We start from the raw sequence: 267,500 nt of genomic DNA on the forward strand, positions 1-267,500 counted from the left end.
AAATCGACCATGTGTCGGGATACAGAGGTAAGACCCTAAAGAAACATCGAACTAAACCCGATAAAACCAAAAGTGAATTCGAAAAAACCCAATCGGAATCGTTCAACGATGGCCAGCGTCGGGGCTGAACCAGGACGAGTCACAACAGTCGATAAGTCGCCATTTTGAAAACTGCGAGGGGTTTGAGGGAAGGTTTACGGACTTGCACAACACCTTAACATTGTGTTAAAGGCCTTCCTGTAAGGAAGGCACAGTAAACACAACGTGAAGTCCTTTTGACATGTAAACAAACATTATCTGACGAAGTCAACTATTTAGGGATCCTTTCTTTTGACTTTATAAACCTCAAGTTCTCATGAGTTCGCCAGAGATGAAATATTTCCCAAAAAAATCCTCTCGAAATTTTTCCGTAAGGGCGAAAGGACTCTATAGAACTTTTATGTTTTCTTCCGTCTATCGCACTGAGGTCACATCTTTGTTTACGAAATCAATCATGCGTCACGCAACCAAAGTTCGACCGAGGCAGCTGCTCCATTATATGACAAGTAGTAAAGATAATTGGAACTGGAAAAATACTATTCAACACGTTCTTCTAAATGTCTTAAAGCACTTAGGTAGTTTTAGGCCAGGCTGTTCATTCTAGGGCAACGTCCTTCCCAGCATCCCTCTCTTTCTTTCTTTCCTTTCCCCGGCTACTGCCAAAGGGGGGGGGGGAGGGAGGGGGGGGGAGGGAAACAATGACAGTATGTCTCGAGGGGACGATTAACTATGATGGAGCTGATGTAAACCGGAGGCCGTGGCTTTTCTGCCTTTCTTCAATTGCGATTAGTTTGCAGGGCTGCCTTGGCTAAAAAAATGATTCACCAAAACTTTTAAGACTCATAGACCGTGTTACACCTCTTAAGCTACCACATGCTCCTGCGTATTTCAAAAAACAAGACAAGAAGCAGGAAGTCCCCATCTTGTGCTTCTTAATTCGTGAGGAAAATTCAACCTTGTGAATCAATTACAATGCAAGCTCCAGTTAACGTTGCCATGGGTTTACGCGTAAATTCTGATAAGGTGGCCACCTGAAACGCTTTGAAAAATACAGTATCTATCAGAATTTATAATATAGTTCGGATATAACGCGCGCTGTCGGCCTAGAGCTGAGCTAGAGCTGTCACGTTATCTGCCAAAGTGTAATATGTTCGACCTTTTCCGGGACTTCTATCTTGCTTTTTTCGTTAATTTAAAAGAAATTTCGGAACAAGCGAGCCGGCAAGTAGCGACAGAAGACCAAAAAAGGTTTGTAAACATGCCAAGCGCCGTAATTTACGTTATTTTAAATTGAGCAGAGACGAAAATCCTCAAAAAGAAAACGAAATGGACGGTCAGAGTTTTGAGGGTTTTCAAACACAGTTAACACTCGTATAACTAGCATATATAGTTTCGCGTTCAAAAAAAAAAAACAGAATAGAAAAGGAATGATGATAAATATAGCCAAACTGGCATAACTGTTAAAATTCGTGCTAATCATGACGGTGTCAGAGCGACTGTAATCATGCGGAGATCCATCGCAGCTAGCTCCTTATGGCGATATCCGGTCATCGCAGTAAGGAAAGCCTCGGAAATTACATCGGCCGCCCCTCGATTGAAAAACCAAGAACTTACCTTGATATCCTTTCCAATGCGTCGAGTGGAAGGCCACATCGGTCACAGAAGGCGGGTTTTACGGCGCTGTCATACCTGGCAATCTTCATGCTCCTGTGAATTCGGATGTCGTTTATTCATAAAACACATGCCATAAGCAGTTTGTTTTGTAATTGTCATGTGAAAAAAATTGCATGTATTTATGAACTAGTGGGGAGGAACACTCGACTACATCTTGTGTTTCTCCCTCCCTCAAACCTGAGTTTTGTGAGCGGGCATTGAGTGCTAACGCGATTTTTGGCGGCAAAAATTTGTTTCGCAATATTTTATAAAAAAACTTAAGTATGGCCCGACGACAAACGCCATTTTGAATTATTTTAATTACTCCATGTACTCTGGCAAAAATTTCGGCCATTGTACCACCCCCCAGATATTTGAACAAAAGACAATAGCACAACTATGGGGACAGAAGCAAATCTAGTTGGGCAGGCAGGGGATAACGCTTTTAATCTAAGTTTTAGCGTATAAATTAATTGTCAAACAGATCAGAATCGAGTAAGTGAATTTTCCTTCCGTACTGAAAAACCCCATAGTATCATTGACGTCATACCATGCGGTAAAAAGTACTTGGAGAAAAGGAAACTTTAATTTAGACCCGCAGTAGGCATTTTTTGTGCCAGATATTGCTTAAAATATCAAAACTTTCTTCCTAAGAAGGTTTTCGTAAGAATTATATACGGTTTATCGTCTGAAGATGAGAGTGATTTTCGCAGTAATGTCTCGCAGTCAGGAGCCCAAGTAATAGGTTCCTGTCGCAGTAGGTTTTAATCTCTTAAAAAAAAAGCACCAAAAGACGTGTAGTTTTTTTCACTCAGAAGTTATTTTTTTTTCTCTTTTTTCTCTTGTTATTTTCATATATTCCATATAAACTCCATCCGCCAGGAGAATGCAAGAAGCCAATCAGTCTGTGCTCGACTCAGTTACCGAAAATCTCATCATAATGACTCAATTATTCATATTTTAACATTCAACGAGGGGTCTGCAAATGTTTCAGTCTGTGTTTTAAGTCTTTATCAATAAAAGCAGAAGAAACCAAATTAGGCCGTTAATGTTCCACTAATATTGTTTCTTTGTTGACGATGCAGATACCTGAACAACAACAACTTAAAGTATTTGTTCTCTGATCAACTACCTAAACGTCAGCATTGGCCCATATTTGAAAACCTGTAAGTTAAGTTAAGTGGGTAAGTTTCTAAAGAAACTGTGGTGCTGCGTCGGTGGGAGAGTATAACAGGGTAATTTGAAGTTATCAAATGAGTTAATAAACACAGTTGATAATACCAAACCACTCTGTCAATTAAGCGCTTTTGGATTTTCATTCTACTTTAGATGAGTAAGCTGAAGATCCTTACTGCATTTAGCAACACAACCTTTTACAAGACGGGGGCTGAAAATTAAAACCACTGAATATTAAACTGTAGAGAAAATTTATACTGGCACTATAAGAAACATCCCTTATTAGATAATCTTATATTTTTTTATTTGGCGAGGCATGCTCAAGGTCAAGCAAGTGTAAACTGTTTTTTTTTAAAGGATGAAAATTTAAGAAAAAGAATAAGTTCTTACCAACATTTTCCAGATAAATCGAGTATTATCCTTTTGAATTGCTTTTTTGAATGTTTACTTCGCGAGCCATGTTTTTCTTCCTAATGTTGGTTAAGTCATCGGGCAACAATGTTGCACCCAAAACTAATAATTTCAAATCAATTTAATTCGTTCTTATTTTCAGAAATCCGATTCTCGTCAATATAATTGTAATTTAGGTAAAATTCAAATTAAGATTGTAAACTCAAATTTCGCGCTTATTAGAGAGCAAAATAATGAGTTTCCAGTGGTTTCTTTTCGCCTCTTCACGTCAATAAAACAATAATACATTGACTCATTTTTTCACTGTTGTTCTTAAAAGTCACTCAGTTGAGCCCGAGGTCTTAGAAGCTCGAGTTGTGGCCGCTCATTGAAGTCAAAGGTCAAACATTCAATGGCCAAAAAATTAACCGTAAACCCTCAAAAGATTTGTACTTTCTACTTTCATGAACGCAAATTTATATGAGAGGTGAAACTCTCAGGGGTCTCTTCGTAAGAACTAAAACTTAGTCACGATATGCCACACAGAACCTTTTATTTATACTCCTGGTTACAGGAAATCATTTACTTACCTCCTTCTGAAAACATTTCTCTGTAGTAAGACGTTACAGGTGTATTTAGGCCCCGTCTGCTACGTTTGCTCTGTACTGGTTAGAGGGACGTTCAAGAACACATGCACCTCTTGCAGTTCGGACTTGAAACAGCCAATTAAACCACAAAGACGAGCCGTTAACAGCCACATATATTCGAGCATTTTGTTATTGTTATCGCGTCCTCTGTAGGTTCAAAACTGATTTCAAAAAGTTTTAGAGGTCATCCACACTGTCAGAAGACACATTGCATTTTAAAAAAAGTCATAACAATTATGATTCGGAAATATATGTTTCGACAGTTTTTTTTCTCAGATCAATCATCTTAAAGTATAACAGTGAAAAAGTGAAAAAGTAAAACCATTCAAAAATGAAAAAATTAAACTTAAGATGACAGACAAACTGTTGAAGCATGTCCTTCAAAATCCGAAATGTTGTGTCGTCTTAAGATTCCAACGTATCTGTTGCTCTCCTTATGTCGATATCTTTTTACACAGAACCCTGGACTTCAACAAACTGAAGACTCTTCCTTCTGATATATTCCAGCGTTTCAAGATAATAGATCTGTAAGTGATGGGTCTTGAAGCTTTAGAAAGTTGACTTCCGCTGAGTTGGATTGATTTCCCATTTTCCCAAAAAGGTTTTATAGCGTTTGTTTGAAAATGAAATTGAATTCCCACTAACAAACTGAACTTGAAAAATTAAAAGTGCTGGTATAAATCTTCTAGAACAAATGTTTAAAAACGGGGGCTTGAAACACATCCCCCCCCCCCCATCTCTCCACCCCCTTCCCCCCGAAACACTAATTCTCGTCGGTTGAAAATTAATCGATAGCTGAACGCCCTCAAAACACTGGGATCATCAATTTCATGATTACCGATATTAGTCATTCAGTCATACTTAGAATTGTCCTTGTTGAAAGTATACTGTAGGTAGATTTCTATGCTTACCCTCAGCGACAGAACCAATTACATGGCATGACAGACTGAAGCTAAGAAAAGAATTGCGCATTTTACAGGTGGCTGGGAAACAACAACATCAAAGAGTTACCTGAAAACTTGTTTGCGGGGCAAGATAAACTAAAATATCTGTGAGTGATACTAGATTGCTTATTAACTAATCGGCGGAAAAATTTCCGCTCATACATCTATGAATAAAATCTGAACTAAAGAAATGACCAACATTTCAGTATGGAAAGCTCGCTTCAGTTAGTCCACTTACACCACCCGATTATCTTGGTGGCATATTCACCTGTCGGCTTTAATGTCAATTGCAATCTCCGATCAGGAGTTAGTCATTAACTGGAAGGACCAACAAAGGAGTGAGACACAATGTATCTATCACTTAATCGTCATTGCTGACCTTTGTTTTGTTTGAGTCGTCTTGGTTCACAGAACCGATTTAAAGGCGAAGAAAATAACTTTAAAAGGAAGAACTGATTTCACCCGACTTGACCATGCTAAAAATTTCCAAACAACCCGAGCGTGGCCATGGTTTATATTCTAAGATCGTCCGTATGGTAGTAGTCCTGAAATGGTGGTGGAAATGGTTTATGAGTTAACACCGACTTCTCGACAAGATGAGTGCGATTTTTGATCAGAGTCAAAGGAAATAAAATAGGCTTTTCCATTTAAACTACATAATCATGAAGAAAATATGAAATACAATAAGTGACAAACTGAACCTCTTCCTTAGCCTTCAATAAAGACAACATTGTCCAGTTTACCACATACTGATTTTACTTCTTTGGCTCCACTTTCTGAAAATGCCTTCTGCCGTGATCAATTCGTAGCCAATTTCTGATTTATTACACTGATAATTACATAGGTACACGAAATTATTACACGGTTCTAATCAGCTACAAAAGCTTGCATTTCTCATGTAACTCGTTTGTAAATTTGTAACACAAGGTTAAAATTACAAATGGGCTTTGATTGGCTTAAAAACAAGAGAAATCAACAAAAACAAATGAAAGAAAAGTTTCTTTCGCAGAAGTCAGAAATAAGATCTGAGAAAATAACGGCCAACGTGTTTAAAAACAACGTCTTGGGTTTGCACGTAAAACAACCCAGTCGCAGTTAAGAGAGCTTCTTCGTGGCTGAATATGTGGAAAACGTGGTTTGGAGCCGCAAAAAATATTGATAATGGAACCGTGGAAAAAAGAGCCAGTGAATGAAACAAATCACTTGAAAGTTTCTAAAACCAAAAATGGATAAGAATACGAGTTAGATAGCCTAAGAGGGATGATAGCCACACTCAACAGGCAGTTAGATGTACAAGAATACGAGTGGTACATAACATGAGCTGGAGAGTTCCACTCTTCCCAGTAATTCTTCAACAGAGAAAAGAACTGACAGCTTCGCCAATGCGGTATGGGCAGACGTCCGTATAAAGCGCCAAGTTTTACCGAAGAAGGAGAAGAGGTGCTATAGAAGGCAGAAACTTTTGGTTCTAAAACTCCACACGTTCTCATTTCTTCTATGTGGTAGCTATTAATGCTGTCTTTTGGTTCCCGTGGCCGTAAAGAGCATCATGGAATGAAAATAGATGATTCAACGATGAAAAAATGACGTAGGCGTGGAGTTCGTTCCGATTACAGAAGGTCTTAGAAAGACGAGGCAGGGCGGGCTGTAGAGTAAGAACATGTATTGGCAGCCACGGTTGTTTACTGCATCAGTTGGTAGAGAAAGGTTGCCGGTAGCTCTCTTTAAGTGGTTTGTCAAGCAAAGATCATTTTAGGTAGAAAGCATCGGACCATTGCATATTTAAGAATATGCAATGGTCCGATGCTTGCCTCAGAACGGTGTCAGAATTTCACTTGTTTTGATCTTCTTTTTTCTTTCTTTCTTCGATATTGTATCACTTATTAATTTTTCACACTAAAAACTGCAGTGATCCAAGGGGCTTTTGTTGGTCTAAAATATGTGTTCGTATTTAATTAAACACTTATTTCAACAAAGTTCAATAGTAAATGATGTGATTACCAATACAAACTGTAATTCAATACATTTTGCTCAATTTAAAATTAAATTTTATTTTGTTATTCTCCCAATGTAGGCGGTTGAGCGGCAATCAGCTAGAAAAGCTATCACGTGAAATATTTCTTGAAATGTCTGCCTTGGAAGAATTGTAAGTAACAGCCTATCTTGTGCATAAAAATTGCTCAGAAAGGCACAAATTGCTCAAGGTTGCTATAACCGCAAAAAGTGTGCTCCTGACGCCAAAAGGTGCTCAAAAGTTGCCGAGCGCAATCGAGACAGGCATATCAGGGAATGAGGAGCTTGCTGAGGTGAGGGAGGGGGGGGGGGGAAGGAGGGGCAGAGAGACTTGACTGATCTTCGCAAATTTTAAACAAAAATTTGTGAGCCTCTAATTTTAAACGTTGTCTAGAGAATTACACATCAAGCCCCCATGAAAAGGACCATCTATTGGAATTGTTTCCCAACACCTTCTCCACCTTTTACATAAATAAATAGAGTAGATGTTGTCGTGGTTCTGTTTAGTAATAAATCGCAGATGACATCAAATTGTGCTTAGAACTGAAAAAAGAGACTCAGACGAGTATGTCAGTGGTGTTTTACGCACAGTTTGACGAAGAAAATTTAGCTTTGTCGGAGCACACGTGCCTAACTAACCATACAATTGGGTGGGATGAGTCTAAAACTATTACCACTAATCGACGTCACCAGCGCCTTTGTTTGGAAACCGCATCTCAACTCCGCCCATGCTCGTTTCAATCGTGACGATGGCGGCTTACTACCTGAGGCCTATTTACACCTCGTCAGAAAAAAGGGCAGCGAATTTGTGAGCATATAAAAGGACCTCTTGTTGCAGTGATTACATCACCCCTGATGAAGGCACTAGACAGGAGTGTGCATCAAACCGTGTCTGATTTAAAATTCAGTAAAGTGTTGTTGAATAAATTGTGTTGGACGAGAAATACAGTAATTTTCGATGGAAAGGTCAAAGTCGAAACTTATATCAAGATCATTTTCCCGATACGGTTCAAGTAAAGTCGATGTCCATAATAGTGGGCATAACATCTGTTTATAGTTACGGACATTTGTCCCATTACTTTAAAAATTTTGTTACCTGCAACTTTTGACTTGTTTTATTCACCTCGCTCCCCGCTTATATTATTGCTAGGGACTTGTCCTACAATCAGTTGCAGTTTTTGCCTCGAGGGCTACTTAGCAACAACACCAACCTGACAGAACTGTAAGTAAAACTAATTGTAAAAAAAAAAGAAAAAAAAAAAAGAAAAGAAAAGAAAAGCACATTTACAGGTACAATATAGATAATTATAATCGGCAGATGAATTGATGCAATAAGTAGTGCTATTTGGTTTTAGATCTCAGAATGCGTACGGTGGGCCTACATTAATTATTGTCTCAAACGAAACGTCTATCAGTTTACTGCATGGAGTTATTTTTTTACTAGGTGAATCTGCTACATATTGGTTATTCTTGGCCATTGTTGTTGTGGGATCAGGGGTATCGGGGTATCTCCATTCGCCTAATTTAAATCTAAAAACACGTTGCGGTGTACAACTGGTTGGCTCGTTTGGCTCTTGTTTAGCTCACACCAGAAGACCTAAGGGGCGGACTCTCAGTCCATTCTTAAAATAGGATTTAAGTTCTTTTGTTGTTATTTAGATTACTTTTATCTCGATATATACTCTAAGGAATTTGTCAAACAACAAAATTCAGCGTCTGCCCATGGATATTTTTGGCAACCTCACTCAGATGAAAAGGCTGTAAGTGACATTCCGTACAAACTCCACAGCAAAGGGAAATATAATGCACAGTTTCTCATAGCGCTTACAGCAAACTTGCATTATGACCATTTAAAAACAGAACTTCGCGAATTTGGATTTTGGTATTATTTCAAGTTGCATATGAAAGTGAACTCCATATGCTCAACTGGCTTTAAATAATGCTAACTTTGGTGGCTTTGGTAATCAAGAACAATTGAAAGAAAGAGGTCAATATTAAATTCAATTGTCTCACACAGCCTTTATTTTCACGTAACTTGTGACTATAAGTTTTTCGCTGACTAAGCAGGGAACTCCGTTAAGATTGATTTGTAATGTAAGCGACCTATCGCAGTTTGGTGCACTGTACCGAAAAGTGATGGCATGAGATGAAAACGACCATGTTAACAATGCACGTGCAAATGGTATCTTTTACCTAAATTCTCAGCATCAGGAGTAAACAGTTTATGTACTTAGCAAAAATGTGTAAAATTTTATAATTCCTCAAAATAGGTTTGCCAGAACCAATTGGGTTTTATTTCAATAAAGTTAAAGTCCCTCCGATTCGGGGAGAACGAGAACCTTTCCAAGAATCTCAAATTCTATTTCAACTGACTTCTTTTTCATTCTATATATTACTTTAGCTTTCTCTCCAGTAACAAACTTCAGCGCTTGCCAAGGTTCACAAATCTGTCCAAGTTAGAAATATTGTAAGTGATTCACATTTGTAACTTAACGCAGTAGGTGTCTTGATAATGAGCATTATAATTAATTAAAAGAAGCGTTGGCCAAAATCAGCTCCGGTACGGGCTATTTCTATGGCATCTTCTTATGACATAGAAATTTATTTAAGGATGTTAATTTAGTAAAAAGTGAAAAATATACATCCACTTTGGGGAGAGATGCTATCAACTAAGAATTACCAAGAGTAAATTGTTTAAGGTGATGGAACAAAATATGACACAACACATCCCGTACAATACTTAAATAGCACCCTCCTTTTAGGGCTTTTACAATGACCATACACTAGGAAAGATCGCTGATGATTAATGATTAACCCAAATTAACCTTTAACGATCAATTGTTATTTTTCTTAAAAAATGTATTAAATTCTTTAGCGGCTTTCAAAACGTTTTCGTCAATGTTGAGTTTATTTGGGATTTTAAATGAAAACACAGGATCTATAAATTCCAGTTTTTAACTAACATTTTTCTTGCAGCTTTTCCAAATGTTTCAGAAAAGCATAGAATTCCGGGTGATGCGATTAGAAATACGAGCTTTAATTTGAGTGTAAAAGTAAATGAGCGCATGTCCGATCACTCATTTAAATTTTGCATCAGCGTTACCAAGTTTGAACCATTTTTTACCTGGCGGCTAGCATAGTCCTTTCAGTGAAGGCGTAACATGACGGAACTTAATTAATTGTTCTTGTCACAATGCACGCGGCAACTTTTAGGTCCAAATACATTATGGGATGTTTTTTCAAGAAGTGTTGGAGCACACTGATGAGCAGTAGAACAGTTTGCCGAATATCAAGGCACCAATACACTTTCGAAGGAGGTTTCGATTACAAGCATGTTTAACCCCTCTGACTTTAATTAAGGATGCAACAGTTTCTATAATACGAGACAGGGTTGGGGACTAAATTATCCTTAAAGTCCTTAGAAGATAAAGCTGGGTCAAGATTACCTAAGAATCTGTAAGTTTCGCAGTCAGCTGTATGCTGACAAATACGATTCCAGTTAATAAATACTCCCCCATCAAATACTGTAATTATACCGAGCGCCTCGTGCATTTTATTGTGTAGATACATGGATAACAACAGCCTCGTACACCTGTCACCTGATCAGTTCCAAGGCCTGTCCAAACTGGAGGAACTGTGAGTAAACATTCGATAGAAATCATACCTGACTGCACAAGTAGCTATTCTTGACCAAATATATATTTAATCAATTTTTGATTGACATTCATTTGCTAGCCGAATTGTTCAACTTCCTTTTTTTACATTCGGTTTGGAGAAAATACAACTGCAAAAACAAGGAAGGAGTGACTGTCAAAAATACAAGTAATCGATAATTTTGTAGTTTTACAAAGGGTCAGTAGGGCGAGTAGACCTTTCTCTCTTCCTCCCACCACTTTTGTCCAACTTTTCGCTAAATTTTTAAGTCAATGTACTTTGATCGGATAAAGCTCAGAAACCTTAGCAGAGTTCTGAAAAAGATGCTCTGTCATCCAAGATGGCAACTGTCACCCCGGATTTCTCCAGAAAAAGACTGAAAAAGAAGAGAATTAGAGATGAAGTAATTCTATCCCTTACCCTCCTAAAAATTCAACAGATCAATGAAAGATGCTCTTTTTAGTATTCCAAATATAAGTATGCGCTAGGTTTTGACATTTTCAGCAAGGTAACCGCAAACTGCATATTAGTCTAACTTTTACGCATTCCTGGCTGTGAGGTTATTTTGTGCCTTTTTACCATTCATATTTTCAAAATCGCAAAGTTTTTTAAAGTATCAGAGGGAGAGGGTATTTAAGAATCAATAAAGATAGCGCAAGTTAAAGTAAATACGTGTTTACCTCTAAATTTTTCTACATTTTTGATTATGATGATGTGCCCTCTATGTTGTTCTAGGGCTGTTTATGAAAACAATATCAAGTACCTGCCGCGTGAAGTTTTTAAGGGCATGAAAAACATGATGTCTATGTAAGTATCTCATTCTAGACTTTCTTCTAAATAACGGTAGCGAGGTACTGAAAAATTAGCCAGGGTCTAGTCAGCATGCAATTGTAAGAATCTCAGAAATGTCCGTTATCTGAGACGAATTCGGCTCAGGGAGATCAAGAGACCCACAAAGCTGCACACCAAAGGCACGGACAATCTTCTACCCCCGAGGACAGATCATACCTTATGGATAAAACCATCCGTGATGGACGACGAAAATTTACGATAGTGAAAGTGAAAACAGGCTGACTAAGAGATCATATCAACCAGAAGAAGAGTGAACCACCAAAAGGCAAATCAGACAAAAACTTGAGAGACACCAGGTCTCTTTAACCACCAAAACAAGATCCTGCTAAGGTATCCCCTTCCAGATTCAAACACTGAGTTTGCAAAGACTTCTACCATGAAAACCTCTCGAGGGTATGCATGACAATACACATGAGGTTGTTTAAATCGGCATCGGCCACGCGGATGGAAATGGATCTGGAGCTGTATTATCAATTGCGACTTACATAAGAAATAGCAGGTAATTTAGTGTTAACAACTGAGTTGAAAGCGTAAATTAGCCACCGTAAAGGGTAAAAAAGCTGACGTTTTGAGCGTTAGTCCTTATTGACGAAGGGCTAACGCTCGAAACGTCAGCTTTTTTACCCTTTACGGTGGCCAATTTACGTTTTCAACTTAGTTGTTAACACTAAATTACTTGCTATATTTTCCCACCGACGCAGCACCACAGTTTCTTTAGAAACGTACCCCTTTATTCATTTATATAGGAAATATTTTGTTCATTCTTGATAACTGAACTGTCACTTTGATGAACTTCTCAGTAATATGAAAATTCGTAAAAAATACTTATGTGACATTATTGTATGACGCACTGTCCAATGTACGGTGAGGTTCTTTTCTCGTCGCACAACATTTTGAACAAATGGAAGATATTGCCTTCCATCCTTGGCTAATTTTCTGTCCAGTGTTGTTTTAATTTATGCTTTAAAACTTGTCAATTCACGTTCTACACTTTTCAATGTTTCATCGTTCTGTAGGAATTTTTATTTCAACAATATCCGTGCCATTACCAACGAACATTTGAAAGATGTCGCCCCAACTATTCGATTCCTGTGAGTATGAGTAAACTGATAATATCCCTGGTGTATTCAAACTACTTTGAGTTCAAGGGAGACAGATATTGTTGGTGCGACCTTCACGTGCCGTAAACTCACGGATTAGCACCCCTCCCCCATTTTCAGTAATGAATGGATGAGTGATACCACTCGCCGAATTGTTTAAAAAGGAAATTGTAATTAAAGATTTTCACACACATACCACTACTACTTATATGCTAAGAGTACCAACTGTGCCGCTATTAGAAGTCAGGATCGGCTTTGTACACTAATGCACGATTTATACTTTTATTTACGCCCAATGTAAAACTCCTTGGGACGATCATATCTGGTCACAAGAAAAAGTTTAGGAAAAACTTAAGGAAGGGCCCCTCCTCATAAAGTACCCTCTCTGTAATGAGCGACCCTTCTTTTCTGCCTAAATTTGAAATGAGTGCACCATGTACTCATTGGAGTATTAAAAGCATATCAGTATAACAAGTAAAGACACTTTGGCATAGCCTGTGTAAGTATGTTTTCCGTAATCAGTGACGAGTTATTCGTCTTCGATGTTAGTTTTCTATCAAATAGTTGTTGAGAATTGGGCGGGAAAAGGAAAAAGAGATAGCCGAAAAACTGATTTATACATAATGGTAATAGGACCGAGCGGAGTTTAACTCGGTCTGTAATCATACGAGTGATCAACAAAATCGGACGAGCGCGAAGTGGAAGTCCGATTTGTTAATCACGAGTGTGATTACAGACAGAATTGGACGACAAGAAGTCCTGTTACCAATTAATCATAACCATTTCAATTTCCGAAAAAACAAATGCATCTTAAACAAATATCTCCAGTGGAGACAATGTATTTAGTTAAAAATTCCTCCATTTTAAAAATTTCCCAGTTTTTCTTTGGATAACTGGTTGTTGCTATGGTTATTTTGATAATTTCTGCGATTGGCGGATTATCTGAGTGGAGTTAGCGTGATTGGCTGCTTCAACTGTCCGATTACAGTTGTCCGATTACAGCCAACTGTCCGATTACACTGTCTTAACTGTACAGAATGATTACTGAGAAGTGAAGCTGCGAATGCACCAATGAGATTTGAGGAATTTGTAATGGTTGTGATTAATAGACTAAAGATGTCGATGTAATCAAGAATTAGCGAGCAAAGTTTGCCTGAATTGCTTTCCATTTGCAGGTACTTCCATTTCAACGAAATGCGAGAACTACCGGAGGGTTTCTTTTCAAACATGAAGAATCTAATAACTGCGTAAGTCAAGTGGAATATTCTAGATGCGAGGAGTAAAAATTGAAAAATTTCATTCGTCAGTGCCCAGTTATACTGCACTTAGAGTATTACTATCACACTTTCATTTTCTTAAAAATTTAGATCCTGTGACGGATTAAATTTGTCTTTTTTTTCCTTTTGTTGTTCATTTGAACTATTTTTATGAACCGTAGGACTGTAGACACCAAGCTGATGTGTTGCCATTTGACGAAGGAGGACGCAGATTGCGACTTTGCTTATGTCGACAGCTTCGCCAGTTGTGAAACTTTGTTCAGAAATCGAGCTCCTAGGGAGTGCCTCTGGGTGATTGGAATCATGTCATTGGTTGGTGCTGTGTTTGTCATTGTGTGGCGGTTGGTGTTTAGGGAGAAGAAGAAGAAAAACAAGATACAGTCCATCATGTTGATACATTTGGCTGGGGCTGATGGACTTATGGGTGTCTACCTCATAACTATAGGTGTGGTGGATGCCATTTGGGCAGGGGAGTATTATTTGCATGACTATTACTGGCGTTCAAGTTTGACATGTCAGATAACAGGTGCCATTGCCGTGTTGTCAAGTGAGGTGTCTGTAATGACGATTTGTTTGCTCTCCGCCGACCGGATGAAAAATGTTCTGTTCCCTTATCGTGGAAAGTCCCTTACACTTAAGGTTACGCACCTTTTGTGCTTCCTTATCTGGATTGTTGGTGGCATAATTGCATTTATTCCCACGGTGGGCTTTGACTACTTCGGTAGTCGCCAGAAAGGTCATCACTTTTATGGCAGATCAGTTGTATGTTTGCCATTACAGCTTTCCACTGATAAGCCGTCGGGCTGGGAATACTCTGTTGCCATGTTTGTGGGTTTAAACTTTATCCTTGTACTCTTTGTCGTTGTGGCATATACGATGATAATCTATAAGACCTGCGCATCAAGTAGGCGCATGGCTAAGCAAGGGACCGAAAGAGAGAGGAGAATGAAAGCCAAGGCAAGGGCAGCCCATCTAAGGAGGGAGGCCTCGCTCGCCAAAAGAGTGTTCTTCATTGTTCTTACCGACTGTGTCTGCTGGCTACCTATTGTGGCGATTGGAATGAGGTCCCTCTTGGAAAAATCCTTCCGTACACCTGGTGACCTCGCAGTTTGGATCGCAGTCTTTGTTCTGCCGGTTAACTCTGCCATCAATCCCATTCTCTACACCTTGTCTACCCCACAGGTACATGTACTCATAACTTGAACGGTTGGAAAAGTATATATTTAGCCGATAAGTTAAATTTTGCATTTATATCAGCACTCACAGATTACAGATCATAGATCACATCTAAATTCGACAAGAATAAATAAGTGGAACACGGACCGCCATGAAGTGTCTCACTGTGTATAATTTTACCGTATTTTATATTAGCTGATAACCTTGATTTCCGCCATTTCTGAGATCCCTCTGACTCAGAACTCTCTTCTGTATGAAAAACGTACACGTTTCATTGTATCGCACTCAGTTTGAGAGTGGCTGGAAAGCTGCAAAAAAAGTATTTTGCGCATTTGTGGGGAAATCAAAGACTCTAAGGGTTTAAAAACTGGTGAGGAAGCACTATTTACTGATTACAACCTCGTGTTTTGTTTCGATGTATTAAGGTCCGAGGTGTCATCAGAGCCAAACTCCAACCATTGTGGGATTATCTGATGGCAAAACTCGGCAGAAATCAAAATGCTGAAGGTAATTTTTGACACTTTTAAATAATATTTCTTTATTCTGGTGAGTGGTTTTCGCGTTCTTTAATTTTTTGGTTTCATGCCATAAAGTCACGTTTAAAACAGGTTTTAGAGCAGATATACCGTGCGTTAATCAATCAGATCGGTTCGTAAGCCAAGAGATACTTTTAGTTACCTATATGAATAAGAAACAGATGTATGTATTTAGTGGCGCGCGAGCTTGTGTATTTCATGTAAACACATAGGTAGACTCAACCTCAAATGATAAAAAAAGACGTTGCCTCATGAATGACTAGTTTTGTTGTTGCTGATGTTTTGTCCGCTTGCTTGTATTTTTTTCGTCACTTCAAGATCAGGGAATAGAGATGAGAGTTATCGAAGAAGGTATGCACCATTCGCTTCTCCACAGACTAAAACACAAACTAAACACCTAGCATTCAAAACCAAGAGCGAAACAGAAAAGCCAAAGAAAAGCATTCATGTAACTTTGAAGCAAGTCGGTTCGACCTTTTTGCCAGTTTAGGAAACTTGTGAAAAGTATTTGAATCTTCAATATGAAGTTTACAGACAACCATCTTTTGAGTCACTTTAATGACCGCAATTTTTCTTGATATGTAATATGCTTAATCCTATTTTGACTGATTGTTAATTATTATTTAGTGGAGGAAAGACTTATAGATTTTGTCACCACTAACAATATTTCGCTTTTCATATCGTAAAACAAATAGATACCTATAAAAATCGCTCACAGAAAAAGTCGAAATAGGCTAAGAACATCAGACTTACTCGGCTGAGTCCAGTGCACCACGTTTTTAATGTTACCGGCATTTTGACGTCATCTGTGAGCTATGAATAAACGGACGCACGGCAATATAGGCTACGTGTTTGGTCGACCGTGAAACTTTTTCAAATAATGGTTTTAATAAGGTATCAAAGCCACAAAGATATATTCGGAAAGAGCAAAAGCGGAGCGTAAATGATTAAGGACAGAGAAGTTACAAAATGTGGTCACCAAGTGCAAAAAGCACGATGTAACTCGTTTAAAAAATTTGGCGATTTGGCCAACTACAACTACCCGAGGAAACACTTTTTAATCTTATTCCCTTTTTGTGTTTATTTTATTGAACACAATACAAAACCAAGAGGAAGTTGAGAGCGCTGACGATAGTGAGGATGAATCGCAAGAAGAACAAGGAGATGGTGAGCAACATGCAGGATCAGGCGAAGACAATGAACAACCTACTGAATCCCAGCAAGTTGACCATGAACAAGACGAAGAACCAAAACAAGCAAAAGAAGAATCTACTGAAGCGAAGCAAGTTGAATGTGAAGAAAACGAAGAACAAAAACAAGGCCGAAAAGAACCCACTGAACAGCAGCGAGTTGAACGTAAACAAGACGAAGAACCAAAACAAGGCCAAGAAGAAGCCACAGAACTGCAGCAAGTTGTACGTGAGCAAGACGAAGAACCAAAGCAATGCCAAGAAGAAGCCACAGAACAGAAGCAAGTTGTACATGAACAAGACGAAGAATCAAAACAATGCCAAAAAGAACCCGCTGAACAGCAGCAAGATGAATCTAAAAGAAACGAAGCACCAAAAGATGACCGTGAAGAACCCCCTAAAAAGCATGAAGTTGAACAAGATCATCAAGCAGATTCAAAGGGAAACAAAGAAGTAAGTGAAACGCAACGAGAAAAACAGGAGCTAGATGAAGACGATGGAAAACCTGAGCGAAAGCTTAAAGGATACGACCAGGAATCCAAACAACCGGGCACTCAAGAAGAGGAAGAAGAAAAAGAACCGAATGTCGACCATGCAGAGCCTGATGAGCTAAAAGATGAGGGTAAACAGAAGAAAAAGTCGAAAAGAAATGAAAAAGAAAGTGAACAGCAACAAGAGCAAAATAAACAAGATGAGCAGGAGCAAGAAGAACACCCAGAAGAAACCGAAAAGGAGCAAGTTGATTGTGATCAAGAAGAACGAGAACAAGACCATAAGGATCCTAAACTCGAGCAAATTGGACAAGAAAAACCAAAAGGAGACGATGAAGATTCTAAGAAAGAGCAACTGGATTATGAACAACCAAAAGAAGGCCATGAAGAACCTATGAAAGACCAACTGCAGCAAGGAAAACCAAAAGGAGAGAATCAGGAACCTAAACAAGAGCAACTGGAAACTGAAAAGCCAAAAGGAGAGTACGAAAAACTCAACAAAAATCAACTTGGAGACGAGAAGTCAAAAGAAGCTTGCAGGGACTCCCCACAGCAGGCTGATGAGTCCGCGGAAGATAAATCTTCACGACAGCAGCAGCTGATTGCAGACGAAGGTATGTTTTGCCACCCTCCATTTTCGCCAAAATTTAAAGTTTTGGAGTATAAATTTCTGACTTATCAGTTTGGGTAAAGGAAATATTCTTCAATACTCCAAAACTCTTAGTTATTTGTTTCAAGCGACAACGTTAACTAAAGTATCATGATAATGAGTTACTTTGTTATTCAACAGGACAATACGAAGAAGATGATATGGTACTGGATACACGTCTGTAATTGCTAGCATTGACTCATCAAGTCCTTTTTAGTTCTAGTTATCGTTTTAGTAACAGAAAGGTTACATACCGTTATATCATGAAAATGATGCATTTACTTAATCAAGAGCATTAGAGAATAACTCATATAAGGTATGACAGTGACAAGTGCGAGCCCGCAATGTTTGTTTTCATTTTTTGATTGTCTGAGTTGTTTTAGACAAGTAAAAACAGCTACAGGAGAAAGGAAGTTAGTATGGTATGCTAAATAGATAATCGTAAAAGCATATTTACGGCCGTGTTGCGTTTCCAGTGTCGTCAGAAGTTTCCGCAACTGATTTTATTTCAATATTATTAGATTTATTACTACTTATAAACATTATTTAACTATTTATTCAGCATTCAGTTGCATATATTACTCGTTATTTATTGACTTTAGTCCTAGCATGTTATTTGGTAGGTGGCTTAATTGTTATCACAATGCTACGCCACTAATCGTATTTACTCCACTGCACACATATATCAAAGTGCACAGGTCAGATAATGTATTTTCATCTGGCTCCTTTATTTATTAACCTTTGTTGTTAACCTACGATTTAAGTTAAAATTTTGTAGGAGCTTGCACAAAAATAGAAGAAAAAACTATCACAGGAGTGAAACCCAAGTGAGAATGTTATAAAAAGTGTGAAACGTTTCATAATTTATTGTCAAGCCATTTAGTGTCTAATTAAAAAAAAATATAAAAAATTTCAGCTCATTTTTTTGTCTTCTAATAATTGAACCTTACTGGAGTTCAATCGCGTAAAGAGTATCTAACTAGAAGATCACCTTTGATGCTGGAAATCGATTCAGTTGCTGGAGGATTGTTCAAATAAGTTGAATATAATACAGGACGTGAGCTCCAGAGAAAGGTTTAAATTCAAGCACAGAAATGGTAGGAGAAGTTGAATGAAAAGATTCCATCAACAAGCTTTCTTGTATCTCCATAAATTTTTAATGAAGGTCATGCACTGTGGTCTCTTCTTCTACCACCAGGATCCCACTCTTCCTCACCCCTTGGACATTCAACAATTTTACATTCCCCTCGCAGTACAAGTAATGATCTGGAATTAAACCTTTGGTTTTTTCGGTTACAGGGAGGTAGTACTTACCCTTGTCTCCCGGATATACTCTTTCTCCAGTCATATGACGAGTTAAAAAATCACACACGTCTAGTAAACAAAACGGTTTTCTGGTTCTACGGATATATTACAGAGCGTAGTAAAGCAGTACCCTTGGACTTAGTCATTATTTTGGAAAGTCGACTGATTAACACTTTGAGCTTAAGGAACCAAAATAGACAGAATTTCCCTTATGACTGTTTATTGTAAATTATTGATAATACTTTCACAGAAGATGAAACAGTTGGATTCCCTCTTGGACATATAAAAATCAACCCAAGACGTGTTGCGGAAACAGGCAGAGCAGGAAATGGTCGTTGAGAAATGTAGGAACAAGGTTGACTGTATGACTGATGAAATGAAAACGTTACAAAGAATTACTACAAAGGATGCTACGCCTAAACAAGTGTGTAATAGATTAGCTTGAACTAACGATTCGAGTGTTAAATTCAATAGCTTTTCTTACTGTTTAAACAGGAAACACTGATCAGTACCGTAATGATTTGATTTGGCGCCCTCGTGTCAAAAGCGCCCCTTCTCTAATAAGCATCCCCTCCAATAAGCACTCTCTCTGATAAGCACCCCCTCTAATAAGCGCCCCCTCTCTAATAAGCACCCCCTTTAATAAGCGCCCCCTCTCTAATAAGCACCCTCTAAGAAGGGCCCCCTCTAATAAGCACCTCCTTCGAATTCGTTTTTGTTAATAAGCGCTGTTGTTCTAATTATCACCCTTACCGAGTATGAAACACCCTCATTGCAATAAATGCTCCAACACCAATTAGCGGCACTATTCTGTTTCAGTGATAGTACTGTTAGTGTACCTGTAAATTCAGATCGAATGTGGTTCATCTTCCTTTAATTGTTTAATTACTTACTTTACGCTTTATTATACAAAAACAGCGGTCTTCGTCTCAGTCTCTCAACTATAATTTCCATGTGTGTGCACAGTTCCTTCAAACGAATGAGTCGATAGCTTGCGGCCAGAATACTATGTTGATTTTGAAAATAGCAGCGTCGATAGTCAACTTCTTACCTGTTGATTTTTTTTTTGCTTTGAAATCTGAAAACACGGTAGTAGAAATGTAATTTTTAAATACACTGTTGTAAGCAAAGTTCTTTTAAGAAGAATGGACAGTATTGTTGTCTTTCCACTACCGTCATCAAACCAATGATCATCAAAAAAGTAAGTCTATAATAGCTGGAACGGTTCTTTTAAACCTCGTCTATCAGCTTATCTATCATACTCATGCCCAAGTACTCACGTGATGTACGCCCCTGAACGTATATCACTTAGATGCATTTTGTTGAAAGTGAATCATAAGAATGATTTAAATCTTATTTCTATTCAAAAGAGTCCAAAATAACTTCGAATACTTGTGGAATATTTGGAAAGCGGCTCTAAAGTTCTGGATGCTTTCGATTTGTAAATCCGGAGTAAAATCTTGAAATACATATTTCAGATTTTGCAGTATTTTCGACGCTGAAAAATCTTTCCCTAAGGTGGATTTCCATTAAAAAATTCAAAGCTAATTTTTTTTTCCTTTTAAAGCCAACGGTTAACCACATCGAGACCCCTCCTAGAATAGATCCTTTTGGGATTTCCCGGAAGAACACAAAACAGATATCCATGAGATCCGGAGTTGGATATCTTAATTGAGATCCATTTTGAGGATGGATTTCTCAGCGTTGAAAGTCGTTTTTGGATTTCATGTTTTAACGCAAAATCCGAATTCCCGATTTCAAAATCAAAATCCAGATTCGTCGGAGTTAAGGTGGGACTTAACCTAAAAAAGACCCCTTTTTTCAATGACTTGTCACATCCACAGTTTTTAGTTAAACCATATAAAACCATATATCACTGAAAAGCTAATGAATCACAGATTTCAGTTTTTTCAATTATTTCTGCACACAGTTTATTTGTAACCTGATACCAGCAAAATATTGTTACCCCATACTGTGCACAACCCACATGTACTCTAGAAAAGAAATCTTGATATGGAATGCAGCTAGCTCTGATTTGTTTTTATAACTATATAGTATATAGGCTAATCATGGGGATGAGCATAGAGTTTTAAAAAATATAAAAAACTTTGGTTCCAGCCTCCAGTTAAAGTAAAGCAAAATTTTTGGGGTGAATTTCCACCACAATTTTCTTTGTAACTTTTGACAAAGTAAAGCTACAGAAAAACCCTTTGCTCATTCCCAGACACTCTTTGAAAGCAATAAACATTGAAAATTTCAAGTCAATTGGTTAAATCCTCTATGAGATATGTTTTCTAGAATGCGCAAAATGCACATTTTGAGAAAAGTGCGATTAAAGTTAAAAAGCTAAAACGAAGATTGTCTGCACAAATTTGCATGGCTATGAACTATCCAATATCATAGCAAATGTTTCTTTCAGTCACTTAGAAGCCTCCAGGTTCATAGGTATCACCATCAGCCTCCCGTAGGGCATCTTCTCTGCGTGTGCGCCTCATTTGCTCTCCTTGCCGGCGCTTCTTTTCTTTAGCAGAGGTCTGAAGGTCCGATTTTCTCAACCGCCTCTTGTCCTTTTCTTCTGAGGCCTTCTGAGTGTACTCCCCTGCTGGAATTACCAGTCTCTGCATTATTCTTGCTCTGCTGGCAGCTCCACTATGAAAATGGCACACAGTAGAAGCAACTGCACATCTAATCACCTTGGCACCATGATGCTTGTGTTTTGGGCAGCGTGCCCACACCAGTCCGTTGATGCATTCATTGCGATTTTGGGTGGCGCCACGCACACACCTTTGGAGCAGCTTAGTTTCACTAAGTGTGATGAATGTTGGCTTCAGCAGTTCAAAGAACACTTCAGGCAAACAGTCACCTGCTTCATAAGTATTTGTTCCAGTAGCACAATCTTGTTGCCATTTACACCAGGAATCCTCACCAACAGGGCAGAAGCGATGTTGTTTAGCAGCATCTTGTGACTGGACACTGTGATGGAGGATGGCAATGATATTTTTCTTCATGGTGTAAACAACAACATCAACCTCTCTTTCTGTTAGGTTTGCTTTAGTTAGGGTGTTTTGTCTAATGGCTAGACCATAGTACTTCTGAAGGCGTTTAATGCGGCTCTCAGTCAGTCGGCCCCGTCCTCCAATGGGTTTGCCATCTGCAAGTTTACCTTTGGTTCTTGCTTTAAGATTAAGTAGGTGCTTGCCCATGCGTTTTTGCACGTGCCCAACACAATCCAGTTTTTCCACCTTGCAGTCATCGCCATATATATTCTCCACAGTATTGAATGCCTTACTGTCTCCGTCAGAAACCATCCATTTATACCTTATTTTATGCAGTTCCACAGATCTACTCCAAACAACTATGGCACCCTCAGCTTCCATTGCAGGTGAGCTTCCATTAAAATTAATGTCACACTCATTGGAAGCAAGATGCTCAATCTGCCATGCTTCGAACTCCCCGTCAGTTTGACACTGAGACCTTTTCATGGTACATTTCCGGCATTCTTTTGAAAGGACATGATAGTCAAGAACCTCTCCAGTGTCTACAGATATAACAAAAACAACTCCAGTCAGAGAGGTAAACCCCCTTTTCGCCCATGTACCATCAAACGAAACGGCTGCATCGACTACATCATCATTGACTTCATCTCCACTTTCCTTCAGGATGTACTCGCGAACTCTTATCCCTGCCTGTGTCATTTCATCTTTGGCTTCAGCTTCTAAAGCCTCAAGTATTGTGTCTACTTGTCTGTAATAAGCAGGTAGTGATAGACATGGCATGTTCATGATGCTGCAAAAGGTTACTAGCCCTTCATAGCCACCTCCTGTCTCCAGAGAATGATAGACTGCACGACGATTTACGTCAAAAGATTGCCCTTTCTTTGTTATTGTATCTGATGTTTTCAATGGTGTAGCTTCAAGGCAGGAGCTACACTCCACAGAGAGGTCTGCCATTAGCCCATTTCTCCCAGAAGAATTCTCCTTCAGAGTTAAACTCCCTAGAACATAATAACAGTATACACTAAAGTTATTTTGTGCATTCTCATACATGTATATGAGTCACAAAATTTATTCACCACATACCACACAACAGACAGTTACAACTGTAATTTTTAATAAATGAAAACAATAAAGATAGTACTGAAGAGAAGTAAAAAAACATTCTTAGAGAAAAAAATGGAAACTGCACACTGTTACTAGCATATGCTACGAGACATGAACAGTAAAGAAAAGGTTAAAAGTAAAACAGATGTTCACTTATGTTTTCTCACCTTCCTCGCACACATGTGCTTCAGACAACGTGGCATATAATTTCTTGAGGTCTACAAGTCTGTATCCCTCTCCCTGAAAATCATTTACATCAGAAATCTTTGATGAACTATCTGGTGAATCTTCTGGTCTCATTTTGAGTCTCGAAGCACTGATGGAAGCACTTTCGGCATCTGACAGAGCCTCATCACACGAGGAACTCGATGCTGAGTTTGTGACTTCTCTATCCGCACGCGGCATTTTCTTCGCTTTCCTTGCGTATCTCTGCACTCCAGTAAAAGGCTTTCCTTTCCGCTTTCTTCTATATACAGTATTCTTCTTCCCTCCTGGCATTTTAGACAAAAACTTCGCTGATATAAAACTCGAATCTCGCTCTCACAGTATCTCCACAGTTGAAAACACGCCAGCTTTCAATCCCACGCCACCTCCGACTAGCTATACTTCATGTAAGGGGTCATATAGCTTCCTCTTGAAAATACTGAGGAAATTCTAGGAATTGGATGGACTTTCGGGCTTCAAATTGGAGCAAGACTGAAAGATGCTACGTTGCGTTGCCATGGTAACCAAAAATATTTTTTTACTAGCTTGCAGAAAACTTATCGTAGGCAACAAAATAAAGCAAATTAGTCTTAAAAACTCATGTCATGGCTTTCTTCTATGCCTGAAGTTTCAGATTTCTCCAAAAACAAAAATTGCATTTTGTAGTCAAATTTTAGGTTAAGTCCCACCTTAAGCACCCAGATTTCCTTTAACACAGTGTCTTCTTTCTGATTGGCTTAGACTAGCTCTCAACCCAGTTTCTTAGCAGTCACATTCAAAATGGTGGACGAGCTACCGTGAATTTAGAATTGAAAGAGTCGATGTCGCACTGAATAGTCAGTTTATTTCGACAATTGTGTTACATTTGATGACGGATGATGATGACCTGTTCTAAAAACTCGTCTAATCTTCACTTTGTACATCGGATGTGTCAAGTAACGTCTTTCTACCATGATGAAATTCTAATGTTTACAAGGAACCCCTCGATAGGTGAGAGATCTTCAAAGAACTTTGAACCAATTCAGTGTCACTGAAATGTATCTTATTACATAGGAATGTTACTAAGTCATCCTCTAACAAATGTTGCACTGATCACGAAGGAATGGGGTGATGGACAAAACAATGTCCTCCAGTCCATGGACTTAACCCCGTTGGACAACTCAAATGAACTACCCTAACATGCACCAACCCTTCGATTTAATTTTTGTTTCGTTTTCGCTAGTCACAACAAACAGAGAGAAATTTAGATTCAAAATCCTCTCTTCGAAATATAGCGTGATCCAAGTCATGTTACATTCTTTGATATTGGTCACGAAGGAGAGAAATCGATGATATTAAATGTCCTTCAGTATGTAGATTGACGCAGATAGAAAATGTATTTTCCATGCACATCAGTTGGCATGGCTATGTTTAGAAGGAGATTATATTTATAGGACTTGCACACCCATTTTAAGCCGCATTGTAAACATATTTACGGTCTAGAAGGGCAAAAACTTTTTTTTCTTTTCATTTTTTCTGATTTTATTGTGCTAAATGAATTTAAGATTCTATCATGGTGATTTATTGCAAGAATGATTGCTTATCACAGGCTCTTACGCATTAAAATAAGAGCTGAAAAAATAATAGAAGGTTAATCCCTTTTACAAAATTCAAATTTTTGATTGGGTTCTTCAAAGTTGTCCTCAAAGGCATAATTTAATGTAAATTGGCCAATTTGTCTCATAAGATTTTTAATTGAGCTAAGTTAGACATTGAGAAACCTAAGTTTCAGTTGTGTTCTGCAGGCATCAAGTGGTCTCCCTGGAATTTTAAGAGAAAAGGCAGAAATTGTAATTGTGTGACTTTTGGAATATCTCACCAAAATATCTTTTGCAACAAGTTTCATCATAATTACACAAAGAGATTTAAGAATGTTTGCTATTTATAAACTGTGTGGTGTAGGAAATGAATTTGGAAAGAAACTAAAGGAATCTTAATTTGTAGATTTTCTTTTAAAATGAAGAATTTCCAGTGAATTAGAACAAGTAACAGATTGTCTCTGTTATTGAGTACCTTTTAAACTATAACAGAAGCACTTTGCTTGAAGATTATGGTAACCTTTGTTTTTCTTTGCAAGATAATTTACCAACTGACATGATTTATTTTGGGTGAACAAATTAAAACTGAAAAAAAAGCATTCTGTGTCTTTTTTGTAAAAGACATTAATTTCATTAAGGTGATTCCTCTGAAAAAATATTTATGGAGCAATCTTCTTGAAACTTTCTTTAAATGTTCCTTGCAAATGTGTGTTCTAAAAAATTGCATTAATTTTAAAAGAGATAAGTCACCATGCTTATTTAGGAGATACAATGGGCCAAACATACCCCAATTACACTGTCCTGTACTGGCACTAATCATGTGTGTTCTTTCATTGGTTCACTGTACATTTTGCTGCAAGTGGAAGCTAGGGTTTTTTAAGTAACCCTTGAAAATAACTTGATACAGTAGGTTGAAAGTTTGGAGCATTAATAGAACAATTTGATATATAATTTGTGGGAAAATCAGGCAAATTTAAATGACATAGACTCAAAATGTTCCCTGAGTCATTCCTTTTAAGATCAGAATTTGAATCCTCGAGTAAAGGGCTAATTTGTGCATGCTTTTAGCCTTACCTTTTTTGCCCTTTGGAGAATTTTTTTAAAATCCCCAATTTAAAAGGTAGAACAAAATTATGCCATAAAAAGTATAGGTCACTGTGCTAGGAGAAGTACCCAGCAATGAGAAAAGATAGAGTAAAATATAATACATGTAACATGACTTTCCTGGCACATTGATGGTCTTATTTTGAAAGATAGGTTTTTTAATCCTAGTGCTTAATTAGACTCGGTTCAAGCCCAGTTTTTAAACAGTTTCAAATAAAAAATAGTCTGCAAATGATCTTTGTAGTTCTCCTTGAGCCTTCATTTTAATACTAACAGCTTGTATCTTGATATATGTAGAATATTATTACAAATGTGACATTCATGTGAATTTTGCCAGCATTATTTGGAGGCATTTTGGCTGAGTGGTTAGGTCACTGGACTTTTACTCTTGTGGTCTCGGTTTCAGCTCTTCACCCTGTTGCTCACTGGATTTGTAACTCCTAGGCTGCGCTTTGTAAAAAGCTAACTGGCTTGCCCATGTCCAAGATATCGCAAATTGTCAATAAGGATTCTTACCTCAGATAACCAAGGGCATCATTGGTAAACATTGCTAGTGTTGCATCTTAAATTTCACAGAAGATGAAAAACAGTTGGATTCCCTTATTAGGACATGTTAAATTAACTCAAGACGTGTTGTGGGAATAGGAAGAGCAAGAAATGGCAATTAAGAAATGTAGGAAAAAAGTGGACTGTATGACTGATGAAATGAAAATGTTTCAAAGAATTACTTCAGAGGATGCTATGCTGAAACAAGTGAATAATAAGTTAAATCCCACCATCTTGTACACCTGAAAAAAAAATCAATGAATAAAAAATAAAAATAAAAAATTTGCTATCGAAACTCTTTCTTTTCTTATATATATATATATATAAATATATATATATATTTTTTTTTTTTTCTGTTGTCTCCAACACTGTCATAAAAACTGCCAGGAGAAAATTTTTGCTGTTAAAGAAGGGAAAAGGAAGAAATAAAACTGCACTCCTGCCTTATTAACGTGCATTTATACAGTCAAAAAGAAGTTACATGTCAATATACATGCCAGTTGGCTACTAAACTTTCTAATAAAATTAATTTTTTTCCAAGGCATAGAGATGGTTTCTGTGAAAACGCCGTGGTCAATTTAGCAATTGCAAAGAAGTTTGAAAGACTGCTGATTCACAAATTCATTTGAGCCATATTTGAGAAACTTCTTCATTGACTTACGCAGCTATAGTTCTCAACTGAGGCCCTTGACCTATTGTCAGAATTTTAAAATAAAAGATTTTGATCTATAAATAAATCAACATTATTACTTCATGATCTCTTGATCGACATTGGTTTCATGTGCAGCATCCTCATTCATTTGTGTACAACCTCCTTAACTAAATCTTTCCGGCTTGTTTGGTTCGTTGCTCAATCTAAGACTACATGAGAGCACTGTCCAAAGAATCATTACTTTCATATTGTCTTTCTAAATTGTTTGTTTGTGTTTGAAGATGTGTGAAGAGGAGCCCTGATGTGAGGGAATTTGTTTTCAGATTTCCTTTAACCAGCTTAAAGATATCGGCTGAATGGAAATTCCATCTCTAGTTTTAAAAACCATATAATTTTCGTCTAAGGTAGTAGGAAGTACATTATTACAAGATAATGACATTGACGGCGCTTTATGATTTTCAGATTTCTCTTACCAGCATAAGGATATCAGCTGAATGGAAATTCAATCATTAGTTCCAAAAAAACGTGTAATTTTCATCTCAGCTAATGAGAAGTACATCATTATGAAATGATGACATTCACCACGCCTTGTCTCCCAATGATGATCTGCCTTAACAATTAGATGCTACTAAAAATTTATATTTTTGATGCAAGAGATGATTTTTTCTTTTTTATGGTCAGAGCAGTAGCTGTTTGTGAACCGCTCAATGTGGTTTTCGCGAGTCGACAGCTTGTGGCCGGATTACTAGGTTGATTTTGAAAGTGGCGGCGTCGATAGTCAACTTCTTACCTCTTGATTTCTTTTGGCTTTGAAATCTGAAAACACGGTAGTAGAGATGTAACTTTTCGATACACTTTTGTTGGCAAAGAAGAGATCACTCGGTTTCAGTTCCTTTAGGAAGAATAGTCGATAATAGTTGGATCGGTTCTTTTAAACCTTGTCTATTGGCTTCATTGAGATCCACTTTAAAGATGGATTTCTCAGCATTGAAAGTCGTTTTAGGATTTCATGTTTTACCGCAAAATCCGAATTCCCGATTTCAAAAAATCCAGATTCGTAAGAGTTAAGCACCCAGATTTCTTTTAGCACGGCGTCTTCTTTCTGATTGGCCAAGATTAGCTAAGTCTCGACCCAGTTTCTTAGCAGCTACATTCAAAATGGCGGACGAGTTGCCGTGAATTTACAACTGAAAGAACCAATGTCGCATATTGGAGAGTCGGTTTCTTTCGACAATTGTGTTACATTTGATGACAGATCACGATGAATTGTTCTAAAAACTCGTCTCGGCTTCACTTTGTACATCGGATGTGTTAAGAAACTTCTTTTTACCATGATGAAATAATAATGTTTACCAGGAACCCTCACAGGTGAGAGATCTTCAAAGAACTTTCAACCGATTCAATGTCTATGAAATGTATCCTATTACATAGGAACGTTACTTACTCATCTTCTGACAAATGTTGCACTGATCACTAAGGAATGGGGTGATGGACAAAACAATGTCCTCCAACTCAAATGAACTACCCTAACATATGCACCAACCCTTCAATTTTTTTTTCTTTCGTTTTCGTTAGACACAACAAACACCACGAAATATAGAGTGGTCCAAGTGATGTTACATTCTTCAATATCGGTCACGAAGTAAGCCGAGAAATCGATAATATTTAATGTCCTCTAGTATTAACATAGATTGACGCAGATACAAAATGTATTTATAAGACTTGCACATCCATTATAAGTTGCATTGTATACATATTTATGGTCAAGAAGGGCAAACCCCCCGCCTTTTTTTTTTTTTAACTGATTTTCTTATTCCTAATGAGTTGAAGATTTTATCATTAAAATAAGAGCTCAAATTTAAAAGAAGGTTAATCCCTTTTACAAAGTTCAAATTTCTGATTGTGTTCTTCAAAGTTCGCCTAAAAAGCATTTAAATATACACTGGCCAATTTGTTTGGTTGGATATTTAATTTAGCTAAAATAGAGATTGAGAAACTGAAGTTTTAGTTGTGTTCTTCAGACATTAAACATTCTCCCCTCAAATTTTAAATTAAAAGGCTGAAATGTTAATTTCTCTGGCTTTTGGAATATCTTACTTGTAATTATCTTTTTCAACAAGTTTTATCATAATCAGTTCAAAATCCCAGAGCATGTCTCTATTCTCTGGAACACTTTCTTGTAGACAAAGAGACTTACTGTACATGTAAGAATGTTTGTTATTTATAAACTGTGTGTTGTAGAAAATGAATTTGAGATAAAACTAAATGAACCTTGCTTAAGAAAAATTATTTTAAAATGAAGAATTTGCAATTAATTAGAACAAATAACAGATTTTCTCTCTGATATTGATTGCCCATGAAGTTTTTTCTGGGCTCATCAAGACAAGAAAGAAGGGCAAAGACAAGCTTCAGGGAGATCAAAGTCTGAACTTCATTTTTGTTATGTTCTAGTTTGTTTGTGTTGTTAATTTTTCATTTAAGTTTTTTCTAAATGTATTGAAATTAATTCAATTCATTGATGCAATACATATTTTGATCAGTGCTGCTATACTGTAGTTTGTGCTTTTTCTGTTCTGGTTAATTTAAACATGGTTTTCAGTAGCACAAAACTAGAAAACCAGATGTCAATGCCCAGAAATAATTATTGTGGGCAAAATGTTTTGAGAAAGTGCATTCACAGGCTTAATATTATGCTAGCTTCACTTTTCAAAACATGATTGCCTGAGGTTTGAAACCACCTTCTTCTCCCTCCCCTCCCTTATCAATTTTGTTGTGTTTAATTTTTCACTGTAATATACATTGCATTAGCAACAATGTTATCTGAAAAAAAAAAGCAGTCATTAAACAGCATTGAAGAATGAATAAGGACTCAAAAACAGTATACTATGCATGCATATGCCTAGTTTACATTAAGCTCTGTTGCCTTAAATTATTTGTCCAGGAGGTTTGAAACCACCTTCTTCTCCCTCTAGACAGACTGTAACAGGGAATCCAATGGTTTTATATTATAGGGAAGTAAAATGTTGTTCATAGTGATGTAATCTATGCCCCTGTTCTCGGTAACCAGCTTATTGTAAATTTTGTTTTTGTTTTATTCTTTACAGGACATAGACTTTGATTTAACAAACATGGCAAATATTCTTGATATTCCTAGTCTGAGTATGCTTCATGTGTGGTGGGATTTGTGGTTCTCCCAAACAGGATCACAGTTCCTTTGATTGATGCTGATCCATATGAACTGAAATACCCCTTGCCTGATGCGAGTGTACTTATCATTAGAATTTTCTCTCTGCAAATTGTCTTTTATTGTGCCTCAAGACATGATTAAAATGTTTATTTAAACTTGAATAACTCAGTAGTACTGAGTACACCAAGTGTACACATAAGTGATGTTTTTAAAGGTTTTTGACAAATTGATTTTGCTTTCTCGTCACTCCAGGGTGTCCTTCACATTGAATTCCTGGAAGCTAAATAGACTTAATCAAGAAAGACATTGTTATCATATCTAAAGGTTCTTCAGATCCAAATGTCATTCTCAGAGGTATGTATCAAAGCTTATGGAGATTACTGTATGAGCTAAAGACATGAAAGAGCCCTTACTGACCAGCAGTAATATGACTATCCAAGTGTCTTTTGGTGCTTATGTCACTGAAGTTTTTCTACCTCAGTTTCATAGAAGGTGAATCATACTTTGAGTAAGAACTCCTCTGAAAATTCTACATCTCTGTAAACTTTTTTGATCGTTTATTTTGAATCAAATAGAATCAGCAATCAGTGAAGCATAAATTTATTAATTATTACATCATTTTTTTTTGGATTTCTCATTTGCTTTGCCTCCATGAGGAGATAAATTCACTGGGACAAGATCACTGTTTTAGAACACCAGTGAGTATCTTACTGTACGTGCACCATAGCTCATGATGATATTTCTTTCTGTTGCCAGTGGGAGCCAAGACATTCTGCATAAAGACAAAGGACAACACAGTGAATCCAATATGGAATGAAGCGTTCGAGGTAAAGATTTTGATGGGTTTGTGGTTCCTAGTCCATACTTCAAACATGGGATATTTCATTTCTGATTGTTTTGTTTCTGATTGTTTATGTGAAGGCCTTTGTGGACAACTCACATGGTCAGAAAATAAAGATTGGTGTCTTTTATGAAGACAAAGCATCTGATGACGAATCTCTTGGAAGGTACAGTAAGTAATCATCCAAACATGAATCATTAGAAAGCAACTCATATCTCCAGTTTTTACATGTATGTGACTGTTTTGATGTTGACAAATGATGTATTACCTCCTTAGTGTTGAGGCTGACATTGGTACAATTGTCCAGCAAGGCAATGTTGAATTGGTAAGTTGCAAATCTTTTGCTAACTAAAGAGTTGTATGTCATATTCAATAACCAGTGTTAGGAACCTTGTTTAACACCATGTGATTTGATATAGCATCTAGAGCAATTTTTAATTGATTGTCGAATTAAAGCAACCAGGACTGCACTACCCTTATGAAATGGATTTTGGAATTCCTAGGAATTCCTAGGAATTCCTTGGAATAAAGGTGTGAATTTTCATGGTAAATTTGGACTGGGAATTCCTAGGAATTTCTAGGAATTCCCAACCACAACAACTCTGGTTCCAAAAAACCTAGAAATTCCTAGAAATTCCAAGTTTATAGCCAACAGGACTTGGAATTCCTAGGAATTCCAACTCAGAGCACCAATGACTTTCCCTGAAAAGCTGTAAATCTAAAAAATTCCTGGGAATTTCTGGGAACTTTCAGGAATTTCTAGGAATTTTTAAGAATTACTGGGAATTTTAAGCACAAACTTGAGGCTACATATATAAATACTTAAAATTAAAAAACCCCAGCTAAAATTCAAGTATTCAATGAAATTTGTTTACAAGCTCAATTAAGGTTTACATGTAAAATATTTTTGATTAATTATTGACATCAATATGTAGTAACATTAGGATGGAATTTGATTTTTTTCTTTTCTCGAAAACTTCCTATGGAGTAATCCTCAATTACAGCTATTCATATAAAATAGTCCTAATCAATCATTAAATTTGGTTTGACACAAAATTTGTGTCAAACCAAATTTAATTGTGAATAAAATCTGTTGATTCTTTTCCATAATATACAATATCCTAAATTATATTTGAAAACCAATTAAAACTCTTAGAAGTGATTACCATGTAACTTCTCTCTATAGTAATTCCATACATTATACAGCAAACAGGTAATGAGAACACTCAAACTCATCAGGTACAATTTACAGTATTACCTTGATTGAAACCTAATTCTCATAATCAATTTACAAGGAAATGTGTAGTAGCCAGAGGGGAGAATTGATGATCAGATCTTGAGAGTTAAAGGGTTTAATTCACTCAATTTATTGAGATGCACATGGTTCACATTGGCTGCCAAACCAGAAGATCTCCTACTGGTAAGTTCACACTCACTAACAATAGGGTGGTTTTCATTTATGAGGACAAGCTGAATCGAAAAACCAAATCAGTGCAGTCAAAGAATAGTAAATGGAAAGCAGAAGTTGTGGGCCTGTACTTTTGAGAATGGGTGTGTGAGTTGGTTCCTTCTGTGTGTTTTCAAGGCCCAGACACAACTTTTCACCATTCTCTGTCTGTAATGTTTAGCATGTCTAACAACTTTGGCACACTTTAGAAGTACAGTAGTCAGTGGGAGAACTTATTTTTTTATTGACTGGCCATGCTCAAAAAAACAGGACCAGTTTAGCAAGAACTGCACCTTGGTCCTTTACTTATGTAAGCAGGACCAACCATTTGTTTGGCCAGGCGAAGAGGCAAAGATCTTGACTGTGTATTATTAGCTTGTTTGTAAGTTTTGTTTTTCATATACAGCCTGACTAAGCCATTATTGGTGAGGAGATGTTAGCAACAGCAGCTTTTTTTGTTAAACTGGACTAGGCCAAGAATCTTCCCGTAAGTGTGTGATGTAGTCTCTTCTTTATTTGATAGAAAGGAAATTAGAAATACAAAATCCCTGCTGCTCAAAATACACTGTAAGACCACAGAAAGTGTGAAAGGTCACTGTTGTTAAGTTTTAATGTAAATTATAACTTTTTTTAGGTAACAAATGCTGCCTGTGGCACCACAAGTGCATTCTGCAAACTTACTGTTGGAAATAAATTATTACTTACCAGAGCAGAGTAGGTCACACTTTTAATTGATCATCCATAGGCTATTGTTTTCCTGTTTATCATCACTGAATTGTCGCAGATACAAGGTTTCACAGGTTGGCACACTGTGATGTAGATCTACAAAATAAGGGAGTTTATTTTCCAAAAAAACAACTTACTGTGGTTTGGCTTTGTTAACTCAGTTGATAAAACTAATGATGAATGTTACCCATACCATTTACATGTCAGTTTTGCTGGTTGTCTTATTGAAGGAAATTCTTATTACAGTTGTTTCTTACTGTTACAAGTACATTTCTCTTGTGTTTGTGTAATGGAAACCACATATCATAGAGTACGCATGTCAGTTGTTTTATGTAATTTGATCCTTACCAGATCAAGCTATTAGTAATGATGCTGGGCACCCCTAGGATAACCCTTGTCCAGAATCTTTTCTTTTTAACATTTGAAAACAGATGACTTGTCCCGAGTTTTTGTTTTGAATTTTGCCTTCTAGGTCAGTTGGTGTTGTTGCACCCAACTAGTATGTAGGAGGTGTTGCTGGCTTCTTTTCTGCAATTGCTTAAATTACAGTCCACCTGCAACGACCATTTATTTGCCTGATTTTCATCTGCAGCTCAAATTAAATTATTTTATTAAAAATTATGATCAGAATTGTTAATGGGAAAGGAGAACCCCTTAAAACTTGCCTATCAATGAGTGTCTCTGTACCTCAGTTGCTAGTAGTGCCCAACTAGTATCTTTCAAAGCCTGAATTTTTTCAGGTTTCTTTTCTGCAATTTCTTATTAATAATGAATTACAGTCAACCTGTGAGGATCATTTCTTTGCTTGAATTTCATCTGCAGGTCAACTGAAATCTATTCCTTTCAAAATAAGGACTTTTGTAAGAATTTAACAACTTGTTAATGTCTCCATTTGCCAATGAGGATATAAAAAAACTGAAATTATTTCTCTAATATGGTTGTTGCTTTCTTTATAGCAAGTGACACAATGTCAGTTGATAAGAAACAGTTTATTCGGTAGCACTGATTGTCTGTGATTCCTTCGAAGAACAACCTTTGGGGCCAGTTGCAGAGGTTTCAAGTAAGTTTAACATCTCAGAGCAAAAGATTATATCTTTAATTATTCCTTTTAAAAATTGAGGAAATTCCTGAAATGGCCATGAGCATCAAATCTTGAATAACTCTCACTAAAATGGCGAAGAAAGAGTATGTTCAGCTGTAGAAATAAATAATCAGACCTTTACCTTATATCTTACATGTAGGTGATTTCTATTCCCTAAAAGCCGACTCAGTGCTCGTAAAAACGCCCAAAATGGATTCAAGCTGTTTTGTCCGAGGCGGCTCGGGGAAGGTTAACATGCCATCTTTCTTCACGTGTCCATTGAAGAGAGTCGCTTGGAAAACTGATTCAAAATGGCTCTTTAAACGTTCCAGTTTCGTCTCATCACACGGAGGACTGCAGAGTGCTGACCTCGCCTTTTAGTAAAGGAAGAAGCCTCACAGGCAGCGCGCCCTTGAGGCTCTGACTGCTCCACGTGATCGGGTGGGCGTGCGCAGATGGGAGGGAAACAGTTCTCTGGCAGACATTAGAGGGGTTTTAAGAAAACCACAACTGCAACGGCAACGGGAACGTCACTAAACAAAAGGTTTAATGAGTAGAACAATGGCTTTGCACGTGCGTTATAAATTTTTGTAAATTTCTCTGCGTCCTCTGCAAAACTATAACGTGAAATCACCAAACTTTGCGTTGTTTGGAGAACGTGAACGACGACGGTTATTTTTTTTAAATTTCAATTTCTAATTTAACGCCGTGTTCCTCATTCAATTTCGTTATAGATTTGACAGTGAAAAACAAACTAAATGACTTTAGAGTAACGCGTGATTCGTAAGTAAAATAAAGGTCCACTTTTTAACCGACCTTGTCCACGGCATCGCCGTCGTCGTTTCTTAAACTCGCTATTGTTCATGTGTGGCACAAACTGCAATTTGAACAGTAAATAAGCGAACTATGGCAAAGGAAGCTAGTTTGTGGTGGTTTTTGTTGAGGGAGAAACACGTGTAAGTACATCGAGTGAGTCTGTGAGTTTTAGTCTTTCTAAATCTCTGGCTTTTGGGATCAATCAACCAGTGTTCGTCAACAAAGTGAGAGGAAAGTGATTCTAAAATAACATGTGATCTTCCAATATCCGCAGAGTTATTTAGCCTCCAAGTGCTCTAATTACGGGGCATACTTAGGTAATGGAAGTTTTGTTTAAAAACAACTGAAAATTGACAGACTCTTTTGTAGAAATGAACAATAAAAGAAAAACAAACAAACCAAAACATCCGAACGCGGCGAACCACCTTGGGAAGGGAGGGGAGGTGGGGTGACGTTATACGGGCGCAGTGTGCGCAAACTCCCAATCGTTATCCAGTTTCTTACACCTTTTCTTGACAAAATTTCAACTAAGAAATCCATCTCAGCCATTTGGATTCAAATCACACCTTCAAATCATCCCTCGTTTTGTATGTAACATTTACATCATGCTATAACAATGCAGCCGATCAAGAGCATCTACGTGTACTTTGGAGGCCGTTGCAAATACCGCGGTTAGTTGGACAGCGGTCTCTAGTAATGTTTCGTGGAAGTCCTCACCGGCTTCGATTACCCGCCGAAAGCAAGATGCCTAGTGCGACGGTTCCCTACCTTTCGTATCACTTTTTTTTTTCGGGAGGGGGGGGGGGGGGCGGGGGAGAGTACGGCTACACGTGGGCTAGGGCTTGTCATATCGGAAACCTCAATTTAACGAATTTTCGGAAAAACAACAAAAATGTTCGTTATATCGAGGGCTGGTTGATGAATTTTTTCTTTGTGGTGTGACGTCGCGCTACCCAGCATTTCGGGATCGGAATGATGACTATAAATAACATTTGGGCTTTAATGTTTATATGAAGCTGCAGTACGCTGCAGAGGTCTGTACATAGCTACAGCACCTTGTTTTTAAAGCACGGAGGACAAATTTCAGTGGAACAAGAGTCTCAGAAACACTTTCAACTACAAGAAGCCTTCTTGTGACTAATAAGAGACAAAGGGGATAAAGCGGATTTGTAGCTTTGATGATAGTGTCAGTGTCGGCATTCGTGGGATTTATGATAGTCACAAATCTCGTTGTTTTGTCATTGCGTTACTGGCTATCTTAGAATTTTTTATCATACTCACGCATATGTACGTGGTGGCCATTAAGTAATTGCGTTACTGGCTTTATTATGGTCGGTAATAATATATACCATCCTACCAATTAAGTGGCTTCAAGAAAAGCTCGTATGTACAGACGAACGAAATTACGAATTTCGCCGGTATCTTAACGCCGTCGGAATTTATAATGAGCTGTTAACTGTGATGTTGTTCTACTGTTATAAAATTGAAGGATTCTGATTCTTGTTAGTCTGCTTCACGTTTGTCTTTTGTCATGTGTTTAAATTTGTTCGTTATATCGGGGTATATTATACGTTTGGGCTTCTGGATTGTTTTCGTTTTACAAGGATTTCGTTATATCGAGGTTCTTTCCTATACATTTTACCGTAACTTTGGTCGGGCTGAAGACTATCGTTCGTTACATCGAAGAATTCGTTATATCGAAGTTCGTGAAATCGAGGTTCCACGACGCTTTAAGTTGTAACAGGCCTCGGAGACTAGAGCAATTCTGGTTTGTGGTTCTTCTGGCTCGTACTTAATTTAACTGAGTAATTTTCAGGGGAGTTGTCCATTTTTTAATAATCTATTTTTTAAGTAATGTTTAAAAAACGAGCAGGAGTGTTTTATCGGGTTTTTGACCCGATAAAACACGTGCTGCGAGTTTTTTGAACGGCTTCAAAAACATTCTTGGAAAAGCGTGTGTCAAGAGAGTTCATAACAATTATGCTTTTGTGAACGTTAGAAATTAGCATACGAGAAAAACATTAGGGATTAAATTAGTATGCAAGAAAATCATCTCACACGTGTTTTGTACTTTTCTTCTACTAACCGAAGAGGACATGGCGTCGAAGTTTCAGGTGATGTATTGTCTAATGGAAATAGAGAATTTTTCCAGATGTGTATTTCACAACTGTACTATTAATTTGGTGCAAAAGTAAATTTACTGTGTGAAATTTGTTGAAAGAACATTAAATATGTTCCCACCATTTGTTGTGTCAGTTTCTGTGTTGATAATTAATTAATATTCATAAGTCACGTGCAGTGTCTTTATATCTGATAAAACACCGCATACTAATAAGGATGAGGTTTATCGATATAAAGTCACTGCACGTGATGTATTATCTACCATTTGATAGGTTAATGGGCTTATGAATTATTAATGAGTTTTTGAAGTTTTGATTGTTTACTGTGCAAGAATACCAGCTTCAGCTTTTGTTTCTTTGGTCTTGGAAATTTAATAGAATAAACCATTGAACTTTTTTTTTGCAATAAGTAAATCAACAGAAAAGTAAAATAACATGCTTCGTTGACATCTTTCAAAGGTTTCTCCCAAAGATAAGATTATGATGGAAAAATCCCTTTGTTATTTAAATTCTAACTAAACATATGGAAGTAAAAGATGATTGTCTAATTTTGTTTACTACAGTTTTGAATATTTAATTCTAAGGATAACGGCCACCTGATAGTATCAACGAACTTAGAGGATTAGTTAACAACAAACTTTACTGCTAAATCTTGAAAAATAAAAAATAACAACATATCTGAGTTTTAAGATTATTCTGAATGGAGATGTGCATTATATATCATAGCCACAGTATTTATTTACTGTGGCTACAAACTGATGACTGGGTTTAATTTTATTTTGTGTTCTTTGAAATGCTTACATGTCCAACTTTCCTACAAAAATTTTCTATGGCATCATGTAGGTATTTGACTATTTCAACTCTGGTCTTATAGACTTAATTATTTTAGCCCAAACAAGTAAATTTAGAAAAGCATTATGGATACATAAACAACCCAAAGTGAATTTAAAATGAGACAGCCTCCTTGAGCAGCTTTAAACATCTGTGTGGGCTTTTTTTATCAACTGATTTGAGAATAGAATGAGTCTTGCGTTGGCAAATCTGGCGACGTTAGGCATGCATTCCTCATTAGAAGGCCGGGAGACAATCTCATGATATTTTTAGCAGCAAACAGAAGTTCACTTTTATGATATACGGTGGACGTATTTTTTGTCTCAGTAACCAAAGGATTTTCGTTTTGGAATTGTACATTTATATGGTTTTGTAATTGGTTATTAACAGGGAAAGTTCCTTTAAGAGAACCTCTTGACTATACCTTTTGACCCCTACTCTCGTCAATCATTATTTCCAAGTATTCCTTGTCCCTCCCCCGCCCTCTATCAAATAAAATGATAGCTATTCAGCCAAACAATTCCCGGTTTTTTAGAGTCCAATTTTCCCTCGGAAAGTTCTGATTAAAATTTTTAAGTCTCGGCTGCTTATGCTTATGGTAGAGCTTCTCTCTTTTTCTTTGAGTCTTTGTATTATGTCCTCACCTCCTCTCATGACAGAAATAGTCCTGTTTTGCGGATAACACTGTGGCATTTTGGGAAAGATTCCAAACTTACTAATATTTCTAATGAGTAAGGAGTAAAGACATACAGACATACGCGCATGCGTACACTTAAATGAATTTTTTATTGATAAGTCAATTTTCAACAACTTAAAATTGTCAACAAGCCTGATTTCTATATGAAATTTCCTGTTAAGCTGATCAGAAATGAGAAAGTTGGGCAAATAATAATAACTGAATTCTGCGTCAAGTTCTTCGGTAGGAGAGGAAGTGCAACAAAAGATGAGAACATTACAGTGACATCTTCCACGGCCTCCCAAAGTCTTCACACAAATGAAAAAAGAAAATTGAGAGTTGCGAGTACTTTTAAGTTAGTGATTTTCAATTTTATTAAAATTTCGCGGGTACTTAAGTTTGCGATTTGGGGAGACGATATTTTGCGAGGTTTTAATTTCTCGATTTCAAAAGGCAAATATAAAAAATTCGAATAAGTAAAGATTTGGTAAAACATTTGACAATAAAAATCTGCGATAAAATATTATAAAGCATGACACGACGTTTCGACGTTTCCAGAACGTCATTATCAAGTAAACTAAAATAATATTTGATATATACTCGATTTTATTATTTTAGTTTACTTGATAATGACGTTCTGGAAACGTCGTGTCATGCTTTATAATATTTTATCGCAGATTTTTATTGTCAAAATATAAAAAAGGGGCATTAAATTTCAAGACTCAGACGTTCTCAACTTCTTTTCAGTTTTTGACATGTCAACTTTTGATGGCCGCACGAGATATATCCTTAGGAATTTGTGCGAGTTAAGAGAGCGATAAAGATGAAGGTGAGAGCTGGATTCTCTGCACCATATGCGAAATCCTTGCAAATGAACGTCATTTCACAACAGAAGACAAAAAATAGAAGTTACCAGTACATAGGATCAGTTAATGATTTATGTATTTGTTAACACGTGACAATTTTTCATGTGTTAGTTCTTGGAAAGAGGACAACAAGCTTGTTTACCGAGCTTGTTTTTAATATAATATTACTGTTTTTTTTTTAAATATAATTTACAATTATATTGAAGGTTAGTCTTGCATGTGAACAATGCTTAACTTAAGACACCGAGTCTTGCAATCGATTTTCAGTTTACAAAGTTGAAGGTATAAATATTTTGATTCACAAAGTACGATGAAGTATTGGCGGGTTTTAAAACTTCCTTTCCAAAATAAATCTGAGACATTTGAAATGCTAACTATTGAAAAAAGAGGAAATGACTCGAGGGGCCAGAGGCTGACTTCATTTTGTGAACACTGTTTTTGTTTTTATCTTTTCTTTTCCAGTTCAGATTTCTTCAACACATTGAGAAACTCTTCTTCAGAGGCTGAGATAAATATATGTCGAGCCCCCACTTGAGCAACTTACGTATAACCCCACCAGCTTGAGACACCTGTTAAGGTTTTATATATGTATACGAGAGTGAAATATTTGTTGTGTTGGTAAATGCGACTGCAGCATAAAAACACTTTAGCGGAGAAGTGAAACAAACACTATTCAGGTAATCTTGTAGCTTTGTGTTATAACTGTTGATGAAATTGATTTAAGTAGAGTCTTATGCTACACTGCAGGGGAAAGATAAAAGGAAACAAAAAGCCAGCATAAGAGAACATAACTTTTTGTGTCGTTATATGAGCAATTGACTCCTTAATAAAATTATGACGACGAAGAATTTTCAATAATTCTGTTAAAATTGTTACTCAGCTGCCGACTCAACTTTTTTCACAAAGAACACTGTATGGAATACTACCAGAATTGGGATAGGTGTGATACGATGATAAAACAGTAGTCTATGGAAATATGCCAGATGTTGCCATAAGTCTCTTAATAACAAGAAATTTTTGGAAACAGCATTAAAAATTTGAAACGAACAATGTTTATTGCAGGAAGATTAACGAACCTGTACGTTCCATTTTGAACTGTGATGTAAACAACTTAAACACTTCCAGTATTGTATAAGTTGAATAAAATAGTAAAATAGTGAAAACATTCTCCGTATGATATAGTCACAGTAGCCAGGGGAGCGCTTAGTCGTTAAAGCATAAATATTATGGTTCAATCATGAGACAAAGAAAGTAAGATCGAAGTCAATGATGATACTGAATCGCGACGTATACAACGTATAGATATGCTGAGGTGCAGATTTGAGGCTTACAGATAAGATAGATTTGAATTTATTGTTATCCTCTTTTCTTTTTTTTTTTTTTTTGTAGGAAAGATGTCTAACATGTGGACTTTCACTTTCGTTTTGGGTAAGTCGGTTGCACTTGTTTAAGTCGTGTAGTTTTTGCAAGCACACTATGGTTCTTATGTCGCATCAAAATCCAGAGTAGTTTTGATTGTGAGAAAAGTTTTAACGCAGAGATTATTCTGATTTGCCGAGGGTATGCTTGAATCAATTCTATCGACAGAATTGTAAGGAATAAGCAATGTTCGAGGCGAGTATTTTTTCGGCAAGTTCACCTAAAAATATGGGCAAAACTAAGGGACATCAGTAACATAATTTATACGCAGAATATTTATAGGAAAGTTCAGTGAAATTCATTGGCTCTACGTACAAGTCTTTTATTGTATACCTTGATAATTTCTGTTTTTTTTACGGTCTTGATGCCTTTTAGTAGCTCCTCCATTTTGAATATTACGACTGAGCAAAGAAATAATATTTTGCTAAGTTTGAGGGCTCCATAAATTAGTCATAAATAATGTTACATTTTAGGCCAAGGCTACCATCCATATTTGTAAAAATACGTACAATCCAAAGGAACGATTTTTTTCGGCCACCGAGGGTAATTAAGAGCGTAATTTAAGAGTCTTCAAGATTTCGAGCAAACTATGCAGTTTTACTGATGAGCATTGCAGTCTGGCAGTTTAAACTATTATGCGAATGGAAGCTATCCAAGCCTAACCAAGGGCCATTCGTAACAGTTCTTGACAAGAACATCGTTATTTGCGTGAAGATTTTGTGTGAAATCCATGCTTACCACATAGACCACATAGGGACATTTGACTCTTGTGGCACAGTATGAATCAGTTGTTAATTACTGGCATAGGAGTTTGACATGCTCACTGATTTATGAAGTATGAATAATTTTCATATTACAGGTGTAACAGAAAAGTACAGGGAAAATTTTCCTTTAAGGTTAATCTCAAAGTTTGTCATGAGTTTATACTCTCGTTTATCGAGATAGACAGTCATTAATGAACTAATTGTGCAAAGTATGTATACTTATTCTTCTGTGAAATTATTTTCTTTGTTTCAGTTGCAATAATCGCGGAGGTATACTCCCGATATTTCCCAAGCTTTGATACAACCCACCGTCTTCGAGTAGGAAAAGGGCAATATGTGGAAATAGAATTGGGGCTAGAGATGGACTATGAATCACCTGAAGCACCTTGTGCTGATGAGGAATATCTTGAGATCCGTGATGGGTATAATCAGTCTGGAAATCTTTTGGGTGTATTTTGTGGAAGATACGTTCCTCGCTTTAAAATACGTTCCAGTGGACAAAACATGTGGTTAAGATTTTCACCTACCCGTAGACACCGGCTATTGTACAGATACTATGAGGGAAAAGCATTAAGTGCGAGAGGTAGGTATTCTTAGGTTTAAGTGATTTGATTTTCTTAGCGGTATAATTTATTGTGGATGAAATGTCTTATTATGTTTGTGCTTAGTTCCCACCAACCTGAGAAACGTCGCAAAGACACAGTTTGTTCTGCTCGACCATTCGTCATCTTTGTGGTGCCCGGCGGAAGGTGGACCAGCTCCTCGCATTGTTTGGAGAAAGAATGGCGCTGTTTTGCAAAACAGCACTAGTGTGCGACTTCAAATCAACGTCACTGAAGAAGAGAGAAATAAAACTTACAGCTGCGAAGTGGACGACCATGGCCAGCTGAAGAGGAAAAACATCAGTCTTGCTGTCGAGAGTAAGTCTCAAGTTACATCTTTACTTCAAGGGGGCTCAGTTGTTGTGTACGCTTTTGGTAAACTTTACTCTTTGTCTTGAGTCAATTTAATGATTTTTGGTTTCAGAATGAAACCTTCTACAATTTTATTCAAGGGTAACCTGAAAAGTCACATTTATGATATAAAACACAAAATAACTAAGGGTGCGTTCCATTGGGAGAATCTGGATCTGGATATCTGATTTGTGGCGTTCCATTCAAGCAAATCCATTTTCAGATCAGTGATCTATCAAATCCACTCTGGACAAGGATTCATTAGATCAGTGATCTATGTGATCTAAAGACGGATCATTCGATCATTGACCCAACGCGTTCCTTTGGGCGAAGGATCCGAAATTAATCATTTTGCCCAGCGGTGCTCAGTTTTAAACGAGTAGGTACTTCATATCTTGAACGGAAAAATTGTTGGCAATCGTTCCACAAATTCTGCGATAAACACGAAGTAAAATCGATTTTCTAATGTTGAATCCATCGGCCACTGATCGCAGGCATTTAGGCTTCCCAAGTATCCATATCGTAATCAATACTTGGTTCTGTAAGTGAATGGCTGGTCTCCCCCCATTCCTTTGTCCATGAGGCAGACTTAGGCAAGTAGCTAACAGGCGTTCCAAACAGCTGACTGCAGTTCTTGACAACCGAAAATGACAAAACAATGTAGAGTGGTTTAATACGTTCGAAATAATTCTCAGTGCGGAGATGGCGCTGCCTCTCCCTTATCAAAAGAAACAATAAAAATACTTCATCTTCACAACTTCTCGCTTCTTGTAGTATTGAGTCATCGGAAAGTTCCTCTATTCACGAAACAACAGCTGCTCTATCCGCGACGGCCATCTTGTTTTTGTTTCTAAATTTAGCGCGCGATTCCGCTGACGCGCTCTACAATTTCACGCCTGCTCTCATGGTAACTGATCTGTTGAACTAAAGCTCCGTTCCTTTGCTTTTTAAAAATTATTGACTCGATTGAGCACTGCCAAAGAATAAGCGCGACGTGTAAGAGCAAGGATATTGAAAAGCGCTGCATCTAAGAGAGCGGCGTTCGTTCAATGCACCATGACAACGAGACAACTAGTTTACAAGAATTGCGTCTGTTTTGTAGCAACTGTTTTGGCTTTCAACAAACAACGTTGATTTTCTTGTGTAAGGTACATGTACCATCTAGTCACAAATAGATTACGCCCGCCATGCTCTAAACAGATTTTTTTTTTAATGCTTTCTGGTGCAGTGTTTTTCTTACAAATATTTGTGAAGGAAGTCTTGAGAAGACGAAGTTGTAACAGTCGTTGTATCTAACTTAGCAGCCATAGAAGGAACAGAAATGGCCTTGTGTTTGAAATTGTACTGGAAGTCAGATATGCAATCATGTTATTATTATTTGGGGGATTAATAGACCAATTAGGAAGAACTCCATAGTGCGGCTTTGTCAAAGAAATATATCATGCCTTGATCTTTCTCCACGTTAGAGAGATAATTAAAGTAGGTCTCAAGTAATCTATTCCTCATAATTTTTTTATTGTTTGGTTTTCATCGCTTTATGACCATTATTAATTGATTTATGTAAGTTAAAAAAATTTTAAAAATTGAATTGTTGTATATAAATATTTTTTCATCCGTTTATCAACCTGTGAAACTAATCCAAATAACATTGAAAATGGCGAACTAATTTTCCCTTTCTCACTTGACAAAGCGTGTTGAAAATAACACCGTCTGCAGTCGATCCGCATTTGAAGATTTTTGCTGTGATGCCATTAAAAACTGTGCTGTTCAAACTATTGAATAATCGCAAAATCGTTCAGATTTGATAAATAAACAACTAGCAAAAATGGCAAGGTGACGACAGTGCAGGTTTTCCCCTGAGCTCGAATGTAGCGACCAGAAAGTGATGCAAACTTCTGTTGTCAATTTTTATTTAAAAAGTGGTTACTTGACGGTACCCATTGCTAACCTGAAGGCATGTTCCATTACTTCGACCAGGCAAGAGGCAGTGTACGCAATAAAATCAATGTTTAGAAAAGTGAGAGCCGTTTTTCGGTCAGTATAGCTGAGGAACTAGAGGATTAGTGGGTCGGTCTATTTGGGGATCTATTTGAAATTAAAGAATTAAAGGGCCGGGTCGCACTGAAGCGAATTCAAATATTTGCCAATTTTTCGCGATTAAAAAATTGGCACAAATTTTGCATTTCTAATTTTTGGCGGCGGTAGCATCAAACTGGTATTCTCTGACCAAACCTTCTTTGATTGACTCATACGTCAATCACAAACCCATCTCCCTCTACTAAGAGATAAAGAAAAAAAATCTCGCTCGAAATACCGGGCAAGAATGGATCGTCATCGAATGATTCGCAGCTTTCGGGTTTTTGTGGAATTTTGCATTTCTTTCTCAGCAAACAACGTTGCGTTTTTTATATTGCTGGTACATTATCAGCAGGCAGGCTGCGATGCGGCTAGTATCAGCTTTTAGACGTAGAAGACGAAGACTTCGATTAAATACAGCTCGCTTTCGAAATCATCCTTGGTCGAGGTCTCCACGTCCGTCCAGTTGATAGTATCTTTGAATACAAGGTATCGATTGAAACAGATATGATTTAAATATCAATTTTTAATAGAAGCCTGTTTTTGTTTGTCAGAGTGCCCTCAACAGTGCCAATGCAAAGTCCTTAAAGGTAACATGAGGAGTTTAGTATCGATCGACTGTGGAACGAAACAGCTTATGTCAGTTCCAGAGAAAATTCCCCAAACTACAGGCAAACTGTAAGTTCTTAATACATCATATAAGTTTAGGTAACGACATGATTTCGAGTGCAACTTGGTGTTAATAAACACTAATAAATTTTCAAAGACAACAAAATTTCACGAGCCTGTAGGGCGAGTGTAATATGTGGTCTGGAAAATTTACAAGTGTGCTTATTTACACCAAATTGCACCCAAAATTATGTCGTTACTTGTTAGTCGTGTTGATGACTTACATGAAAAACGCACCACAGAAAGTCAAGATGTACGAAATTTTGGCAGCACGCGCGCTATTTGTAATTTTCACTCGTGTTACAACTTTGCACTAATGTTGTATGAAAAGTGCAATCGTTTTGAGCCAAATAGACGCGCGCAATTTTTATTCAGGTATATAATTAAGCCTCAAATTTGGCTTCTGTTTGAATTTGGAGGTGGCACAATGACTCCCGAAAGTACGAGAAGTTGTACTAGAGACAAGAATATTTATGGTCGTCTGTAATTTTATAAGAGATTTCATTAGACATAAAAATACTTCTGTGACTAATTAGAATCTGAAAAACCAATGAATGCATATTTAATGTATTTGAAAATGTTGTATAGATTGATTTTCAGTCAGATTTACGCAAGAGTTTGAGATATTGACTTTGTTTTATTTTCAACCAAGAGTTTCTCTTTCGGTTTTTTTTTTTTTTTTGACACCTTTTCGGTAAAAATCAGATGATGGTGTTACTGTTAGCTTTGAGTTGAAACTGACTTATATTTTGTTGCAGCACGCTCTCAAACAACAAACTGAAGCACTTGCCGAAGGACGTTTTCAGGAAAAATTCTAATCTGCTAGAGCTGTAAGTCATGTTGACTTGTCGTGTTCTTTAGTATTTTGATGTATTGAAGAATAACGGATGAAAAATAATGTTTCATTCAGTTAGATTTTTTGGGTGCGTTTCGCAGATCAAAATGCATGATTTAAATCCAGCTAATTTGCGAAATTAATGCATTTTGATTGGCAAAATTCGCTTTAAAAAGTAATTTATCCGCTATTCTAAACTAAGATCCACGCATTACATTTGATCATTGCAATAGTAAGTTAGACCTTACAGCCCACCTGCAGGTGCAAGGAAAACAAAAACAACAACAAAAGCAACTATAGCTCGGCAAAGCAAACCCGTTGAATATAGTAACGAAATCGGTATTCCACAAGCGCCCAGGGTATGATTTTATTTGGAGCTGTGCAAAAAATTAATGCTTAGACTTAAACTTTTTTAAGGGCATTGTGGTCCAAAACTAGGAGGCCAAAAGTGAACATTTTTCCTGGATATAACCGAAGTATTTCCAGAGATAGCCTTCAAGTGATATGTAATTTCTGAGTGATGAGTAAACTTTGATAAGATATCTATGTCGGACAATCAATATCAGAGTATTTATTCTTTTGCTCCGAATAGATCGAGTGTAGAACATAAACACTAACTGGCGAAATGACCCTCACATGGCAAATAGATCATCCAAGACAAATTTGATAAAAATCATGACTATATCTTTGAGGCTCTCTTCTGGCTTTTTAAGACTTTAAGGTAGAAAAAACTTGATGACTTAAGTAAAGCAGCTTGGAAAGTTACACGGCTAGATAAGTAAAAGAAAACGATATTGAGATCAGCTGAATATTTCGACTTCAGTAAATTTTTAAGTTCAGTATTTTATATCGTAATCAAAGAACACTTACCCTTGCAGTGTAAAAATACTCGAACTAAACAGAGAATCGTTGATCTTAGATCAGCTTAATACAAAGTGCTCTGCATGAGGAGCATATCAGCTTATTGACAAGAGCCAGGTAGTAAATCTCAATACCATCAAAGGCCATCACTGTGCCATGAAAAACCGAGTGGAGCATTATCAAAGCTTTAGCAGCTGCCTCATTTGAATACAGTGTGGATGCCTGGGGTGTTCATTCCATTGTGATCAACCAGCCCTCGTATATATACATATATACATTTCCACCCATGTTTTGCAAATCCCTACAACCCATATGTGGCCATGAGACGCCATTCTACAATTCAATCGCTGCGTCACTGCTGATGAACCCTTAAATACAACCGTTACAACACCACTAACGAAAGCTTGAAGGCATTCATTACCAAACTGCTGATGAACGCCTCAACACAACCGCTACAGTAACACTGCTAACGCTTGAGGATATTCGATACAACACCGCTAATGATCGCTCTAAGAAATCTACATGGCACTGCTGATGAACTCGTGAAGACATGCAGCTGTCACAACAGCAACTCCACTGAACTCCGCTTGAAGATATCTGCTTCTAAATTGTTAATGGCTGGTCGAATACAGCTCATACAAAACCACTGATGAATGCTTGAATAAGAAAAGAAAGTAGCTGAGGAGCGCTGGATTGTCATCCAACAACGCCTGGAAAAATATGAAGATAAAATGCCTAAAACCAGTCTTAGGAACACTTGAAGATAACCCCGGCAACACCGTTGATGAAAATCCCGTACAAAACTGCATCCGCTGTAAGACCTCAAAGGCAAGGCAACGATTAATAAACCGCTCAGGAGCGGTTGAATATAAACGCATCAACAGTAGTGATTAAGGCCTGAGAGCAACCGCTACAAAGGCGAGGATGAACGCTCGAGAAAACGCTTGTTGATTTGCTGTCAATGAACAGCCAAGGCAACCATTTGAAAACATCGCCGGTGAACAGTTAAAGATAACTGTTACAACGCCGCTTATGAATGCTTCACGATAGTTGCCAGAAAACCACTGTCGCTTGAAAATAGCTTCTACGACCCTAATGAAGACAAATGCCACTAAAAAACGCTAAGGAATGCCCTTAGCTATAGGTACCTGCCTCATCACCGCTGAAGAATTACAACCACCGCAAACCTACCCAGGAATACATGAAGACAACCACTTCAAAAACACTAAGGAGCGCTTGAGTACGGCGACAAGACAGCTAAGAATAAATGGAGATATTCGCAAGTAAAGCATGAATGAACGCTGGAAATCGAACGCAACAGATGCGCTCAGGACTGCAGCGAGCGACTGCTGTCAAACTGCTGTAGAACTCTAACGTCTCACTTGCTAGTAGGTTGCAACACTTCCCGTGAGTCGGCATTTGCCGCTTGATCAGAATCTTCAAGGCTCATTATTATAATATTTTTAAAAGTCTCCGAAAGCTAAGTCATGATATGCTGACAGGTGCTGAATAATCAAATCTTAGGTTCACCACACTCGTTTTTGAGTGATAGACACGGAAAGCTTAAGCTGGGGGACACTGTATTAGACTGTAGTATTACTGTTATACTCATCCACCGACGCAGCACCACAGTTTCTTTAGAAGCTTGCTCCCTTTATAAATAGGTAATTTATTTGTAAATGTTTTCAAGGGAACTGTCCAAAAACAAGTTGCAGAAGTTGCCAGCAGGGGCCTATAGTAACAACACAAGGCTGGAACATCTGTAGGGAGGACGTTTCTTTAGCTTACGAACATTTATTAATGATTTTTTCACCACGTGCCGATGTATAGAGACATGATATGGGCTTTCACATCAGACTGAGTTGGAATCTAAACATCGTGTCAAAAAAAAAATTAATAATAATACGATATTTTTTAAGATTGGCAACTTCTTTTGTGCAACTCAGGCCACTTACGTACATATTTATTTGGAGTCTCCGGTAAGAGATTTATCTTCATGCTTGGGGGACATAAGTGTACCATTCAAACTGGATAACAAAACGTCGTTTATCATGGTTAGATCCAGTTATGAAATTAATTCAAACAACACAATTCGATGATGCTCACTTTGAGTCACCAACTCGTTCAACATAACGATTTAACTGGTAAACAATCTTCCCTGTTCAACCGCGTTTAGCCCATTGCGTCGATAATAAGATTTCATATTCCTAAAGCGGGGTGATTTTACCTAGGAACGTTTTTGCTTTAAAACATGCGTTATCCATTAGGATCACGGCGTACCTGTGACATAGCAGTTTGGATTCCGGTTACAAGTTTTAATTTTGCTTTTGGAAAATTTTTTTTAGTTTTATATTTAGACAGCTTATTCAAGCGTTGAGCACTATCATAAAACTTTCCCCGCTAAAGATATCAACTTTACGAATATCCTTTAGTTTCAAAGCTTAAACTTAAACATGAGTTCTGGATTTTTGACCTGTTCAGCATCTTTACAATCACATCTTATTTGTTCAATTATCTCTCGAACTAACCATGAAATTCCTTCTAAGATTTCTTTCAGCCCAAAACGGCTTAGTAAACATTCAAAATCGCAAACATTCGCGCTCTAGTTGCACAGCGGACAACAGCTGATAAACCGCTCAGGGACGGTTTAATGCAAGCGCTTCAACAACGGTGATAAAGGCCTGAAGAAAACCGCTTGAAACAGTTTGATAAACAGTCTAAGGCAACCGCTTGAAGATATCGATAGTGAGCTTTTGAATACAACCGCTATAACACCTCTGATGAATGCTCGACGTTAGTTGCCACAAAACCGCTCATAATGACTTGAAAACAGTCTCTACAAAGAATATGGAAGCGATCCTCGAAGTAATGAACACTTCTTAAGTAGTACTGAAAATAAGGCCTGAAAAAAAAAATCAGGCCTGTATGGGATTTTAACCTTATTTTCACTACTGCTGAAGTCTTTTCAGGCCCTATTTTTACTACTGCTTAAGTAGTGTACATTACTACGAGGATCGCTTCCATATTCATTTCTTTATCCGCTGTGCACATAGGTGATTTTCATATATTAACAGTCATTTAGTCTCCACAATACTGCTCTGGACCACATAAAGACAACTAGCACTAAAAATTCCCAGTACAACCGCTATTCTTGAATGGGTGTCACTCAATAGAAAATTAGTGCTCGTGGCTCAAATGAAAATTCGGTTAATATTCAGTGTGTTGATAAATCTTCAAGTTGCTGAGAGTTCTGAAAGAATTTCGCAATACATTCATGTGGTAATATCAACGTTACTCTTCATCGTTTCGACTGAAAGATTCTCTCTGGTCACTTGGCGTTTCAATAAACTATTCGGACTTATCACCAGCGAGATAAAAGGAATATAATAACAGGTGATTTAAAATGTGTCCACCATTTCTTTTAATATGCGAGTTTTAATTATCGACAAGCAATTAATCTGATCAAAGTTTTCGCCATCTTTTAAAATTTGTACCACTGCTTAGAAAACCAGATGGTTTGTCTTGAAATGTTGGCAGATTAATTGAACGATGTTATTTTGCACCAGAATCTCTCAAGGGTGGAGTAACTTGATTTAATTATCCACTAATGTGAGGTAAACACAGGCGTTTTTATTATTTTGAAAAAGCATCGGATGCTTTTAAGATGTAGGAAAACACACGTCGCAGACAGCAGAGTTCACGTTTCGTTAAAATGACTTATTTATTTCAGGAACTTGTCCAACAACCAGTTACAGCATTTAACGCGAGGAGTGTTCGCTAGCTTTAAGGTTTCCTACTGGGGGCTGTTGACGCTGTAAGTAACTAAAGACTTCTATACTGCAAATCAACGCTAATGGAAAGCAAAACAAAAAATCGGAAATCAATAAATTGAAATTGAATTTGGTTAACTATGGAGCCAAACATCCAATAGCTCGAGCCACCGCTTTCTAACCGTCTATAACTGCTTAATAAGACCACACAAAGCCTCTTGTTTCGCAAAGTTTGTATTGCAGCTAACGGTAACGTAATAGTTTTCCGCCGTATCGTTACTTTTTAATCAGTAGAAAACTTTTAACCTGAGGGTTTATTGAAGTAACTGTTGAAATTTATGTCCAGAGGGGTTGAAAGAATACACTGATATTTTTAATATAATTTCAAATATCTCGTTAAGTTCATCAATAAGCGGGTTCAATTCAATTTGATAAATGAAGCTTAATAACCAATGAATCTATTGTGATCGCGAGCGACGTTAATCCTCATGATACATTTCAAATCGGTGAACAAGTTCAGATGTTTGAATGTTGGACCATACAGGGTTCAGAGGATAGCACATAAAGTTTATTTTAACAATCTGTTTATGTCTTATGGTTTTGAAATCATTACCTCTACTCGGATGTGCAGATAGTATCAACCTCAGAAAATACTGAATAAACAATGCTATTCGGTCTTAGAATAATGGAATATTAGTAAGGCCAACTTAAATTTTAGTTAGATATATCCGATAATGTTAAAAATGGTTGCACATTATTTAAATCGTATCGAGAGTTTTTTCAATTATATACTTTGTCATGCACCATGCAGATATACCTTTTAATCTGGATTATAATTCATTTAAATTACTACGGACTGTCTCAACATTATTCTTTAACACGAGGTTGCATTTGAGTAAGAGCCGTCGTAACTAATTTTCGGTCGCTTCGAGCACTTGTTTTTTATGAAAAATATGTGAACCATCAGCACGTTGTATCAAGGTTTATTTCAAACCGATTGAAAGTTTTTGCGAAATGCCGCGTACTAACGATTCCAATCGACAGAACATGTCGAGCTTGGAAATTGTAAAATAGAAAAACTGTCCGAATCAGCTGTTGTGATATATAAATTTTAAAAAGAAGCACGAAACCATCTGTTTACAGTGTCAGCCATTGTTACATCGATAGCTCAACTCTAGTTCGTGATCGGCATGTTTGAAGGGTATCTTTTGAATATTTCCCCATCTTTTATTTTGGCTTGGTTCTCTTAACAGAAATAGATAGAGAAAATGTTTTCTTCTTTGTGCATTGTTTACGGTGTCGAAGTTTCTCCTGCTCTGGCCCTTTAAACCCCTTTCCTGTACTGCGAAAGTACGGCTTGATTGTAGACACAAGAAACTTCTTTTGTTGCGTTGATTGGTTGAATTGTGGTACCGTTGCACTGGATTAAATAGTATGAGAGTTTTTCTACCCAAAACGTTCCTTCCTGGATTGGAAGGACACTCTAAGGCGCTCGGTAGCAAGTGGAATTTATACGTAAGAAACACAGTCTATTCAGTGCAGCGGATTTGACATTGTTTCAAGAAAAAAAGTCAATAATCGTCTTTGCCTAGTACCACTACTCGATTTGAAGTAGAAGAAAGCGTGTCTCGGAGTATCGCTCCTCCTTTAGTGGATAGCATTCATACATGAGCGAGGCAACACTCACTCCTGGAATATCTAATTAACAAAGCTACACCTTAACATTGATGAGACTAGGGCATTTTAACGATGATGACCACAATAATAATAATAATAATAGTAATAAATCTAGATGCGCAAATTCCATGAAATTTTCAAATGCGCATCACAAGAGTTAAAATATTACAATCAACTGAAGCTATGAATTGAAGGGAATATGAATGAAAGGTTACCACAAAGACTACATCATAATTAACAGAAATGAAACGCTCTGATTAAAAATGCCCATCTAAAAAACTGCGATTTCGATTGTATTTGCACTCCCTATATTCAGAGGAAGTGCATTCAAGAATTTTATCCAGACAAGTTTACCTTGGCTGGCTTCAGACTGAAAACAGGTATGACTAAGATGGGGTCTGTCACTGGAAATTTGAGATTACAATATTCAGATATAAGATCCTAAAGTCAGGCTTATTGTACGCACGACTACAGTCAAGAAGAAGTTTAGCCACATGGACGGCGTGTCAAGGTCCTCCGACTGGAAAAGGACGGTCAGATGGATAAATTATATGAGAGGAACTTTCATAGAGAACAAGTAGAAAACATTCACCCCCACAGGAGCTGAACTACGAAAAATGAAAAGTTTATTTTTAAAGAATAACCACAGACAACTTTCGAGAATTAAGTCAAAGCCATAAAGAATAGAAAGCTAAAAATTAAAAGTAAAAGTTCCCTATCAAGGTTAGATCCGATGGTCAAGGATCGATAATCGATCGATGATTATTTGATGGGAGGCTAGAAAACTCCTCTTTACCATTCAGCGGTAGACATTCGATAGTCTGAACGCGGCGTTTTCAAATAAATTCTTTTTTAAAAATCAAGAAAAAGCAATGAGCATGAACGAGCTTCGCTCTCATCTCGTGAAAGTCAAACTACATAATCACTTACTACGTTTCCGTTACAACCAATATTGCTTAAGGGACACTTCAAATCGATGAACCAGAATTAAGCTACATTCAAATAGAGTACTTTTTTGTACAGCCTTTGATTTTATAACAAAGTCCATTAAGCAATACTACACACCAAAACTTCTAATAAGTTATTTACTGTCCAACTGCTTTTTTTGTGTGTTTCTGATAATTTTTCATAAGGCGGAAAAAAGCAAAGTGAAAAGAGAAGCGTAGCGCGTGCAGCCGACCGGTTAAACAGGTTTTTATTAAACAGAGAATAATAGATGGGCGCGCGTAGAAATGAATTTCTCTTCGAGTGTTTAACTCGATAGCTCACGAGTAAGATATCCGGCCCTGAGAAGAGCCGTACCAACACGCGTGAAAAAAAAACCGTATTTTTTCACGTGTCTTGATATAGCCAATCAGCTGCTGCAACGTCACTCGCCTTTGGCGCCGCTTGGTCAAGTTGATGAATGAACAGCAAAGCCTTCACGATTCTCAATACAAGTTGTTTGTCGAAGCTTTCACGAATTCTAACGACTAAACACAAAAAAAATCCGTATCGCTGATAGAAAGTGAGGTTCAAACTTTCCTAAAAGGGTAAGAAAAGTCGAAAGTTACGTATTCAGTGGCTTTCGTGTTGGCATTTCTCTCGGCATTTCTCTCGGCCGAATGAAAATCGACAACTGGAAGATTTGCCACGGGCCGGTTTAGGCCGTTTACTTGAAAGACTTCTTCTGTCGGTAAGGACAAAGTCAATAAATGAGAATTTTGTGAATTGAAAATTACGACCATTGTTGGTTTTGTAATCATGATTCAACGCATTTTTCTATCTTAAGGGTTAGCGCCAACGCACTCTGCGATGGTTGTTCGGGGACTGTCGATTCATTTATTTTCATTCATTAATGAAGTCAGCTTTTCTTCTCAGTAAAGGGTTATTGTGTTTATATGAAAAACAAAATAATACATGGTTGCTTGTAGAAATGGAATTTCTCTTCTCGTGTTCAACTCAACATCTTACTCGTTCGCTGCGCTCTCTCGCGAGCTATCGAGTGAAACACTCGAAGAGAAATTCCATATCTACGCGCGCCCGTGTATTATTCTCTATTTATTCAGCGCCAGGATAAGTTTGCGTCAGTAAACAGCTTAAGTATGGTTAAAGCCAATTTAACTTTTGGAGTCAATGAAGATATATTCCATGATATAAAAATAGCCCTAACCAGTCAAATCATATCAAAATTTATTCAAATACTTTATTCATTATGCAGAAAATTATTCTATGTAAAATAGCTTACACTTTGTTGTTGTAATTGTTGATTATAGGGACTTGTCCAACAATCAATTAAAGAATCTATCTTCAGGAGTTTTTAGCGGCGCTCACCTCATCCTATATAATTCTCTGATCCTGTAAGTAAGACTACTTTGATTTAATATTTGTTTAAAGGGACCAAAAGTAGATCAAGGTCTACAACTTGCCTTGGTAAGTGTCCGGATGAAATGGGAGTTAGAAAGGGTGCATAGATGTTAAACTGACTCCTTCTCAACCCATGAGGTGTTGCTCACAGGAATGACAGCAAAGTAGCCGGACATGGGTGGTAAAAACCATCAAGTGACATAGATATAAGTCTGCAAAATTAGAATCCATCACTTCTCTCCATCATGCAAAAAAATTGTCTTTTTAATCGTGTATACGGTAAAGGCGAGGACATCATGAAAATTTACCCGTCATTGGGCCTAATCGTCCGGGTAAATGGAAGTTTCGAAAGAAATGATGTCATCCTCTGAAGCAAACGTTTTATAACCGTGGGCGTAAGTCATCAAACAAAATTAAGTACATAGTCACGTGTTATTTGAATGATTAGAGTTCGGCCCTTTATAATTAATAGGTCAGCTCTGTGATATGTATCGTTTGATTTCCAGATTTATAACAGTTCACTGATCAGTCTCTTTTGGTTGATTTTGATCCGTCTTTCTTGATACAAGGTCTTCTCGTTTAAAGTAATGGCAGCTCAGACTATTTCGCTCAGATCTTGAAATTTCACCCTAGCTTGGTATCACACTCTTGATTCTACTGCTACCTTTGGCAAATTAAAAATTTATCAGATATTTTTTTTTTACCTTAAATGAACTTGAACATGAGAAATGCAGCTCATCATGTGAACCGACTGCCACAACATACACCAGGCACTATAACTTGTAGAAAATACGGCGTCACTGACGGACACAATATGACTTCGTGAACGCCTTTAGTCGAGCATCATGACGGGATGCTTAAGATAAATAGCCATTTAGACAGTAAGATTGTCGCTCTCGGTGATGGAATGGAGACGAAATTGATCATGCAAGCGTTTAACCGAAGTCTTACTTCGAGGTGGTGAGGGGGCGGGGCGGAGGAATTACCTCTGAGCTGACTGACTAACGGACACAGGGCAAATATCGGTCAATTACTTCTTGATACCAATTATGAGTAGCAACTGGACATAGCCAAGAGAGACTTGCCAGGAGTTTAATTTGTCCGCTTTTTCCCTGGAAGAATGCAAATTTAATGTTAATCCAAGCAGACGCTATTAAAACGTTAACATCCTTGGTGATTTATTAAGGAATGAATAGGCGATTTTTCAGTGGAACATGGTCATAATTAAACCTTCATGATAAAAATCATGTGTGGTTTACCTTCTTTGACGTAATGTTACCTGGTGATATCTCTTGGCGGAATATTTCTAAATTTGTCCAAAAAACTGAGTACAAATGTTTGATAGCGTAGAAAGCTTCGGTTAGAATTCAGGCGCTCCGCCGTCAGAGGTTTCACCGCTAACGATGTTTCACGACATTTGGAAATTATGGCAAGAGAAGTGTTGTTTTAAGGTAATTCCACTTATGATATGGGAAATCTATTATGAAAAACTTGCGCGCGTTCTATGTTTAAAACCCTCTTAACTTCCGCACTCTACTACTCATAATTCCCACAACTCAGCAAGGAGACCAGCGGTGGGAAGTAAAAGTCTTGAAGAAAGATTTGACAACAGTCCTTCTCAGGACTACACTCACCCGGACGATCAAACTACGCTATTATGAGCTAAGTAAGTAAGGAAAAGTAATAGATGCATTGCCTTTGGGTGCGTAGAAGAGATGCACGAGCAACATTATTTTGCGCAGGACGTAGAAAATTCGAAAAAAAGCTTTAAAAACATTTACCGTTGCGAATTAAATGGAAACTGCATCAACGCCAGGATTGTAAAGGTTACAGTTCAAGCGTATAACATGCCAAACTGAAAAGTAACACTAAATCGAACTCCTTGTTGACCGGATCAATACATAAAATCAACGGGAAAATGATTGCTCTTATAGTGTGTTCAGCCATTACATAAGAGATTGTTTTGTTTTTCAATGATTACTTAATTTTCTATTACTTTAGCTCCCAGTTTTCAAAATCATTCCCAAGGCCTTATCCGAGCTTCAAATCGATCGCGTACAGCATGCACGGAAGACGAAAGCAACACAAATGACATCAATAAAGTGTTATTCGTGACCGATAAAAATTCCGATGCACTTCTTGAAGCTCATTAGTAACCCGGCGCTAAAATCTCATTAGTGGTTCTCCTTACTGTCTTCTATACAATTCTTATGATATTCGTTTGGAGGATTTGGTATTTGATCAACTTAAAATCCCCTAATCAATATTTTTCTTTATTCTCAGCTTTTGACTGCTTGATAATGTATTGATATTGTAAGGAGAAATTCTGTTCTGGTCAATCACGGGAAGTAAAGAATGAAAAAGGGAAAGCCTAAGAAAATTGAAAAATAATAAAATTTTGGATCGTTCCGCTCAGCCATTCTGTTGTTGCGTTATCTATCCGTATTTCCCCTGGTCTGCAGTGAAATACCTTCAAATCTTTTTCGCACTTCGCTGTCTTAATATGGCAAAATGGCGTCATGGTGAACTAAGAGAGAAAAAATAACATTCCGCCCGGCATCACCAAACAGCTCTAAGCTAACGCTTTATTTTGGTGATTTGATGGTTACAGGGATCTTTCCTACAACCGATTAGAGGAAATATCAGAAGGAGCTTTTACAGGCGTTGGAGATGCTAGCTTTACACTGTAAGTAGGGCTGTTCCTTTGTATGTTTAGAAAAGAACATAACATGTAAACTTACATACAGTGATAATGAATTGAATTTTAGATTACATTCTCCATAAGTTATTTCAAACAAGTACAGGACTTAAACCAATTACTTGTTGACTTCGATGATTTATACAAATGGTGAACTACAAAGTAATGTACTACAACAAGCTTGTCATCTCATCAGAGTTATTTAGCATTATCAACTGAGTTAATGACGTAAATTGGCCACCGTAAAGAGTTTACTGAAAAGCTGACGTTTCAAGCGTTAGCCCTTCGTCAGAGCAGTCGCAGGATGGTCTCAATGGGGTTCAACCGCCAACTGTCAAACGGCCTGAAATTAACTATTAACCATCAAAGTGATAAATTTTTACCACCAACCGTCCCGAGAGCATCTCTGTTTTAAGCGTCTAACGTTTTAAAGGTCTTTTAGATCAAATCTTATCTTTCTTCCACCGAAAAACTGAAGTAAAATAAGACACTTTATTCAGACACAAGTAGATTTAATGCTGCGTTTACTTGTGCCATCGAATTTCCTTGGTTTCTGTGGTACAACTTATAGTGGAAATGGCCAACATTCAACAGACTTGCAAAGACTTGACAAAATTGTGTTTGTAGTAGATCTTAGAAATCAAAACATCGCTTGGCGTTTTAAAACGAACAAACTGTTTTGGCGATTTTGGATCTCGATCGTAAATTTGGTGGGACCATTTGCAAACGTAATATTTCTATCGCAGAACTTAATCTTGACCAGTTGCATCGCAAGTCCCACTTGATTTTTAATTAAAAAAACTTTCGTCAAACCCAATCAACCAATTTTATTCAATGCATATCCACAAACAATCGCCCGGGCGCCTATTTAAAATTTCAGCCGAAAGGGGTCACCGTGGTGCTTGTTGGAAGGAGGGCGCTTTGTCAAGACATTTTTATTATTCAGAAACTACTAATTTGTACTGATTCCGCCGTAGTTCAAGCTCTATAGTTATAGATAAAGTGGCAAAGAAACAGATTTTCTTCCTATCTAATAAAGTGAGGGATGAATGGGGGGGGGGGGGGGAAGGTACAGGAGACACGAAAGGAAACAAGACTTGATCCTGGTAAGAGTATTATCTGCCAGCACAAATCTAACTATCTGATTTAATGACGTCTTGTTGACAGGGACTTGTCCAATAATCAGTTAAAGAATTTACCTCCGAGAGTTTTCAAGAGGACTGAATTCCTTTACAGCCTGTAAGCACTAATTGACATAAATCTTTATTTGCTGCTGTAAAATTCATGCGATTGAGGGGAGGGACTGAAAAGTCTCACGCAGAATTCCGTTAATTACTTGCAAATGAAATATATACAACCTGTGGAGAAAACAAAGTTCATGGCGAGCAAGAAAACATCTTCTAATAGTATAGCCCCCCACTCCCTCCCTTCTTCACAAACCTCACCCAAACCAGGACTAGAAGCTGGCCTCAAGATCAAACTCAACCGTGTATCGGGGGTGGGTGGGGAAGGCAAAGATCAGGCAACCAGGTAAGTACAAGTTTAACAAGACTTTTTGCCACCTTATCTTAAGATTGCAGTTTTTTCAGCTCCCAGGAGCATTATTTTCAGAGCTCAATTACGACATTTGTCACAGTTTCTCACCCATGGTTATGCTTTAAAGCAAATTGACGGTGTTGTTGCAAAACACAGTGTGTGAAAAGACATGCGTCGAAAACCTTGCGACGTGATGTTTATTTGTACCCAATTCATTGACCAGCTCCCAGTTGGCTTGTTAGCTCAATTGGTAGAGCGCTGCACCGGTATCGCAGAGGTCATGGGTTCAAATCCCGTACGGGCCTGAAATTTTTTTCAGGTCCTACTTACAACTACTAGTTTCAGTAGTGTTCTTAGCTGCGAGGATCTTCTAATTTCATCTTTCCACCGCAGTGCAAATATGTGAATTTTCATATATCTAAAATCTTCATTCACTCTGATGTTTATTTGTACCCAATTCATTGACCAGCTCCCAGTTGGCTTGTTAGCTCAATTGGTAGAGCGCTGCACCGGTATCGCAGAGGTCATGGGTTCAAATCCCGTACGGGCCTGAAATTTTTTTCAGGTCCTACTTACAACTACTAGTTTCAGTAGTGTTCTTAGCTGCGAGGATCTTCTAATTTCATCGTATTCTCACTTCTTCAGCACGCGACCATATTACGAGTACTGCAGTTTGAATTTGTGTAATAGCTGCCTTCTATGCTATGAGCAGTTCATCTGGTTTGGGGCGCATTTATCATTAAATGACTCAGTAATTAATTCGATGGAAAACTCCGACGTAACAAGAATTTATCTTTTACTAGACATAACCTTTTTTATTTCAAACACCTAACGAAATTCTTCCTAAAAGAGCCCAAATGATTTAGGGCTGTAATTACGGCAAGATCCTTCATAAACCGAAAAATGTGTTCGCGTGTAAAGAGCATAGAGAAGAGAGAGGCTTCACCGATAAAGTTTTATTTGCGTAAAGATAAAGATGAAATTTAACAGGCTTCCCAGCAATCTTTGAAATGTGACTACCACGACGATGTTTCCTACAAAAACAATCAATGATCATAAGGAAAGTAATAGTCAGTTCCATCGGCGACTAATCCACGTAGATTTACCTCTATCCAGTTTTAAGTACTAGTGACTAAGAAAGTAAGTGTAAGCAAATTCAAATGTATGTTTTGAAGTTGTGAGAGTCTGTTCGTTTGTTTGCTGAAATGGTATGAGCAAATCTTGTCTTTCTTTCCCCAAATAATTGAAGCCAAATGAGATACTTTATTCAGACACAAGTGGATTTAATGCTGCGTTTACTCATGCCACTGAATTCCCTTGGTTTCTGTTGTGCAACTTACAATGGAAATGTCCAACGTTCAACTATTCAACGGACTTGCTAAGACTTAACGAAAGTTTACTTGTATCAGATCTTAGAACTCAAAACACGCTTGGCGTTTTAAAACGAACAAACTGTTTTGGCGGTTTCAGATCTAGATAGTAAATTTGATTGATTTGAGCATATATTGGGACCTTTTGTTGCAGCGATTAGATCACCCCTGATAAATCGACGATGAAGGCATTAGACAGGGGTGTCGAAACGTCTGGTCAATGAATTGTAACTTCTCGGTCACATTCATTAAATCTTTAAACCAGAGTAGCATCAAACAAAGTTTGATTGACTGTAATTGTGAACAAGTACCTCACGTTTTCACTTTTTAAGTTGCTTTTCGTGAAGGATTATTAAATTACAAACGGTTTCTGGGCCGCGTGTCAACCCATTTAATAACTCATAATTTGCCATCACAAAATTCGAAATCAATTTTTAAACGAATCCGAAGTGGTTTGAGACAGATTGAGAGAGAATTAATTAATCATTTGTCCGATAAATGTCGTGACCGAAAAGCTACTAGGCGCACTAGGGACTCAACATGCAAAGGACTGGATACCGCCCGCTGTGCGCGGACCGGATGGAACAATACTTTCCACTCGCAATACTAATCAGATCGCAGGATTTGTAGAATACCGCCCGCTCACACACTGAGGAAAAAAACATTTGATCTTGCGCGTCAGCTTCGTGTGCACTCCACTGTTATGGATCCGGATCCGCTCTTAGTCTTGCTACTAGAATTATTAGCCTTCCCTGAAAGTTGTTTCATTATTTTAAAACTAGCCCTGAAATTCTTTTAAAACCACCTACACTGTATCAGCATTTATTTAGGTTAACTTAGCCACGCAATACACCGCAATACATCGCTGATTCGACCATCATTCACGTCGTCATCAATAAACTCACTCCGATCCATATACAAAGATAAATTTTCAATAATTCATAAATGATTTATGTTGATAAGTTCAAGAATTATTTCAGTTGATCTGACTACCACACCCTGACAGCTTGAGGAAAGCCCAATTTATAAAACACTCCTTGAGAACAGTACAAAAATTCCATCAAGAAGCCAGCCTTACAAATGAAAGCTTGTTAACATTACTGTTGTGAATGATAAAAAAGAATCAAGGGCTACCAAGACTGCTGCTCGCCATTGTCATTGATAAACTCTTTATTAATCATTCATTTTCCATAGCTATTAATATAACAAAATACTAAGTAAATAGTGCAATGCACTTAAGCTGGTTTATTGATATAACAGTTTCGGCCACACAGGTACTCCAAATACATAAAGAGACTGGAATTATGTTTCTTAATACAAATCCTTATTGTGTTTGGAAAGATAAAGGTATGCATGCATACACCAGTAGCTTTTGAGGTATGCAAGTTGATGATTTGAGACTAATGCTAAATAGGAAGTGAACAGAGATATATATGGGTTTACCCATATTTTATTATTTTTTAGTCAAAATTACTCATTGAACTTACATGTAGTAGCTATCTGTTGGACAGTATCACCATGCACTGTTAATAACATCAGTATCATATCATTCATTAAGAAAAAAACCCTATTGGATGATCATGCAAAACACATAATGGTTTAATTGTAATTTCCTGTTGAACACAATTTATCCATACAGCATACAAAATGATAACAGCAAATTAAAACACAGTCAGTGTGATATTTCTCAAACTAATGGACTCAAAATGTTAGTAATCTTTTAACAAAGAGAAGAAAACGATTTATGTTATTCAAATGAAATAAAAAAAAAACGACAACCCATAGATTGGTGCAAAATTTGAATAAGTTTTTATTTTAATTTGCCTGGAGAGAAAATGTCTCTTACACCATTATTTTTTATTTAGACCAATATCAAGATACAAAATACAAGCCTCCACCATCATTCCAATGACTAAAGACAGCCACTGCATTTAGTATTTCAACAATTAATTGCAATTGCCACCTTAATTTGAATTACAAAGAAGCCATTAAGCTAGTATGTGTGAAAGTTGAATATCACTTGTGAGCAATATTTTTACCCCAGTCTTGGATTGCTTATCAATAAATCACAAACTGTACTCATTTTATAAAATTACTTCATGACAGGATAAAGAACATTCACTGTCAGAAAAAAATGAATGAAATAAAGTCGTTTTCACAAAACAAAAAGCTTTCTGCCTTTTAGTAATATTATTATGTAATATCAAAAATGTCCTCTGAATCATGTATGATTGGATTTGTTTTAGAGTTACAGGTAAAACTGTGGTAAATGCATTTTGAGTGGACTCTCTCCCATAACTGTAAGAAAAATTCAGGTAAAAAACTGCATAATGTAACTTACAATAAGTAGCACTTGTTGTTCAGCTGGCTTAGAGACAAGATGCATCCTAAGCACTCAACTATACACACAATTCGGTAAAATGGACCATGAGTCTAATATTCAGTCATGAAATAAGCTAGTTTATTTACCTTGGCTAAAGTTACATGTAGCTCTAAGCAACACCAAGTCCATAACTCAATGAAAACTTTGAAATTGAATGGTTTTAAAAGATAGGTTGCTGTAATTTTGATGATGTTAACAACAATTGATTTTCTAGTTGGGGAAAAAAACCAACATTTTTTTACCAGGCAATGAAATTGGAAGAATGCATACACAACATCCTAGATAAAATTCACAAATTTTCTCCTTAGTTGTTACTATGATCAGAAAAAAGGTGTATTCTCTCTTCTTTACAAAGGCAGTGATTTGTACAACTTGTCTGAGAGAAAGCATATGTACTACCAGCTGACCAAAAAACTGATATAGGTATTTCATGAACATGAAGCAGCTTTATCATCGCTTTTAGCTCAGCTTCCTACACTGATCCAGACTGCCCACCTCTTTTGACACATTATTTGCACAGTATATTGTTTACCCTTGAATAGTAACGTTTTATCCCAAGCCAGCTTTTTCGTTTTAGTCAACAAAGTCATGGAACTGACAAAATACAAAAGTCATCATGGTATCCTTCTACTAAAAGAAAGTGACATCATTAATAGTCATAATTAAGGTATTGACATTAAATAATTAAATGTCTGTGTATAAGAGCAATCACCAGCTACATTTAATGCATTTCAAAACATTTATCACAGCCCCCATGAAAAAGGTACATGTACATTTGTGCCTAAAACAGTTTGACCTCAGAAGCTGAACATGCTTATATAGGAAACCTAAGGAGGAGGAACCACACTTAACAGTACTTCTTCTTCTAATTCCTCCTGCCCAAGTGTTCTTAAAAGTCACTCAGGGGCTTGAAAAGATGATATCAAACTACATGTATAAACTTTAAGATACTTGCAGAATATGTAAGCCTGACTCACCTTGCTCCTGGTTGCAAAGCTAAGAATTAACAAATAAATGACTTGTTATCTTTTTAAATATGCACAGTTTGACATAGCATGCATGGATGTGTCAATTACAAACCTTAAGATACCTTTACCATAAATTACAGCCATGATCCAACCATAAAGTGTACCCAGTACAATGTCTCATGTGTGCTGCCAGTAGTGGTAGTGATAATATCATACAGACATTTGTAAGGAGAGTTGAACCAACCTGTATTAAAGATTAAAAAATTATTTAACAAATCATTACATAGCAAAACCTGTTTGGTCACAATTGAAGCCTCCAAAAATTACAGGTAACGCCTCCCTGTCACTTTCTGATCAGGTCGATGGATTTTAAACTACAGATGGTTTTCACAGCTTAAATTACTGCTGTAGTACTGAAAAAACACTTAGTCAATATTTAAATGATTTGTTCAAACCAAATGGAGTTCAGACCTTGGTCATACAAGTGTGTACATTTCAAGAGGTGCCTGTTCTTAATTTATATTCCACACTTGTTCAGTGATGTCAGTGATGGGTGTTGAATTCAAACAGAGTAAAGTTTTATCACCAGTAGTTAAAGCTGATGTCAACAATGAAAATAATTTTGGCAATTCACCTGTAGAAGAAGTCCTTACTTGACTTACTAGAATTTTACAAACCTGTCAATGAAGGCCTTGATGGAGTTTAACTGTGAGCCATCAAAAGATATTAAAGGGACCCTGTGATTGGAATTCATCAAAAGAAGGGGTCATTAGTAAAATAGTCATCATCAGTAATCATCATTAGAACCATTCATAAAAAGCTGAAATTTAGCAAGAAGTGGACACTCTGCATACCAACCAATGAGTGAGGTTGGTCACATCCATTTATTCCTTATTAACAACAAAAATAAAGAATGAACAGTTTTTAAGTATCTTCTGTCAACTCAAGTAATTAAGCACAGAAATTGCATCAAACGGGTTGGTTCATGGCTATATCTACATGTACATGTACGTAGGAGTATAAGACTACACAATTATGGACCAAAATTGGGTGCTGACTTTTGATGTCACCCTGGTAAAAAAAGCATTTCAAGAAAAGTTCAATGAGTCAAATCTCCAATTATTTGTGAAAAAATGGAATTCTGCTCCCTAGCTACACAATAATTATGTCAAGTGAGAAATGTTTTTGACACTCTGACAAGGATCTTTTTTGGTGACATTCTTGATCAGCGTTTTGTAGATTTCTATAGTGGTATTGAGTGTCACAGGTATCCTAAATGCTCTAAACTGGACTAAAAAGAGCCTTAGAGTCTCAATCAGAATTCATCCTTGTGTACATGAACCTAATGAAATGACAACCACTCATTCCAGCACCACAGCCATTTGGCACATTAAATCTCCACACTTGGGAAGGAACTTTTAGCTTCGCAATCCTCCAAAGATATTGAGTAATCTGGAACCATTTTACACAAACTGCTCCTCACTCAAACTATCCTTATTCATAGTGAACAAGCCACAGGTTTTGCAAATAGCTTTCAGGTGGAGTTCGTTGCCATTCCCAGAGGAGATAACAAGGCATCGATTGCCACGATTTGATTCTAATCACTGTGCCCTTAGATACTTCAAATTCACTGCACGGTAAATTTAAGAGAATTACCTATCATTTTCTCGATAAATCTCAGTGGGTTAGCGACCTAATAAAAATATTGTGCGAAAATTTCAAAGATTTTACCTGAGGCATATGTTGATCAAACATAACGTCTCCTCAGAAACTGCAGAAATTGTGTTCCTGATGAAATGACACCAAGGCGATATTGTTCAGCTTTTCCCAGGACATCCAGCATAATTCTATCCAAAGAAGTTGCATGAGCCACATAATTTTTCAGTCCTCGCTAAAAAGCCGACACTGTCGGCGACGGAATTACTTCGTCGCCAACATCATCTTAGCCCTATACCGATCAACGTAGCGTGTTCTCTGGTGGCGTTGCTTGTCCTTTTAGCTTCTATTTTGTTAACAATCTTAAGCCTTTTTCTCTTCCATGAAATACCTTTCTGCGAATTTGACTGTTTCCCTTGTAACTTCAGCAAAAGCCATTTTGCTTTGAAAGAAAATTTATTCACGCGCTTGGTAACATTGGCATCCTGGCCTCAAAAGGCCAATATTGAGGAATCTGGACTGAACTCTGGGATGCGTGGGACCACGGTACATTGGAACAAACCAATGCATTTTTTAAATTCCATATGAGGATTTATGTAAAAACAAACCACGTGTTTCAAATGTAGATAGATAACGGGAGTTTTATTCTTAAAAGATTGATTTTTTGGCCAAAAATGTTTACATTTTCCAATTTACAACCAGAAGGCCCCGTTTGCAAATGCGGCGAAATATCACGAAACTTTCTTTGATTGAACAGATTTAATTTAATTTTTCGCGCTAAGGAAACTGAAATTTTACCGCTAAGCTTGGTTTTAGTTTTACAACGACTAGCTTCAGAACTCTGGAATCATCTGTTTTTAACTCGTTGGTTTTTACCATTGCAATGTGCTCCTGACACGTGCGTCGACCATCCAAATTTAGTGAGAGCATTCACTAGGCTTTAATTACTTAAACTATCTTGTTTTTGGTAGTGCTTTTTCGATGACATAAAGGCAGTTTGAAATTAAAAGAGATTCCCTTTATATTTGGTAGTCTATGATATGTACATTTGTATCCCAACGTATTTTAGTGATAAAGATTTCACAATTTATTTTGTTGAGGTGGTACAAGTCCAATCTACTGGTAGGGAACCTTAAGAAATACCAGACGTTGAAAATCGGCTACCGAACGGAAACAACTGGCTCTGAAAGAGCAAGTGGAGGGAGCTGCATAAATAATGAAGAAATTAAGACGAAACTCTCAAACTTTTAGGGGTAACAATAGATTCCAGATATCCTGAACATGTAAACTCAGCGTGCGAGAAGGCCAGTCAAAGAATTGCTGTCCTCATGCGACCAAGAAATGTAATCCCTATTGGGGCCAAACTCCAACTGTACAAGGCAGCTGTGTTACCTCACCTTACATAATGCCACCTAATGTGGCACTTTTGTAGAGCTAGTGATTCGCGCAAGCTTGAACGGCTACAAGAAAGAGGCTTGAGAGTGGTGTACAATGAAAAGCAAGCTAGTTATCTTCAATTATTGGAAAGGGCCAAGCTGCCAAATTTGATGAACAGACGTTTGCAGGACATTTGTATTCTTATGTATAAAGTTAAATATAAACTATGCCCAAGTAATATTTGCAATATTTTTAAAGAACATAGCTCCAAGTATAATCTGAGGCAATCTGATTTCTCCACTCCTAGGTATAACTCTGTAACTTGCGGTAGGTACTCACTGCGACACTTAGGACCTAAATTATGGGCGAAGCTGTCATCAGATGACAGATCAGCCAAAACACTTTACGTGTTTAAAAGGCACATTCGTGGCAAAGATCTTACTGAGTTAATAGAAATCGGCTGCAGGGGTCTTTTCGATGCAGATTGTATGTGTACGTTTCACTATAATGGTAAACTTGTTTGAGTAATTTACGGTGATTTAACAAAATCGCTAAGACCACTCAGAATCAGTTTTCCACGATGGGTGGAATTATTTATAGATAAAAATACAAGCGAGTGCAGAGAGATCAGTAGAATTGTGTCTGAAAACTTTCTGTTTATCTAGAAATTCATTACTTAGACTTTTGTACACTACACATAATGTTAATTGCCTTATTTTCATTGTGCGAATTGAAAACTATTTATATATGATTGTAACCACATTACCAAAAGTGGCGGCGGTAAATTTCTCATGGAGGAGGGAATGGCTTGTGAAATGAAAATGACCCCTGACAATGTCGAAAGACTTAATTGCGCAGCTACAATACGTAAAAGAGTCGTGGTTGAAGGGGGGGAAGGGATAAGTGAAAACAGGCTGTACGATAATATAAAAATCTGTATTGATCCAAAAATTTAGAGAAGTCTTGGATTGGAGAAAGATATTTTTTCATTTTGTCACGAGCGTGGAACAAAGAAAAAATCTGAGTCCCCACGAGGAATCGAACCTCAGACCTTCGCCGGGATTTCCCGGTCCACTGCTCTACCACTGAGCCACAGAGACTCTACGGTAAATGGGGTCTATTACGAAGTTCATATGACGCGCGGCCTGCATACTGCTAGGATTAGCAATGTCGATAGGGTCATGTTTGTAAATAGAATAGGAGAGATGGTAAGTTTTTAAGCTCGGTAAAGAAATGAAAAAAGATAGTTTTTCGTCTTGTCACGAGCGTGGGACACGGTGAACGAGGTCTATTACGAAGTTCATATGACACGCGGCCTGCCTATTGCTAGGATCAGCAAAGTCTTGAATTATTTGTAACTGTATTATTGCCATCACAGAATTTTATTTTGACCATTTCCATCGCGAGTCCCATTTGATTTTTAATAAAAATAACCTTCCGTCAAACCTAATCAAGCAATTTCAGTTAACGTATTTCCTCGAATGAGCACCGGAGCGCCATTCTAAAATTTCGGCTGAAAGGAGGGGCGCTTCTTGGAAGGAGGGCGCTTAATCAAGGAGGGCGCCTCTTGGAAGGAGGGCGCTTAATCAATAAGGGCGCTTCTTGGAAGGAGGGCACTTAATCAAGGAGGGCGCTCCATGTATCAAACTATTAACCTGTACTGGTTCGGCTGAAGTTGAAACTTATAAAATTATAGATAAAGTGGGAAAGAAACAGGTTTTCTTTGTAGCTAAGAAAGTGTGAAGGAGGAATTGGGGGAGGGCTTATTTCAGGGGGGGGCGCTTAAAATGCAATAAAACAAGACTTTCTCCCGGTAGGAGTCATGTGGAGTTTTAAACTTCATCTAAAAGCGCATATCTAACTATCTGTTGTGATTATTTTTTTTTGACAGGGACTTATCCCGTAATCAGTTACAGGACTTACCCCCAGGAGTTTTCAGCGTCCTTCAATATCTCAACATAATGTAAGTACTGACCAACATAATCTTTATTCATCAATGTAACATCCACACGAGTGAGTCGAGGGCCCGAAACAGTTTAACACAGAATTCCACAACTAACAGATGAAAAAAAAGTATAATCGGTTGAGAAAGAAAAAAGACGAGCAAAAAAACACCATCTAATTTTTTACCCCCCCCCCCTCCTCAAAAACCCCACCACCCACCATGCTAGGACTAGAAGCCGGCCTCAAAATCAAACTCAACCTTGTATCAGGGGTGGGTAGAGAAGGCAAAGACCAGGCTGATTAATCATTAGATGACTCGGTAATTCGTTCAGTTTACTAGACATAATTGTTAATTCATGTAATGCATATAATACGGACCGACCAAGGTGGATGAATAACATTTTTTTCAAAGAGTTAAACAAATGCGTGCTGAAAGAGCCCGAATGATTTAGGACTGTATTTACAGCAAGATCCTCCCGGCCATAAACTGAAAAAAAATTTGGCGAGTAGATCGTATAGAAAAAAAAAGAGGTGATGCAAATTAAAGAGAGAGGCCTCGCCAACACAGTTTTATTGCGTAAAGATAAAGGTAATTTAAAGGGCTTCCAAGCAATCTTTGCAACATGACTATCATGGCGATGTTTTCTTTAAAAACAATCATTGATCTTAAGGAGAGTATTATACACTTCCATCAGCGATTAATACCCGTAGATTTATCTCTGTTTAGTTTTAAATGACAAAGAAAGTCAGGGGATTTAATGCTGCGTTTATACGCAGGCTAGTATCTGCTACGGTAGCAAATTCGGAGGGTGAGTATTTGCTACAGTAGCAAATACGGAGAGTGGGTATTTGTTACGCAAAGGTACGTATTTTCCACCTCAGCAAATACACATAGTGAGTATTTGTTACGGTTGCAATTACGTCACTACCTAGATATGTATTTTATCGCGTTTTTCTATGGAATTCGCGCAAAATGTACTCTCATGCAACAATAAATCTCAAGTAATAGTGTAGTTTGAACGTCCAGGTGAGTGTAGTCCTGGCAAAAACTGATGACTGATGCCAAACAATTGGTGCATTTCTGAGATGCCAGAAAAATGACGACGATTTGCCTCATACAACCTGCTCGAGTGTTCGTGGCCACATGATGTGGTGTTTGTGACTAACTAAATACTCGGTTCCGGGCTAGCAGGTGGTTCAAATTACCTAAGTACTACCGCAGTTTTCTTTTAAGAGTTTGGAGATGTTTCTTTTGTCCTATTTCTCTCATCAAATTCACAACGGGACAGTTTTTGTACCAACTTCTCGTGTTGTTTGTCGTTTTTAAGTCACTTTGTCGCGCTAAGGAAATTGAAATTAAACATTACAGTTTGGATTCAGTTTTAAAAGGATCAACCTCATACCTCTGGAATCGTTCGTTTTTGTTGAAAACTGCCATAAGGAACTCCTTGGTTATTTCTGTAAGCACAATAGCAAAAAAATATTCTTCCCTCCTCGTTGACAAAATTCTTTACGACGCAGACTGCGCGGATATGTCGCCCTATGGCGATATACTGAACTCGCTAGGACCAATAAGAATCAGTTTTTCACGTTGGGTATATTTATCTATAGATAAACATAATAACCCATAGAAACAGGTTTTCTCGTATCTGAAAAAGCGAGGGAGGAGGGGGGCCGTGGCTTATTCGAGGGGCGCTTGAAACGTAACAAAACGAGGCTTTCCTTCGGTAGGAGTCATATGAAGTTATAAGCTTTATATAACAGTGCATTTTTAATATTTGATGTGATGATTTTATTCTTGTTCACAGGGACTTATCTCATAATCAGTTAAAGGACTTACCCTCAGAAGTCTTCGGAAAGCTTTTGAGGCTCATAAGACTGTAAGTACCAACCAACATAAATCTTTATTTACAAATGTAACATCACCTCACAATCAAAAAATTCTCACGCCAAATTAACTACTTGCAAATGAAAAATATGTAATCGGTAGAGAAAAAAAAAGTTTGTGGCAGCGATAAAACTCCTTCTAATTGTTCACACCCCGCCCCTCCTTACAAACCCTACCACTCGCCAAACGAGGACCAAGAGCTGGCCTCATAATCAGACTCAAAGTTGTATCGGGGGTGGGTAGGGAAGGCAAAGATCAGGAAACCAGGTGAGTAAAAGTCAGTAAGACTTTTTGTAGTTTTTTTTGTCCCCAGGAGCAGTCGTTATCAGAGCTCAGTTACGCTGCATGAAAATCTTGTCAAAATTGCTCACTCAAGGCTTTAAAGCAAATTACTGGTGTCGATGAAAAACAAAATGCGTGAAAAGATATGCGTCAAAACCTTGGGAAGTATTCTCACTTCTTCAAAACGCGGTCATATTACCAGTACTGCGGTTTGGATGCGTGTAATTGTAGCCTTTCTATGCTATGGGCAGTTCACTTGGTTTCGGGCGCATTCATCCTCACGTGACTCGGTAATTTACCTAGTTTACTTGGTTGGAAAACATGACAAAAGAATTTCCGTATTACTGAATATAATCGTTAATTGATATAATACGTATACTACGGACCGACTTAGGCTGGTAAATAAAATTTTTATTTATTTCAAACACCTAACGAAATGCTTGCCACAAACTGAAAAATTTCTTAGTGAGTAGAGAGTATAGAAAAAAGAGGTTATGCAAACTTTGGAGAGAGGCTTCACCGAAACGTTTTTATTAGCGTTAAGATAAAGATAATTTAAAAGACTTCCAAGAAATTTTTGAAAGCTATATTGATGGGTTTGTAACCGCAATATCGAAAGTGGCGGAAATAAAACTTCTAACGGAGGAGGAGGCTTGTGAAATTGAAGAGGACCCCTAATGCGGTGTCAAATTACTTATTCGCGCAGCTTGGTAGAACAGTCGTGGGTGAGGGGAGTGTGTTAATCCACAAATTCAGTTCAGAGAAGTCTTGAATTATTTGAAAATGTCAGGAGCCTAGTGTAATGGGCTCCTGAAAAGGCAATATTTGTTTCAAAGAACTTTATCTTGACCAGTTGTAGCGCGAGTTCCTATTGATTTCCAATAAGGAATCCCTTCTGTCAAACCTAATTCGCCAATTCTATTCAAAGCATTTCCTCGAATAATTGCCCGAGCGCTTATTTCAAATTTCGACTAAAAGGAGGGGAACCTATTGGAAGGAGGGCGCTTATTAAGAAACTATTAACCTGTACTGATGAAGCTAAAGTTTAAGGTTAAAGAGTTATAGATAAAGTGGCAATAGAAACAGGTTTTCTCGTATCTGAAAAAGCAAAGAAGGAGGTGGGAGTGAGGCGGTGGCTTATTCGAGGGGCACTTGAAACGTAACAAAACGAGATCTTTCGGTAGGAGTCATATGAAGTTATAAGCTTTATCCAATAGCATATTTCTAATAATTTGATTTGATGATTTCTTGTTCACAGGGACTTATCCCATAATCAGTTAAAGGACTTACCCTCAGGAGTTTTCAGAGCGGCTCAGCTTCTCCTCAGAGTGTAAGTACCACCCAACCTAATTATAATTAAATGTTTATTTACAACTGTAACGTCCACACGACTGAAAAAGTCTCACGCAGAATTCAACTTCGGGCTACTGAAAAATACACAATCGGGAAGGAAAAAAAGTTTGTGGCTGGCGATAAAAGTCCTTCTATGTCTGTCGCTTTTTGTCATCCGGATCCGCCCTTAGTCTTGCTACTAGAATCGTTACACCTATCTGAAAGTTGTTTCACTATATAAGACTAGAGCTGAAATTATTTTAAACCACCTACATTGTGTCAGAGAATACAATCAATTAGTAAAATGTTGGCACCAAACGTGCAGCATCGCTATAACTCAACCATCATTCTGGTGATTTATCATCAAACTCCCCGATCCATATATCAAGAAAGATAATTTTTCGATATGTTTCTTAAATCAATTCATCTCAATACAAGAGTTTGTCACATATAATGTTAATTGAAATTCTACAAATTTTACGCACTTATTAGCTATTCATTTACTGACAATGCCTTTACATTTTCACGAAACGTCAGCTTTGAAATTCTTTCTGGTGGCTAATTTGCGTAATTAACTCAGTCGATAATTCTAAATTACTCTAATTTCCAACGGTTTCAAGAGTGGCATTGTGACAGCCCACCTGTCACAATGTTGTAATCCTTTGGCAGATGATAAAGAGAGGGGTCAAATGTTTTCGTTTAGAAATGGTGTATACAAGAGTTTGTCACCTATAATGTTAATTGAAATTCCACAAACGTCAGCTTTGAAATTCTTCTGGTGGCTAATTTGCATAATTAACTCAGTCGATAATACTAAATTACTCTAGTTTCCAACGGTTTCAACAAGTGGCATTGTGACAGCCCACTTGTCACAATGTTGTAATCCTTTGGCAGACGGTAAAGAGAGGGGTCAAAAGTTTTCCTTTAAAAATGGTGTCCACCTCAACACCAATCTTTTGAATCTATTCTCTTATTCTATATACATCACCTAAGAAAAGCTGTGGAAGCTGTTGAGAGCCACACACATGTACAGAGTCAAGAGAACCTCTCTTGACAGTGTAGATACATGTACATTTTGAATGGATTAGCACCCACACTTCAGGAACGCTTATCAAAGCAAATTATTGTGATACGGTACTTTCTTTCTTGTCGATGTCTCATCTCAAACTGAACCCCCTAGCTAACACATTCACAAACTACTAATGATATACACTGTTAAATATTCTCCTCACCACATTTTTCATTTATTAATTTTGGTGGTATAATTCCTGCTGGAATTCTCATCTGTTACATTTCCATTTCCTGTGAGCTTCTGTGAACAGTTTGAAATTATATGGAGAAGTCACATATCAATCTCTCAGGGAGTAAATGAGTTAACAAAAGGAAAGAAAGCAGTGTGCATTCTAACACTATGCTCATGTTAATGATTCTTGTTGACTACATTAAGAATTTTGTTCCATGATTTGACTGCTACACCCCAACACTTTGAGGAAAGCCTAATTTTTGAAATACTTATTGAGAACAGCACAAACAATTCCATCTTAAAGCCCTTACAAATGAAAGCATGTTAACAGTTACAAATGATGAAAAGAATCAATGGCTACCAAGACTGTTCCTGGTCAATGAAATTAACTCTTTATTAATCAGTCATTTTCCATAGCAAATAATGGCATACAATTGAGCTGGTTTCAAAATAAAGGTTTCAACTACACATAAATCAAACTCCTGTTGAATACACAATGATGTTCATGAGGATGTATCAGTTCCTAGAACAAAAAGGCCACAATTATTTTTAAAGGATTATTGAATAACACCAGAGGCATAAGGGGAATAGAATTCTGTTTCTTCAAATCCTTATTGTGTTTTCTTTGTGAAATGGATTTTGGAATTCCTAGAAATTCCTAGGAATAAGGTGAGAATTTTTATGGTAAATGTGGACTGGGAATTCCTTGGAATTCCCAACTGTAACAACTCTGGTTCTAAAAACCTAAAAATTCCCAAAAATTCAAAGTTAATAACCAACAGGACTTGGAATTCCTTGGAATTCCAACTCAGAGCACCAATGACTTTCCCTGAAAGGCTGTGGATCTAAAAACTCGCCAGAAACTTCTAGGAATGTTTGAGAATTAATGGGAATTTTAAGCAAAAATTTAAGGCAACTGACATGAAATAAATGCTAAAAATTAAAAAATCCCCCCTAAAAATTCAAGTATTCAATGAAATTTATTTACATGCTTAACTCAGGTTTGCATGAAAAATATTTCCAATTGTAAATTAACATCAACTTGTAATATTAGAATGGAATTTGATTTCTTTTTCTTTTCTTGAAAACTTCAAAAGAATTATCCTCAATTACAGCTATTCATATAAAATAGTTCTAATCAATCATTAAATTTGGTTTGACACAAATTGTGAACAAAATCTGTTGATTCTTTTCCATAAAATACAATAACTTGAATTATATTTATTGCAATAAATACTATCAGTCAAAAAAATAGTCTTTAAATGAATCTTTTAATTTGGGATCATGATACCAATGGTATTTAACCCTTATGCTTCCAGAGTCAGGCTTTAACTTGATTTTATGTGGTTGTAACTTATTTAGATAAAGCTCTTGTGTGTGAACATTTAAATATCAGCTGCCAAGCAGCACTTTCATGTTTTACTATTTGTTTTTGTTGATTTTGCACATTGAAATTTAAAGATTTCTTCCAAATTTTGACTTAGCACTCTTAGGAGTGAAGGGGTTAATTACAGTTATATAAAATTGATTTTTGAAGTAAAATCTTGCGGTAACTGTAACAATAAATTAGAATGAAATTATCCTAAACTGCCGACTCAGCTGCTGTTTTTCTTTTTTTCTTGGGCTCGCAGCTTTCTCTGTTGGCCTCAAATGAGGTTGTCTACAAGAAGCCTGTCTATTTTGTGTCTGGATTCCATGACATCCAGGGTTTGAGCTAGGATTTGACTATTTAGGGTCAATTTGTCCCTTTAGATTATTTTTGAAGGGACATTTTCCATTTCTGAGGGTCGCTTAAGCATAGGGAAAATTTCAAACTGAACTAAAATTTTAAACATTTAATGAAATAGCAACAAGTTACATTGTAAGGTGGCATGCTTCTTTTTATCTTTCTCTGTAAACTCTTAACTGTATGATTCTCTTACAACCAGCAGCTGATCATGGCCACTAATATAATTAAGAAAGTGACTATTTGTAAAAGAACAAGACCAACAACTCTGTTGTGCCATTATCATTTTAACAATATCATATTTGTTCTTGCGTCCACATTTCATTGCAGATCCTTCTTAGTTAATTAACATCTCACATGTACATTTATAATAGCAGTATTTCACGATTTCAAAATTCTCCTGTTCTTTATAGCCCACTCTTCAAGGGCTAATGAAAAATCAAAGTCCACAGAAGGTGGCCCCTCGATGTCTATGGTCATAAGTACATCTAACCTGTTGGCTTTTAGTCTGTTTCTCAATGCATTTTTAATCCTGTTAAGGGCACTGAAGCCTCTCTCACAACAATTTCGGGGGAAAAAGCCGCAATTTTGAACATTTTGTCAAAGTATCCAGAATTGGATGAAACACTACTAAAGTGGTTTTGGGAGAAGAAGAGTCAGGATAAGTCTAAAAGTCTTTTCTTTAAAAAAACAACGCTTTACTCAGCCGAGTTCTGTCAGATCGTGTTGCAATGTTTACACAAGCCGTGGGAATGACTGCTTCTGATTGGTCAGTTTCCGATGTTGTCAAAATGAGACAAAACAAACATCTAAATCTTGCTTCTCTTATCTTTCACAAAAAATTGCTGTTGGCGTATTAATTCTACGGCTAAAACCAAATTGTTTATTGAAAAATTGTGCCGTTTATGGTCGAATTTATGTTGAATTTCAACTCTTGCAATTTTTTTTTTGGGCACAAATACTTCAGTAAAATTTGTCGCAAAAATCGCTCGCTTTTTTAGGGGACAAATTGACCCCTGAATCATTTTTGGACGGGACATTTTAGATTTTATTGCGGGTTGGCGCAATGGCGCGGCCTGGCTCAAACCCTGGACATCTGAATTTGAAAAAATATATATCTATATGTATTATGAGCTCAAAAAGGCCTTACATAGCTGTAAGGAGAAGGGCATTCATTGGAATCCCAATTTATCAAAGTGCACTGCGATTGGGAAATTTCTGTTATATTGAATGACTTCCATATTGGAGTTAGTAAATCTCTTCCATAGATTTTGCTAAAAAAGAGCTGAATACATTAATTTGTTTTTATCAAGGAGGGCTCCTTTACGTAAAAAGGTTTGTTGAATCACAGTTTGTATTACGAATCTAGAATGTTTCCAAACGTGACTAAAGTTATCTTGAAGCCTTACTGATGAATTATTTCATTGTTAAGAGGAACTGCGGTATACAAGTGACCGATTCGATTCTCAGAATTATTCGAGTTTCAGTTGCGCCGAGCGTTATGTAAGCTTAATTCGAGCCGTTATATCTATTCTTTGGTAAGATTCTGATCACGTAACGAATATCGCAATTTTTACTCACCACAAACTTTCAAAATCGTAGCTTTATAAATGGCCACGCGACCCTTGTTTGTACCAGTCGATATGTCAACTGTTGTCCCTTCTTTTAACTCCACGGCGCCAACGATTTTCTCTTCATTTACAACACTCACGCTGTTCTCGTTTTCCCGTTGAACCACGATAAAACCTATCTTTAGAATTGCTATATTAAGAAAACCAGTTGAGAAATGAATTAACTTGACGCACAAGCTATCAACCGTTGAAAAGTACATTCAAAGATGAGTGCCAAATGGAGTCTTCTTTGTTTCCGAACACGGGCATGATCACGTGGATCTTTCGGGAATTGTCATTGGCTAGCAAAGAGAATCCGCTAGCTTGCCCGATTGCAGTCTCAAGAAAAGCGCTCTAAAGTTTATTATGACTACTTGGATGGATATGTTGGATATATGTTTTGACGATGACATAAATAATGATGTGAGCTCACTCTATGTAGAAATAATCGACAAGAATCGATTGTACTACAAATGCACGATTTGTGACCGAAAGTTGTCGAGGAAACAAAGACTCAAAACCCTCTTGAGTTGTGTGCATGGCAAAGGTGAGAAATAACACAAGCCAATCATAATTTTGAATGCGATTACAAATCGTGTTTTACCCTCATTTTTATAAAAGAACGATACCACATTAGGAAGTATAAGAGATACCTAGATGATCCCAGTGTACCAGTACCAAAATCAACAAAGCTTAACCGATTGGCTAATAGAAACTCAACCCGGATCTTTGTAAGAGAAGGACTGAACGGTGTTTTTTACATGAGCTTTGTACCAGAGATTACGAGGGTTTGAAGAGTGTGTTTTAGTATTATAATTAGAGAGCGACTCTCTGTAAGTAATGTGCAACGGCGCCTCAGCTGAGATTCGTGAGTTAAGGCGTTAAAAATAGCCCAGCTTCGGCTGAAACTTTCAGTAACGGTTACTTTATTATATCGTACTGTATTTGATTACTGGGTGATTCCCACACACCAGTGTGACAACGAAGTGTCTTCAGAATATATCATTACATCCAATGTGACATCTGGTGTAGCCATCACAGGTTTAGTTCTTTGAAAATATGTTCAAGGAGAATTTTCGCTAAGTTGGAGTGTAGGTTGCCGTTGACTTTGACTTTTGATTCGTTATTCAAGCGGCAATATTCAGACCAAGTACAAAATTTCCAAAACATATAGCATTGTTCTGACTTTCTACAACTAATTAATACTGGGACTAGTGAAAGATCAAGAGACACCTCTCTGGTGCAGAAGTGAATGGATGGTAAAGCGCACACTACCATGTGTGTTGAATGACCTTTCAAGCTGGGAGAGGCTGGAAAGCTTATGCCATAAAAAGTTGACTTGTATATAGTTCAATCTCTAATAAACAAAATGGATTGTTGGGCTATAATAATAGTACAAGGATTTCTGCAACCTTTTTGATGAAGGTACTCATTCATGTTTTTGCGAAGAAGAGATTTACCTTTGCAATTAGTCATAGTGATGTGTGGCTACCTGTGCTCACCTACTCCCTTTCAAACATGTGATAATCATGTGTGGCAGATTGACGTTAGTGAAGATTGACGTGAAGAAAACCTTGGAAAACAGTGGGGAAATGGGATTATTGTAGAAAGTGCAATCACCATAAGTCATTCAACTAGGCTTGTTTCTTTTTTTGTTTGCTTGTCTTTCAAATTGCAAATTTTTTCTGAAATTATTTCTGTTTTTTATTATTATTATTATTTTGAATTAACTTCTGTCATTAGATAATACATCAGCAATATGGCCCAATTGTAACTTATCTCATGACCATAGAGTCTTTTTTTTTTTTTTTTTTTGAGCACACTTGATGTCTTCAGTAGACATGATTGTGATGCATCAATTCCAGTCAAATTGAATTATTTGACAATATTTTGTTCCTTAGTTTTTGAGCATCACTTTCTTGCATTTCACTTTTTGTGGGCAGCTTGGTTCCTGCAGTTGTAAAAAAAATTCTATGATCTGAGTTCTTTTCAACTTGTCATTAATTCCATCCCCTTTGGTGGGGCTGAAAATGCCTGCAAAAATCCAGTAACAAATGCCTTTAAATTCTGGAGTAAGATTTTCATGATGTGAGTAAGCGTTGCACAGAATTGGTCAAAAATGTAGAGTTTCAGCTCTAACCTAAGTCGCTTTCAATTCTTGTTGCACCCTTTGTTTCAGTGACTGGAAGCTAGCGAATACCACCCTTTTTTTTTTTTTTTGAGAATAAAAAGCCTTGCATCAGGCACCGAAATGACAGGGCTTGAGCTTCATCAGTTCTTTCATTTCGACACACCACCATACTTAGTTATTCTTTTCCTTTCAATAAACATTGCTGTTATTGTGAACAAATGTGATAACTGGTCGTTTTTGCTGCTTTGGGGGCAATAACAAGTCAGTCAAAGAAATAAGTCTGCGGAAAATGTGTTATGTTGATGTTAGCTTTTTTTTTATCAATTTTGGACCATGCCTAGTTAAACTCAATAACAAGCTTGCTCGTTGGTCTTGAAGATTCACCACTCCTCCATGAATGTATTCAAAATAATTTTGCATTGATGAGAAAACTACATGATTTCTATCAAGAGAGCAAATGAAGCTTCTACTCAGCCTTTGTTATTTATCAGCATTACAAGATCCAGTGGGTTGGAGGTGGTCATATGTAGAAATGCAACTTTAAAGTTTCTTGAGCCCAATAATATTTAGCCGCCAATTTTGATTTCAGGCTAAGAGTCACATATCCCTGATTTCGCGTAACTGGGTTTACCTCATTTTCTCTTTTTTAGTGACTTGTCCTACAATAAACTGGAACGACTGCCTCCAAAAGCTTTCTATGAAATGTATCGACTTGAAGAACTGTAAGTAGCTCTAAAGCACTTTTGCTACAACTAATATAGGGCCACTGTTTGTTTTACTCTCCTTGACTGAATCCTGTCATATGGTGTTTGTGAAAATATTTTTCATTCAGTTGGGTGTCAAAAGGACTGTATATAACTAAACGGAAGGGTATGATTTGGCTAAAATCAAGAGATTATAATCACAATTTCTTGCTAAAATCGATATCGATCAAGGTCTAGATTTTCAATCTTTACCGATATCAAGATAGATATATTTTTTTAAAATTTCTTCTTAAAATGTTGCAAGCAACAACAACAACAACAAATTAAAAATATAATATGTAGCCACTTCAAGTATATTGCTGTGACAAATATGCCAGAAAAAGACCCAAAGCCTTCATTTTACCTTTCATAGCGATATCAGACACTTAATGATTTTGTGGGGTTGATCCTTTCGACTCGAATTAATTCCATCGTCTTCTAGCCAATGGATGCCTGAATGGTGATCGTTTCTCAATTGAATCACCAAAATTTCAAAACACTTCGCAATCTTATCCCAGCCACGCCAAATTATTTCTGGATACTTATCATGGGCGAAATTATTAGTAACGCAAACTAGTCCAGTTCACATAAACTTTTGCTCTTAGTAAACCTGTTGATCTACCTGACTAACAATCTGTACACAAAATATCTGGTTGCATGAGAGATATAAAGAGGCAAATAATTAAAAGGTTAAAAGAGCATTAAAAAAAAAGAAGTGAATATGGTAGAAATGATGAGAGAAATAAAGTGAATCTTCTTCTCCTTAATACATGCCACACCTTATCACTAGTACTTATAACTCCTATTTAATGGTCAGTAACATGTCTGATCTCGTTACAAGTCTTGCCATCCTCAGCTTTGCAGTAACACTACAAAGTAAATCAGATTAACCCATTTGTTTTTTAACTCTGGCGGTTTCCTTCTCACCATTTCAGTTTCCTGAACAACAATAACATAAAGAACTTGTCCTCTGATCAACTACCTAAAGAATATATATGGGAATATAAATTTAAAAACCTGTAAGTTTTGTGGCTTAGGAATCTTTCTCGCTTGAGTTAGTCATTCTACCATATCTGAGGTCTGAAAAATTCTAGCGACAGACCCTCCCTCATGACGGCGGCGAAAAATGAAACCATCAATTCTCAATCTTGGTAGGAAATTTAGGATACTTTATTTTATTGTATTACAACTTTTTCTTTCACCAGGTGTGGTTTAGGCCCCATTTATAAGGTCTCGAGTACACGAGACAGCCCTGACTCCCCCTTCCCCTCCCCCCCCCCCCACACCCCCGGAGACAACTTTACCGAGCGTTTATATAAAATTTGCATCTGACGACCCTCGTTCGGCCACGCCAGGTTACATTTTCGACAAAAAGGCGGACGACAGGAACGAATAGCAGTAAACATCGTGTTTATACTCTTTGGTCTGACTGCAGCGTTGTCGATGGCTCTTAATATTTTTCTGGTGCCACTTTTGGAAGTACAAATCAATCAAGAAATGTTGATAGCCCAAACCGCATTGAGACAGAACGAGTTGTCGAGCCAGACAAAAACGGAGTATATAAAGAAAGGTACACGTGTATTGGAAGAAAACCAGGCAGAACTGAACGCTATTTTTTTTTTCAAGAGACCATTTAACTAGGGCCTTAGGTCGAGTGAAAACGTTTTAGGATTTTTTAAACTTAATGTGAGAGCTTGAGCAAGTTTTTAGTGTTATTTCTCAGATGATTAAAATTATTTTGATTCGAATGTCTTTTTGCCTGTGGGAACCAAAAAGTTGCTGAAACGAAGGATTCTTTTCTAATCGCGATGACTTTCCAATTCCAGCCTCTGTGTTTGGGAAGGGCCAATCGCACTCTATAGCAAAAGTTACAGTGAGCGAAGCGCGCTCGGCGTAGCCTCTAACCGTAATTTACTTTCACGCGTTCAAAACTTTCTGTGAAGAATAAAATTTGATGTTGACAAGCCAATATCAATTGTGTTGATCATTCAAAGTTTAAAATAACTTTCACTATCTCAACAACATTCCGCTATTCAACTGATTTTTTCAACGCTTGGTTTCGTAATTTGTTTCAGAGATTCATCACTCTGTTGAAGAATCAAACTAAATTAGAGTTACCCTGGATGGTTTGTCATGCAACCCTAAAAAACCTGAGATTTCGACTCGTTAAAATTGGTTAGGTACATCCATCAACAGAACGAGACGTCTCAACATAAATAAGAGATAAGCAAATGGTTAACTAAGGTCTATCGGGGTCCAGTTCTCAGTTGTGGGTATTTTGGTACTGTGAAGAGGATAACCGGCGGTACGAAACACATAGGGAGTAAGCTTAAAATCTGCCAAAAAACAATATACTCGGTTCTAAAAGTTTCCAATTAAAAATATGCTAGTTTCTCTTTAAGGACCTTTTGTTCTGATGAATTTCCATGGCTTAAGGAAGGAAAAGAAATTTTGGCGAGGTTGGCATGGTGATTGATAGGCTAAAAGCATAGAAAGATTTTGATGGGAGGGAAAAAATAGTTAACCCCTTCATTGGATTTTGATGTGTCATCTGTGTACGAAGAAATCATCTGCGAAACTTGAACTATAACATGGTTTAGTTAATTTGAAATACAATTGAATCTTAATTTCTTAACATTTCACGCTTTTGGTCTCGAGAAATGAGCACGCTGGTGTTCAAATATTTCTAACTTCCAATGTTAACACTCGTATGCAACAACAGCCTGTCTCTAATTTGTTTTCATCTTTGGCCGATTCCAAAAAGATTCAAACGCTCCAAACCGAACAATTGAGGACCTTCGAGAAAATAACTATTTCTTTTATGCAGAACCCTAGACTTCAACAAACTGGAGACACTTCCTTCTGATATATTCGATCACTTCAAGTTAAATGATCTGTAAGTATTTTGCACTAAAGCTTAATGAAGTTCACTGTAGCTCACTTAGTTGGATTATTCTTCCTATATTGTCCTTTTATTCATAGTCTCACCCCCTTTAACTCAAACTCTTTACGAAATTTCTTTTGTGAACATGTAAATGTATACTAACTACCCAGTAAACTTGTCAAACAGCAAGCACTTCTGTAAATCCACTCGAACAAATTCCATAAATCAATCGCCAGACTAACTAAATCCTGCGAGGTGGATTCTTAGGGCTTGTCATTAGAAACACAAGAGTAGATGTACTTGGCCTGCTAGACTCAACAACAAAAAGAACTGTTCAAGCAGTCAATGAGTGCACATTTGTACGGTAGTTTCTCCCAACAGGAGTGGCTTGTTTACAGTGCAAGCATCGGGCAAATAGTTAAGCACCTTGCAAGTTCTAGTCAACAGAGAGAATGAAAGTCCTTTCAAATGCTAATGGTATTCAACTTTAATGCATTTTACAGGTGGCTTGGAAGCAACAACTTAGGAAACTTATCTGAAGATCTATTCACTGGGCAAAATGAGTTAAAATATTTGTGAGTAGTAGTGATTTGGCATCTTTTTAAAAATATTTGTCAAGTTATTTGCTCTACTTTGTCTCTGACGGAATAACCTGTTAGCGGCGTAAAAATGATTTCATTTATTCACATATAAACATGACCAGCACTAAAGAAATGAAAAACATTTCAGCGTGGCCCTCAAATGAGTTACACAGATCGATAATTTGACAGGCACGATACCACTGTAACCTGCATGCTCTCATATCAAAGATTCTGATCAAGAGGACAAACAAAGGTGTTTAACTCAATGCTTCTACTAGTCAATTATCACTGCTTGTTTAGAGGGATTTAGTGCTCTGTGGCACGTTACTTAAAGAACGTGCGCGATATTCAATATTACCTCAGATTGACCACGAGGTTTTTGGAACCAGTATGCTATTTAACAAAAGCCAGTTGTGATTTATCAGATGACTAGATAAACGAGTTAAAAAGCAAAAACCGAAAAGTAACTTATTTAATTCCCGGAGCCATGTTGGAAAAGAAACCGCGCAAACACCATAGCGAGGCTGACGGTGACCGCGAAATATAAGCTTATAGAGAACGGCGCCCTTTCGGAATAATATTTTGCACCTTCATTCTCTGACGCGTACGAATCGAAATGATAATAGTATTCAAAGACGAGAAATTGTAACAATATTCAGAAACTAAAAGTGAAGGTTACGAGGAAAAGTTTGCGCTCGAATTTAGACTTTGTGTTAATAGTAAACGAGAAAATGACACCAAAACTGGGGATAGAGTTGATGATGGTGGCGATTTTAATTACGATTAGATAATCAGAAAAATTCCTGCACTCGGCTGGTCTACACACATTCGTAAGCTTTACGAGCTATATTTCGGTCAGAAGTCGACTACGGCGTCGTATCACCTCGAAAATACCCTCACATTGTGCTGAAGGGTACCAAATACAACTGAGAAACTCAGCTTAGTTAAGGGAACGTGAAAAGACCAGAAAGTAAAATATATGATGGAAAGACCAACGTGAAAGCCAGACTTTTGCGGTCAATGAAAACGACGCTGTTCAGAGTTGTAGTAGAGTTCGCGCCTTGATGAGAAATTTGCGATCCCGTTCAGGAGAGCGTGCAGTACTAGTTTTGAATCGTTCTTAATTGGAAAGGCGGTAGAAGGGTGAAGCAAAAGAAAAAAAAACTTAAAATAGAACCGATTACATCAGATTTGATCTCGGTCTTTAATGAGAGGGTTTGCTGGTTTAGCTTAATAAGCTTATAATCTTTTAATTAATGACGGCAGGTCATTTCCGAGGGAAAGCGAGTCAAATTAAGGGTTTTTTCAGAGTAATGTCAAAGGCTTGGCGCATTCAAACTAAATCTGAGCTGTTAAAAAAAGAAAAAAAGGTATAATGATGAGTGACAAACTGATTCTCACAGGATTTAAGCAATTGTAGAGAGTAATACCCTGTCTAACACAGAATTCTATTTTTCAGTCTTCGCCTTCTGCTTTTGCCTCATTTGCAGTTTTTTTTTTTATGTGAGGATCAAGTGATACCCCATTGCTGATTTGTTAGCCTGAAACTCACCATTAGTGTATATTTTGTCAATTTATATCTTTTCTATCATTTTCACAATGTAGGCGGTTGAGTGGCAATCGGCTGGAAAAGCTGCCTCCAAAAATTCTTCAAGGATTGTCCGCCTTGGAGGAACTGTAAGTAAAATTTTGCGATATTTCTTTCCGTATATCTGAGGGTGCGTTCTTTTGGGAGGATCAGGATTCAGATTTGTGATCCAAGATCACACAGATCACGGTGCATGAAAGGAACGGAGTTTAAGACGAGCTCTCAGAGAATTCCAAAAAGTGCGCTATTTTAATACTTGTGTATGCACGCGGGTTACTGAGTTCTTCCCTGAATGGCTCGTTTAATTGCACAGGCTTTTAGCGCGCACTATTCATGAGAAGCACATTTTTTCATGGCAAACTCAAACGATGGAACTAAAACAGAAGCAAGCATTGATACGATATGGATACTTGGGAACCCTGAATGCCTGTGATCGGTGGGCGATTGATTTAACTTTACAAAATCGATTTTATTTCATGTTTATCGCAGAATTTGTGGAGCAATAGCCAACATTCTTTCCGGTCAATATATGAATTATCTACTTGTTTGAAATTGAGCACCGCTGGGCAAAATGATCAATTTCGGATCCTTTGACCAAAGGAACGCGTTGAATCAGTGATCCAATGATCCGTCTTTAGATCACGCAGATCAGTGATCTGATGAGTCCTTGTCCAGGGTGGATTTGATAGATCACTGATCTGAAAATGGATTTGCTCGAAAGGACCGCCACAGATCAGAAAGCCTGATCAGGATTCTCCCAAAGGAACGCACCCTTAGTCAGCGAGAACATTTCTTTCTTGTTTCAAATCATGGTTTTAAAACCTATCGTTCCTAATTGAGCCAGTAGTCAACTATTCGATTGTTCGATCTTTGAGTTTGATCTGTTGTGCCGTTGTGTATGAATAGTTCAAAATAAGACTGTTTAAATTTATATGAAATTGGTAACTGGTATTTCAACAACGTTAATGAAAGAAAAGATATGTCGATGATGTTGTTTCTGCGGTATTCGGAAATGAAGCGAACGTCCCCTCACGCATTTGAATTCAGTGGAGCCATCTATCCAATTCACCCTTGAGCGTGAAAAAGATAGCCATTTGCCCTTTTTTCATTTAAATGTGTGCTGAGCAGAACAGAGGAATTTAGAGACAAGTGTTTATCATAAACCAACCCACACCGACAAATAATTCGCTTTCGAATCTCACTACCGTATTTGGCATAAACAGTTTGTAACTTAAACTTTACTCAGTAACATTGATTCGAAGGCTGAAAAGAGAAAATATGTTATTGACATCCTAAAGTTAAATGGGTCGACAAAAACTTTTCTTCAGGGTGTTACGGAACCCATCAAGATAATTTTGATAGCCACAACGTTAACATTGATCAGAAACCTTTTTAGACTTAGGGCATATTTTTTGCCAAACCTAAGGATCCTGTCACGAAAGAACAACGAACCGACGCTATCTATTTTATTCCGTGCAATGACTGTGATCGCGAGTACGTCGGACAGACCAAACGTTAGTTTGATACACGTTTGAAAGAGTATCGAAGAGCGGTCTCCTTTTGAAGAAAAGAAAATTCAGCCTTGTCGTAGCGCACATGCCTAACTAACCATACAATTGGGTGAGATAAGTCTAAAATTATCACCACTAGTCGACGTTACCACCAGCCTGGCATATTAACTCCGCCCACGCTCCTTAACTCGTGATGATGGCGGCTTACTACTTGACGCTATTTACATCTCGTCAGAACAAAGTGCAGCTAATTAGTGAGCTTATAAAAGGAGCTCTTGCTGCAGCGTTTAGATCACCCCTGATGAAGGTACTAGACAGGAGTGTCGAAACTTTGGGTCTATGAATTGTAACTCCTCTGTTACGTTCATTAAATCTCTCAACCAGAGTAGTATCAAACCATGTCTGGTTTAAAATTCAGTAAAGTGTTGTTGAATGAATTTTGTTGGACGAAAAATACTGTAATTTTCGATAGAAAGGTCAAATTCGAAACTCATATCAAGATCATTTTCCCGATACGGTTCAAATAAAGTCGATGTCCATATAATGGGTATAAAATCTATTTATAGCACTTGAAAACTTATATTAGTCAAGGACATTTCTCCCATTACTTTAAAATGTTTGTTACCTGCAACTTTTGACTTGTTCTATTCACCGCGCTCCCCGCTAATATTATTTGCAGGGACTTGTCCTACAATCAGTTGCAGTTTTTGCCTCGAGGGCTACTTAACAATAACACCAACCTGACAGAACTGTAAGTAAAACTGATTGTAGAAAAAAGAATTAATAATTAATGATGGTGGTCTTTAAACATTTGAAAAGTTTGCTTATCTCTGCTTCGACGTGATCCGCTATCGGATGAATTGATCCAATGAGTGGTGTTATTTAGTTTTAGATCTCAGAATGCGTTCGGTGGGCCTACATTAGTTATTGTCTCAAACGAAACGTCTATCGGTTTACTGCATGGAGCTATTTTCACTGAGTGAAGCTGCTGCATATTGGTTATTCCTGGCCATTGTTTGCAGGGTCAGGGGTATTGCAAATGTCTCCATTCGCCTAATTTAAATCTAAAAACACGTTGCGGTATATAAGTGGTTGGCTCGTTTGGCTCCTGTATAGCTCATACCAGAAGAGTTAAGTAGCGGGCTTTCAGCCCATTTTTAAAATAGGATTTACGTTCTTGAATTGTGATTTAGCTTACTGTTATCTCAATAAATACTTTAAGGAATTTGTCAAACAACAAAATTCAGCGTCTGCCCATGGATGTTTTTGGCAACCTCACTAAGATGAAAAAGCTGTAAGTGGCATTCAACCCTAAGCAGCAAAGGGAATTATAATGTACAGTTTTTCATAGAGCTTAAAGTAAATTTATGAATTATAGTAATAATAACAATATTTTAGCCCACTTCACCAAAAGGTGCTCTTCAGAGGGGCCTTGCATCATGACCATTCTGAAAACAGAGTTGCGCGAATTTAGATTTTGTGATTATTTCAAGATGCGTACTGTCTTAATATAATGCTAACTTTGATGGAGTTGATCATCAAGAACAATTGAAAAAAAGAGATCAATATTTAATTGTCTCACACAGCCATTATTTTCACGTGACTTGTGACTATAATTTTTTCGCTGAGTAACCAGGGAACTCTGTTAAGATTGATTTGTGATGTAAGTAACCTATCATAGTTTGGTGCATCAGTACTGAAAATGACGTCATGATATGAAAACGCCCATGTTAACAATTAACGCGTAAATGGTATCTTTTACCTAAATTCTCAGCATCAGGAGTAAATAGTTAATGCACTCAGCAAAACTTTTATAGTTCCACAAAATAGCTTTGAACCAATTGGGTTTAATTTCCATAAAGGTAAAGTCCTCCCTATTCGGAGAGAACAAGAACCTTTCCAAGAATCTCAAATTCTATTTCAACTGACTTCTTTTTCATTATATATATTATTTTAGCTTTCTCTCCAGTAACAAACTTCAGCGCTTGCCAAGGTTCAAAAATCTCTCCAAGTTGGAAATATTGTAAGTGCTTGACGTTTGTAATGTAACTGGTTCAGTAAGTGTCTTGCTAATGAGCATTAATTAAAGGTAGCGTTGGCCAAAATCAGTTTCGGTACGGACTCTCTCTATGGCATCTTTTTATGACATAAAAGTTTATTTAAAGATGTTAATTGAGTTAGTTAAAAATATACATCCACTTTGGAAAGAGATACCATCAACTAAGAATTACCAAGAGTCAAATGTTTAAGGTAATAGAACAAAATATAACACAACACATCCCCCACATTACTTTAATAACACCCTTCCCTTTGAGCTTTACAATGACCGTACGTTAGAAACGATCGCTGATTGATGATCAAACCAAATCAAACTTCAAAGATAAATTGTTATTTTTCTGAAAAAATTGTTTACCGGCTATCAAAACTTTTTGTCAATCTTGAGTTAATTTGGGATTTAAATGAAAATACAGGATCTACAGATTCCAGTTCTTAACCAACATTTTTCTGGCAGCTTTTCCAGATGTTCCAGAAAAGCATTGTTCAAATTAAAAGCATAGAATTCCGAATGGTGCGATTAGAAATACTAGTACGAGCTTTAACTCGATTGCAAAAGTAAATGGGCGCACGTCCGATCATTCATTTAAATTTCACAATAGCATGACCAAGATTTAACCATTGTTTACCTGGTGGCCAGCATAGTCCTTTCGGTGAAGGCGTAATATGATGGAACTTAATTTTTTCTGTCACAGTGCACGCAGCAACGTTTTGGTCCAAATACATTTATGGGACTTTTTTTCAGGAAGTGTTGGAGCACACTGAGGAGCAGTAGAACAGTTTGCCAAATACCTAGGCACTAATACACTTTCGAAGGAGGTTTCGAGTATTAGCATGTTTAACACGACTGACTTTAATAAAGGATGAAACAGTTTCTATAATATGAGATAGGGTTCTGGACTAAATTAGTCTCGAGGTCCTTGAAAGATTATGCTCGGTCAAGGTTACTTTAAAAACTCTAAGTTTCGCAGCCAGCTGTATACTGCCAAATACCATTAAAGTTACTAAATGCTTCCCCCCATCGAAGACTCTGTAATTATACCGAGCGCCTCGTGCATTTTATTGTATAGATACATGGATAACAACAGCCTCGTACACCTGTCACCTGATCAGTTCCAAGGCCTGTCCAAACTGGAGGAACTGTAAGTAAACATTCGATGGAAATCATACCTGACGGCTCAAGTAACTATTCTTGACCAAATATATATTTAACTAACTTTAATTGATATTCATTTTTACTCTTGGTTGGAGGACATACAACTGCAAAAACAAGGAAGGAGTATCTCAAAAATACAAGTATTCAATATTTCTGTAGTTTTACAGAGGGTCAGTATGGCGACTAAACCTTTCTTTCCAACGTTTCGCTAAATTTTTAGGCCAATGTACTTTGACTGGATAAACCTCAGAAACCTTAGCAGAATTCTGAAAAAGATGCTTTGTCATCCAAGATAGCAACTACTACCTCGGATTTCTCTGGAAAAAGACAGAAAAAGAAGAGAATTAGAGATGAAGGGATTCCCCCAAAAATTCAGCAGATCAATGGAACAATGATTTTTATAGTAGTCCAAATAGAAACATGCGCGAAGTTTTGACATTTTCAGCAAGATAACCGCAAACTGCATATCAGTGTAACTATTACATATTTCTGGCTGTGAGTTTTTTCGTACCTTTTACTATGTTTTCAAAATCGGATAACCTTTGAAGTTATCATAGGGAGAGGACACTATATTTCTGATAATAATGATGTGTCCTCTTTGTTGTTCAAGGGCTGTTTTTGAAAACAATATCAAATACCTGCCGCGTGAAGTTTTTAAAGGCATGAAAAACATGATGTCTATGTAAGTATCTAATTCTAAACTTTCCTCTAAATAACGGTAACGAGGTATTGCAAAATTAGTAAAGGTCTAGTCGAGACGCAATTGTAGGAATCTCAGAAATGTACATTATCTGAGACGAATTCGTCTCAGGGAGATCAAGAGACCCACAAAGCTGCACACCAATAACACAGATAATTTTCTACCTCCCCCCCCCCCCTCCAGATCATACCCTATGGATAAAACCATGCATGACTGGACGACGAGATATTTGCGATAGCGGAAGTGAAAACAGCCTGAATAAGAGATCATACTAACTAGAAGTAGAGGGAACCACCAAAAGGCAAATCAAATAAAAGCTTGGGAGACACCAAGTCTTTGTAACCATAAAAACCAGATCTTGCTGAGGTATCCCTTTCCAGATTCAAACACTTAGTTTACAAAGACTTCTACCATGAAAACGGCTCGAGGGTAAGCATGACAATACTCATGAGGTTCTTTAAATCGCCATCGGCCACGCGGATAGAAAGGGATCTGGAGCCGTATTATCAATTGCGGCTTGTATAAGAAATATTTTGTTTATTCTTGATAATCGAACTGTCAATTTGAAGAAGTTCTCCGTAATATAAAAATTCGTGAAAATACTTATGTGACATTATTGTATGACGCACTACCCAATGTACGGTGAGGTTCTTTTCTCTTTGCAGAACATTTTGAACAAATGGAAGATATTGCCTTCCATTCTTGGCTAATTTTCTGTCCATTGTTGTTATAATTTATACTTTGATGCTTGTCAACTGACGCTTTACACTTTTCATTGTTTCATCGTTCTATAGGAGCTTTTATTTTAACAACATCCGTACCGTTACCAATGAACACTTCAAAGATGTCGCTCCAACTATTCGATTCCTGTGAGTATGAGTAAACTGGTAATATTCCAGGTGTGTTCAAACTACTTCGAGTTCAAGGGAGACAGATATTGTCGGTGCGACCTACACGTGCCGTAATCTCACGGATTAGCACCCCCTTCCCATTTTAATGAATGGACAAGTGATACCATTGGCCGAATTGTTTAAAAAGGAAAATGGAGTAAACAATTTTCACATACCTACCACCACTGATATACTAGAAGTGAGGATCGGCTTTGTACGTTAATGCACAGTTTATACTTTTATTTACGCCCAAGTGTTATATTCCTTGGGACGATCATAACTGGTCACAAAAAAAAGTTTGGAAAAAACTTGAGGGAGGGCCCCTCCCCATAAAGTACCGTCTCTGTAATGAGCGACCCATAGTTTCAACCTAAATTTGAAATGAGTGCACCAGGTACTCATTGGAGAATTAACAGCATATGAATATAACAAATAAAGACACTTCGGCATAGCCGGCTTGTGTAAGTACGTTTTAAATACTCAGTGACGAGTTATCCGTCTTCGGTGTTAGTTTTCTAGCAAATAGTTTTTGAGAATTGGCCAGGAAAAGGAACAAGAGAGAGCCGAAAAACGGATTAATACATAATGGTAATAGGACCAAGTGGAGTCCAATTCGGTCTGTAATCATACGAGTGATCAGCAAAATCGGACGACCGCGAGGCGGGAGTCCGATTTTTTAATCACGAATATGAATTGGACGACAAGAAGTCCTATTACCAATTAATCATAGACATTTGAATTTTCAAAAAAAACAAATGCACCTAAACGAATATCTCCAGTGGAGACAATTTCTTTAGTTAAAAATTCCTCCATTTTGGAAATTCCCCAGTTTTTCTTTGGATAAATGGTTGTTTCTATGATTATTTCGATCATTTCTGTGATTGGTGGATTAGCTGAGTGGACTTAGTACGATTTGCTGCTTCAACTGTCCGATTACAGATGTCTGATTATAGGCAACAGTCCGATTACACTGTCCTACTATCACTGTGCCGAATGATTAGCGAAAAATGAAGCTGCGAATCGAATGCACCAATAACATTTGAGGAATTTATAATGGTTGCGATTAATAGGCTGAAGATGTCGATGTAATCAAGAATAAGCGAGCAAAGTTTACCTAAATTGCTTTACTTAAATTTGCAGGTACTTCCATTACAACGAAATGCGAGAACTACCGCAGGGTTTCTTTTCAAACATGAAGTATCTAATAACTGCGTAAGTCAAGTGGAATATTCTCGAGGCGAGAGTTGAAAATTGAAAAATTTCATTTGTCGGTGCTTAGTTATACTGTACTTTTAGTATTTCTATCACACTTTCATTTTCTCAAAAATTTAGATCCTGTTACGGATCAAATTTGTCTTTTTTTCCCTTTTGTTGTTCATTTGAACTCTTTTTATGAACCGTAGGACTGTAGACACCAACCTGATGTGTTGCCATTTGACGAAGGAGGACGCAGATTGCGACTTTGCTTATGTCGACAGCTTCGCCAGTTGTGAAACTTTGTTCAGAAATCGAGCTCCTAGGGAGTGCCTCTGGGTGATTGGAATTATGTCGTTAGTTGGTGCTGTGTTTGTCATTGTGTGGCGGTTAGTGTTTAGGGAGAAGAAGAAGAAAAACAAGATACAGTCCATGATGTTGATACATTTGGCTGGGGCTGATGGACTTATGGGTGTCTACCTCATAACTATAGGTGTGGTGGATGCCAATTGGGCAGGGGAGTATTATTTGCATGACTATTACTGGCGTTCAAGTTTGACATGTCAGATAACAGGTGCCATTGCCGTGTTGTCAAGTGAGGTGTCTGTAATGACGATCTGTTTGCTTTCCGCCGACCGGATGAAGAATATTCTATTCCCCTATCGTGGAAAGTCCCTTTCACTTAAGGTTACGCACCTTTTGTGCTTCCTTATCTGGATTGTTGGTGGCATAGTTGCATTTATTCCCACGGTGGGCTTTGACTACTTTGGTAGTCGCCAGAAAGGTCATCACTTCTATGGCAGATCAGTTGTATGTCTGCCATTGCAGCTTTCCACCGATAAGCCGTCGGGCTGGGAGTACTCTGTTGCCATGTTTGTTGGTTTAAACTTTACCCTTGTGCTCTTTGTCGTTGTGGCATATGCGGTGATAATCTATAAGTTCTGCGCATCAAGCAGGCGCATGGCTAAGCAAGGGACCGAAAGAGAGAGGAGAATGAAAGCCAAGTCAAGGGCAGCCGATTTAAGGAGGGAGGCCTCGCTCGCCAAAAGAGTGTTCTTCATTGTTCTTACCGACTGTATCTGCTGGCTACCTATTGTGGCGATTGGAGTGAGGTCTCTCCTGGAAAAATCCTTCCGTACACCTGGTGACCTCGCAGTTTGGATCGCAGTCTTTGTTCTGCCGGTTAACTCTGCCATCAATCCCATTCTTTACACCTTGTCTACCCCACAGGTACACGTACTAATAACTTGAGCAGTTGGAAAAATATATATTCAGCAAATAAGTTAAAGTTTGCATTTGTATTCATCACTCGCAGATCACAGATCACATCTAAATTCGACAAGAATAAATAAGTGGAACACGAACCGCCAAGAAGTGTCTCACTTTGTATAATTTTACCGTATTTTATATATTGGCTCGTAAACTTGATCTCCACCATATTTTTGAGATCCCTGTGCCTCAGAAATCTCTTCTGTATGTAAAAGTTGCACGTTTTCACTGTATCCCACTCGGTTTGAGAGTGGCTGGAAAGCTGCACAAAAGTATTTTGCGCATTTGTGAGGAAATCAAAGATTCGAAGGGTTTAAAAACTGATGAGAAAGCACCATTTACTGATAGTAACCTCGTGTTTTGTTTCGATGTATTAAGGTTCGAGGAGTCATCAGAGCCAAACTCCAACCATTGTGGGATTATCTGATGGCAAAACTCGGCCGAAATCAAAATTTTGAAGGTAATTTTTGACACTTTCAAATAATCTTCCTTCATTTTGGGGAGTGTTCTTCTCGTTCTTTAATTTTTTTGGTTCATGCTATAAAGTTACGAACAGATATACCGTGGGTTAATCAATCAGATCGGCTCGTAAGCCAAGTGATGCTTTTTGGTTACCTACATGAATAAGAATAATGTATTTAGTGTCGCACGAGTTTGTTTGTTTTTTTTCATTTAAACACATAGGTTGACTCGATCTCAAATGATAAAAAAGACATTGCCTCATGAATGATTAATTTTGTTGTTGCTGATGTTTTGTCCGCTTGCTTGTATTTTTTCGTCAGTTCAAGATCAGGGAATAGAGATGAGAGTTATCGAAGAAGGTATGCATCATTTTCTTCTCCACAGACTAAAACACATTTCAGAACTCAACACCTAGTATTAAAAAACCAAGAGCGAAACAGAAAAGCCAAAGAAAAGCATTCATGTAACTTTGAAGCAATTTGGTTCGACCTTTTTGCCAGTTTAGGAAACATGTACAAAGTATTTGAGCCTTCAGTTTGGAATTTACAGACAACCATATTTTGAGTCACTTTAATGACCGCAATTTTTCTTTATATGTAATAAGCTTAATCCTATTTTGACTGATTGATAATTATTATTTAGTGCAGGGAAGACTTATAGATTTTGTCACCACTAACAATATTTCGCTTTTCATATCGTAAAACAAATAGATACCTATAAAAATCGCTCACAAAAAAAGTCGAAATAGGCTAAGAACACCAGACTTCTCGGCTGAGTCCAGTGCACCACGTTTTTGATGTTACCACATTTTGACGTCATCTGCGGTTATTAATAAACGGACGCACCGCGATATAGGCTACGTGTTTTGTCGACCGTGAAACTTTTTCAAATAATGGTTTTAATAAGGTATCAAAGCCACAAAGAGATATTCGGAAAGAGTAAAAACGGAGCGTAATTGATTAAGGACGGAGAAGTTACACAATGCGGTTACCAAATGCAAAAAGAACGATGTAGCTCGTTTAACAAATTTGGCGATTTGGCCAACTACAACTACCCGAGGAAACACTTTTTAATCTTATTCCCTTTTTGTGTTTATTTTATTGAACACAGTACAAAACCAAGAGGAAGTTGAGAGCGCTGACGATAGTGAGGATGAATCGCAAGAAGAACAAGGAGATGGTGAGCAACATGCAGGATCAGGCGAAGACAATGAACGACCTACTGAATCCCAGCAAGTTGACCATGAACAAGACGAAGAACCAAAACAAGCAAAAGTAGAATCTACTGAAGAGAAGCAAGTTGAATGTGAAGAAAACGAAGAACAAAAACAAGGCCGAAAAGAACCTACTGAACAGCAGCGAGTTGAACGTAAACAAGACGAAGAACCAAAACAAGACCAAGAAGAAGCCACAGAACAGCAGCAAGTTGACCATGAACAAGACGAAGAACCAAAACAAACAAAAGAAGAATCTACTGAAGAGAAGCAAGTCGAATGTGAAGAAAACGAAGAACAAAAACAAGGCCGAAAAGAACCCACTGAACAGCAGCGAGTTCAACGTAAACAAGACGAAGAACCAAAACGAGGCCAAGAAGAAGCCACTGAACAGCAGCAAATTGAATCTAAAAGAAACGAAGCACCAAAAGATGACCATGAAGAACCCAATACAAAGCAGGAAGTTGAACAAGATCATCATGCAGATTCAAAGGGAAGCAAAGAAGTAAGTGAGACGCGACAAGAAAAACAGGAGCTAAATGAAGACGATGGAAAACCTGAGCGAAAGTTGAAAGGAGACGACCAGGAATCCAAACAACAGGGCACTCAACAACAAGTAGAAGAAAAAGAACCGAATATCGACCAAGCAGAGCCTGATGAGCTAAAAGATGAGGGTAAACAGAAGAAAAGAAATGAAAAAGAAAATGAACAGCAACAAGAGCAAAATAAACGTGATGAGCAGGAGCAAGAAGAACACTCTGAAGGAACCGAAAAGCAGCAAGGTAATTGTGATCAAGAAGAACTAGAGCAAGACTATGTGGATCGTAAACTCGAGCAAATTGGGCAAGAAAAACCAAAAGGAGACGAGGAACATCCTAAGGAAGAGCAACTGGATTATGAACAACCAAAAGAAGACCATGAAGAACCTATGAAAGACCAACTGCAGCTAGGAAAACCAAAAGGAGAGAATCAGCAACCTAAACAAGAGCAACTGGAAACTGAAAAACCAAACGGAGAGTATGAAAAACCCAACCAAAAGCAACTGGGAGACGAGAAGTCAAAAGAAGCTTGTGGGGACTCCCAACAGCAGGCTGATGAGTCCACGGAAGATAAATCTTCACGACAGCAGCAGCTGGTTATGGACGAAGGTATGTTTTGCCACCCTCCATTTTCGCCAAAATTTAAAGTTTTGGAGTATTAATTTCTCGCTTATCAGTCTGGGTAGAGGAAAAATTTCTTCATTACTCCAAACCTCTTAGTTATTTGTTTTAAGCGACAATGTTAACTAAAGTATCATGATGATGAGTTACTTTGTTATTCAACAGGACAATACGAAGAAGATGATGCAGTACTGGATACACGTCTGTAATTGCTACCATTGACTCATCAAGTCCTTTTTAGTTCTAGGTATCGTTTTAGTAACAGAAAGGTTATATACCGTTATATCATGAAATTGATGCATTTACTTAACCAAGAGCATTAGAGAATAACTCATATAAGGTATTACAGTGACTAGTGTGAGCCCGCGATGTTTGTTTTCATTTTTGATAGTCTGAGTTGTTGTAGACAAGTACAAACAGCTACAGGAGAAAGAAAGTTAGAATGGTTTGCTAAATAGATAATCGTGAAAGCATGTTTACGGCCGTGTTGCGTTTCCAGTGTCGTCAGAAGTTTCCGCAACTGATTTTATTTCAATATTTTTAGATTTATTACTACTTATGAACATTATTTAACCATTTACTCAGCATTCAGTTGCATATATTACTCATTATTTATTGACTTTAGTCCTAGCATGTTCTTTAGTAGGTGGCTTAATTGTTATGACAATGCTACGCCACTAATCGTATTTACTCCACTGCACACATATATCAAGTGCACAGGTCAGATAATATATTTACATCTGACTCCTTTATTTATTCACCTTTGTTGTTAACCTACGATTTAAGTTAAAATTTTGTAGGAGCTTGCACAAAAATAGAAGAAAAAACTATCACATGAGTGAAACCCAAGTGAAAATGTTATAAAAAGTGTGAAACGTTTCATAATTTATTGTCAAGCCATTTAGTGTCTAATTAAAAAAAAAATATGAAAAATTTCAGCTCACTTTTTTTGTCTTCTAATAATTGAACCATCCTGGAGTTCAATAGCGTAAAGAGTATCTTATAACTGGAAGATCACCTTTCATGCTGGAAATCAATTCAGTTGCTGCAGGATTGTTCAAATAAGTTGAATCAGATTGTCAGTTGACTGATCAACCAATAATACGGGACTTGAGCTCCAGAGAAAGGTTCAAATTCAAGCACAGAAATGGTAGGAGAAGTTGAATGTAAAGATTCCATCGACAAGCTTTCTTGTTTCTCCATAAATTTTGAACGAAGATCATGCACTGTTGTCTCATAGAGTCAGTGACAATCCCTGGCTTAATATTACTTCTACCACCAGGATCCCGCTCTTCCTCACCCCGTGCAGATTCAACAATTTTCCATTCCCCTCGCCGTACAAGTAATGATCTGGAATTAAACTTTTGGTTTTTTCGGTTATTGGGAGGTAGTATTTACCCTTGTCTCCCGGATACACTCTCTCTCCAGCCAAATGACCAGTTAAAAAATCACACATGTCTAATACACAAAAACAGATTCCGACGGTTTTCTGATGGAATAGGCAGGTCTGGATAGAACCAGGAGTCGGCAGGTAGGGGGGTGATGGGGGGAGGTAGGTCGGAGTATTTTGGTTATGTCACAATCTAATCCCCCCACCCCCCCATTAGGCTCTTAGTATTCTAATGATTTAATTGACAGGTGTAATCATTAAGCACCGCCCCCCCCCCCCCCCCCCGTACTCCCATGTGCAAATACCCATATCAACAATCCATGTAAAGAAGGAAACTTAGACTTGTCATCACAAGTTAAAGTTTCCTTTTTTACTAATTTCATGAGTATCGTGATGACTTTGACGGGAGGAATTATTTCTCTTTGTTTTGAATCTTCTAAATTGGTCTTTTTGAAAACGTTTTGCTTCGTAACGGTCATAATCAGTGTTGTTTTAACTTGTGCTCAGACGAATGACATTCGTGTCATTCTGATCAAGTAGAGTACAATGAATGGCAAGCCTCAAAGTGATTTGCATTTTTTAGCTTTGTTTCCGCGTGATGAGGTTTGTAAAACGCTTTTTCGGCATAAAAGGTCAACCACAGTTTATCGCCTTGTTTGTTGTGTATTGTAACACTCAATCTGAGAATATCTTCCTCGTGTGCTTGCGACTCTCGTCATCTTTTCGCGATTTTTGTTGACTCGTACTAGTCTTCTCGCGGCCATTCCATAGAGTGCCTGACATATTTCATCGCTGTAACTGCAACATCACCAGAGATTTCACTGAATTTAGGTAAGGTAAATAACTAGACGTACCTTCCTGGTACGCTTCGGCGGTAAATCAGGCTCGTTTGTTATCGCCAGAGGTATTTTGGCTCGACTGCTTACCAAAATGGTACGATTAGGTGAGAACTGGGTAAGAGATCTAACAGATCACGTAAGAAAGAATACGTGTACGGTTGTGGCGAGCGCTAACAGAAGCGAGAAGAGCGAGAGATTTGCAACAGACTGTATTTTAGTACAAAGCGAAAGGCAAAAAGGTTTAAGAACTTCATTGGCTTCAGAGGGCGAAGTCCAACATCATATCACAATCTGCCGCTTCAATTAAACAATGGTCGAAAGTAAAAGTGAGGATTCTGACACAACTGTGAAGAGAGCCGAGGTGAGTCTGTATGTTTTATTATTTCAACGTGCGATCCTTTAAAAGTTTCAGGGGATTACTTTAAAAATCTTGCCCGTGCTAAATAGGGCATGTGTGGTGCTGAGGGTTTTTGGTAGATTTTTTTAAAGAAAGCTCTTCGTAGGTAGGTCGATTATTGTAGTGGACAAACTCGTCAGAAATACACCATTTGTTTATTAGCTGTTAGTTCAATGTGGTTAACGAAAAAATAATGAAAATATCTTTGAACAAGGAGCTCTTCCTTGTCACTTACTATTTTTAAATAGTAAGTGAAAATAGTAAGTAATAGTAAGTTAATAAAATAGGTAGTCAGGTTTGATGAATTTTAAAAGTGTAACAGTTGCATTAATATGGCCAACTTTAATTAAAGGGAAAGGAAAGTGGAAAGGGAGCATGCCTGTATGTGTCCTCAGTAAAAAGTTCAGATTCAACAACAATCATCATCAAGAAGCTGGAGTCATTAGAATTTACTGTTATCAAGGAATCAAGCATTGCATCAGCTTCACAGTTATGTGCCTCCATGAGGATGGCTCTTATTGTGTTGGAAGACTGTGAAGAAAACAATTTCATTGAGACTATCAAGTAAGTATCCCCTTTGTTTGTAAGTCTTTCCATTCTTAAAGACTTCATTGTGAGTGGTCAAATAAAGTTCAATCAAATGCATGATAATATACACGAAAAAATTATACACTTCTGTTTGGGCTGCAAACAAGTGAATTTTTCATGCAGCACAAGTGCAAAGTTGTAACACAAGCACAGATTTTAAATAGTGTGTTGTTAAAATTGTGTATAAGCACTTGTAAAATTTTTCAAAGACTACATGTGTACAAACTGCACTTGCCTTATGCACTCTTGCAATTATGTTGTCTTTGAAAAATTTACTTGTGCTAATATCAACACCAAATTGTATTGAGAAGTTATTACCTGAACAGGATTCCTTTAAAATGCTATATGTATCACATGCAACTACATTAACTGAATTAGCATTGCAAAGATTTCATTTTGTGGATTGTGGACAATAAGTGACAATATAAACTTCAGGGTAATTTTCACTGGCTTTTTGAAGCTTTTAGCTATAAGTTCTCTGTGAACATTTTGCTCAATCTCTCTCCACCAAAATTATTTTGTCCTTATGTATTTTGCTTGCTTCCCAAAAAATGCTGTAGATTCTTTTCCCTGCCAGGGCCTCAATGGCTGTTTCAATGAATAAATATACTTGCTCATCATAACCTGTTTTGTTTCAACAGATCACCAAAGGCATGCAATGAGTACACACCCATCGTATTTATTTCCTCTGGACCCCTGTCAGGTAAACCTGTTCCTTTCTCCCAGAGGTTATTGTATATCACCATCATGGTAACTGGCCAAAGCAGCTTCCTCTTATTCTTTATGAAGGGTAATAAGACCAATTATATATTAAGTTCTTTGAGACAGAGCCAACCTCCTTGACCAGTGGTACAAGAAGAGGCTCTGCAGAAATGTAGGTATTGTTGAAACAAATTTTGAGAAAAAGAGAGTGGTCTAAAATCTATTGTTTATTGTACCTGTAATGATGAAGCTATGTCATTGAAGCTTTAAGGGCCATTGATTTTCCATCTCCTTTCATTTTTTCCTAACATCTTGCTTGGGTTAATACAGTAGTAAATGATAGAGAGGTGTGATGTATTGCATGCCTACCAAAAATAACAACCTTGCAAAGTCAAGTGCATGTACATGTAGGCACATCTTAGATATTTTGCCCCTTCTAACTATTGGTTCAAAGATTTACAATGTGTTTTTGAACATGTTTCTTGTGATATAGCGTGTAAATATATACTGTTACAGAAGGCAATAACAAAAAGTAATTATAGCCTTTTTATAAAGGGTAACTCAGCGACAAGTTTCCTACATGTAGTAATTAACAACTCAAAGACTGACTTGTTTGAACTGTTCTCAACAATGATTTGATCTTTTTATTAAATCTTTTTTACTCCTGATTGTAGCGTGCAATTTTTCTTAGTATTGATTGACAGTTGCTGCAATGCTGTTACGACTACAAATTTACAAGTTTTTCCTAGATTCTGTCAGACACTTGATGCAAGAGCAGTACATTGATGAGCTTGTGTTCAAATGCTTGACACTGGAGTGTGATTTGGGAAGTGCAGTAAATCGTCTGATAACGCAACCAGGACAATTTGCAGGTACATGTATCTATCATGTAGAGTTTGGTCGAGTCATGCTTACTTTTTTCATTGTAGAACGCCTTACATTATTTTTCAGAGTATATTCAGAGTGACAGGGAATTTTGAGTTGTGTGTTATGCATTAATCCCTCTTTGAAAAGATTACGTTTCGAAAAGAGTGACAAAACAAAACAAAAGAGAGGGAAAAAAAACCAGGATAGTAGTCAATCTAACAGTGGATTACTTTTTAAATTACCCAGCCAATTGGTATGTGCTTTGACTTAAAAATTAATTCATTTTTTACTGTTACTAAGCAATGGAATTAACTGCAAGCAAATCAAACTACCAAACCAAATTCTTTTTAATAATTGGTAGTTCATCTTGTGAAACATGTTGGTTCTGGTTTTCAGTTTCTCCCTGGACATACAACTCTTTTGTAGCAAATGCTAAACAAATATCATTGAGCAATGAGGCTGTGTGCATATTGAAAATGTTGTTGGGAGCCATACACAATTTGGTCCCTTAAAGAAAATTGTAAGGGCATTTGAGGATTTCTTAAAATGTTCTTTCAGTTACATATTTAGATTTGACTTAAATTCAGCCCATTTCCTATTCATGTTATTGTGACATGCAATATAGCCCTCTTCAGTCTGGTGAATACTTGCAAACCTTGTAAATCAAAAATATAGTAATATAGTTGCCAAATAATAATGTGATTCATGTAGCTTTACAAGGGAGACATTGTCCTAAAAATTTCTTCAAAATATTGCTGCAGTTACTCCTAAATCAAAGAGGCCTGGCATTGTAAGAAAAAGGAAATTTGATAAAGCTTTTCTATCATCAAGGAACAATGATTGTGAAGGTATGATATTTGATTCAGTGCTTAATCTAATGGAACAAGCTGGGAAAGGAACCAATACATTTATAACTTGCATGCCTTTGAAAACTGCATACCACTTGTTCCCTCAAAATGATAGTTTTCCCTGCTCATAAGTGGGCTAGTTGTGGCAACTTGTCTGCTTCACAGTATGTGTTTAGCGCTTGTTTTGTAAAGATTTGATAATACTTGATACTGTATTCTTGAAAAGTTTTGAATTTTTGACATTAACACTGCTTCAATGTAAACCAAAAGTTGGCCGCTGACATACAGTAATGTACAGTACTTACTTACAGTATATGAGATGAAGCAACTCATCCAGCAGCCTAAATGAAGCAATAATTATTTAGTGTTAGTAGTACAGTCATGCACTTGAGAAGAAGTTTTGAGTTTAATCCAGCTGGTGGTTTTACATGTATGTGATAGTCTGATGCAATGCAGAATCCCTCTAATTCCATGTTTTAACCAGGTGCTGCAGCAGCAAGTCCTAAAGAATGGCAAATTCCAGCCTCAAATTGGGGTCTACATGTACCTTCAGTTTCATCATATTTACATGGCTATGACAACACACAAAGTGCATATAATCACATTAATCCACTCTTGATGTCTTTATCACCTATGCATCAGCAAGACTATCATGAGAAAAAGAGTGGTGTGCCTATCCCAGCAAAACAGATGTCATGGGGTGGTTTGGACAACACACAGCTGCTGCCACATCATCCATATCACTATTATCGTCATGTTACAAATGGGAAAAGTAATGTTCATGTAAAGAAAGACAGAGGTGGCACAGAGAGCACCATTATGTCTAGTGGGTTTATGCAGAGTGGTAAGAAGCAACCTTCAGTGGTTACAAAAGAAGAGGGCAAGAAGCAGGCCATTGAGAAAACGCCACAAGATATTTCCTCCACGAAACAAAAAGAGGCAAATAAAAGCTGTGATGGAGCAAGTGTTAATTCAAATGACAAAAACAATCAATCTGGAAAAAAGACCCCAAAGACAAAAGCTGATAAAAGTGATAACAGAAACCAAGAAAAGAATGTGAATGCAGAAAGTTGTTCCCCAAGGTATACTTTTTTTTTCAATTACTCATACCATATATAACTAAACAGTTTTCCTAAGATGTAAGACTGTATATACAGTGTACTACCAGTGCTCGGAGCTGACTTTTTATCCTATTGACCAACTCACTGGTGACCCCCATCTCTGACCCAGATGATTTTTATTCACCTGGGCAGGTATACAGTTGTTTCTTTGTGGCATATAGGTGATTTCTGCAATCTCAACTGTTGTATTTCTGGAGATTACATAATTATACATGTGCCTTGAGTTCTCTTTTCCAAACCTTTTTTGTTACCCTTGACAATAAGAGCTGGAGACTCAAAACCACACAAATGTATCATTGTTTACATTGAAGAAGTCTGTATGGAAAATACTCAATTGTAGAAAGCTTTGAAATTTGCCTTTTAATCAGTGGCTATCAATAAACATCAGTCACTGTTGAGCAGTGAAGTACAGTAATCTTTTTCTGATCAGTTATTTTTAGTTTTATTTTTATTATTAGTAAGAACCTGATCTTGGTTGGTTGACTTAGTTGTCTTCATATGTTGTGAACTCCAATAATTTCATCCCAGAAGCAATAAGCTGACACATTTTTGGTTATTTATTTGTTTAAAGTTCAGTAAACAAAGGTGATACTACTGGACTGAAGAGAAAGAAACCAAGGTCTACAGGGCTGACTTCCCTTGAACGGAAAGAACATCACTTGGACAAGGAAAAGAAAAGAAGGTCAGAAAATTAACAGTTGCTCAATAGATCTGCCATTGCAGTATGTGTTTAGCACTTGAAATGCAGCAGCTCTATCTTTTCATTAATTTTTTGTCTAAAAGGGAGACTGTATGGGCTGTAAGTCTGATTCTGAACTGGTTGTTGATTGTACTCCACATGTGGCTGTTAGTTCCTTATCTAAATTGCTGAGTTGTCCAAGTGTGATGAGAGGTTCATAGTTCCAGCTTATAATGTTCCGGCCAATAAAACAAGATGTAATCACGTTCTTGACTGTTTAATAGGCATCCATTACTAGGAGGCCTAGAGAGATATAGTCAAATCCTTGTCTGCTTAGGAAAATCTGTTGCATTCCCAGCCAACCAAGCTCCTGTTGTTTGATGGCTGGATAAGGACAGTTTAAACTCAAATATTGCTTTCCAGTAGGCAAGCACAAGGAGAACAAACTACTATATGCTGTTTGGTTGCCAATGATTTATCTAGTCAATAATTTTATACATCTTCAACCCTTTCACTCCCACCACAGACCAAGAAGGGTGAATTTCTCTTGCATGCAATATTTACATTTAGATCTCGAGGGTGAAAAGATTACACTTCCAGGGACCAGGGATACACTTTTGGAAAGTCATCATAATTTTACAAGCCTGAAGCCAGAATTCAATATAATCTAAATCTGAGGAATTATTAGTGTGGTGCGTGTACATGTAGCTGTAAAATCAATCCATTATTTTTTTTTATAACAGCTTTTAAGCTGTCATCAATAACTTCAATAGTTATTTGAAACTTTTTAGAGATGCACCCAGGAGTTTGAACAATTATGAAATATCTATAAGTAAGTCGTTGTTTTTTCTCTGGTAAAATATAGAGAGCGAATCACAAAGTCATGGCACTGGTTGCGGCAGCTTGTGCCAAACTGTGATCCATATGCAGACAAGGCCACTGTATTTGAGATGTGTGTTGCATATTTTCACCACTGCTGGAACAACCATGGTCCCCTCTTACAACAGATCAACAAGGTATGTAGTACAAATGTTATAGTATGGTCAAGTGAAAACAAGCTAAGTTACATGTTGTTACGTTAAACAGTTTACATGCAGAAATCTTATAATTACAATGTATTCTCTCAGAGGAGACAAATCCCAAAGAGGAAGGAATTACCCAAGAAGGAACAAGGATTGAAAATTTTAAAATTTTGGCAGTTTGTATAGATGGTCAAACCATAATGTACATAATACTGCACAGCAGCACACAAATAATATGAATGTTTTACTAACTCATTATGAGGAAATTAAAAAGGTTTTCAGAAATGATGTCTCTGCTAAGTCATCAAGATTGTAGGAGTGTGTTAGAAATTATTGCATAACATTAAATTTACGTAAACTCACTTGTTAAACAATTTACTTCAAGGCTTTCTTGTGATATTTTGTTGTCACTGTCATGGGCTATTCTTTTTCTTGCAAGCTCAATTTATGCTTTCTTGCTCAACAACAGAAAAATGGCTGTGACTAAAATATCATTATTACAGAAACCACTTACACCACTTAGCTGTAGCATGTCATAAAATTTGGCCCAGCTTTTAGCAACACATGTTTGCTGTTGATTGTTGTTTAAATAATGATGAGAATTAAGAACCAAGCCAGTATCTTCCTGGAACTATTTTACTTTAAAAATACCACAACTCTCACAGTCATTCTCCCAATGGGAGAGACCTTGTGGCATTCTGATGTTTGGTCATGCATTAAGAATTTGAATCACATTGAGACCTCGTGGCATTCTGATCTTTTGGTTACACGTTAAGAATTTGATTCACATTGACACTACACATATACTTCAACAATTTTTTTTCTTTCAAAACAGGATTTTTCATCATTGAATAAAGTCACCATTTCCTTGGAGGACATGGAGAAGAAAGTCAAGGAAGTTCTTTCAAATGAAAGAAAAGCATTTGGAACTAGGGAAGAGCAGTCATGAAAGCTTGAATGTATAACCAGAATTTACCTGAGTGAATGTCCTCCGTAATTCACTTGCTTTAAAAAAGTCTCAACATGTACAGAAATCCACAATTATTTATTACAATACATGTGACAATACACAAAGTTACATGTTGGATTTAGTGATAGCATGAAGAATTGTTTAACAAAATGTTTTGTAAACAAAATAGTGAGGAAATCAAACTACTAAAACATTGCAACAGTCTGGTATTTACAGTTTGAATAATTTTTTTAAATCCTAATTACTTATCCAAGAGCTTTTTGGCAATAATAAAGTTGATTTATTTCATTTCTTCCTTTGCAGTTTTTAACTTTTAGACCCTACAGTTTAATGAGTAAAGATGTACATCTATTCTTTTCAAAGCTCTATTCAAAATACATGCAACTGACTTTTATGTTAGAGGTTGTGAGAGAAGTACACACTTGTAATAAATAAATCTTTATTGAATTTTGGAGGTGAAAAGCAGTACATTTCAGAAATACTTCAGAAGTAAAACTGAGACAATTAAAAAGTTTAAAACTAACAACAGTTTCACTGAATAAATATTGTGCCGATAACCACATAAAATAAAGCTCTGCTTATTCAGTTCTAGCAGCCAAACACTGACAATATTCTGCATCATTAGAGGCAGTAATTATTAAGTTCTCCAAAGAGGGTAATGTATATTGAATACACAGTATTTTGCAAAAAACACATGAAGTGAGGTATAACTTTTAAAATTAGTTATGACTGTTTGTAGGCATCTACAGAAATAATCAGCATCAAGCGTGTCTAGACCTCGAAATACAAACTTGTTCATGACTACACACATTTGGCATTTCAGGCATAATTATGTGATATGCCACACTGAAGTAGTCCATATAATTATTTCCATTTCAATTTAAAATTTGCAATATATCACACTTCTGTTGGATATATAAAGAATACACATCTACTTTGCTTGTTCTTCAGAATAGTGGATCTCTGATATCAAAGGAAGTGTGTTCCTGTCAAATAAGAAATAGATGCAATTGTATGTGTAATTGTAACATGATATTAATATTAACCTTTTGTGGCAACATTTATGGCAAGAGAAGCTAAAGTACTCACATCAACTCAGAAACTTGTTGGAAGTTGAAAGAGGAAGCTCTAGGCTCGTGTCTGCTCGTGTTGTTGAAGAAGCAGTTACTGTCACTGAAAACGTTCTTTTTCTGAACTTTCCTCACTTAGTGAGTAACACCTCACAATTGAGTGTCATTCATGTGGGTTTAAACCATTCACTCTAGGCTTTGAACCAAGTAACCTCATGAACCTCCACATAATTTTCCATGGAGTATATTGTACAGTAGCATATAATGCAGCAACAATAATGTGCAAATAAAATTAAATATAAATAAGTTAATAAACTAAATTCCATCTCACCCCAGCTAGCATCATTCGTTTGCCTTCCATGAATGCCAAGTCACTGAGATTCTTCTGCCGCAACACATTTCCATCGTCATCTGTCATATTAAATACAATAGCTTATACATTAAAGGCCAAAAGCAAACCTTGTGTATCTCAACACTGTGAGGAATACTGATATCATATCTAATATATCTGAGCTTTGTCATGGACTGGATAAAATACCGAAACAAATTAAATGGAATGTGGATTTGATTCACATATTTAAACCAATAAACCTATTCCAGGTGAATCACAGGTACATGTACATGTACATGTACATGCATTCGATTACACTTAAAACAGAGAAGAAGCTGCTGAACAAATTTCCAAGATCATGGTATCAAAACTACCATGATGGTAATGAGATGAAGGTAGCTTCCTAAAAATAGAGGACTAGCCTAGTTCTGGCCAGATTCTGGCTCTTCTTGACAGCTTTGAAACATAGATTAGGTTGTAGAAGCAGGAGCCCTAACTACTATGAATCATCGCATACCTAAAATGATGGTGCTAAAGGAGTCAAGTTGTAAACAGCACTAGTATCATCTTCATATTAACTACCTGACATAAAATCACGTACCTGAGCTGCTGTCTTGTTTCACCTCAGAATCAAATAAATCTAAGGCTTCTGATGCACTTTGCTGAGCCCTTTCTTTGAATTCTTCAAAGCTATTATGTACTCTAAAAAAGTGGATAATGGTGAATTACCTTAAAATCCCTAAAGAGAAGATTGTCAGCAAAGAACATGACACTAAAATCAATGGCTCCTGGGAAGGATTGTACAGTACATTACATTGTTACATGTTCAATGTCAGAAGAACTTTTTATAGTATGACAAGGTCATCATGTGGTAAATCCAACTGTTCTGATTGGTTCTTACTTGGTTGGGAGTTTCTCATACAGACATTTCCATGGAAACAGTCATAACCTTTGTATTTTTATTCTCCATAAGCAGCAAATAGAAAACAAACAAGTCTGGTCTGAGTGCCATATAATAAATAGAGAATAATACATGGGCAGGTGTTGATGTGGAATTTCTCTTCAAATTTTTAACTCGAATGCTCATGAGTGAGTGCAGCAAACGAGTGAGATGTCAAGTTGAACACAAGAGGAGAAATTTCATATCTACAAGTTGTGTTAATTACACTTTTCTCAGGGCTGGAAATCCTTGTGTAACACCTTAGTTTATATAATAAATAGAGAATAACACAAGGGCACATGTTGATGTGGAATTTCTCTTTAAGTGTTTAACTTGGTAGCTCAAAAGTGAGATGTTAAGTTAAACATAAGAAGAAAAATTTCATATCTGCAAGTAACCACACAATAGCCCTTTACTGAGAAGAAAAGTCAACTTTATTAATGAATGAATGAAAATGAAACAATAGACAATCCCTGAATAAAATTCATAAAGTATTTTGATGCTAAGGCTCGAGATGGAAAAATATGTTGAAAGTCCCCACCACAAACACAAACAATGGGTGTTTCAGTAATTTTCAACATACAAAATTCTCAGTTATTGATTTGGTCCTTACTGACAAAAGGAATCTTTCAGGAAAATGGCCAAAATCTGCCTGTGGCAAATCTGTTGATTTTTGTTCTCAGTCGTGAGAAATACATTACCAAAGCCACTCATTACATAACTTTTGGTTTTTCTTTCTGTATTTTGGTTTTCTTCCCCTTCTAGAAAAGTTTGCACATGGATTTTTCAGTGTTTTAGAGGCCATAATCCAAAAAAATTGCAACAAACAACCTTGGATTGAGAATGGTGAAGGCTTTGCCATTCATTTATCAACCTGACTGAGTGGCACAAAAGGCAAGGATGTGTCAGCAGCTGATTGGCTATATCAAACACATGTAAAAAAATATAATTGTTTTTTTTTTTTTATGTGAGTTGTTACAGCTTTTCTCAGGGCTGGAAATCCTTGAATAGCACCATAGTTAATATGATAAACTATTAACTAAACTTGCTTGCCCAAGCCATACTGAGGAATATTGACCCAAGGAGTGTAATGACACAAGCTCATATCAATAACATTCTCAAGGAGGATCCCATTGCTGGGTGAAAGCCTTACAGACCTGACACAGACATCTGAAATGTGTTTAGTGTCTGTAAATGAGAAAACTTTGAGTAGAACTGTTACTGTTACACTGTAAAACAAAGACAAAACCAAGGAGAGATTCTGTACATGAAATCAATGTTAAAGTAATAACAGGAACAAATTTTCACTTACAGATCAACAGCTTCTTCATTAGTTGCACCCCAGGTGTCTATGCTATAGAAGCAACTTTTCATAAATTTTAGGACTTGCCTGAAAGAGTCAGAGTATGTGGCTTTTAATTCCTAGGAGACTCGCAAGTTTTTTCTCCGGGTAATGCTTGTGACATCAAGCGCAAAATTTACAGTATTACTCATTCTGTAGTTATATAACCAATGGAAAGCAAAATAATTTATCCAATAATTATAGTCTACAAGACTATACTTGGTAAGTAAAAAAAGTTAGAGTGAAAATTGTATGAGACACAGACTTACCATATGCTGTTTTTACCCCTTTCCCACTGAGGAAATGACTCATCCAGATTGAGGACACTAGAAGAAATATTACTGGGTTAGAACTGTAGCTACAGTTTGGAACAGTTTAATTGTACCTGCACTGCACTCTATGTTCTGTGTAGAAGGTTTGTTGAGAGTTTTGAGCTGCAGAGTCACAAGGTCACCAAAAGATAGCTGTCTTGCTACTCACAGAGCTCTCTCAAAACTGGCATTTGAAATTAGAACATACCACAAAAGCTAATTATGAATTCACATACATTTATACTACGTGAACCTTATCATGATATCACTGACACATTTTAAAATGTCTCTAAAACAATAGAGCATTTTAACACAACGTCGTGATGGAAGAACCTCAAAAGTCATAAAATTTTTGTTTCATTGTAGAAGTCATGAAATTCTATTGAAGATAATGGAGAGTCACAAGAAATTGATATACGTTGAAAGAAAAGGAAAGCCAAACAATCCAATTATACAATTATCTGCTGTATAGCTCAATAGAACTAATCTGTTTATGCATAATGAAAATATTTAAAAATCATCCTGAAAAAATCATGGAAAAATGTGGTATTCTTTTGTTTCAAAGTCAGTACAGTTATATGTAGGCACCATCAACAAATGTTTTATACTTACCCATTCACTGGATTTACTTGTGGATGAAACATAGGTGTGGTCAATTTCAGAAGAGGTCGACTATCAGGAAAACTGGTAATTAAAAAGAGATCAAAATATATAATAATTAATATGTCAATTAACATATCTTAATATTAATATAAGTATGTAATGAATGTGATGTATGTGAACTTGAAAGATGATCCTTTTTAACTGATTTACATGTTTACATTTCATCTACTTAGTTAATTCACTACAAGGCCACCATTTAAACCAGCCTTAGCTGAATTGGACTTATCCATACAAATAAACATGTAGCTTGTAAACAAAAAAATAACTTATGAAACGTAATTTTACAAAACATATCACCAATTGAAATGAGCTTTTTTTTAAAATGTACTTACTCATCTTGGAGAATAATTATAAACCTGAAGATGCCATCTCTGTAAGGCCCAGCTCTGACAAATATTACTCCATGCCAGACTAAAGTAAACAAAATTACAGTAACTTTGAATTGCACCAAGAACGACCAGCCATATTTCTTTTATACCATTGACTGTATCTCTATCTACCCTTCCACACAAGTGATGAAAACATGTTCTGTTGGCCTATCAAACTTCAATGTTCTGACAGAAAAGCTCCAAAGTTTTCCTTCCCATCTTTAGTAGCACTATTCACTCAATGCTGTTCCACAGTTTATTTTTCAAAAGATGAAAGAATTGAGAAGAATTATGTCTGATCACTGAACTATAAAAGAGTTTTTGGCCAAAGTTGATCCTGATCTACCACTCACATTGAAAGGCTGCCCTTGCTTGGTTTAACCCTTTCAGAGATACAATCTTCATACAACATTCTCCAAACATCTGTGCACAAATGGAGCTGTGCAAGATCTATCACTTTATTTTGCAAGTTGATGAATAACTTGAGGTATGCCACATTTAAACCTTCTGCTTCCTATGTTGAGTGCAAATGCCATTGCCAATCACCATCAAAAAGCAGGAAAACCTTCTCAAGTGGGCAGGCAATGTAAAACCTTTACCCTAATGAGCAGGAAAACTTTGACGTTTTTATAACAATCATGTGTGGAGGGGTAGATGCAATCAACGATATAAAGCTAGTGTACAATTTATTCTTCCAGTCAATAATAACATCTGGCAGAACAAATAACATCTGGCAGGTGTAAGTCCTACCTAATTCCACTATCATGCTTACAATCCAGTTGAGTTTAGCTGCAAGGTTTAAAAACTTTCAAGATAGTTTTTCCAATATTGTTTTTCCCAGACTGTGTATATATCAAGTTATGGATGCACTAGGGAAGGACTGTGTACATATCAAGTTATGGATGCACTAAGGAAGGACTGTGTATATATCAAGTTATGGATGCACTAGGGAAGGACTGTGTATATATCAAGTTATGGGTGCACTAAGGAAGTTTGGAGAGCACTTAAGAAGCTAGAGTTGCTTAAGGTGCAGCAACTCTTACGCTTCTCTTGTGCTTTCCAAACTTCCTGCATGCATCCATAACTTGATATTCACATGCTAAGCATGAACCAGTTCTTTAGTGTCAAACATTTTTTCAAACCACTCTCATTTCCATTATTTTTGTTTATGATCACAATGAATACCAGGCTGTGGTTGTTCGAAGGTTGGATAGGACTATCCACTAGAGAAAACTCTATCTGGTGGATAAGGCTGTACATTTTGCCACCGGATTGCAATTCATTCATTGGGTAGCATTATCTGCCCTTAATACAACTAGACCTGGAACTAGAAACATTAATATTTTTCATGTGGTTTTAGTAGAACATGGTTGAATATTGCAACTTATTCTAAAAATATTACACCACAACATTCAAGACTATAAAACAAACAGTGAATAAAGGATGCCAGTTTAACAACAAAATTGTATCATATGTACTACATATGCCTCAGTGTAGAGAACTGACCTTGTAATGACTTCAGTGATGGTATTACATAAACTCCAGAGAGAGGATTTCTTCCCATACACTTGCTACAAAGAGACAATTTTTTCCAAATAATTACATTTTTTAAAAAGTAAGAAATTTCAAAGCATACACTCATTCTATAATTATTGGAGGTTTAGCATTTTAAATATACACATGGACATCTTAAGTAAGAGTTGCCTAGAAGTATTTTTTCATGAGTCTACAAGGATGAGGAAAAATATTTCCTTGAACAATAAACAAAATGTCTGCAGGCATTGAAGATGTATGTTAAATTATAAACATATTCAGAACTCAGACACAGGACTGAGGGGGAAAGACTCAACATTTTTCATTTAATTTACTGACTACAGATTATGTTCAGAACACAATGCTGTTTAAAATGTATAACTAACATAATTACTCTAACATGATAATTTTGTTTTGTTTTTTTATTAACAGAGTTGATAATGTAAATTGGCCACTGTAAAAAGTTTAAAGCTGACGGTTTGAGCATTAGCCCTTCATCAGAGCAAATGGAGGAATCATGGGTTGTGTGTGTGGTTATATTGTTGTGTTTATATGTGTATGATTATATTCTGGTTTCAGTTTTACAGCTGGCAAATCCTCATCTGTCTAAACATCAGTGAACTCCCGTGAACAGTAAGACAATTCTAGACTATCATGGAGTATTATGAAATCAACTACTAGCAAAGTTGTTGTCCAAAAGAAATTGGTTAACTTAAAATTGGCAATTCGTCATCGAATCAGAGATTAAAAGAAGAAAATCCACTCACTATTCAACCATGATGGCGTGCTCCCGGAAAAACGTCCCAAAATCTTGACTCGTTGCGCAACTTTCATTTTCTGCTCTAATATGTATTCTCTCTTCGTCCGTCTTCGTCGCCAAAGTGCTGCTCTCACTCACTGATCGAACTAGCTTTGCTATACCAGGGTACGAAGGGATCAGTTTCCGGGCGGCTTTTAGTCTCTCGCTGAACGTCGAACTGGGAGAGAACCGTGATTTTAAATGGCCGGAAATTTCGGTGGTTTGATCATCTTCCTCTTTCGATTCCTTCTCATGATCTGGACTTAGCGAACGAACAGGACTTATGGAAGGCATGATAGAAGCCACAGACAAACAAGATGTTTGAAGAGCGTTAGATATGGGCAGTCAACGCCGGAAAATCTTTTGAATGTGTCTCTGTCGGTACACAAAATGGCGTGGCTGTATCCAATACAATGGTATGCAATCGTATCGAATTTCGATAGCTGTCACGTACTGGTATTCAATAAAATAAAATCCACTCAATCCATTTGCAGTGTCCTCTTCCTCTCAAGCCATTATGTGGCATAAGTTGCTAACTTGTAGCCAGTTGTTTTTGATTCAGTAGACGGGGTGAATACAAACGCACTTGAGCTTGGAAATATTTCCTAAGGAAGCAGATGAAAAAAGTAATCAGAAGTCTGACTGATACGCACGACTTCTTGATCTTAACGCCGATCTTTTGCCACCCAGAATTCGTTAACACCGTCAATTATTTATGATCCACGGGGAAAAAAACTTATTTACCTGCATTTCTTTAAATCTCGTGACTTTGGTGACAGCAACACGTTCCAGCGCGCGCCAAGTTTAAAACATTCTTCGCATGGCTTTGAAACGTGCGCAATTTAGTACAAGGCCAAGAGGTTTCCAACTGTTGAAGCCATGATTGAGGCAAAGGCTCAAAAGTTTCTGTCTGGCATATCCAATTATTAGCTTTATCGGTGAGAAGATAATTCTGTCACTTTGAAAGACCAAGACACTTCGGGGATCGCTGACGACCGCCATCTTGGATGAAACTGAGCCCGCTCTAACAACCGCTGAGCTAGTTTGAGCTTTCTGATTGGTCAGTAACTGAACCGTTAAATTTGATTGGCGAGGTCACTAAATCGCGGTCTTTTTGACTGAGGAGAAAGTGACACCAAAGCAGAAGTTTTTATTCGGACAAACTGGGAACTGATTGCTACTAATTTCTATGAAACAATGAGCAAGAAAGACTCCAAGGATTCTCATGCCAGAGTGTGCCTTAGTCGACTTACTAGAATTTTGGAGATCACCATGCTTGAAGAATTACAACAACTTGAACACACGGGGGATGTCGCGAGAAATCTGGAGATCGAAAGTAATTCGGAACCTGCACAGAAAAGTTTTTTCTACAAATCATCGGAAAAGATAAACAAGATCATCAGCAGAAGAGGTGAAAAAAGTCTAATAGAATGAGTTCCCATCAATTTAAAAAAATACTCCAAAGTGTTATGATTCTCAGAGAGAATATAAAAAAACAGTAAGCCTACAAAGTAAAATTTTTCCTGCTGCTCGACAAATGACAATTTGTTAGCTTAATCTTACTGATATTCTGTGATAAGAGGCCTTATTATATTGCCGGCTTTATTTTTATAAAAAGACCTGGAGCGCCTCTGTTCACGATAACACTGTCTTGAGCGGTGAAATCCTCAAAAAAGTAAGCTCTTCTATAAAATGGTTGGCCAGGTCCTCTGCGATTGTTGAAAAGTCTAACTACCTTGACATACACTGTATGTTTGAGTCTCTTGATCGTCCATGAAATAATTTTAATTTATATTATGTTAATACTGTAGTAACCATAAATTATAAGCTCAGCAATGTTAGAATTATTGTAAGCATTATTCCTTGATATTCCTCAAAAAAATATTAATAATAATGAAAATTGTGATGAAGTATTTTTATGACATTTAGCTCCATGCCTTTCATCTCATCACTAGACATTATTTAAAAACTTTTATAGGCTTTACTCCCAGCTTTGTTATTGTGCAGGCTACCAGATTTACATGAAGGCACAGTACATGTACACCAGACTGCTTTGGTTGAAGGTTGTTGATTATTATTCTTAGCATGGATGATTTTTTTCCTTTCAGGGAGTCATAAAATATTTGGTCATTCGCTAACAGAGGAAGCTGTTCTCAGAATCTCAACTCTTATAAATTACTTAAAGTCATGTAAGTCATTAATTCCAGGTTGCTTAAAATATTTATGGAGTGCTGTACATTTAAGAGGAGACAAAATCCTCCATAAACCTTGCAATTTAATAGTTTATAATTAAAAGGAATTTCTTGCTAACTCAGTCTTGAAATTCTGAAGTGTAACCTACATAAATGACCCGAAAACACCCTTTAAATGTGCTTAAGTTTTGACTGTGCAGGTGAATTAGTTTTATTCTTTCTCGAGGTCCTAATATTGCTGTCTGAGTATAATTAATTCCATTTGTTTGCCATTGATCAAAATATGTTTGTTACTTTATTACAGATGTGGACAAGGAGGGGTTGTTTAGAGTTTCTGGCAACAAGAAAAGACAAGAGGAACTAAAAGAAATACTTGACAAAGAAGACCCAGTTAACTTTGAAAATGGAAGATTCACTCCACATGATGTAGCATCTGTTCTTAAAATCTTCCTCGGAGATCTCCCAGAACCTCTTCTGACAAATGCTCCTTTGGATGCTTACTTACAAATCACAGGTACAGCACTGTCCTTTCAATTGTAGCCAAACTTCAGAAGGACCTCTGGTGATCAACTCATAATTTAATGTGTATAAGAACTGTTTATGTTAACCTTGGTACTGATTTGTATCTTGCATACATGTAAACCTATTTATCAGTAATTAATATATAGCTGGAAGCACCCATGGGCAATATGAAGCCAGCCCTATGTTTTGATTGACTACAGGATTGCATTACAAAAACTAATAATAAGAAAAAATTAAAAAAAACAAAGTTTCTCACTGAAAACAAGAGAAAGTAGTGTTGATCCTGAGCATGAACAAATTTTTTTTTGTTTATATTTATTAAAGTTCCTTTAGTTTAATTTGTAGTTTTTCTATTTGATGTTGAGAGTATTTATTTTCTATTACATACACTGTACAACTGAAAAGACATGACTTCCATGTGGTAACCATGAACTGATCTTATGATTGTGTAGAGATCCGTAATGATGAATCCAGTGCTAAGATGATCGAAGCATTCCAACTTCTCTTCTTGTTGGTGCCGTCTCCAAACAGAATGCTGTTACAGCAGTTATTGGAACTCCTTAATCTTACCTCTAAGAATCCTTACAATAAAATGACAGCCCACAACCTTGCTGTGGTTTTTTCACCCAACATTATGGGCTTCAAAGAGGTATTGTACATTTATCTTGCTCTTAATGACACAGCTCAAGATTGATTGTTGAATAAATTCTCCTTTTTAAAGACACCGCTTAAGATGTTAAACAAATTCTCCCTTTCAGTGAAATAGGAAATGTGTAGAGAAAATATACTGTAGTACCGTCTGGTAGTTTTTACATTAGGGTGAATAGGGTAACTTGATCAATAAATCTTTCAACTGAGGCAAACTTGAATTCAAGATCCACATTCTATTGTTACAGTTAATGATTGTAACTACAGGTATTTACAATTTAACAGTACCATAGCAATTGTGTAATATAGAAAAATCCAATCAATTTATTTTCTTATGTCCTTTCCGGTCATTTATTTGGTAAAAAATCAGAAAGTGACATGCTTGAGTCACATTCCAGAAGACATGACAGTTATGCACAAGTTGGTTGCTTCCATGATTCATCATGCTTCTGAACTTTTCAAGGTTAGTACATGTATCTGACTGACTACTATTAGCATTTTTCAATTTAATCCTAATGTTAATTCAGGAATGCATTGGTTTTTCATCTCTTTGCCCTTTGGTTCATTCAGGAAACTTGCAACACCCTCTCAACTTCTACAATAATTAAAATAAAAAGCAATATTTGTGGTTTCAAGATCACTCTCAGTTACTCATCCTTTGTGAAGTTAATTTGCTTTTTCATACTTTTGAGTCAAAGACATCTTCATTTAGACTGACTGTTAGGGTTGCTCTACCTGTGATTTTACAACAATCCTAGAGTGCTCTAAATCAATATCACCCCAACAATTTGTTTAGTTTTGGTCACAGTGCAGCTGTTGAAACAGCTTGCACTCAGCCTGCATGTGCTGCCTCTGATTTTATGAAAATTATATTTTTGATATCATCATGCCGGTTTGTCAAATTTAGCTGACTTTGATGACAAACCTCTTGGTTTTGCGACATCTTTGGGAAACTCCAGGAGAGAGGGTGCTTTGCTGGATATTGATTGATTTTCCTTTTTCTTTTTTTGTAAATGAATTTTCTCTTTACAGATTCCCAAAGGTCTGTTGGAGGAGATTGAAGCAGCAGAGGAGTGTTTTAAAAAGGGAAGCGTGAGTTGTTTTTAAGCAAACCAAACCTGGTGTAGTCATCAATTGACGGGATAAATTGTCCTCTGTCAATTAACATGTATATGACTTTGTAAAGCCATGAAAAAAATGTTGATTTGTAGCTATAACTTTAATGCTTGGGGCCGGGCTGTTGGAAGGGTGGATAATGCTATCCAAGTGATAAATCCCTATCCAGCAGATAAGTATAACAAAACATACTGCATTATCCATACTGAGCCATCCAGTGGGTAGTGATTTATCCAGTGGATAGCGTTATCCACCCTTAGAACTACAGTGACCAGTTATAAAATATTTAGAAGGATGTAAAATTGGTCAAAAATTTTGGTCTGGGCTAAGTGACCTAAATATGAGTCATCTGTAAGGATTCAAACCCTCAGCGGTACAGATGTAAAGATTGAGGGCCAGTTACTTCCAGGAGGTCCAACCCATCACCATTCTCTTTTTCCTGACCAGAAAACTTTCACACCCAAAAACTACTTGTTACTAAAATATGGTGTCTCTCCTTTAGACATGCTGTAAAGAAATACGGTCCTGTAACATTCCACATAATGTCAGGAAATTTTGATAAATGTCAAATGTAATTTTTTTTCTTTCCACAGGAGGAACTGCCAGTTACTCGCACGTTTTGTCAGCAAATGGACCGATCATCTCATAAACAAGCTGTCCAACAAACTACAACAGATGCTTTGGTGCAACTCTACAATCATGTCATTGACCTTCCTGATGGACCTGTTAGGCAGAAGTTCTTACAAAGGGTTCGAAAATTTTGTTTTTTTGTTTGAGGTGTGGCTCAAAATTTAGTTAGGGACTGAACAGAGGAACAATTACCCTCTGATGAAAATTGCTTCATCAGAAGAGTCATTTTATGCCTCAGGAGGTTTTGCTATCACAAATCCGGGGTGTCCTGCTATGATAAGTTTTTCTTAAGAGTAAATTCATACAAAGATGGGATTTTATCTCCTGTGGCACTTGTGGTCTTTTAGGACAATGCCCTGTCTTTTGCTACCAACGCTCTGCTCACTTAGCTGTCTTAGTTTGAAAATCAATTAATCAAAAACACTTTCTTCTGTATATTCTATGATGTACAATATTCAGGACTTTGTGAGCTTAATTTTTGGGGGGGCTTTTTTTATAACATTTCTATTCCATTAAGATATTTCCGCGTCATCTACACCAATATGCCATAGGAGTTACATAAAGAAACCCATCTCCTCGTTCAAAATTCCAGTTTCTCGTTATGTCTCGTTCAGCAGACCTTTTTCTTCCGTCGTCGCTGAAAAAAAGTTTGGGTTTAGAGAGTTTCGTGTAAATGCGATGAATAAACTGCTGTAGCTAGGCGCTCACGGTGTATCTCGCCGTACGGGCCATGCTTGGTCTTACTATTGGACGAGAAGAGATTGGAAACAGATGGGGTGTGGCATGCAGGTGTTTTGACTCCAAGAGAAGTGAACGACTGCAAGTAGCCCATTAGGAAAAACTCGAGATTTTATTGCAGGCGGAAGTTGAGCCCGAAACAAGCCATTCTTGATAATATAACGTTATTGCTGATCCTGATAGGAACACGCAAATCTTGTCTAAACGTAAAACTTTGTGTCACAGTTAGCTGTGATCGTATTCCATCAAGAGAACGAAGAACCCACTGAAATTTGCTTCGCTGCCGACATGTGGCTGCGAACAGTTAAGTGGGAAGTAAGGAACAACACATGTCTTAAAGGCAAGGTTGATTGCAGTTCAATTACGAGAACGATATCTTTAGTTGTAAACCTACGTGTAGAGCGTTGGTCACGTTTACCCTCGCTAGAGAAAATATATTTTGACCCAGCGTTTGTTCTCCAGAGTCAGTTCTATGTGTCCCAGAGTTGCTTAATGGAGAGACATTCTCTAGAGGCCGGGATTTACTTTGCATTCTTGGACTAAAACTGCTGCTCTTGATTTATCGTAGTTTGAGAAGATGCATCCCGGCACTCCTCCGTTTATCCCGCGCTCAAAGAAGGTTTGTTTCATAATTTAATTTTTTTTAGTATTTTTGAAACGTTCAGTGACTAAACGCGTCCATTTGCAGTGAGCGATATTGACTGAGCAACCGACTAAAGATTTAAACGCACCCCCTGAAATTTTGAAAACTCGAGTTCTCTTAGGACTTTTTCAGTGTCATTACGAATCGAGTCCTAATTTCGTAAACTACTCTTATCTGCTTTTTATTCAGTTTTGATTTTGCCGATGAAGACTTGCTCATACTTGCAATGATAAATGGTGACTTGAAACCCTAAAATAACAGAATCAATATTTAAAAAATTAGTGTGAATAGCGGTTCCTTTCTATGCATAAAAGTGCGTAAAAGATTTAAAATTAAAAGATTATCGAAAGAGGCAAACCATTTTTTATGTGAACATATGGCAAACAGTAATTGCATTACGAACCATATTGTCTGCTTTGTTCACTGCAGGCCAGTTGTGTGAAAAATCTCGCTTCTTCAACTCCGGTAAACTCAGCTGAGTCTCCGGCAGTAAAGTTAACAAGAACTCCGCTGTCACCCATCCCAGGGAGGAACACGCCTGTAACAAGTACACCAACACTGAAGAGACGAGTGGCTTTTGATGTGGTAGATTCTCCAGATTGCTTCACGCCTAAAATGCCTGTATTCAGAGGTACACCCTTCCTCTCCAGACTAGGTTTTAAAACACCCTCAGGTGTGATCCATGCCGGTGACTCCCCTGCAATCAAACACAAGCGAACTAAGTCTACGTCTCATCCAAAAGATTTTGTTTCCCCAAGAAAGCATGAAAGGCGTCGTTCAGCTCATACTCCTGGCAACAGGAGACTACCAAGTACCACTGACACACCATTCACACCCTCAGGATTCATGAGGAGTGTTGAGCAGATGGATGATGGCTGCGAAGCCAAATCTCTGGTGTTCACTCCCTCAGTGAAAACTCGAAGCGCCACCCCACCTCATTTGAGACAAAACCTTTCATCAGTTGACCACACGGTAAGCCTACAGTAGATGTAACTAAAATTGAAGTAGTCACAATAACAAATCAGATCAAAGGTTATCTCTAAGGTAGCCAATAAGAACTCAAAGAAAAACAAGCAAACGTTTGAAGCGCGGGAAAACGCGAGTGAATAAATCGCGCTTGGTTAAGTGGAAACTGTGTACCTGTGTGGTAAATGCGGGTCCTGGGTTCAAGTATCCATCTCGCCATTCCCTGGATTGGTTCTCGGTTACCCGTTATTCAACTCGTTGGCTTGTACTGAAAACAGCCAACTGATATGCCTCCTGCTAGATTGAATGGTCAACCACTTGTTCTTGATGTGAAGTATTTGTTTCATTGTTTGTTTGCGATGGCACTGAAAAAGCCCCTTCCGAGGGAACGGTTCATTAATTAGTTATTTGAACTATTTGTGTTGGTTTTGTGTCTGATTGGTTGGCAGAGTTTGGAGCAAGTTTTCTGGACCATTTACAAGGTGCAATGAAACACGATCAACACAATCCCAAATTTCCCTTCACACTCAAACGAAATGTAATTTCACAACCAAATGTATTTTTGCAGCGTTTAATGCGTGAAACAATGCTATTCAGGTACAAGCCAAAAAAAAAAAAAATGGAAGTCTTGCTTAGACACTTTTTCCTATAACCCAAAAATAATGGGATTTTGAGGGAGGTTCACATTCTGAAGTGTATCTACATTCACAATAAAAATAAATCAGGTATCGTCCATTCATAAGAAATACGATATAACATTAGTGGTGTTTCCATCTTAACCGTTTACACCCTAGATTGATATGCATATTCTCCACACTGCTGTCTTAACATTTTCAAAGGTGCTGTTCACAATCCAGAGCTTCTTTATCTGGTGACCATTTCCTCATGGCTCGTGACCCTAATTTTCTATTCCGGGGTTATATTTTTAGGAGAAATTAGATGCTAGTTTATCTAAAAGGTAAAAAAAAAATCGCTTTATCTCGACCATTATTCAATTTGTCGATGGCAAGTATTCATTGTTAACAGTCACAAACACCATCGCGCGGTGCTGAATCAAATAACTTCTCTGGAAGCAGTAAGTATACATAAGCGCTAAGATTTTTTTCTCTGAAAGGGAAGAGGTTCTGTATTGGTATAATTCTTGATAAGTTATATTTTTTGTCTTTTTTTCTTAGATGGATGAGATTTACGTCTGATTAAACCCGTGCTGTGATCACCATCAAGTCGTATTGTTCCTCGTTGGCTTCTTCTAAACCAAATTTCCAGCTTTACAAGCATTCAACTTTTCCATGGTTAATCCTTACCTGCTTGGACGAAAACCGTTTAAAACGCCCAATTATCTATTTCTAACTAAAGTCGATTTCAAATGCTACAAATATGTTTCACTTGGACAGGTTTCTCACGTGTCTGCAATGTCGTGGTCATTTTTCTAAGCCTGGAGTATCAGCCGATTTGGGCGTGGGTCATCGAAAGTCTTGTAAAATGGTTCAAAGTGATCGTCCAGAGAAAAGAAAAACAAGAAATTTTCTGACTGAATGGTTGTTTCCACTTAAGTTGAAACCCACTTCCAGATCATTGCTCATGAAATACATAAGCTAAGAAATTCCACGAAAAAGATTGTGGGAAGTCGTGAACGTTTTAAAGCTTGAATGAGTAGATACGACTCTTGTTTGAATGTTCGCATCTTTGTATACATTTTACTCCTAGGCGACATCGCATATGACTCGAGACGCTGTAAGAGGTAGTTGAGCTACTTAGAAGTTTAAAGAAAAGGGGAAAAAAAAGGCTTTTGTACATATTTGTAAATAGAACCAAGATGTAGAGTTTAGTTCTGCTTGAGATAATTTATATCTTCTGGTTAAAAAAACAAAACTTTTTTGTGAATGATGGTCCTCATATTTTTTCTACACGGTGTAATTGTAAGAAGTTGTTACACTTCTTATATGAAGCGATACCTACAGTTTTCCATAGTGGTAAATACATTTATATCTCCCTCATGCCTTAAAATTTCAGATTGATGGCTGTTACCCTCTAAAGAGATGATAAAAATGTTTTATTTACTGGAACGCGACGTATCTTTAATTCTTCATTTCCACTGGTAGAGATGTATTCATGTAATTCGAATTTCCATTTTTTTTTACGTCCGTGAGTGGATGCTCTCTCCCCCACAGATGCTTTGTCCAAGATATCCGTTATGTACATTGTGTGCTGGTCCAACTAAAACTGTCAATCAAAGAGCGAAACACCGGGCTCAAACGCCTGCGCATGTGCATGCTTTTAGGCTGTCAATACCAAGTTGCCACAAAAGAATGTAAATCACGATGTTTTAAAGGTGTAAAAGAATTCAGGAGCGTAACCAGGATTTTTCAAAGTAGGGGGTCACTCTGTGTCAAACAAAGGGTACGCGCCAGATTGTCATGTCGACCTCCACGCTATGTTTTACTCGAAGTGACCAAAAAAAAAAGGTTATGAAGGGAGGTCACGGGATCTCCCTTCCCCCCCCCCCTTCCCATTCTACGCCCTTGAATCCTTGATAAAGCTCCAAGACAAAACGGTAAATCGACACAATTGAATAAATTTTGAGTTCGAAAAGTCTTAGATTTTCCTTTTCCCAACGATTGAGTTTGAATATTTCAACTCTGTTCGCAAATTTTGCGAGACTGGTTGATTTTTCACGAATTCCGCCAAATTTTGCGCGGGTAATAGACGTGCGGTAGGCCAAAAGTTGAAATTTGCGCATGCCTCCCTTTGATCGCTGTGTTGACAAATGCTACGGAGCTCTTTCATTTGCACTTACAATCACCTCTCCTTTGACATCAACCACCAAGCCTTCGCAGGGAAGAAAGGAGAAGACGAGTGGTTTAGGATATCTATCATGTCCAGAAAACGTAACAACAGACTAGTCACACGAATCAAAATTCAAGACATCCAGCGTAATATTGAGCCTGATCATCAACACCTTATTTCTGACTAAGCAATTTGCAGTTTAGTTTAGAAGCAATCCGGAACTGCACGGCGCTTTGTGGTTGGCTCAGAAAACTGCCACCTCAACCAATCCGATGCAAAATTAAAGTGAATCGTACCTGGTCACTCACATTTTCCCGCGCTTCTGTCCATCTGAACAATCTATATCGAAAACGCTGTTTGGGGTTTCTCGTCTCCAGCTTCTCGTTTTTCAAATGGAATGGGCCAGGGGAAGTTCTGGGCGCATGAATGGACATTTTTTCGCAATACTATGTTACGAATTCTTTAGGACCGATGACCAACGATAGAAACAAGTTGATGAATCAAGTGAAATAAAGAAAGAACCTCGCGTCGTAAGGGGCTACTCAAGCTCGACCCGCCACCGGTGATGCTTTGCCCGAGCTTTAATTTTCATAGTTTTTTTTTCTGTCGTGAGATGATGAGACACAGTGAAGTTGACTATATTTGAGAAACTACGCCTTCTTCCTAATATTCTTTGCGCAGTAACGGAACAGTAACATAGACTGTCTACTTTACTCTATCTTGGTTTTAACACAGCGTTGTCTCCAAATTTAAGTCATTGCTCTCTTGTTGTTTCATTTGTAAGCAGGAGATGAAACAGTACAATCATTTGACGTAAAAAGAAGGCCTCTGCTTTCGCCCCTCTTGCATACACGCCCAAAACTCGCCAAGAATACTTCGCCAAATGAATGTTCAACACAAAATGTAAGGACCAGTTATTTAAACAAAGCCGGTTAAACTGTTGTTTAACCGCGTTCTAAGCTTTCTTCAAAGCTGAACCTTTTATCTGAACATTTATTTTTATGAACAGTGTCAAGAGGGCCGAAAGTTAATAGTGAACGGATAAATCAAGCCTCTTATGGAGAATCCCTGAGGTCCACTTCTTGTGTAAAACCGCTGTCTGAGTTAGAATCCGTGGAACTAACGGCCCTTTGCAACTGATAAGAGAGAATTAACATTTTAGCCATGAGATGGAGGTATTGTTTTTCACGGCACAGCCGCTAGGCCCTATATTCTGTCCCCTGGATACATCTTACTTACTTAAGGAAACGAGTCAATATACTTTATTCGTGTCTGCGCTGAGATTTGTGATGACGTGTAATTCGGCATCATTTACTGAGCTTTAAAAATACAAATTTATTTCTGTTACATTTGTCTCGAAATGATTGACACATTTTCTGCTGAAAAAAAAACTGCTACGAGTCCGTGGCTCACGCTTTGACATCATTCGTTTCCTTGACAACTTTACCTTTGCTTTCGCCCAGCAGTTATCACTCTACCCGCGTTCACATGACGAAAAGCGTGATAAACGACAATCTGATTGGATGAGGGTCATAACCTTTATACAATACAGCTCTCTGATTGGTCAACCTGCAGATAAAAAGGAGTATTTCTTCCGCATTGATTAATTAAGTTTGGTTGTTGTTGCTGATGCATACCTCAGCCGTATAGGACTGTGAGAGCTTCTGGAGGAGTCCACGACATCATGAACAATCGCGAGGTTGTACTTTTAAGCTGTTTTTTGCTGTGTGTAGGAGCTTTTGAACTCTCAGGCAAAGACATTCAAGGTAATATTCCAGGCAATTCGTTTACGGTGTATCGCTTAAAAATAGGTATTAACACACACTGCCGTGGTAGTTCAGCATAGTTCCATCTTTTGCAGTTCTAAAATGCGCTCTATTTGCTTCGTAATCTGCTGTGTAATGTTCACATCAGAAGATTCACGAGACGAATCTTTTTGGGTTGAATTGTTCTTAGTCTTTTGTAATTCCCGTGAAAATCTACTTACCAATACGCTTTAGACACGTGTTCAATTTCTTGGAGCTTACGACGGAGTGTGAAGCAAATTCAGGTGATAAAGATAGCTAAATAACGCTGGAAGATTTCTATTATTACGTGTAAGACTATTCTGCATTATGTTGTTTCTGAAGTGTAAAATAGAATGGGTTTCTAAATTGCGGTCTGCAAAGAACTGATTTTTGAAACTTTTTTCGAGATTCTCGCACCTAATCATTTGAATAACAAAAGATGTTGTAAAAGCAAGACTAACAAATTTTCTCTCATCAAATAATTTTTTCAACACTTGTGCTTTTTCTAATTAAAACAATAGGTGGGCGTTCGAATTATCATTGAAGATTTTTTACGGTTATTTCTTAATATATATTTTAGCTTCCATTCGCAATTGCCACTATATTTTTAATGTAAGATCTACATAAAAAGGCTCATACCTGTAGTTAGAGACTTGCTTTCACAATGCAGGCCTGAAATTTGTGTAAAACTCCGAAACTGTCTGCGAATTTCTTCAAACACGTCGAAATTTTATTTTGTGAGGTAATTCTAGCGTGCTACAGTATCAAGTGGCATGTGCGAAATTCACAGAAGGAAGGTTTTAAGAAAAATGTAAAAGATAAATATGGACGCGTCCTACCCCCGTAAGAAGAACGCCCTGTGTTTCCCTGCCGTACTATATGTTTACGCACTTAAAGTCATGCAAGAGAAATCAACGGCACAAAAATTTTAGTTTCTCGTCTTAAACTCATCGGGATTAGCTACTCAACTGGTACTAGTTTCGTTGATTATCTGTTGCAAAAATTCACGTCTTGCGTCGAAATTTTCTTTGGACAATAATATTGATGCATTTTTAACAAACTTCTGACTAATTAGGTTCCATAGGAGATTCTGAAAATTCTCCTAAAAATCCAAAGATAATAGCTGATAACAAACCTGTTGGGGACGAAGGAAATCTACTGGAAAATGACAAGAAAAGTAAGGAGGATGATCAGGAGGCGGAAGAAGAAGAGGGGTTTGATCCAAAAGATGTGACGTTTGATTTTGATGAAGATCCATCCAGAGTGACCATTGATGAAAGGAAAGGTGAAGAAAATGAACCAGAGGAGGATCCAGTATTACATGGTAAGTAGTACAATTGCTTCTTTAAGGTGAGGGACTGGGCCTCTAAGTTATCACAAAAGCTGCAAAAAAATTTCCATGAAAAAACAAATATCGCGGAAAACTGAATGCACACAAAGTAAGCATATGGCTGAAAAAATGAATTCAGAAAAATTAAATTTTCTTGATATTCATCAACACTGAATTGTAGGACAAACTCGGCGGTCGAAACACTTCTAGACAAGAAATAAAACTACGAACCATTCACAGCCTGTTTTACGTACTTCGTTTGTTTTTCCTTTTTTCAAGATTAATCCATTTCGTAATCGATTGAAAATGTTATCGTATTTCTTGCCTGAATCTGGCGCTGTTCCTGTGACATGTCGATGGATTGTGAATACAATTTTAAATGAACAGGTGATAAAGAAAATAACGATGGGGCTTCAGAGGACCCTTTCGAGGATTCCATTGTAGAAGTCGATGTCCAGCTAGTTGAAGACAAGGGAGAGCTTCTGGAACAAGAACAGAATATCAAACAGGATGAGCAGGAAGTTGGAATGTCTGTGATCAGTGATGAAGAGTTTGGTCCAAAAGATGTAGAGTTTGACCCTACTGAAGATCCAAAAAAAGCAACCACTGATGAAGTGAGAGATGAACCAGCTGAACCAGAGGAAGATCCATCACATTTTGGTATGTATGTATATTTATATTGAAACTGTCTTGAGATTTATATTAACTGTTAAACAGCTGGCAACAAACAATGATGGATTTTAAATAACATACATTTCAATCAATAGGTGATAAAGGAGACACTGAAGAACCTTGGAAGAGATTTTTCAAACATCCCGTTCCACTAAATAATAACCAGCCCGTTGAAGACGAAGGAAATCTGCCAGAGAAAGACGAGGACGGTGAAAAGGATGATCAGCTAAATGAAAATTCTGTGGTCCATGGTGAAGAGTTTCGTCCTGAAGATGCGGGGTTTGATACTGATAAAATCTCAGCTGGCACAATTGTTGATGGAATAACAGATGAAGGAGGGGAACCTGAGGATGATCCAAAAAACTTTGGTATGGAATTAGACTACGTTGCTTCTTTATGACGAGACTAATGAGAAATAAAACAAAAAATGGAAACCGCAATAACCCTCTCAAGTTCGAAAGAACGTGACCAAAACGTAACAATTAGATCTATGAAAAATTTCTTTGTGTTTAGGTGAAAAGAAAACACTATTTATTTGAAGTTGAAAGAATTACACGTCCACAGGATGCGTTTGTCCTCTGACAGATAATGGCGAGATACCAATCAAAATGCGAGTATAATTACGTTTATTGTATAATTTACAAGATGATGGGCTACAAATGATCACGGCACGCTTTGTAAACATTTCATTGTGCGACTTAACAAGCCTCAGTTAAGCCAACAAAAATATTATTCACAATAGCGAACGAAATCCAAAATTATTGCCGCTGCTAGATCAATTTAAATTCCGTGGCCACTAACTACGGAATTCGATGAATGGATTTGATTAACCATTCATTTTTTATCTCCAGCTTCCAACCTATGTTCTCGTGGCAAATACAAGCTCCTCAACACATACGACCGTCTTGTGGGAAACAAAGATCAAAGCTCAGTGAAATGTGATCAGCGAGATATCGCTCTCCCGGGCTGGTTTCGCTTCAGTGGTGCAGCTGGGGACAGAATGCCAACTAAATGTCCTGAAACAAAACGCTGTGGTACGCATGCGTCCGGTTGGCTGAATGGAAAGCACCCGTCTGTCGCAGATGGTATAGTAAGCCGTGACGTTTGTTATCACTGGTCAAAAAACTGCTGTCGATGGAAAAACAAGATAAATGTGAAGAATTGCGGTGCATTTTATTTGTATGAACTGCAAAAACCACCTGCGTGCTCACTTCGATACTGCGGTGAGTATTTAGCTTCCTGGGCTCAAAATCCGCATGGAAAGTTAGATGTTATGTCATGAACAAAAAGCCAAGTAATAGAACAGTCTTTCACTGATTCACTTGCGAAGTTACTCTTCTTTCACTTGCCTTCTCCTAACCTTAGAGTGAATTTGGAATAAATCATGGTTACTTTGCAGGAGAGGCCACGGAATGTTCTGTTGGCGGCTACCAAGAACTTAACCAAGCTGATCGTGCAATGGGTAACTCTAACCAAAGTAAGGTTCAGTGCGATGGAGGAGCTCCAGATAACATACTGGTACCAAAGTGGTATCGTATGACGGGAGACAGTGGTGACCAGATTCCAGAGAAATGTGTACCCATGAGACGCTGCGGTACTCACGCTCCAGGCTGGCTTAATGGTAAACATCCAAGTCTCCGGGAAGGTGTGGTAGCTCGTCAAGTCTGTTATCATTGGACCGGCGGATGTTGTCAATGGAAACAGAACATTAAGATCCGTAATTGTGGTGATTTTTATGTGTACGAGCTGCAGAAACCGCCAGCGTGTTCGCTACGTTACTGTGGAAACAAAGGAGGTAAAAGTTAGTTATTTCATCCTCTATCCAAAGGAATTACTAAAGAGTATTTTTTTGTACAGGCGTTGTTTTGTTGTTGCTTTGCCACTTGAAAACGTTATATAAAGTCAACCTTCTCGCAAAGACCCCTCTACTCATTGTAGAAAAATTGTCTGTGTTTTGGTGGTACAGAAATGACGTAAATAACGATGATACTCACTTCCGGTTAGATTATGTTGATGTGGCAAACGCGGAGGTCTAAGACTAAGCCTGATGACCTCAAAGTTAGAAGATCCGGGTTGGAGGTCAGGCTGTGTTTTCATATTGTGTTCCTACGCAATATCAAGATTCCCATTATTTTCTCCTGGGGATAGACTATACAAATACAATGCCCCCTTCTCCCAACTCCCCCCATCCCCCTTCATCGTGATTGCAAATTGTTCCTAGTGTCTCAGTAAACTTTAGAAATGGTGGAAAACTATATGCAATGTAGTAGAATCTCATCCAGAGGAATTAGAATTCTCCTGATGAATCTCTTTTGCTTGTTTGTTTTTTCTTCTCAGTAAAAGTATTAAGGAGATTTCTGCCTTTGTCTTTAGTTAATTATGCGTTCATATGCACGTAAATAAAAGGAAATTGGAGGGTAACAATCCTCAAGCGTAACATCACATTTCCTACGCTGGAAAGATAAAACATGCAAGCTGAAGAGGTATGTTGCTTTTCACTTTGGAAACCAGGATAAATTATGGCGAAGTGAGGCAGGTAGTCCGAGGAAAGACTTACTTTGGGACCTTTAACCTTAGTAGCCATAAATAACTTTTGCATAGTCTAAAGTTTATGGAATTTTTTTCAGAGCTCATTACGCTGCCACCACCGACTACAGCGCCAAACCCAGGTAACTCAAACAAGCAGCGTTGAAACATTTTGTTCAAAAATCTCGGTGGTTTTGTTGTAATATAATTAAATTCAAGCGCCGCCCTCAGCTGAGGGTTGCTCTCTAAGATACGTCCCTAACCATTGAATAAAAGTAAACCAGGAAGAGTGAACACCTTTGTTTAAATTAACCTCACGGAACACTTTTCCATCCAAAAATATTTCGCTCTCTAATCATTGCATTCAAAAGTTTTCCCAAAGTTTAGAGTTCCTCTAGTTTAAGTATGTCTACGACAGTCCAAGATCCCTAGAACAGGTATACCTGTACGGCTCATACTCACTTAAAGGTCATAGCGAGAGGCTACATGTTTTAGTCTCATTAATATTTTAAATTATGATGTTTGTCTCAGTATTCAACCCATGTTCTCGTGGCAAATACAAGCTCCTCAACACATACGACCGTCTTGTGGGAAACAAAGATCAAAGCTCAGTGAAATGTGATCAGCGAGATATCGCTCTCCCGGGCTGGTTTCGCTTCACTGGTGCAGCTGGGGACAGAATGCCAACTAAATGTCCTGAAACAAAACGCTGTGGTACGAATGCGTCCAGTTGGCTGAATGGAAAGCATCCGTCTGTCGCAGACGGTATAGTAAGCCGTGACGTTTGTTATCACTGGTCAAAAAACTGCTGTCGATGGAAAAACAAGATAAATGTGAAGAATTGCGGTGCATTTTATTTGTATGAGCTGCAAAAACCACCTGCGTGCTCACTTCGATACTGCGGTGAGTATTTAGCTTCCTGGGCTCAAAATCCGCATGGAAAGTGAGATGTTATGTCATGAATAAAAAGCCAAGTAATGGAACAGTCTTTCACTGATTCACTTGCGAAGTTACTCTTCTTTCACTTACCTTCTCCTAACTTTAGAGTGAATTTTGAATAAATCATGGTTACTTTGCAGGAGAGGCCACGGAATGTTCTGTTGGCGGCTACCAAGAACTTAACCAAGCTGATCGTGCAATGGGTAACTCTAACCAAAGTAGGATTCAGTGCGATGGAAGAGCTCCTGATAACATACTGGTACCAAAGTGGTATCGTATGACGGGAGACAGTGGTGACCAGATTCCAGAGAAATGTGTACCCATGAGACGCTGCGGTACTCACGCTCCAGGCTGGCTTAATGGTAAACATCCACGTTTGCAAGAAGGTGTGGTAGCTCGTCAAGTCTGTTATCACTGGACAGGTGGATGTTGTCAATGGAAAAATAGCGTTAAAATCCGAAACTGCGGCGACTTCTATGTGTACGAGCTTCGAAAGCCTCCGGCGTGTTCATTACGCTATTGTGGGAACAAAGTAGGTAAGAATTTTCTTTTTACTTGCCTAAACACAGCATCAAGGCTTTACTTTTGCTCGTGTGTGAATTCAAGTTTCTTTATTCCTTTTTGCAGCGCCTACAACTCAGCCACCAATCATAGAACCAACACAGTCACTAGGTAGCGTATCATCTCGAGCATTGTTTTAATGATCATGAGTGTCAAATCTTACCCAGCATTCCTCTTGTTTCAGCCTCACTCCGCTCTGTGATTGGTCCGGAAATTCGCGCCACCCTCTCAGCCAATCAGACGCAACAAAAAACAAAACCGATTTAGACTTTGTCACTCGCGTTTTCCAGGAGGAGTTTGTTTGTTTTTACAACGAATTTTTATTGATTCTTGGTGGTAATTTCTGATTGGCCTTTTGGTTTACTTTGGTTTTGAATTCACGACGTTCAATAAAATTGCGTTATAGAAAGTTCATGAAATAGGTAGCCTGCTATCATTAACGTCTTCACTAAACCGAAACTGACGTCGATTTTCTATTTTGCACCTGATCAAAATTGTAGCCAAGCGTTTCTACCGCCAGTGAATGTCGTTCTTCAGATATTTCCAACTTAATATGGATTTGAAAGCTTCTGATCTGTTTTCCAGTGGGGGGAAAAACTTTGTACGGAGTTCTAACTGTATCCCGCCAAGTGTAAACAGGGCCTTGAATTCCACCCAACACGTATATCCATTGTTCAATTTAGAGAATGGCCTCTTCGTAACTCTTAGTAATGCTTTTTTTGCTTCTCTTCTATTCAATATCTAATCTTTCTTCAGGAGTAAATGTTACTTGTGTTAAAGACGAGATGTTCATCAGCATTCCAAAGAAATTTCTTCCGGGCATAAGAGTGGATCATCTCCGTCTCAGTGATATGAATTGTGGAGCCACAGAGACCCAAACTCACTTCATTCTTCGCACAGAACTAAAGGAATGCCACACAACGAGCAGGGATACAAAGAATTCTTTCTGTTACAGAAACAAGGTGTTGAAGATATCTGTCGAACACCAACCGATAATCACGCGTGTGCGCGAAGTTGAAATACCCTTCAGCTGTTGCTACTCAAACACCGGTATCGTTTCCTCTGTTGCTCTCAAAGTCGAAAGTAAAAAGATCGTTCTCTCCAAAGATGGATTTGGAGAATTTGTTTTAGAAATGAAGATCTTCCCCGATAACAGGTATATCGACAGTTACAAAAGCGAAGACTTTCCAGTGACTGTACCTTCGGGAAAAATTCTGTACGTGGAAGTCAACGTGGATACAGAAGACTTGAAGCTCGAGATTTTGGCCGAAACATGTTTTGGCACACCTGATCCTAATCCTATTAAACCTGGATTAAAATACTTGTTCATTAGCGATGGGTATGAGAAAGTCGCTTTCTGTTATTGGTTTTTTACATGACTTGTATAAGTAGCTCTGGCTCCTTCTTGGTGTAGGAGACACAGGAGAGACATCATAATAGAACACCTAACCTATTGTTTATCTAGTTTTTTTCTTTACGTTTTATTTTGTCCCTTTGTTCTTTACATGAACTGGGTCTTCTACACCAAGTAAGAGCCGCATCTCTCTATTTCTTTTCTCCATTCTCTCTTCGTCCGAGAAATTTTCTCTCCCATCGCACTTTCCTTCCGAGACATTGGCAGACTGGATGCCAGGCAATACTGACCATTTCTTCCATAATCTTTCTACTACTTGATCTACCACTTGATAATAAAACACTATTCAAGACGATACTGAATTGTTCGAGCGATAATTCCGTATCTTATAGATGGATACTATATTCTTAAACGGTTTTTGGTAACATGACTTTGCTCAATAGGCACTTCAATAATTTTTGGTATTAACGGTGTCCATGATTAGGTCATTACCCTGAGAATTGTTGTAATGTATGTAAATTGTTGCGAAAAGTTACGACAGTACAATAACAAAATTTTCGTGGAAGTTTTGTTTTCAACTCGCCATGACTGCCCACAGCTGAAATAGCGATCTGTGTCATGCAATCGCCAATTAATTATCGTGACGTCTCTTACAGTTGTGCTGTAGACGATACCTTGAAGTTTCTTCCATCAAATGACGAAAGAAGTCAGAAGTTTAGCCTGGCGGCGTTCAAGTTCTTGGGTGATCATCAGTTTGCGTACTTGCACTGCAAGGTCAAGATCTGTAACGCAACAGACCCTAAGTCACGCTGCGCAAAGGGCTGTTTGCGTGAAGCGAGAAGGAAGAGATCGCTGAATACTCGGGAGACGAATGACGAGGAGTATATCCTGGCTCAGGGACCATTCGCGCGTGCAGAAAATGATGACGATGAAACAGAGTCCCACAAGCCAATGGAGATCACCGAAGTTCAAAATAGCGGTAAGATTACTATACAATAGTGAAACTTTGACTTAAATTGCAATCGGATTTTTATGAGAACGAGTTTTTCTGAATTTTTGTTAACCACTATAAGATATAACATGCACGTGTTACTTTTTGTACACTGTGCGTTATCTAGCATGATTAAGGAAGATTGGTAAATTTTCAGCCCGGCAAAGAAACAAAGCAAGATAAAAGAAAATGTATCTTTCTTAATTTCATTACCACGACGAGACACCACTAACTATTCCCTTTCGAAATTTAAAATTTACCATCTTTCTCGTTCCATTTAATTTTGATACGCTTTCGATATTACTGATCCTGGCTGTATGCAGGATGCGTGTGACATGTAAAACTATTGATAACCCAGGTCAACGTAGAGGCGCGGATTCCGGTCTGGGTTCGACTCGTGGGGATTTACGTTTTCGTGCCTCGCTTGTGAGATTAGGGACCTCAAGCAGTCAGGACGGCAACGCCAAGGAAAACTTCGATTAAAAAATGAATTTCTGCCTTTAATTAGAATTTTACAAATGGCTGCATTTGTTTACCGTCTCATACGGCGCCACACCAACTTCAGGATAACGTATAAAAGAAGCGTTAAGTTCCACATGTGTTTATTATCTCTTACGGCGCCATAATAAACACATCCAGTAATTCGCGAGATTCCGACTAAAAATATATATTAATTTTTAAATCGACGTCTTCCTTAGCGTTGCCGTCCTAACTGTCAAAGGATTCTATTGATAAGACGGTGCGAATTTTTCTGGCAAATACCAACCTAATGAAGTTCTTTCTCCATAGCAGTTCCATACAGCACTCTCGTTGCTGCTGTAGTTGTTGTTTCTATGGTTTTTTGTGTCACTTGTGGGTCGATCCTCGCCTGGAAGAAGAAAAAGCGCCGTGCTGTTCGCAGTTACCAGCTCTATACTGTTCCTTCTGGAAACTAGTGGCTCGCATAGGCAAGAGCCAGCTTTGGTTATGATTCCTTTTACAGGCTTTATACGAATTTTATTTGTAGAATGCATAAATTTAAAAATCTTTGAATGAAGCAACAAAAATTATAATAATTATATGTGATCATAATATTATAGTAATAATAATAATAATAATCATAATAATAATCATGATGATACAAATTGACATATTTATTGATGATTTTATCGGTGTCCTGTAAGACAAGATACGTTAAAAAGTTTATTGTTAGCTGAAACATGGAAGAAATTAAATGCCAATAGTTCTGCTTCTGATTACTCAATGTCTCTGTGGCAGTCAACCTCGTCCCACCGTCAGCACTCAGGTAATTAACTTAACTGTTCTGATTGAAGGAACAGTTGTTGCCCCTGAATTTATCAGACTCGAACAAAAAGGAGGAGGAAAAAAAATCATACAAGATTTTTCAATCACAAAGCTGAACTCCCAAAGACATTTCCTCAGACCTCTCCTTCGTGTTTGCCATCTCCAAAGTGAACGATGTGTAAGAATTTTTCTCTTTTCTTAGCAATCAGTTTTCTTCTGATCTTCTGTGGACTTTACCCCTCTGCTTCAACTCGGTATATCTCGAATCCTTAGGTATGCTTTAAACTTGGCTTTGGAAAAGTGGATTCAAACATGGGTCAAATTTTTATGGGTACCTTTTAGTCACATTCATGTTGCATTTCTTATCCTCCGTCCTGTTGCGATCCCAAGACATTCTATTACCTTTTCCATCGTAACAATAGTATTTATGTATTTATACTCTACACACTGTTTTCTTTACATTTCCGATAGTACTGACGAGGAGAGTTTATTTGACAATCAGGGAGTTTGTTAAATTGATGATCATTTCCTTCATTCTCATGACCTTTGAAATTGATTCAAGGGTGATGCTGTCAGGAGAAATTAGAAGCCAATCACTCTTACGGTTTAACGAGCTGTAGATAGGGACGGGAGAAGAAGAGGAAAAAGCCATGGACCTGTGAACTTCAAGGAAGGACCGCTTTAAAATTGAACCCGGATTAACAAACCTGTCTTTTCTCGAAAACCTCGGTAACGTTATGAGCTCGAAGCCTTATCTTTAACAGATAAGGAAGAATTTTTAATAACCTCAATCTAAGGAATAAAAGCGAGAGTCTGAAACCAATACCGTCTGTCTGGCTCCTTAACATCCTTGTTTTCATTTCATAACTATTAATATCTCTCCCTTGAATGTAACCACCGATCTATTGGTCAGTTTTTCCATGCAATATCAGCCCTGAATCACTAAGTAAGATTACGAGGACAAAAAAATGTTCATCAACTAAAGAAGCTCTGGAGTGTTAAACAAATTCTCCTTAGATGTAACTTTAAAAAAGTGTACAGTGCGGAGAACGTGCCTATACTGATGTTAGGGTACTGCGTGTTAACTGAGACAGAAATCTCGAACCCAGTCCGTAAAAAGTATCTGCGAATCTTTTTTCTTGGCTGGGCCTATTTTGCTTCCTTAGAACTTACAGCAAAATAACGTATAATATAACCTCAATAGCATTTCTTTTATTAATCAAATGATTATCAAAACACCGTTTTTAACGGGTAGTTTTACAAAGTTACAAATGTGAAAACATCTGAACACTGCGAAGTATCTCTACTCTTAACTTCAGTTCCCATCCCTACGTCCCAAAACTGGCCTTGAAAATGAAGTTTGTTCGGAACATTGCTGATGTTGGGTAAATTAGTTTCTCAAGTGACCTAGAAAACAGATCCTCACATCTATAATGAACACTTAGCTCGCGAGAGCAAATAACACGCCATCTTTGCGGACGCATTTTCATTCTGCACTTGACCAGAAGAAAGTGAAGCCACCAAAAAATTACCCCCATCCCGTTAATTTTTTTAATTTTCAGCAGCCTAAGTACTATTTAAGGATGTCATCTGCTTTTCTGCTGACGAAATACGAAAAGGAAAAGCAGATACAAGTAACTTGTTGAAAATTAAAGTTTTGATATTAACTCTTTATATTCACATTACACGCTTCAGTTTAATGTAAACAAACAAAATCCTCATTTTTTCATATAATCAGACATAGTTAAGTGCATTGTAAAAAATGTTGGCGCAAAATGGCACTTGTTTGCTGGAAGAAGTGTTTACGGTTTACTTTAGTCACAAAGCTGACAAATTGAAACGTAAACGAGGGAGGGATGGGTGGGAATTAATCTAGTAAGTTATGTTCCAGAAACGGATGCAGCAGTCAAAGCCCACACTGGCCAGTGTGTTATTATCCAACCACGTAACTCGCGAAATGATGCCTTGAGGATGAGCACCTGAAACGGCATCAAAAAAATACTATGAGCATGCTCTGTAAATTGACGCGTCACCTTTTTTCTTGCGTCATCGTGAAGGGTCACATATCTTAACTACAAACATTCAAAGCTATTGAACAGGCTACAAAATAGAACATTAAAACAGTTACTAGAGAAATCTAGGCTTACGTTTTATTTGAATCTTCTCATTGGTCTTTTCTAAGTCGTAAATGAACAAGTTGGTGTCCAGTCCACCACAGGCAAGATGCCGTGAGTCAGGTGCCCACGCTACACAAGTTACGCGAGCTTGAGGTCCAGTCAACTCAAACTTCAACTTCAAAATAATTAAACAAACGATAAATTTAGTCAATAGCTGTTTAAGTTCCTGGGAAACCAAAGGCTAAATAGGGGGTGGGCAAGGGCGGGAGTCGGGGAAGGGAGGGAGTGGGGGAAGGGGGGGAGTGGGGAAGGGTAGGGGGAGCCTCTCAAAGACTGGCTATCAGCTGCATGTATGCCATACACTTGTGTCATACCTTATAATCAGCAGAGTCAAATACAGATACTCTGCGGTTATCATCGCCCACAGCCAGGTAAGCACCATCTGGAGAGTACACCAAGTCACTCACTACATTAACCGCTGATGACCGAGAACAGCTCGTCTTGGTGACCAGAGTATTTTTGTCCAAAGTGTAAATATGAATTTCGTTCTAGTAAAACAAGTGAAAAGGGATATTAATATCACTTTAACAAATAGTAAATATCCATTAGGGTTGTTTTCACTGTTCTCTTGCCTCTTACCTTCTGGGTTTTTGAGCCACTTTTAAATTTCGCTTTCTTCTATTTCAAAGTAAAGTGTATTGCACAGTGCGCCTTGATCACCTATACTGTGACGCCTGATTACCGCTCGCACATGGGAAAAAAAATTGATGATTTTTTTTTCTTTTTAAACAGCTGGGACTCACTAAGTCTCAATAGGTCACCTTTCTTGGAAAGAAGTAGGCTGATCCGTTATTTCCTTTTTTTTCTTTCTTTTTTTTTCAACCGTCTTTTACAACTGAGAACTTACGCCCTTTCTACGAGGGAGAAGAGCCTCGTATGTGAATTAACCCTTTAACTCCCCAGATCTCATTAGCAATTCTCCTTACTGTTTGCCAGATAGTTCTTGTGATATTTGTTCAGAGGATTTGGATTTGGATCAACTAATAATCCCCTAATTAATATTTTTATTTTTTAATTTTAATCATTAACCTGCTTGATATTGTATTGATAAAGTAAGGAGAAAGTCTGCCTTGGTCACTCATGGGAGTTTAAAGGGTTAAGTATGAAATCGTTAAGTTAAACGTAATCATAAGGATTCTGTGGGGAATTACCACATGGGTTGTTGTATTTTAGTCTAGCGACTGTGAACAGTTCATCCCGGCTTCAGGGGAGGAGGAGGGGGAAAGAGAGGAGAGGGTCATATCTTTCTAACCCTTACAGTATATCCCCAGCCTGATATGGGTAGCACTCCTAGCTGCTATCATGATTATTCGCGTGCGTAGCGAGAAGAGAAAAATTTTAGCGACTAAATTTGCGACAAAGTCGCCGATTTGGTGACATGCGTTCGGCGGTCATAAAGCAAGCTCCAACATTTGTATTCCTAAGTATTCATGGCTACAGTAAAAGTGACATAAAACATCTGCTTACAACATTGTAGATGCTCCCTTGATTTCTTTTATCTAAAAAATGTTGCCTTTTTTTTACTTTTTTTTGTATGAGTACTAATCACTGAGATATCGCCGGGGTGAACCTCCAAAACTATAGCCATTTTATGACTTAGGTCCCCAAATAGCGAGTATGTAAAATTTTCTTTTTGAAGCCTTGCTGCGCGTTCAGAATGGCATCCAAACACGTAACTCCACGACTAAGCCGTACCGTTTTTCCTCCTACTGCAACCTCTGTCTGCCCAGGGTGGATAGCAACGCACTGAGGTTCATAGTCCACAGGATGAGAATGCACAACGTTGCCATCTTGTAACACTACAATCTGTTAGAAGGAAACCTTAGATAGTAAGTGGAAGGACTATGGAATTAATGCGCTTGCGGAGCAATAAGCATCGCAAATTTGTTTGCTAGGACCCCATGAAAACAACGTTGCCATCAAAAAGTTCGTAAACTACGATCAGTTCTTTCAAAAAAAAAAAAAAAAAAAGCAGCGAAAATCAAAATTGATGTTTGCATGCCTCCCTCCCACAGTTTCGCACGGCGCGTTAACATCATCTTTTGTTTGTTTTTTTGTTTGTTTGTTTGTTTTATACCAATTGGCTCTTGCTCGCACGAAGGACTTCGCCAAACAGGGGGAACTGCTCAAACCAAACGCAAAGTAATTGCACTGACCAATCAGAACCAAGGTAAACATTGTTGGAAAACAGTTTAACTTTTAACATAAGAGCGCAGCAACACAAGGGTAATGAAGTCGCACTGGGTTTTAGTTAGCGCGAGAGCGAGGTAAGGTAATGGAACACAAACAACCTCGGGTTAGCTGCAACAATTCTATTTTTACCTTACCTCTTTCAAACAAGCCACAACAGTGAGACCATTTTTCCCACAGTCGAGGCCGTTCGGCTGACTTTGCATTCCTGTACTTTCAGACCTGACGGGAAAAATACAAAAATCAGTCAAAAATAAAAATAAATTGAAACGCAGCAATGATGTTTAACCCTTTAACTCCCGTGAGTTACCAAGAGAAAATTATCCTTACAATATAAATACAATTTCAACCAGATAAAGGATGAGAATAAAGAAAAATATCAATTTGGGGATAGTTAGTTAATCTTACTAATACTAAATTCTCTGAACTAACATTATAAGAATTGTATAGCTGACAGTAAGTAGAATTACAAATTTGATTTGCGAGTTAGGAGGTTAAATGCAGTTTCTATATAGTGTCTCTCGGTGCCCTGTGACCTGCTTTCCATCTGATTGATTTTAATAGTTGAGCTTGAAGCTTCATGTAAGCCCCCTTATCTTATAACCAACACATCCTTCCTCCACCCCTAAATTAAAACACGGGACAAAATAATAATGCCGTGAATTCGCTGTGGAAATTGTTACACCGTAGTACTGTTAATGGTCTCGGGCTAACTACTGTAGCGTTTCAGCACAAAACGCAATTGCATTTGTAAGCCAAAACAGTCTTGTTTCTGTTTTAAAGGATGAAGTGTTTTTTAAAATCAGCGAAATTCATTCTTTAAAAAATATCCACCAAAGCTGGACGACTGGACAAATGAAAAAAAAATCGACCGATATTATGCCTCTCACTTTGCCCCATTCCCCCTCTCCTTCTCTCTCCGATCATCTTCTGTCTGGAAGCCGTGGAAATTTATCAACCTACAGAGGCTTTTTAGAGCCTTAACAATGAGCTTGCATCATTACATGAGGTGTTACTCCACTAACCCATATTCCAGACTCTTCAGGGACGTGAATCTGACGGTGTCGTCCATACTGCAGGTGGCTAACTTATCTGCACACAAAACCATGTCTGATATTTGATTTGTGTGACCTTTGCCTTTGAATGTCTCAGCATTTCCAGATTTCACATCCCATTGACCTGAAGCGTGTTAAGTTTTACAACAGAGGTACATCACAACTTCTAGTAAGATACATTTATTTCAACCTGCGGATGAGAATCAAGTAAAGCAACGAAACTCTGCTTTGTGTAAGGGCAAAAAAAGCATTTACAGGGGCAACGAGCTCCACAAAACAAAGTTTGTTGGCAGTTACACGAACTCCTTAAAGTAACCTAGTATCTTTCTACACAGAAACTCATACATGTAGATGAAGCTTGAAGGACTCCAAGAATTTCACATGTTTTGTGAATGCATAAGACATAATACTTGAGAGGATACAAATTCGTGAGTCGAAACTTCCAGTGTACAGAGTAGAGCCATCTTCAGAAGAAGCAACGGACAAAATGTTCTTGTTGTGGCCCTGATTGGAAAAGCAATAAAGATGAAGTATCAAGACAAAAATCAAAACGGGAACATTTAAATGACAGCTCTGCATATAAAACCTGTCATCTCAATCACACAATTTCCAAATGCACTCAATTTAACCCTTAAAAGCCCAAGATTTGATTTTGAATTTCTCTCCTCCAGCTGCTACACAACGCGTTGTAAATCAGTTACAAGAGTTTGGTGTTACAACAAGATAACAACTCCTACCGAATAGGTTCGAGTATTCTCGTCACCTACTTGCTGAATAATGTAAGGATATTCTAGGGAGAAGTTATGTGCTAATCACTTTTGAGAGTTACTGCGTTAAGAGTTGCAAGTTAGTCGAAGGTTCAATACTTAAAATTCACCTCAACACAGCAGGACCACACTAAGTGTCAATCCTATCTTATTCGCTCGCTATCTACCCTCGAACTTCTACAAGTAATTAAGTAGTAACTTCTCATCACACTTCCATTGTACTACTTTGCAATCAGGTCATGAGAACAGAATCACTTTCCAGCTTCAGTCGACCGTCGCCCGGCGGACACCACGCTATTACAGACACCCCGGCATGTGACTGAAATAAACTCCCGTTATTACGGACTCAGTCGCTATTACGGAAATGTGGACACTTGCAAGCCCCCCAGCGCGACATTTCCCTTGTTTTTTTCTCTCACTATAGCGGACACTTCGTTCAAAATCCTGAATCACATAATAAAAAGCGACATCACGAGAGAGGAAAATAAAGAAACCATTCTTCAATTGGGTGCGAACATGAAAATTTCCTGCTTGTGGCCGGTTTTTTTTTTCGTTTGGTTACTTATATACCATTTCAAATGTTTAGAGACGAACCGATTTATTTTCTCTCGTACCCCGCTATTACGGAGTCTCGCTATTGCGGACACTAGATCTCCCCCCGAGGCTGTCCGCAACAATGGGAATTGACTGTACAGAGTGTTATCTTGATTTAAAATGAATTCTCCAGTCTAATCTACACGGAAATGTGTGACAGTAGGCAGCGATAATGACCAATTGGATCGTGAGAGTTTAAGGGTTAAATCATTGCTTAACTATTGCGTAACCTTTTTGAAACAAAACAGACTACATATGCATGTAAAGCGGTGGTACACACAAGTGGAATAATTACACATTAGTCTTATTATGACCCTCTGATAGGCCGCGAGCATACAGTCAATTTACAATAGCGTGTAAAGTTGACATGATAATATATATATAAATATATACCCAATAATTGCAACAGATATTGGGTTATCATTTCAAGTTCAATGTTTTCCCAGTTACCAAGCCCCTCGGCTGTCTAGTGTTCTCACACTTCTGCAATCTCAGAGAGAAGTGTCTTCTTTTGCAGAATGTTTAAAAAGGGTTAATAAAACAATTAATGAATTCGGATTTCGCATGATATCATATATTATCAATGAAACTTTGCGTCTGTGGTATCTGCCAAAGCCGAAGGCTTCGGAAGATAACACAGACCTCGGCATTGATAATTCATGATACCGTGCTCAACCTCATCTAATAATTCCTAACCGTAGGTGTGAGAGGGTACTCTCAGTGGTTTACACATGTAAACTGCATACCTTAATAATTCTGCTTGGGGAGGAAGGACTGTTCTTATCCAAATAGTTGATATTTCCAGTAAGAGCAACAGTAAGGAGGTAATCTCCCTGCCACAAGCAGCCAAGTTGTTGGTGTTCAAGGTCTGTGCCAAATGTAAACTCACTAACAGAAAACAAACAAATCAAAAATGGTGATTCCAATCTGAACCAATTTTTTTTATTTTTTAACTGAAATGGTGATTCCAATCTAAACCAAATTTTTCTCTTCTTAAAGGGTCACATTAAAAATTTTTGGTTAATAATGAGACACGTTTAAAGCCAAAACAACGGAATTTTAATCTACTTTTTCCATCACTTCTGGGAAATAATCAAGACTAGACTGGAGGGTGAGGGTCAACAAGTATGTATATTATTCATGGAGAATCAGTACTCTTGAGCAAGAAGATATTATCACAGACTATACTAATAATATACAAGAAAAGATAATGCGTGTCTGATTGGCTAACAACGAGTGCATTTTTCATGTAACACTAATGCAAAGTTGTAACACAATTGCAAATTATAAATAGTGTGCGCTGCCAACATTTCATCCATCTTTGACTTTCTCTGATGTTTTTCATGTAAATCATTAACAAGTAATAATGTGTGTGTAAATATGCACTTGTAAATTTTTCAAAGACTAAAAAATTTCACTTGCCCTACGGGTTTGTAAAATTTTGTAGTCTCTTAAAAATATACGCATGCTTACTGACACCAAATTGCACTCATAATCGTGTTGTTACCTAAAATAAAAATTTGTATTTTTCACTTGCAAACAAAATTTGATGGATCTACTATGCACATAACTGTGGGGGGAACTGCTTTAGAATTTCTTACACAGAAGCAGTGTTAGCAGCTATGTCCCATATTTTTGCAGTCTTGTCTGCTGAGGCACTGAGAACAAATTTGCTGTCTGGACTCCATGATACCTATGACAGTCAAGACAAATTATTGTTAGTACACTGTAATTTACATCCAGTAAGGATTAAACAATGCTACAAAAAGAGAGAAGAGGAGCATTTCAAGGTGTCCTCCACCTCATCAGGATAGACAAGTCTCAGGTCACTTAGAAACCCATTCAGATGATCATCAGCCCTTTAACCCCTAAGAGTAACTAGCACCTTCTTTCTCCTTACAATATCACACCTACATGTTAGTTGCACATTAAGGTCAGAAGAATAAAGGAAATTATCACAAACTAAGCAAGCTTTTGATTGTTAAAAAAATTCTCCTTGTCAATATCTTACTGCTTTCTGATTGTAGGGTGTAAAGGGTTTTAAAAAGCAATCAGTAATATGCAAAATAATAATCAGACTATTGTTAAATAACACATAAAGGAACTCTGCAAGCACATGGAGATAGAAATACCTGGAAGGGAAAAGAAACTATTCTCCTATGCACTGATTCCACAGTATTTGAAACTCAAAAAGGTATAAATAAAGTGGCAACAGAAACAGATGTTCCATGTATTCCCACTATCTAAGAAATTGAGGGAGGAGGTGTAGGGGGGGAGGGGGGAGGAGGGAAAAGCAGCTATTTGAGGGGGCACTTGTTGTTGGAAATTATGGCCTGGGGGTGGGTGCTATTTCAGGGGAGGGCACTTATTACAGCATGGGTGCTTATTCAAGGAAATAAGATATGTATCCAGCAACACCACTTGTTGACTTCAAGGAATTACACTATCAAGGAAAAGTTTCATAACTGCAGGATGAGACTAGGAAAAGTCTTGCACTCTCAGTAAAATACTCACCCCATACACACCCCCTTTGTGAGCTTTTCCTCCACCCAAGGCACAAATTTCTTCTCCACTCTTACCGTTATAAAGAAAAATCTAAAAAAAGACAACAACAATATCAATATTGATCAGAATAAAGAGTTCATCATAAAAACAAACCAAGCTATGTTCACAGAATTACATGTATTGTTGCATAAATTGCTGTGTTAATTCTTTCCTTATTTCAAACAATTTTCAAAACAGCTTCATTTTAATTTTCTTTCATTTCAGATTATGATAATGACCAAGGGAAATAAATATAACAAAATAATAAAAAAATTAATAGTGGGAAGATTCCAAAGTGTTCATAATTCTTTCCTATGAGATACAGCACAATTTTAAAGTACAACCATACATACTCTAGTTGCACGAGCAAAATTGAGGCATATTACCATAAATTTGCTAAATCTTAAATCTCCTCATCTTTCAAGGGTATATACATTACTAACATGATCGTCATGAATTGATAGCTCAGTTGGCTGAGAAGCACTTTGCTAGTTTCACATACTGTAATATACAGTCATAGAGTTACAATTCCACTTACAGTACACCAATTGTTTCTTTTAACTTGTTGTATAGCATTTGTACATAGTCACATGGTTGTATTAAACACTTTCCTATTTCAAGAGCACAAAACAGACATACCATGCCATCTGCACCACCAGACACAAAATGTTCACCATTTGGAGAGTACTTTACACAGTTCACAAAGTTGGTGTGGCTCTGTTTAAATGAAAAAAGGAAAGGAAACAATGGGCTATCCATTATCATAGTGCCTGTCCTAAAACAAACTTGTTTGAAGTAATGCACCATTCCTGTAAAAACCATAAATCCACTGCTATAAAAACTTTTGGAAAAAAATGTGTTTAAAAAAGAAGAGTTTCCCAAACTTGTGAAATCTAGTTTCAATGGTTTTTGTTAAATCTTTGAGATCTGAGTAGGCAATCAAGGCCTCAGAGATTGGGTGCAGTTAGTCAACCTGTGCAAATAATTTGATTCATCTCATTCATTTACAGAAAAAGCCAAAACAGTTGGTGCTTAATGAATATATGTTTGGAACAATTGTACTTTACAAGAATGAAATGCGATTCTCTTCAGTTCATGTATACTCAATAGAAAAAAGATACTTGCTGTAGTAAGTCTGACAGAAAATTTCCATGGGTCAATCCAGCTCCTCTTGTTAGGGCTCAAGAGTGTATTTCAATAACAGAATGTTGAATACTAATGATAGTCCACTAAATGCTTATGTCTCTTCCAGTTTAATTTTGGGTTGAGAATAAAAGCAACTTATCCAAGAATTGGAAATTAAATAATATCAGAATCATACATACATGTGATAAATGAACATTTTTGATGTAGAGGATCTTTATGAATGTCAGTCAAATCAATAAAATTGTATAGAATTTGATAAACAAATAAATTAAGGTCAGTGTTACCAACCTTGTTAGCATGATGATATTTAAAGGGTGGTCCCTCGAAAAAGCCAACATCAGAATCTTCACTTGCAGTACAGATGCGGAATGGACGAGTGGGTTTGTAATCCACTGCGTTTATATCCTTGGAGTGTCCTGTGATTTGACCCACCGAAGACCCACTATCCCATAGGAACACATTAGCAAATCTAAAAGCAAAGTAATATTCCAGCAAATTAATGATACACTGTTACTTGTGCAGGCCACTGGCTCAAAACTGGCATATCGGTAAAGGAATTTACCAGTCATTGAATAGGGCCATTTGTCTTCCTGTTATAGAGCTACTCTAAATATAAAATAAAAACTGTGACTAACACAGAGACTAACAGACAAACAGAAAATTATTTGGACAGGGTTTTTATATGCAGATAAATGCAATTTAATGGAGCTACTGTAACAACAAAGAGCATCAGTGTTCTCTAGTAGTCAGCAGTTTTTTTGCATATGTGCATGTGTAGGAATTCAATGTGCTCTTCATTTGAGGTGTTCTTGCATGTGCATTGAGCATGAACTTGAAGTATTTGGAGGAGTGGCAGTTTTCCCCACCCTTCCCTCCCTCTTTCCACTGTTTATTCAGTGTGATGGGTGCCTGTTTCCCTTTCCTGCATGAGGGTTCATGGCTGGGTTGCCTGGGAGCTGGCTGCCAACAGTGGAAGCCCCTGGATGTTTGAAGCACCCAACCTCCACATAGGGATGCAGTTGTTAAAAAGAAATGAGGATGATAGCTTACTTTTCCCTGCCTGCTCCAACAACAACAATCCTCTTACTGTCCTCAGACCATGCGATATCTTTAATAGCACCACTCAGAGACTGGTATTCATATTTCAGTATATGCTCTGCCTGTGTGGTGTCCCAGATTCTGAGTTTTCCAGAGACATCTTAAAAAAAAAAAAAAAAAGAATTGATAGACTATAAAGATACAAGGTCATGTTGTTAAGTTATACACTTGTGCACTTTACCTGATGTGTGCCTCAGTTCTATTGTTTGCCACTGAAATGAATGGTCAGAAGGAAAGAATGTGTGGCTGCAAATGACAACACTGATGGTGCTGTATTTACTACGATAACTGGAACAATACTTGTTTAACCATAACTGTACCCAAGCCAAGTGGCTACCAAGCCAAGTGGCTACCAAGCTGGAGCTTACTCCAATCTCCTTAGCATTAAGTAACTAGGAGTCACTCCTCCCCCCTGAATGGGATGCTGGTCTATTGCAAGGCTACCATCCAGCATTTCACCACACTAGCTTCCCTGACAAATTCGCCAGTACCCATTCATACTCCAGGGCCCAGTAGTATAAATGCCAGATAACACTATCCAACAGATAAATCACTATCCAGCAGGTAAGTGATAGCAAAACATACTGTGCTATTCACTGGATAAAGATTTATCCAGTGAATAGTGTTATCCAACCTTCAAACAACTGGGGCCTGGATGGTGAGAAGCATTATGAGAGTATTGTGTTTTGCCTAAGAACACAACACATGGATGCAACCAGGCCTTAACCTCAGACCTCTTGTCTGAAGTCTTACACACTTACCATTAGACCAACATGTCTCCCACCAATCACATATCCCATTGTACATTGTGAATTAATTTGAATTAGCTTACCTAAAACTGCAGTTTGCAGTAAAAGGTCACCAAATATCAGAGCTACCAATACCTATCTAAGAAATCATTAATTTTTGTCTGTCTGGGACTGTAAGATGCAACATTACTTTCTGAATACAACTTGCTAATTGACCAAAAAAAAAATAGCACTCCAAAGGGACAGATTTATTTTAAAAATTCTGTATATCTCTACAGAATATCAGTACATACTTGAAAATTATTGGATTAGAAAGTAATGTGGTGGTACAGTCTTTTGATCCTTTCACTCCCATGAGTGATCAAGACAGAATTTCTCCTTACAGTATCAATACAATACCAGACAGACTAGTGACGAGAATAAAGAAAAATATCAGTTAGGGGATTATTGGTTGATCTAAGACTAAATTCCCTGAACCAACATTATGAGAATGGTATGGCAGATAGTAAGGAGGATGACTCATAAGATCTTGGGAGTGAAAGGGTTAAAATTACATTCTAGGTACAAAATGGAAAACCTTGAAAGAACTTGGCACAGTGGGTCTCAGGGGATATTTTACCTCCTGATGCAATGTAAAATCCACTGGGTGCATATGCTGCTACAGTTGTATCCTTGGCATGTTGGGTATAAACATCAGCAATGTCAGGGTTCTGCAAATGTAATTTATTTAGTATATGAAATGAGCATAAAATTTTCAAAGAATCTGACCCAAAATTCATAAATATCAAAATGTTTCTGTGACAGGAAACAATCAAGTATTAGTCAATGGTCATTCCTACATGTCATCTTGAATGAAAGAGTTCATTGAACTCCCCAGTTTTAAGCAAGCAGTGGGCCTCAGTTAATCTCTATAAGAGGGTTGATTTGATCAAATAAATGTCCTCCACAGATAATTTTTGGCCCTCTTGACACTGTTGCCAAAAAGAAATGTTTGTATATTAAGACGTTTGGCTAAACTGAAGATGGCTTTGAAAGAAGTTTGGTTAAACAAAAGCTAAACTTTGTTTAAACAACCAGCCCTAAATGTTTAATAACTCTTTAACTCCCAAGATCTGATTGTTAATTCTCCTCTAGCCACTACACATACTGTATCCTAACTTGTAAATTAGTTTTGAGAATTTGGTGTTGGATCAAGGTAACAACTTCTATCTGATACGTTTGAATATTCTTATTGGCTGTTTGCTGGATAAAGTAAGGGAATTATAAGGAGAAGTTCCATGTTCATCACTCCTGGGGGTGAAAGGGTTAAATTGTGATTCTGAACAGGAGTTAAGTTCCAAAGCATTAACTGTTCAACTCCCAAAATTGATTATTATGTAACTTCTCTTTACAATATCCATACATTATCCAGCAAACAGGTAATGAGAATACTCAGACTCATGAGGTAGAAGTTACATCTTGATCTAACTCCAAATTCTTATAATTACTTTACAAGGAAAATGTGCAGCAGCTTGAGGGAAGAATTAACAAAAATCTTGAAAGCAATAAAGGAGCACAAAAAAGAAACAATACGGTGAAACATTATTGGTCAAATTCATAAATTGTTAGTTTGTTTTCTATCCTTTCTTTTCTTTTTGTTTAATATCTTTTAAATCTTTTTTGCAAATGTAGACTTATATAAACTGATGTATGTAACATTATTCTTTATGAAGTAAAGATCACTATCCCACACTCTCTCACTTCCTGAAACACAGAGTTTTCAAAGTAACGTACATTTTACATAAATCTCATTACAGCAATGCTTCAGTCAGACTGACATAATACCGAGCCAAGGTTCTACCTCAGGTTTTAACCTACATTGTAAGAATGCATACACACATGTTGTAGTTTAACCTGAATTTAGGACAAAATGATTTAAAACCATTTTAATTTGCATTTCCCTCTGTTAATGACACATTGTCATACTTCCTGTAATTATCAATTGAAAGTAAAAAATAAAAAGTGCAAATAAATTCAGAAATCGTTTTAACTTAAATTCCATCTCAAACAAACAAAAAACTTTAATAGACTCCAAAAAAGTTTTTTTTATTATAATTAGTACTTTGACTGAAGTAGCAGTGAAAGAGGAATCAATGGAAAAAAAGAAATTTAAAAAAATTACTTTTTAATTAATAGATGAAGTAAATCAAGTAATATTTATCCATGTTTGAATCTGTTATGGTGAGATTGCCTTCAGATTGGTTGCTTGGCAAATTACTGTCACCAGTCTCCCATGATTCTCTTTGAAAAGGAGTAATTCAAAAAAGGTAAACTTTTACAATTTTATTGTAATTGTACAACGCTTTTTACCTTTGGTTTTCTGTTAACAAAACTCAAAATAACTGGGGGAGTCCAGGACCATTAGAATTATGATACAATAATTAACAATTATTCTCTGAAACTGAGGTGATTAATAGTTTAAGTATATACCCCCAGACACCAAAAAATATATTTCTTTCAGTATACCAAAAAATGGTAAGAAATTAAACTCTTGAGGCACGATTTTGTCTCATTTGATGCTCCTAAGGGAATAGTACTAGCCTTGACAGCCTTAAGCCCTTATATGACAACATTTTACACTATTCACTTGCTTTGTAAATACTAAATAACACCGTTTGAGGATTTTATAGTGAAAAAAATTTGGTTTGTAACTTTACCATAGAATCTGGTTAAATAATACAAAAAAAATCTACAATGGGCGAGTTGGCTTCCACAGGACTTCCATAATTAGAAATGGCAGTGTTGGAGATGGAAATAGTTATGCAAACAAAAATAGTTGATCGGATATGTCCTTTTTTGGTCAATGTTGGCTGTAATTCACTCAAACTATTAATTAAAAATAATCGACAAACCGCCCGTTTATGTCCACCACTACACTAACGACATCTTCTTTATCAGATGCAACCTCCTTGCAAAGTAATTTCACATTCAAGCTGTTATTTCACATTTAAGCACATTCTCGAATGAAATACAGTACCTTACGTCACTTAAAATTTTCAGAGTGGGTGAGAAATTTAAAATACATGAATTTTACATGAGTCAACGTCTACAGGAAATTATCGAGTGTGCAGGAAAATTCCGAAAATAATATCGCATGCAGCTGAGAATAAAAAGATGCATTTCGAAATTTGCTCAGTATGTTTGAGTTTTCAGCCCCCTGCTTTGCGAATGACAAGCTCCGAGCTAAAATAATCTTGCAGAAATAAATTAAACCCACCTCAATGTCGCGAATTATCACGCTGGTACCATTGGTATAGAGGAAATTTTTTCCTTTTGGATCGCCTTTTAAAACTGTTGGAGCGCCTCTAACAGTTTTCGGTAAGGTAGAAAATATACGTCCTGTAAGACAAGAATAAGCTTGGTCTCAAAAGATACCGTATCGCTGGAAGAAAAACGATAGCTAGTACATGTTCAAGAAAGATGACATGATCACGAAAGTGAGTTTGTCAAAGAAAGCTGAAACAAACTGTTCTCATAAACTAAGGCTACAGACCATAAATCAGAGCATATGCGATCCTAAAATATGAAGATAAACTAACCTTTCTCGAACGACATAATGTCTCTCGTCTGTGCTCTGTTAATCGCAGAAAATCTCTGTGAAATATTGTTTTCCTGTGGGATGATGATCACACCTCTTCCGGCAAACAAGTATCCCACAACTCTATGCAAGCCATGGTCTAATATGGCAAACGCTGACCAGTAACTGTCGTGTAAGCCGGTCTTCGTGTGATTTCCAACATGTGATAAGCCTAAATAGTAATCGATGTCTTGGAAAACACACAAGAAGATAATTTTATAATATTTAGGTTATGTAATTTGTAGATAATCAACTCTGTGATTTTTAGCATTCCAGAAAACAAAACGGCGATGTTGCAGCACTCTTGTAACCTGCGTGAGTATGCTGTTGAGTGGTTTTACTGAACTTTTGAATCTGGATGGTCGAATATAAATGTACTGAGCTTATTATAACATTTAGACGTTTTTCGTTCGCTTATTGGGGTATCTGGATGTATTATTTTCGACAGAACGGCTGTTGTATACTTCTTCTCCACATTATCGGTAAGTGGTAACTTTCGTGACGCAATTGTAGGAACTTATGTCATATGTAAATTATTGAATCTGCAGTTCAAGAAAATTATACAGTCGCCATTAATTTTTAAATCCGAGCTCAGGCATCAACACGTGGAGATTTAGGCATCGGCCATGTTATATGGTTGATATTCAATGCTGTTTCGGACAGTAACTCCTTTGACGTGATTGCGTGCGTTACATTGCCAAGCTCGAGTCCGATTTGTGTGTTGATCACGATTAATTATTAATCTTTCTGTTTGTTGTTTGTGCGGAGTGTCTCAACAGCATTTGAACCCATGAACTCTAAGAATGTGACCTGGGGAGTTATTTAGTAGCTGAATTATATTCGTAACTGACTACGCTAGATGCTAATGCTAAAACTACTCAAGCTAGAAGTTAATCCACGAGTCTATTTTTACTTAATCTGTTAACTAAAAGTTTGGTAACAATTTGTTTGGCTTCCTAACCCCTTCACTCCCATAATCTACATAGTTATTCTCCTAACTGTTTGTCATTCATCGACTATGATTTTAGATCGAAAAATTTGGTGGTTACTCAAACATGGGCTCATTACAAACCAACATAATGACCAGCTCCCAGTAAGCTTGATACTGTAGCTCAGTTGGTAGAGCACTGCACTGTTATTGCGAGGTCATGGGTTCAACTATTATATAGACCTAAATTTTTTCAGGCTTTATTTTAACAACAGCTTAATTAGTGTTCACCACTGTAAAGATCACTTTTATATTCATTCATTAATCTGCAGTTCACCAAAGTATATGATTTTCATATAATGCCTCCTACGGGAGACCAAGCTACATATTTTGTTGAGATGAATGAGTAAGTGAGTGTGATAATAGAATTCCAGTCTTGACCCAGTTTTGACCCAATGTTTCCTGGTGCTACTTTTTGCATCTTTTTTAGTAACTTAGTAGTTTGACATTCCCACAAAATATGCAGTTGAGTTCTTTTCTTTTGTGATTTCTGGCTTATATCTACTAGTGCATTAAGTTTCCAGTTGTCATGACACTTCGAAAGACGGCAGAAGAGGATAGATATCTCATAAACTTTTCAGGATTGAGAACAACTAATGATATAATAATTATGGATGTCAGGAGAAGAAATTCATGCTTGGTCACTCCTTGGAATGAATGGTCAACTGTCTCATCATCAGGGTATCAGTTACCCCCCTGGGAGCAGGGAATGTGGTGGGAGGGGAAGGGTGGAATCATTACCACAAGATGATAGAATTAACAATCAGGTCTAGGGTGTCAAAGGCTAAGGTTACCAAGTATAAGTGTAGCAATTGTTTGAAGCAATGCTTGTTCCTTTCTGTTGTAGACATGCATATCAGTTGTCCAGTTATGTCGCTTGCCAAAGATATGATCAAGACTCAAAGTGCAAATTACCTTGCCACCGACATTGTAATCATGCTGTTCCATTCAGTCATAGGAGTGTTGTTGGTTTCAAAAGTACTGTTCACAATCAATCTATACCTGGATTGTCAGCTCTTAGTGTAGAATTGAACACTTTAAAGTGTCTACAAAGGGACAGACAGGTACAGAGTAAATGTTTCACTGGTGGACATCATCTACTTGCCTGGATTAAGCCATGTACAAACCAGGCAAATTTGTCTCCTGTGAAAACCACAATCAACAGAACAATGTTTTGTGGAAACGTTTTAAATTTTAAACATACAGGTCTCCTGTGTGGTCATCAAAGACAGACATTCCACACCAGCAGCATAAGTTATGATCCCTCATCTAGCAAAGCAGGTATAACAAAACTGTTGGAAGATGAAGAAAAAAAGTCCAAAGTAGAGGAGGCTGTGGAAGCTATGAAAGAAAAGAAAGAAAAGCTGAAGGAGAAAGCTTTTCAAATGGAATGTAGCCCTGAAGAAATCGAGCCAATAGTTGCTGTATCTCCAGCGCCAAAGAAGTCTCTGTGGCAGAGGGTTAAGCAAGAGGCTGTACATTATTATCATGGATTTAAGCTTTTGTATTTTGAAGTTAGAATTGCTGCTCGTAGGTTATGGCAGGTCATGAATGGAAAAGTGTTGTCCAGACGGGAAAGACGTCAGGTAACAAGAGTATGACTAAATTTGTATTAATTAAAAAGAATATTTTGATATTTATCCTTTCATATATATTTACATGGCTGTATCTCTAACCCAGATTCTGCAAACTTTTGAAACTATTGAAACTTTTAGAAAAACAATTTTAAGGGTGAAAATTAAGTTGAAGCTAACCAAGCTGTTTAAATAATTTTACAAGCAAGGCTTTGTTTAGGGCTGAGCTCAGACTGACTTGTTAGTATTTACATGTACTGTTTGCTGTGTACTAAGTGTTTCCAGATTTTTTTGTTTGTGTGCTGTATACTAAGTATTTTTGGATTTTTACTGACTGGAGTTTTCATCCTTTTCATCATTTAAACTTTTTAGTTTCTTCGCACAGTGGCAGATATATTTCGCTTGGTTCCATTTTTGGTATTTGTACTGATTCCTTTCATGGAGTTTATGTTACCAGTTGCTGTTTACTTTTTTCCAAACATGCTACCCAGTACATTTGAGGACAAATCCAAGAAGGTTTGAAAATCACACAATTGTTAATTACAGTAGAAACCCACCAACTCAATCTCTGAAGAGAAACCAAGTAGGGTTGGAGTTAGCATGAGTTCAAGTTCTTGGGAATGGTGTTGAATTTCAATTATCTTGTTAAGGATTAACAGGGAATCTGGTTTTCATTATTCTTGCTCAGTTCACAAGCATTTTCACACATTCAGTTCCTTTTATAAGAGGTAACCTGCTAACTCCTAGAGGTGATTAACATGAAACTTCTCCCTACAATTATTATTTATTCATTATCTAGCAAACAGGTAATTAGAGTATTCAGACTTATCAGGTAGGAGCTGCTATCTTGATCCAGCACCAAATTCTCTTAACTAATTTTCAAGGAAATGTGAAGCAGTTAGAGGGGAGAATTAACAATCAGATCTTGGGAGGTAAAGTTTAACCAAGTTCATGTTAGCAGGGCTTCACTGTACTATTTAGCAGGAATAGTAAGTTGTTTTTCCTCATCCTTTTCACCAAACTTACTCCAAGACAGCCAGCTTTTGGTTGATTAGATAAAAAACAAACTTTAAACTTATGGCCAGTGGTAGATGTCAGCTGATTTGAAGACTATAAAGTTACAGAAAACATTCTTCAGCTCAACATGTCATTACTACCAGCATCAAATTCTAGATTGATCAATAATGTTTGCCAATAGCCACTTTCACTAGCCAGTTAGCTTTAGCCCTGCATTTTAATGCTGCAATTGTGTGATGATCTTTCTTTTTTTACTTATCAGGAAGAAAACAAAAAGAAACAACTTAAAGTGAAAATTCAGATGGCTAAGTTTTTACAAGACACAGTGGAAGAAATGGCTGTGACAGCCAAAGAAAAGAAAACACAAGAGGTCGTGGCCGACTTTGCAAACTTCTTTGAAAAGGTGCAGAAAAAGGGGCATGAAAAAATTTTGAATTGTAGTTATTACTACATATAATAGATAAATATTTCCTACTGCAAAAACTCTCCCTGATCACTTGATGTGGTTTTATGTTCTTTAAAAGCTGTTAATTTCGATATTTTAGAAAAGTCAATTTTTGAAGAAATTTGAATGTGGTAAACATATATATACCTAACATAACCATGAAGGAAGAGAAATTTGGCTATCCTGTGACAGACTTAGTAGTGAACCTTTAAATATTCAAGCATTTGTCATCCCTTCTCTAAAACTAACTAAAGGGTGAATGCTTTTAATGAGTATTTACAGTGATTACCACATAAAATGTTTGCTAAAGTTTTTACAAATTCATCAGCCCCTTCACTCCTAAGACAACAGGCCAAAGAGGAATTTCCCTATTTTGTATCAGTACATTTTCAATCTGGAATGTGATGAAAAGATCAAAGAAAAACAATTGAGGGTTAAATTGTTTCATTTAGAAACCAAGTTCTCAGAACAATGATAATGAAAAATGTATGTCAGACATTGCTGAGAATTTTCATTCTGATCTTGACATGGAAAGGGTCATAGGAACAACTGCATGTATGTACTAGCCCCCTAGTTTCCCTTGCCTCATTTACATAAATTTGCTTTATGTTTGGATGGCAGATCCGTAGCAGAGGACAACAACCTAGCAATGAAGACATCTTAAGGTTTTCCAAATTGTTTGAGGATCAAATTACATTAGACAACATGAGTCGTGCCCAACTCAAAGCAATCAACAGGCTGTTGATGTTGCCAACCATTGGAACAAACAATTACTTCAGGTTTCGACTGAGGATGAAATTAAGAGAGCTCAGAGCTGATGATTTGGTAGGTTGCTGTAGTTGTAATTTTTATGTGCATGTAAGAATGATATTACAAGGCTCAAAAAAAAAATGCCTCAAAAGAAACACAGAAAAGAAATACCTAAGAAAATTGATATACCGATAATAAACACTTTAATACCTTAACCAGTTATACCTCTCAAAATTTATCATTTTTTTGCATTACTGACTGTAGATTTTAATTTGTGATCATCATTATTTGTCAGAGTCATTATGAATATTATAACCCTGAAGCACTTATGTCTGTCCAAGAGCTGGAGTTTATTAAAGCATGAGATTAGCCAATCAGAAATTACTTCCTAACATCGAGTTGTTTAACTTTGATGATTACTGAATACATAATAGGTCTGAGCTTCTGGTAAGAGTCATTATAAATATTCTATGCTGAACTTACTGTTAGTGCAAACTTCAATCATTTTTTCAGCGTGATTGTACATGTAATAAAGACTGTAAAGAACTTCTTGAAAGGAATTGGTTATCACCAGCCCTATTTGAGCCCTAATCTGACAGTGTATGCATCATACTTGTAATTGGACAGTGTAATAGGACAGTTAACAATCATGCCTATGTAAGTGGACAGAACGCGTCTTGTGTGTGCGCTGTTGTCTCGCATTCTGCCAAGTTAACTGTTGTTTTATTATAAAAATGTATAACCAATTACTAGTTTCTTTCTCAAATTTTGTCATAGTTTTGATTAATTGGTAACAGGACTTTGTGTCGTCCAATTCTGTCTGTAATTATACTTGTGACTAACAAATCAGTCTCCCGCTTGGCAGTTGTCTGATTTTGTTAATCACTTGTATGATTACAGACAGAATTGGACTCCACTTGGTTCCATTATGGTAACCATTATTGAAAGTGTCTCACCCCAAGTGGTATTATTCATTAAAATCCATAGTTAATTCAAAGAGAAGGTGTGGAAAGCCTCACTGAACAGGAACTGCAGTCAGCTTCCCAAGCTCGCGGAATGAGAGCTATTGGTGTTCCTGCAGCAAGATTAAGGTCTCAACTTAAACAGGTGAATTTTAAGAGGTTGTGAGGTACTTGCAATGTATCATTGCCTTATAACAAGCTGGAAGATACACTCAAATTAATTGGTTCTTGCTTGTGATCTATTAAAAGACAGATCTGGATGGCTATGGATGATCTCAGCATCAATAACATGATTGTGCTTCTTTAATTTATTTTACATAAAACAGACAGATTCTATGTTGCCATGCATCTGGTCAGTATTAGATCACAGAGGACATAAAAAAGTGGTCAGAACACCAGTGACACACTCGGTTGGACCAGTTGTGAACCACTTTTGTTCTTACCACTTTTTGACATCATCCATGATCTACCTACATGTACATGACTGTCTTCATGTATTACTGAAAGTTGCAGTCATTGTCAAAGTTTCATAAATTATTCAATACTGATGTAAAGATGTTGTTTTTTGTACATAGTGGGTTGAACTGCACCTGGTTGAGCAAATTCCAGCATCTCTTTTGCTGATGTCCAGAGCATTGTATCTCCCAGAAAATGTCAGTAAGGTCGATCAGCTCAAAGAAACGTTGTCACAACTGCCAGAAAACTTGGTAAGCATGTGTTCACTGTCTGATGTTAGGATAAAGACAACTTTATTTCTTGGTAGGCCAATTTGAGCATATCCTCATATCTATATATGGGAGAAGCCTATTAAAAAACTCTATAAAAATGTTATGTGCTGCAGTTCTAAGAATAACAGCAAATTAATGTTTTCACGGTGACAATTTTTGACAGTTGTCATGGAGACATGGGAATAAAATGGCAGGATTTTACGGGGGGGGATCATTCTAAGTTGACATTGCCGCTGGCATTTGTGCTTTCTTCTACAATCCATTTCTTTTATTTTACATCAATTTTCTTTGCGTGTATTTCAATTTGATTGTAAGTGGTATGTAATATAATATATAGATTTAGCAAAGCCTAAAAGCGGAGCTCACATATTTTTTTTTTCGCACGTCTCAAGGGCACAACGTCTTGCCCCGGCCAGGAATAGAACCCGGGTCGTCCGACTTAGAGTCCAGTGCACTGATCACTGGACTACTGGACAAAGTCGTGGCATAGGCGTGCCCGCGGTACAATTGGCCACGCATGTTAAAAGTAGCACCTTGTTCGGTCGTACGGTCGTACGGTCGTCATCCAAATTTTTTCGGCTTGATGGGTTACTACTATTTTGTATAATTATGGGGGTACGCGAGCTCCGCTATTATTTACAGTTTGTATTTACATACTTTAGTTAAACCTCTCTCCCTTGAGGTTCATGTTCAGTGTTTGGCTCTGTATTCAGGAGGGTTCACTATTTTATGCCCTTTTCTCTTCTTTGTAATTATTCAAAAAATTTGTAATTGTTGAAATGGAGTTAAAAAATACAAAGTATTTTTTTATTATTTACAAGACGGTGGATTAAGATTCGAAGGTTTATAATCACATGCCATGTAATTGTGTATGTGGTTTCCTTAACATGATACTCTCATGGTTAATATTTTTAGAATTTTTTGTTTTTGTTTGTTTGATTGGTTTTTTTTTATTTTGGCCTGTATAAAAGCTTTCTTTTGAATTACTTTATGTGTAGGTAGAAGAGGCTGAAATTAAAATATGCGAAGTTTCTGGTGAGAAAGTTGACAACAAAGTTCGTTTGGACGTTCTGAAGAATGAGGAGAGAATGATTGCTGAGGAAAATCTAGAACTTATTATAGAGGAAGAGGAGAAAAAGAAGAAGGTATTTACTGTAATGTAAAGAATACATATATTTAACACTTCCATTTCCAAGATCCTCCCTACAGTCTGCCGTTCAATTCTTATGATGTTAGTTCAGAGAATTTGGTATTGAATCAAGTAATAATCCCTTAATCAATATTTTGTTATTCTCGTCACTTGTGTGCTTGATATTGTATTGTTATCATCCAACTGCACAAAGATAATTACAAATAACGCGCGAATAGAGTGAAAATTCCCGCGATATTGTACGGTTATTTGGACAGTTGGTTATTTTGTACTGTAAGGAAACCTGTTTAACCAGTCGGCTGCGCGCGCTACGCTTCTCTATCCGCTTTTCTTTTCCCGCCTTCTGAGAAATGAGCAGAAAGACGTAGCAGAAAAAAAAGAAATTGGATAATAAATAACTTTTTAGGCGTTTTGGTGCGTAGAATCGCTTAGTATTTTTACTCGTTGTTTGTATTTTGACTCGCCTTGCGGGCTCGTCTAAATACGGCACAACTCTTAAAAATACTCAGCGATACTACACGCCAAAACGTCTAATAAGATATCTATACTGTAAAGAGAAACGCTGTTGTTCGTATTTCGACTTACTTTTCGGGCTCGTCAAAATACGGCACAACTCGTAAAAATACTCAGCGATACTACACACCAAAACGTTTCATAAGGTATTTATATTGTAAGGAGAAACGCTGTCTCGTTTACTTATGGGACTAAAAGGCTAGGGGACCTCTTCTATCAGGAAGAATGTTGACAAAATCTTGAGAAAAAGCAATAATTATCAAGACAATGGTTTATGTTATGTATTGAAGCCAAAGGCTCAGACAGATAATGCAAACCAAGACCTAAAATTTAGAATTCCCGCTATCAAGGAAAACTGATATCAATTGGTATTTCATTATGCATGCTTGAGTGGCTCTTTGTCTTAAGGAACACTGTATGACATTACCTTTACATGGGTAATGGTGTTTTTTGTTGATTTTAAGTTACAAAGTAGACGAAGCCCTATACTGAAGCACCCTCGCTGACTCGAACTAAAATCTAGACGTCCGTCATACATTTCCTGCAAGTTAATCCTCGGTAACTGAAAACCCTTGATAATTCGAACCTCTCGCAATTTCGAAGCAATTTTCGTCTACCTTTGGGTCATTCTCTATATTTTTCTGCCCCCGATAACTCGAACCGCGTCGAACCAATTCGAAACAGGTCTGTCAATGCGTGACAAATCGCTGAAAACAACTAGTGCACCGCAGTCCAAAACAATTACGCTACGTTATGGTTTCTGCAGTTATTTAGTGTTCCATTTCACTCAACTTCTGTCTGCTTAAATCTGATTAATGTATACTGTATGAATAGAAAAAAAAGTGAACATCATTTTCCCTTATTTCCAGTCCTTTGTTTTCAACTCTCGATCGTACCTTTTTCAATTTGCTCTTGAAGGTTTGAGTTATCAGGATTCGGCCGAGATCAAATGTTCTGTTTCTGGACCAAACTAACAATTGACGGTTCATATTTATTGATCTTGACCGATACTGGTGATAAAATCCACCAATTTGGCTGGAGGTTACACCCTCAGAAAGTGCTTCATCACAGGTTTATTCACTTCTCAAAGTGTTTCTTCATTTTTATTCTTTTTTGTGCAATAGATCGAAAGTGTTGTTTCTGAGATGTTAGAGGTAAGTACAATTTTGTGTTTGCGAGATAATTGAGTAACCCATGTGGTTTTTACGAATAATACCATTAGCTTGTCTGCCTCTAGCTGGTGTTCTCAATGATAATAACGTAATCGAGATAATGGTAATAATATTGTCCACTAAAATACCGTTTGTGATGGTGATAGAGATAAAAATGTTAACAATAACAACAACAGTGATAATAAAATTAACCCTTTACTCCTCAACATCAATGTGCATATTCTCCATACTACTCCCTAGACATATCCTAGGGTTCTTACAAGAAGAATTTGTTCAACAATCAAGAGATTCTTTTGTTGGTGATCATTTCCTTTATTCTCATGACCTTAATGTGTGATTCAGGGGTGATGTTGTAAGGAGATGTTAGATGTTAGTCACTCTTAGGGGTTATAGGGTTAATGATTATAGTGATAGAGCAATTTTCAATTGAGCGTCGAAAGTGATCCGGGATTGCTTAGGTTCTGCTTTTACTTTACTTTGTGATTGATCTACAAAAGTCGTGCCACTTTCTTAACCAATCAAAACTAAACCGCATCATGAGCTGGTCGCACGCAAGTCTAAAAAACTGCGCATTAAAACAATCGTCGCTACCAGATAGGCAAAGGAAACTAAAATATTTAATTTATGAATTTGGTGAATCGACAGGACAAGGCGCCAGAAATCAAACCGATGCCTGAAGAGGATATTTCTCAAGACGATTGGCTGTCTATCAAAGCAAGTCTTGCTCGGGCCAATGAACGAGAGGAATTAGAGAAGATCAAGGAAGACAGAGAAGAATATCAAGAGGTACATTCTACACACTCAACTATCTTTTAGTCGACTTAGTTGTTTAAGAGGGTAGTATGGTATTCTTAACTGAGTTGATAACGTAAATTGGCCACCGTAAAGAGTTGCAAAGCTGATGTTTCGAGCGTTAGCCGTTCGTCATTCGCTCTGACGAATGGCTAAAGCTTGAAACGACAGCTTTGAAACTCTTTACGATGACCAATTGACGTTATAAACTCAGTCAATAATACTAAATTTCCTTGTTATACTCTCCCACCGACGCAGCATCATAGTTTCTCTAGAAACTTACGACCTTTATTTATGAATTGTTAAAGAAATTAGCTCATCTAGAGACTTGAACTTGGGACTGATTTAAGTCCGTAATTTTGTGCCAGAACAATTTTCTATCCGTTAAAAACATAGGCTGAATCATTGTTTTGCGCACTTTCTACCAAAACCAATTGTAACGTTGCTAAGAAACTAGAGTAGCCTCGCCGCAGGAATTCAGTGAACACGTGAGGTGATTGACTAGCCAGGTCGGCCCATCTTTTAAGTCGCCGTGCATCTGTTTAGTAAACGATCACAGAGGACGGAGGACGACAAATTGTGGTAAGAACAAAAATGTAACACACGAGGCACAGCCGAGTGTATAACTGATATGCTCTTACCATATTTTGACGCTATCTTTGATCTATCACTGTGCAAAAGCACGGCAACATGGAATCTATTTGTTTTAAATTATAAGGGAACAAAATGTTGACGTCACGTATGTGTCTGTTCTCTAGTACATTATAAGGGAAAACCATTCAAACTTCGTGTGCTATTCAGCTCAAAATAATAAAAGTGAACAGGTTGTGGGACACATCCCTAGTGTAATTCTTTTTTGAAGCATGAATTGAAATGTGTATTTTTTCCCGGTTTTGCCTGTTCCTTAGGAACTCCGTGAGCTGGAGACTGAAGACGAAAAGCGAGTACTTGAAGAATCACTTGGTTCATCACGGCTCGGTAGGAAGGTGGATGTGATGATTAAAAAGATTGAAGACCGTTTGAAGCAAGTTGAAGATGAAATAGAACAACCACTTGATGCTGATGGGTGAGTTTGCTGCAGACTAAAATTATTGTCCAAAGATATCTACCGACCTGTCCATCAGTCGATATAAATCAATATCAACTAACTCATCAATTGTCTGGTTTTATCAACTAAATTGTTCATGTAAAGAAAAAAGGAAGGGTATTGAAAATTGATTGCCAATGAGGGGGGGGGGGGGGGGGGATCGCTAGAATACTGCAAAGCCGTAGAGGGACATCAGGTAAATTTACTCTGACACAACAGAAATCCACTGACCGACCCCTCCCCCCGCGATAGATAATTTCAAGTCGTCCCTTACCTCCCTCTATCAACTCATCGACTAGTTTGGGGATTTCATTGCACTTGGATTGTGGAAAAGCTAATGGCTGGAAAAAGTATAAATATTGTTTCAATTGAGCGCCGAGATTCAACCGAAATTGCAACAAATCTGTATTGCTAAGCGCTGTCATCGAGTCTCCAGTTTCGAGTTTCTATGAGAACACTCGAAGAATTACTTATTAGTGCGTTGTGATATTTAACATTCTGTTCTGATTGGCTGCATGTTTGGCTTGGCTCTTGGTTTTAGCCACGCAGTTGAAAAACTCTTCCATTTACTGTGGCATGAATCTTTTTTCTTTTTTTTCTTCAGCGATGGGAAAATTAGTTTACAAGAGATGATCTCGGCTGTACAGAGATTGAAGGACGCTCCAAGTGAAGCTAAATGTCAGAGAATAGCCGAAATGCTCGACGAAGATCATGACGGCGCCCTTGACTTAGTGGACGTGGGCACGGTCAGTAAGAATTGTTGAAATGAGATGTCTACATGATTATAGACAACCAATTGGGAGGAGAAGGGACTGGCCAGAAGTGACGGTAACCTGCGTAATTTGCGTATTTGTGTGCGCGAAAGCAGGTAGCAGCGAAGCCGCGAGAGCCTTGGAACGGAAGATAGTTTTACTTTGCCGCTGACCGCTTAGCGCACACAAAACCGCAATGCGCGCGCGAAACCATCTGTCAGGAAAGATATAAGTGAAGGGTCATAGCATGTGGGTTATAATTTGAGGTTTCGTTCTGCGTGGGTTGTTTATTCATTCATTTATTTATTTATTTTTACACCATTGGAGTTATAACGATGACTGTTAAGGTGCTAGTCTTGAATAAAGTATTGATCAAAGAAAGAACCCATCTTGCCAACCTCTCTTTCGCTAGGTCGTTTGGCGCGAGATTATGCTCGGAAATTGGTTGCGATCAAAATCTGTTCTGGTTAGCAAAGATTTTTATGAGGCCAAGGCTCGAGGAAAACTGTGAGCTGCGGGTAGTGGATGAATAAATTGCAAGTGACAAAATGTGGAGACATATAACTAGCTTACCATAAAATGCGTTGGCTGGGCAGAGTTCTTTGGCCCGTTTTCATAAAGAGACAAGTTGGTCACGTCCTCTTCTAGACGTCTTGAATTTAATTTGATTCAAATCTTTTTTATGGTATCAGACAAAAAGTTTTTAACTTTGTAAAACTCACTCCTAGTTTTAGCTGTGGCCCATTCGGTATTGTGGTGGGTCTAGACCCTCTAAGCGAAAAGTTTCTCTGGTTTTTGATACTTTTCCTGTGCGTGAACTTTACTTTGATTTTTTATCCAAGTAACCGGCGTGCTGTCATGTTCTTTGTGCAGGTTGCTGAACTGTTGTCCCTGGAAGATGTGGATCTTACTCCGGATCAAATCAAAGATATTATCGTTTTACTTGAGAAAGAGAACAAGCTGCGCAAAGCAGAGGATGAGGAGCAGTCACAAAAAATCCCAGAGAGAGCTGATTAACAAAGTTCGCTCCTTTACTAACTCGATACTCTTACAATTTTTAGTTCTTCTAGTTGTTTTGATTTGTGGCATTTTTGAAAGCATAAACGTGAAGGGTCATACTCATTTGTACATTCAAGTATTCATTTTAAAGTTGTTCGCTTATTTGTATTAGTAATCTGACCTTGGTCATACGATGTAGAATCAGTAGCATGTTTGCCATTGTATTCAAGGTTCAAAGTATGAAATTGTAAAGGCAAACGCTCGACGAAATACAGGTATGTACCAAAACCAACATTGCAACCAGATGCTGAATGTATTGAATTTTTTTTATATGGAAAAAAAGGATCCAGTTAGGACATGGAGAAGCATTTTAATCGACCTAACTCGTATTATCGGAGGAATGACAGTCTGAAAGTGTTTATAGCTAAGATATTTGTTTGATTCCCGGTATAAAATAAACCCCAAGTCATAGACTGTCTATTATTTTCAACCATGAAGTCGTATTTTCTCGGCTGAAACAGCACACAGTCAAATGTAATTTTCTTAAGATTAGCAAAGAAAGGGTGGTTACGTAGGTGCTGGTGAGGATTTCCAGAACAGATTGGCGTTCGTTGTGTCTTGTGTTTCAATCTGAAGAGAGATCTCTACACTTGTGAGTCGCTTTTATAACCCTCTGACTCCCGGAAGTGGTTCACATGGAACTTCTTCCTTCAAATATCCATACGTAATCAATCGAAAAGGTAATAGGAATACTCAGACTTATCAGGTAGAAGTTGTTTCTCTTGATCTAACACCAAATTCTTGTAACTTATTTACAGAGAAATGTAAAAGAAACAAAGAGGGGAGAATTAACAATCAGATCATGGGAGTTAAAGGGTCAAGGTTAACTCTGATTTTGGAGAAATTTGTAATTTAAGATTATTTTGAGGTTTTACCAAATGACTGTATATCATCATGTATCCACTCTATCTCCGATTGAGAAAGTCGAGTGGCAAAAACATTTTAGCGTAATTAATGAAATAGCTATGAAAGAATACAATAAAAATGAGGAATTAAGGCCTGAAAATGCTGAGAATGCTTTTGTTGTTTTAATGTGATAAGAAACATGATGGAAAACTTAGTGCCCATGTGACGGTTTCCCGTTGTCAAACAATGAATTTGTTTAAGCCTTTGCTGATAGAGGTTTCAACACATTTTCCATAAGCGGCTGCCGATGGTGGAATGGGAGACACGAGAGCTTGCGAGCAGGCTGAATAGGCAGCGGTAATAGGTCTTATAGGCGGCTGTAGACCACTGGTAAGTGTTTTTTATTAAAACCCATGCTCGCCAGCCTCCTGTCTGAGATGATTATAACCATTGTGACATTTGCTCTTGGACGCTTTGCACCTATATTTCCTTGTTCAATAAGTGAGCACAAGTGAACTGTCACCGGGAACTCACGAAGCATTAAAAAATAACCAACAATGGACTGATATCACATCTAAGGGGAGTAGCAGTCTTCTTAACTGGTCCCTTCATGATAAATTATGCTGGATATGGGGGGCAAGTTTCTAAAGAAACTGTGATACTGCGTCGGCGGGAGAGTTAAACAAGGTAATTTAGTATTATCAAATGAGTCGATGACGTTAATTGGCCACCGTAAAGAGTTTCAAAGCTGACGTTTCGCGCGTTAACCCTTACTTTTCATTCATTTTGACGAAGGGCTTACGCTCGAAACGTCAGCTTTGAAACTCTTCACGCTGGTCAATTTATGTTATCAACTCAGCGTATAATACTAAATGATCTTGGATATAGTTCAGCAACTGCAGGCGGCGTCTGTCAGGTTTTTACGGGAATACGATGGTGGTAACTGCAGGCCATGCAACACTAAAAAATCGACTGGCACCTGACTCTTCTCGATGAAGCCAAAGTTCCAACCTCATTTCGACATGCGAGATTAACTAAGAGGCCTCTTGCAACGACATTTTATTGGTCAGACAATGAACAAACACGTTACAAAATTGCCGACATGGCATTTTTAGGTAAATTGGATTTGCTTGTTGCAGTTTATTTAACTGTGAGGAACCGAGATGAAACGTCGTTGTTTACCGCTGTACCCATCTCAAAAGAAATACTCCTTGGCAACTGAGCGCCCGCACACGGGTTACTGCTTAGCTTGCGGTTGGTTGTGTTACTCGTTGTAACTGTGGTGCTATATTCAGCAACACCAGGGTTTTTCCCATTTGTAAAGAAGAGTATAACAATTTTGGGAACCAAAAGTCCACACAGTGTTATGGATCCGATCGCAATGAGGGTACCAGATGTTAAATAAACTCTTACGTAAGGACTGGACGTATTAAGGTAACTTGGAAAGAAGACTATCCACACAGAACACGTTAAATACATGCTGATGCCAATGTACTTGGCTTCGTTGAAATTTCTGGGGAAATTTCTCGTTTTAAACGCAAATATAGTGCAGAGGAACATAAGAAGAGAGTTGTAGCAAATATTGACTACCAAGGTATATTCGTTCACTGCACAATGCAAGATGACAGTCCTCTCAGAGGGATACACCTCTTCGGCCTCGGGGACTTCTGAGAAGTGCCACAGAGTGGTTAGCAACAGCTGTACTGCTATCAGCCCCATGGAGATGAGGACCTGGGAACCTGGGCGGGTGAGTGAAGGCCGGGTTACTGAGCTTTTGGCGCTTTTGAAGATGCGGTAAATACGAATTGTTTTCATAAGCACGGGAGCATAGCACGTTGTGAAACATATACTTCCCAGAAAACGTCGCGCACTGCATATCGTGTCTGTCGGTTTGCCCAGGAAAGTGAGCGGTGTTATGTAACAGAGTATGATTCCCATGAACACGATGGCATTTAATTCCCTCCCAGCAGCTTTGATATAAGGGTGACTTCTGTGTTTGATGTACTGAACCGCTGTCCCAATTTCACAAAGCACTCCTATGACAACGAAGATGACAACGGATATCGCGGGCGCACTTGACCACTCTGGGTACAAAACTGGTATTTTTGTGCAAACGGACAAGCTGTTGATGGATGAGTAGCCAAGTGGGCATGATTTACAGGTTTCATTTTTGATAATTTCATTGGGTTTACAATCAATACAGTCCCAGCAGCACTTGGGAGCTCGACTTCTCGGTTTGCGAATTTGGGAATCATTGCAAGGCTTGCTACAAAAGGAACTCGGAGGATGAGATTTGTCTCTTCCCCAGTCTATAAGCGATTCGTTTAATTTCAATATTCCTTGGACTTGTTTCCTCGCTATAAGCCTTCCTTGCCAATTACCAACATTAGAGTACTTCCACTTACCATCAGTCCCTCTATGGAAGTTTTTAATGTCATAAACTCCGTCTATTTCTTGATTCTGATTGAAACGGACGGTAAAGTTTAATGCCGAGTCTGAGAAACTCACATTTCTTAAGAAATCAAGAAATTTCTCTCTTCGAAAGTTTCTGGTCATGTTTTGACACAGCCCTACCACCCCTGGACAGTAGACCTGTTGCAGATTATGCAAAGCATGCGCCATGGCGTAAACCGCATTGATAACCACTCGAACGGGCGCCATTTCCATGTCAGCAGGAAGCCTTTCTACGTTTCCACAACTTCTAGACATCTGTGGATTGTTTTCTCTCTCACCTGGAATGTTGCACTTCATAACTGCTTCCCAAAACTCTTCAATCCAGGGATTAAACTTGTTGTCACCCGGTGCTAAATTCTTGAAGTGTCTGTCGAATCGATGGACTTTTCCCTCGAGGTGATTGACAGTTAAAGAGCCATCAGCCTCCTCTTCCCTTCCTTCTGTTACGTCAACACGATTGCTCCAACCATTGCTCCCTACCCAAGTAAACTGTTTCGCCCCAGCCTCTTTAGCAGCGCGAAGCAAGTCAGCCGTGTCGGCCTGAGTGGTAAATAACACAACACTATTGACTGTATTGGAATTTTCCTTCCTTTTCCTGAGGAAGTTGTTAATCACCTTTTTAAAGTCATCATGGTCGGGTAGACTTGGAAGTTGCGTGGAATGCGCAACACAAATCCCTGCTGCTTCGGCAGCTTTTTGTAATTCAGCCATCCCTTTCTGCCCGTAATTTCCATAAGAGTTGACGGTGAATATGTAATCCCAGTTTTGTCTCTTTAGAACATCCACCAAGGCGTAAGCTTGAAAGGAGTCAGGCGGTACGGTGCGAAAAAAGTAACTGTAAATCTCTTTGTTGCTTAAATCCGCGCTGGTTGATCCATAACTGACCTGGGGGATGTTAAAGACACGCAGTAAATTTGCCACTGCAATGGAAACATCACTGACAAAAGGACCGATGACACCTGCCAAGGGTGGACCATGGTCAACGAGGGTATATTTTATGATGTCTTTAGCGCGATCGGCACCAATCGTCTGACTTCGGCAAGTGTCGTAGATCTTCGCCCCAAGACTAATGTTCGGGAGAAGGTTTGGATCGTTATTGATTTCCTCAATGGCAAACAGCATGGCAGTTAAGTATTGAAATCCTGGTTGAGGGTCGATGTCACCACACGCATTTTCCGTTTGTTTACTTCTGCGATGAATTGGGAAAAGTCCTCCAAGTATTATGTCACCTTTCAGCTCAATAGTCTTAGTCTCTGAAGGTGAAAAATAATTAGATTTGATTAAAACTGCGCTATGGTCAGTTGGTTCATTGTGGCTCATCGGGAGAGCATCGGAGCGCGAAATCCTAAGGTTTGAGGTTCGATTTTCAATAGGGACTCAGAATTTTTCCTTGTCCTACGCTCATGACAAAGCAAAAACACATCAGCCGAATTCACGCATCATTTTTCTTAATATATTGCCACAATTTTGCACGAATTCTAAGTCATTAGTAACGCATAAGTTCTGATTGGTTGATAAAAAAAAATGTTAGTTTATACGCGATTACATCACCCATCACTTTCTCTAAAAGTTCTCTCTATTTTCAAAATGAATCCATGATACAATTTTTAAACGGCTAATCCCTAGAACTAGTCCCTAACAGAACTCTTTTCTCCGTAACTGCTCTGATGAAGAACTAATAAAAGTCGCACGGAATGTCAACGTGAAAAACCTTTGCCACATAAGATCGGTCATTTCTAGGCCCCACTAAGATTTCCGAAAACAAGGGTGATAAACTCGATGGGGCTACCTCGGGATAATTGGTTCAGTCTTTTACTTGATCTTCTCCAAGGTATTACTAACATATTTTTGCCAACAGATACTCGTCAGTTACAACCAAGCATTTATATTAAGTACTGAATACGAGTTTTATCTGGACAATTGGAATACGTATTCTGGTTATTTTAAGGAAAACGGTGGACGGGAACACAAAGAGCTTCTAGCAACTGAGTTAAGGATCCACATAAATGCCTTTATTTATAGACTCTGAGCTTGATCTCCTCAGTATTAAACCATTTCTTACAAATTGATTATTAGAGCCAATATGCGTCCCTGTATTGTCTTGAAGTTAGTCTACAATCAAACAACTTACACTAAGACGGACCATTGATTTACCTTGTTCGACTGAAATTACTGACCAGTCGCACTGTATCGCAAGTCCTGAAAAATAGAGGAAGAGCCTGGTAACCAGTTGCATGGTTCAAAACTGAAAATAAAAAAAAGGCTTTCAAAAGGATTATAACTTGGATATCTCCAATGACGCACGCTGAAAAAGGCTTACTACTTGACCTACCTCCAAAAAGACTCACTTTTTGGTTAGTAGAGGATAAAATTAAATAATGGTGCTTGAACCAAGTGGAGTCCAATTCGGTCTGTAATCATACGAGTGATTGACAAAATCGGACTGTCGCGAAGCGAGATCCCGATTTGTTAATTACGAGTATGATTATGGACAGAATTGAACGACAATAAGTCCTGTTATCAGTGAATTAAAACTAAATTTGCGAAAGAAACTAGATATCTGTCATACGTCTTCATAAAAAAAACTACTGTCAACTCAGCAAAACGCGAGGCAACAGCTCCAATTGGGCTAGTGATAGCCAATAACGTTCGTGAATTTTTTTATAATTTTGCTTACATGCGAATTAGTGATCTTCCTTCGATACAAACTGAGATTTCTATTTGATGATCGTGGCTGTTCTGAATCTCCTTAAAATTTGCTGAGTTTTAAGAACAGTGGTGTATATTTGCTTTACCCCTAACAAGAAGTCAATGCATAGTCAGGTACATCATAGAAATGTTCAAAAAATATTATACCTCTCCGATTTTAGAATGCGTCTGAAATCAACCTGATGTTAAAAGGGGAAAAAATCTTCCTTCAAAAGTAACTAAAACAAAGATAAGCAAAAAGAAAATAAACACGCGCAAACGTGTTGTGTTAATGAACGTTTCCTTGTATGTGCCTTTTTCAGTTTCAAGAGTCTTTCTCAGGATGTAAGGATATTTCGATAAAACAACAGCTTCACAATTATGTTTATACATAAAGATTTGCAATATACCATCTAAACATGTCTCCAATTTCCTATCAATCATTGTTTAATCAGCCTGAGAAACTCTACTGTTACTTTGTTTAAACAGCTGAATATTGTGCGTATGTATTTCATAATTATTTTTCATGACTCTCGCCTAATTATACTTTCTTGTCAATAATCTTTGAAGTCTATTCACTTTCAAAAATCATCAGATTAGTCATGGAAGACCAGGGACCGTACTTTCGGTTACGAGGTAAAAAATGTTTTAGAGGAAAATAAATATTCTAAGTGTCACAATAATTTTTCTGGTGATACTTTTATCTGACCCAATAAATTTTGTTTTCGAGGGAATAAAATACGACCGTTTTAAGGCTTTTTTTCGGTGTTTATAAGCGCTAAATGACTTCTGACATCTACAAACAAAGTTATTCATTCGTTTTCATCAATTAAAAGCTCTGATTTTCGTTTGGTGCATGAATAAAGTGAGGCAGAGTTCCATGAAATTGCACTAAGGTTAGCGCATTTGGAAGTTTTGTACATGTAATCAGATTTGAAATTTATTATAGACCTTAGAATGAGCTCTAACAGCTATTTTGTTAGGCTTAGAGTTAACTGTTGCTCGTTCAGTTTGAAAAAATATATTGAAAGTTTTAATCTCCGGTTAAACCATATTCCATTACTAAACAGCATTTAAATTTTTTTTCTCGTAACAGTGCTAATCAGCGAGTCTTTGGACTTGTAAAAAGATAACTGGTTGCACTTTCTCGACCCGCCCGATATCAAGGTGATATCACTGATGTTTCAGTAGACAAGCAGTGAAAACACTGCATACGCAGCTCATATCTACCTCGTTCCCGTCGAGTGAAATTAAAACAGGTCCTTTAGATATGACTGAAACTTACGAGAACCATCAAAAACTCGAAATACGAGAGATAGTGCTGAAATTTGAGCTAGGTCTTTGAATAATAAAAGACGTTTCAGCTATTTTTGAATGAAGGCAGGATATCACAGACGACACCATGTCATTCTCTGGCGGACTTCGCTAATTATTCACGTAGTGTACTTTGTTAAAAGTTATCTTCACATTCTAAAAAACCCCCGAGAAATTATTCATTAAACCAAAATAAGCTTATAGGAGATTTTTTCTAGAACGAGATATCGAGCGATATTTTCCACACCAAGAAATAGATACTTATTAGACCTATCAACCTACCTCAGTTCTGGTGTAATAATCTGAAAATTCCTTTCGTTACTCGAGGTTGTTTGTAAGATTTTGGCCTTCAGTTTGCAAAAGCGTTTCAGTTTCCCAACAACTTTAGTTCATAAATTTGTATACTTTCTTCCAGAAAAAGACACTGAACTCGACTGATTTCACACACACCGCCTTGATTTGAATTTGAAACTTGACATCGGCTCGTTTAAATGATATTTCGCGACGTTTGATCAGTGCAGCTGGCTATTTGATCTATAGAATTTTGATTTCAACTTTAATTATCCCGATCGGAAAAATAATATTTTCTAATGAATTGCTCACCTTAAAGCTGAAATTGTCAGTACATGCCACCATTTTCGATGAATGTCAGGGGAAAATAATTACTAAACAAAGAACTACTGGCGAATTACATACGGCGACGCCGAGCGAAATGGTTGAAGATAATAAAGTGGTAAGTTAAGATTAGAGAACATGTAACCTTAGCTAGATTGAAAACACATCGTTTTAAAATTCTAAATGTTTTTCTACACCGTGATAACGCGGCTCTTCGCATGCGGAATGAAACAAAATCACTCTTTACTAAATTACTCTTAGCTAAAGATCATCAGAATTACTGAAAACTCTTGTCGATTTTTCGTATCAGTATCAAGTAATGTAGAACAATCTAGCTGAGTGTTTCTTCAGAATGCCTAATGGATGCTAGCGAGCCGAGTAAAACTGTCAAAAATGAGGAATTTGCTGAATCGTATCACATGAGTTGTGGAAATATTATGAAATAATTAACATAGTACGAGCCTGATTGGTCAAAAACCCTATCATTTATTGCACAGGTCAACCCATAGTTATTTCATCGGAAAGTTTGTAAATTACTCGCCTCCGGCTCGGGATTAACATACTTTTTTCGTGTTCTCCTAACACCCTGCGCGGATTATTACGCCAGTAAACCGATAGAAAGTGTAGCCTATTGCTTAAATTATTGACTAACGGACTAAGCTAATCTGGAACAGCTCAGGGTTAGGAAGGTCTTTTCTTGCAGTGTAATTAATCCGTGAATGAGAGTAGGTGAATTATCTCCATCTCCACGCTCTGCTGGAAAACTGAGTGTGATTACGTGGAGTGAGAGAATCTTCTAAGAGGTTACTGATAAAGCACTTATGAAATCAGCGCGAAAAAATCCCCTCCAAGCTGAGAAGGCTTCCATGTTGTTACATAATTTGCTCAACCTTTGGAAAGTGAAAATATAAAACTGGACTAGACTATGAAAAGACAGGAGAATGTTATGAGAGACTACGTACAGAATGTATGTTGCGATAGACGCAATGAAATAAAAAATGGCTGGACTTTTAAATTTAAAAAAAAAAAAAACCAACACAACAATCCGCGGCCTATATAAGACGCGAATTCGAACTCACCGTATAAACGATACATTACTGATTTTACAAGCTTTGCGTGACATATGTAATAAGCTACGGCTTATGCGTAAGAAGAGAATTTTAAGCACTATGCCTTATGGTGTTTTATACTTTTGTTCTTTAGAAACAAAACAAGAATAGAAAAGTTGGTTAGAATGATTTAGGCTAACAGTCACTGTGTTTCAGTCGCAAAATCGAGAAAAATTCAAGAGTATGGTATCAATAATTAGGTAAAATTGAGGATATTGCATTGTCTGTTGCTATTGAAATTAGTTCCCCTGTTTCTCGGATTTGGAGGAAAAGCTTTCTAGCGGTGTAGTTCTCGCCATTTTCAAAAATGTGTCCGGTATCAAAACCAAACTAACTCACCCAAAGGTAATGAATATACTCTGCGGAGCAATTGAACTTAAGTAAATGCATCATTAAAAAATTGCCATCTCTTTTAAACCGTTGACTTTTGAAATATTCCGCCTCTTGTTAAAATTAATATTTAAAACTCTTTCAGCTTCACATCTCGAATCAAAACAATACAGCCAAAAATCCAGTATGCCCTTACCTTTTCAATTTGAGAGCCGGCTTGTTTCGTTTCGTTCCCTTGAGCAATATTTTCAAAAGATTCAGAGGAGAGAAATTGCGAACGCACTTATAGATCTGCTTTGTCGCACCATCACGACATGTCAGATGATTTTTCCTCAACAATATTTCTGTTGTGCTCGTCGTAAAAGCTTTTAATTTATCTCATTTCAGGTGTGCACAGCAAGACGTCTTTGGAAACCGAAAAGGTAGAAAGCACTCCACGACATGTAAGCATATGAAAATCAATTTTCAAGTTTCCATTTACGGACTAATGCATTTTGCAGTGAAACGCTTCGTAGTTACTACCAACGTGCAAACAATAAAAACACTCTTTCTTGGGCGAAGTATGTTAGGTCAATTTCTAACACTCTTTAACAGTTGACACTTCCTTTACCTCTACTCGGGGTCTAGCTCGGTTCCCTAGGACAGTGTTAGTCACCAGCTTATAAAGACGACGGTTATCAGGCCGTCAATCCTTGACGATCGTCATTATTTCTCACTAGCGAATCATGTTAAGTTACGTGAAACAGATCCCGCATACCAAGTATGTACCCTCGGGATGTTGACCCTTTTAAAACGACTTTCTACCAAAAATTTCATATTCTTGAGGTTAAGATGGAGCGAAACAGAAACGAGATTGGAAATATAAAAATTATAGACCATTGACGAAATTAGAATTACTTTCAAAAAGATGTCTAAAGAGCGAAATAACCTCTGTAGACTGTTACATAATAACAGAATAAACAGAGAATTCGAAGAAGAAATGGTATATTCAAGGTACCGCCCCCAAAAGAGCTACCTGCTGTTCATTTGAGTTAACTGATAACAAACTAAGTGCGGAGGATGAAAAATACAAGTAGTTTACAACTTTGGTCGCCTTCAAAAGAGGGATGTTGAAAGTGTTAAATTAAAAATTTAGAATAAATTACTCTAATTACAAAGTAAGACCGCAAAAGAAATAGGAAATGATCATCTAGCTTATAATATATTTGTACTGAGTGGTTTGTGTTCATATACTATTTAAATTAATTTTCCAACACTTGAATAAGTTAAAAATACATATACGGAAAATTCTTGCTTGATGATAATTCTGTCTTTTAACCAGTACTTCCAATTGGTTTAACAACCTAAAAGTAAGGTCCTTAATACTCGGCGGGAAATTTTTTAAAATCTTTATTTTGAATTGGCTTTTTCAAGCACAGCAAGAACTTTTGATATTGCGATTAATTCTTTTGAATACATTTCTCTTTGACAGCTTGTTTTGGCAGAAATGTTTTGTAAAAGAGAAATTGAAAATGCGCGTTACTTTTATTTATTGCATATTCGTTTATGCAGCAAAGAGCTTCCCTACAGGTTTGGGAAGAACTTTTGAGGTTGAATTAGTTTCTGCTCCTTGCACGCATGCGTCAACCTTTACGCCTAACATCAGTGTTCATGTGGAGTTTATATGAAATAATTCATATTTGTACTGCGGTTGTAGATGAAAGTGGAAATGTGATCATCGCAGTAAATTTTCCAATTTAAGCAACACTGCGATGATCACATTTCCACTTTCATCTACAACCGCAGTACAAATATGAATTATTTCATATAAACTCCACATCATTTCACTGCACGGGAAGATATGAACTCAATAAATTGACCTCGCTCCCAATGTGTGGCTTCATAGCTCAGTTGGTAGAGCATCGCACCGGTATCGCGGAGGTCACGGGTTCGAATCCCGTTGAAGCCCTGATTTTTTTCAGGCTTCTTCTTTCCAATTGCTTAAATTGGAAAATTTACTGCGATGATCACATTTCCACTTTCATCTACAACCGCAGTACAAATATGAATTATTTCATATAAACTCCACATCATTTCACTGCACGGGAAGATATGAACTCAATAAATTGACCTCGCTCCCAATGTGTGGCTTCATAGCTCAGTTGGTAGAGCATCGCACCGGTATCGCGGAGGTCACGGGTTCGAATCCCGTTGAAGCCCTGATTTTTTTCAGGCTTCTTCTTTCCAATTGCTTAAATTGGAAAATTTATTGCGATGATCACATTTCCACTTTCATCAGTGTTCATATTCTCCATACTGTTCTCTGTAAATTTATTGAGGTGCTGACAAGGAGAATTTATTGGTGATTATTTCCTTTATTCTCATGACATTGATGTGTCATTCAGTGGTGAGAAATTAGATGCTAGTCACTCCAATTAAGGGGTGAACCCTTTTATTCCCATGGGTGACCAAGAAAGGAGACTAATACCATATCGAGCGGACAGGCGATGAGAAGAACAATATCAATCAAAATATCACATAGGGAATTATTTGTTGATCCAATACCAAATTCTCCAAATACGTATCATAAGAATTGTATGGCAAACAATAAGGAGAACTATTAGCAAGATCTTGGGAGTGAAAAGATTCGAGCATTGAAAAAGATGGAAGAATAATTCTGAAACCCCAAATAAAATTAAATGTTCATGGCTCCATCCTAATCTTTTGGTTTAACTGTAAAATATTGCTAGTTTTCACCTGCCAAATAAAGTTAATCCAAAAAGGCAGAAAGCAGAAGCGTCAACATTAAAGGACAAGAGAGCAGTAAATTTCGAAATTGATTAAGCTTTAATCCCAAGATTCTACAAAGACTTTAGCGACTCTCATAACAATCGAGAGTCCAATCGTGGAGTAACCACGAGTAGTAAATTCCAAAATTGATTGAACTTTGATCCCAAGATCTTGCCAAGACTCAGTAGCGACTCTCATTACAATCGAAAGTCCAATCTTGGTATGGCCACGAGTAGTAAATTCCAAAATTGATTGAACTTTAATCCCAAGATCTTACCAAGACTCACTGGTGACTCTCATAACAATCGAAAGTTTAATCGTTGAATGGCCACGATCGACTGTTGATAGAAAATTACTTCTGAGATCGTCTGTGTAGAGTCATCGAGTCTGACCTTTCACTTTTATTGCTCTATGTACCTGTGAGCATCTTTTGCCTTCTTTCTCATGCCCTGTCGTTTGGTAGAGCTTACGAAATAAATATTTGTTTATAATTCATTATATTTGATCTTTTTCAAGCGATAAATCGGCGAAAATTTATCCGAAAATTTATCCGAAGACAGGCTGGGCACAAGAGTTTCCGTGTATTACGTCCCTCTTGAAAAAGAAGCTCGACTGCTGATCAGAAAATTGACTCCGGTCAAGAGATTGTTAAATTCTCTTTCTCATGTTTAATTTCACTGTTTTACACATTTTAAACCTAGGAAGAAGACAAGAATATATATTTTCAGTTTTACCTCAAACGATAGTTTGAGTACTTCATGTAAATTGACGATAAATTACTTTTAAGGTGATTCCTCAGAACAGTTATCGAAAAAAATTTTTAACTTCCCTCAAATGTTCCCTATCAATGTCTGTTTCGAAAATACAGTAAAAAAGACAGGTCACCATGCTTGTTTAGGAGATATAATGGACCAAACTTACCCCATTTATGCCTGTACTGGCACTAATCATGCGTGTCATTTCATTGGTTCACGGTACAATTTGCGCTAACTGAAAGCAAGGGTCTGAAAAGAAACACTTGAAAGAAACTTGACAGATAGAAAAACCTCGAGCATATGGAACAATTTGTAAAAATCATGCAAATTTAAACGACATCGACACAAAACGTTCCGCGATTCGTTGCTTTCAAGATACCGGCTTCGCGCATGTTTTCAGTTGTATCTTTTTTTTCCTTTCGATGATTTTTTTCTAATTTCTCAGATTCGAAGGAGACAATTTGTACACCAAAATCATACAATAAAAAGAGCAATCGCATCTCTTCATCTGGTCCATTGATTGAAAAATAATATCGTGCTCTCGGAATGCGCACGCGCTCATCCGAAAGATCACGTGATTTTTATGCACAATACTAAGAAATCACCTAAAATAATCATGGTCTTCAAATCGGGCTTATTACTCTGCCATCAAGCATGAATTAAAGTTTTGCTCACAAATTTCTTCGCCAACACATTACATTGCACATTTTGAATAACTAATTTATAACTTTGCTGATCTTCGCTCGGTCGCCATTGATTGAGACAAAAGGTCTCATTGCCTTGCAGGCTTATAGCCGAGTTCTTTTTTTGTTTTCTAAGTTGTGTTGGTTAACTTGGAAGCTTGGGGACTTGGCTTATAAATGACTATAATTAAGGAATTCATAATTAGGACACCATGGTCATAGTATCCCTACGATGTTCGCTTCTGCTCTTATCATCCATTGTCCCTGTAAGTGTAGTATCCCCACACGGTTCAACTGTGGTGCCAAAATAAACGAGAAAAACTTTTGGCACGAGAAGTCCTAACAGAGTTATTGTTCCAATGAGAAACAGTGAACTACACAAAAAGTAAGATTTCCAAATGCTGTTAGCCGCGTTTAGGTAACAAGGAAGGAACACTATCCACACAGAACATGATATGTACATCGTCACGCCGATATACTTAGCTTCGTTAAAATTTCTTGGAAAATTCCGGGTTCGAAATGCATACACGGTCGAGATAAACATTAAAATGACGTTGAAACACAAGTTTATTGCCAAACTGAAGTCGTCCGTGCTGCACTCTAGAATTACGCGGTCTTTATAGCCGTAATATTCCACAACCAGGGGAGGTTTTGATAAAACCCATATCATTGTTATTAGACACTGAGAAGCGATAATACCAAGGGCTACAAATGTTTGTGACAGTGGGCTTACCATCGTCGGTCGCCGAACTGACTTCTGGGCAGCCTTGAATATGCGATAAATGCGGTTTGTTCGTAATAAGACAGGCGCGTAGCATGCTGTCATTGAAACACTGTCAGTAAAGCGTTTGGCGCCGCAGATTGTGGTCTGCGGTTTCACAAAATGCAATAACGCGGCAATATAACACGAAAAGACTCCCATGAATAGAATTGCGCTAAGCTCTCTTCCAGAGGCTTTTACAATGCGGTGTTTCCTTTCCAAGATGAAAATCACAGCAGTGGCAATGCTGGCAATAATTCCAGCAGATATGAATCCGGTTAAAACTTGCGCAGGAGTGTCACTCCAAGTCGGGGAGACAACTGGCAGTTTGAAGCATTTTGTCCTGTTGGTGTCTGGTATCTTTCCTTCTCCACAAAGTGAGCATGTGTTATTTATAATGATATCATTCGAACTGCAGCCCTCGCATCGCCAACAGCACCGAGCGTTGGTAATTTCTGGAATTGTTATCTGCTTGGCCGGACACGTTTTGCTGCAATAAGATAATGGAGTGATTTTTTTTCCTCCACCCCACACAATCTTGTCGTCATCTAATCTGATTTTTCCTTGGATTTTTCCATCCCCATTCAATGCGCCGCTCCAGTTTCCAACGATAAAGTGCCTATATCGTCCATCCACTTTTTTGAAATTCAGCACGTTATAATTTCCATCTACATCTCCGTTTTGGTTGAAAGTCACGTTAAAATCAAGTGACGCATCTGGGAAAGACACATTCTTTAAAAAGGTCAAGAATTGTTCCCGTTTCAGATTCTTCATGTTGTTGCATAGACCATGCTGTCCAGAGCACAGTGTCAAATGCATGTTGTTGAGCGCATGCGCCATAGCATACATAGCATTTATCACAACACGGACAGGCCCGATCTCCATGTCATTAGGAAGAGATTTATTTGCTGAACATTCCTGTTTGTAATTAAGTTGTTTTTTAGCATTTTTGAGCTTACACTTCAATGTTTTTTGGTAGAATTCTTCAAACCATCGACCGTACTTGTTCAGGGACGGTTTCATGTTCAAAAACTTTTTCTTGAAGGAGTCAACTTCGCCTTCAATATAATTCATAGTGATGGCTCCCTCACCTGCTTCTTCTGCTCCGTCTGTTACTTGTTTTCGATCTCCCCACGCATTGCTTGCAAGCCAATAAAATCTGTCTCCATTTTTCAACACTTTTTGTGCTGCACGGACTAAGCCTTTATTATCTCGCTGAATACAAAACAGAACAACAGCATCTAGTTTTCCGCGGAAATTCTTCTTCCTAATTTCAAGGAGTTCTTGAATGGTTTTGTCAAAATCTTCCTCCGTCGGGAAAGAAGGAAGTTTTTTCTTGTTTGCAATACAAATCCCCGCACGTTCTGCCTCTTCATAGAATTTGACCATGCCTCTCTCTCCATACTCCCCCGGGGAATACACGGTCATGACGTAACTCCATCCAAAGTGACGAACAACATCCACCATTGCTTTGCCCTGATACGAATTTGACGGGACAGTGCGTAAAAAGTAACCGTAGAGATCTTTATTGCTTAGAACTGGGGTAGTTGAGCCGTAGCTGACCTGAGGGATGTTAAAGACACGTAGCAAATTTGCAACAGCTACAGACACGTCACTTCGGAATGGTCCGACGACACCTGCTAGCGGTGCAATGCTATTTTCTTCACTAAGAGTGTACTTGATTATTTCTTTTGCGCCTTGGGAACCAATCGTCTGACTTCGGCAAGTGTCGTATATTTTCGCCCCGAGCTTAATTCCTGGAAGAATGTCCTGACTGTCGTTTATTTCTTCAAGAGCATACAGCATGGAAGCGAGGTACTGGTATCCAGGAAGTAGGTCTATGTCCCCACAAGCGTTCTCTGTCGTACTACTACGGCGATGGACTGGAAAGAGACCTCCAAGTGTGATGTTTCCATCAATATGGAGAGAAGTTCGATTACCCACCTCTAAAATTAGAAAAACAGAACATTAATTCAACTGTCGATGTCTGTTGCACCATTATGCTAATTACGGACACTGTAAATACACGAACATATGACGTAGATAAATAGACAGGTAGATAGATAGATAAATAGATAGACAGTTTATTGAAAGATCATATTGCAAAAGGCTGAACTGCTTAATATTTTACAATAACTACTAAAGTACAGGTTATCTTTGAAGAGAATTTACTAAACTAAGTAAATAAAGCGTGTAGTAAATCAAAAAAAGGAAAAAAAGAAAACTGGCCTTATGCAAGGTGCAAAGAAGGAGCTGAAGTTGTAACTAGAGAAACAAAACCCTATTAAGAGTCTGAGCGAAGAATTTGAACCTCCACATTACAAGTCATGCACCTTACACCACGCGGACAGCTGTGTGGACTACCAGCAAAGAGAAGCTATCCCTAACTGCTCACCCAAAAGGAAAAAAAAGCCTGACGAAAACTTCAATTCGCAAACTACATCTTACATGTATATTTCACCATCTATGATACCGCAAAGAAAACAAATGCAATTTTCGAGGACAACAGCTGTTAACGAAGCGGCGCCTTTCGATTTCCGCATAAACCCAACCTACATGCTTCGCAGGGGCCCAAAACAAAGAATATATATTATCATGATTAAAATTTTGCCATAAAACGCGGAAAAGACACGAAAAGCTGCCTTTTCCCGCTGTCTTTTGACAGCTACCATCTTCGAATTAGGTAGCTGTCAAAAGAGCTCTGACATTTCCTGTGAGTTGAGCGGACGCGCCAAGACAAGCACTCAGCTACTTTAACTCATATGCGATGTGCGTTGCTGATTTTGACCAGAATTCCGCCTCTAGTTTCGGAAGTAAAGGATTTTTCTTTTTTCTTAATCTCTCAAAAACAACTAAAAAAAATTTTTGTATCCAAAACTCTGTACTAATAAATGCACCCGTGTTATCCAATTATCTTTACTGATATTTCAATACTTTCCTTAGTACGAGTGTTATGAAGATGGCTTATTTTGCAGCACTTTAATTTTGCATTTGTTATTGTTATTTCTCTTAGTATCGCAAACACTTGTAACTCAAAGTGTCGCGCATTTTATGAAAGGAAGCAGCTACTCAGTTCAAAAACTGTCAATGAAACAAAGCTTATCTCTCGGAAGCTCTTCACTATAAATCTTCCTCAAACAGTCTGGTTGAAAGGTTTGTTTGTCTTATTTTCTTTCAATCGTCATATGAATCACGTTACACTTTGCAGACCACAACAACGGGATTAGTAGGTGTAAAGGTGAAAGAGTAGAGTACAAGAGTCAGCAATGAAAAGGAAAAAACATGATTGTTTTGTGTTCTACTGACATTCCACGACCGATAAATTATGCTTGAATCAATGGGAAAATGGTAGACATTTGTCTCCAGAGAGGGAGAAAAGAAAAATTTAAAGACTTTGCAAGGATTTCAACCTCAGCCAGGTCCGAATAAGTAGTCAAATGTTCAACCAACTAAGTAAGAAAATTCCTCCGATGAACGCCAGGTTTGTGAGACAAAAGCGTCCTGCTAAATGCGCTGAAGTTTTCTTGGTAGAGATAACGAAAGGTAATGGAGGGAAAGATCGTACATTTGAGCAAGATTATTGTGAGAAAAAGGACTTTTTCTGAATACTATGTCCATGAATCAGTTGCTAAAATCTTTCTCTCGCCCTTTTCTCCAAAATAGCTGCTAAAAGCAAGGGTTCGCCCTGCATTAACTGACCATATCAAATTTTCATCCAGTATTGTTACTCACTTCAAACCCCGATTCGTTCAATAACCCATTTCAAAGTCTTTCGCAGTTAGCGGGCATCACCGCGCGTTGCAAGCGTGAGTTGCAGACTAAACCCCGACGGACACTCAGAATGACCATGTTCGCTACTTACAGGTGCCTGATCAACTAATGAAATTTTTCTTACTCTTTTCATAGATTTCCGCCCGTAAATAGTCGAAGTTTGCTAAGGCAACACTAAGGATTAACCAGATGTTGTAAGCCATTTAAAACTGTTGTGTGGTTCAACGTCCTTGGTTAGAAATCTCGTACCTCTTCTGAAAACGAAGCACACGAATGTTAGCATTCTCAACTCCCTAATTTTCAACCCCTTCCTGTAGGCCTCACGATTTCTTCAGGCTCACTGGGCAATAAAGATGGAATTTTAACCAAATTTAGGATAGAAAACAAAGGAATTAAGGATTGTGCCATTCACCATGTTCAGGATGGATCGAAATGAAAAGTCTTAAATGAAAATGGAAATGTCACAGAATGGCATCATTTTATTGAAAATCAGTTAAAATTTCAAAGGAAAAGCTCATCTTTAATAGTAATCGAAATGCCAACTTATCTGTTGAAATTTACGTGGAAAATCATACCCAAATTTAAATAGAAACCATTTTATGGTTAACCTCGCTGGGACTTAACTTCAACTATTTTTCTCAATAAGAGCGCGTACAAAAGAAAACATTGACCAGGATAATTCTAAATTTGAACTCAGTTTCCTTTCCTTTAAAACAAACCATCGCTTAATCTGGGGGAAAAAGTTAAACTTCCTTTAATGGGAATTTTTTTAATTTCCCATACGAATACAAAAGAGCGGAAACCGTTCAAAAATGAATATTTTCCTTGTTTCCTGTAAAGCTCCAAGAATTTATTTAAGATCGCATTTAAGATCGATTGTTAAATTCTTACATTCTTTTCTGCTTTTGTCTGTTTTTGTCTTTTCTTTTCGCTTTTTCTTCACAGATCGCGCTATACTCTTTAACTGCAAATAACCCGCTTAAATTACACCCCTAGCTTTAAAAACACATAATATGCATGTCTTCCTAACAACCATTACCAAATTTTGTCTCATTGAAAATAATAGAGTATACTACCATTAGGTGCGTTGAAAGGAAAACCACAACAAGAAATATTTTAAAACTTACCTGTGTCTTTCATACGACTTCAGTGCGAACGGCTGATAATTTACCATCTACGATTTTATAATACATACTAATGGACGGTATGGGTGCTTAAAACAAACACACCTGCCGGTCATGAATACCAATTCCGTCTTTAAACAGTAAACAACTCGGGTTTTAATTCGAAATTCAGAATGAAAATTTGTGTTAAACCAGACTTTTTAATACTGTGAACTTCATCAAACTGGTAGTTTCAATTCAAAGTGGACCAATTCTTCTATTTGACTTCAATCTGCACGGTAGTAATTCTATAGTGATTTTTTTGTTTTAAGCACTGACGCACGCCTCCCCAATTGACAAAGGGAAAGACAGTTCCGAAATTTTAAGAGACAGATTTCGAATTAAATTTTTCACCGTTCGTTGCGAATGTCAAATAATAATTATTGCTTGATAGAAATAAGGTGAAGAAGGCTTTGAGTATACTAAGAAGAGTTTCGTGAAAGCATTTTTTAAAAGCGACGAAGTGTTAAAATAAATATGAGTTAATTATAGAATTTCCTCGGAGCGAGCGAACGTGTGCTAACACGGTAATTAGTCAATTGTTCTGATGATGTATGCTAATAGATCACAAACTGAAAATGCTGATAACAGCAGTTAGGACGAAGGACCTTCCCCCAAGAAAAGTTGTCAGGCTGAATATTGAAAAAGGTTTTTGCTGAGGGCTTGCATGTATTCGTGCATCGGGGATTCATTTGGGAAATGCCCCTTGTACACAGCTGCTGTAACAATTTGCTTGGTTGTGGTCAGTTATCTCATGATCTAGATTTCGTGGCAAAAAGGATGTTAAGATGTCAATTGCATCCGTCTTTACTTAGAATTTTGTAAACCAAATCCATGTCAGATCAGAACCACTGCAATGCGGATATGTTTTGTTTGAATATATTGTCCAGATAATGCCAGAATTGATATCGATGTGCGTCCATTTCTAGAAGGAACGGTTAATGATCCGGACTTCTGTTGTATCAAAATTTCTCAAAGCAAAACCGGATAACAAAGGAAAAAGGTTAGTTAAATGGGAAAAATATTCCGTTCTAACACCAACATAAGGTAAGTGTTTACAACGTAAAAAAAAGGAAAGGAAAAAGACCACTCGCATGATATTAAAATCGGACCGTAAATTGTTCAAAGTTAGTGGGCTGTTTTTTTTTTGTTTTTATCTATTTATTTATTTATTTATTTGCACAAGATCATCATTATAACAACACTACATACTGCAACGCAATTAATATAATCCTGAGCGAGAAGTCTCAGAAGCCCTAGTGAGCTGTTCTGATTTCTTCTCGATTAAATTAGCGTCAGCGCTGATCTACTTCAAGGAGAGTGTGCAGATTGAAAGGTATGGAAAGGTTTCATACCCTCGGTCGTTTCATACCCAAATTCAGACGATTCGTACCCAGTTTGAGTCGGTTTGTACCCGAACCACTGGTCGATTCGTGTCCGTCTTAGTATACATTCATTCAAAATACCTCGCGCGCGAGCGCGTGAAGAGATGACGATTGTTGCGTACGACAAGTTGGTAGAGTCAAAAGAGCAAGATACCATTAAAATTAAAGAAACAACTAAATTATTGCCTAGAGCAAGGTAAGCGTGATTTTTTTGATAGGACTGTCTATATTTTATGCTTGTCACTTTCTTAACGAGAGTAGCTAATTAGAGCCTCAGATAAGGTAGGTGTGACTTTTTTTTCCTGTTGGTATTAACGGAGAAGAAATATATCTGCTAGTCTTCCCGATAGAAAACAAAAGAATGTCATTCGATTCAGCTTTATTATTTCTAAAAATTGAGACTTTGATAACAAAACAGGTTGCAAGCATAGTTCATGTACGATGGAAAATTAATATGTATGTGTATCTGGTAGAGTTATTCTTTGCGTCTGTCTTATGAGTCCCAGACCGCATACTTTTGGTTCCAGGTGTTGGATTCGGTGGCGAATCAAAAATGAACATAAGCAAAACTTCTTTTAATTAATTTAACTCAGGTAATATTGCGATTTTAGATACTGAAGAAACTGACCTTACTTTAAACATACTTAACATGGTAAACATACCTTACTAATAATATTGGTAAGAAACGACTCAACGGACTGGGTACGAATGGTCCTATCTGGGCACATATCGACTGAGTACGAAACGACCGTATATACGAAACGACTGGTTAACTAAATATTTTAATAATTAAGACTGTAATACAAGTACGGGGGAAGCAACGATTAAAGACTTAATGCACTTGTTTCAGCCACTGAAACAAAACTCCCCGACTGGAAACAGCGTAATAGCGGACACACTCTGTAATTGACTACGTATACGTTCCAAACGATGTTACTTTGCACATTAAACTGCTTTGTGGGATTAGGGTAAAAATGCTGCCTAAATGTTAATATACGGTTGTAAATATCTCTGAGAAAAAGTAAACAAAGGCACTGAGAAGGAAAGAAAACTGTATTCGAATAAATCGCATATTAACCAACTTTCGAAGATTATTTTACCAGTGGCCTTTAACAACAGCACAGAAAATTTTGAAAATCATAATTGTCAGCACATTAAGAAAATTTATCTAGTGATGTCTGGTTCTATCTTTCCACAACCTCCATTAATTTCATTCAAACGCGACAAAAAGATAAGCAACTTTTTGTTCACAAGTCGAAATATGGGCGCGCGGAATTTTTATGAAAAACTAACTATCACCATGGTAACGCTTTAAATCAGTACATGCTAGTTTGAACCGAAAAAAGGAAACAAACAAAAAAACAAACAAAAACGAAAAAAGGGAAGACGAAAACGATACAAAACCTTCTCAACGAACCAAAGTTATACTTACATATCGGCTAAACTTTTCTGAACGCGATTCAATTGAATTGACCGCATCTGTGTCAGCTTTGCTGTAAGGTGCCATATATTACAGAAACAATTCTTATCTAAGTCCAAAAAGCACCAAGATACCTCTTCTGATCATGTTTTTCGCCTCACTACAACTCTAAGTGTGATCAATGAGGATAACTATGATTTTTTTTCTATGAATATAATCAGCCTTAAACTCCTATTGTTAAAAATTGTCAACTGTACATATTTTATTCCAATTTTGGCTTATGGACACCACGTGATCTTTCAACCCGTAAATCATCGAGACTAACAAAGATGTTCCTCATTAAGAAAGCCGCGTGCCTGCGGAAAATGCCCCGTTTATCAATTAATCAACAGTTGATATGAGCAATTGACTTCTTTTTGCACATGTAACTGACCATAATTGCCACACGATTTCCAACGATCAAGGGAGAGTGACATATCAAACAAATTAAAAGGCATTAACTTTAAACAAAATTTCGCCATGGCACCATTGACAAGATCATGATGTTATTTATAAGAGAGTCTCTATTGGATTAACCGATAGCCACAAAATGACCAAAACATTTAGCCGTTGGCTAAATGACAAGTTTTAACTGAACTGATAGTCATAAAGAAAGAAACCATAAAAAACATTTGTGTTGATAGCAATGGAATGACTGTAACCGTTTGCCATAAAATGGCCAAAATTTTAACCGTTTGCCGTGAGACCCTCTTCCAAATTAGCAAGAAAACCTAATAATGATCTGTGATTAACAAACATTCGAACAAGTTCAACTATACTGTTCAACATTTGCACTTTAAACCCGTTAATCACTGATCGCAACTGAAACAGATGTAACCCTTCAATAGAATCATAAACTTTCCGAAAATGTCCTGTTCTTGCTCAGTCAAAGTAACCGTTTAATGAGCATATGACTTTTTACTGTAACTGACCGTAATTACCTGAAAATTCCCAGCGATTAAGAGAGACTTACATAAGAAAAACATCAACTTTAAATGAAAGCTCAACGTTTCGATAGATTTAAGATGGATGAGTTTACGTCAGACGTAATAAAGATCTTCAAATTAACAAACTTTTGAGTAAAGTTCGACTGCTTCGTTAAAAAAGGTTTCTTTACGCAGGCCATTCCCAAATTGTAAAGTGTAAACCGACTCTAATCCTGTCAAGATCCTTGCTCAATGACTTCTTGATCAGGAATTATGCAAGGGAAGCGGATCATTTCCACAGCATCGTCTCATTTTCGAAAAAAAAAAAAAAGTATTATTGAGCGATATATCTATACCTTTGAAGGGATTAAAAGTATTTGATGAGTCCAGGTCATTTTTTTTAATCCAAAAGGGGAGATAAGTTCAAACTGCCTTCTTTATATTTTCAGCGAAGATAAAGAGATCTTACTAGAGTGACACTGATATGATTAGGAATATCAAAAAAATTCAGATAAGATTAGGATAATATAATGCGCTGCTTACCTTAAATGTAATCTCGACCGGAAGGCGATCTGGATATCATAAAATTTGGGACAGAATGATTTACGAATCAGTTCAGTTTTCAAATTATACACGGACTTCACAGGCAGCATTATAAATATTTAATTACGCACTAAGCGATTAATATATCGTTACCAGTCTTCGAGGACACTTCCTTTGTTGCTTGATTTATGAGTGTGCGGCCATGAGTTTCTGATGAGTTTTACGCGCTACAGTCTCCTTTTAATGAAGTTTGTCGAATAGGTTCACGTAATTATGTAAAATCTTTGTTACAGTTTTTTATAACAACTTTATTGGGTACGTCTACGGATAGACGGACGCCAAATGGGTTAGTGCAGCGGGACATGGAGTCCCATACGAGGCACTACCCCTCTTAAATCCACCCAACCCAACCCAGGGGAGGACATCCATCACACAGTAATCTCGTGCGTGGGAAATTAACGTCTCCTACCCCAAACCCTGCAGGAGACGGGACCTCCGGCTTAACGTCTTATCCGAGAAGACGAAGCAAGGTGAGTGAAGCGGCTTGCTTAAGGCCACAACGTAGTGCCCCGGCCAGGACTCGAACCCGGGCCGTCAGACCCAGAGTCCAGCGCTCAGACCGCTGGACCACTGAGATCTTTTCTGAGATCGCCTTGGGGCAAACATGGCAAGTTGCTCGAGGGAAATATATGGCGAAAGGTTGTTTCGTCGTCTAAAAAAACGATTTTGGAGAGATAAATCATTTTTTCGTCGCGCTTTTATCATAAATGGTTTAAGATAATGTTGATACGAGGGAATTGTAAGTTTCTATAAGTTTCTATTAGAATTACCACGAAATATGTTATAAAATATACCTAGAAACATCTCTCCTAGCGTGAGGGCTATTTTGAAATCGTCATCGCGTAATGGTCTCGACATATCACAGAATTAGCCATAAGTCGCGAGGAAATAAATCACTTTAGTCTTTTCAGTTGTATTTATGTATGTACTTGCAATGCTTGCCCCGTGACGATCCAAGAGATCTTTGCGCAAACACAAGGATCCGATTACGGGCCACTCATTCATTCACATTTGCTCGATTTCGTAGTTCTTAAATTCTTTCCATTTATGATATGTTGCGTTAAAGTACTGAAAACAGCAACGTTCTTAAATGCTGTACTAGAATCACAATGCAGTATTACGATTAATTTTCCCTCTCGTTGGGGACAAATCATTATTTCTCGTCTGAGTCAGGCGAGGAGAATTTTTGGGGGATCCCATGGTTTCCAGGGGAAACGGAGGGGGGGAGGGTTCATTCGTCGCCAAATAGTACAAGGAGACTATGGAAAATCACGTAAATCTTTCTTTGCATAACTACAAGAAGATAACGATAGGTTCCATAGTCTTCCCCTAAGGTTACTAGATTGTAATAACTTCTGTTTCTTAGCGATTTTCCATTTTGTTGTCAAGTTACTCGCCAGCTGAGGCCTGGTATATGTATATTTCTCTTCACCTTTTATATTGCTAAAAAGGTTATAGTTTGAAAGTATTTTACAATGCAAAAGAGGCTCAAAATTCATGTTGCGTTTGTATTTCAAATATAAAAGATTTTGAATGACCTGTGTGCATTAAATGTTAGTAAAACGTTAGAAAATCCTTTGCGATGTGTGTTTGTAAATGAAGGGCGATACCCGTCATTAATTCTGAATACAATAAATTGAGGGAAAAATTTTTTTTTTTTTTTTTTTTATGAATGACTACCAAAACGCAGGATGTGAGAGCTTTGATAATGCCAGATGTTGGGCTCCTGATGATGCTTAAGGCGTAAGAGGGTGGGAAGGGGCTATCTATCAGGCTTACGGAAAACTTTATTGTAAGAGACGGTGAACGTTCTTATCAAGCAACATTTAAACAGAGTGTATCAATGGGTGATGGCTTTTGCGGCCAACGGTTAAAATTTCGGCCAATTTCCGGCTAACGGATATCTTTCCATGCGGCTAATTATTATTTTGTTTGACCGTTTTACGGCTAACGGGTTAACCCCATCGAAACCCTCTAAACAGGCATTAGGATATGTAAAATAACCTCTCGACAAGCGTACAATTCACATAGTTTTCGGCTTTCCTTAGTGTTGATTTTATATCGGTATTTGATATACGAAAGGGTCACCTTTTTGCACCGATTACTGTGCCACTTTCGCAGACGTCATCGCAGATTCAGCAAGGTGTCAGTGGTTAGCCACACAAAGGCCTCGTGACGTCATTAATTTAAGATGGCGGGTGGTTGCGACGGACGCCTTTAATTGTAATTCTGTGGCAGTTTACTTTTGTATTTCTGTAAATAGTGGAAAATCGTTAAATTTCTATAGTTACAAGAATGATTTTAAGTTTTTGAGACCACAAAACATTGCAATAACCAGACAAAGGCAGCATTAAAGTAACCGAGGTAAGTTGATATCTTCATGGCTCGTACAAAGCTCTAATGTGCATTTGTTGGTAATGAACTCCACTTAATTAGGAGTGTTTTGCTCAAACAAGGCTCTAGATTTACCACAGATTACTTTAATAGGGCGATAGTTATTTAAGTTAACTTAACCTTCTGTGAGACTTACTTTACAGCAGAATAGTAGAAAACATCTTTAACAGCTTGAATGTTGCTAAGTTCCATCGCAGTCGTGCCTAAGAGATCACTTTACTTCAGCCCGCTAAGTCAACAACAATGTTTTGGTGAATTTATTTTATGTTAGCAAGTACTTGAATGCTTTGTTTTCAAGCCAGAGCTGTTAAAGTGTCAATGCAGAACTGGTGGTCTTTGTTTAGAAAGAGAGCGTTTGAAACTTATATGGAACCCATTATGAAACGTGACGCAAAAAATGGAGTTGTTTGACAGGAATTATCAGCTAGCGTAACGTTTTAATGGACATTAATTTTTGTTTGGTTGTTTGTAACTTTAACTTAAAACCTCTCCTTTACCTTCTGAAATTTTGTAGAATTAGTTCGTCACTAAAAGTAAACCAGAGAAAGATGTCTTTCGTCTTGTCACCAGCGTGGTTGACTAGTTTTTGGAGTACCAAGGCCTGTATTCATACATTCAGGCATTTGACATTGATATATCTACCTGAATATATCTACCTGAAGAGTTACGATTGGTTTTATTAAAAGACATTTCTACCGATACAAGTTCAGTGATACCGCTTACAAACAAGTCATAACAACAAATGAATTGATAACCAAAAAAAAAAAAATACTGCTTATCTGCTGATGTTTCAATCCCAAGGGTTGATATAAGGATGAGGAAGATTTGCTCATTGTTTTATTTAATTGTTGAACTCACAATTACTTACTATATTGGTACAACTGATATATTGTGGCTGGCTAGTAAAACAAGGTTTAGAAATAAAAACATTAGCTCCAGTTTTCAGCCAACTTTTTAACCTCTAGAAAACCATGAGATAGTGATATAAAACTCTTTTTCAACTTAGGCTTCTTGTCCACATATAATACATTTCCAGTGCAGTCTAGCAGTCTCAAGTTCCTTTTAGAGTCAAACTTGAGACTGGCCCCAAAGAACTTATCCACAATTAGATTATCAGTTTGAGATTACTAAATTGCATGACTGTTCATGAGAGTGGAGCCTAAATTGAACTCTCCCACAAGAACTGTGAGCAAATCTAATTATTTTAGTATAAATCTACTTATCAATCAAAACTTAACAACAAGACAGGCTCATGTTCTATTTTGTTCAAATCACAAAATGTCAGGATAATTAACTTTTCTCACTCTGTATTACAATTAGATAATGAGTTGGGTAAGCCATCATCAGATGGATAGAACCCTAGTGGATTTTTTTATTACTAAATCCAAAGGGCATGACTCCTATTTTTATGGACAAATTTTACATCTTATTTTAATTATTGTTTGTTTAGAAATCATCATGGCAGGTCAGCAGACTGAAATTCTTCAAAAACTGGAGAAAATGGGAAACCTTGAAGCAGTTGTCACAGAGCAAAAGATAAGAATTGAGAAATTGCGGACCACCTATGAGACTTTGAAGGCTGAACACCTTCAGCTGCAAGATGTGAGTTTTTGTAGGAGAGATTTCTTGCAGTCACAGTACCATCAAATGCAAATCAATGTTGAAAAATTAAGTTAAAATACATTTTGTGAATTAGGTGTGTAATTAACAACACTCATGAGTTATGCGTTTGATTTATAGATGGATGAAAGGAAAGAGCGAGAACTTGAAGAGGCCAGAGAAGAGATTAAGAAAACCCAGGAACAAAGCCAAGAAGCTGTGCAAAGAATGAGAGCAGAAAGAGATGCTAAGATACGCGAATGTGAAGAGATAAGAGCACAGGTCACCTATGATAAACTATTAACATTACTGCATTTTCTTGATCAAACTGGAATCTGGTTAAATGCCGCCCTCATATAAGTGTGGGGGTAAAACTGTTAGTTTAGAAATTAATTGATTGCTTTGATTCTGGGAAATGACAAAGTACATATACCTGTAATTATATGGACACTTTTAGCTGTTTCTAATCTTTGTAATTTCTAGTCAACTTGATGATATTATGAGGAAAAGATTTGTAGCTGTTTCTCCAGCAACATAGTTACTAATACATCCTAAATAGGCAGTGAGAGCTATTATAGCCACTGCAAGTTTCCTGCAATAAAAGAACTAGCCCATCATAATTACACTGTTTATGGTTATATCAACTTTATATCAGGTCGATAATGCAAAAACTGTACAATTATTATTATTGTTTGCAGGTTGTAACACCTCAAAGAATGGAGCTGTTGAGGGTTAAGTTACGAGAAGAGGTAGAAGGACCTTACAAAGAGGTAAATAAATTGTTTATATGGAATTGTATTTGATGAACACATGCACCATATTCAACAGCTCCAGAATATACATGTGCTGTAAATGGGTTGAAAGCCTTTAAAGTTAGTTACTTACTTACGAGAGTTACTAAACATCCTACTTATTTCCTTGAAGGTACAAAATGAACTCTTCAGGCTGAAGTTCTGAGTGTTTAAAAATTTGGTTTATATTTTCCTTAATTTTTTAGAGATATGAAGCAATGGAAAGTGAGATGGATAAATACAGAAGGTTAGTTTTGCATGCCACATGATTCCTCCATGATACAAGTACACTGTTACAAAACAGCTGTATAAAACTGAATGAAGTTGCTTTTGGCTATGACTCTAGCAACTCTGCTGCATATAATTATCCTTGAATGGAAGCTGATGTATTACAGCATGAACCAATTATTGTTAATTGCGTTATTATAATAATTAAACTGATTTTTCCTGGATGAAAATTATTTTCAGTGAAATGCAGAGTGTGATAATTGAAAGAAACATCATTATAATGATTGCCAAAAAAGTATGTAATTATGATTATGAACAAATTATAGCATTTATATATATGAAGAATACTAATTGTTATTTTTGTACTAACAGTGACTTCAACAAGTTGCGATACGATTACTCCTTCTTGAAGTCTGAGTATGAACATGAACAGGTTGTTAGATCTTTTTGTAGTTAACTCCTCAAATTTATTGATTTATGGTTCAAAAATTGAGATGCATGTAATGAAGCACACTTATAGTGTGTACATACTGAATATCACTTTTAGTGCTAGTTTTATTTTTGCAATGTGTCAAATAAATATTCAATTTATGGTCTCTTCATTCTCTTTTAATTGATTCTCAGGCCCAACACAAACAAATTATCGATGAATTGCAAGCCCACCATGATATGGAGGTAAAATAATTGTTATCAAAAAGTTATTTGTAAGTTTATGTAGCAGTTCAAGAGACTTCGTTGCCCTCATAAAAAGTTTTACATTCAGCTGTAACCAGTGATGATAAGGATGATCTTTTAATGTCACAATAATTGATAATCAATACTTATTTTTGAATTTTTGAAAGGATATACATGTAGTCAGTAAGACTATGATTAAGTTACATCACACCTTATGACATAGTTCAGTATACATGTATATGTACCATATATGTAGCATAAATAATTATGTTTGATTAAGTTTTTTCTATTACTTTGAGCCTGTGAAATGCACAGTTATTTGTACCTGATATTAAGTCTACAAGTACAGTTTACAGTTGTGTGCCTGTATAATTTTTCAAGCCCTTTGTATTAGGATGTTGGTAGAGGTTGACCTTGTTACTGAAAAGAGAAGAACTGTAATTTTTCACAACAGCATAACTTAATGTATATCACAACAAGGTCACCCTCAGCCTCTCACCTTGTCAAACTTTTTTTGCTATTTAGCCCACAACTTTAGATAGTGGACTTTTGTTATTTTATGAAGAGGATAATTGGAATTAATGTTAACTTTGTTTTTCATGAAATACTTGCTTCTAAGATTGCATCACTTAAGAAGGAGAGAGATTCACTTGTACAGAGATTGCAACAAGAAGGTCCAAATGATGCCCAAAGAACAAGGACTTTACAAAGAGAAAATGCTCAGGTGTGCTTTGCATTCTGCACAATTGCTTTATCTGAGAGTGATTATATCAACTAATCTCATTGGTAAGATTGTCCATATTAAACTTGTTTATATGTATTCTGCAGCTTCACATGAAGATCAAAGGCCTCCTAAGTGAACTGGATGAAATCAGAGCTCAGCGGGAAACATCTGGTTTACAGTCTGACCATGTGAGTGAAATGCAGTCATAATAAAAGTTTATTAGACTAATTGGCTGGTAAGCCATGAGGATTGTTTTTTTCATCAAATGGAAATGCTGAGTTTGAAAATGATTTTACATTTTTGATGCTCATGCTTATAATTAACTTCACAACTCTAGTAATATTCAGGGAAGCTTGACCTGATAGCCTCACTTTCATGTACACTTCAAAAGTAAACCACTGTCCAACTAAACCACACACGCAGATCTGGAATAAGAGTTCTTGGGAGCATTACAGCTGTATGTCTCGGCAGGGTTTACTATGGAGGGGTCTTGTATAATATCTTTATAGGTTATTTGCAATTCATTTATTAAAAATAAAGGGAATATTTTAATTTTTTGATATCCCAGGTATCCAGATTGCAAGCGCGACAACTGACAGAAATGACTGCAAAGTGTAAATCGCTTGAGGTACAAGTCTTTTATTATGATGTTTGTGGTATTTTAATATCATGATATAAGCCTTATAGCTCATTAGGAGCTTGTGTGATGCAAAATTAATGGAATACCTAGTAATAGATAGATAGATAGTTTATTATCAAGAACCTTGCAGCCACAGGCTGAATTACGTTTGATTTACAAAAACAATATATACTACAAAAAATACATGGCTAAGAAGAACTAATTAAAAAGACAAAAATATATAATTAAGAGGAAACCAATATTACATCATTGCTTTATGGACATAGTGATGGATAAAACTATTTCGAGTACGAATGGTGTGGAGGCGCCGTGTAGTAAAAGAGTGCTGACTCCTTAAATTGACTTCGCACTCATTCTTGGGAGGTAGTAAGCTATAGAGCTTGTGCGAGGGATTAGACAGGATGGAATTAAAAAGCTTATCACATAAGAACTCGCGGCGGTTGTGTAAGGGAACTAGACCAGTCAAAAGAAGTGCCTCATTGTACGAACAATCTGGATAGATAATACGTAAAGCTCGCCTTTGACATCTCTCAAGATCTACTGAAAGGTATTGCGGGAGGCTATGATGATAAACAGGGCATGCATATTCAGTGACAGGCCTAATACAAGTCAAATAGAAGAGCAAAAGTTCCTCCGACTTGACCTGTGCACGCTTAAGCTGACGCAAAAAATACAGGCGCTTGTTTACTTTCTTTACAACTTCGGATACGTGATTATTCCACGTAAGATCGCAAGATATCTGCAAACCTAAGATCTTTGCTTGCTCTACACACTCTAAGTCCTGATCATTAACCTTAATTGGATCAAATTTCTTTCTAGAGTGACTGAATGTTATGCGCAGTTCCTTGCACTTGGTTTCATTTAATTGGAACTTGTCAGCAGAAGCTTGCGTCGCGAGTTCGTCAACCGCTTGTTGGACTTTGCTGACCTCAGACTTCATGACTGTTTCAGAAATAGTGGAGTCATCGACATATTTCCACATGTCTGTACCCGGGATGATGAGGTCGTTTATCATAATAGTAAATAACCAGGGGCCAAGTTTTGTGCCCTGTGGGACCCCTGATGGGATGGCCCCCCACTCCGAGTAACAGTCCTGACTAAGTTTAACACGCTGTCGGCGACAGGACAGAAAGTCCACTATCCAGTTAATTATTCCACTTGGAAGATCGTATGAAATGAGCTTCTGAACTAGGATCTGATGGTCAATAAGGTCAAACGCCTTGCGGAAGTCAAAGAGGATGGTTCTGACAGTTGCACCGTTCCCATCCGTAGCACTAAGCCATGAGTGGACCATGCTTATTAGTGCTTGTGTCGTACTGGAACCTGGCACAGTCCCAAACTGCCGTACATCCACTTTCGCCAAAACAACAGGCTTGAGGAAACTCTCCACGACGAAATCTTCAGCAACCTTAGAAAGCACGGGAGTTAGGGATATTGGACGTAGATGTTTGTTTACATCGTGTATTGGATTTTGCTTTGGTACTGGAGTGATGTTAGCGTCCTTCCAAGACTGAGGCAACCGTGCTTCCTTAAACGAACAGTTAAGGATATCAGTCACAGGCAGTGCTAGTAAATCTGCATTCTCTTTAAGAAGCCAACCGGGGATTCCGTCCGGACCGGTTGCCTTAGTTGGATTTAAGGCGGATAGCTTCTTTAAAACAGAGAATTCTGATACCTGGAAAGCACTCTCCTGGTCAGAGTTGGTTGAGGTGTTAGGTGAAAGGGGGGTGAAGACGCGCATAGGAGCCAAGAACGCCTGGTTGATGGTGTTAGCAATGTCTATCGTGCTTGGAGGCGAACCTCTCTGACCACAATCAATATGTTGGTAGAGGGTAGCTGGATTAACGCCTCTAGAAGCTGCGTCTGACGTACCACTGAGCTTCTTTACCTCACGCCACCAAACTGCGGGTTTACAGTCCTTCAGATGTTCAACCTTGGAATTATAGAACTTTGCACGGCATGCTTTCCTCTCACGATTAACGCGATTTCGTAGGGTGCGGTACTGCTCCTGGTCGCCTTGAGCGAGGGCCTTTTGGCGGCTGTGAATGAGACCCTTCAATTGTTGATTGACCCAGGGCGGCTCGTTGGTTTGTACCGACTTAGACTTCAGGGGGAGGAGAATGTCCATTCCGGTCTTGACTATGGTCTCCAGCATTTCCACTTTGCCCTTGCAAGAATCTTTACTATCGATAAGTGTCTTAACGTCCACATTTCCAAGATACGTGCGCATAGCCATACGCGTTGTAGGCCGTAAGTCCCTCGATTTCACGATAAGTTTAGTTCTTGGTTGTTGGGAACGCACGAGCGGCTGAACTTCCACAGAGAAATGATCGGACAAACCGAGAGCAGGGCGCTGGATCGGAGGGGCATAGAACTCCTTCACATTTGTTAACACCGGATCTAAGGTATTTCTGCCGCGAGTTGGAAAGGTAACGATTTGCTTCAAATTAAAGCCGTTACTAAGGCGCGAAGATTTTTTTAACAGAGTTTTATTGAAGTCACCAAGTAAAATTATCCCGCAACCAGGAAAGCGAGCCTCAACCAAAGATAAACAGTTATACAAATAATCCAGCATAGGCGAATCCGCGGCGCTCGGAGAATGATAAACAACTCCAACAATAATGCTGGTAATGCCCCTTGGGAGACGCGAAGGCCGTATTTGAGTCCAAACAACTTCAAACTTCCTATCCATAATGTCCTCAATGATCTTGAATTGGATAGACTCTTTAATGTACAGACACACTCCCCCATGCACTGCTTCAGTTCGATCTCGGCGGATCACGTTATAGCCAGAAATAGCGATAATATTATTGTCAATGTGGTCTTTGAGCCAAGTCTCTGTTATGCATACAAGGTCGAAATCTGCATAATGGACGACTTCACGGACTTCATCAATTTTCGGCGCCAGTGACATGACGTTGGAGAGAAAGAACGACGGCATGAATAGCTTTGATGACTTTGCAGGTTCGGCTTTAGATGGTGTAGGTGGAATAGCGAGAAGGTTGGCGTTATTACAGTATTTGTGACTGGACTTCAAACGGTAGGGGCCATGGTTGGCTGACTTTGGTGAAATAACTGCAATATGGCGGTGACGATAAACTTCTCGCTCCTTCACTTGTCGTCCAGCTCTGGTACCGCGATAAGATGGCCATTTCCCACCATGAAGTCGAAGAAAACCAAAAGAGGGGCGAACCTGGACCATTTTGCGGCAGCAGATATAACATTTAAGGCAATAAAATTCAAAAATTACGGAAGCAGATGAGACCTCGTGCTGCCTTGAAAGGCGCATACATTAATTCTTGTTGTTTTATTGTATCTTATCAGACTGAACGAGATTCTTTAAAGCTCCAATGTGAAACTTTACAGGCAGAATATCAGAAAAACAATGAAACACAGGTTTGAACTTTCATGTACATACTATATATGGTGAAATCATATATTATTACCCTGTTTATTACACAGGGGTGGGGAGAGATGATTTGTGTGGATATGACCCAGAGGCAGTCAACAAAATTTAAATTTGGTGTTAATACATTTTTGAAGTTCAAACTTGTACATGTACTGATTTGGTGCTGCACAGACCCTGATCACCTCATTCAACATCCTAGATCTTGAGCTTTGCACTCATCTTTCATGTAGGTTAAGGCTTTGGTTGTCTTTGAAACAAGCAATTATTAAAACATATAACTATTCTCCGTACACAAGATCTTTTTGTTCGATTTTGTATTCCAGCCCATTACTTGTTTTATCAGGGTATAAACCCCTACAAAGATGATAAGAGCGTCTGATAAGTGAAACAGTATTTGTACAGTCATGTAGTTGTATGTTCATTTATGACCATCCTGTTTTGGGGAAATGAGTTTGTGGTAAAAATTTTGCCCTTTCAGAAGATTTGTCTGATATCTCTCCCTGTCTTGATTTTGCATTGTTTTGTTTTGGTTGTAGGAGGAGATGACAACAGAAATGAACAGACTGGAGAAAGAGGTCATGTCACAAAAAAGGTCAGGATCAAGTTTAATAACTTTGCATTCAGGCTACCTAGGTAATTAATTGCGTTCTACTTGTACAACTTGTATCGGTGGGTGTGATACTGCGCTTTTGTATGCCATGCTTTACACATCTTGCACACACACCATCGGATATGTTGCACAGCTATGGACATATTGACGGTACAGTATTGTGGTATTATAACTCTGTCGGTGTTCTGGCTAGTTTTCGTTACATTTTGTATTGCATGCGATGTAGTGTATCAAATTTGAACAAAACTCTGCATTTTAAAAATATGAACCTGCACAGCGATTTTAGCCTAGAATGATTCTTTTAAGAGGGGTGCTTACCTAGGCAATTTTAGCCTAGCAGGTTCTTAAATTCTAGGTTCATTTATGCGCGTTTTTTACTGTATGTAGTTTGAATAATTGTTGGATTGATTTTGAGTTGTGTTTGGTTGTGCTGCGAACCTGGAATTTGTCACACCAGGGGTCTACATAAATGGCGTAAAATTTTTATTTACTGTTATTTTTTTGTCTTGAAATTACTCATATAGGAAAGATATTTGACAGTATATTGTTCCTCTTCAATTATGCGAAAACTGATTTTCAAAGTATTACTGTTTGATTCTCAGCCAAATGGAAGAAATGTCGCACAAACACAAAGTTGAACTGAGCAATTTGAAAATCAGGTTTGTGGTGGTAGATTTACATTTTATCATATTTGGATAGCAAATTAGAGGAGTGTTCATTATTTTGAACTGATGCTTTGGAATCTGCTTTATTCGAGTCTACATGATGTCTCGTTGCATTTTGAATTTCAGCTTAATGAAGAACAAAGGGGATCTAGAACGAGAATGTGATGCATTAAAAGCAGAATTAGACAATTATAACAATAAAGTACAAGTATTGGAAAGGACAGTGGAACACCTCAAGAAAACCATTGACGAGAAGGTATTTAGAGCTGTTAATTCTTTCATTTACAAGATTATGAGACCATTTCGGAACAAACCAATGACATCCAGACATGGGCCAAAACTCATTTTCATTGTAACGCATCGGGAACATTAAAATCATTTTGGTAATGGAGAATTGTTGATAAGTCAGCAGTATTGCCCGACAAAGAATATATCTGGCTGATGCTTTTACCGTCCCCAATTCGCCCAAAGGAGATTGTACTTGTTTCCTCTACATTGAACATCGTTAAACTTTATCCTCTATTACCAGGAACATGAACTGAGTAAACGAGTGCAATCAGCAAGAGAAGTGGAATGGGAGAAAATAACTCAGTTAGAACAAGCTAAACTTCAGGTTAGTTTTTGAAGGGTACACTGAAAATAGTGAAAGATTTCAGACACGTTCATGAGCTGTTCAAGAGATAATTAGGTCAGAAAAGGTTAAAGCCTCAAAATGCTCACATGAACTACTGCTCATCGAAGTAATTGCTGTGAATTTGTCATCCCTCAAGGTGGTGTTGTCTTTGGTTCTTTAACGTACAGCTTCGTTGCAATTGCAAGTTCTATTTCTTGATGTTTGCTTTCGCTTAATGTTAGCTATTAAACACAAGTTTTAACGCACCAATTAAGATCAACTTTTACATCTGATCGTCATCAAACCATCCATGCCGACGTTAGGAGTAAAGAGGAGAAAGGACAAGTTATAAGTTGAGCTGTCAAAAGTAATTTTTTTTTCTCTCTCTCTGTAGTTGGAAGCCAGTGTAGGACAGATGGAAAGGTATGCAAAGATTTCCTACTAACGCTGCTCTATCAGAATGACATCGCTACGTACCTCATGTGAGGTACAGGTGTATGTACAGAGGGGATTTATTTGGGGTTTGCGAATTTCCCTCTCCGCGCTAAAAAATTTAAATTTAAAAAATTTAAATCCGATTCGAATTACTTTAAAATTTTTTTATGGTATAATTGTATTTCATAACAAAGACTTTATATAATTATATATTGTTTTTTTTCTGTTTTCGTCTTTGCTAAGTAGATTTTACCAAGAAGGTTCTTCTTTCTCATAGCTGGTGTTAAAGAAATTAGCGCTAAAGCTTCACCAACTGAATTGCGAAGCAGTCGGGTTCTGTGAATCAGGACAATTTTTTGAACTTTTTCGTAAAGCCAAAACTGAATAACTAACTCAACCAAACACTAACGTAACCGATCAAGGCCATTCGAGTAACGATGCCATCTACAACCAAAACGTCTAACTAGAAACACGGCGGGATTTGAACCAAATGAGCCAATAAGGGTTCCCCGGTATCCCTAGTAATTTGCCTGTCCATAAACCTGTGAAGCAACCAACCCAGCCCCCCTCCCCCCTCTATGCACGTGGTAGGGTGCGTTGGCATAATCTGTTGACAGTTTTGATCTATTTGCAGAGCAAGGGCGGATACTGATGCGGCACATCGAATTCAAATTGAAAAAGTTGAAGATCAAGTCAGATCAGCCACAGAGTTTAAGGTTTGTACTCCTAATAAGCGGAAATGTCACGGCAAAAGGAGGGGAGGGGGGGAGGGGGCCAAGGGAGAGTGGCCTCTCCTCTATAAACACTTCCTTCATTCGCCCTTACTACTCTACCGGACCGGGCTCACCTATGCATTTTATAAAGGCGTCATCATGAAAACTTACCTTGAGTTACTTTTAGAATCAAATCGTGTTTAAGAAAAGGTATCTAACTGTAGTGTTAAAGTACAGTGCTAGATTAGGTTTTAAGCAATGACCCACATTACCGAACGTGTGATCAGTTTTAATCCTAAACTCATGTTTGATTTCTCTTTACTTTTAAGAACGTGGCAGAAAAGGAATGCAATCAGCTGAGGAATCAACTTCAAGAAATGCGAAACACAGCGGATGAACTTGACAAGGTTGGTGGCCATGTCGTATAAGATAGGAGAATAAATCATATTTTAGTACAGCAAAAGAAGTGAGGCTAGTTTACATTTCATGTTTAAAAAAAGCCAAATAAACCTCACAAAGTTTTTGCTTTGTAGGAAAAATCTCGAACCCAGGATTTGAAGCAAAAACAGCAGCAGCTTCAAAACCAGTGTCAAAGGTGAGGTTGTTAGTAATTGAAAAGAGGGTGCAAACTGGTTGGAAGTCGAATCCTTACAGTAAGTATAGCCAAGAAAGGGGCATGTATATACCTCGTCCGTCACCCCTCCACTTCTCTGAAGTGATGATTATATAACATTAATACCTTCTATTTTGCCTCATAAATCAAGCAGGTAGCTTTACCCTGTTGATAGTTACGGAATAAGGATGAAGTGAAAAAGAAAGACTTTGGGAGGGGATGTGGGGATTGAGTCGTCTTCACGATGGAAATTAGATGGATGGACTGGACTTAGTGATGATGCAGAACGTCCATAACATTTTTAACTCATGAAGATAATGCTATCCATTTGGAAGTTTCTGTATAACAGGTTTTTCTTTCTTATTTCAGTCTCTTGAGCAACGAACAGCAGCTTTTAGCAGCAAATGACAGGCTCAAAACATCACTAGAGTTACTCAATGACGAACTAAGTAAGAAACAATGATGAGTTGATAGCAATTTTCAATTAAATGTGGAAAGTTTTCTGGAGTTGCAATACTTTACTCTTTGTTGTTTCCCCTCCCCCCTCCGACAGCGCAGCCGAGGAGCTATACTTGGGGCAACCTAGAACAAATCCAGTAAATGGTAGGGTGGAGGACTTGAGCCCAGGCGCACCAGATTACCAGCGCCCTAACCCCTCTCTCTCCTCCCCACCCCCACTCCTCCAGTTATCCTCCACTTTCGACGGTTCGCGTGTGTTTACTTTGGCTTTTCGTCGCCTCCGTGTATTGTACGTCTTCTTCCGTTGTGATAACTGATTTTGAGTTTATGGCACCGAATCGAAAAAACGCTCTCTAGTTTTTTAGTTCTGATAGTTCTAAAACTCTTGTGTTGCATGGCACCTACCCTTCCATGCACCGCACAGTTACACAACTAACTGTAAACCTTGGGTATTAAGAAGGAACGTTTCTCTGTCTCAGGTATTGCAAGAACAGATCAACAGAGGCAACAGGAGGAAAGTCGGGGCAATCTTGAACAAAATAGGTAATCACTGATTTTTTTCAACGCTATCAAATCTATCTTCGCCAGGGAAGGTTTTACCTGCCAACGTGATGCAATTGTGTACTTACAATTATAGCCACCTCACTTACTGTTGTAGTTATGATTTCTGTTTTTCAGACAACAATGGAAGGATGAAAAGAATGAATTGGTAAAACAAATCACTGACTTAGAGAAAACACTAAAAGGAAAGGAGGAGAAGTCAAGAAAACTGGAAAAAGAGTACAAGAAGGTGTGGCTAATATATAATCAGATGGATCGTTATGTGTCTTGTGATCCTCTTCTGCGGATATTAAATGTTTCTCAATTATCTGCCTTGTCTATGTTCAGTGAATTTTTCACCCCTCTGTCCTATTTTTAGCTGTTCCTCTGGAACAACTAAAATCTTCGCGAACGCAGAATAATTCGCGGCACGCATCTTAGAGGAAGTAACTTGGACAACAAATGCATGCCCCGATCGATTGCGGAATGATAAAAATCTTTAAAAGGAGTTCTGTTTTTGAAAGGAAAATATCATGTTGCACGAAACTATATCTAGAAATAATTTCTGAGGGAAAAATGTTCACTTCTGTTTGATGTCCCCAAGTGCAAGACCAACATAAGGCTTCAGTTTGTCATTTCATTATTAAGGTCCTTTATGTTTTAATAAGCTCAGGCCTAACATTTGAAATTGAACAAGTTTGGCAACTTTTAAAAGCAAGTTGAAAACTACTTTCTTTTTTTACATTTTACTTTCCTTTGCTTTTGTTTTGGTTTTTTTTTCCTACTTTTCTTTTGCGTTGTTCTGTTTTTTGTTGGTTCGTTATTTTCATTAAATTGTTTTACCTATTTCGCCGCTATCGCTCCATTTTTGTAGGTGATATACCACAAGCTAAGGAATCTCGCACTTCATAAGCCCCATGGTTTATATTGTACTGATTCCAAGTGTACCCTCCAAGCAAGGCCCCACCAAATATGGATGGGACTCATTTACTTTGTTGACTGTGAGACCTCAGATATTTTGTGGGGTGCTAACAAGCGACATGCGGTGTATAGCACTTTTTGACATATCTGACAACTGAGTTTTTTCACTTATCAAGGTTTGCTCTTTTAACAGAAATCTAAGAAACACAAAGAAGAAATCAGTGATCTTAGGGATAGAATGCAAGTCTTAGAAGCTCGTGAGGAACAACTGAAACTAGAGAAAGACTCAGTCAAGTAAGCAGTTGAATTAATGGCTAATTTTTGTCAGTTTTAAAATGAACTTTTAATGTTTACAATTATAGTTAAACCCATAAGCTTAGTGTGTAGTGTGCACAATAGTCTTTCCATAGCCGTGTTGCTTTTTGTAGGTGTATTGTAGCGAGAAAGCTTGAATCGGGAGCGCGGGAAGGATCACGAAGTGCAAGTGGGGGCTTATAATTATTTTCTTGCATGAGCAGATTATGGCAATGATCATTACTTTTTACAGGAGACACTTGGAGCTTGAGAATGAAAAGATGAAGAGACAGTTTGAGAAGGTTTGCTTATATTTAGCTTTTTTACTGCATAGGCTTTTTCGTTAATCATTTTGTTCTTAGGTAAAACTGCGATACAGAACAAAGAAAAGAGAAACTTTTCCTCAGAAAATCAAGAGAGACCTTAAGGAACAAGTTTACTCAGTATTCAACAGTGCATGCGTGAGTTATTTCATAACACGGGCGTTTCCCAGTTGTCATTAGTTTCTTGCGAGGTTGATATGCGCGAAAATTGGAATGGTGATGGGAGAAAAAATAATCAGCCAAGCGGTAAACTTTGGTAAAGCTTACCTCTATCGCAAGTACCCCTTTCCCCACCCCCTCCCCCAGCATTTCTTCAAGTTCCCGAGAGATAGGTAGTGAGAAAGTGGTGTCTTACCGAAGAAAAGAACGCAAGCATTGGATTTCATGCAGAAAGGAATCTGAACACATGCTTTTAGTTTGAGATTTTGTGCTAGTAATTGAAACAAACAGTACTTCTATTGTTTATTTATTCATAATCTTTTTTTTTTTTCACCGAAACAGTTTAGAAAAAAACAGCATCGTTTCAAGAGCGTTCTGGACGGTAGTCAGGGTGTAGGAGTAGCGTTTATTCCCAACTCAAGCTCACCAGTGCCATTTAATTCGACTCTGGACCAGGTAAACTTGAGTTCTCGCCTCATATTAGAACAATTTTCAATTGAGTTTCGAAACAAATTTATACTGCTCAGAGAGTAGTCTTAAAATCTTGCGCCAATCTCTCAACCAATCAGACGCAAAACTAAAACCAACTACGACTTGGTCGCCGGTGTTTTCTCGAGCTCGAGACAGTTTTCTTGAACTTAGAGTTCTCAGTGGCTCCTAACGGTATTTTTCTTTCTTATAATTAATCTTGGAATTTCTTTGGTTTTGGTTAAATGACACTCCATCGAAATGTAGTTTATCAGTGTAATAGTCTATCGAGTGTAACAATGAAGTCGTCCTTCCGCAAAAATAAAATAAAGAAGTACGTTATTTATATAACGCTATTTTTATCGCTATCCAATAGCGCTTTACAATGACTGAAATAAACATAAAGTACTTGAAAATCCCAAATGGTGTGAGGCAGACCAATTGGCTATTTACACAGCGCAGTCGACGAGTTAAATTTGGGACAACCATGAACAAATCCAGTAAATAGTAGGGTGGAGGACTTGAACCCGGGCCCACCAGATTACCAGCACCCTTACCACTCGGCCACACCGCCTCCCTAAAAAGAATTCCATTCACTTGATTTTCATCAGCGATGTGTTTCTTTTGTTCAGTGATACTGTTTTTAATTCTTTTGAAAAAGATTATTTAAGTGTGACTGTCAAAACAGTTTATTTAACATATGTGAATGATCTACCGTGCACTACTTTGGCTTTCTTGTGGTATTTAAGTGTGATTGTCGAGACAGTTTATTTATCGTATATGAATGATCTACCGTGCACTACTTTGGCTTGCTTGTGGTTATGATCTTTATTGCCATTGAGGTTCGAAATCGAACTTGACTCAAATCAAACTCGAACTGGCAGCTTTATAGTAATGTATGTAAAGTGACATTACATCTCTGATTTGTTCTAGGATCGACAGCATCGAGATATAATTACAGTAAGGGAAAGGCTCGAAGAACTTGAGGAGAATCAAAAACATATCAGCGACCTACTGGCAAACTCAGAGAGACCGACCGGAGACCTGAGCATTAGCTAACAAACATATGTGCCTCAAATACAATTACCTCACTTAGTTTCAGAATCTGGGGTCTTTAAGAAGGCCATGAAATATATACAATTATATTTATTCTTTGCTTTTTAAAAGATGAAATTTGCCAAAGATTGGGTTGGAATGTGTTCACTGTTTACTGCTGGAATGTCTTTTTTAATGGTGTACAGGAATTGTTACAATACATCATATGTCTAGAGTGTTATGTGATTAAAAACGTGTGTTATACATTGTCAAAACTGGTGATACCGTTACGCATAGTAGTAAAATACTCAAAGATTTGTATCTGAAGTCACTGTCATCTGCTGTATCCTTCCGCATGTCCTGAAGTAAGGTACTTAGCAAGTATCTCGTATATGTAAGTGGTTCTATGATACGTTTTCTGTAGATGTTTCATAGCATATAAAGGTTCCTCTCTCTACCTCCTCTCGAAAAGTGTCGTAATTCAGGCTGTACTTTTCCTGAACTGGTTTAAGTGGTGTTGACAACACTACTGTTCCTATCCCAGCAACCTTCACTAGAGGGGTGCATTCGTGACAAGGAATTTTCGTGACAAAAATGACAGTCCCCGTGACATCTTTTGCGTTACGCGCGAGAAGAGCGTTTTGCTCTGCGTGAATGAAGAAAGGATATTTTCCGTCTCTTTCTTGATCGGTTGCATAATGAAAACTTTCCTCGATTGATTTAAGGGGAAAATCATTCCAGCCAACTGCTACTATATCATTGTCCTTCATGATGACACAGCCGACCCCTGTTTTCGGTTCAACGGTGTACTGGACGGTCATCCTTCCCAAAGCAAGCAAGTGATTTGCAATTCGTCGTTGGTGTATATCATTTTCTGGATCAAACGCGCTTGTTGCTCTCTCCGAAGGAATCGCTATGTGCTTGGCAGCCAGTGCAAACTTGGAATGTTTCAAAGGAAGATAAATTTGAGCAAACCATTTCGAAAGGTTTTCGAGATCGTGTTTTGCTTGATGGAAGGGGCCCTCGATGACACCCTTCGCGTATTCGTCATTCCAAAATCGATTAGAAACCTTTTCAACAAACTCACGAACATAATTGAAAGATGTTGCTTTAGCTGATAACTCTTCTTCGACCGCGGTTACTAATTCCTTCTTTAACTGGGGGAAAAAAACATTTTGAACGATTTGGGCGGCATCAAAGAGAGCCTTGATCCGCTTCTCTTCCTTCCTTGCCTCGTAATATTCGGGTTCGACCGGCGGATAAGACACTTTCCTCACGCCCGCCTTCAAGGAGAGTTTAGAACAGTAGGTACAAGGTTTTCTTGAAATAAAGACACTGCAATCCTTAGCTCTGTCGTGATGTTTCACTAACAAACTGGCCAATCCATGAGCACCGTCACGGCTGCGATCAATCGCAAGAAGGCGGCCATCGCCTTCCACCAGAACACAGCCAACCTTACGGAATAGTTGCGTTGTTGCGGGAGTTCCTGTACCAGCTGTCGTCGACTGTTCCCTACCATTTGCCGTTGAACACTGTTCCTCAGTGTCATCAGGGAACATTTCCATCCACATCGCTAAGGCCAAGTGAATGGAGTCAGCTTCGATTGCTCTGTGTACACGCTTTACTGGGAGTTTTGACATTGTCTCTTCTTCCATTTGTTTCTATACTGTGAACAGAACTTGCACTTTCTCAGCTTGGATACCCAAGTTATTTTAAAATTTGCGATGTGTGAGATTTCCGTAGCCTAATGATGCCTTCATCTTCAGGCTAGTGGCTGCAAAGGGAATTACTAAATCACGGAAGACGAACTGGGAAATTAAAAATAGTTCGAAATATGGGTGGTCAGCGGTGAAACAACTTAATACTTCATATAGAGACAGACCGTTTGACTGTAACAACATTTTTTTCTGCTTTATTAACCAACGGAGGGTTCGGTGAAGGCATCGGGAAAGGCATCAAGAAGAATGATATTTACGTTTTGTAACTTGCTGTGTGACGAAAAAAATAGTATCTTGCCTTCCGGTTGTTCAAGGCGTTAATCACAGTTGGTTTGCTTTTCACTTGAATATTGCAATTTATACAATAAGCTCAGTTATGCACGCATTCTTATTGGTGATCTATTGGAGGACAGACGTATAGATGACGTCATCTTTAAAACTTTTTTCCCGTATATTTTAATTCTTTATTATATAAAATAAATAGATTCCAAGTTGCCGTGCGTCTGTTCAGTAATAGATCACAGAGGACGTCAAAATGTGGTAAGAACAAAAAAGTGGCACACGAGGCGCAGCCACAGCAACTTGGAATCTATTTGTTAACCAGACCGTTTTTTCCAGAAAAAATGTAAAGCTAAGCAAGTCTACAAAAGTGTAGTTCTCGATTTTTATATTTTTGAGTCTTAAATAAGTTTGTATCCACCGATTGTTTATCAAAGCAGCAAAAGAGATATGTACTGTCAACACTTTTGAAAAATTGCTGTATATTTTATTGAGCGAAGTATACTGTTAACAGAGAAAGATGTTTTTCGTCTTGTAACGAGCGTGGGACAGAGAGAAAATTCTGAGTCCCCATGAGGAATTGAACCGCAGACTGACGGATTCCACGCTCCGATGCTCTACCACTGAGCCACAGAGACTCCTCGGTGAGCGAGGTCTATTACGAAGTTCATATAACTCGCGTTCTGCCCACTGCTAGGATCAGCAATGTCGATGGCGTCATGTTTGTAATTAGAATAAGAGAGATGGTTAGTTTTGAGCTCTGTCAAGAAATTAAGAAATATTTTTTTCCGTGTTCCACGCTCGTGACAAGACGAAAAACATCTTTCTCTATTTCTTTACCGAGCTCAAAACTTACCATCTCTATTAGTCTATATACTGTTAACATTTTGGAATTTAGCTGAAAAGAAAACTGGCAAGACGAGTAGTAAAATTTGGATCGCTGGGACGAAACCACGGAACGGAGACCACCGGAACCATCGCGTAATTTTAATCTGGTCTCTTTCACGCATTCACCCACGTGACTGCTCTCTTTTGCCTCCGTGGACAACCAGGAGCGATCTAAAGAGGAACTTCTCCCGCAGAAAGTGCGAAGAACTGATATTCAGATCTTGTAAATGTGCTTCTTACGTTTCTCCTATGTTTGTGATCTTTGAAGTTTTACATAATTTGGATTTTAGGCACGATACCATCCCTGGAGGTCTATTTTTTTAGGTTACGATAAGTTTCATTTTGACCTCGTCCTCCCCGACACAATCTCGTGGGTAAATTAATATGGTAGATTCGCTGTTTTTGTTTTGTTTTTTTAAAGGTTTGCTGCATTGAGACAGTAAAACATACCCTCTTACGGCATTGGTAGTGCCTGACTATTTTTATCCCATCAAATTAAAAAAAAAAAAAAAAAAGAATTAAGAAGCCGTCGTCAATGAGATTGAATTGCTTATTGTTTTTGTGTCAATTTGCACTAAACATGATCGGCCCGCGCGCATTTTGCGGGGGAAATAATGAACCCTGGATGGAGAGAGACGCCGAAAGATTCTGGTCTGGAATTCCCGGGAAAGCAGACTTAATGACTTGGCCTGGCATCGCACTCAGACCCCTCTATTTGTAGTCACCGCCGTAATGTGATAAGTTCACTGCTTCTCGTGCAATTATCGATTGATAATAACACCCGATCTCATTCTTCTAGGAACAAAAAAATTAATCTTCACACGTAAAAAATTCCCTTTATTCTCTAATTCTACTTTCCGAAAAGTTACAGAATGCTGAGCTTGCACACCAGTGGCTACAGCGCCGGACGAGAACAAGAATCTAATAAGAGATGATAATAGAAAGTATATTTCTATGATGACGTCCTTGGTGAATTGCTTTTCAGTATGATCGTTAAATATTTGATATCAAACTAATGTTATAAAACCAGACAGTTCCCCTCTCCGTTGTTTTGACTCAGCTGAGATAAGTCTTTTTCATCGACAATCCATCAGAGATGAGCTTTTTTTTCCATTTCTCCCCGCACAGCAGGGAGTTTAGGATACTAGAATGTTGAATCGACAGGGGCTTACCTTAAAGACGGAATCCCCTTATCCGGGTCAATACTTTCCCTCCTAAGGTATTTCAAAGCTCTCCAGCTGTCGGAGATCCCAAGGGTTTCTCAAATTACCGATCCTGTTCGCTAACTTGGCTAAAGTTAACAACTCAGGTTTTGTCATTGTAAGTCGACTAAAAAAATCTAAACGAACAGTTAGATACGTTGAAAATTTAATCAGAATTGGCAGATAATAGATTAGAAGGCAATATGCCCTTCAGGGTATAGGATGTTTCATTCCGTATAGTGAATGTCGGGGAAGTCCTGAGTAATAAAATTGAACACAAACTTTAAATATCACAATAAGGATGAAGCTCATGTTAAAAGTATGGGTAAAATCGCTCTACATTTGACTAAAATCTCAAAAAAGAGAGAAATCCAAACGTATCTCTCTTCAATAGACGTTTGCAATTGATATCAAAGAAATAATAAAAAACAATCTGTGAACGAAAGGATGTTGAATCTAATGTGCTTTCACTTGCACGGGAGTGTAACCCTGATGAGCCCGCGATTTCTTGTACCACAGCATATATGACATTCCCATCATACATAGCACACTCGTCATGGTGGATGCAATGACAAAAGGACTGCTCTTCTCAGCAGCTGCAATAGTTAAATAGTTGACATACAGTCAGGTATAAATTAGAGAATTCATATATTAAACAAAAAAGGTTTCATTTGAAATTATTACCGCAAGCTCAATGGTCAAACGTCAAGCATGCGAGAGGATCAATTCTGACCTTCTGCGTACCGATTTCTGGCGCAAAGTTCTAAAGGAAAACATAAGCTCTGTCTCGCAAAAATAAGCGAAGGAAGATTTAAACGTTCATGGAAATCTATATAAGGAAACAAAAGTGGAGAAAAAGAAAGCACGAGACTTTTCTAGCACGAAGCTTATTCAGGTACGGGTAGCCTGAAGATTCACCATTCTGTTTTGAGTTTTACCAAAATGTTTATACGCTCTTAAAGCATCGTAGCTCTTTGGCTTGTGTAGTTGTGTGTTACTTGTGTGAGACAGCTTGGTTCTGACACTGAAAACACGCTACCTAGTCATTACAACTTTGGCACATGCGCAAATGTTTCAGAACGCCGTGTTATTACCACGTAGCTTTTGTATATTTTTTAAATAGCCAATCAAAGGCATAGATAGAAACAGTTTAAAAGCACCTAGATCGACTTGTCTTAATATTCTGTTCTACTTTACCTTTGATATTCATGTCGTGCACTTCCTCAACATCCTGTAGAACTGTCTCCTCGTTGATTTCATCCTTTCGCATGAACGGTCCTTGAGCCAATAGATACTCCTCGTCATTGTTTTCCTCGGTATACAGCGACCTCTTTTGTCTGTCAGACAGACAGCCCTGTGCACAGCGTGAATTAGGATCCTTTGCGTTGCATATCTTTACCTTGCAGTGCATGTACACAAATTCATGTTCGCCCAAGAATTTGAACGCTTCCAGGCTAAACTTTTTGTTTCTCTGATCGTCTGATGAAATGTATTCCACGGTTTCGTCTGTTGTACACCTGGAAAAAAAAGACAAGAAAGTTAGCAATTTGCAGACAACAACAAGTGATGACTTGTAGCGACGAAATGGGGTTCATTGTCATATAAATGCGGTTGAAATTACGGACTTATCAATATCATCACCTTAGAGGAGGAGGGAGGTGCGAAGGAACTTAGTGGGATCACATGTGGTTTTAGGGGGGAACAGACGGACGATCAGTCTTTGCCAACAAGGGGGAGGGGGGGGGGGGCTAAGAATATAACAGAGCCTTTTGGGATGATCAGGTAAATTGTATTCTGGACAAAACCTAGCCTCCCCCCCTTAACCCCCTTAACCCTAACCCCCCCTCCCCCCCGCCGCTTCGGCCATAAATAATTTATGGTCCTCTATCAATTTCCAAAGACATCATTAAGTATTAATTCGTCGTTGAAAATCGTTGAAATTTTGCGTGTGTAGACAAATACATGGCACCAAGTTTACTGCCTGTCAGTTGTGGATAAATCTTTAACACTAAACAGGTCCATACCCATCTTCGATGAACATGTATTTCAATGCAGGTTTATTGGGATCAGGATCAGGTGTAGCAAAGCATGTCTCTGCCATAATCTCAAGTTTCTCGTCGTCTGTGTCTACGCTGACCTTCACAAACAGACGCTCCCTTAATGTAACGGAAACTGGGAAGTCTTCCTTTCTGTAATTATTAACAAAATCGCTATTCGGGAATATATTCATTTCTAGGATGAATTGTCCAAATCCTTTCCTGGAGAAAATGATCTTCTTGCTCGTCACTTCCAGACCAACAGCGGACACGACTCCCGTGTTTGAGTAGTAACAGCTGAAAGGTATTTCCACTTCACGGACACGTGTGACTATCTGACCATTTTCAATCGGAATTTCCTCCACCTTGTTCTTGTAAATTACAAAATTCTTAGCGTGTCTGACTTTTGTGCCACATTTGGTCAATTCCGTTTGAAGAATAAAGCGATCGCCGGTTGGGTTCTCTATGGCTCTGCAGTTTACATCGGAAAGACGAATATGCTCCACATCTATGCCTTTGAGGAGGGTCTTTCGAATGCTAATTGTCATCTCGTTCTTTCCGCAAACGACGTTGACGCCTAGAAAATTTAACACATTGTCACTCCTCTCCAATATGAAAGCAAAACAGGGATTTTTGCTGAGATTTATCAATGAATTGTTTCTCTTGCAAGAACATAAATTAAAACAAATACTGAACACTCCTAGGATCCTCGTCATGTTTTGGGAGCGGCAACAATATGTAGACATTCATTTCCTGCCTAATCATTTTGGTCTTTACTAGAGACACTTTCTTTAGATTCACGTTTCTGATGATTCTTATTCTTCTCATAGAAGAGATCTATGCTTAATTCGCAGAGAGAGGGTAATTCCTCTACTCCCCGGAAGATGCAGGTTTTTGTTTATTTTTTAGTATAAAGAGATGGATGAAGCCGACCCGTGAGGAGTTAATGTAGTTGATCATCATCATAACGGTTTCATATCATGAGTGGAATGGGCAAAATTTGATAAATCGATAAAAATCAAAGACTTCTCACCTGAAGATGGTGGAGGTGGTTTTGTTGTATCTATGACAAATAAAACATTTCTCAGATTAGTAGACAAATTAACTATTATTGTTATAAGACAACCCTTCCTATTTCCCAAAAGTAAAGATCCCTTCATCGTTTTCTAGAATACCTAGGTGCTTCTGTGCTGAATATCATAACTGAATACACAATAGTCCACCATGGAAACATTCGTTTTTCTGTATGACCATAAAATACGTCAAAAGAAAGGGCATGGTGAACAGCGAAATATTTTGGCCGTTTTTCGGCTAACAGTTAACCCCATTGAGACTCCCAATTACTCGTCAGACGAATCAATTTTTCAGTTAGGATGCTATTCACAATGGTAACATTTATAGCCCTGGAGCTTACTTGAAAGGAAACATATCATTAACATATTATTAGCAGGGAAACAAGCGATTTTACTTCAGTCTTAATTTAGAACTTATCCGGAAAAACGAGCCGATCACAAGACATGGCCAAATGGTTATGAAGTTAATCATGGACAACTTAGTAAGTTTACTTACTTGTTGGCGATTCCGTTTCTGAAGTGGATGTTGGCAATTCCGTTTCTGAAGTGGATGTTGCCAATTCCCTTTCTGAAGTGGATGTTGGCGATTTCGTTTCTGAAGTGGATACTGAGAAAATAAAAATAAATGATTGTAACGATCGTTAAAATTATTCAACGTTAATGCTAACAAGGAGGAGGCTCAAACTGCCGGTCATGTTGGTTTTTAGTTGGTTCAGTTTCTTCAGGCGAGGAAAAAGGAGTAATACGCAAATCGAGAAGTTTCTGACCTTCTACCGTCATTTAATTTCTTTGAAATCTTTAATCCATTAGTCTGCTAATAATTAATTATCATTGTTTATTCACACGCAAACTGTCATTTATGCAGTGTTTCCAATCAAAATGTATCACAGAAATAAGGTTTTATTTTTCAGCAGGTCTTCATCATTGCACGCATTCATCAAGAGAAATATTTGACTTACCTTGGGTTGTTGGCTTTTCTGGGCCAGGAGTGGGTCCTGTGAAAAAGGATATGATCATATTAGAATATGTGCTTCTAATCGTTCCCGCAAACTTGTCACATGCATGTCCATCATTTGACGTTATTGTGATACCTATCCTATAACACTAATGTGGAAAAATTCGCAGGCGACGGCCTCCCACTGAGGCGAAAAAAGACTTACTTATCAAGAAATTTGGGTGGCATCTTTCAGAATGATAATATGTGTTTACTCACCCTCGCCATTGCCACAATAACGAAAGCTGCAGCCTACCATCGGGTCTTGTTTCAGGTAATAAATGAAAAATGTTCCACAGTTGCGCACTTTCACTCGAGTCTTCCAAAAGCAGCAGTTGTTTTTCCAGTGAAAGCAAACTGTTCTGGCAACTTCTCCTTCAGATGGGTCTTCTGGATGAGGACCCCGCAACCAGCCGGGAGCGTTCGTCCCGCAATGCTTGACGGGAACACATTTATCAGCCATCATGGTGCCTGCTTTGCCAGCAAAGCGATACCAAGCCTCTGGTACATTCAGAATGTCCATGTCACATTTAGCTCGTCTGGACCTGTTAAACCCTTGAGCGCGGCTCGGCCCCCTGAGGGTAATGTAGTCACCAGACAAACATGGATTCTCTTCAGGAGAGATAAAAAATACCATTGCAATCTACTCGTTCATTGAACCTTTCAACAACATGCGAACTGCGAGGCTCAGGGATCTTGTTTCACGTGATGATCAATCATTATCACTTAGAAGACAGTCATGATTCATCACCTGAGTATTTGGGTAGGGGGGGGGAGCGGGAGTTTGGTTGTGTCGCAAATTTACTTGATCCCCCCTTAAGACTCTGCAGTATTCTAAGATTCTCTCTTAGTGGAAGTCAATTTCATATAGTTTCTTCCTCCCCCCTTTAAACTCTGTCAAGACGACCGATCCCTCGGCTACTCCCTCTTAAAACCACGTCATCCCTCAAAATCCTCCGTTCCTCCTCCCTTTCCCCCCCTCCCCCCCAGCCTTAAAAGAACCTTAGAGCAAAATATATAGAAATTCTGCTATCAGGAATATGACCTGTGGAACATTTGTATGTTGATGTCCACATTATGACCAAAGGTGGCGTAAACTGCATTTCAATAATACAGTAACAACATTGTACCTCGCATGATATGATGTTGAAAAGCATTATAAATTGAAACTTAGTTTAGCTTATCAAAAAAACAATCCACATAAAGAAATCACAAATTTTTGCATAAGACCCTCATCGGATATTCTTAAAAAAAACTTTTGATTTGTAAATCACAAGTATATGTGAAGGTGGAGGCATCTTCTGTTATAAACTAAATCAGATTGCCCAAATTCAAAAGTAAGAAAATATTTGCGGCGAAATCGTCGAGGTAGGGGCAAACTTGCAGTGGGGTCATCCGTAGATCATGTAAAAGAAAGTTCCACAAACTAGCTCTGTTTGTACTCTTCAATTCGCAATTCTTTGCTTATGTTAACCCTTTCTACCCTAACATCAGTATGTATTTTCTCCATACTGGTCTCCATATATTTCGTAAGGTGTTGACAAGGAGAATTTGTTTAAAAACCAAGAGCTGCTTTAGTTAATGATCATTCTTTTATTCTCATGACCTTAATGTGTGATTGAGGGTTAGATATTGTAAGGAGAAATTAGATGCTAGTCACTCTCAGTGATTAAAGGGTTAAACCTATTTTTTGTGAATTCGGGATACCTAGTGGCGTAATGGTTGATGCGCTGGACGCCCGGTAAAGAAGTCTGGGTGCGAGACCTAGCCGGGTCAATGTGTTGTGTTCTTTGACAAGACACTTTACTGTCACAGCGCTTCTCTCCAACGAGGAGCATAAATGGGTACTGGTGAACTGTCAGGGAAGCCTGGTGAGGAGTAGTTATGCTCCTAGTCGCTTAATGCTACATGGAAACCAGGATAAAGTTCGGCCGGGTGGGGCACTGAGCTCGAGTAACGTCTTTTTTTTTTACCCTGGTGAACTTACCTCTCTCCTTTTTAGCTTCACGTTTGCATACTTCATAACGCGACACTTGTCCTAAAAAGTGACAGAAGAAATTCACAACAGTTTAAAAAACTGATACTCCGATGAAGAATGGGGCAGTGTCGTGGCCAGTTCAACAAACGGAATCATTCTTTTGGCGCAAAAATAGGCGCGGACATTTGAAGCTCTTACCGCCCTACAAAAAGAGTCCTCTATCACACAAATATCGTTAAATAGTAATCTTTGCTCTTGCGTAAGGAACACACGTTTCTTCTCTATGACTGCGCGAATATGAGTCCATCAAGACGCTCTTTTACACTACACTGCAAAACAGGAATGTAGAGCGGCTTTTCTTCAAATAATAACGGAAATAAAAAAAATTGTCATTGGTTTTACTTTCCTAGCCACCATCTAAAAAGGATTATCTTCACGAGTAATTGTTGTTTTAAACTCACCAGTTCCATTTCTGGATCCATTCCCGCAATACCGCAGAAAATTCATGGGAGGATCTCTGAACTTGTACACAAAAAATCCACGGCAGTTCTTGACCTTGATCTCGTTTTTGTAATAGCAGCATTTCCCTAACCAGTTGAAGCAGACTGACCTGGTAGAAATTCCCTCAGCCGCTTTGGGATGACCACCGTACAACCAACCTGGGGCCTCGGCACCGCATCGCATCGTCTCAACGCAATGAGTTGGCATGGCTGTGCCCGCCGACCCATTGAATCGATACCAAGTGTCATATTTCACTCTGTCCCATGACATTAGGTCACATTTAGGCTGGTCATAGGTGATAAATCCTTCAGCTCGATCAGGGCTGTTCAATATTTTGTAGTTGCACCTATTACACGGATCGGGATCTGAAATGACATCAAATGTCATTCAACTCGCTTAATTTAATATAAAGATACAACTGGGTGTGACTTAGAATACTTAAATTGTAATAGTGTCGTTTGATCGTACGGGTGAGTGTAGTCCTGAGAAGGACTGTTGTTGGTAGTGGTGACTGACGTTTCGACAACCTGAGCGGAAGTCATCATCAGAGTCAAGTGAAAGGTTGTTGTCAGTCGAATGTACTTAGTCCGGTTTGTGTACACTGATTGGTCAGTTTTGCCGTGATGTTATTGGCTTTAAGACTCAAGTGGCGTAGGTCAGTTGTGATTGGTCGGTTTGGATCCGTTATAGAAGTTAGGTCGTTCTGTTCGGTTCGTTTGTAATGTTAATGTCGTGGATGAGTCGTTTGTATGGTGTCGGTAGTGGTTGACACCTGTTGAGGTGAGTCTGTTCCAAGTTAGTAAACCAGCTTTCCAGGGTCAGTCGTTGAAAGTAGTTGGTGCTGTAGGTTAGGCATTGCGCAGAGTCCCAGAGTCCCACACTACGTCAGTTACTGACTAATATCAAAGACAGAGACGAACCGTGGAACAGACAAGGAGCAGTATATAAGATCAATTGCTCCGACTGCCACGCCTCCTACATCGGTGAGACTGGCAGAAACCTCGCAACTAGACTGACTGAACACAAATGAGCGACGAAGAAAGGCGATGTCAACAATCACATTGCTGAACATCACCGACGTACGAACCACACTATTGACTGGTAGCGCGCGCTTTCTCTTGGTCCTATCATATTTCCTTTATGGCGAACGTGAGGTCAATGAAAAGTTCATAAAATCGCGACTAAGTTATTTACCAAAATAAAACAGGAGTGAGACATTATTTAGACGCAAAGTTCACAACGGATTTTATGTGATGTAAATGAAAAAAATAAGGTTCTTGAAATGGTTTGCCTTCATCAAATAACACATGGCTTCGTAACTCAGTTGTAGATAGCGCCAAACTGGTATCTGGAGGGCCTGGGTTCAAATCACGTCGAAGCCTGATTTTTTTTCCTCAGGCATTGGACGGGTCTATTCTGCTCTTTGAAGGCGTGGATGAGCTTGAGATCAGATTTCTTTTAAAAATCATTTTTCCACACAAAAGGATCGTACATCAATGCCTAGAAGTCCTTTGTGTTCAGATATGAAAGTTTTATTATTTTTATTATTATTATTATTATTATCATCATCATCATCATCATTATTGTTATTATTATTAGTATTATCATTATAATTATTATTTGTGTTGGCTTGAACATACCTTTAGCGTCACATAATCCAGGACAGGACCTTTGTCCTAAAAAAAAGTGGTAAAAGAAATAACACAGCAATTTACAAATCTGACAATCCAATGATGAATGAGATTTTATAACAGGGTAGTTTCATAGTCAGTATCGAAAATAATCCAGGATTACTTAGGTTTTGTTTTGTTCCAATTTTATTGTCGTTCTCAAAAAACACCAAAAAACAAAAAACAAAAATTAGATATTAAACTTAAATTATTATTATAATAATATTATTATTATTATTTTCATTATTATCATGATCATTATTATCATTATAATTATTATTTGTGTTGGATTGAACTTACCTTTAGCGTCACATGATCCATGACTGGACTTTTGTCCTGAAAAAGAATGATAAAAGAAATAACACAGCATTTTAGAAATCTGACAATCTAATGATGAATGAGTTTTTATAACAGGGTAGTTTCATATTGAGTATCGAAAATAATCCAGAATTACTCAGGTTTTGTTTTACTCCAATTTTATTGTTGGTCTCCAAAAAAAAATATTTAAAAAATCAAACAAAGAAAAAAATACTCATATTATCCTCCTCACCAACAAGATGCAAAGCTTATATCAAAGTTTATCAAAGCTTATCAAGGCTTATCAAAGCTTATACCAAAGCTTATATCAATGCAAATTTTTTTCCGTGGGTTCTCCTTGGTCTTTTCATTAGAAATTTCAACTAAATCACTGAATAGAAGTGATGAATCATAGCTCTGCCGAGATTGCTTCAATTTTGTGTTACTCAGATTTTACTGTTAGTCTCAAGATAAAATTTAAAAAAAAAACTCCCTTTTTCCTCTCTTCATCAATGAGATGCGAAGCTTACTTCAATAAAAATTTGGTTACTCGTGTTTTCCCCCATTTCTGGTAGCCTTGCGTTTTCTTGACTGAGTTCTCATTGCTCCCTGTCGATATTCATTCTGTTCTGGTTGGAAAATCAACGACTTCTTTGGGTTTTGTTTTAAGAGATTCAAACTGCGAAAAGCTCTCTTTTGGCCGACACCAAATGCTTAATTGAAAGCACATATATAAGATTAGGAGCAGTATATATGTAGAAAAATGGGTCAAATGTACGTAGCCGAACGCAAATGACATTGAAATACACGACTAACTCATAAAGAAATGCGAGTCGAGAGGAGACATCTCACCAAACTTATCCACTTAAAGTAGACAAAATGGCCTCTTCAACCAGTGAAAAACAGTGTAACTTTCATTCAAATGCCAGGCCAAGAGGGCTTATTTTCATGCAAATAGTAAGTACTCACTGATTGAGTGGGAGGGCCGAACGGGAAAAACAGTTGGCTCAAAGTCAACACACACACGTCCGTGCGTCATAACCAAGAATAATGTAATATAATTAAAAACAATGGAAACCCTTGCTTTGCTTTTTCGAGTCAGTATAAGGAACTCACGATTCATCGAAAAACGCAACATTGTGTAACAAAGCCGTGTGAACCGGCCCAAGTACGAACTTTCACACGTCAAGTTTCACTGCGGTTTTCTATGGGATTGCGCGCGCGGGGCCGTACGGGTCGTATAATAAAAGATTTGTAGTGTTGCCTTATGGAGGGAATTTACGAATACAGCGCTGAATTTTCTGCTAGAACTGCTAGAAGAATATTGCATACAGTTTCATGTACCGAGTAGCGAGGCGGAGGCTGACTAAAAAATTCAAGAAAAACCAAAATACTAAAAATCTTGACAAAAAGCAAACAAAACATACTTGGAAGGGAAGAAGACGCAAAAAAACATGCAAAGGTTTCATCCCGGAAAATTTCAGAACTAAGTCTTGGTTTGCGGTGGCTTTATTCGTGCTTTACATTTGCTAATGAGTTACAGCGAGATAATAGAAGGGAAACAGTGTTATTGACATCGATATGAATGAAATGCTTCCCTCTGATGACATTAACCGACTTTGACCACGCCTCAAACAGAAAAATGAACTGTTCTGGAAGATGAGACTCTCAATTGGGTGATGGCTTTTGCGACTAACGGTTAAAAGTTTGGCCATTTTCCTGCTAGCAGCTAATTTCTCACAGTTGCGATTAAAAGAGAAGCATTTTACGGTTAACTTCTTTACGACGAACGGTTCTAATTTGTCAATTCTTACGCCTAACTACATTCTTAATTTTTTAGCCGTTTTACGGCAAGTAAAATTGAGAAATGCAAAAGAGCACAGCAGTGATTCCATATGACGAGTTTAGTTCAATTGCTCCAAACTCACATTGGCATCAAAAACGGCAACACAGAACTTTCAGCAATATTTCCATTTATAAGGTTATTTTGTGAATGCGTCGCGCAACAACGAAATGACACAGATAGGCCGTTGTCATGCCGAGTAATTCCAGTTGCTAAACTAAATAGTTTTGAATATCTTGCTCCTAACATAAATACAAATTTATTTTCTAATTGCTCTAGCATGGCAAAATGAAATATAATAGATTTTTCCATGCCGCTGTTCTGTCTTATGAAATATAAATAGAGAGTGCCCCTGAGGAAAAATAGTTTTCATTTCTTTTTGTTTTGTCATGTAAAACACCTCTCTCGAATTTTTTAATCATTCACTCAGTTTCTGTTTTAGCCATGAGATAAATGTAGTATAAAAGCGAAAAAACTATAAGGACAAGTTTGTCATTGCCTCAATTCGATATTCCCAGAAACTGAAAATGAAAGAGCCTGCAATTATGACAAACCGGAAAAAATGCATTTCTTTTGTTAGAAGGCTCCACGTTACAAAGCCGATGTTTTGTCGATTTCTCTGTCGGAACATTCTGCGGATTATTGCTGGTGCAATACTAGAAAAGGTCCAGCGACAGGTTTACACGACTCCTCCACCCTACTCAACAGTAAAAATGTGTGTTAACTTTTCATTCTAGGTTTTCCGCTTTTTGTCCTTTTTCGCTCAATGTTTGTTTCGGAGAACAAAGAAGGTCATTTTCATAATAGCTTACTGTACAGACGGCAACCCGTAACCTTGACAACCACCATTGTCTTTATGCAAAATGAGTCAACTTTAAGTCTCAAAATGAATTACATATGCCGGCTAAATTTATGTGCGCTTTCATGCATTCGGCTGTTGTGGGATGCACAGGGAAACATGTCGTGACCTAGTGAAAAAAAAAACCTTTCTTTAAGTATCTTGCTGGTGCAATACTAGAAAAGGTCCAGCGACAGGTTTACACGACTCCTCCACCCTACTCTGTGTGACAGCGTTTTTAAAAACTGATTGTATCAAAGCGGAAAGTCATGGCGCACTGACATGTAGAGATGAAGTCCATGTTAGATGAAGATATGAAAGAATGAAGTAAAAAATTAAAGTCGGAATGATTGTTTTCGACAATTCAAGTGTATTTCCGAGGTTTCGCTAGCTCACGTGTTAACACGTTCTAAGATGCGTCGGAAAACTTTGCTAGGATTCGTGCATTTTGTCGTTAATGCGGTTCGTTTGAGGTCAATGCTATCATCATTGACGTCAATGTACTTGTCAATGAGGCGTTTCAAAGTTCAAATTTGCAAACACCTCTTTAACATGATAACATATGCTACTGAGGGATAATAAAACGGACCTTTTCAAACTGCGTCGCATACCTGGAAAGCGATCACAAAAGCGCATCACATAAAACAAACATTATACTAAGGGGCATTCGTACCAATCTTAAATATGGTCGAACTTTGATTATTCGGACTTGAAGGGTCTCGGCTTAATGCTCCGGATAATCGAAATATAAGTATAAGTGTACGTAGGTAATGGGGCCAGAAAAGCAATTCCGGACAATCGAAACATCCGGATAATCGAGAGTTTAGAGAGTCGAAAATATGAACATACGTAGGTCATGAGATCAGAGAATCGAAAATCCGGACAATTGAGGATTGGATAATCGAGATTTAAATCGGGACTGAAATATTTGTGTCTACTGTAAACAGTTTATTGATCCTTCTCACTGTATGGTAATGCAATAAAATCTAAAAAGGCACGGTGAAAAACTAAGTGATGTCTTTTTTTCGGCAGATAACAGTTTCTTGGCATGTCAAGCTTGCTTTAATGATCTCTCTCTCAGAAAAAATAAAAATATAAAACATCGGTTGCAAATCTTTGTCTTCAATTGCATTTAAAGTTATAAGTTTTTCACCGAGTTAAAACATTTCTTTAGCACTTAAAATTTAGAGCAGTTTGAGTAGGAAATTAACTTTGTCAAACAGATCAAATTTATAAGTCTTCAACCTCTGATTTGAGGGGTAACAAGGAAATTTTGTTGTCGACATCATCAATAATAAAGCGCTCGAAATTGCCCAGTTCTTGACGTCTAGAAACTCATGACCACCCTTGTGCAAAGAAATGTGCGTGACCTTCATGAATATTTATTTTGCGCGATTTTATTTCCATCCACGGAGCAAAACTTTTTTCACCATTAGAGAAAAAAAATCAAGTATCATTCACTGTAGATGATTACTTTTTTTTGGTATTATTTCTTTTTATTTGTTTGATTTGTTTTTTTTTTGTTGTTGTTGTTTTTTTGCAAACTGGGGTTAGAACTTTAAACCATGGCACAGGGTTATCGTCAACACTGATAATTCAAAATCAATTCGATCTTTATAAGCAGATTATTACATTCAACATTTTCAATGTCAGATTTCTTGGTTACTTCCTATTTTGCCAGGCAATTTTTTACAATTTCCAAGGTTCGCCATTTTTAAATGGACGTCTTAAAGTTATCGCTTTGTATGTTTTTTTAAAATGCGGTAAAAGTGTTCTTTTACATGAATTAATGGACATCAAACGCGACTTGTCTGTTTGAACTGATATCGTTTCTTCTCGATAATTGCCCGATTTACTTAATAAGACGTTAAGAAAGTGAATAAAATTTGAAAGAAGTATGATTTAGGGTAGATTTTGGGCCAATTTTTATTGAGGAATCTAACACATATTCTCGTTTAGACCCTACATTAGAAAATTATTGACGACTCATTAGAAGGCCTCGTGTAATATGCTAGATACTTCCTGCACTATAATCCTTAATTAGACATCAGCTACTTCCAGGTTTCTCCTATTACGGTTTTATTGGCGAAAAAGTAGCAGTTTTAATATTTACTCTCGATTGTGTACAGCTTGTTCACAACCTAACACTTATCAGCCAAAACAGTCGCAATTAATCCGTCCAAGAACCTAACAAAACTATTAATTAAGAATCAAAGAAAAGAGACTACTAACATTATAAGAATCAATGCTCACCTGTATAGCTCGTTTCCAAGCCGCTACAACTGAAAATAAATGCACTGTAAACTAGGACGATGATAGCCAGTTCCATCTTTCTAACCTTGTCTTCTTAACTTTCAGCGCGTTCTGTGCATGTTCACCAGCTCGGAACTGAAGCAATTAGGACAACCCGGAAAATTTGCCACCTTTCTTACGAATTTTCCGCTTTGCTCAGAACGGGTTCTATTTTTTCCTGTTTCAATGGTGTTTGTATACAAAGAGGTCTTCTTGCATAATATCTGAGCCTACTGTGTCGACAATTCTAGTTGCTTATTACTTTTTACACCACTACTGTCAGTTTCAAGGCGTTTACCAGCGCAGTGAACACGAAACAAATATCAATTTGCGAAACAGCCATAAACGCAGTTTATTTGTGAAGGGTTCTCTAAAGACGTAAACGGAAAATTTTACAGGTGATCGTGGTTACGATTAGACAGGTTTCTGACCAGTTTAAGTTGTTTGTTCGTTCGAGTTTAAAAGGTTCATTAAAGGTCGTTCTAAATGAATTATAATTTACAAAGCAATCATGGTAAATCAGAATAATCATGTGGTGGTTTGTGACCACAAACCGCGTTAATTCAAACGTGCGAGAGTATGAAATAGTTTGAGACAACACATATGCCTTTCTATTAATGAGTATATGCAGTAAGTTTTTGATTATTGACAGCGCAGTGAACTTCGAGAATTGCCAAGTAAAAAAATTAATCTCAACGTTTGAATAACCGACCCTTCTGTGGTTTAGGTTTTGAAATACCTCAACCAAAGAGGGAACAAGCGTCCTCGTTGTCGAAAAAAAAAAAGCAAAACAAAACAACTTCCCATTAGCCCTTTGAAATTTCCGAAAAATCAAGGTTGATTTTTAAAGAGTGAAGGGTGCTGTAGCAGAATGAGTTCTACACCAATCATTTACTGAGTGACGTAACGTGGAAGACCGATTGAAAGTTATTAAAATGTTTGTCTTTAATCCTGAAATACCACGTTCTGATACATTGAGTTAACGACGTAACAGAAGATAAATTTGTTTTTTACCTACGTCCAGCCGGCATCCATAGATACAGTCTGTACACAGACACTTCCAGATGCGGGTAAAAGTCAAGCAATTTGCGTAAAAGCGATCAACAAACATCACGTATACAGTATGATATACAAATCGTATTAGGCTACCGCTCATCTTATTTTTTATGGGAGTGTTTTGCCTGGTTCAAAGGAACATTGCAAGATGCAGATGTAAGAAAGAGATCACTCAATTACAAGAAAATAAATAAGGAAATAAATCAAATATCGCAATCGACAAAGGTGATGAGGTTGGGCTAAAATTTCAAGACCAATGAAGCAACATAACGTAATTTTCTTAACCTTTCTTTTTTACTTGGATTGGGTGGCATGAAGCAATAATTTGCCTTGGTGTTGGAAAAGAGATGCCTGTAAAGGATTGAATGATTAAAGTGTTCAAATACGAATTTTGAGCGTTCCGAGACTTTATTATGCTAATACAGTTTACAACTGAAGTTGTTTGTTTTATAAGATCGCGCTTAAAGGCACGGTCCCGGCAAAGGACGTGGAATGAGACGAGCAGCAAAATTGAGTGATGCAGCAGACAGACAATAGACTGGATAGTTTGTGATCAGTGCAACAGCACTTGGTTGCCTCTGTTGAAACAAATTTATCATTGTAAGAAAATAATTTTTCACTGCTTTTTACAATAAAACTTCTGTGAGTGTTTTCCTCTTGACCTGATTTCAGTCACTTGGAGAAACTTCTACTTCTACAATTGCTCAGCCTCAATCACATTTGCCTAGGCTATTCTCTACAATTGCTAGGAAAAAATTAAATGAGTTTTATCGAGTTTAAGGGAAAAGACCAGACAGATTTCTTTTTGTGAGTGTTTTGCATTTAAATTGATTTCAATCACTTGAAGAAACTTGAATTTTTCGGCAAACATGTGCTCGTTGATTTTTTGCAGTGCACATGCAATCTATTTGTTCGTTAAGAAATTTAACCCACCTGCATCCAAAACTTGCAGACAATTTGCTTTTAAATATTTTAATACGAATTCCATTATTTTACACATATTTTTTTTGTTTCTCTTTCGATCTCAGTTCCTTTTTGTTGTTATTTGTTAGGACCGAGTTGGTTTGATGTTTGAACTTACGGAACTCACAATTCCCACGAAAAGCAAAAAACGATTTCCATTTTACAGTTTGAAAAGGAACAAAATTAAAATGCTTTTCCATGAGTTATTTCAGCTCTCAGTCAAAAACAAAACTAATAATATTCGGGTAGATTATGAAATGACATATCCCTTGATAAAAGAGACTTCAAACGGATGCCTCGTTTGTCATAATTTCGAAATATATGCGTCGCTTTCAAGACCATTTTCTGTTTAGATGGGCATCTTTTAGTTCTCATCTAAATTTCATTTGAAAAAAATATAAAAATTTTACCCTGAAAACTCTACAAGTATTTTTGCTGTTTGAGGTGAACGATCCGAGAGCAGAACTTACAATAAGATAATTAACGTTGTTCAAAGAAGGTTTAAGAAAATTCAGCGTGACTCACATTTGCCTTAGCTTTTCACTATAATTGCTCGAAAAAAATTTAATGAGTTTTATCGAGTTTAAGGAAATAGACTAGACAAATTTCTTTGCTCAGGCTTTGAACCAACGTTATAAAAAATTTTTCAGGGAAAGGCAAAAGCATTTTCAATTTGTAGTATAGAGATAAAATTACAAAAAAAGAAAAAGATTTTCCACTTCTTCCTAATTGAATTCTTTGAAATCATTCTTCAGTTCATAATTGGTTGGCGTTCCTATTGTACTTTTGAATTACATTTGTTTTAAGGATAATTTTGTTCTGGAGAAAAAATTTGGCACATGCTGGAAAGTGCTGGTAAAAAACAAAAGAATTTCCTTTTAAACATACGAAAATTGCACCTGTCGGCAATCCGTTCACCAACAAGCTATAAACCATTGAATTCGTTTGCAAAAAAAAAAAGAGAGAATGCTCTTAATTGAGCTCTTGACGATATAGCACGGAGACGAGAAAGACAAATTTTCATTTTCAAATCAATTCAAAAATCGAGGGTGACATTTTCTTTATACAGCGTGTAACTTAGCAGTTTTGAAAAAAACTTATGACATTAGCTAGGAAACCGATTTTGGCGAGGCCCTAGGTGAAGGGTCTGGAACGTGTAGATGGAAAACTCTGTCATCTTTCAATTTAATGCAATTTCCAAGGAATATCTTGAATATAAGTTCCTGGGGAATCGTTCGCAATTATGCCAGACCTATTATCACACAAATAAGAGGTCTACTGACGGGCCACTAACTAAAAAAACAAAAAAACAATTGGTGGAAATTGTTTAAAACATTTATTCTTGTTGGCTATAGACTCTGTTTCATAGTCTCACTAAAAACATTTGCTCATTAAAAAAAAAATTCAGACCCCAATCTAATGCTTTTAAATCCTTGCCTTAAAAATTCACAACTTCCTAATTTTCCTCTTTTGATATCAGTACTATTTTTAGACACCAAATGCTTCGAAGTAAATTATTTATTCAAAAGATTTTGCTAGGGGGAAGTTAATGAAATAGGCTGAGTATTTCACGATAACTGACCAGATTTCAAATTGGAGGCAGGAAATTGCTAAAAAAATTAATGAAAACTTTAATTTTAATTTATTTGGGTAAGCCTCTATCTCAGATTTTGAGTGACGAATGGAAAACTAAAGGCGGTTAAAGGTTTGAATGGAAATAATCATCATTATCAGATAACGCAGAGTAGCGTTAGAAAAGGATCCGTTTGCATTTGCCAAGTTAATTACTCTTAAGATTAAGGTCTGATATGACAAGTGTTATCTTTGAAAAGATAACCAGCTGATAGGGATTGCCCCCTCCTCAAAACGTGCTCATGTCCCCTTGCCACAGTTTTTTTGTTCCTTTTTTTTTTTTTTCTGAAAGTAAAATCGATTTTAAGCGACATATCATGAAAAGCGGTCCCTTTCAACACGTAAACTTCCGTGCGGACTTTCAGTCCTCCTCAAAAGCTTTCAAAAAAATGGCGGTTGTGTGAAGGTTTATGCTCAATAGATGTTGGAAAAAAGTTTGCATGATGCCATTAAAACCTTTGTTTTCCCTCGCCGTAGTTGGATTATCTTATAAACCCTAGAGAGCATTTAATGCAGATGAAAACAATAGATACAGTTCTGCGGTGTGATTGCTTAACGGAGGCAAAATTAACAGTGATAGATAAGGTGCCGAGAGCTTGATTTGACATTGTAGGTTGGTTTTATCCACTGGCGAGGCCCCAAATCAGTCATTCTCCTCTTGAAGTCATCGGCGCTAGGCAGGTGAGATCTTCCAAATTTTACTCTTTACGGTGGCCAATTTATGTTTTCAACCCAGTTGTTAACACTAAATTACCTGATATACTCTCCCACCAACGCAGCACCACAGTATCTTTAGAAACTTACTCCCTTTACTTAGGAAATTTAGATTTGGATCCAAATGAAATCTAGCTAGTTGAATGAATATAGTAAATTATTCTCCACAGGCTGACCAATGTTCTATCACTCTGCCAAAGTAATGGATTAAAGATTGTCCATAGTACTAACTTTAAGAGCCTATTTAGGTGAGATGCGATTGGGAAATTAACGTGCCTACAAAGATATAAAATCCGCAGAGCTTCTAAAATGAGTTAACTTGACATGCATACCGCTTCAAAAGGATTATAAATTTCTGGTTCTTAATGCTTCAGTGTGCGACATAAAGCACCCAATCATAGGTAACGATTTACAAAAGTATAGAAAAAATATTTTCAAAAAAAGACTTCACTTCGCGAGCTCATTATTTGCCCAAAGTAATTTATGGTTTGTTTTACCCTCTCTTGTATAACTCTTTCTCTTTCAAAGAGGCAGAGATCCTAAATTTAGGAAGGTACTAGAATGGAAATGCAGTTGCAGTTTTCCTTCGAAAACCCACCTTACTCATAATTACATTTAAGGTGATTCCTCAGTACTGTATTGCGTGTGCATCCTGTACTCCGCGTAAAAATTACGTTAGCAGGCGATTAAGCGCGTAAACTCGGAGTTTTTTTTCAATCAATGGACCAGATAAAGAGGTAAGATGGTCTTTAGTTGTTGAACGAGCACGGTGACCTATACTTTTTAATGCATAATTTTGGTTTATAAATTGTCCCCTTTAAATTAAAGATATTTTTTTGAAAAAATCATGGAAGGAAAAAAAAAAAAAAGAAAAAGCGTGCAAGAATCCTGTACCTCGATGATGCAAATTATGATCTTGAAAGCAACGACTCGAGGAATGTTTTGAGTCGATGTCGTTTTAAAATTGCGCAATTTTTCCACAAATAATATAAAAAATTGTTCCATGCGCTCGAGTCTTTCTACCTATCAAGTTTTTTTCGAGTGTTACTTTAAAAGCCCATGCTTCCAGCTGCAGCAAAACGTAGTCAGTGAACCGATGAAATGACGAGCGTTATAAGAGCCAGTGCAGACATAAGAGGGGTAAGTTTGACTCGTCATATCTCTTAAACCAGCATGATGATCTAGCTTCTGTATTGTATTTTTCGAAACAGACATTGCTAGAGAGTATTTAAGGTAAGTCTAAAAGAAATTGTTCGATATATTTTTTTTTCCTGAGGAATCACTTTAAATTAACGGTAAGGCCAAGGTTTGGGAAGATTAAACGTTCACGTCTACGCGAGGAAGTTTAATATAAACTGTTTCAGTTGCAATTTTAATTGATCGACTAAATATCCGAAAGTCTCACAAACTCTTTAAATAACTTATTAGGGGAGAAAATCGTTGAAAAGGTGTTGGTTATTCATGGTGATGAGTGCACTTGTAATAAGGTAAAATCGATCGTTTCACAATGAAAGTCAGGGGAGGGTTTCAGCTCTGAAAGTTGGAAAATCTTTACCTGGCGTTCTCTTATTCCATAGCGTTTCGATTCTTTTCCCATTTAAAGAATTTGTCTTTGTTTATTGATACAAACTGCTTTGGTAAAAACTGTCTCAAAAATTCAATTCTTTTTTTGCTCAGTAACGGTGATTATTAAGCAATTTCTGTACAACTTCAATGTGGCAAACCAGTGCGCGGAAAGCACTAGGAACTCATTTGCGAAAACAATGTCCAATATACTCTGATGCACCACTTTGAATTCTGAAAGATTAAGGGAGGCCGGCAAGTTTTTTCATCTTTTTGGATGTGAAGCGATTTCTACAGAATTCACCACCAAATTGCTCTTATTTCGCAAATCCTTCAACCGACGTGATACCCTTTCAGCACCTAAGGAATAATAATAACAATGCTACTAATGGAAGAAGTATATGGAAGTCGTTATGCGCATATTGATTGTGTCATACATATTTCCATTCAAAGTAAAAGACCATAGAAAAATTTCATTAACAATTGATGAACTCGACTCTCTTGAAAGCATTCAAGCCGACGAATCCCCAATTTTTTTTCGCACAGTGAAATTAACTCTTCATTAAATATGTAACGTTATAGAGTGAAAAAAGTAAAAATCACCAAATGAAAACACACTACCTGCATGGAAAAACTCACGAAAATTAGTGACAATTTTCTTTTAGACCAAGCAAGCGGCAGAAGAGAAGAAAAGAGCTTATTTCTTGAGCCCCTTTTCACCTGTCGTATGCTCAGCAATTTACATACAAATGAAACAATTACCATTTGCATTCAGTTATTCCTGAAATTAGGCTATTACTTTCTTTCAGTTTCCTTGTTTTTCTGATTTCCAGAATGAGTCTTAAATTCCTCGCTGCTCTTATACCGCTCATATGTTTCACACATGCATCTTCTAAAAAAATTCCGCTGGTCATCGGCGGAGTGTTTGACATCGACACAAAGCTTGGAGATGAAAACTCTGCAAGTATGATCCCAATAGTGCGCATGGCAATAAAACATGTGAATGAATGTCCCAAAACACTGCTTAACTATGAACTGCAAATGGAAGTCAAAGACGTCAAGGTAGGAAACACGATCAATCTTAAGGATTCTCGCTGCAGTTAAAGCACTTTAACTTGAAGGAAACGGTATTACTTTCTCGACAAGAGTTAATGAAGAGATAATGGTGATAGGTTACCATGCCAATAGTAAAACATGTCAAGTCGCAGCCTTGTTGCAGAGTAAGATTTTATAGTTATATTCCAAATTGTTCAAATCGTTACTTCAACTTGATCATGAAGGAAACATATGTAAATTCTCGTCAATTTTAAAGCATCTCGGTTTAAAAATATTTGGAAAGCAAATGACCTCTTATCACATCCTCAGGCAACTTATGAACTAAGTACCATAATGTTATGTTTCTTATTTGTCAAACTTCTTATTGTGTCTGTATCTCATTCAGTGTCAAGACTCCGATGCAATCCACGCGTTCACTGAGTTCATTCGAGAGGAGAAGAAGAAAATCATGATCTTAGGACCTGGTTGTTCCAAGTCAGCAGAACCGTTTGCCAAGGCTACTCCTTTCTACAACTTGGTTCAAGTGAGTGCTAACCATATCAGATCTTCGAAAATACTTAAATTTAAAATAATACATATTTGCAACTTCCAGTTTTCCATTGGGTCAAAAATTCTCGATCAAAGTCATTATTCATGGGAGCAAAGTATCTCACAAATTGAAATCTTTGCTTTCTCCAGTTTATCCGTATAGTTTTGTGAAACTGCTCTCGTGATGCTGGACTCTTCTTTTCGGTATTTGTTGCTTTGTTCCAAGACAACACATCTCACTGGCAATGAAATTGCGGTAATCCCAGAACTAGAAATTACGGTAAACTCATCTAACACAAAAGACAACCAATCACTCAGCCAATTAGCGATAAATGTTAATCTTCATCAATATTTTATGCTACTACAAGGTGGCTATGGCGGGAGCAAACCCGGCTCTATCATGCGCGAAGATCTTTCCAACGTTCATGCGCACCATACCACCGGAGCATTTTCAAAACCAGGGAAGAGTGGCGATCGTGAAACATTTCAAATGGAGAAGAGTGGCCATACTGCGAGAGAATATGGACACTTACCAAGGACTTTCCAACGATTTGGTCAAAAGGTTGAAAAAGGCTGGGATACAGTTGGCCAGTTATCAGACTTTCACCGGCAACGCTGAGTTGCAGATTGAAAACATACAGGTTTGATAAGAGTAACTTTAACGCGGCCTGTATTAGTTAAGCCGCGATGGCCTGTGTTAGTTGAGCACTAATTCAAAACCCTACCTTATCTTGAAATTTGATGACTTTCAGGCTTGAGCCCTTGCCGACTTTCTTGATTATTACCAAATTCCCTGCATCAGTAATGTTTGAGTCTGCTAAAGGAGATATCCTGTTGGTGATACTGTTCGTGCCGAGATTTTTGTACAAAAGCGTCTTCTAACACACACAGCAAAAGTATGTTATAGGCGTATGGAATTACCATTCGATCTTTCATACCTGAATTGTTAAATTCCAAGACGATGAAGAAACGTTAACAGTGTTTTTTGTCGGCGCCATCAGCAGTGGGTGTTTGAGAACTTTTTTCCTCACTAACTAACTCTTTAGTTCCCCTTTTTATCGTAGAAAAACGACTTGCGAATAATTTTTGGCATGTTTTCAGAGAAAGCCGCAAGAAAAGTTATTTGCACGGTAAGTAGGGTAGCTTTGTTAACGTATCAGAGCTTGAAAATCAAGAAATAATGAATTTAGAGAGGCAATAAATAGGAAGTTCATTCTGGTCACAATAAAATGCTTTATAGAGCAAAGGTTTAAGCTTTTTTTTAAACTTAGAAACTTTACCTCATGCAAAATTCATCTAACAAGTTTTCCTTGATTTTGGTTTTATGTGCGCGACACTAATCGCCAGCGGCTGCATATGACAACAACACATATTAAAAACCCTTGTGACTTCGCAATTTGCAAAATGATAGTTTTGATTGGCTTAGCCATGCATCTTAAAAGAAGTATTTCACAACGGATGGAGCAAAAGTCACCCATATATTATCATAGGGTTGATGTTAACCTCTTACAACATATTTTATCTGTATACGTAGTCGTTGGTTTTTCAATAAAATAGCTATTTCACCGCCGGCAGTCTCTGATACTCAAGAAGTAACCACAGCAAACTCATGTCTAACACTCGCTCGAGGAATACATAAAGTTATTGTCTGGAGGTAATTTCAATTATATTCCAAAAATTTTTAGGCTTTTCAGAAGGGGTTTTATGGTCCTAAAGTCGTCTGGATTCTGATGGCGGGTGGGTACAGAGAACAATGGTGGGGCTACAATGATGTAAATTGCACCAAAGAGGAACTTTGCAAGGCGCTTGGGAACTACCTTAGTACCGAGGCGTTGATGATTGGAAAAGATAATCAGGATACGATTGCCAGAAAGGTACGATATATCTTATCTACTATCACAGTTCACGGGTAGAAAAGACAGACTCATATAGGAAATATTTCGTTTTTAATCAATGCGGTCTGAAATTTAGATCTATAATGTCCAACAAAGGCAATTTAGAAGTTGAAATAGCTCGTTTGGCTACCTCTACCAGACTCAAACTTCTCGAACGTCAGAATTCTATGAGTTGTAATTTGTGTTTTTCTTTACTAAACTATAGAACATGCTAACGAATTGTGCATAAGCAATTTACTGCTTACTAATAGATTAATTAATACAATTCTTCTTAATTTGTCAATTTAGACGCGTTTGATAATTCCAATGGTAGCCAAGGTTCCGATTTCAAAGATAAAATTTGGTTTCAACAATTAACGAGAACTATGTGATTCCAAGTTTATATTTTATCACCTCTGCGAACCTTTTCGCATAATTTTTGATGGAAGAGCCTTCTATGAAGCTGTATCAAATAAATTTGATCAGTTGATTACATTAAGAATCTGCATGTTTGACTGAGTAACAAGTAAACTTATTTCACGTTTTATTCATGCATCTTTATCTGAAGACCATAGAAGAACTCAAAGCTGAGTACAAGGCAGAGCTGTCCAAGACTCCTTACAAAGAGCCCAGCGGTCGCGCCGCCTTTGCTTATGACGCTGTGTGGACTATAGCCCTTACTTTGCACAAGTCTATCTCAGCACTTCAACAGCAAAGCGAAACCAGAAACATGTCATTGGAAGACTTTGACTATAATAATACTGCTATGAGGAAGACATTCATGAAGGTTGCAAAAGGGGTATCATTTCAGGGAATGTCTGTAAGTGCCCTATTATATGTATCACTGTGATTCCCAGCATTTTGTTTTCTTGAAGGTCAAACTCCTTTGTTAGGTATAGTTATCGTTAGAAAACAAAGGCGATACACCATAAACGCATAAGTAATTGTTTCTTTAATGATCCATGCAACAAAAAACGAAAAAAATTGAACGGAGCGCAACTGACAATCGACACGCATATACGCGTTTTGACCTTGTTAATTATATCAGTATTAGTAAGGATTCTTATCATAAGCTCTGCATGAAATTACTTATGGACCGCTATGTTATTTTTGACCAATTAATAAACTGTCCGAGCAGGTTGGAGGTTCTAGTCCTCATAATCGACTCTTATTACTTTTTTCCTTCCGGCACTCTCGATAACTGACTTCCATGATGAGAAGGAGAGGTAGTTGTTCATTTTCTTTTCTAGTCATGTGCAATTGGCTTGTCATTGAACTCCGAATATGTCTTAGTTCCCCAACAAGTTTTCTTTATCTTACGTGGCAGAGCAGCTGACTGCTTTGAAGTTTCCGATCTTATCTCAAAGAATGCAAAAAGTGTTCTTCCAAGGCATTCTATAGAGAGGTTGGCTTCACTCTTCGAGTCGAATTTCGCTCCATTGCCTTTTATGTTCTTCGTGGAAATACATGGGTTTTGCCGTTAGGAGAAAAACTGACCTCCGTTACTGCGATAGATGGCAGCATATACAGTAACAAGTATCCTGTTTACTATTCCAGGAATTCATCACAAATCTCGGTCATGATACTTTGTGGTCATTCTTTTCTTTCTGAAGAATGTAAAGCGTAATTTCTATATTTTTTTTCACTCTTCAGGGCTTGGTACAATTCTACAAGAACTCTGACAGGCTAAGCTTGCTTAACATTGATCAGCGTCAACGTATGTACTCCTTTAATGATGTTGATAACAAAACGAAATGATGCTTTTTTTTAATTACCGTATTATTCCTCTCTACAGGTGGAGAAATGAAACGAATTGGAACTTATGATATGAAAAGGAAAGTCATCGTAGTCGATAAGAGCCAAACAGCGCAGTGGGAAGGTACTGCTCAGATGTCTTCTAGACTTTGGTAGATTTCTTTTAACAAAAAACTCTTGAGCAAATGTCAACGATACAATCTTCTTTTATAAAACAAAAAGCGTGGTCAAAAACTTTTTAGAACTCCTCAATTGAGCAAATAATTATGCAACAAAGAGTTTATGATTGCGTATAATAGAAATAATATCACAGGGAAACTGAATGAGAATTGCGTTTTTCGCATATTTATGTTAACCAGATAAAAAGGTTCCAGCCTGCACGATCAAAAAAATCCTTGAGCCACGGTACCTTCCCAAGAGTATGGTATTTACCATGGATGGATTGTGCGTGCTCGGGATCCTCTTTGCGGCAGGGCTCTTCTTTTTCAACTTTAAGTATCGAAATGTCAGGTAGAAACTCTCCATTGCACTATTTTCTTATTTATTAACTTAGGCTATCTTATCTCTCTAAATTTAATAGTTCAGAGAAAAACTTATTTACAAAATTGAATTAATCCACTGATAGGCCCTCTTGGCTCTGCCAAATGATATAAACTAACCAGCTAAACTTAGTGTGTCAAGAGAGCATCAGAATACAGAAGGAGACCAGGTGAAATGAAATCTGGCGCAGAAAGGAAGGCTTCTAATCCAGGCCCGTCACTTCCATCAGATGTATTCATATATAGGTCTTAAGAATAGAAGCCTTTTCCTGGTTGTGTGGGCTTAAAAGATTTCGGAAGGAAAATAAAAAGTATTTATTTAGCGGCTATTCACAGTGCAGATGTCGTGGGAAATAAATTTTTGCCTCCACCTAAAACTGTCATAACTCAAGTGGCCAGGACAGATCCTAGCTCAGCCAATGTCTCATTGTTTATGTCTTTTGATAACTAGAAAACCAAATTTTAAAAAAAGAATAAGGTTTAGTTGAATTATCTCTGGTTGAAAGAGTGAAATAGTACTAACTGCAATACCAACGGCAAGAGACTTAAATATTCACGGTTCTGCATTTTGCATATCACGATTAGAAGGAAGGTAAATTTAGTCCTTAGTGATAGGGTGGAGAAAGTAACATCTTTGTTCTCCTCGTTTCGGTGATTATTGCACATTGCTAGGTTTATTGAGTGAGTAGGTCTGTTCAGGGACATTTGCAAGGGTTTAAAAACTGTTGAGAAAATTCTTACCACTACTTTGCTCTCATTCTCAGTTTAAAACTGGCTATTGGATTTTTCTGAAGTCGCCTGGGAGATCGGGAATTCTCTTAAATCAACCTTACTTTAATCATATATTTAGACACACATAAAACACCGTAACAATCGTTCATAATCAGTTATTAAATGCTTATCTCTGCCTCCAGGTATATTCGAATGTCCAGCCCGAATATGAATAACATTATTATTCTGGGATGTGTTTTGATCTACATTTCTGGAATCCTTTTCGGCATTGACGCTGAAATTGTCTCAAAGAAGACCCACGAGAAAGTGTGTCAGGTATGACGTTGCAAATTGAACTAAAGGGAAGTGAGGAATGAGTAGAAGTACATTAACAGTCTAATGCACGGTAAAGGCGAATGCCTAAATCACAATCGTGTGATTGGTTAATGATGTGGTACGAGCTTTTTTGGACCAATGGGAAACCGGGATGAGTAAAGCAAAAACAATGCAATACCGGACTACTTTGGACAATCGTTAAGATATTTGGAAATTTCGTGGATGAAGGAAGAATTCACAAGTGTAACGTTATTGAGACAGAAAGCTACACAGTTTTGAAGTGGTCTGCATGCAAAGCCAAAACTAGAAAAGAAGGAAAACAGTAGTTTAACGATTTCGAAATACCAAGTAAAGAGTGAGGGTGTAGGTTTTTGTGGAGCATTGGGCAGTTCTCGTTCAAATGAGTTATTTATTACCTATTTACTCTTTCAAATTATGTAGACCAGTGCATGGACGGCATCATTTGGTTTTACCATGGCTTTCGGTGCCTTATTCTCTAAGACATGGAGGGTTCATCGCATTTTTATGAACAAACTTAAAAAAACGGTAAGTTATTGAATATCAATCAATCGTATCATTTATTTTTCTCTCAAAGTCACGAGACGACCACGATTAAGAAATTTTGAAGCTAAGAAGCGGACGGGTCATCTTAAGGTGCATTTAGCCTCTTCCGGATGAAAAATATATAATGAATGACGATGACGATGATTACAAAACCAGGTATCCTTCCGAATTCTATGAGGGGGGAGGGGGGGTTTAAAAAATCATTTCCTTGCCTCCATAATTCTGATGACCACAAGCCTAAGATAAATGTACCTTAAAGATGAATGCAATCAGCCCAGGTTAAAAATAATACGAATTTCATAGAAGAGCACGGCTTATTTTGAGCAACATTTATGATTTATTCAATCCCCTGCTTTAGGTGATCCAAGACTACCAGCTAATCATTGTGGTAATTCTTCTCCTGATGATTGACGCCTGCGTCCTTTCCACCTGGCAAATACTGGACCCCATATATACCACTTCTAAGACCTTCCCAAGGAGGGTAAGCCTCGTCTATTTCTTTCCGTACGACTTCATTATGAGTCTTTTTTTATTTTAATGGGACCCTTTTTTCACGTCATTGAATTCAAGTTTGAGCAAAACTTAAAAGTATAATTGAATGCTCCATACATTTAAAGCATTGACATTGCGCCCAAAGTAAAAGGTTGTTACCTGAATAATTAATTCTGATGTTTCAAGATGATTTTAATACGTTTTCCATAAATCCTTTTTACATATGTACAATGCAATACATCTGCTTTGTTCTTCTTGTCCATGTGGAACAGAGACAACTAGTAGTCCAGTTTAAGCCAATACTTTACCTTTGAAAGGAGTTCGTAATTTTGCTTCATTCAGAGTAATATAATTATAGCAAATAGAAGTATCACAAATGAAAAACGTAATGGGCGTAATTATCAAATATTTCAGATTGACCAAGACGGTGACATTGCCATTTACCCATACCAGACCTTCTGCACTTCAAAACATGAAAACTTATGGACAGGTTTGCTATATGGTTACAAAGGCTTCCTTCTGCTATTCTGCACCTACCTGGCATGGGAAACTCGCAAAGTCCATATGCCAGCGCTAAACGATTCCAAGCAGATCGGCTTTGCTGTGTACAATGTGTTCATTCCTTGTGTCATTATCATTCCTATACTGAACCTACTGGGGAGTCACAGCGATGCAGTGTACTTGTTAAGCACTTTGCTGTGCCTTTTCTGTACCACCATCACTCAGTGCCTGATCTTTGTTCCAAAGGTAACTACAAGGAGCTACCTACTTTTCGCAATCGAAGGCAGAAGGCAAAACCAAAATTGTAAAAAAAAGTTTCCAATTATAGTGAATTTATATTATGGAGGGATTGGATACACTTCAAATGGTTAAATAATCTCATTTCAAGCGGCATGTTAAGGTACACTGTACCGTCAACAGAAAAGTCCGGAGACGGAGCGTGGCACGTTCTTTACCTTCAGGAGGTCATACGCTACCGTTTTAAACCAGTTGGGACTTTTCACCAAGTCTACTTTTTGTGAAATTATTCCAATGTCGCTTTCTGTGAGTGTCGAGGATAGCAACAGAGTCTAGCAAGTATTATGCGTTGGCGCTACATATTAAGTCTCAGAGATCTGACAAGAATGAAGAATTCGAAGTATATGCAGGGTGTATAAAATTAAGTACTTTTCTTGCACTGCATGATGATGAATTATCACCATCACCGCGGTTAAGCAACTCTAATTTCAGGCAAAATTAGTTTTCCACGAGAGGCTAAGCACCTCCTCAGGTTTCGAAGAAAACTTGCTCTGACTGGGTCAAAATAGCTCAGAACTTCAAATTGCCTTGTAGAGAGTTACTATAAATATAAACAGGTTCAGGTCAATTTAGGTAACTTATTTGATTATTTGACAGATTTTTGCGATGAAACGCACAAATGGTGACCCGTCTAGTTACGAGAAGGGTTCACTCTCTTCTGGCAGTACCGTCGACAGCAAAATTTTCCCATCATCTTCAGCAAAAAGCCTTGATCTTAATTACAAAGCGGAGAAAACAACCTTTCCACCACATGCTGGTTAAAACATCTTTACATTTTGGTGAGTATTTCATATGAGCCCAAAACAGATAATGTTTTTGCAAGTCGGCTTTGCTCAATAAGAGGCTTTTTCTGTCGTTTAAGTACTGTTTATAAAGGTTAAATTCATCTAACTATATAGAGTGTGGAGGATTTTTCAAAACTAATTCATGGCTGCGCTGAAAAGTTGATCATATGCATGCAGGTTAGATTGGATGAGAGACATGCATGCCTTTTTTTTTTATTTTTTATTTTGTTTCATTTTGTCTCGGTTGCTTTCCTTGCTTGGTGGAGATTTTTTGCTTTTTACAAGGTTTAATTGCAAAAGAAGAAAAACTCTCTGTATAAATTATAAAAAGAAAATGAAAACAAAACAAAAGTGTTAACTAGTGACGCAAAGCCTCCTTTATTTGCCGGTCGGCGTTTGTTTTTGTTTGTTGTTGTTCTTGCTTTATTAGCTTTTGATAATTTCAACAATGATGAAGCCTCGAGATAATAAAATCGAACGTGGGCAATCTAGAACACGCGTAAAGAAACACCGGACACTTCGAAACACTATGGAGGTGAAAATGTCGGTGGGAGATGGCAACACCGTGCAACGGTCACCTCACTTTTTTGAAATTGATATATATTTCGTTCAAATCTCAACCTAAAAAAGGAGAATAGTTGCATAAAAAAATTTTGCCATCTTTGACTCTTTTCCACTTCCAGGAACCCCGTCATCATGGAGGTACTTGTTCTATCTTCTCATGAATACAGTTTCAGCAATAATAATAAACAACCTAATTGCTTTGTATACCGGATGGGAAATAAAATGAATGGAAAAATAGAGAGCGTCTGAGTAATTGTGTTTCAGCACAAACATTCCACAAGCGTAGGATCGTCGAGGGACTAATGATCCAGCAATTCCGCCCCAGTTTGAACAAACAAGTTATTTCTTATGTCTCCAAACTTTTCCCATCGGGAATTACATGAGATATATATGTACGTGTGGTCGGTCATCTTTTTAACCCTGATGATGGCAAACAGCCGAAAACGTTTGGTTTAAACATTTTAATTTTTTTTTAACCTTTTAGCCTTGTATATAGAATACGAAGTTCACTGAGTTGACGAAATCTTCATTTGAAGAAACTCAGTGTAGGTATATGTGATATTGAAACGTTTGAATAACGTAGACGCTCCTTAGAGAAACAGTAGCAAGGAAGAGGGAAATAAATTATAAATTTGGTGAATTTCGTCGAAGGTGCGAACCATCTAAAATTAAATATTAAAAATTCCTGCGAAATTCTCGACGAAATATCACTTCCACACGATGTGACCTCAACAATAGACACATGCACGCATTGTGTACCTATTATTCAAGATTGCCGCCATCTCTTATGACTGTATATGGTTACTTTGAACTTACATGAATGTTTGTGTAGTTATAAGTTATTTAGCTTTCTTCAGACTTCATATCCACTGATAAGCGCCCGGTAATAACGAAAATGGCTGCTTGAGATTAAGAAGCCAGAACTAAAACGTTAAAATTTTATACAAGCCACACATACAGATATTTTATTTTATGCTTGGAGATAAAAAATTGTCAATTTCTATCTGTAAGTGGCTGCCACGGTCAGTTTCAAATCATGGGTGGGGAGATCAAACGAGGAGTAATGACTTAACAAGTCTTTTATTTCAGGAAATCTTGGGGTTCCTTGTTCTTTGAGAGAATATCCTTGTTCCTGTAAAGGTGAAAGAAATAATAAGAGAAATATTAAGAGCTAACGAGCTAGCGTGTGAATTCGAAGTTGAGATGTTAACCCACTACATATCTGCAGCAGATGTTGGGTAATCAGATCGAGTTAAAAGTTTGCTTAGCCCCCCGTCCGTGGGGGTTAATTATAGTTGCTTACATAGTAGCTTGTGAGCTATCCATGTCATGAATCAAAATCAGTGAAGATTTATCCTGCTAGAAGAAAGCACTCTGGTTACCAATTTTGAGCACGCATATACACGATACCTTAAATAAGTCCAAAGTTATCATAAAATACAAAATGAAAACAGATTTTTTTCGGTCAGTTTATGTCAAAATTTGATAACACATTAAGCGAGGATTCCCAAACAACAAGTACCCTTCACTTTAAATGCCTAAATAGTCTACTGAATAGGATGAATTGCTTTTGTCTCGCATTTGTTCTCTGTATTCAGAGAAATCCGACTAAATTAAATACCTCGAGTCCGTAGCTCACCTCTCTTTGTCCACTCTTGACACTTTGTCCATCCGGGGCACCTCTGTGAGGATAAACAATAAAACAAAAATAGGTCAGCTATACTAAGGCCACATCAGGAACCATTCTTTATTAGGTAAATATATATGAAACCATCAGAACACATATGACTTCGTCGTAGAATATATATTATGTCTATAATTTACACCGAGACATTAAATGCTTCAGGTCTTCTATTTTTAAAGTCAATTTCACACCATACGAACACGTGCATGTATGAAAAGAATATTTAATTTAAACCAAGCTTTTCATCTTCTTCACAAAGATTTGAAATGTATGCGGCGCCATTATATTGCCATTTAACTGATGCGTACCTTTCAAGTGCTTTAGATTTCATTGGAGTGGAGCTACTTGCGGTCAATGGTGATCTGAACGAACTTGGCAATTCTAGGAAAGTGTCATACGGTAAGCTGATTACTCGAAAATGGAACTGTTAATGGGGGTGACACTCCCGTCATCGTCCATTATGTTACACGGGCATGGAGGTTTATGACAAATGTGAAGAAAGCTTCCTTGTGACATAAATTATTACGTAGTAAAATCAAGTATGAAATTTCCTAGAGTAGTATCAATACAAAAAAGTCCCAATTTTTATGTAACAAAAGTGTGCCTCATATAGTCACAGCTTAGTAAACTAGAAACTCAGAATGCAGCTAAAGATTATCTGAAGGGAATCTCTTCCTGCAGTGATTTTCCCTGGCACTTGATCGAAGCCTGAAAGGGTCATGATTGGTATGTGAGGAGTTGTTCAAAGCTTTTTTTTTGCTTAGTGGTGTCTTTCTTGGCCTTTCGTGAGTCTGTGTGATTCCAGGAAGTGGGCGAGACTGACCTGATGGACCGTGAGCCTCCGCTTCTTGGAGTGACCTTTGGAAGAATTGTACAGGTTCATTTTTCTTTTGCTGGGATCGTTTGGGTAATGGTCTTATTCTTGCTTCACCAGAATGCTTGTACAGATAAAGGCATCCAGAATCCAAGATCATGTAATACCGTGGCCCTGCCAGGATAAAAAAATTATCATCCAGTAAGACGGTATAAAGTGTGTAATGTAGTTCGTTTACACTTTTCGCCTTGTGCAAATTTAGTTCAGAGTGGTTGTGATTAATAAAAGTTATTAAGCGAGAGTAAAGTGAAGATGAATGAATGTTGACGGAAGCATTCGAAGTCCAGAAGAACACAAAATAAAGGATGGTCAACATGCAGCCATCTTGGACTTATCTACTAGGCTAAAGGATTTCTCTTTTGCTTAAAAAATGATTGGCCCACAAAGCAGGGTAAATATTCGTCACCACAGCGAGAATTTACTTAACTCTTCCCCAACCTTCTTTGATTAAAATGATACTTACAACCGAGGGCTTTGATCATCGATCGTAAGCCTGAAGTGCTCTCTTTCATGACCCAGCCGGAGCAGCTGGCACCAGTGCTGAGTAATTCCTGAGCCGAAATGTTAGCATATGGTTCAACAGCTCTTGCCATCTACAACGAAGACTTTATGAAGCCAACAGTTCAAAATGGGGGAATACCCCGATAAGGCCGGTAATGTAGGAAATATGTGACCAAGATGGCAAGAATCAACTAGAAAGAAAAGAAGATTTTTCAGAATGAGGAAGGCTTAAATGAGTTGTAAGCAATAATATTGAAATTTCTGGCCGAATTTTAATCTTTACAAATCGTTTCTTAGATCATTTGATAATCTATTGAACTTGGGAGTATCCCGCCATGTTCGATTTGCTCTAAGGAGGGTTAAAGCTCGAAAGATCAGGTTTAGAATATCGTTTCGATTGCTATTTAGTAAAATAAACCCCGCCAAGTGGTTGGTATGTTGGCCGAGAATTTAATATTTGGCAAAGAGGCGAAGCTGCGAAGGTAAATGTAAGATTTTGAGCAAACATCTCTGCCAAAGACATTATCAGTCGACAAATCAGCGAGCCAGAAGGGGTTGAATGATTTTATAACCTACCAGAAATGTACCACTAATTGTCGTATCGCGCGTTGACAGCACAATTTGTTTACGTTTTTGTAATTTTCAGAGCAGCATTCGAGATCACTTTTTAATGTCTCTAGCGCAAGACTCTACAAAACGAGTTCGTTTTCCTTCCAGGTAATGTAACTAAGATGAAAAAGTGAAACTCTTGAGATGGCTCTTCCCGCTAGCTTTGTTCTTTTCGACGGAAATAATTGGAAGACAAATATCGTTGTGACTGAGGGTTATTGTGAGCCGGTTAACTGTCCGGTGATTTTGCACCACGTGACGTAATTGAGCCAATAGAATCGCCCGAGAATTAATGGTGGGTCATTATTTTCATGATCAAATCAGTCGACAAAGCAAATTATCCTGAAATATTCCGCAACGACTTTGGCCGAAAATTTCTCTTATTATCCCGCTGGTTTCGTTTGAAGACAAGTCTCTTAAAAACCCCAGTTAAGAGGAAGTCGATTGACCCAACGCTGCCATCACTAATATAATTAAAAATTCACAGCAGCTTCGAGTTTATATTCGATATATCATTAGCATATGAAAGCGAAAGTCGTAAACAGTGGTAAATAACCCTTCTTCAATATCATGAAGGGTGTTGAACAAGAAACTCCATGAAAAAGGCAGTCGCAATGACTATTGGATGGTTAGGAATATTGCAAATGTTTGGATTAACGTTTGATATTTCAATGAAGTAAATAAACAGAAGGTTATATACGTCATGTAAAACAAGCCTAAGATTATATTTATATTTGTCACAATGATAAGATGCTCTAAATGAAAGTATCGACTATAGGCCCGGTGATGACACTTGCTAGTAACGGTAAAGTGTATATATTTGCGATATTTTTGCGATATTTAGACAGGCTGGCCCAGTTCAGCTCAAGGCTGGTTTAAATGGGAGCCTGTGTAAACAATGACAAGGCCAGACCATAACTACTTCCTCTAATCTTTGCGAGAAGTGAGCAGGTTATTTAACGTCCCCTGCTAACCAGTACAGAGAAAAGACAGTTGATGGGGCCCACGGTTTATCGTCCTTATCCGAGAAGACTAGAATTTAAAACATAATTTGTCCTTCAAAATTGAGCTCCATCCCCGTCAAAGTATTGTTACAAAGTGTACCGAATTGTGACGTTAGTTGTTTTTATGCGAGTTATAAAGCCGGTGAAATATCTACGTGGTCATTCTACCAACTACAAACTAATTCATTAGCTGGGTCTTTCGATTCATCGGCCACAGCTGAATGGTTCTAAGAACCATATACACCAGATCTTGTAATAAATCCATTTTCTTTTATTTAAACAGGAAGTTCGCGTCGATTGATGAAATTTCATTTTCATCGCCGAAAAAGGTCTTAAGTCAGACATAGTTTGATGCTACACTGGTTTGCAGATTCAATGAATTTAACCGAAGAAGTTACAATTCATAGACCCAACGTTTCGACACTCCTGTCTAGTGCCTTCATCAGGGGTGATCTAAACGCTGCAACAAGAGGTCCTTTTATATGATCACTAATTAGCGGCCTTTTTTCTGACGAGGTGTAAATAGGCGTCAGGAAGCAAACCCGCCATCGTCATGATTTAAAGGAGCGTGGGCGGAGTTAATATGCCAAGCCTCCAAACAAAGGCGCCGGTGGTCATTAAATCTGAAAACCAGTGTAGCATCAAACTATGTCTGATTGTCCACCTGGTTGCCGTGTGAACTTTAAGGTCTTAAGTGTTACCCTTTGTTAATAAATCGGCAGAAATTAGCGTAAAAAGCGAGACAAACATTCAATACACTATTGTACGCCACAACTGGTAGTGTTCTCCGAAGAACGAAGTAGAAATTGAACATCTATTTTCCAACTAATGCACAAACACAACCACGATATAACAGAAGGTCGGCACTAGAAAAAAAGCGATTTAAAGATGAGAAAGAAATCCCAATGTACTATCATTGATGTTCCGCAACAGGATTTTTTCTATTTTCACTTTCTTTCACTTTACTTTAATCAATTTACAGCAAATAGATATATGTACATACAAACATATAATTAATAGCTGATGGAAGACCTAGCAACAGGAATGAACTTCCCTAAAGATAAAGGCCACCAGAAACTATATATATGAAATAGAGGACAAAAGTAAAGTATACATAATTACAGGCAACATCATAAAACGAGTATGGTTAAATGCTACATGTTAAGACTAAGTGCTAACTAAAATTAAGTAACAATCACTTTAAATCACTGCTATCGATAGCAAAACAGTAGCGTCTTAGGTCATTTTTGAACATTGATAGTGATTCCCTTCTCCTAATAGATATAGGTAAATTATTCCAAAGACGAGCAACTCTGGGAAAAAAAGAAGACCTAAATAATTCTGTTCTTGCATAGTTAGTTTTAAAGGTTAGTTCAGTGTTCCTTAAATTATAGGGTTCATGCTCAGAATCATAAAACTGCAGGTACTTAGAGATGTCGAGATCATAATAACCATGCAGGCATTTGAATAAAAAAATTAAGTCTAAATAGATACGACATCAAACCAGTCTTCTTCAAACGTTCTTTGTAAGGAATCCTATTCCCGACCATGAGCTTAGTCGCCCGACGTTGTACAGCCTCTACCATATCGCTTAAATAAGCTTGATGAGGAGACCACACTTGAGAGGCGTAATCAATTTTCCGTTCTATTAATTCCTTTTTTGTCATACGTTTAATGAAATTAAAGAAGCCTGTAAAATTTTTGTTCGTTACGACATAAATGTACTCACCGCTGATGACAAGTATCCCCTGATGAATTTTAACCTAATTATATTGATGCTCGAATGATATCCAAAACCAAATGGACAATTCAGTTTCGTAATGCAGAAAGCCAGTTGTTATTGACGAATTTTAGTTGCTCTAAGTGAAGTAAACGATTTGCACGCAAAGCATAAATTTTCCAGTTAACTGAACAAGAGTCATTGATCAATTGCTCAGCAATAAAACGCCAATTCAGCACTGCTGTGATCTATGTTGTTTACTTCTGATGGAAAACAACATATAGTATTATGAAACCTAAATAATTTTAGCTTTTCCATGACAAGTAGGAGGGGCCTTGGTACCGAGTAAAGTTCCAGGCGAATACACCATGATGGAGTTCCCAGACAATACTCTTACGAATATCACTATGGTGATAAAAGAAGTATCTTCCATTAAATGCTGCATCCCTTTCACCTCATGACCCTAAAGAGCAACACTGTTTCCAAAGATCTTCGAGTTTTTACAAAGGAAATAGAACAGACTTTCAATCAACCAAAAGAGAAACAAAAGCTACAGACTATTGCCAACTAACTGGCAATCGTGTGCAGCTCATAAAACAACCAGTTAAGACAGAAAGTACAATAGACGCAAACGGTATTGAAAATATATTATTTGAAAATTTCGTACGGTCCGTTATCATACACTGAGTGCAAAAATTTTTTTTCCATAGTCACGTGTCCCAGAACCTTTGTTGGCAATATGTTAGGCCAAGAGATAAAAAACTGTGATAATCTCTTGACCAGTCACAAAATAACTACGAGGCAGAAATGGAGTGAAGAAGACCTTTAGTCTATCGCAGATAGTTGTTGTACAATCGAGCCAAGACCATAAAATTTAAGGGGACCATTGTGATGGTCCCCCTAAATTGTGTGTGATGGGGAAAAGAAACGCATGAAGAAATTGAGTTGAGAATTAATTTACGCTGTGGTCCATTCTGATGTGCAAGATGCCGCCAAGTCCAAGGAACTAAACTCGAAAAACAGCGGTGGAGGGTGGGTGCTCTAAACACAACCCCCATAATGCGAACTTCCCATGGGGAACGCCCTTTGAGCGGACACTCCCATCTGAGCACAGAGTGGCCCGGATAAGGGTTCCTCAACGAACGGACGACATAGTAACTGTAAACTTGATAATGAAAATTTCTCGAGTTGAATTAATATTGCTTCACAGCTATATCAAATTTCTAAAAAATCTAAACCTACACGCGTACGGGCTTTCTGTATGCTCCTCTGTTGTAGTCTACTTAATTGGTCGTCCACTCCGTGGACAGGGGAGCAGGTCCATAACTATGAAAGACCTGGATAAGAAAGCGAGTAAAAGTAATGAAGTAAATATTTCGAAGGCTGCACTGCGCCTTCAGTCTTCCTTGCAATCCTAACAAGCACTCGATTTACTTGTAAGTTTTCTTTTTTCATTTTGAAAATTCTTCTCCAGTCACGTCGTGTGCATTGATCATGATCGAAAGGGCCTCCTGAGTTTTGAGTCACACTTAGGCAGGTTGAAGTCGTGGTAATGCTCTATCATTTCCTCTAGTTTATCAAATCTTGGCCCTTCAGGTTGCAGAGCGTACCCTTGATTCTGTGGACAAGAAGCGACAAGTTTTACGATTTTGTGAATAGAAGAGAAAAACGATGTAACTCTAAGACTTCCTCAGTTGCTCTCTCATACCTGATCATAAAATATCAAATAATGACGAATTCGGTCACCAGTGCACACCGACAATACCTGCATAAAAGAAATAACTGCAAATGAGGAACGTTTCCTTAGAGGGCCGCATCCTATTTTGTTTATTTTTTAGCTTAATGTGTCATGTATTCTATACTGGGACTTTTCCACGTATGATTTTAGAAAAGTGGCCGGCTGACCTGAGGAGGGACCTAAGATTGTAAAAACATCTGTATGTGATGAGGCTTTTCATAAAAGGTAGTGGTATGCGTAAGTGGTTTGGGAAGGTGGTAATCTGAGAGACCCAGATTTAATTATCCTATTGAACTCAGCCCCATTGTCCCCCCGCGTTTCCGAGTTCAGTTTTTCCGCTGTGACTTGTAAAAAACCAGAACATTTAAGTCAAATTGATTTTCAAACAAAACAATATTTAACTACTTTTAGAACGGTCGGTCAATACAAGGTATGAAACCATCAGTTTACTAAGAATGTTAGCCACTAGAATACGTGGCTCTGGTAACAACGGGCAGTATGTACGAAGGACAGGAAGGTAATCAACATCACGTGAGTCCGTAAGTTACAAAACGTCCCCTCAAACTGAACCTCATTAATCTGAAAACTGGCCCATTATTACCCACATGGGCAATGTTTTAGTATGAAGGTTTGTTGCTTTTCATTATCTTAAATTATGAGACACTCAGCCAAAGCCGATCTTTTCCAATAAAGTTAAAAGTCAATCACGTTTGAGGCTAGGGACCACTCCACTCCCTACCCTACCCTCCCTACCCCCTCCCCCCCCCCCGTCTCCATTTCACCTTACGGAGGGAGGGTGTGGCTACACATAGGCTAAAAGAAAGATTAGAAAATTATGTGTGTTCTTACCATCTTTGACTGTGCAGTTTGGCTATTACGCACAATATAAACGCCATGTTTGTTCTCAAGAAGGCTACAGCAAGAACAAGAACAAAAAAAGGAAAGCTATTCGTAAGTGAATTCAGATCACCATCGCCAGCAGTATTCAAACATTTGAACCTCAACATGAAAAAAAAGAGAAGCGAATTTACTCACGAATTGACCTCCGTCTTGTCTGATTCAACTAGCAATGCTGAAGATGGAAGGACTCCCTTCAAATGAGGAGAGAAAATAGGCAACAAAAAAGTCGTAAGGAAAATAAAGCTATATCATCAAAACGATGCATGAAGCGGGAATTTATTGCATACACTTTAGGAGAGGCTTTTCGCTTCAGAGGGGTTTCATATCCTAACGAACTTTCGAAGTTCATCTAGAGCTAAACTTTTAGCCAAATCTCTCAGTTGTTTATTAGATTCAGTAGACAGAACTGAAGAATTAAATTTCTCAAGTTCGGGGGGGGGGGGGGCTTTTGATACAAGAGCGGAAGACAATCTTTTGCTCAAATGTCTCTCTTCAACGAGACAAAATAAGTCATAAGGCTACAAGTGCCGATAACTTGCTTTCTTATCGTGAGATATGCCCAGCTGTAAAAAGCTTAGTCCGTGCACGATTGAAGCGACCAAAGATGAAACGAACTCATAGATAAACAAAATATTGGAGAAGAAATAAATCATTAAAATATCGAGAATTTCAATCTTCAACAATGATAGAAATGAGATCCACTGAAACCACCATCGTAAAAACTGTAAGAAACTCAGTTCTAATGCAATGTTTGTGATATAATCAAGTTTAAATACAAAATAATATTAACCTTTTGAGCGTTATGTCGTAAAAAGTAGATTTTGATTTGCAGTATCGGGGAGCATTTTAAATTCGTGGCACAGAGTATAGCATTGAATTAATCATGGAAAATGAAAGTACCAGAAAATAAAAGTAGGAAGCAGAATATTTATCCCAATAAATGTGAGCTAAATCGTGCTCATTTCTCGTCTTTACAAGCATGCACTTTTTTTAACTTTTTCAATCAAACAGCTCGTTCAGAGTGCCTATGGAAACACAAGCCTATCTAAAAACACAAAATGAAATTTTAGAAACTCACCTCCTTGTGTTTGACTTTAAAGCTCTGTCCATCAGGGTCACCTCTGTTACAGACAAAAACACCATTAATAATAAATAATAATAATAATAATGTTTATTTCTTAGTAAAACTTTAAAAATGTTCAATGATTGACATTGTCTAATTTCTAGAGGGAGTCGATTCCATACTTTGGGCGCAGCATTTTCAAACGCCCTATCCCCGAGTGTCTTTTTTGTTCTATAGGTATTGTCCATTAATGCGTATATCATCGATCAGGAAGTCTATTTTGCATGGATATCTTTTTTTTTTTTTTGCATTTGCTTACCTTCCGAGATTCATTCGTTTGCGAAGAGATGCTGGGCCAGCTTTAGGAGGGGATGGTAAAGTGAACGCAGAGCCTGAAAAGCAAAATGTTTTAGAATTAGTGAAAACTCGCTCTTTCCCGAACTATTTGTCATTACAAAGGTTTAAAGGGCCTTGGTCAAGTATTTTTAAGTATCTTTTGGCGCTGCGTACGTAGCAACAGTAACAAAATTAATATACACTTAATTTTACTTGGGTGCATAATTACAAACAAAGACTGCATCCTCCCTTATGGCCCCAACACACCGAGTAATATCCATAACAACACTGAAAAATTCTTTTATTAAAAGGATCAAACAAAAACACCCGTGTAGACTAAGTAAAAAATAGCCTTCCTCCCACTCATAGAAGGTTACGAAATCTAGCTTCACATGAAAATACGCCTGGCTTAGAAAGTATCAACCTTTTTACAAGAAAAAAGGTGAAGCAGCCTCTTTTACCTCCGATCTCTAATAGACCAATGCTTAGAATCCCTTAAAAGCAATGTAGCCGTAGTTACATTCAAAATCCTTGAGTTAAAGAGACTGCTATCGAATTTCCAGTTTGCCTTTTCCTTTCAATGTAAGAGGAATATGTTACCTCTTTTACCTGTAGGATTTACCACGGCTTTTTGAAGTTGATTAGTCACGCCCTCAAGTCTCTGAGTTGTTAGACCTGGTGAATCTGATGAACGTCCTGGAAATCTTCCCCTTGTTGCTGGGCTTGATTGTCTAGGCGGTACAGGTGGGAGAGGCAGTGTTGCGGGCTTCGGATCAGAAGTGGGTCTTCTTGGAAATTTTGGTTTCTCCTGTTCTGGAGGGGGAGGCAATGGCTTTTGCGATATATCAGAAGGGGGAGGCAGTGGCTTTTGCCGTAGATCAGGAGGGGAAAATGAACAAGAATGAGGGCATCTAGTCCCCGGAAGAGGCGCAGGCCGTCGTTCTCTCGGTTGGAATGTTTGGACACGACTTAGTCGTTTGGATGATATGTCATCGTCGATAGAACAGTATCTGTCGGCGTCTTCTGCCCTGTAAAGCAATATACATTTCACAGAAGACTTCAAGATGTGTCAAGAAAATCAGTCTCGCTTAGTTTACTTACAGATGATTTATAAAGGAACATGTGAGGGAGCGCGACGCAGAATATGAAGAAAAAATATATCATGTTTGAATAGTTTATTTTGATTAGGATTTTACAGATCTCTAGCGCAGTCAACATGGACTCGATAGTGCATCGTTCATTTATCGTCAGTTCCTGATAACTTAACATACACAACTGAAGCATTTTACTCTTTTACTTCAATGTCGCCTCCGTCACCTACCACGATGAATCACCGCAATACTTTTCCATGTCTCTTGCAATAGCGTCTTGCCATTTCTGTCAAAAATCAAACAGTTGTAATTTTCACCCATAAGAAGAATTGCAAAGCTAAATTGAATTACATTAACAAATTTATTCCTCAAGGCATACAGGCAGTATCACGGACGGCTAATTCAATTTGATGTCTAAATGAGCTATCGTGGTTTTATTAAATTGACTCGGTCTGAACTCGAATCGAAATTTGAAATATGAAAACTATGAAATATGAAAAATTTGAAATATGAAAACTAATTTGGAGTCTGAAACGGGCCAGAATGTGTGGGTTGGCTTTTGATTGCATCGCATTGTATTCCTTAAATTGGTTGTTTCAACCTACTGTTTTAAAGCTGTGAAAATTCCTGCTTGGTTGGCTTTTCCAGGTTTCCATCGAGTTGTGGCAACGTTTCATTATTAAGTTGTCGTTGTTCTTTGTAAGTTTATCGTAATTCCAGCTGCTTAATGGTAATTTTTTGGTATAAAAGTACATTTCGCTATAACAAGTTTAAATTTTTCAAGTTGTCATGTGTTGAGACAGTTGTGATGACAACTTAACACTTGCCTTCAAATCAAAATCTGTATCCACGGCGAACACCAACGTCTTGACGTCAAATGTATGAATCAATTTGAAAACCCACGGGTACTTAGATTTCTTAGGGGCATTACACACTCTGAAAGAATATAAAGACAGTTGACTTTTTGCGAACTTCAAGCAATGGAAATACCCAATTTGATTCTTAACCCCTACATCATTAAATTCTCATATAGGTACAGTGGAACCTCGATTTAACGAAGTACCAAGGGACTGCGGAAATTAGTTCGTTATATCGAGGGTTCGTTATATCAAAAAGCTCGTTTCACAAAGTTGCGGGAAAACAACAAAATGTTTTGTTATATCGAGGGATGGTTAATACTTGTTGTTTTGCTTTTTTGTTTGTTTATTTGTGAGTTTGTTCGTTTGTTTTGTTTTTTGGTGTGACATCGCGCTACCCAGCATTTTAAGATCAAAACGATTACCGTAAATATATAACATTTGCGCTTTAATGTCTGTATGAAGGCGCAGTACACTGTACAGGTCTGTACATAGCTACAGCACCTTGTTTTTAAAGCACGAAGGACAAATCTCCGTGGAAGTCACTGGCAAGCGGAGAAAGACAAGGAGGATAAAGCGGATCTGTAGAGGTGTCGATGGTGTTGGTGCCGGCATTCATAATGAGCAGTTAACTTTGAAGTTGTTCTATTGCTACAGATTGAATGATTTTGATTCTTGTTGGTCTGTTTCGCATTTTTCTGTTGTCACGTTTTGACATTTGTCCGTTATTTCGGTGTATATTATACGTTTGAGCTTCTGGGTTGTGTTCTTTATAAGAAGATTACGTTATATCGAGGTTCTGTCCCATACATTTTACTATATCTTTAGCCGGGCCAAAGAGTGTCGTTAGTTATACCGAGGACTTGGTGTAAAAGAGGTTCGTTACATCGAAGTTGTACTGTACCTGAAGCTGCTGAGAGGGACTGCCTCACAAAAGTTTTGGTCGTCGGAATGTCTAAATAAGTACAAACATCCTTTACTGAGGATCATATAACGCCAGGGCCCTAAAACGAAAAACAATGTTTATATGTTTTCTTCGTAGTGGAAGTCGCTATATTAAATAATGGATTCCAAGTTACCTTGCAGCAAATGTAACTACTGTATTACTGGAATTTTTTAATTTGTTCTAGCCTGATATTTTTACTTGAATTGTCGTAGTATTTTTGTCGGCTTACTCTTTTTTTGATTACTGTCATGCGTCTTATACATGACCCTCTAGCTTTGATACACAGGACTACCTGATCTCACGCATTAACTTTAATAAATAACCTGATTGATTCATTGATTGCGTCTGTTCAGTAATAGATCACCGATGGCGTCAAATGTGGTAAGAGGAAAAAAGTGGCACATGAAGCGCAACCGAGTGTGTCACTAATTTTCTGACGCATCTTGGCGTTTTCTGTGATCTATTAGCGAAGAAACCCACGGAAACATGAAATCTATCTGTTTTGCATGGTAAAGAAGAAAATTTGTTAATGATTTCATCAGTGCGTCTGTCCTCCATCATCGTTTGTAAGAACCAATCAAAACACGTGCATAATTCAGCTCAATCTTACAATAAAAAACATGATCCGATGGAAAACTCTTTTCCTTCAAGCATTTCCTCGCTGTATTTTTATGCCATTATTCATAAGGATGATGGAGTTTCTTGTGACGTTTATATTCTAGTTTTGAGACTTTCTCAGGTTATGCTTTCATTTTATTAGTTTGTTTTTCTGTTTGTTTGTACGTTGGTTTTTTCTTTTTTTGCATTTTTGTTCTATTTTTTAAAATGTTTGTGACTTCCAGTACTTACAGTCAAGTGCTTTCACCATCGATCGTATCCCTGTCTCCTCCTTCCTAACCCATCCGAACAACCCGTGGGTATTTCTTAGCAACTCTTGCGCTGAAATGTTAGCAAATGGTTCGACAACTAGGGTGGAATGTGTTATGTTTGCTACCAATTGGTTGCCTATAATAAACACAGTTATTTCATATTAGCTATATCAGCTCAAACGGATAAATATTGCAGTATGCAGTAAGCCCGTCAGATATGAACTTAGTCCATGGTCCAGCTCGCCCATGAGTTACCTGCGGCTCAGTAGGTAGAGCATTCAACCAGGACATCTGATCGAGGTTTGCATCATTCTTCGTTTAATTAAAGATGCTGAATGCTTTCATTTGTTTTTGATTGCTTTCATCATGAAGGTGCAGGACACATAACAGAGCGAGGCTTCAAGGCAAGTTTGCCCTTAAGAGTACTGTATCTTGCCCAAGAACAAAACACATTGTCTCAGCCAGGTCTCGAACCCGAGCCTCTCGACACGGAGTCCACTACAGTACACTGATCATTAGACCACTGCACCTCCCACAATCTTAAGGAATTACAAGATCAATGCGGATCTAGATAGCGTTAATCAGCATCTTTCAAAATGTTATGTAAACTTTTTAAGATCATTATCATCATCTCGATCCTTATCATTATCTTGATGCTTGAGAACATTTGCTCGAAGATCCTGACGAGAAAATATAAATGAAGATCCCGATAAGATCCTCCAAGAGATTTTTGAGAGATTTCAAGGATCTTGAACTGAAGAATTAGGCAGTAAGTAAGATGAAAATCTCCCAGAGATTCCAAGTACGTTATTGTCAGAACGTTTGGACACTCCTTATTGATCCATCCAGACCTCAGAGTCTTGACCAAAAAGGCATGTATATCATTAATACGTTATTTTTGAAAGCACGCTGTGACAAATTCTATATTCTTGTAGATTGTAAGCGTGTTTAGCTGAAATTTGCAGCAGCTAGCTACGAGCGGGATGGTAGCAAAAGCGGAACTCTAATAAATTACGTCTGTAGGCAACCCTATTTCCGGTGTCGTTTCAGCCAACAGTTATTTATCAGCTATTTACTTTTTCGCAATAGGCTGATTAGCCTCTTGTCTCTTTTCTATAAAACTTATTTCACGGTGTCACGGCTGTGAAACTTGTAAAGTCACGCAGGGGCTGTTTGTACTTTCTAGAGTTTCGAATGGCACGACTTCCTGTTTACAGAGAAAACGGCTTTAAAGCGTGACAAACCTGAAAATGGGCGTTTAGGTCATTTGAATTCTGAACACTTGTAATCTTGGGAGAATGCAAAATATATCAGAAATAGATCAGGTAAAGAGAAGAACACGTCCTGGTGCTGTAATCAAAAAACTTTCTTTCTTTTTCACACCAAAGCCGCCAACAAAGTGCACTGAAAGTAATGAAGAAATAAATTGCGCACGGTTGGTTCAAATTATAGAGAGCTTTGTCAACACATGTCACTCAATCTGTCACGCGAACTTAGTGCATGAATGAGTTTGCAATTCTGGGAAACATCTCTATAGATTCTGGAAACTAGACACGCTGTACACGGCAAATTTTAAAAATTCTGCTCCCAACATATTGTACATCTCTGCAAGGTGTTAGTTTGAAAAGCGCCTAACATTTATCCAACGGCTTCAACCGCCATCGCCGGAGGAAGAAACTGACCAAGTGCGAACGTATTCAAAATGGCGTCGATTCATCATTTAACCAGGAAGTTTGATCGATTTAAACGACTAACAGCCGATAGTGCGCACTCTCTTGAGTAAAAACTGAACAATATTTCCTTGTGTACGCATATTACTATGTGCATTCAATATGGCGAAAAAAAGTTCAAAAAGTTTTTGCATTATCAAACGCGCGCCAATCGTTTCGTAATCAGTGGAAGCGTTGCCGTCATAAATTAGAGTATATTGTCTGTCTTTGGCAAAGTCATTATCACTAGGAATAAAAGAAAGCGTCCAAAAGTAACGCGATATCACTCCGCACAATCGTTCCTTCAAAAAACATTTACTCATGACATTAATTAAGGTCACTCGTCAAAGAAGTCTAATCTGGTTGATATCAGTAAACAAAATATGATACGCTCGATTGACTGGAGCTGAAACGGTGTGTGTCAGTCATCCAATAAAGATATTGAAAGGCATTGAAAGATACCCGTCATAAAACAACAACACTCCGAAATCTGCTTGCGTTGTGTCTTTGGGAAACTTTCGACATGGTTAGCTTTTAACTCAAAAGATAATGGCAAGTGACAAGTACGTTCTTTATGTATCAACATACGAAACTTGTAAAATCAGCACCTCAAGCATCAACGACATTACGTATTCATTAGTATATTCTTCTTTATCTGCTCTTTTTTTTCCTTTCTCTGGGTTTTGCATTTGGACTGTTAATATTTTCATTTCATACGTCAGGTCATAAAAGTGGCCGCAATATATTGCCAAACATCCAAACCCTATTTTTAGAAAACGTGGCGTGATGACGTAGTGTTCTTCTTCTGTAAACCTTGTCAGTTGTTTTGGTCTCCAGATTTCCAAAGGGAAGCTTGAGTTGTTATCGTCATTTCACAAATCCTCCATCCATTCTCAGTAGTTAAGGTAAACGCGTTACTTCATAACATAGAGCTGGTTGAAGAGGCAGCCGTGCGAGAATTGACTCGGCTGCTTTGGTTCTCACGGGGACAAAACAACTACTTTCTCTGCATACGTAATGATATGAAGCCGGAGACTGGAAATTTTCTCTTCAAACAAATCTGCTCTGCTAACTTAAAACAAGTTCAATAAATGGTATGATTTCCAATTAATCTTGTGGTGAAAACGATAGATCCGTTCTTTATTTAATTTTTATCAAGAGATGAAAGCACTCAATGCGGTTGAATGCTAAAACATTTAGAAACAAAGTCAAAGACTCATTATGCACGTGATTAAAGCGTGATATAAGCAAAATTCAACCACGAAACTTGTCAATTTCCAGTTGGCAAACTCCTTGGACATGGAGGGTTACACTTGATCCCTAATTAAATTAGCGGCGGTAAACCTAGCCAAACTTAAAGCTCGGATGTTCACTATTTGATCTTAACTAGCAAGAGACTGGTAGTGAAATAAGTCAAGGAACATGGCGAACTTGTGACTTACGCACAGGAGCTGATTCATTGTACTGACTGACTTACCACAGCTATTTTTCATTGCGTGGATCCAACAACAAGATTCACATAGGAAAGCAAAACTTTGATAGACAATGGCCGCTCAAATGATTGCAGATGCACAGCAAATAACTCACGGTAGGCTAAAGATCATTAAAATGTGCCAAATATTTGCGGAGTGTGTGGATGATCCATAAGTATTAGAACTCTCACAAAAACGTTTTGTAAGAATAAAAACAGCAAAATAATATTTTCATAGGTGGGATATGTACACCTTGTGCTTGATCACTTCAAAGAACGATCGAGATCCTTCGATAATATCTGGTAAAATGTTTCATAGGATAAATTAGAGCCACTGGGCATTCTCATGGAAAATCCTGAGATTTAATCTTGATATTTCATGGAATACACGGCGAACTGAAGGTATTGTATAACAGCCATGTACGTGAAATTGGCCTATAATTATTTGGATGAATAAGGATTTTGCTAGTATATCAGTGGTACGAGTTTGGAGTAAAAATTTCAATGCCACTCTTCGAACCAAAAGTTCATCAACTTCCTCAATCGCTCTCTTAGATACTTCAATGCTTCAATCTGGTAAGTCAGAATTTAATACTAGATACTAGTCTCCAGAATACGAGTTATTACAATAACTTTTATCATTATTATGATTATTATTAGTTATTTACATTTTTTAAAACGGAGTGCATAGAGAGTATGGTACCTGAACAAAGGCTGTTACTGACTTCCGTCTGGTGAGGCAATGTGGACTTTTCTGTTGCACCCCCACGATCTTCAGACTTGTCTATGTGAAGAACATGTGACATTAATTAATGACGTTATTTATTTAATTAGTTTTGTAGTGTTTTATAGGTTTGGGGTTTAAGTAGCTGCTGTTACATAATTTGCTAAACGAGCCCATAAAGGTTTGATACATCTCCCGATGCCACGAATCAATATTTCGCATTGCAGTGAGTTACGTTTTTGTGGGAAAATTAACCCTGGCGATGGCTAAGAGTATAAATGGTGAAGGGGAATTTCTAGGGAAAGGAGAAGGATGCCTGAAAGTTAACTAAAAAAATATTCCTGACTATTTTGGCTAAACTAATTGGGAGGCTTGTGACCACGGTGCGACGGAGTGCCTATTGGTATAGCATTGGATGATCTCTGCTAAGCTTACTTCCATACCGTTAGGAGTGATGCTGATCATTATGTCAATGAGAGATTCACACTGTTTTTTCCAACTGTACTTTTTCTGGTAGAAGTCTCGCAGTTTTTCACACTCTTCAAGTCGACTGCTTCTGTCGTTGTTGCAGAATTCCTCAATTGCTTTGGCCCACTGATCTGGATCATCTGAATCAATCACAAAATTCCGGCCAAATGGTACTTTCATCAAAGCTTCTCCAAATCCTGATTTTCGACTCACAAGAATAGGCAGACCAGCTGACAAGGCTTCAAGACCCGTTAACCCGAAGCCTTCAGTTCTCGACGGCATAACCACAAGGTCTGCTTCGCAAAATACCTTTTTCAAATCTTCCCGGCAATCCAAAAACGGACGCACCCTCAGCTGGCTGGGAAGGATATCAAAATCGAGGAAACGTGTTTGTGTCTCCTCAAGTTTTCCCTTCGCAGCACCAACAAATAACAGAATACAATGACTCGACTTAGCCACAGCTCGAGCTGCAATGTCGAAACCTTTCAATTTAAAGTCCTCCGAATCTCCACGACCAAAACACAAGACTTTACAAACTTCTCGTTTGTCTAGACCTTGTTTCAATTCAGAGAATTCTGCCAGAATTCCAGGAGTAAATTTGAAGAAATATTGCTCTTCCTTACACGAGGCGAGATAAGAATGAAACGCTTTGTACAATTTGGGGCCAACTGGTACAACGAGGTCAGCTAGTTCGCAAAGTTCTACCTCTGTTTCATGCTTTTTCTGAGCATTCGAAATTGGATTAGTATATTCTTTATATATCCCTAGTTCCTCAGGGTCTGTATGGACAACATGAATCCATTTACATTTGTGGTACTTCCTTATGATTTGTGCCTGATGGCCAAGTTTAACGCCATGTCCAACCACAACGTCGATTTGCAAATCCTTTGGTGGAAAGCTGAGCCAGTCCATTTCATCGAAGCCTGGCCACTTTGCCGCCTTTATAAGTTCTATTTTGTGACTTTGAGCTGCTTTCTTGTCCTCGTCATTGCAACTTAGAACAAAGTAACTGACCTTAACTCTTGGGTTCTCTGCAATGTTCATTGCTAATTCCCTGTTTAACGTGGAGAGGCCTCCTTTGCTTGATCCCCATTCAGATGCCAGGAAAGTAACTCTAAGACTTCTTGATGATGGGTGCTGTTTGCTGTCATTGTTTTCCTCCTTAAAATAGAATAAAAGCTGTTTAAAATATTTCACAGGACCTCTTTAATGTTAGGGGGCCTGATTTAAAGGATGTCTTCTTTATAAGACTTAGAGGGCAAAGCAGTAGTTTAACAAGCAGTTGTTTTAACATGCACTGCGTAAATACATTACTAGAAATCTCAATTTGCACTTTTCTGCTCGTAAATTGTAGTAAACGTTGGTGAATCAACCGGGCAGGTCCCGTAAACTCGAGAAATTCTTACATTTTTCGCTTCGTTTTTCGAACGGTGAATATTATTTTTAATAGTCGATATGTCCCAAGCGTATCGTTCAACAGCAGATTTTAAATCTAACATTAAACGATTTCAAAATTTTCATCAAATAACTTCGCAATGTTCTGGCTGTTAATTTTAGCATGCTTAATATACTACGTGGTATGGTACATGTGAGAAATTCGTACAAATTTCAATTCTTTGAATAAAGCTTTGGTCTCAAAATAGTTTTTAATCGTTTTTTCCTCAGTCGTTTAGTCATAGCTTTCGGATAGATCACGATTACCTTGTAAACCCGACGCAATAATGATAAAACTCTTTCTTCAAGCTCAAGTTGTGTCCGCTATGTTGTAAAAGAATTGTTTCTCAAAAAGCTAGAGTTGCTGGAGGCTGCGCCGTACGCTTCTCTCGTGCTCTGTAAACTTCCCGCTTGCACTCTTAACTCGATTTACGCACATTAAAAAAGGAACAAGATCTTATAAACTCTTGGCAAGAACCAATTCTTTAATTAACTTTGCATGACTCTGAATGTCGCAGAACGTTTGAGAGGTCCTAGGAAAAACCAATCTTCTCTCAGGTAATTTAGTGTTAACAACTGGGTTGAAAACGTAAATTAGCCACCGTAAAGAGTAAAAAAGCTGACGTTTCGAGCGTTAGCCCTTCGTCAGAGCGATTAGAGGAATTGTGGGTTGTGTGTGGATTTATATGTAGAAGGTGGAGCTACGCCATTGGTGGGAATATTGTGACGAGAAAACAGGAATAGATTAGTTGAATGAAAAGCGCTCGTTGATTCCGTGGGGATTAAGGGTGCCGATTTGAAATATAAATTTTTGTTCTAGTGTTTTACGGCTTTCCGAACTGCCTAGATGTAAGGAAAGGCCGCAAACTGCCATATGCTGTTTAGAATGATAAGGAAGATTAAAGTGTCTAGCGACTGGCTTGGATGCGTCCTTGTCATTTATTTCCACATCGCGAAGGTGTTCTCGGAATCGGTCACCCAGTCGTCTTCCTGTCTCGCCGATGTATAACTTATTGCAATAAGTGCAAGTTATGCAGTAAATAACATTGGCGGAGGTACACGTAAAGTGATCAATGATCTTAATGGATCTTTTGGGTCCCGATATTTTCTCTACGTTATGAATGAAAGGACAAGTTTTGCATCGTGAGCGAGCGCATTTAAAAGTTCCAGATTGGTCATTGGTATGAAATGAACCCCTGACTAAAAAGTTGCCTATGTTTTTGTCACGTTTGAATGAAATAAGTGGGGGTTGCGAAAAGATAGTGCCAGTCTCTGAATCGTTTTGGAGTAATTTAAAATTTTTAAGAATGATAGATTTAAATGCGTGGTTGTGAGGGTGAAATGTAAGAGTAAATGGAATGCGATCCGTGTTCTCCTTCTCGGCCGTTTGTAGTGCTGCCTGTCGATCAATTTGTTGGGCACGGTGGCAGCCCGCTTGAACGACAGAAACAGGATAGCCGCGTTTATCGAAAAACTGGCACATTGCCTCTGATTTTTCGGAAAAATCAGAGTCGTCACTACATAAACGACGAAGTCTGAGAAACTGTGGAAAAGGTATGGAGTTCTTGACGTGTGATGGATGTGAGGATGAATACAACAAGTAACTATGTGAATCTGTAGGTTTGTAGTAAACACTAGTACATAAGCCGTTGCCTTCAATTGAAATTTTGATGTCTAGAAAAGCCAAAGAATTGTCGGAAATTTCCCAGGTATATTTAAGAGCCGGATGAAAGGAATTGACGGCGGTTATAAATTGAGTGAGCTCCTCTTTGGTAGAGGAGGTAGCGCCGATGCAATCGTCAATGTAGCGGCCGTAGAGTTGAGGTTTTGGGCCGTGGTATTGGCTAAAAAATTGATGTTCGATAAAACCAACAAAAAGATTGGCGTAGCTGGGTCCCATTATAGTACCCATGGCCACGCCATTAGTTTGTTTGTAGTAGTTACCACCGAATGAAAAGCAATTGAGTGTGAGCACTAGTTCGGCCAGAAGGAGTAGTGTTTCAGAGCTAGGTTCCTTAACAGTGCGTTGATCGAAAAAATGTTTGAGGGCCCGGAGACCTTCGTCATTGGGAATGACAGTGTAAAGAGATGTTATATCCATGGTGAAAATAAGTTTGTTTTGGTCGAGGAAACTAAAGTCACGAAAAATTTCAAGTGCGTGTTGGCTGTCCTTAATGTAAGACGGTAGAGTTTTGACGATAGGTGCCATAATTTTGTCTAAATAGCTAGGCAGTTCGGAAAGCCGTAAAACACTAGAACAAAAATTTATATTTCAAATCGGCACCCTTAATCCCCACGGAATCAACGAGCGCTTTTCATTCAACTAATCTATTCCTGTTTTCTCGTCACAATATTCCCACCAATGGCGTAGCTCCACCTTCTACATATAAATCCACACACAACCCACAATTCCTCTAATCGCTCTGACGAAGGGCTAACGCTCGAAACGTCAGCTTTTTTACTCTTTACGGTGGCTAATTTACGTTTTCAACCCAGTTGTTAACACTAAATTACCTGCTTTACTCTCCCACCGACGCAGCACCACAGTTTCTTTAGAAACTTACCCCTTTATTCATTTGTCAATCTTCTCTCATGCGAACGAGAGAAACCGAAAACTTTTTGTTACACAGATCAGTCTCTAAAGCATTATCTAGATCAGATTCAAATGACACGGGCCCCTGCAACAATTCCTTAAATCAGGTATCAAGCCATGAGTTTTCGAATGAGTCAGTTTGGCTTGGGCCGTCACTTCGTCACACTTGATCAATCATGAGTTCTGTTCAGACATAGCAACACGAAAAGGCGAACAAAGAGTTAACGAAGCCTGACGGCAGATTGTGGTAAAGCTTCACTGGTAAATATAGTATTATTAAGAGTTTAATTGTCGATATGTCCTAAATGTATTGTTCAGCAGCAGAATTTAATTCTAAAATTGAACAATTTCAGAACTTTTATCAAAACCTACGCAATGTTCTCGCCAAACTTCCTGCGTGCATCCATTACACGATTTAAAAAAAGCCCATTAAAAAAAAACAAGAGATTATAAATTCTTGGCAAGAAAGAAACAGTAATCTAACATGACCGCCTTTCTGGTTGTTTTGTCACACAGGTCGGTTTAAGCATTATCTAGGTCAGATCCAAATGACACGGGCCCTGCAACCATCCTTAAACTATGTATCAAGCCATGAGTGTTCGAATTGGTGATTCGGCTTCGGTCGTCACTTCGTCACACTTGATTAAAAACGAGTTCTCGTCGGGTTCTGTTCAAGCACAGATCAACACGGAAAGGCAAACAAATAGTTAACGAAGTCCGGTTGCAGATTGTTGTAAAGCTTTCTTTCGCAACTTTCACTGGTAATTTCTCCATGGAATGGGTTAAAAAACGGTTCCAACTAAAAAATTCGACACTGACAGATATTGATAGACAGCCTAAGCCCAAGTACAAGTCAGTGATGCATACATCCAAAACATTTTCAAATCATGGCAAGGGGGCAAATCGGAAAAGATTTCGACACTTTCGTCAGACAAAGTCTACTTAAAAGAAGTAGAAAATACCTACTACCATTAAAATCGAATATTCCTACCTCCATTGTTTGCTGTGTACTCTTCCGCTTTCACAAATGCGTTTTCCCTAATCTGAATGCTTATCAATCTATAAACAGCCGACTGGGGGACTGGTAATGAGACAACCAAAGTAACAAGAAGAGGAGTGGGGCTGGATATAAATAGCGGCCCAAGGAAGAGAGGAGGTCAGAGGTTGCTAATTCAAGTCTAAGGCTTTTCCTTCGCCGTTGTATCAATACGTTTTCTGCGTGACCATTGAAGGTGGCGTTGTGTCCACTCCTAAGAGACGATGATCTAATTACATTGACGCCTACGTTGTCTCTTTGATTTTCTCCTAGACTGACATAGCAGAACAGTCCACGGCACAGCGAGGTGCAAGATTTTTGAAGAATATGTTTCTGTCAAAATGGCAAGGATGGAATTGAAAATACCGGTGGGAGACAAGATTCACACCGAATCTCAGCGTTTCCTTGTGGGCAAGTTAATTATTACCTTGCAATGATGATGATGCAAAATCTACGATTTTAGTTGAAGTATTTGAGACAAAGATTTTTCGGAGTCCACCCTCTTCCTTACCCCGCCTCTGCTTTCAGAGGTTTCCATCGGGTCGAAAGACTTGAAATTTGTATCAGGTCCAATGACATACATTTTGGCCGAAAACACGTCTATGAATCAAGGAAAACCTCTCTATGCTTTTTTGATTCCTCAACTTTATCCAACGTTATAGACAGAAGGAAAGCAGCATTATACATTATTTGGCGGAGGAAAGTTGTAGTTCTTGTCGAATTTGTTGATATATAATACGAAATGGATACGTACTTTTGCACCACGCACGTTGATGGATTGAAATTAAGTCATCGTAAATAAAATTTATAAGATTTAATACGCAAATAATAAGCAAAGATCACCAAACTCGCTCAGCAGTAACAGGTGCATAAGTGTTTCAGTGAAGGCTTTTCGAAGAGACGTAGCGGTTCTTATAACAACTTGGGTGGGAGAGAAAACTAAATGTTGTAAATTGATGAATCGTTCGTTTTCTTTTTCGAAAAGTCATCGACATATTTCCTTATTTTTCCGTCAGGAAAAGCATTACAGTCGAAAGTAAAGCTTACGGTCGTACACTCTCCCAATAACCACAGGTCTTTAGAGAAAACTGAACAAAAATAACACCACATGGTCAGTTTTTGACACATTTTACTCTTACTTTTCCCTCATATCCGAAAATACGATTGTAAATGAGAATGCATTTACTAGACATTTATATCAGCCCACAGTACAGGTAACAGAGGGACATGGAGGAGATATCAAAACGAAAATATGGCGTTATTTCAATATGTCAAAAAAGATTTAAAATAGGGCTGATTATTAAAATATTAAATAACTTAAAACACATTTCTCTGATTACGTAAAGTAATTATGTATTTGTTACGAATTCATATTCTTAAACAGTTCAGGAGAATGATCATCGAACACGTTATGAAGACAAAAAACAAATGATCAAAAAATAACAGATGTGAGATTTTATTTGACGCGGTTAAATTTCAAGGAAAACTGTTTCAAGTTAAATCATCTGTTGGTATCAAACATCTGTATGCATCAAGTTAGTTACAAAAGAAATACAATAAAAATTACTTTCATTCTATCCACATAACGAGCAACATGTTGACGAAAATACAATAAAATATAGCCATAGAGTTTCATTTCCAACAACATGCACTGCCTATTGGTTCGACGTTGTCATTGGTGTTTTATGTGCAGGAAAATTGGGACCAGCCCATCCACTAAAATAAAATCTTTCTTCATCAAAGTCCTATGTTTCAAAAGTTGTCAGCAGATCTTTCTCTCAATTTGTGAGATTCTATTAACATCATAATCCTTCTACTACATTTGTCTGATTTCAAAATATAAAGTTAAAACTATATACTTGCTACGAGTAGCATAAACTGTCCATGCAAAACAATACGTTCAATACCGAAACAGTAAGAAGATCTAGTATTAAAAAGAAATCTGGCCGTTTTTCATTTCGTGAAGACATGAAATTTTTCCAAGCATCACCACAGGGGAAATACTTCTCTTAATTCCTTGGCAGTAGAAGGCCCCTATCTTGATTTAAATGTATGTTAAGGAGTATTCCGCTTTAAAAATAAACAAAATTACACAAGACGATTCAGCGAGTCGCACATTTCCCAAATATTTCATTTTAAAATGCTAGGTAAAGGAATTGACAACATAATGAGTCTTAAGGAGTACATCCCCAGTTCGGGGATTTTGTCCAAAACCTCGAATCACTTAAGACTGAATTTGCAGTAATTTTTGTAAGAAATTATGGTCCAACCTAGGCAAAATATCACCCGTTTGATAACACCCCACAAGATTAAATAGCAACACCAACAACTATCGTGATGAATTTTAAAGATGAAAGATTTGGCTGACTCTGATTGGTTAATCCACGGTCCTCTATCTGATGTCAGCCATAAGTCCATATAAATATATTTATAAGCGCTGTAAGTTTCACGTCACATCTTGGTAAAGTGAAGTCGTAAAAGTGTTTTATTAGCTTCACGATTGTTTAGCATCGCACGCCACCAGGATCTAAGGAGTAGCCTTTCTGCAAAATAAAAACTACCCAAATAGGTAAGGGTCTCATTGTGGATTGTAAATCCAAACTGCCATACGGTTAAGAATTTATATGGTAACAAGCGTTAAAAAACTAGAAAAAAGTAATGAACCACATACTTCATTCTGAAACACCCCGTACTCGTCATACTCGATCTTCTGTCCAAACGGACAGAGCCTGCATGAACTTGAAGAAAAACTTAACGAGTAAATCAAAAAGAAAAACATTCCCTCGAGCTTGAAATACTGCTTCGTGAAGTGTGAAAAGCAATTATACGAAACATGGAAAGTTGAGGTCAACAATTTACGATTTTCAGACTCTGATGTACTTGAGTTTTGTATGAGTAAAAATCATTTTGTTAACTTGGGTTTACCCGCTCTCACTGTGCGTTCTGACTTGTACGCAGTATGTACACTCCGAGTTTACATTCCAAGAGACTACAAGATAATAAGTCAGAAATAAATATGTGTTAAAATACACATACAGTAACACCATATAAAACCTTGAAATCTCAACTCTCCACTCCTGAACAGAATCATGAACCTATTGCTGTTAAAATGTACTTAATGTAAGCTATTCGGGTAAGCCTCTATACTAGGTTTTGAGCAACGAATGGAAAACTGAAGGCGGTTTGAATAAAAATGATCATCATTATCAGATATGATAGAGTAGCGTTAGAAAAGTATCCGTTTGCGTTTGCAAAGTTCATTACTCTTAAGATTAATGTCTGATATGACAAGTGTTATCTCTAAATAAATAATCAGCTGACAGGGATTTCTTCCTCCCCAAAACGTGCTTAAGTCGCCTTGCCACGGTTTTTTTCTTCCTTTTTTTTCTGAAAGTAAAATTGATTTTAAGCGACATATCATGGAAATGTGGTCCCTTTCAACACAAAAACTTCCGTGCGAACTTCAATTAGTCCTCCTCAGAAGCTTTAAAAAATGGCGGTTATGTGAAGGTTTACGCTCAATAGATGTAAGGAAAAAGTTTGCACAATGCTAAGCACTTTTCGTACAACTTCGAGGTGGCAAACCAGTGCGCAGAAAGCACTAAGAACTCATTTGCGAAAACAATGTCCGATATCTTCTGATGCACCACTTTGAATTCTGAAAGATTAAGGGGAGGCCGGCAAGTTTTTTCATCTTTTTAGATGTGGTGCGATTTCTACAGAATTCACGACCAAATTGCTCTTATTTTGCAAATCCTTCAACCGAAGTGATACCCTTTCAGCACCTTAGGAATAATAATAACAATACTACTAATGGAAGATGCATATGGAAGTCGTTATGCGCATAGTGATTGTGTCATACGTATTTCCATTCAAAGCAAAAGACCATAGAAAAATTTCATTAACAATTGATGAACTCGACTCTCTCGAAAGCATTCGAGCCGACGAATCCCCAATTTTTTTTCGCACAGTAAAATTAACTCTTTCCGTGGAATGCCAGAACTGTGAAGAGTGCCTAGTCTGTATTTAAATTAAATATGTAACGTTATAGAGTGAAAGAAGTAAAAATCAGCAAATGAAAACTCACTACCTGCATGGAACAACTCACGAAAATTAGTGGTAATTTTCTTTTAGACCAAGCAAGCGGCAAAAGAGAAGAAAAGAGCTTATTTCATGAGCCCCTTTTCACCTGTCGTATGCTCAGCAATTTACATACAAA

The 267,500-nt window shown here is 37.7% G+C and overlaps 17 protein-coding genes, 3 long non-coding RNA genes and 2 pseudogenes across 27 annotated transcripts in view; 11 read left to right on the forward strand and 11 right to left on the reverse strand.

Annotated features, from left to right (window-relative positions):
• The window catches only part of LOC113683859 (uncharacterized), a 37,509-nt gene extending 19,537 nt beyond the window's left edge, over positions 1-17,972 (forward strand). Inside the window, exons 6-21 of the mRNA XM_089193279.1 lie at positions 2,778-2,858; positions 4,364-4,432; positions 4,885-4,956; positions 6,924-6,995; positions 8,013-8,084; positions 8,551-8,622; positions 9,264-9,329; positions 10,427-10,498; positions 11,252-11,323; positions 12,385-12,459; positions 13,644-13,715; positions 13,907-14,927; positions 15,347-15,428; positions 15,770-15,808; positions 16,556-17,752; positions 17,929-17,972. Of these exons, the coding sequence (XP_089049405.1) occupies positions 2,778-2,858; positions 4,364-4,432; positions 4,885-4,956; positions 6,924-6,995; positions 8,013-8,084; positions 8,551-8,622; positions 9,264-9,329; positions 10,427-10,498; positions 11,252-11,323; positions 12,385-12,459; positions 13,644-13,715; positions 13,907-14,927; positions 15,347-15,428; positions 15,770-15,808; positions 16,556-17,752; positions 17,929-17,972 (3,178 nt within the window). The remainder of the gene's footprint in view (positions 1-2,777; positions 2,859-4,363; positions 4,433-4,884; positions 4,957-6,923; positions 6,996-8,012; positions 8,085-8,550; positions 8,623-9,263; positions 9,330-10,426; positions 10,499-11,251; positions 11,324-12,384; positions 12,460-13,643; positions 13,716-13,906; positions 14,928-15,346; positions 15,429-15,769; positions 15,809-16,555; positions 17,753-17,928) is intronic.
• A 3,025-nt stretch (positions 17,973-20,997) lies between these two features.
• LOC149050815 (uncharacterized) lies at positions 20,998-24,096 on the reverse strand. Its single transcript, XM_089198360.1, has 2 exons — positions 23,360-24,096; positions 20,998-23,086 (listed from the first exon to the last, which is right to left on the reverse strand). Exons 1-2 carry the CDS (start codon positions 23,688-23,690, stop codon positions 21,516-21,518), a joined length of 1,902 nt encoding a protein of 633 aa, XP_089054486.1. The 5' UTR covers positions 23,691-24,096; the 3' UTR covers positions 20,998-21,515.
• Positions 24,097-28,503: 4,407 nt separating this feature from the next.
• LOC149050816 (uncharacterized) lies at positions 28,504-30,383 on the forward strand. The gene is made up of 3 exons (XR_016184431.1): positions 28,504-28,643; positions 28,851-28,917; positions 30,248-30,383. It is a non-coding gene; the product is annotated as an uncharacterized LOC149050816 (long non-coding RNA).
• Positions 30,384-30,403: 20 nt separating this feature from the next.
• LOC149050817 (extended synaptotagmin-1-like) lies at positions 30,404-35,785 on the forward strand. Its single transcript, XM_089193291.1, has 9 exons — positions 30,404-30,434; positions 30,751-30,816; positions 31,219-31,289; positions 31,384-31,469; positions 31,580-31,628; positions 32,599-33,237; positions 33,385-33,464; positions 34,433-34,536; positions 34,718-35,785. Exons 1-6 carry the CDS (start codon positions 30,404-30,406, stop codon positions 32,641-32,643), a joined length of 348 nt encoding a protein of 115 aa, XP_089049417.1. The 3' UTR covers positions 32,644-33,237; positions 33,385-33,464; positions 34,433-34,536; positions 34,718-35,785.
• An 18,497-nt stretch (positions 35,786-54,282) lies between these two features.
• Positions 54,283-97,719, forward strand: LOC113681246 (uncharacterized). The gene is made up of 22 exons (XM_089198363.1): positions 54,283-54,565; positions 55,146-55,229; positions 57,848-57,922; positions 59,102-59,173; positions 69,116-69,187; positions 70,977-71,048; positions 72,597-72,668; positions 82,951-83,019; positions 83,511-83,582; positions 85,194-85,265; positions 87,367-87,438; positions 87,910-87,981; positions 88,645-88,710; positions 89,813-89,884; positions 90,509-90,580; positions 91,393-91,467; positions 92,629-92,700; positions 92,892-93,912; positions 94,330-94,411; positions 94,734-94,772; positions 95,524-96,774; positions 96,952-97,719. Coding segments are annotated over exons 5-22 (3,297 nt in total). The 5' UTR covers positions 54,283-54,565; positions 55,146-55,229; positions 57,848-57,922; positions 59,102-59,173; positions 69,116-69,185; the 3' UTR covers positions 96,996-97,719.
• Positions 62,627-66,340, reverse strand: LOC149050818 (uncharacterized). Its single transcript, XR_016184433.1, has 3 exons — positions 65,923-66,340; positions 64,869-64,928; positions 62,627-64,435 (listed from the first exon to the last, which is right to left on the reverse strand). It is a non-coding gene; the product is annotated as an uncharacterized LOC149050818 (long non-coding RNA).
• LOC149050819 (uncharacterized) lies at positions 74,283-77,496 on the reverse strand. Its single transcript, XR_016184432.1, has 2 exons — positions 77,221-77,496; positions 74,283-74,436 (listed from the first exon to the last, which is right to left on the reverse strand). It is a non-coding gene; the product is annotated as an uncharacterized LOC149050819 (long non-coding RNA).
• Positions 97,720-98,945: 1,226 nt separating the features above from the next.
• On the forward strand, positions 98,946-107,614 carry LOC149050820 (uncharacterized). Its single transcript, XM_089198366.1, has 9 exons — positions 98,946-99,376; positions 99,765-99,976; positions 100,642-100,703; positions 101,452-101,574; positions 102,331-102,417; positions 102,902-103,499; positions 104,110-104,220; positions 105,083-105,233; positions 106,075-107,614. The coding sequence occupies exons 1-9, from the start codon at positions 99,326-99,328 to the stop codon at positions 106,186-106,188; spliced, it is 1,509 nt and encodes a 502-aa protein (XP_089054492.1). The 5' UTR covers positions 98,946-99,325; the 3' UTR covers positions 106,189-107,614.
• Positions 106,632-113,943, reverse strand: LOC113686122 (protein crossbronx homolog). 2 transcript variants are annotated; one of them, XR_016184434.1, is made up of 9 exons: positions 113,535-113,943; positions 112,741-112,805; positions 111,199-111,277; positions 110,816-110,887; positions 110,162-110,218; positions 109,863-109,940; positions 108,212-108,312; positions 107,299-107,690; positions 106,632-107,195 (listed from the first exon to the last, which is right to left on the reverse strand). XR_016184434.1 is itself a non-coding variant. In XM_027203723.2 (9 exons), the coding sequence occupies exons 1-9, from the start codon at positions 113,858-113,860 to the stop codon at positions 107,157-107,159; spliced, it is 897 nt and encodes a 298-aa protein (XP_027059524.2). In that variant the 5' UTR covers positions 113,861-113,943; the 3' UTR covers positions 106,632-107,156. The 2 variants fall into 2 exon arrangements, 1 of the variants encoding a protein (XP_027059524.2); XM_027203723.2 differs by having other exon boundaries at positions 107,611-107,690.
• A 104-nt stretch (positions 113,944-114,047) lies between these two features.
• Positions 114,048-123,087, forward strand: LOC113686121 (rho GTPase-activating protein 19). The gene is made up of 10 exons (XM_089198364.1): positions 114,048-114,977; positions 115,675-115,755; positions 116,063-116,272; positions 116,733-116,929; positions 117,299-117,391; positions 117,961-118,012; positions 118,636-118,793; positions 119,981-120,031; positions 120,485-121,027; positions 122,197-123,087. The coding sequence occupies exons 1-10, from the start codon at positions 114,764-114,766 to the stop codon at positions 122,215-122,217; spliced, it is 1,620 nt and encodes a 539-aa protein (XP_089054490.1). The 5' UTR covers positions 114,048-114,763; the 3' UTR covers positions 122,218-123,087.
• Positions 123,088-125,492: 2,405 nt separating this feature from the next.
• LOC113686119 (uncharacterized) lies at positions 125,493-135,199 on the forward strand (annotated as a pseudogene). Its single transcript, XR_016182796.1, has 12 exons — positions 125,493-125,574; positions 126,671-126,919; positions 127,313-127,585; positions 127,693-127,965; positions 128,449-128,820; positions 128,997-129,392; positions 130,225-130,266; positions 130,655-131,026; positions 131,203-131,734; positions 132,380-132,962; positions 133,634-133,956; positions 134,758-135,199. The product of XR_016182796.1 is annotated as an uncharacterized LOC113686119 (transcript).
• A 1,245-nt stretch (positions 135,200-136,444) lies between these two features.
• On the reverse strand, positions 136,445-151,305 carry LOC113686115 (WD repeat-containing protein 1-B). Its single transcript, XM_027203715.2, has 16 exons — positions 151,151-151,305; positions 150,829-150,950; positions 148,192-148,282; positions 146,776-146,923; positions 146,014-146,194; positions 145,219-145,296; positions 144,550-144,630; positions 143,637-143,728; positions 142,782-142,923; positions 141,097-141,178; positions 140,645-140,798; positions 139,757-139,841; positions 139,125-139,235; positions 137,744-137,917; positions 137,400-137,544; positions 136,445-137,231 (listed from the first exon to the last, which is right to left on the reverse strand). The coding sequence occupies exons 1-16, from the start codon at positions 151,164-151,166 to the stop codon at positions 137,125-137,127; spliced, it is 1,809 nt and encodes a 602-aa protein (XP_027059516.2). The 5' UTR covers positions 151,167-151,305; the 3' UTR covers positions 136,445-137,124.
• On the forward strand, positions 151,296-165,192 carry LOC113686116 (mitochondrial proton/calcium exchanger protein). Its single transcript, XM_089198367.1, has 14 exons — positions 151,296-151,503; positions 151,637-151,670; positions 153,024-153,762; positions 154,123-154,266; positions 155,030-155,170; positions 155,834-156,037; positions 156,950-157,069; positions 157,500-157,631; positions 158,651-158,797; positions 160,440-160,469; positions 161,133-161,273; positions 162,188-162,345; positions 162,971-163,112; positions 163,992-165,192. Exons 1-14 carry the CDS (start codon positions 151,479-151,481, stop codon positions 164,133-164,135), a joined length of 2,301 nt encoding a protein of 766 aa, XP_089054493.1. The 5' UTR covers positions 151,296-151,478; the 3' UTR covers positions 164,136-165,192.
• An 877-nt stretch (positions 165,193-166,069) lies between these two features.
• On the reverse strand, positions 166,070-169,723 carry LOC113686118 (metabotropic glutamate receptor 2). The gene is made up of 2 exons (XM_027203719.2): positions 169,632-169,723; positions 166,070-168,730 (listed from the first exon to the last, which is right to left on the reverse strand). The coding sequence occupies exons 1-2, from the start codon at positions 169,711-169,713 to the stop codon at positions 166,164-166,166; spliced, it is 2,649 nt and encodes an 882-aa protein (XP_027059520.2). The 5' UTR covers positions 169,714-169,723; the 3' UTR covers positions 166,070-166,163.
• A 7,224-nt stretch (positions 169,724-176,947) lies between these two features.
• On the reverse strand, positions 176,948-183,657 carry LOC113686126 (metabotropic glutamate receptor 3-like). Its single transcript, XM_089191370.1, has 3 exons — positions 183,399-183,657; positions 182,396-182,525; positions 176,948-180,446 (listed from the first exon to the last, which is right to left on the reverse strand). Exons 2-3 carry the CDS (start codon positions 182,472-182,474, stop codon positions 177,943-177,945), a joined length of 2,583 nt encoding a protein of 860 aa, XP_089047496.1. The 5' UTR covers positions 182,475-182,525; positions 183,399-183,657; the 3' UTR covers positions 176,948-177,942.
• A 6,306-nt stretch (positions 183,658-189,963) lies between these two features.
• LOC113686123 (centrosomal protein of 83 kDa) lies at positions 189,964-206,390 on the forward strand. Its single transcript, XM_027203724.2, has 26 exons — positions 189,964-190,171; positions 191,652-191,803; positions 191,942-192,082; positions 192,499-192,570; positions 192,798-192,838; positions 193,192-193,252; positions 193,444-193,494; positions 194,114-194,218; positions 194,323-194,406; positions 194,787-194,846; positions 198,183-198,254; positions 198,804-198,859; positions 199,480-199,536; positions 199,669-199,798; positions 200,072-200,155; positions 200,550-200,578; positions 201,225-201,306; positions 201,633-201,710; positions 201,837-201,898; positions 202,286-202,365; positions 202,855-202,918; positions 203,054-203,165; positions 204,030-204,130; positions 204,384-204,432; positions 204,955-205,068; positions 206,014-206,390. Exons 2-26 carry the CDS (start codon positions 191,660-191,662, stop codon positions 206,137-206,139), a joined length of 2,055 nt encoding a protein of 684 aa, XP_027059525.2. The 5' UTR covers positions 189,964-190,171; positions 191,652-191,659; the 3' UTR covers positions 206,140-206,390.
• LOC113686117 (dCTP deaminase) lies at positions 205,897-209,509 on the reverse strand. The gene has a single exon (XM_089198369.1). It carries the CDS (start codon positions 207,768-207,770, stop codon positions 206,520-206,522), a length of 1,251 nt encoding a protein of 416 aa, XP_089054495.1. The 5' UTR covers positions 207,771-209,509; the 3' UTR covers positions 205,897-206,519.
• A 307-nt stretch (positions 209,510-209,816) lies between these two features.
• On the reverse strand, positions 209,817-224,102 carry LOC113686124 (pancreatic secretory granule membrane major glycoprotein GP2). Its single transcript, XM_089198368.1, has 12 exons — positions 223,686-224,102; positions 218,755-218,790; positions 218,425-218,460; positions 216,745-217,149; positions 216,293-216,343; positions 214,525-214,917; positions 214,271-214,306; positions 213,808-213,918; positions 213,272-213,301; positions 212,227-212,815; positions 211,400-211,719; positions 209,817-210,798 (listed from the first exon to the last, which is right to left on the reverse strand). Exons 1-12 carry the CDS (start codon positions 223,759-223,761, stop codon positions 210,659-210,661), a joined length of 2,223 nt encoding a protein of 740 aa, XP_089054494.1. The 5' UTR covers positions 223,762-224,102; the 3' UTR covers positions 209,817-210,658.
• A 3,817-nt stretch (positions 224,103-227,919) lies between these two features.
• On the forward strand, positions 227,920-239,891 carry LOC113678129 (gamma-aminobutyric acid type B receptor subunit 2). Of its 3 annotated transcripts, XM_089198384.1 has the most exons (17): positions 228,031-228,056; positions 228,260-228,337; positions 230,486-230,714; positions 231,094-231,231; positions 231,605-231,877; positions 232,301-232,366; positions 232,922-233,110; positions 233,679-233,930; positions 234,764-234,827; positions 234,906-234,989; positions 235,225-235,375; positions 236,319-236,451; positions 236,893-236,997; positions 237,374-237,496; positions 237,922-238,254; positions 238,903-239,084; positions 239,774-239,891. In XM_089198384.1, the coding sequence occupies exons 3-16, from the start codon at positions 230,487-230,489 to the stop codon at positions 239,065-239,067; spliced, it is 2,304 nt and encodes a 767-aa protein (XP_089054510.1). In that variant the 5' UTR covers positions 228,031-228,056; positions 228,260-228,337; position 230,486; the 3' UTR covers positions 239,068-239,084; positions 239,774-239,891. The 3 variants fall into 3 exon arrangements, with proteins under 3 accessions (XP_089054508.1, XP_089054510.1, XP_089054507.1); XM_089198382.1 differs by lacking the exon at positions 228,260-228,337 and having other exon boundaries at positions 227,920-228,056; XM_089198381.1 differs by lacking the exons at positions 228,031-228,056; positions 228,260-228,337 and adding an exon at positions 229,523-229,576.
• A 630-nt stretch (positions 239,892-240,521) lies between these two features.
• Positions 240,522-267,500, reverse strand: part of LOC149050821 (uncharacterized) — a 45,717-nt gene continuing 18,738 nt past the window's right edge. Inside the window, exon 12 of the mRNA XM_089198403.1 lies at positions 240,522-240,786. Coding sequence (XP_089054529.1) covers positions 240,655-240,786 — 132 coding nt within the window. The 3' untranslated portion in view covers positions 240,522-240,654. The remainder of the gene's footprint in view (positions 240,787-267,500) is intronic.
• On the reverse strand, positions 247,488-263,328 carry LOC113678149 (uncharacterized). 3 transcript variants are annotated; one of them, XM_089198378.1, is made up of 14 exons: positions 263,237-263,328; positions 258,194-259,379; positions 257,730-257,810; positions 253,827-253,982; positions 252,936-253,035; positions 252,002-252,110; positions 251,405-251,460; positions 250,693-251,111; positions 250,067-250,139; positions 249,763-249,805; positions 248,820-248,875; positions 248,634-248,697; positions 247,755-247,811; positions 247,488-247,664 (listed from the first exon to the last, which is right to left on the reverse strand). In XM_089198378.1, exons 1-14 carry the CDS (start codon positions 263,240-263,242, stop codon positions 247,539-247,541), a joined length of 2,532 nt encoding a protein of 843 aa, XP_089054504.1. In that variant the 5' UTR covers positions 263,243-263,328; the 3' UTR covers positions 247,488-247,538. The 3 variants fall into 3 exon arrangements, with proteins under 3 accessions (XP_089054504.1, XP_089054505.1, XP_089054506.1); XM_089198379.1 differs by having other exon boundaries at positions 250,693-251,101; positions 251,404-251,460; XM_089198380.1 differs by lacking the exon at positions 253,827-253,982 and having other exon boundaries at positions 263,237-263,321.
• LOC149050822 (gamma-aminobutyric acid type B receptor subunit 1-like) overlaps positions 267,446-267,500 on the forward strand; it is a 7,105-nt pseudogene continuing 7,050 nt past the window's right edge. The window contains exon 1 of the transcript XR_016184091.1: positions 267,446-267,500. This exon is cut by the window's right edge and continues 300 nt beyond it. The product of XR_016184091.1 is annotated as a gamma-aminobutyric acid type B receptor subunit 1-like (transcript).

The sequence above is a fragment of the Pocillopora damicornis genome, chromosome 2, assembly GCF_964200805.1.
Source record: "Pocillopora damicornis chromosome 2, jaPocDami1.2, whole genome shotgun sequence".
In the NCBI taxonomy this organism is placed as follows: Eukaryota; Metazoa; Cnidaria; class Anthozoa; order Scleractinia; family Pocilloporidae; genus Pocillopora; species Pocillopora damicornis.

Excerpts from the sequence above, each read along its gene's own strand:
- LOC149050815 (XM_089198360.1), bottom strand. The coding sequence starts at position 23,690 with ATGCCAGGAGGGAAGAAGAATACTGTATATAGAAGAAAGCGGAAAGGA. Across the intron at positions 23,087-23,359 it reads AGCACATGTGTGCGAGGAAG|GGAGTTTAACTCTGAAGGAG; the intron begins GTGAGAAAACAT and ends ATTATGTTCTAG.
- LOC149050817 (XM_089193291.1), top strand. The coding sequence starts at position 30,404 with ATGGCAAATATTCTTGATATTCCTAGTCTGA. Across the intron at positions 30,435-30,750 it reads TCTTGATATTCCTAGTCTGA|ACTTAATCAAGAAAGACATT; the intron begins GTATGCTTCATG and ends GAAGCTAAATAG. Across the intron at positions 31,629-32,598 it reads AGCAAGGCAATGTTGAATTG|GAAATGTGTAGTAGCCAGAG; the intron begins GTAAGTTGCAAA and ends TCAATTTACAAG.
- LOC113681246 (XM_089198363.1), top strand. Across the intron at positions 87,982-88,644 it reads CTCACTAAGATGAAAAAGCT|CTTTCTCTCCAGTAACAAAC; the intron begins GTAAGTGGCATT and ends ATATTATTTTAG. Across the intron at positions 92,701-92,891 it reads ATGAAGTATCTAATAACTGC|GACTGTAGACACCAACCTGA; the intron begins GTAAGTCAAGTG and ends TATGAACCGTAG.
- LOC149050820 (XM_089198366.1), top strand. The coding sequence starts at position 99,326 with ATGGTCGAAAGTAAAAGTGAGGATTCTGACACAACTGTGAAGAGAGCC. Across the intron at positions 99,977-100,641 it reads AATTTCATTGAGACTATCAA|ATCACCAAAGGCATGCAATG; the intron begins GTAAGTATCCCC and ends TTGTTTCAACAG. Across the intron at positions 105,234-106,074 it reads TCTTACAACAGATCAACAAG|GATTTTTCATCATTGAATAA; the intron begins GTATGTAGTACA and ends CTTTCAAAACAG.
- LOC113686122 (XM_027203723.2), bottom strand. The coding sequence starts at position 113,860 with ATGCCTTCCATAAGTCCTGTTCGTTCGCTAAGTCCAGATCATGAGAAG. Across the intron at positions 110,888-111,198 it reads ATAATTATTCTCCAAGATGA|TTTTCCTGATAGTCGACCTC; the intron begins GTAAGTACATTT and ends TTTAATTACCAG. Across the intron at positions 109,941-110,161 it reads AGGGGTAAAAACAGCATATG|GCAAGTCCTAAAATTTATGA; the intron begins GTAAGTCTGTGT and ends TGACTCTTTCAG.
- LOC113686121 (XM_089198364.1), top strand. The coding sequence starts at position 114,764 with ATGAGCAAGAAAGACTCCAAGGATTCTCATGCCAGAGTGTGCCTTAGT. Across the intron at positions 116,930-117,298 it reads ACATTATGGGCTTCAAAGAG|AAAGTGACATGCTTGAGTCA; the intron begins GTATTGTACATT and ends GTAAAAAATCAG. Across the intron at positions 118,013-118,635 it reads AGCAGAGGAGTGTTTTAAAA|AGGAGGAACTGCCAGTTACT; the intron begins AGGGAAGCGTGA and ends TTTTCTTTCCAC.
- LOC113686115 (XM_027203715.2), bottom strand. Across the intron at positions 139,842-140,644 it reads CTGAAGAGTCTGGAATATGG|GTCTGAAAGTACAGGAATGC; the intron begins GTTAGTGGAGTA and ends TTTTCCCGTCAG. Across the intron at positions 137,545-137,743 it reads TTGACTCTGCTGATTATAAG|TTGAAGTTTGAGTTGACTGG; the intron begins GTATGACACAAG and ends ATTATTTTGAAG.
- LOC113686116 (XM_089198367.1), top strand. The coding sequence starts at position 151,479 with ATGTTGCAGCACTCTTGTAACCTGC. Across the intron at positions 151,504-151,636 it reads GCAGCACTCTTGTAACCTGC|AACGGCTGTTGTATACTTCT; the intron begins GTGAGTATGCTG and ends TATTTTCGACAG. Across the intron at positions 156,038-156,949 it reads AGCTCAGAGCTGATGATTTG|TTAATTCAAAGAGAAGGTGT; the intron begins GTAGGTTGCTGT and ends TAAAATCCATAG.
- LOC113686118 (XM_027203719.2), bottom strand. The coding sequence starts at position 169,713 with ATGCAACTGGTTACCAGGCTCTTCCTCTATTTTTCAGGACTTGCGATA. Across the intron at positions 168,731-169,631 it reads AGTAATTTCAGTCGAACAAG|AGACTAAGACTATTGAGCTG; the intron begins GTAAATCAATGG and ends TTTCACCTTCAG.
- LOC113686126 (XM_089191370.1), bottom strand. The coding sequence starts at position 182,474 with ATGGCTTACAACATCTGGTTAATCCTTAGTGTTGCCTTAGCAAACTTC. Across the intron at positions 180,447-182,395 it reads GGCGGAAATCTATGAAAAGA|AGGTGGGTAATCGAACTTCT; the intron begins GTAAGAAAAATT and ends TTCTAATTTTAG.
- LOC113686123 (XM_027203724.2), top strand. The coding sequence starts at position 191,660 with ATGGCAGGTCAGCAGACTGAAATTCTTCAAAAACTGGAGAAAATGGGA. Across the intron at positions 201,307-201,632 it reads GATCAGCCACAGAGTTTAAG|AACGTGGCAGAAAAGGAATG; the intron begins GTTTGTACTCCT and ends TTTACTTTTAAG. Across the intron at positions 204,433-204,954 it reads TGAAGAGACAGTTTGAGAAG|TTTAGAAAAAAACAGCATCG; the intron begins GTTTGCTTATAT and ends TCACCGAAACAG.
- LOC113686117 (XM_089198369.1), bottom strand. The coding sequence starts at position 207,770 with ATGGAAGAAGAGACAATGTCAAAACTCCCAGTAAAGCGTGTACACAGA.
- LOC113686124 (XM_089198368.1), bottom strand. The coding sequence starts at position 223,761 with ATGGAACTGGCTATCATCGTCCTAGTTTACAGTGCATTTATTTTCAGT. Across the intron at positions 217,150-218,424 it reads TGGATTATGTGACGCTAAAG|ATCCCGATCCGTGTAATAGG; the intron begins GTATGTTCAAGC and ends ATGTCATTTCAG. Across the intron at positions 213,302-213,807 it reads AGAAACGGAATCGCCAACAA|ATACAACAAAACCACCTCCA; the intron begins GTAAGTAAACTT and ends TATTTGTCATAG.
- LOC113678129 (XM_089198381.1), top strand. The coding sequence starts at position 229,551 with ATGGTGATGAGTGCACTTGTAATAAG. Across the intron at positions 231,878-232,300 it reads TGCAGATTGAAAACATACAG|AAAAACGACTTGCGAATAAT; the intron begins GTTTGATAAGAG and ends TTTTTATCGTAG. Across the intron at positions 238,255-238,902 it reads GCCTGATCTTTGTTCCAAAG|ATTTTTGCGATGAAACGCAC; the intron begins GTAACTACAAGG and ends ATTATTTGACAG.
- LOC113678149 (XM_089198378.1), bottom strand. Across the intron at positions 251,461-252,001 it reads ATACAGATTTTGATTTGAAG|AAATGGCAAGACGCTATTGC; the intron begins GCAAGTGTTAAG and ends GATTTTTGACAG. Across the intron at positions 247,812-248,633 it reads AAACTGCACAGTCAAAGATG|GTATTGTCGGTGTGCACTGG; the intron begins GTAAGAACACAC and ends TCTTTTATGCAG.